General features: G+C 40.0%; 1 protein-coding gene across 2 annotated transcripts; it reads right to left on the bottom strand.

Annotated features, from left to right (window-relative positions):
- Positions 1-47,044: 47,044 nt before the first annotated feature.
- On the bottom strand, positions 47,045-199,525 carry SCAF8 (SR-related CTD associated factor 8). 2 transcript variants are annotated; one of them, XM_063151335.1, is made up of 21 exons: positions 199,185-199,525; positions 179,052-179,135; positions 177,529-177,573; positions 173,892-174,053; positions 171,022-171,178; positions 169,708-169,838; positions 166,693-166,869; positions 163,067-163,146; positions 162,544-162,661; positions 159,640-159,771; positions 159,402-159,514; positions 158,722-158,915; positions 156,446-156,546; positions 154,715-154,828; positions 153,922-154,078; positions 152,647-152,777; positions 151,525-151,669; positions 150,929-151,009; positions 150,133-150,354; positions 147,789-149,505; positions 47,045-47,170 (listed from the first exon to the last, which is right to left on the bottom strand). In XM_063151335.1, exons 1-20 carry the CDS (start codon positions 199,212-199,214, stop codon positions 147,803-147,805), a joined length of 4,077 nt encoding a protein of 1,358 aa, XP_063007405.1. In that variant the 5' UTR covers positions 199,215-199,525; the 3' UTR covers positions 47,045-47,170; positions 147,789-147,802. The 2 variants fall into 2 exon arrangements, with proteins under 2 accessions (XP_063007405.1, XP_063007404.1); XM_063151334.1 differs by lacking the exon at positions 47,045-47,170 and adding an exon at positions 111,179-112,215.
- Between the last annotated feature and the right edge of the window lie 63,209 nt (positions 199,526-262,734).

Raw genomic sequence — 262,734 nt, 5'->3', positions numbered from 1 at the left:
CCAGAACCAGAAACAGTCTTAACAGCAAGCCTAGAAAAATTTTAGCAAATAAATCACTTGGAAGAGACAGATCATGATAGAGAGGCTCCAGACCTATAAACATGAATTAATGTCTGTTATCACAAAGATATCTGATAAAACAGATAAGTCACAGAAATTTCATCTTACACTCAAAAAAGAAAAAACATATGTAATTTTCTTACTCCCTCTAACAATTTGGAAGTCTGCTATTTATGATACCCTTGCCTGTGCAGGTTTGACTTGCCTGTGCTGCTAGGTGTACTCCTCTATGCGTCATATACGACTTGCATTGGACAAAAAGACCATTGATTCAGGGTTAGCAGAACACAACACACAAACTTCCTAAGCTCCAAGCTCCTGAACAAATTGCCAACATCCAGCAGTATTGTCTTCCTATATCCAAGAGGCACAGACCATAAACATGCAATGAGTTTACATTCAGAATTCCTCATCTGGGAGCAGAAAGTACATTCAACAAGAGACCTTTGAGGGGCTTATATCTATTCATAAGGAAACACTGAACTCAATTTGTCTAAAGAAACAGGCAAAAAGACCATCTAGTCTCCATAGTGATTGTGCAATGGTTAGGTAATCCTTTTAACAGAGTAGGTAGTGAGCAAGCTGCTGTCATGAACTTCAAAAGACAGACCTTCAATTTGTCAAGGCTCGAGCCGTGCCTACCAGGGTCCATTGTACATGTCTCCAACACACAGGCCACACAATGGGTGAGAGAATAAATTTATCTCAGGGTACAATGTCTGCAAAGCAGTGTCTCAGTCTGTGTAGGAACCAGTCTGCACTGCAGCAGAACAGTCAAAAAATTCCATAGAAATAGCCCCAAAAGATTTTCCTCAGCATCCCAGGCATTCAGAAAGCTATGGTGGGCTCAACATCCACACACATTGTGATAATCCATCAGGGCATCTCTGGGGCTGCACAAAGACCATCATCACCCTGGAAATCAGCTGTCATGCCTTTCTCTTGCCTCTCACTTGTGTGAAGCAATTTTATTTCTGTTATTTACAGTTAGTGGAGGAAGAGCAGAGCAAGTCAGCTTATACCCAAAGACTGCACGACACAGGGGCAAGGTGGTGGTCATGGACAAACTCTGGCTGTGCTCACTCCAAATACTCAAGTGTTTTACACTATTTGATCTGGGGAAGCCCTGGAGATTACAGTGCAGGGGACAGAGCTCAGCTTCAGCTGTATTTCTCACAGCTATCCACTGCTGTGGAAGACGTGCTTTTCTCGCTTCCTATGCAGAGGGAAGAATACTTCTTGTGAGCAAAACCAGTTTCTATGAATATTTTCAGCAATTATAATCAGCATAATTAGAAAGCAGCTCACCATGCCTGAAGATGACTATTAAGAGTTTATTTGCTTTCAATTATAACCACATTCCCTAAAAAAGTTGTTTTCAATCTTCATCCTGGTTCCCCTTGACACATTCAAAAAAAGCCAGCTATGCAAACATCCTAATCTGGGAACCCCACCATCCCCACCACACCCAAACATTAACACCAGTGATAACCCTAGAGCTAAAAATGGATTTCCCCACCTTGGGGCTTCTCCACATAAAGTTCTCCTAGATTTTTTTCACTTCACAAGACAAACACACAAGTTCAGGAGTTGTTTTGGAGGAGTGCCTGCCACCTCTATTCCCTCATTATTACCACCACAGCTGGACTGCTTTACAAATGCTAGAGGAGAAAATTACTTTCTTTAAGTAATGCTCAGCACTACTAACACAAGTAGTGCTCAGCAATTTCAGGGTGCTTTCCTCTCTAGTCTTAATCTCTCAAAGATTTCCAGACTTTACTCACTAACCATATTTCAAGCAAAACTGAATCATAATAATAATATTCCAGTACTAGGTTTGCTTATGAGATATAACAAGGAATTATTGTGTTATGAATTGGTGGGAGATCTGAGTCAAGGGAGACAGGCTCCCGCACTGCTCTCATCTGCTACAGCAGGAACACATACCAAACATGGTTTTGCTACTGTCAGCCATCTGCTTCCCATACAGTCACACTAACTGGGCTGAGACTCTCTAAAACTACAGGTCAGAAAATGGCAAGCTTCCAGATGGGAAGCTGTCAGTAGGCTGAATGCTCCACCACCCCAGTCAGCATTGGACAGTGGCCATAAAAAGGCAAGAGGTTGTGGTAGCACCTTCCGAGGGAGGCTCAGCAGATTCGCTTTACTGGGACTGTCTCAGTCCCACCACCTTGGATGTTGAAAGAACTTAACTAAAGTCAACCTTAGCAATGTTAAACTTTAGTCTGGATCACAAAGTTAAACCTCGTGAGACAAATACATGTACCAAAGCTAACTCTCTGATGTATTTTGATGCCTTTATTCCTCTGGGTGGCTGGTGACAATAAATCTTCACTGGCAGATAAAAAATAAGTGGTCGACAAACCACTTACCCCTGCTGATGCTTCTCCAAAAAACCTACTGAAGAGTTATGGGGAAGTTGAGTCTCTCTTCACTAAACATATAATCTGTGCCAGAGTGGCAAAACCAGTAAAAAATAAAATACAACAAAATACAAAAAAACCCCCAAAAAACAAACAACCCCCCCCCCCAAAAAAAAACCAAAATAAAATAAAATGGAATAAAATAAAATAAAATAAAATATAAAATCAGTATGGATGAATTCAGATGAGGCTAACATCATGCCATCAAATTGGCATCACTGAATGAGGGTTCATTTAAAAACGCAGGAACTCGAGAGAGTCTCCAGCGTTACCAAGAACAAAACTCTTCAGGCACAGCAGAAGAGATTAAATTTAAAACATCCTATCATTAAGAAGTAAAAAGCACTTGAAAGGAGAGCTAGATTAAGAGCTAAGAAATAGGTAAGACCTAGAGCTAGCTGTCTCATCCCTATAAAATAAGATCCTACACAGAATCCTTAAGTTTGGAAAGGGTCTCTAAGATCATAACCCAGCACTGCCAAGTTCACCACTTATCCACAGTGTCACATCCACATGCCTTTTGAACCCTTCCAGGGATGGTGATTTCACCACTCCCTGGGCAGCCTATTCCTATGCCTGACTCACCCTTTCATCATGCGAAGATTTATTATCTTTTTTAATGTCTAATACAAAGCTGCACCTGGCACAACTTGAGGCCATTTCCTTTGGTCCTGTCACCTGTTACCTGGGAGATGAGAGCAACCTCCATCTTCTCAGTTCTTCACAATGACACAGCAGAATACAGTTTTAACTTTTTAAGAAAATCTTTCCTTGAGGAAATAGATAGATAGATAGATAGATAGATAGATAGATAGATAGATAGATAGATAGATAGATAGATAGATAGATAAACTAACCTACTACCTTATTTTTACTTACAGCTTAAGCAGCAAACACATATCATGAACTCCTCAGACTTTCTTCACTAACAGGAGAATTATTGCCTGCACCACTCCAGTTCCTTTCAAGACAGGATAGGACCAATCCTGGAATACCTACCACTGGGCAGTCCCTCACAGCCACCTACACAAGTATAAGCATCTGCCAAAGAAAGGCAGAGCTTCAACTCACTCTGCAATAATAAAAACACTTATACAAAGGGCCTTTGAGGGCAGAGAACATCCCACCAACCACTCTCTAGTGATGAAGCAAGCGGAGTCACTTGCTTTCTGCTGTGTCTAAAGCCCTCGTTTCTACAAGGGCAGGTAAGGGCTCCCAGCCACGGAGTGGGGCCAGCATGGTCATCTCTGGACTGTGCACATGGAGTGGGGAGGCACAGAGAGGAGAAAAGGCAGCACCAGGGTCCTTACACAGGCAGCTGCCCTCAGTGCACCCCAGGAAACTGTCATCAGAACTAGAGCAGCTGGGATAATGGAGAACGTGAAACTTCTTCAGAACAATAAAAACTAAACAGAAAATCCCCTGATTTATAAGAAATTACCAATTTGTTTTCTTTTAACAGAGGACCAAGTTAGAAATTTTGCAGGGTTTGATGTACAGCAGTTACACTGGTGGTATTTTACATCAGGAAAAGCCTTTTGTGTAATTTTTTGTTTAAATTGCCTGAGCAAATCCTGTAATTTTTTTCAAACGACTTTTACATCCTCTTTCACCTAACAGTTACAACACTGTCCATTTCAAATGGCTTACAAAGTCTTTGAGATTGTATGTAACTAACTTAACGTGTCCATAAGTTTTCCAAGGAATCACCGGGCTTTGTGAATTCTTACAGGGATACAGAATTGCAGGTTTGAAGCTTTAATTAACTTTTAATCTACTTTGGTTTTTAATATGAAAGTAATACAAAATGCTAGAATGTGAACCTGCCCTCCCCTTCCTGCATGGCTGTATATGGACAGATATGTGAAATTAATGAGCGGGGCAGGTTAGCACAACACTCTAGATGGATTAAATGTGGAGTTTCTTACTGGAAACAATTTACTGTATTTTTTCAAACTACGCACTCTGGTCACATGCTTCCACAAATCAGAAGCAGATTTCTTATTCCTGCTATCTCAATCACATTCCCATTATAAAAATATACCATAATAATTATGCCACAGTATTCTTGGCAGGATACTTTGCATTATATACCACTGTATTCAAAGAATGAATAACTAAAACACCACAAGCATGCCTGTATTAAAAAAAAAGAAGTAGGACTATTTTGCCTTAAAAATTCAACTTGAAGCCAGAATTCCTCACTCACTCATTTGTTTCTATAGAGTTCTAGTTTCCTGTATTAGGGACTGTTTGGTGACTTCCACATCAAATTAAAGTAATTTGTTTTTCTCATTAAACCTAAGTAGCCTTTATGATACTAGACACTTCGTTTCATGCTGTGAATCATACCTACATTGCAGATGGACTTCTAATTTCACAGTTTAAACAAGAAAGGGATACTCTCCTTTTCTGGTTTCTTCTCTTAAAATAGCATTAATTCTAATAGATCTACAGTGCTTCACATCTATATCACATGAGAATTAAACATCCCGTACCTGGGACATGATCCCTTCTTTTGCTCAACCCATCACTCTAGGTCCAAGACTCTGGCAGCTTTATTGAATTAGGCTTTATAGCTTTCAAGTTAGTGCAATATGGAAGGCTGAATCGAGCCTGAAGATTCTTATCATATTACACCAGTGCTGATACAATCTAAATCTCAAGGGACTTATTTTTCTTTGGCAGGAAAAACAAATTTCACCATTTGTAAATGTTATTGAATTTATACACAATGGATAAAGTGCACATCCATTTAAATAAAAGCCATTAAGCTTGTTTAAAAAAAAAAAGAAAGAGCCCACCAGGAACACCAGCTAACATCTTGGCTTAATGCAGTAGCTGCAGTAGTTAAAGAGTTGATATGTCTAAGGGTCTATTCCCTGCCCTCGGAGGGGAAATTAACTCAGTGATCTGAAAGACTTCTCCACCTACTTGTGTTGTAAGGACACTGTCAGGTCCTGGTGCAGAACTACACGGTGCTTTCAGGGCATTCCACAGCCTGAGGCCTCAGGTGGGGAGGATGGTGGGCCTGAAAGGAGCCAAGAGACTCCAAGCAGGGGAGCCTGGGCTCCAGCATCGCTGCCCAGCACTTTGGAGACCAAGCACAAGTCTGCAGGCTTTGCTAAGACAAACTCCTGAAGAGATCTGTACCTCAGCCCTCTTTACCTACAGCAATACCAGGAGGGGAGACTTGGGCTTTCTGGTAAAACTGGGATTCCCAATTCTCCACCAGGAAAGTTCGTCCTTCTCCTTTCTTGTCTGTTTCAGTAGCAACCAGCTCATGCTATCAAACACAACCACGGTCAGCAGGAAGCTGCAGGGATATTCCCTCACACACCCCCCAAAACTGCAGGTGCCAAAACAGAAGCTTTGGAGAAGAGAGGATAAAGGTTATTTTTGGACTAGGGCACAGTTCACAACAGCATGAGCAACCACACAGACCCTACCAAGGAAGAGAAACTAATGGCAGAAAGGAAGAACAATCCAAGACAGGAACATTAACACATTCTGCCCACAAAGACTCCTTCTGGCATAGCACATTCCAAGTCTATTGGAACAACTCTTCACCCACGGCGTCAGAGAAAAGTCTCCTTTAGGAACTGGCAGAACAGTGTGTTTCAGGCTGGGGGACAGAGGCTAGAGTGGCTGCAAAACTCCCAGCTTGTCACCTATTACACTGCCTGCTCCGCGAGCAGGAGGGAGAAAACAGGCCACAATTGGCACAGTCTTTTCTACTTCTCTGTTTACACATTCATAAATACCTGAGGGTGTTGATTCCAAAGCAAATGCTTCCCTACCTTCAGCCCTGGAACTTCCTGAAGAGGACAGAGGATCTGGAAGTTAGACACCAAAAGTAAACTTGAGACACAGTCCCTTGGAAAATTGAAATCAGACCTTGACTTTTGCATGCCAAGAGCTCTACAGCAGTAACACAGATGAAGGCTCCCTCTCCTGTACCCCTTAGTACCAGCATGTTACTCACACATTAAAAGAACAAAAAGAGTAAATTGAGGATTAGGCTTCCTCACTAAAAAATTTCTTTGTAGCTTCACAGCTACAGACTGCCCTAGTCAGAGTCCATCCACCTATGGTACATGGCTACCCTTTTCCCACTGAAGGTGATCAGATTTAAAAAAATCCAGCTCTTGCCTCTAAATTGTAGCTTACTATACATTGTATAACAAATCATACACCCTAAAGAGAAAGAAATGCGTGATTTCCAGAATGAAGTCACCAGTGTACAAAATTAACTCAGTGACCACATCAGCAACAAGCACAAACAAAGTTGCAAACTCTGATTGCATTGCAAAAGCAATTAATCACCACTCTGAAAAAAAAAAAAAAAGTGGAAACCAAGGGAGCAAAGGCACTTCCTCATTTTTAGGGGTGTTTTCCTAATTTTTATTTTGTCTGCCACAGAACATAGCATTTTCACTATTTGTGTACAATTATGTACTAAAAATTTACATAGAAAGACCAAAACCTGGTGCTGATCCTACCTCTGGCAAATGCAGGAGCTTTGGTTTTCCATACCATCCCAGTTCAACAGTGGTAGTATTGCTGACTGAATTTTTTTCCTCTAACACTACGCAAACATTACACCCTTGCTTGGGTACACTATTTATTGTAAGTCACTCTAAGTATTACTGAGAATAGACAGAACAATTAAAAAAAAAAAAAAAAAGATTCAGAGGGATTATCCAATTCAGTGTATTGGAAGAGTCACTTCAACATAACAGAAACCATCTACTATTAAACACACTTTCTCGTACTTTGCCTTAAAAAAAAAAAAAAAATCCAGCCCCATCATAGCAGAGAGATGTAAAATGATCCCAGCAGTGGTTTATTTAGCAATTCAGGCAGTAGAGTTTGACAGATGACCACCAAGAACTGTTTTCTGGAGGAAAACCATCCGCCTCGGGCGCAGCCACCCATGGCAGAGGCGGCAGAGGGGCTGCAAGCGCTGGCTGCAGCCCGCTCCGTTCTCAGGGGCTTCCCAAGTCCTTCCCCACTTTTCTTTCAGCGCTCCAAGCCTGTCCGGAGGGCAGGGAATGGACTGCTGTCCCCCAGCATCTCCCTCCCGGTGCCCCGTCCCGCTTACCTTGCCCGGGGCGCTGCCGCAGCCTGCCGGCTGTGCCGGGCTGCCACGGGAGCAGGGACACGCAGACACGGCCTCTCCCCGCCCGGGGCACGCCAGGAAACTGTGCCTAACACACACACAGAGCGCGGCACGGCCGCCGGGAACTAAAAACAGATCGAGGCTGGATGTATTTTAGTCGGCAGGCTACACACCCTCCTCCTCCTCCTCCTGCTGCCGCTCATTTTTTTCCATTGGTGGAACAGCAGGATGCAGCCCAAGCACAGGGTGGTTTTCCACGGGCCGGCCCGCCGCGATGCCGGGCAGCCGCCGGGGAATACACCGTGACTGAGCTCTTGTCTGACCCCACATTCCTGAGCCTCCCGGCCGCTTCCACAGGAAAGCTGCTTGGAAATCTGCTGAATTGCAAGGCGCTTGCCTGCCTGAAGGTAGCTCCAGGGTCTCCTCCTCTTTTCTTTGCTTTTTTTTTTTTTTTTTTCATCTCTTTTTGTCTTTTGTGGGGTTTTTATCCTGGCTTTTTTTCTTTTATTCCCTAAGCTTGCTAGGAGAGTGTAGGTAACCCTAACATCCTTGAGTGAGACACCCTGGCAAAAACGTAATTCCTCAAACCACAGCAGGAATGCTGCAGTCAAGAAAACACGCTCTTAGGAGCAGCTCTCAGTTGTATTTAACTACTCTGCACAACAGCATCACGGATACAACCACAAACTCTGGCGCTCTCTTCCTTGCCACTTTCTTTTGTCAGACATTTACACTTCTCCCATGGAAAGAATTACCTTTCCCAGTATGTTTTTAATAACTGGTTTTTAATAACTGACCTTCGATAAAATGCGTCTCTTCGCATGCAAATGGCATCACTGAAATTTCAACATACAGAGCTAGGCTATTAATCTGCAGTTAGGTGCATGAACAATTGCTCTATTACCAGAAAAGCCCAAAACTTCATTGATTGCAGCAGCAATTGGTGAACAAACTCGGCCAACAACAATGCATTTATTCAAATATTCTAATAAAATTGCAGAGTTACATTCAAGTGCCAAGTGTGAAAATACAGCCAAGTTACACTGCAGATGACGTGTTCATTTGAAAATAAATACATGAACACTATAATAAAAAGCTTTAGCAACCCACAAAAGCCCCAAATCAATATGTAGGTCCACAAAAATTAAATAATGATTTGCACAGTAACAGAGGAATTGCCACCTGAAAGTGGACCCATTATTCAGACTCATTAGAGAGGAAACTCCAGAATCCAGCAGCTTTGAAGTAATTTGGAACAAAATTTTATTTAATCTCCAAAGCCCAGCTATAACTAACTCATCCACTGGAAAACTATGACTTGGATCTCTTCTCAAACTTCACAGGCTAACAGTATCATCACTGAATACACTCTTCTCATCATGGCAAACATCAAATCCTTCAATTCCACTGACCTCTATCAAGTTTTCCATGTGCGAGTTCCAGAGGCCAGTTTTTGTAAAATCTAACTGAGCAGTCCATGACTTATGCCCATACTCCTAAATTCTACAGTGGAAAATAGGTCTGTGGGCTCCACATCTTGTTCTGGTAAAAACTTTTCCCTCTGGGCAAAGCAGACTATTTTCTTCTTCATACTCCTGGTATAGTTACATTCTTTTCATTTAGCATTGCTGTGGTCCAATTATTTCACTAACAGGCCAGATCCAAGTCCCAGGACCAACATGGAGGTTACTTACTACATTATTTCTAATCTACCTGTGTATTCACTATGCCTTCCACTTTTTATCAGCCTGTTCTATCAATGCATTCCCTCTCTTTGTGACAAGGCAACCAACATTCATTAAAATTGGTCTTAAGACTCCAGCTGATACCCCCAAGTTCATTTTCAAATAAGTTTTGTTTTCAAAAGTTCATCTCTAATATACCTGTCTGATTACTTTTAGCACACAGACATTGCATGTTAAAGGCATACTTTTCTGACCTCTACTTGACTTATGTGGCACAGTCTAGCTTGTGGGTTTCAACATGAGAGTCCTTATTTATAACACTCCCAAAACTGACTTTCCACATCCACCTTGGCCCTCTTTTCTCACCCACTGCCTTGCCATTATCAACTTGGGACAACCCGATAATGAAATATTCTCTGGAGATCAACAAGGATGATGCAAGCTCCATGGAGAAAACAATAGATTAGTCTCTTACTACTATGAGAAGTATTTATGCACCTCACAATCTTCCACAAATGTATTATCATCACAACATTGCTGGGAAAGGAAAGGGTGTCATTATCCTTATTTTCTAAAGAGCTGCTAGGTCACACAGGAAATTAAGGGGTATTTCAGTAAAGCAAGAGGAACCTCCCTTAGCTTGTGTTAATGTATGTCTCTGGTAGTTTAATGGCTCTTAATGTCTCTGGTTTGCAATAAGAATAGTTTGTGCAGAGAAGTCCATAAGGGAACTAAAAATAAAGTTCTGTGTATTAATTTTGAGAATTCATTTCTCTCCATCTATAAAGATATTTGAATGCCACTTAATTTTATAGATGAAGAGAAAAGAATCTTCAAAATTAAAGACAGGTATTTTAATCTATCTTCTATATCACTTTTACCCTAAAAAACCTTAGACTTTACTTCAAAAGTGCTAAGAAATCCCACTGTCACCACAGTTCTGTTTCCTAAGCAATGGAAATCCATGAAGAAAAAGATAGAAAAGGCACCTATCCCCAGCATTCATGCTGAGACAATGACACGCCTCCTTCCCTAAAGTCAGCCCACTGTCACACCCACGGCCATGCCTATAAAATATCTTTTCCTAGACACAGTCCAGTCTGTTTCTGAAATGCCGCTTCTCCATTTTGCCTCTTGACCCCTCCCACCTGGCTCACCTGACATTGATACAGCAGAGCCGTGTGAAAATCCCTGATCCATAAGGTCCCCCAACTAATACTCAACAGATGGGTGTGGATGGGCACATGTGGAAAGATATCAGAGTCTTGCCAAACATGGCTTAACCACAGACTGTTACACAGATGCGTACAGAGCCTTCCCATGAAATCCAAAACAGGTTCCCATGCTCTCTGAAACAGAATCTATGTAGGAATTAAAGAATTTTGAAGTAGGAAATTTGGGTTCTCAAATCAGAAACCTCTAGTGGAGCTCTCAAGAAAGCTGGGACACTATGCTGTACTAAGTGTAACTAATGCCAAAAAATAATTGCATGTTCTTGTCAACAGGATAATAACCAGAAATGAGTTTCAAAGCCTTGCTGATCTCATGACTGAAACATCTGAATCATGCAACATCTGCTAAAGAAATATTCTCATTAAATCTTACTTCAGATCCATTCTTGGTATCTTTGGCCTTGAAGTGGAATGGCACAAGAAACACAGTGGTCTCCCATTCAACCAGGAGTGAAGGCAAACCTTACACCCCATGAAATTCTTCCATAAAGACATCACTTCAATTTCTGAGAACTCAACCTTCTGCAAGCCAGTGCACACACACTTAGCTTTCTGTTCTCTTCTCAAAATGTTTATCAGATGCAAAGTGACAGAAAATTATTGTAGTCATTCATTATTTAATTCTGATTCAGAGGAGTTTAGGAAAAGACTAGACAGGAGGCTGTGTGTTAGCCCATTCCTGCTCACCAGAAAGCAGGCCATTTCACCTACTGAGCGAGATCATCAACACAAGTCTAACAGCTCTGGCTGTAGGTCAGAATAGATGTTAAGCAATGAAAACATGATGTACATGAGCACAGTTTTATACCTTTAGTTATCACAGAGACTTACAATGCCCTAAGTGCCTACCACTTTTCCACCAGTCTCCTGTTCTCTCTATGAAATGCTGTAATGAAAGAGATCAAAGGGATTCTCTCCATCCCCACCTCCCTGTAGAGTCAGTGTGCCCTTGTCCAGCTCAGCAGAGAAGAGGGGCTTGCTGTTCAGACACTCTCCACACAGACCTTGGGTCCAAAACAGGGAGAATCCACTGCCATTTAAGGCATGCCATAAAACACATTTGATCTCTAAAACAAGATGGAACTTTTCCTTTCTTTTTATGTTGCGTGGTTCTTTAGCACCGTTGTAGACAAGGGCTTACTATTTGAGGTTATCGTCTATTTTCAAGTCTTACAGAGGATAGTTGGGGAATTGAAGTGCCTCTACTTACTGCCTTATTCCTTTCAGTATAAAGAAATTAAGAAAGATAAAGCATGGTCACACAATGGCAAGGCACATGGCATGAGCGTTACTGAAAAATGCCAAGATAGGAGAGAAAAAATAAGATGAACTGTGCAGCCTCAATTTCAACAACTAAGCATGCTGCATTCCAGAAGCCTGGCATGCAATGATCCACCAGTAATCCTGCACTTGGGACCAGCTGGGATAGAGCTAATTTTCTTCATAGTAGCCCCTATGGTGCTCTGGTTTGGATTTGTGACATAACAGTGGTGATGGCACATGACTGTTCACACTGCTGCTGAACAGAGTATGCCTGCACAGCATCAAGGATTTCTCCATTTCCCACTCCATCTTGCCAGGGAGCAGGTTGGGGTGGGCATGAGGACACAGCTAGGATAGCTGATCCCAACAGAGCACATCATCCCACACCATATAATGGCATGTTCAGTAATAAAAATGATGGGTTGTTTTGACAGGGTTCTCATTGGAACATCTGAGACCAACAAGGCCCTCACAAGGGTTAACCCCTAAGACAAAGGTTTCCCTCAAAAGCAGTGGTACCGACATCGACAGAGAGGCTTGCCCTGCACAACCTCAAAGGCTCACACTTTTTAGTAGTCTTTTTTTTCTTTAGAACTAACAGTAAAAGCTGCATTAAAAAAAAAAAAAAAAAAAAAAAAAAAAGTGAAAAATGCTGATGCACAAGAGCAAGGTGGGAACCTGTCCTAAACAGTACTTGCTACATCCAGTATCACTGGAGCAGAACTGATGCATCTTTTTCTGACAAGCACTCTACTTTAACAATATACTTTTTCAATATCCAATGAACAGCAACAAATTTGAGTTAGCCAAATAATTTTAATTAAATAGGTATTTGTATATTTCAAGCTATAATTAAAAGCTCTTTAACTGCAATAGATACATGTAAAAAGATTCTCAGTATAGGACAGTTAATTTGCAGGAACAAAAATCTAAAGCTTGGACAAATCTCATAAAAATATGAGTGCAAAGGTTTTTGGAATACATTATGTTACAAAATGAGAATTGAAGCCTTCACACACTCCTATTAAAAAAAAAAAAAACTTGTCCCTTAAACATGTAAAAATATTTGAAGGTGGAGTCATTTGTCACAAGAATATACTAGGAGATCTAACAACATAAATATTTACAAAGCACACATGTTATTTCACATTGCATTACTACCGTTGCTTGTTCCATTAACCGATCCAACAGACCAGCTAATTGCTTGTGCAAAATTGACTATTTGCTGTCATGCATTCAAGACAGAAGCACAAACAGTTGTCAGGGGGTAGGAAGCTTTAAGGGGTTGTTTTCTAACCAAACCTATCAAATAATTATTATACAACTTTTCTTTAGAATACTGATTATACATCAATTGAGACAGAGAAATGTGGAGGAATAAATAAATGTTACAGAAGCATAAGTATGGCAAAGTTTCTAAGAAAATTGTGTCAAAACACTGTTTACTTCAATAGCATAAACCAAAAGGCATATAAAAAAGATTTTTGCATAATAAATTTCAGCTAAAGTAGTCCTGAATATGCATATGATTTTATAGGATATTTCAAGACATTAATGTTTCTCCAGAAGTTTGAGATCCTAGGATTACATGAGTATACAGCAAATTCTTTTTAAAAATACCCCTATCATTCTGTTTGTAGAGAAGCACTTCAAAATGCAAAATAAGAAATTAACACAACAGAAGTAATATTAATGAAGTCAAATTTGGAGAGGGGACGGTGTTTACCTTCTTTTCTTTTTTTTTTGAGTCTTGATTGTGGTTTCTCATTACAGCTAGCTGGCAAACCTACTAAAACTGGTAAATAGCAGTATTAGCGGCTTATTAAGAAATCATTAAATTAACTAAAAGAAATACTTGGGTATAAAAGCTAGATGGAGTCTGGCTAACATGTGTTGCTTACACCCACACGCACTGCCTCAACAGGGCCACGCACAAATCCTGCAAAGCTATTTGCCTGAAGCAGAGTGAACAATGAGAACAAGTTCAACATCTGCCAGGGTGTCCAACTGCTCACAACCATTTTTCTGGTCAGAGGGGGCATTGTTTAAGTTGACAGGTTCCTAATGGCCTGAATTATTTAGCAATTCTCAAAAGACTCTTTCTACTCATTAGAGAGGAAAATTGGAACCACCCCAGCCAGCGTTCCCTTGCTCCCCGGGAGCCGATCATGCTAATTGAGGAGAACATCGCAATGTGTCCCATTTCCATCACAGGAGTTAAGCAGGCAAGAGGCTTCCATTGCCCCCACCCTACAACGAAAGACGGAGGGCGCCAGCTCCCACAATAATATGCACCTCAGTCTATCATCATCTCGATGCTGCTCAAAGCCTTCTGCCTGAACAAAGAGGGTGTGTGTTGCTGCTAAGCACTACACCCACCGAACTAAAAGAGAAGTAAAATACATTAAAGAGAAAAATTGAAACACACGGTTTGAAGCGTGAATGCTAAGTGAGCAACAGTAAGCATCTCAACAGATGGGAAGTTAGGGGGAGGCAAAATAGCTGTTTATTGATTTTTTTTCTTCTCATCTACCATATGATAGATGACAGGTATAAACAAAATAGAGTAGCAGCACAGAGGTTACAGACAAGTGACACTCATAGCTAAAAAAGCTGGATCTTTCAAACATATTCCCACCTCTAATATACATAGAAATGAAGGGGAATGCTACTAGTAACAGCAGCTTTACCTATGATGGATTATTTCTCAGTCACTTAGAAGCAATCAAACATGCTCTGCAACACTAATTATCTCACCTAATCCTACCCTTTCTCAACATGGGAAAAAATGCAAGTCTTACAATCAACAGGACTGTCTTCTTTTCTTCACAGCCTCCAAAATTTGGAATCTCTTCAAAACCTAAGTCTGAACAGTGTTCCTCACGGAAACTTCATAAGGAACATTAGTGCAGTAATTAGGAATGTCTGCATTAGACCTCTTTTACCAAAACACAGACCATGTGTGAGAAGAAAGAGATTTACAAATGCATTCAAAAGCTATAAGGGAAGACATGTAAATATTTGATAGACTACCATTCAGGACACAACAGCTATAGAGAATTGCCAATTTGATGGAAGGACAAATGGAAAGAGAACATTTTCAAATTAATATTATTACTACTGTTCTTAAGCAACCACAATATGAATAAGAAACAGCAAAAATCAATTACCTTAATTCATGTAATAGGAGTTCAGGAAACTCCTTTCTTATTCTTTAAAGAGATGTTACAAAGATAAGCCTTTCAATTAACGTGATCAAAAAGTAAGCCACCAGTTTACTTACAAAATCTTTATTTTGTCATCTGCATATAAACATTTCCAGAAGCAGAAGATTAAGTCAGTGAGCTAAATGGAAAAACATAAAATCTTCTGCCGGCATGACATTGTGATTAAATAACTAAAAGCCCAAAAAGGCAGAGAGACAACATGATGCTGGCCTATTCAGCCGTAAAATTCATTTCCAATAACCACATTTCAGCATGTAGCTTAGATCATACATAGCATTTTCCTATTTGAGAGCGTGCAAGATTGATTGTTACAGGCTCAATTGTCCCATACACAGGAAAACAACATGTAAGGAATGATTAAATCAGCAAGATTCCCCCACTGTGCCTCCTACACAAGCTTACACTCAGGCAAAGGAGAGGTGGGGTCTCTCCCAAGAAACAAAAGCAGAGGATTATGTGAGAAGCCCAAGACCATCTGCACAAAGTCATGTGGCTAGGGATTTCCTCTTCCCCTTGCGGTGTGCTGGGCATCCCTTCCCGCTTCCAGTCTGAGCTGCATGGTGGGCAGCAGAGCTGGACTTAATTCCCAGCTCAGGGACAAAAGAGAATCAGAGACCAGGGGTTTCTGAGGCCCTCGTTGCCCATACTTACTGCCTTCCAAGCTAAGCCACTTAGGGATGTAATCCTTAATACCCCAATGTGCAGAAGTTCATAATGTCTGGGTCATTGTAAAATTCTGCATACCCTCATCCCAGCCCGGCCCCTCCTGCATTCCTGAGAGTGGAGGCAGCCAGGCACAGCCACCCCACTCCCACTCCTCTCCAGGCACAGAGAGGGGGCTTTTCCATGCAACCATGCTCGGAAAGACACAAGCGTTTCCCCCATGTGTATCCCAGTTCCACGTGAATTAACAAGCAGAGCATCAGCATTTTGTGCTTTCTATTTCCTTTAACTAATTTAAGTTCCTTTCTCCTTGCCTGAGGTAGAAAGATCAGGGAAGGAAAAAAAGTGTTCTTGACCTCAACAGGATACCTTGTTAGGTTATGGCAGCCTCAAGGAGTCTTTCCTGGGATCTGAGAAGGGGGTTACAACTAACACTCCTGCTGTTTCACTTTTTCCATGAGGCCCAGAAGGTAATTCTATATCATTTTTCCAAATATAATGAAACATTAACTCTATTTGCAGTAAAGGCAACTCACAAAGCAATGTTTGGATGCTCTTTGACTTCAGTATCCCTAAGCAATGTGCTGCAGCAGATCTGTTTTTCCAAAGTGCTCATCACTTTCTAAACAACACTCGTGCTGTGTGAACAGTCTGCTGTGTGGCAGCAGCTTCTGTGTCCTGGCTGCTCCTCTCTCCTTATCAAGCTGCCCTTTCAGCTTCCTGAAATATTATTGTTGACATAATGGCATTGCTAAGATAGAGCCCAATCCAAGCCAACCACATAAAACAGAAAGACTTCTCTGGGCTTTGGATCAGGGCAAAAGCAGTGAAAGCACCCAGAGGAAGAAGTCCCTGCTTTTCATTTCAGAATAGTCCTTAAAATATTATTTACTCCAAGTATTTTATTCTTGGCCCAATGGCAGGCTCCTAAGGTACACTGAGGCAACATATTGAAACATATCCCCCATTTTATATTCAGATTGTTGCATCTTTACAATCTCAAATTTGCAGAAAAATAAAGTAAATTTAAAAAAATCAAGAAAATATGACATTAAGCAAACTGTCACCTTGTTTAACTGTGTTAAATACAGAAAAAACCAAACACCAAACACTCTCACTGCATACTGAGTTTATCAATGCTAGCATTAGTTTTGCAATACACATGGGACAGTCTGCAACCTCTTCTTGCAGGATGTATTTGTGAAATGAAAGATGACCTCAGGACCATCCCCAGGAAATCCTTAACTCCTTTCTATTCACCAAAAATATTAAACATTCATTACCTTCCAAGTCCAATCAAATCTTGTTAAACACCCCCCAAAGATATATATAAACTGGTCAACCTTCCAATGCAAGATTAATGTCTGGACCTAGATTTTGAACAGTGTTCAAAAACAAGGAATGTCTGGATCTCAAGGTTTTACTTAATTGTGTCTGGAATAAATCAAATCCACAGTCTAGCTTACACTTCAGCTCTGCATTTCCAAAGTGCTTCCAGTGTAATATTTTAATCTGGTCAAATCAGTATTTTTATTAAATGGAGATAGTAAAAAGTCTTTAAAATGCATGTGTTTGATAAAATAATTTTCATGAAATGTGAAATTGATGGGGAGGGGGAGGTCCATATAAAATTCTGCAACATGTTTTGGTAACTTACTATTTTCCATTTTTCCACAACAAACTTCTACATTTGACAACTCTGAATTTGACAAATGAGCACATACATATTGGAAAAAAGTGGCTACACAGAGAAAAAAATGAAGAACACCTCATTTTCCATGTGGTGATCTGTATTTGCAAGGTTAAGATGAACTGTCATAGCTCAATATCCCTGACAGACAGCAAGCCCTTTCTAGTGGGGACACTTGTTTGGCCCACCAGCATCTGAAGGACTGAACAAAACTATAATAGTGTGACAACAGTACAGGGCTTTTAATATGCCTAGTCCCAGTTATAAAGTTACAGCAAGCTAACATCTCAACATGAAAAAAAGTGAAAACACAGCAGTGAACCTTGCAGAGACCGCAAATATTTTTGAGTTTGTTCCTTGTTACTTTGTCAAGGTACACACAAATAAACAATTTTAACTATGAGCAATTCCATTACTAGGAAATGAGAATGGCCAATTAACCAATGGTCATGCATCACTGCAAAAAGCGTTTCCTAATCTTCAGAGAGAACCTCCTGTGGCTTCAGGTTTTGCCTGTTGCCTCTGGCCCTGATGCCAGGCGTGAATGAAAATGCCTGACAGCATCTTCTTTGTACCCTCCCCTCAGGTACTTCTACACCCCCTGAGCTTTTCTTCTCCAGACTGAACAATGCCACTTCTCAGCCTCTCCTCATCCAAGAGGTATTTCAGTCCATCATCCTTATGGCCCTTCATCAGACTCTTCCCAGTACCTTTATTTCTCTTTTGTACTGGAGAGCCCAAATGTGAACACAGTATCTCAGATGGGGCCTCAATAGAGTTTAGAGGCAGAAAAGCAGGAGAACTGCTGATCTAGAGTTTTGGAGGGTTTTTTGTTGGGGTTTTCTTGGGGTTTTCTTGTGGTTTTTCTTTTGCTACCACTGCTAAAGAAAACTATTACTGCAGAAGAGGCGAGGTTCAGAACTACTTACACAAACATGCGAGAGAAGGAGGGAAACCAGAAATTCCTCTTCACACTTTCTGGTAGTAGATGCTGAGAAGCCCTTAAGCCAAATGCCTACCATCATTTGCTAGCCACAGGCTGATGGGGAAATGGAGATGCTGGCCAGTGCCACAGCAGGAGCCTGACTAGAACTTTCTGGCCAAGAGCTGAGCTGACGAGCTCCCCATAAGGCCAGAGCCCCTCTGCCTTGGCATGGAGAGAAGCCCAGCATCACTAAAAACCAAAGCTAGTAAATGTAGCTCATTGGCTCACCCTTTGGTGCCCTTTATCATGCCTGCTTCCTACAGGTTTCTGTGATGGCCATTACAGAGGGTGAAAGAAAGCAGCTGCTTTATTTACATCCTTTGGCAGGAACAGGCAAAATGTACTTCTCTCCTTGGCTCTGAAATACAAGGAATTGCAAACAAACACAAATGGGTGCATGTGCATTTCCTAAAGATAGAATTACAAATCATACTTTGTTCCTGTGAAGGAAATACATCTCCCTTTCAAGCAGTCTCTACAGAAAACTCTCTTATTCTGCAAGTACAGGCTGAGTATCAAATTTGACCTATTACAGCATGTAGTGCTGTTCCCCTGCTTTGTACCAACATAAATGCACAAGACAGAAGGATCTTGAAAGATGTTCCCTGCTTCTATCACGTTCTGTTCAAGAATGGAGTGTAAACAGCAGATCTGGTCATGCCACTGTCATTCAGTCCTATTGGTAGAGGAAATAAGAAACAGTTATAACAAAGATTGTCTCAAGTACAATCAGCAGGGAGAGCAGTCTTTCCAAAATACTGGAAGTTGTTTTAATTAAACACCTGAGTTCAGAGCACTGACTCAGAGGATGGCATTTCTGGCAAGTGTACAACATAGGCTAAGAAACAGGGATCGTGTTGTTACTCTGGAAAACAGAATTTCTTATGACTTCACAAGTAACATTTACTACCCAGGAAATGCAATTTCCATGGAGAAAAGGACTGTGTGGCTCTTTGGCTATGCACAGATTTATATTTAGAACTATTAATTTTCCCTTTCTTTCTGTATTATTGCATGTCTCATACTAGACCAAGCTTAATGTAGGTACTCTAAGGAAGTCCATAAACAGCAATTTTCTTCCTGTACTTGGCTTGTACTGCTCAGCCATTGTACTGCTTTTTCCTCTCCCCTCCCCAGGGACCAGAATCACCAGGTTCTTTCACTTTCTCTTATAATACAGGTCTCGCTCAATATTGTTTTTTTCTGGTTTATATTGCTATTTTGTACTCTATGAAGTGATGCAGCCACTCAGGATCCAAATGAGGTGGCAGATGAAACAGTAACTTTATCCTGCAAGCTCCAAGTCCACAGCAGAACTGGGGGCGGCTAAGACAGTGAAAGGATGAACTCCTCCTCAGAAAAACCTAAGTGCAAAACCTTATGAATTCATATTTGGCTGACTCTAAACCATAAGGTCATACGTAAGATTTTCCTTTTAGATTAATATTCAGTTATTCTTTAAAAGGAAAAAAAAATAAAACAAACCCAAAACTCTCAAAAAACCAACAAACCAACAACTAACTTTTGTACTATTTTAAAACAAATTGACTGGTAGCACCTACAAGCCCAGCTGCAGGACAAACAAAGAAAACCACAACAATGCCAGACTGTCATCTCCACATCAGGAGTAACTTCAAGGAAATCAATGCAATTATTCTGAAGAAAAGAAGGAAATGTTGGGAAAAAAGGAAAACCAAGCTGTTTTGCTGAGTTTAATTCACCTACTTCACACAGTTTCATCTGTTTCTCTGCTTTCTCTTTTTGATGACAACTGAACCTGTGACCACTCTGGAACACAGAGAAACTGAGAAACCTGCATTTCAAGAACACACTGAAGATGTTCATGACTTAGTTACATTATTCACTATTGCCACTGTTCCCTATTTACTTGCAAAAAATGGTCACACCAGATTTTTCTGAAGACAATGAAAGCTATGTGAAGTGATGGACTATAAGGTGTCTTTTTTCCTTTGCTAGAGCATTCAATTTTCAAGCTGTCTCTGTCCCTTTAGAAAACACAGTGCAGGCTGACAAGTGGGAAAACAAAAACAAAACATTTCACTTAAAGAGGATTAATCCAGCAGGAACTTCATGAACTGAACAAATTGAAACTGTGGCAAACCCCCACTCATCCCAAAAAAACCCCAACAACAAATGACAAAAGTATTGAAATTGTCTCATTTTCTCACTAAGATTGCCTGAGACCAGATGGGGTTTCCCAAAGACATATGGTCCTACTTAAATTAAAGCAAAATTCAGATCTGATCATTTTAATTCCCCATAGCTAATCCCATTTGCCTAACCAAGAGTTAAAATAGCTAGTACAGCGCTCCTTCCTCTGCTGGTTCACTGGGAGGCATCTACTCTGCTCTTCCTTGCTTTAAGCACTCAAGATAAGCAGCTCTTAAGGACCACAGGTCATTACCCTACAGATCATATAACTTCAATAGTCTTCCTCCTCCAGCTTTTGGGAGAAAACTTTTCCATTTTTCTTTATCTTCTGAAGTAGTCCCCTAAGAGAATGCATCCCTGGGTTTTGGGGTTTGTCTTTCGGTCTTTTGTGGTTTGCTTGTTGGGTTTTTGGTTTGGTTTTGTATTTGCAAAAGCTCTATCTGTTTTACTTAGAACACCAACGGACAGAAGAGGAAACCTGCAACTACAGTAATACAGGACATTAATCACTTCATAAAATTGTTGTCAAGACCTGGACAAAATTCACAGACTGTTCTGTGTTCACAAAGTTTTCCCCAAACATCTGTAACAGTGTGAGGCAGGGGGAGTCTAGAGCATGTAAGACAATTCATTTTGCCAAGATTATGTTATTAAAACCCAAAAAAGCTAAGATAATGTGTATCTTAGTGTGCCTCCTTTTTATTTACTTATAAACATTTTCCACCTGGCAAATTTTAACTTTTTTTTATTCAGCTCTGTCCCCAAATACTCATCACTGTCCTACTTGCTCCTTCTCTCCCAAAATAAATTCCTTTTTTGATCAACATCACACAGCTCCCAGGTATCATTAGCTGTCTCCACACTTATCACTTAGACTTTTCATAAGGGGCTGGAGGCCAGGACACCTCCAGTGTCTATGGATAGTGGTCCTGGAGCACTAGGGCTCTGCTGATTTCCAGCTTCTCGCCCCACTGGCAGCAGCCTGACTGGGTGGCATGGAAGGGGCTGGGGAGGAGGGCAGCCGAGTCACACTTCCATGAGGCTTTTGAATTAATTTATGTTAGTTCCATTAAATAACTACGTATTTTGATAAACTTTCTCCATTCTTTGTTGTAGCCACCACATTTAAGATATTCTGGACACCAACATAGAGTAAATACATTGTTTATCCATTTTATACATAACTCGAATTTCAAAAAAAATAAAACTTGACACTTAAATTAGGGATCCATGAAAATGCCACGTGTAAACATGCACAAGAAAGTGCCAAATTAATAATTTGCTAAAATTAAGCACAATCATACAAATGTTTAAATAGGAATGATTCCTTGTAACGTGACTTACTGATGTGCGAAAAAGATAACTATGACAGCTTCTCAGTTGCAAAACAAAATTTAGCACGGTGAGTAACCCTGGAGAACCAGCCCAGCGCTAGGAAGAGAACTTGCACCAGTACAAAATGAGTTTAACACACTCACTACCACCATACATAGGTGACTCTTAGGATGGCAGCCCAACTCAGTCTAAACCTCCTCCCACGTTGATGAAGCCCAGTTTCCACAAACATACAGGATTTGAGAACGGCAAAAGCCTGCAGTCAGACACACCAGATGCTGGTCTGTTTTTCTCCTACACCAAATCAGTTCACATTTAAAACTCTGGTTTACCACCAGGGAGGGAAGTGGGCTGGTTTGTTCTGCCCTCCCTTCCCACTTCCCTCCCAGGCCACACATGAAGGTAATGAGAATGCATAATAAGAATCAGACGAAATGCCATTTGCTGCTTCATGTTTGTACAATAGCTGCACTCAGACAAGGGCCTCCTTGCACAGGCATGGCATGAGGAGGAAACCCCAAACCCATCATTTTCCACGGCTGTTCCTCTCACAGGGGCAGTTATATGCAACGCCACTTAACTCTGAGGTATCTTGTATCCATCTGAAAAGTAGACTAATTTTTATTGTCGTCATTTTTCCAGAACAGAATAAACACAATTTTGAAAAGAGAAGGGAAGATTGCGCACAACCCCCAAGGGCAGGGTACAGTCTCTTTAGGTCCATTCATACAGCAAGGGAAGTGATGAATTCATGGCACTACTACTAGCAAATTAACTTTCTAGTTGAAAACAAACATCTTCAAATGCAGCTGAGATACCACAGTAGCAGAGAAAAGAACATTCAAGGGCTCCATCTTGATACCCTAGGAACCAATTTGACTTTCAGTGAAGCACGTACATGAGCTTTCACATGACAACAAAACTGCCAAAACTAAGGAAATAAAAATATTGTTGGAAATTGCTGAACATAATTGTCCTCCATCCATGTACAGCTCTTGGAGCAAAGCATTTGAGCTGCCAAGACTGCAAACAGAGACTATTCAGGGAAGGCAGTCAGTGGCTGGGCTCTGCTTTTGCTGGGAAGACAAGCACATCAAGCCTGAAACAGCAGATGGAAGAGTCTGAAGAAATTCAAGGTCGTTGAGGGAAATGCTTTTATCTTGGCCCTGAGATAAATCAAGACAGTGATGTCTCAGTAAAGTCATAGTTGAAAAGTGGACTGAGATGTTAAGGAAAAGTAGAAGATCAATCCTACTGCCTCCTGCTGCTGGATTCCAGCTGCTTGCTGAAGAGAGGACTTTATATATTCACCATAAAGGAACAATTCTTCTTAAAAGAAATACTTAATTCTAAATGTTGCTCTACTTCCTAATGTAAATAATCCAAATAGCAAACCAGCACCAAAAGCATGCCAGTATTTAACACAGGAAACGTTACCGAGATCAAGTGCTGACTTTCATTTAAAAAACCCAGATATCAGCTTAAGGACTGATATCTATTTGTTGGTCTGACCTCTTGGGACCTTGAATCCACTCGATTATGTCCAAAGAAAAGTCTTTTAAGGACACTCGAAAATACAGTGGCACATACTTCATGATGGAAAGTTATTCTTTTGCTCCTCGTTCCTCTGACAGACAATCCCAGGAAGCTGCAACTCCTGAGATCTCTTGATCAGCTTCCCCTGTAAGCACAGCCAGGCAGCAAGGTCAAAAATTAAACTACCTATAAAACAATTCTTAACACTACTTTTATCTTTTTCTTATTTTTCGGTTTTAAGAGTTACATTATACAGAAGATGAAAGAAAACATGCACAGTTTCTTGCAAAAGGGAAGCATTTATCCACTTCTAGTTTCTTACTTTTTTGCTTTAATGCTTTCTAACTTCCAGTGAGCAAGGAGAAAAGGTAGAAAAAGTAAACAGAAATAAGTGATGTATTGTTATCCCAGGCAGCTTCCTGTCCTGGTTTGCATCAACAGTGTCATGAAATGAAGAACAACTCAATATCTAATAGTCCTCCCAGCTCTGAGAAACATATTAGGGTGGTGCATACGCTGCAAAATACTGCAGCCAGAGTACACAACTGGAGCACTTGGGTTTCTACATGCAAAAAATACTAAAAAAGCATTTTAAGCTCAAGCTTAACTTTTAACACATCTTTATCTCACTGAGGTCCTGTACCTTGAAGTGCTGCTAAAGGCTTACCTGATGTTTACTCCCTTTAAAAAGCACTTTTTTTTTTTTTTTAATTTTCTTTCACATTCCTGAAAGTGAAATCCCAACTAGACGAAAGTTGGCATGAGATCATTTCCTGCAGAGCCAGGATTTCACTTCCAGCCATGAATTTTCTTCAGATTAGCCTGGGACAAGCTGTGTTCCTACCCTTGTGAAATTATCAGGTAGCGAGTACAAAACCTGTGCCCTCTCTGTGTACCTCTGCCTGCAGTCCCTGTGGAAGGACTGGACTATTCAGGGAGGGCAAAATCATGAAAAAGTCCAGAGAATGGTAGCTAAAGCACGTCAGTTGCACAAATGAATGACACATGGGTTTTTGTCATCTTTGTTTGTAAGGTTCTGGCCCCCCTGCCATTTTTTCCCCAATAACAGAGATCATGTGGGAAGTTATTCAAGAGAAGAGTGAAGAGACTTTTAGGATGAACTGGTCTCTCTTCCTGGTCCTCTCCAGGCAATGTCCCAAGAACTGCGGACCCAAACATGGCAAAAATCAGTATAAATAAAAAAATTAAAGTTTTGAAAACTTTTCATTTTTTAAAATTAATTTTAAGTATTCCAACTAACTGGTGCTGCAGCTTCTCCTTTTCATCAGTAGCAGTCTTGATGTATTTTTCCTTACTGATGTCTGAGGAAGACTAGGAGACGGCAAACGTAGTCAGATTATCACTTAACTACCCTAACCTGCAGAATCCCTTATTTTGATATGGATAGATTTATCTTGCATATTATTTCCATTTTGGAAAGGATGCATTGGATGCATCCATTGGATGCATTTTGCATCCATTAACTTAGAGGAGCTGCAAATGGGGAAGGAAGCAGGGAGCATGGAGGTAAGAGTGCTCCAGATGATGATTTTTGCAAGGTTGCAAAAGTGTCATGAAACTCAGTGCACGTGCACTGTGTGGGGAGGGGCTGACAGAGTGGAGGTGATAGCTTTAAGTCCCTTCCATCCTGCTCAATAAATCTGTGTCTGACAGATCCCCACAGGCCTATATATCTTTTTCTCTTTCTTTAATTAGGAGACCAGCTGCAACTCCTTGGCCAGAGTCCAGCCAAGCTTCACGTGCTCCTTCTATAAGTTTCTCCAACAAATAGTGCTAAGAAGCAAAGAAACTGAATACAAAATTTAGCATGTGACAAACTCTTCCATGTGTGACCTCTGTATACCAGGCAACCTGAAATCTACATTAGACTGACTTGATGCATAAGGCCATGACAAGGCAAAAGAATGGATTTGGACAGTCTGTGAACTTTATTTCCCACCCAGTATTTCTCTCCTTTTACTCCACACATTATCTACCACTTCTGCACAATCTGAATGAACAAGAAGCACAGATTCCACATTAAGCATATGCAATCTACAGAAGGGTACTTCCTTGTTTAATTCTGTTGAAGATGCAGCTAGTTAAATATTTACTGGAAGGAAGCATACTGCCCCAGAGAATATTTTTGAGAACTTAATCCCAGAAGCAGGCAGAGGCCAGTGTCACAATTTACTTCTGTTCAATATATCCAAGATAATGAAATACAGCTTCCCACAATCCTTTCCCTTCCTCTGTCCTCCCAGAGAAAAGTAACCCTTTCAGCTATCTTTGCTGGCTATCTTGGGACTTGCCACTGGAAGCAGAATTGCCTTCAAGAGGTTGAAAATCCAGACCAAATCCAAATGGTACACGCCAGTCTGCTACCAGTGAGCTGAGGAACAGAGAAGCTTTAACTGTTGTGTCTTGTGTATCGCCCATCCACTGCTGCTCCTCTTTCTCCCAGAAACAAAATTTTGATAAGTAAATAGTCAGGAAACAAAATCATTCCACAGCAGGCACTGCATTTCTGTGGTATACAGGCACCTGAGGTGCATTTCTGATTAATGTTTGTGAGCTCAGGCTACCCTTGAAGCTTGGAACCCTTTGAATTTTCTTATTTCAGAGAAAGATAAGAAACAGGCTGCTGCCACTGCCTGGAAACATCCCTGGCTGCTGCCACTTCCAGTGCTGCTCTGCTCTAGTGGCACAGAAAGCAACATGTACCCATCCAAGTCTATGCTCCTTGGAAAGCAACAGTGGGGATGCTCCTAAATCCATTTCGAAGCTTATTTCACAGTAAGTCTGTGGAGCTTCCTGGAGAGGCCAGAGCTTTACTATATTTTATAATCAGCTTAACTCTGAAAATACAAGCCAGTTCTGGAGTAGCTTTTTTACAGGACAGTGAGCTGGCAGTGCAAACAGAACAGCTGAAATCATCACTCTCTCTTGCTCTCATCCTGAGTTCCAGATCCCATGTCCTCATTCTATCTTCAATCATGTCCCCAATGTGTTCATCAGGGAAAAGCACTCAATATTAAATGCAGAACCTCTTCAAATGTAATCAGATGGATAATAATGGGTGGCATTATAAATGAATCTAGAGAAAGCCATTCAGAAGGACAGTGGGAGAAAAAAATGTGTGCAGTAAACAATCTCTGATTCACCTCAGCCTTTCAGATAGTGCTCAGACAGGATGCTAGTTTTTACAGGACACAGTGGGGGGGGAGATCATGCTCTCCACTCCTACAGACTGGTTTGATGTTCTGCTGTTACAGTGACTGCCTCAGTAGCTAGAATGAGTTAAAGAAAAAATAAAAGAAAGGACTGCTGGGAATGACAAGTCTCTCAAGATGGTAGGGAGCACATTAGGCTGTTACCAAGTAAAGTGCACTTCCAACCTGTCCATGCTGTGATGCTTTGTTCTCTCCTGTAATAAGATATGGCAGGTCACAGGTTTGCTGTAGACAGAAAATACTGGGAAAGGCTCTTTTTAGTTTTTTTTGACAGAGCAGCACAGCAGGAAGGGGAAGCAGTGTTGCTGCTCCCCTGGCAGGTGCATGCTCTGCACTGGGGCACAGGAGCAGCTGCAGGCACGGGCAGGCTGGACCCCCCAGGCACCTGGATAGGGAATGGCTGGGTGGCAAAGCCCTGGCACTGTCACCTCCAAGCATCAGCAGGAGCGGCTGCCTGGCAGGAGCACACTCATTGGGGGGGTGAAGAGGCAGCCAGAGGGTGACAAAGGGCTGGGTGTGCCACAGCAATGTCCTGTCACCACCACCCCATGTGCACCGGGGGTCCATGGGCAAAGAGGCCAGCTCCTGGTCTCTCCTGTAAACCCTTAATTCATGACAAAGCTCTGGCCCTCCCCAGCTGCACACAGGCAGGGCAGATAACAGGGCAGCACACAGCAACAACAGCAGGTCCCTGGGGTGAGATTAGGCTCCACCTAAGCCTCAGGGAATATCAGTCCCATCCAAAATTGCCCTGAGGTAGTTAGCTGAGGACTTAGATAATCAATTTGGTTTGCTGCTCAGACTGTCCTTTGCTCCCAGTTATTCATCACTGCTCTGCTTAATTCACCATAAAGGAATTCCTGAGGAACTGCCCTGCCGTCAGGAAGGCTCTGTTTATTCAAAGGAAAGACCAAAAGTGCCAATAATTGAATGATTTCACTTGGCACCCACTGCTTAATTTAAGCAGATTTCTTTACCACAGAAACAGCTTTTGGGGTGGAGGAAGAAAAATAAGAAAAAAAAGAAGGAGAAAAATTAAAATCAAGAATAATTGTGGTTTTGGTTTTTTTTGGTTTTTTTTGTTTTTTTTTTTTAAATTAGCCACCAAAAAACAGGCTCCAAAGCTACAAGAGACCATGTGCAGTAAGTACAATGCTTTGCTGTGGATGGACCCATTGGTGTTCCTGCAGAAAATACACTCTGCAGCAAGAGGAACCTCCACTAGATCAATCCTGCTGTTCTGTTCCCCTTTGGCTTTACAGTTTATACCATTTTCCTAGAGCTGGAGACGACCATTGGAGAAACTGGTTCCTGACCATATCTTTTGATTAAACTTCTGCTATTCTCCCTTATTTTCAAATTTTAACCTGGGGTCCTTCCTGTCACAAAATTTCTGAAATATGGCTGACACTGGCAGAGTACAAATTATTACAAAAAACCCACATGCATTGACAATTATATTGTCTTTTTAATGTATTCTAACAGCATAGTGATATTTCCTTTCCCAGCATTTTCTATCCCATTGTAAGCAACACTCTATACTTCAAAAATATTGGCTCCTGTAAGACAAATAAACTGTTGATGCTTGCAAATGGTATTAGAAATCAATATTTGCAGAAATGAGGTATAACATGTCAAGAAGAGTTTTCATCACTCTGCTTGGGTGATGTCTGTTTAAACTTTGTATTCTCTCCTCAGAGATACAGAGAAGGAGAGTGATGGACCAAACTTGTAGCAGAGCTGCAGAAAGGTGAACATTTAAGTATTTCAACTTTAAACCAGTGATTACAGTACAAACCTAGCATTTTATTTCTCAAAACATAACACAGGAGAATATGAAACTGAAACTAAGAGGACATTTGATACAACTGGAAGCATAGCTCACAAGGTTTGCAGCATAATGATCTCTCTGATATCTTTGTTTTTCTCACAAAGTCACATTAAAACATAGATTGCATAGACACAAATAGATACTCCTCTACCACAGACACTTGGCTTTTTCATATCGCTGACTTTAGCATCTGTCACTAGTCACATCTCTAAAAAACCATCACTGGAAGAATCTTTTTCAAGAGATCCTTCTACAACATGTTGTTCCTGGCCTGTGTCATGTACTTAATGTCAGAGATACAAAATAATCTTTTCCAAATTATTTTCATGAAAGCTTCACACTCTATCAATTAAAGCAGGAAATGAAATGCTTAAAAAAAAAGCCCACATTCTGATTTTCCATAAAACCTCTGCTATTAATACACCCAGATTCACTCCATGCTGTGTTTATGATTAGAATCCCTTGCGGAAACATTGACTGGTTAATAATCATCTACATCTGCCACAATATCCCATTTATGCTTCAGCCTACATCCTTCCATTGTTTTATTAGCTACCTTTGACAAAGGATTGTCAGAATTATTTCCTCTTTGTTTGCAGGAATAATCTGAGGATGAAAGAGAAGAAAATAAAAACAGAAAGGTGACACTGACTTGTAGCACAACTGGGATGGCAAATAAAGATTTTTAAAGGTCTTGTGCATTGTTCAACCACTAAAGCAGAGTGTTTATTAACCAGAATTTACAGCCTAGACCACCCCCTGAGTTTTTAAGGGTCTGACCTGACCAACCCCAGGTGGTTTGCCCTTTCTCAGGGTTCATCCCAGGAGTGAAGCCCTGAGACGCTGGTGGCAGAGGGCACAGCTGTGTCACCCCAGGACCAAGCAGAAGTGCTGGCTGCATCCCCAGTGGCTAGCAGGGACTCGAGGCAGCAAATCCTACCCAAACCTACTTCTACATAATCCATGTCTACACAGCTACTGAGCCTGCAATAGGCACAGGACCAGAAACCTCTGCAGATGTTTGCAGGTAAATGCTCAGCTTGGTTCATGAAAACAAGCTGAACATTTACCTGCAAACAAAAACAAAAACACTGTTCCGCTGAATTCTTAAGTGAAAAAGAAAAAAAAAGCTAGAGATCACTGTTTTTCCAAAGATTTAAATATATTGGTGGAATAAAAATGCAGTCTGTTACTTTCACATGAAAAAGAGGCGAGAAATGGACACGGTACATCTCACAGGCAACACAGACCTAGGATCACATTTATAGCCAGCACAGTTTCCAAACAGATTTGTCCCACTGCAATTCTACCAGAGGTAACATGTCCTCCCTGCTCACCCTGGGCTTGGGGCTGCCCTGGCGGGCTGAGGAAAGCCCAGAAAGAATGAAGGGGAGCATGTAGGCACAGACCTGCCACAACATTTTCAGGGAGAAAATCCCCTCAAGCCGACCTTGCAGGGACCCCTGCTCCCCACCTTGGGGAGGGGCTGGTTCTTGTCTTGCTTATGTCCAGGGGAGGGAAGAAGCTGGGGTGCTCTAGTTCAAGGCAGACTGAACAGGTAACATTGACAGACAAATTACCCACCACAAAAAACTAGAAGAGAAAAATTAGTGCTATTGAGAGTTAATGAGTAGCAATGATAACAGAGGTAATGTTGCCAGTTAGATGCCCTCCTTTATGCAACCAGATTGCAGAATTAACCAGAGGCAAAAAATACATTCCCAGCTGCCAGGTGAAAAGCAGAGGAAAAATGTATGTTGAATACGTACAACAGGCATCTAAAGGTGATCCCCAGTCTTCTGGAAACTTGTTGCTGAAATCACTCAACAGATCTGGGTAGCTTTTGATGGTGCCTGCTGTATATTAAGGCATTTGATGCATCCAAAACGACTAAGAAAAGTAAACCATAACAATGTGCCAAGTATTAATCTGACCCTTCACTTGTGAGCAAGATAAATACTGGATCTATTCAAACTGCCTCGTGATTTGTTTTGCCATTGGAAAAGGCAAGCTCTACTTCAGTTAATTTTGCCTGAGTGCTTTAACTAATCAAGTCTTACACATAAACATTTGACTAAGTCAGAAAAAGCATGACAACAAAACAGCATGGTGCAGAACAGGAGAAAGATCTGTGAAGTACAAATAATATATGAAAGAAAACAGCATATTCTGTGCTGGGGTAGAATTGCCATTTTCCCCAACTGGTGTAGAGATGCTGCCCACCGTCAAGCCTTGTGCTGATCAGTGAAAGTGGTGGCATTGCCTAATCAAAAGGTACTAAGATTGAAGTTTTTCCCCCCCTAAGCAAGGCTAGAAGAACACACTGCCTAACCTGACTTTTGAGTCAGTTCACAAAAAGGGCAACAGCACCTTGCCCATTATCTGCAAAAAAAAAAGACCAGTCACTAAAACAAACACATGTGCACACACTCTTGATAAATAGAGGAAGAACCAATGAGGAGAGGAAATTAAGAAAGAGAAAATAGACTGTGGGTGACCTGGGAGCCAGCTGAGACACACAGTCAGCTGAACCTCAGGCCCTTGGTGGCACCAAGCCCTGCGACTGGCACAGCACTCACCTGCTGCTCCTGTGGGACCACACAGCTGTGCTCCTGCTATGTGTTCACTTTGGCAACAGGAGCCCATGTCCAGCTCTGGCAGCATCACAAGCTACACTACTAAGAATAAAACTGTACTTTTTGTTCAGCCCTTAATTATGCATGCAACGATGTTCAATTTCCATTGAAACTTAGACGTCTCTAAACAAAGATGCTTCATGCTCTTCCCTGCCTCTCCTCCTCTCTGTTCCTCTGCAGTCTGATTGAGTAGCCCCAAAGCAGGAGGACCACAGTTCCCAGTGGCCAGGAGCCAGGCCAATTCAAGGAACCTCCAAGCCAAGGTCACCAGCTGAACATTGGGTACAGCCACAAGTGCACAAATACCTGAACCGAAGAGCTTTTGGAAAGGAAAGCAGAAGCTGCTGGCACAGTGCAGGCTTCCCCAGGCTGGGCCTAGAAGCAACATGGCCACAGTAGCAGATGTCCAACTCCTGACTGCAGCAAAATGCAAGGGAGAAGCCCGTCAGACCACTCTGAGGCCAGGATTGCTCCTCCATACCTCCATACCCCTCCAGCACTTCTTGCACCATGGGGGTGGCCCAGCAGCCCACCCAGGCTTCTATCCAAGCTACACAAAACCATCCTGGGAACTCACTATAAACCAGACAGTCTGTGAAAAACAAGAGCTGAAGACTCAATACCCCACCCACCAATACTGTGCCTCTGAGCATCATAATACATCATTTAATCCTGATCTAGGATCTCGGGAGGTAGGGAGAAAGAGGCACATCCTGCAACAGTTAAAGCTATCACTTCGATCAGTATTTCACAGCAGTAAATTAAAAAGCCATGTCATCTGTTCAGACCCATGATGTCCTTGTCAGTTTCCAAACAATCCAGAAGAAACATCCAGTTCCTGCATGCCTGCTCAAATATGCAGCTGCAGCAGGCAGCAGAGGCAGCCTTGCACACAGCCACTTCTGGGCTGCAAATGAGAAAACATCACTGTCCTACAACAACCACCTACATTCCGGGTCTAGATTCATTTCACTTTAACAGACTTAGATTTGAGAAACCATAGTTACAAAAGTGGTAAACACAAATGAAATAATAATGACTTGCTAAAAATCCAGCCTATGAAGGAAGAAGCTTCTGCCTTCAAATATCAGATTCAACACCACTGTTTTGCCTCTTTGATTACATTAACCTTCCCCAACATCAAATGAAAAGAATATTACTTAATCTGCCTGGAAGGGGTTGTTAAAACAGTTCAATTAACAAGCAGGTGTGGCAAGTCCAGCCAGATAACTGGACAAGACCATCTCTTGTAAATACAACTGGGAAGCCCTTCTCTGAGACAGCATTAGTTCACTAGACATAACATATTCTGCAAATCAAATATAACTCATCATTTACACTGTGTTCACATTCATACTATAATTCATCTTAAATATCTCTAACTACAATAGTTCATGCAGTCTATCAAGAGGCATCTCAGCAGAAGTGAGATTCACAACTTCACAGGAATGCTGGGGGAAGGTTTTTGCTATCACTTTGAACGTTGATAATTGTATTGCTACTGAGAATAACTTGCAGGAAGGCAGTGCATAGTAATACTAGATGAGTTTTTTGCAATTAAAAAAGGGAGAGTTTTCATCTTCTGAGACACCACAAATGTATGAACTTTCTGGATCTGTTCTAATCTTCAGGTTCTTGACACTATGTGCAGATTTATGCTTGCTGCTAACACATCAACAAGCTGCTGCGGTCTATAAAAACGACCCATTGGAAGATGACATCTTGACAATTTTCAAACTTCTTAAAGAAAAAAAAAAAACTCTGTTAACCAAAAGCTTTGATTAAACTTTACTGGTTAAGCTCTGTAACAAGTACAAAGTGATAGATCACAAAGCAAAATCATTACAAGAAACTGAAGCTTAATAAAAACCCCAAAACCTCCACTACATCTTAGCACATTTCTGTGCTGTCCCTGCATCAGACAAATGCTTTGCAGCCCTTCACACACCAGAACAATGGCTCCTGAAGTGACGGAAACAGCATTATCCAAGAATTTCAGCAACATTAGTAGTGCAGAGTTTCCTGAAACCACTACAAGCCATAAACAACCATGGAGAAGTCAGCCCGAGATGCCATTTTGACTCCATCTGTGCAGCAACTGAATAGTGCTCAAGAGCCAGAATTCCCTCCTACTTAAGAGACAGCAGCTCTGCCACACAATCCAAACCTTGCAGAAGCACTGCCTGGACACCCACCAGATGGCTCTTGTGTGCTGGGCGCCTACAGACAGGCAAGAGGAGGGTGGGATTCACATTCTCTGATCAGAGCTAAGTTAGTAAATTAACCAGTACTCCAAGGTCCTGCTGCAGTGAGGGGAATGACCCAGGCATTTCGGAGACCAACTCACCCCCTTTTTCAGTAAGTGTCAGAGGTAGCAGGGTGCTCAATATTAACTGTTCTCCTCTTGCACTTGAACATATGCATGCCTCCTCTCTTGCCGTGAAAATATGAGATACAATCTATTCCACATGGTTGTTTCAGGTTTGTTGTTTTTTAATTCAAATAACTCATTGACATTTTCAACTGCTACTTTTTTTCTGAAAATAAACCTTTCCTCTTCAGTGACAAGCTGCACATCTTGCAGTAATTGAAAAAAGGACAGCCCCAGATAAGTGCATTCTGTCTGACTTGAAATAAGTTTGCTGCTTCCTTTTCCAAGAAGATAAGAAACATCTGCATACAGGCATTACTACACAAAAGCTACCTTTCTGTAAGGAAAAGCCTAATTGAAAATTCAAATAGTTTCTATACCTCATAGACATAACCTGGTGTAGCAATTCAGGTAGGTATGTTACAACCTGAGCAATGAGGGGTTGCCATCAAGGTGTCCAAATTACATACAAGAGCTGTCTCTCATTCAGAGACAAATCTCAGTTACCTTTTCCTCACCAAATAATTATAAAACATGAACTACACCATATATTTATTTTCTTTCCTGTGCTTCCTGTATTCTTTTTCTAGCTATTTTTTCCCATTACTTCTCCTCTTCCTATCTTCCATTATTCTCACACCAACATCACAAATTTTATATACTACACAACTACTGCAATACACCCCACTCCCCAGCCACCTGATCCTGCTCTGACTGCAGCCCAATAATGAGTCCCCAAGACCCATCCAGTTATCCATGTCAGGTCACGCTCCACTTGCTTCACCTGGGGTGGATTTCTACTGCAGGGACTGTTTTGAGGCTGGATGCTCAGGAACATGAGCTGCAGGTGGGGGCAGATTCTGTCAAAGGGGAGCTGCTCTGTCACACATGCCCGGCCATCACACCTGCCTGGCTCCCCCACTCCCTCACCTCACTGCATCACTCTCACAGTTTGTGTGACCTGGCCCATAGGAGATGGACAACGTTGCCTGCTACAGCTGTGCCCTGGGTTGACCATATGATGCTTTTATCCCCAATCGTCTCATTCTGTTTATGTTGAATAACAAGTTTTGCACCTTTAAGAGTGTTCCAGAGAGTGAAGACGGGTAGAGAAGAAGCAGCAGTTTGTTTTCAGACACTGCACTCACTCCTCCACACTCCTGCTCCTGGACTGTGTTGTCTGCGGACAGACAGCAGGACAGAGTTCTTCTGCTTTTTAGTTAGCGTTAGCTAGTTGAGGCAGAGAAGTTCCCTGGACTGTGGTTTTTTTCCCTTTTCTTTCGACTTCTTGAAACTGCTCTGGACTGAACACCCACGGGAGCAGCAGAGCTCACATCTCTGGCCCACCGGGCCTGGCCTGGCCTGCGACAATTCCAGCACTGGAGGGATTGATCAGAGACTGAGTGAGCTGCAACCCAAGGACGGCGTTTTCTCAGTTTGTCATCTCTTTTAGAGTGGCAAGGGGTCTCATTGTCTGATATTGTTTTGGTTTTATTGTTTAATAAACTTTTTTTTTCCACCTTTTTCCAAGGAGGTATTTTTTCCTCCCGGACCAGTTGGGGGGAGGGGCCAATTGGATCTGCTTTTCCCACCGGAGCTCCTTTGGGGGATTCTTCCCCAAATTTGCTCTAAACCTGGACAAGCTGCCTGCTACCAGTCTCCCGGACAAGGAGAGCTGAGGATGTTCTGGGTCCACGCCTGTGAGACAGACAGATGGCCATGCTGCCATCCTGCAGATTTATCCTGCTTTCTCCCACTCACATCCTTGGCTTCCAAGTTCCTCTGCCCACCCCAGCTAGTGGAAGTTTGGCTTCTGTTCTGTTTCTTTATTCCACCAGTACTGTGGCACCAAAACTAGCTTGGAGCAGTCTTTGCACAGCTAGGTTTTCTTTCACTGTAACAGTTTATTAAAGAAAACAAAATGCAGCAAGAATATAAACTGGTTATTATGGAGGTAGCACTGATGCTCTGAAATTAGACAATAAGTCAGTATCAGTTTTCCTCTACAACAAAGTCATTTGTAGCTAGCTGCCTCCCCACTTCAGAAAGTCTCCTAGGCTAAATGCACTCATGATACCCAAGTTGATGGGTGTCTGTCACCCTGAAAATAGAGAGGACAAGTACAAACATGTCCTAACCATCAGCTGAGAGGAGCAGAGGAACTCTGGAGGTGATGCAAAACATCATGCAAGTGTGTCATACAGAAGAACAGAGCAAGGTGCTGCCTGCCTGCATCCCTTGCACAAGACCCTTCTGCAACCATTTCAAAGATGTGAACTTGGGAGAAGGCCACAGCCTTTTCTAAGGACATTAAGAGTAGCTCACTCAAAAGACAACTCTATGTATTTGGGCACTCCCCTTTCCAAAGAGAGTTATCTTTCCCCCAGCCCAGCCCCTCCAACAGGCACTCAGCAGATGCCAGCACCAGAGGGGCAAGGCTGGGAGGGAGCCCTTTCCTGCAGATGTTCCAATGGCTCCTGGCTGCTATCTGGTGAGCCAGGCAGGCCCTGGCAGGGGCTGCAGCTCCAAGAGGAACCCCACCCAGGACCAGGGCTGCTCCCTGACACAGCCAATACTGCACGGCCTGTCTCCAAACACTCTTATTTATTGTCTTAACCAAAAAGGTCTGAATGCATTTTCCTGTGCAAACTCTACAGCAGCACAACATCCAAGAGCCACACTCTCCTCCTAAAAAGTGCAAGGCGGGAGATTTGATTTGTAGAAGTCTGGTACAGAAATGTAGGCCCCATCATCCAATAATAATGTGTTACAACTTCTTGTAACTTCATTCATTTACCATCTGCCTTTCTTTAGCCAACAATATCCCCACTGTACATTTACACATTAAGTTGCTGATTTTAGGTGATAAGGTCCTCTGAACATGTGGCACATTCTTGATCTTTACCAGAAAAACAACAGCTCCATCCTGTATTTTTCACATTGGTGCAACCATGAAGCAAAACAAAGTCCACATTTTTCTATTTGGCTGAAAAGCATGCCTTACAAATAAGTCACAGAATAAAACATAATGATGACAGCAGATATGGAAAAAAATTATGAGCTTTGAGAGTGGATCAAACAGTTTCCTTAAATAAACAGCAATTAATTTACATTTCTTCTCCTCGTGCAAATCATAACTTTTGGGTGTTTGTTTTTTTCATTTTAGTATTTTTTTTCAGGTACGCATAAGGAAAGTAGGAATGACAATACAACTAAAGAGATACAGACACTGAACAGCATGAGTCAGCAATTTTTAAACAAAAACAAAATATTCTTTAATTTGTTAGAATGTTCAAATACAATAATTCTTTCGTCAATATTGTTAGAACTTTTACAGAATTACTTTGTCCAGTTAGTTAAAAAGAAGACATAAGACACTTTGAAGAAATAAAAAAGGAAGGACAAACTCTTTGGAAAAAGAGAACAAAACTGAAATGCAGAATATTCTTCCAGTATATAAAAGGCTTGTATTAAGATTTTGGATCAGCTGTTGGGCAGCCTCATCAAGAATACATGAGAAATAAATCAGCTTGATTTTCACTGAGGAAACTTTTGTATAGATGTCATGGAAAGCTTTCTAAGCATAAGGACAGCTAAGGCCAAGCTACTTTAGGGAGGTTACACATACAGACAAATTAGCAAAAAATAGCAATGTGGGAGGAAAATGACCTCATTATCCCTTACAATGGTGCTAAAAGCCTCCAATAACTCTCTGTGCCAAACTGAAACAAAAAAATGATTGTTGCAAGTGTCAGCAGGTTGGATTAATTTTTACATGAAATAGGCAAAAGCAATATTTTCCATATAAATAATGCACAGTTTGAAACTAATGGCTTTGAAACTTTTTTAATATTGTATTTGCTTTAAAATAGCCTTCTCAGGTTTAGACTACATTTTGGGAAAATCCACAGTATAAATTTTCCATACACTCCTGGTAGAAGTGTTTGGAATGAACATCCGCTAGCTGACAGTACAGTTGTGCATTTATATATGAACTGATCTTCATGACAAAGACAGTTTTCTTAGGACATTTTGTTACTTCTTGCCAAAAACTAAGCTACCACTTCACAGTGTAACACTCACTCTTTTCTTTCCACAGTCTAGACAGAAGCAGTGACTCTATAACTAAGGTTTCCAAATCCTTTCAGTTATAAAATCTCAGTATTAAAATCTCACAACATTTTAACCAATTACATGGTTCTGACCAGGACTGTTAATAACCCCAACCAATTGTTTCAGGGGCCAACACTCAGCAGTACCATCAGATTGGCATCTCTGTCCCAGGAGGGCAAATCTTCTTCAAAGTTGCCAAGGTCAGAGGGAGAAAGAAATAAAAAAAAGAAGCAGCAGTGGATGAGTGCTGACCCAGATCGCTTTGGTCATGGTAAAATCCCCACTCACAGTGTTCAGCAATGCCAAGGCTTTGTCTAGGGAAATTATTATGGTTTTCTGCTATGGTAACTAGTTAAAAAATCAGGCTATTTGCTGCAGAATGCCACCTGCTACTGCCTGGCAAAGTACATCCAAACAATCACACAGGGCATATTATCATAACAAATGGGAGTTTTCATTTACAAACCCAGAAGTGCTGTGCTGGTATCATTATCCCCAGCCAAAGGCAGGGGGAAGGACAAGGAGAAGAGAGATGGGTGCATGGAAAAGAGAGTTTCTCCAGGAAGAATGATGGCCAAGGTGGGAACTGGGCTCAGCTCCCCTAAGCACTATGCATCTTCTCTTATAAGCTGCATAATTATTTCAGCAGGAAAGGATTTCATGGGGTGCATTGTCTGTCAAAACACATGCAGAAAAGCAGAAGCTGTAAAGTACTATACATTGCTTACTTCATCACATTCTGCTTGGGAATCTGGAAGGGGACACAGTGGGCCAGGCTCACTGGTCCAGGTAGGAGAGCCAGCCTCCAGCACTGACCAACAGTAGCAGAACCAAGTTTTGGGGGAAATTGCAGAAATACACCAGTCATGAAACAGTCTATCAAGGACTCAAGTCTTTTTTTTTTAACAAAAATACAGGAACTAACATTTCTTTAGAAAGAAAAACAATTGGTCACACAATCTGTGTTATCCAGGAAATCAAGCTAGATTATCACAGTGATGACTTCTGGCCTCACAATATATTAATTTTTAAAATATTGTCCTTCTCTCTGTTTTTCCCCAGGAAGTCCAAGGAACTTAGGAAACCTACCCTTCATCTCCTGGATTTTACTATACATCTTTCTTTACTGATTCTACAGAAGTCTTGGAAATCAAATACCTTTCTATTTCCAACTTCTGGGAATAATCAAAACTTTGTTCAACACTATGGCTTTTATTCCAACACACATAAATAGCTTCTTGACTTGCACAAAACCTGAAACCACTTTAATCAATCAGCTATATATAGTCTGGATAAATACTGAGTCTGAGATACTGGGTATACAGCCAATCCTGTGCTATTTGCTAATACTTTGATCTAATTTCACATTATATTAAGAAGAAATGAAAAATATTCTGGTGAGGACAAAGGCAACAGTAAAGAAATGACAGTGTGTAAAAGCTAGAGAATACGTACATTAGCTAAAAATCCAACTTATTCCAAAAGCATTTCAAAACACAGAAATACATATAGAGTTATCACAAAATAAGACACAAATGTCCATAAATTTGTTATTTCGTTACTCCCACAGGAACTCACTCTTGATTTTCCAGAAATCTACCACTATATAAAGTATATTTAATAGCATTAGTAGACAGCGCTGCAGCCTCACTGCGTGGGTAACACACTGCTCCATTTTCTATGGAATCATTATGGCACAGGTGATTTATGTCTGTGCAACAGAAAGGGCTATTCTGTAGAAATATCACAGGAAATGACACACAGGAAATAAACCAACACAGACATCTTACAATCATTTCCTAAGCTCTAACACAGCAATCTGCCCAGCTCCTGAAACAACCCAGATGCTGCTGACGCAAGGAATGAACATGCACCAAAAAGGCTTCCCTCTTCCCAGGCTTCTGGGTCCCAAGAGGAGAAAAGGATGAAGGAGGCAACAAGGTATGGAATAGTTGGTTATTTGTGACCTGGAAATATGCTTTATTGGGTACTAGCTGCTCAGTCCTGCCATGGTTCATCTATGGTGGGTATGGACAGATGGGGGAGGCCTGCAAGAGCAGTGAAAACAAGAAAACTGAAGATTAATATGTGGGGAAGGCTCGTGTAATGGCTGGGGAAAAGAAGGTCATATGGAGGCAAAGTTGCAGTGAGCCTCATGCCAAAGTTTTCTCTTCTTCCTCCCCATTATAGAAAGCTTATAAGAAAAATGAAACCAGATTTTAGCAGGTCCTGCACTGATAGGACAAGGGCTATTAGTTCTGGCCTAAAGGACAGATTCAGGCTAGATATAAGGAAGAAATTTCCCATGATGAGGGTGGTGAAACACTGGATTGCTCAGAGTGGTGGTAGATGCTTCATCCCCGGCAACATTCAAGGCCAAGCTTGGACAGAGCTCTGAGCAACTTGATCTGTTGAGGATGTCCCTGCTCATTGCAGAGGGGTAGAGTTTTAGATCTCTAAAGGTCTCTTTCAACCAAAACATTTCCATCATTCTATGAACTAACCCTAGCACAATTCACATAACATCCTGTTAGCATGTGTTATTCTGCTAAGGCTCAAAAGCATCTGTTCCCTTCCCACGAGCTCCAACTGTGTCAGGTAATGGATAGAGTAAAAATTCAGTTCCTGTCCTCAACAGCACTTCTTAATTCAGGTTACAGAAAGATATCAACAGATGCAAAGAAATAATTGTGTTTCAGTCAGGTTTGCCAATGTGCAACAGAAGACCACATCCTGGAAACCAGATGAACTCAATAACGTTTTAACATGAATTTTATTAAGGGAATGCTAAGGCATACCTCATGAGGGTTTAACTGAATGCACAGTACAGAAAACTGCTTTCCATCCAAGCAAATTTTACCAGTTAAAAATAGCAAGAAAATGAAGAAATATATCAGCATACTATTTCATTATTATTCAATATTCTACTATTCCCACCCATCCTTAATGATACAGACTTTCAATGGAAAATTATATATATGAAAGTCACATATGCAGATCTCTTTACAGTATATTAAAAAATATCTGACATTGGTGTCATAGGCTAAGAATCTATGAGGAATCCACAGAACATTATTTTATATGAAAAACAGAGCAGAACTATTCTACACTAATTTAAATACACAGGGGTCTACACAAGCAGATTACATTGACTTTAAATGTAATTATTTCTTGTAATTCTTTTTTCTTATCCACTAAAGGAATTAGCAGAGCTGTTTCAAGACTGCAATCAGGAGAACATCCATGCCATTCCATAACACTTTTTTTTACACAGACAGATGTTTTCCTCCAGAGTATTCATTATTCATAAATACCTGTTTTATGACTGTATAACTTAAGTCAAGATACTGTTAATTTTTCTCTTAAGTTAGTTAGTCTGCCAGTAAAAACGCCCTTTCCTGTACACCACTAAAACAAAAAAAAAGGAAGTTAGGAAGTTTTGAGAAAAATCAGTACAAAATTTGCTGTAATTACATGAAACTGCAAAAATAAACACGATTTTCTTAAGGTAACTGAAGAAAGATACATAATACTTATGCTATTGCCTACAAATCAAGGAATTCTAAAATACACAAATGCTGCATTAACGCTCAAACTATCTTAAAACACTGTGGGTGAAATCTTGGTCCCGTTAAAGCTGATGCTGAACTTCCCACTAACACCAACAGAATTTCACCCACTGTGCCAACTCAGAAAACAGAAAAGGCTTGGAGATAGAAAACTAAAATAATAAATAAGATTGCTTTAACCACTACTTCTGATGTCTTCGACCATGCAATTTCTGCCGCTCCCCCTGCTATGCCAACAAGCTGAAGGTTCAGTGCCTGGGTAGTTGATTTATCATTCTCTGTGACAAAGCTTTGGACATTGCCCTTCCCACTGATCATGCCCAGCAAAACACAACACAGGAGCTCTTGCACCAGTTGCATTTTAACAGTGCAGGAAAAGATCCACGGCATTAAAACTCAGTTTTGCAGTGACTCAGTCAAGAGCACTGCACTTGCTAAAACTGGGGTGGCCTTGACGGTTTTTTGTTCGGTCGGTTGGGTTTTTTTTAAGGTTTGAGGTAAGTTCCTCAGTGATCAGTGTGCAAGGGATCTTGCAGGAGAGTGGGTGGCACCATTTGGCTCTGGTCCCAAGTCAAAGGGTGTTTTGCAACTATATTGTCACCTCTTCAGATATGCTGCGGAGGCTTCAAAGGAACAGCACTCTGGAAATCAAATGGCTCGGTAAGTCCAACGTGAGAAACATACCTAAAGGCCAAATATCTTTTATGAGATACTGGACTCCAGTGACATCTGTTATTTATAGACAAACCACCCGCTATGGGCAACCTAAACAGCAGTTGTATCTGTGTATGAAGTGCAGAGCTTTCACCTAAGACCTCAATGCATAAGTTGAGGTGACATTTACTGGCCCAGCCCACCTGAAAACCAACTTCTGTAACACTGTAGGAATATCTACCAGAGTAGTATCGCTACAGGGAATTGCAGTGAACTCCGGTACTAGTGAATTATTATGCATTACATTTTTCTTTCTGAAAAATAAAAAGTATTTAAAACTGGGTTTATAAAAACTTCAAATTTGGTGCACCTGCTCTATTCAATTCAGTCAATAATTATTTTTCCATGCCAACAACAGGCAGGCAGAACAGTAATTAAAATTTCAGTTCACATAAATGCATGTAACATTTACACTGGATTAAGCACCAAGCTTGCTTGCAACGGCAAATACAAAGAGGCAATGTTTTCTTAAATGTTATCCTTTAGAGCAATGAAATCACCTGTAAATTTCTTTTTAATACTGTCCACAATAAGATTTGCAAGGCACAAACATGCTAAGAAGAAATACTGACTCAGTTTTGAAGTGAAGATTCTCAATATCCACTACCCATTTTTTTTCTGGATCTCCAGCTTCCAAGATCATTTTGCTACCCTATTTAATATTACCCTGTATTACACAGTCAATGATTTTAAAATGTCATTCTCCAATATGAAAGTATAACATGGTTTTCAATAGACTACTCTATATGCAAATTCAGCTGGTGATTGCAGGGAATATTTGATGTTCATCATTTTAAGAAAAAAAAAGAGACCTCTCTGATATATCAGGGTAGAAGACAATACACCAGTAGATCACACTGTAAGATCTCCCAGGACACAGGAATGGTGGAGCACAAATGAGAATCCATCCTCAATCAGGGATGCACATCTCTGAGCAGACAAAGAGCAGCAGCCATGAGAACACAGAGCAAGGATGCCCACAGACTGCTGATGACAGAGCTAAGGCTCAGGTGGGTCAACAAGCACCTATCCACACTAACAGTGACCTCAGTAAAACACCTCTCAGAGAAATATAAACACAAATACTCCTTCTGTTCCTGTGCCCACACACAAGGCATCACTGTTTCTACCGAAGGCCTGGCCATTCAGGCCAGGAAAACCCAGGGGTAACTCTCTCTGTATATCAGCTGCACTACCAACACACACCTTGCCCCTGTCACCTCGTGTTAGAGGGGAGGATGAGCTCTCCAGAATGGTGGATGAGCTACATCTCACTGCTGCAGAGTGAGAGCAGACACACTGCTAACTGTGCCAGCGGGGTCACAGGTCAGCACCCTGTGTAAGGTTCCCCCCTCCCATGGTACCATGGTCCATGGACCACAGTCCCAACAGCTCCACAGGGAAAAGGTGACACTTTGATCCTTTCATCCCAGCACTCTCTCAGCAGTGCCAGCTCACAGAGGTGTCAAACTGAACACATGTAACAGGGAGAGCTGCCCTGTGGATGGAGGCTAGCATCCTTAAACTTTGTCAGGTGTGCCTAACTTCTTAGTGTCATCTTTAGTAAGGCTTAGTATCATCTTTAGGAAGTCCTTGCTGATGGTGTAGACCAGTTGTGGATGTGCATGTGTAGGCCATGGTTGTGACAGAGAACAGCAGGGTAAGCAACGTATAACTAGCAAATAAGGGTAGGCAGTAACTACAGAGACTTAGCTTTGGAGACAGTAATATTATTGTACCTTGAAGACTTTAGGGCCTTATATATTTCTTATGAGATAATGCAAAAAATGCATACACCAGAATGATTTTCTTAGGAAATCAGTTTCTTAGTCATTATTTATGTCTGTCAATGCGAAATTGTTTCCTGGATACAGAACTTAACAGCAAGCCACAAGACTTCTATTAGCACACAAAAGCTGTCTTCTGCTTCCTCAGATGGTTTTGAAACACTTCCTCTTGTATATTACACACACAGGGGTTTGCCCAAATAGCCACCAAGTTTCTTTTTGCAATGTCCCTATTTCACTTTTGTATGAAGGCTGAATGCACACTGCTGGTACCAACATTACATATCACTGAAAGAGTTTTTAAGATTACTCCATTCCATAGTTTTCATCAAAACACTGATGGGTCTTCTTTTCACATTTGATTTGCTTCCTGATTAATCTACCAAACTTGGTGGAGTTTTTTTCCCTCCTCACTCCAGAAACTTGTTTGGCATTTTCTCCTTCAACCAATGAGTAACACTTTCACTTGCAGAGGAGGTAAATAACCAGGCCTTGTTTTAATTACATTAACCTGGGAATTTTGTTGCAAAATCTACAGATGGGTGCTGCCCCTTTCCAGACATTCTCCAGGCTAGTAAATCAGTGCAAGGCCTTTGCAGGGTATCAATGCCTTCCTCATGAGATTAAGCTTTAATCCAGCACTATTGCCCAAACATACTTTGCTGGAATATTTCAAGAGGTCCAAGCAGTTACTGAGACTAACAGAGCTTGCACAACTCTGCCTGTATGGGTGGCTGCTGTAACAAAATTCAGCTACAAAAATGCAGGAAAAATCAAACTTGTTACTGCAATTCATAGAGTAATTTCAGGTTGAAAAGCTGAACAGATGGCATTTGTGAGCTTTATTCAATATCTCTGACTTTTTAATTAGATTCCTGTTCGTGTCAGTCTGCTGGTTTACAGCAGGAGACCCCAGATTTCAAAGTAACCTTAGGAATCCCATTGCTCTGTCTGATAGAAACCACTATGCCAGGAAACTGCTGCAGGCACAGCTCCTGCTGCTTCCACCACAGGAACTCATCAGCAGGTAATTAAAAGAACCAAATTAAAGGGATAGTCCAAAAATGCAGCTACGCCTTAGCCAAAATGCAAATTAGAGCTTTAATGCACCACACTGCTTTATAATTTTAGGATGCTTTCGGTGTGTTTATCATTAGGAATCTGTATGCCGTAATTTTCTCCTTCGTGCCTTCACGTGGTTCGCAAATTCACCTTCTGCCCCTGACAAGCTCACGCTGGGTTGTCACTGCTTTTTGGAGAGCTGCATGTGGGCGAAATGAAACAAAACATACTGACTGCTAGAAAGGTTAAGAACTTGCAAGGGAATAAACAGTGCATCCCTCCCAAAGAAATGAAACGTGGCAAAAAGCACCAATGGTGTGAGAACAGACATCCCAACAGACAATAGTGTCATTAAATTTTAGAATAAGGTTCAATACTTCCTTTTATCAACACAGGTCGAAGAAAACCAATCAAACAAACAAAAAACACCCCAAAAAACCCCCACAAGCCCCCAACTGATTGACTAATACAGCAAATTAGGACTTTTATGAGCGCTGCAGTGTATAAAATCTCAGTGATGCTTTTAACCTATGGCAATAAAGAGTGGCACAACTGGAATAGTAAGTTGAATTGTATCAATCAATGGCACGGTTTCACAACTGTCCTTTTATCAAAATCAATTAGAAGTTGACTATTTTTGAGTTGTTTCTTTGCATTATTTACCTTTTTGAGGAGGGAAACTCCAGAATTCAGAAGACCTTCTAGACCTGTAGCAATCATGCTCAGCAGAACACTGACCACACCTCCAAACCCATTTTAATTTTATAATACATCCTGAATGTATATGCTAGTATTAAAAATAGCCTGTTTTAGAGAAGGATGGGCCAAATACTCCATTAGCCAAACAACAGCATATGCAGAGTTTGTGCATATTTACTTCTGTGGCAGCAATGCCCTAAATCCTTTGCTTATGACAAAACTCTAAGTGGTTACAAAATTTAGCAATGCTCCATTATGTACTGATTTTAAAAGAGATGAATGGGTTACAAAGTAAACTGACCGCACAGGTATTAATTTTTAAGTGTTTGAATAATATATAACAATCAGGTCTAATCATCACCTGCCTGGTATGTGTCCATCAAGGAGGGGAAAACCCTGTAACTCTGCAACAAATTCCCCTTGTTTATTCAGCACAATTTTGCCCCAAAAGATTTTGTCAGGAAAGAAAAACAATTCTGTCCTAGCATGGAATGAGAACGCATCCCTCTGGAACTGCGTCCCTTGCCAGTGGATGTGATTGCATAGGACAAACTCCTGGGGAATGAGAATGAACACGATGTGTTGAGGTCTAATCATTTTCCTACCCTGTGATGTCCAAACTGCCCATAGGCCTAAACTTGCTAAAAGGCAGCTTTGTCAGGGTTGTGCAGTGGATTCCTGCTACAAAGTCCAAACAAAGTCTGGATTTTGTGATAACTAGCAGCATGCATGGTGTAGTAGATATCATGGTATTGACAACAATGTCAAGTTTCTTCTGTTAGTAGTAGCAAACAAAGCTGAAGCAATTAAAAATAATGAAAAGTTGAATAAACAGTCTCATCACCTGTTTACAAAGCATCATGATTAAGCCTTTTAAAATCTCTAAAACAACTCTAAACAATTATCTCAGATGACAAAACTAAAAAGGATGGAGGAAACTTGCCCTATCATAAGCTCAGTTGCACCAGGTCTTTCAAACCCTCAACCAAAGCACCTCTCTGTCTCTCTTGTGCCATTTGCAGCATTTCTAACTACAGCAGAAAGACATCTGAGGGTCTCTGGAATTAAACTGCAATGCCACTCTTTCCTTTAGGTGAGACATCAGGAGTAGGGCTCTCTTTGCTGATAATTTTCTGTCTAATTCTGGAACAATGCACTCTACACCTGCTCATCCATTCCCTCTCCTTTGATAAATTTACCACATCATAATACTCTTGTGAGCTAAGCAGAAAAAAGCCTAAACCCCTCCCTTTCCCTGCTAAATATAGAAAACTTGATCTCTGCTGTTTACAGATTTGGAGGCTTGTCTGGACTGAAGTTTTGTAAATACAATCTATTTTGAAGTCACAAGCACTAATATTTAGATTAATGCCTTGAAAGAAACAGTTGACATAGCCTACATTTCTCCCTGTGCTGATGTTCTCTACTGGTTGATTCTAAAGCCTCAAAAATACCCAACCAACGCGAAACATTAAGACCCATGGACTAAAGCAAATTTTAACCTGGTTCTATCTGGCTCTTGGCCTATAATGTTTCATAATGCAATTTATGAAATACACAGATAGAAATACAAAAATCAACAAAAAAACCCAAACAAACCTTGCATAACTTATTTGCTCTCTAAATGTCTCGTTTCCTCTGCATCATGAGTCAAAGCACAGAGAGGGGCTGAGGTGTCCTTGTGGCTTCACAAGCTGAAGAACTTCTTGCTGGAAGTCCCTATGTTCGTAGCACTGGCAATCTGAAAAACAAAAATTATTTTGTTAACACTTGTATCCCTAGATACAGAAAATAGAAATGAGGTTTGTTCTGAACCACTGCCAACTACATCATTAACCTCTACTATGAACAAGCCAACAGCTCTCATGCAAAAAAAAAGAAACATCACTCAATTCATACCTCACTTATGCATTCTGCACTACTGCTCACAGCTAAAAACTTCTTTCTGTGTACAAAGGGAAAATAGAAACCAGTAAAACAACACATTGCAACCACCTGCTTCAAGAAGAGCAAGTGTTAAGCTGTCCAAGTTTCCGTCTAGAAAACACTCAACCAGGAAAGGTGACTTGAAACAGGTCAGCACTATCACAGTCCCTTCTCTTCACTGGTGGCCCTAACCACTAACTATGCCTGTACCACAACAGGATTGCCTGTTTCCATGTGTTCATATTTAAAGCTCCTATGAAATCCCAACCAGGACCTCTACAAAATATCTGCATGTCAGGTACAAAAATCTCCCATGGAAGCTCTCTTGCACTAGCCAAGCCAGGCTTTGAAAAGCCAGCCACTGCTTTTGAGGAGAGTGATGTGGAGAAATCAGCTGCTCCTTTGCCCATGTCACCTGAAAATGTTAAAACAGACACCAGCCATCCTCAATGTATGTGCATTGAACAAGCAGAGTGACTAACTGAGCTCCCAAAAGCTGGCAAGGAGAACTTCATGCTCTACAAAGCCTGTCATTTTCATTCTGCAAAGTGTCAGACTGTATTATAATGTTTTCTCTGATGTTCAAATTGGCACAGCTGATCTTAAACAGCTTCTTCACAGCACAAAGCACCTTGTCATAAAAATATCCTGATATCTACAATGGTTAAGCTGACATAAAACGTAATTAAAACTAACACAAGAATTTTATCATACTCCTGCTTCCAAAGACAGTGGAATTAGAGCAAAGTCCTGAACTGACTTCACTGAAAATAAAGGCTGTTCCATTAAAATAAAATGCAAACAAAATAGCAAATAATACAAGCTGCAAAACCACCACACAAAATGGATGCATTAACAGTGGGCCAGCTAAGTAAAAACCAGCATCAGGCTGCAAGTTGCACCCGAGAGGAAATGCGCATATATAAAAAGTAACTAATAAAATGCAACTAAATTCTTGGTTGTTACACAAAAAAACCAGCTTGTTAAGCTCCAAATACACAGACCTGCTTTGCTGGTGGGGAAAGGTGTAACTATCTACACAGAACATTTAGAGCTCAGACCACCAAAGCCCTCCTAACCACGTCTGTAAGAGACACAGAGCCAAGAGCTGCAGGACAAGGCGGCAAGTGCCATGATTATGGCATTCACATAACACTGCCATGAGCCATGTGTCACAGATATTGTCTTTCCCAAAGTTCACCGCACTGCTACTGTGCCCAACCTTTATTTTTTGTCACACTTCCTTTTGCTACACAATGGCACAGCATGGCTCCACTCCTCAAAGCCACACAGGGCTTCCTTCGCCATGGGGTTCAGTTCCTGAGCACCAGCAGCTAAGACTCAAAACCTGGGGCAATTGCTCTCATCTGCAAAACCCCTGAACTGAAAAGTGCCCTTTTTCTTCCCATGTTCCAGCTCACTGAAGAGTGCTGCTCAAGCATTTTCCTTTCCAGCTGGAACCACATTTCCAGCTCTTCACAGACATGGCTTCCTTACTGATAGTTTGACAGGCACGGAGTGACACCCAGTACAGAGCTAAATGTAAGATCTGTGTCAGGAGTTGTGTGTAATTTCAACAATGCAGAGTTATACTCTGCCCTCATGGGCAAACCTGACGCTCCTGGATTTTTGCTGGCCCATTCCTATAGGGGAATGCAGCTAGCTGTTAGCTAATGCAGCCAGGGTCATCTCACAGTACTCAACCATCACAGATTTGTAAATGCCCACCTAAAACATTTCTACCTGCATTGGAACAAGAACACAACATTTATGGCAGGCAGATAGTATATGCTACTTTTGATACAAAATAACTGATTTACGGCAAAGTATCACAGGAGTCCCTCCCTACCTGTCAGGTCTTACTTGAACACTTACTGAGGATGATGCCCTGCTCTGTTTGAAGAAAACTTCCTGGCCAGGGTAAAGGGCCAAGTTTTTTGAAGTGCTTCCAGCCCTCCCAGTAAGCGACCTCTCAGGGAGGTCACAGTGCTCCCCCGCAAGCAGTGCAGCAAATATTGAAGGAAGTTTGCCGTGGTGAATACAAACTTCCCAGCAATGCTCTGCCAGATCTGCAATACCCATCTCTCTGGATCTGCACAATCTTGAATAATAAGGCTTAACATAATAAAAACTTATAGGGTAGAATATTGCACGATACATACAGTCCTTTATACATTCAGGTATCTTTTTCTAGCAGGCTAGGAGGAAATGGGCATCTCATACCAGCTTACAACACTCCTCTCTTTTTCCTTTCCCCAAAATGTCTTTAATACCAACCATTCCCATTAAACTTTTACCAAGGGCAAAGCACTTCTGAAGGAATTAATCTAAAAAAAAAAAACTTCCATGTGTCAAAAAAAAAGATAAAGTAGTAGTCAAAAAAGAAAGAACTGCTGTACTAAAGTAATAGTCACATAAACCTCACACATCCTAGACTGAGATTTTTGCCTCCTGCCAACAAACAAGGACAAAAATCCCATACACTAAGCATGGCATATACAACACCCTAGGCTCTGTCATTTAGTTAAGGACAGACAGGTAGGCATAGCTGTGAAAGTCTTAACAGCATAGATTAGGCAGTATGTGCTATGGTAACAACCTTGGTTTGTCATTCATCTACTGCTCACATTTTCATTTTCCTGCTGAACAGGAGGGCACACAAAAATAAACACCAGCAAATGGCTAGCAGGCATGGCACTGAAGCAAAGTCCTTAGTACAAAGCTACCACGGGCCCTTCCCGCTCTACTGTAAACAAAGAGTGAATTACTTTATACACACAATAGCAACACTTAAAGTCGCAGATGTAGTTCCTCAACTGTGACCTGGGAAGGGCTGTACAAACTCAGGGCAGGTGCTGTCTGCGCAAGCAGGGAGCAAACACCGACTGATTGGTTTTTTGGATTTTTTTGCTGGGTTGCCAGGCATAGTCATTAAAAACTATAGCCCCTGGTTAAAGCCAGTGTACAATGACGAGGTGCTGAGCAATTCAGGAAGACAAACTCTACAGACACCTCCATCCCCCTGAGCTGCAGTGCACGTGTGTCAAAAGGGAGGGATGAGCTGCTACTGAACCTCAACAGGTCTGGCAAGAAGGGAGCAGAGAAGTGACGCTTATTATTCTTGTGGTTGCCCCCAGGGTTAGCCACCAGTAGATAAACCAAGCACAGCACAGCACCCTCCTATAAAATGCACTGCAAACAACTCTACAAGATACACAGCCAGACTTTGCCCTGTCAACCATCAGAGAGAGAGATTTTAACTTCATCTGTGACATCTATATTCAACCAAACATCGGTGAATAGCTTGTGGCAGCTGTTGCAGCTTTCTGCAGGAGTCCATCAGCTTGCTTCACATGGTTTTCTTGGGTAGCCATCCCTCCCCTTTCCCCTAGAGAAATTTGGGGATAGCCTGCTGGAAAGCTGCTCCTGCTTACAGAACACAAACAAAAATCCCACAACTTTTCCAGCCCCACTGAACAACTCCAAATGCACCACGTGCCATACTGGACACGACAGAGGACATTCACACATTCAGCACAGAATCAGCTCCTGGGAGCCCAGGCTGCCCAGTGACACACTGAGCTTCAGCTCTGCTCAGGGGCAGCAAATCCCCCAGTCCTTGGGAAGGGACCATTCCAAGGCTGAGCACATCCATTCAGCCTGCCCACAAAGGCAGGGCAGTGCCACAGCACGCTGCTCTGCCCAGAAGGCAGAAGCTGTCTGCACCAGGAAAGCTGGACTTCACTTCCCGGTGCCTGGGTGTCTGTTTCAGGAAATCTCCCCTTCCCAAGCCAAGTTTCAGGATCTACCCTAACTGCTTTGTCAGATGCAGAGCTGTGCCAAGCGGATATGTATGTCTGGGATGATCCAAAGCATTTATTTCCCCACCTTTCTTGCTAATTTCAAAATGTATTCCTGAAAGCACTCAAATTTTTTTTTCTGATTTTTGTTGATGATTTGCACTTCAGAGGCAACATACAAACAAAAGTTCTGATCTTTTTCCTAACCTTTGACTGATCATATGGGAAAAAGGAACATCTTGTTAACACTACTTTCCCTTAATATACTGATTCTACACAAAACTAATGATGATCCTATAAATCTTCTCTCTACTCAGCAGTTTAATTAGAAAGACGATCATTGATTAATACACTTGAGTTACCTGAAGAAGGTGCGACTGAACACAGATCTCTCAACCCGAGAGAACTGTAGAATAATTAGTTCTGCATTAAATTGCTTTCCTCTTTATTCAACTTTAAAAGGAGGAGCAAAACCCCACAACACAACAAGCTTTCAGTCTTAAACTTCTGAGATAATTTTTATTTTACTTTATTCTTTAGGAAGTCTCACATTTTCATGCCTTGAATTTCATAGCCATCTACTTTCACTTTTTTTTTTTTTTAATTATTTTAATTTTACAAAATAAGCACAACAAGCCTTGAGGTTCAATATGCATTTGCAAAGCTCTGCCCAAAACCTGCAGTCTTGAATTAGTTAGCTCAGGCAAGGAAGCAGGAATGACACTGATACTAGACAGGAATGTGCACAGCATTAAGTGCATACCACAACTGAAACCAGGTATACTTCCAGCCAGCCAGTGGTTTCAGTGTCCCCACCTAGGAAGACAGTCAAAGAGAAAAACTTATTTGAAGGTTTCCTCACTCTTTTTTAAGATCTTACTAAAATTCCTCCAGCACAAGCTGGTCTACAGCCTGATTATGAGACTTTTAGCCCTGAAAAGCAGGTAAGCCTTCCTTGACCGTAGCTCTGCACCATAACCCGTGCTGCCCTTGACCTGGGAAAGCTCATGCTTCATCTGCCCTTGGAGCCACAATTCTGTCTGCAGGTGCTCTGAGCAGCCTCAAGGACTGGCTAATTTTTCTCTTTCTGTGAAATTCCTCTCCTGGTCTCTACACATGAACAGAAATCATTCCCACATCATGACCTTCTCACAGCCCACTGCCCTGTGACCAAGGTAGACACCATTTCCTTACCACAGGCTGAGTGACAAAAGCCCCAGGTGATTTCAAGCAAATAATCCTCCTGCTGCTCTCCCTTTGTTCAGGAAGGTCTCCCGAAAAGTGGCAGGTAGAGCTGGTGACGGCTTTAGGAGCAGCCTAATCCTTCTCCTGGTCACCAGAAAGTGACACTGGGAAGGCAGACATGGGGCAGACCAGAAAACCAGCTAGGCAGAAAGGGAAGAACAGAGCTTTCCCTTCCGTGTCCTAAATTACATGTTTCATATCATCTCTTCGTCTATGCATGCTTCTTCTCATACTTGGCATTATTTATCCACTTTCAAAGCACAAGTTACCACACAGGATACAACACAACCCCACAGACTCCTGGAACAGGGATAGAAAGGATTTTTCAATTGGCCTCTGTGGACTTAATACATAATCAATACATGGCTCCAAGCAGGATAGCTGATACTGCATTTTAAGATTTGCATTTAAAGTTTACATTTTTAAGAAAGCTGATGCATGCCATTTTAAAAGCATCCAGAAGCAATCCACTGTGATTCCCTCTTCTACTGCCATTATCCCTGGTGGTGGAAAAGTTTTTTCTCAAATTGTTTATTTCAAAGTTATTTCACCATCAGCTGTGGAGAAAAGAAAATAAGCTTGTGTTATTGCAAAGGACTAGGAGCAGTAACTAAATCTTACTGAGGCTTCTGATGGCTTTGCCAACACCCATAGATCACTTCAATTATACAGTTTTGAAAACAGGATGGCCAATAGGGAAAGGACAGAGAAATTGAGAATTGAGCCTGATCTATGTGAGATCCATCACAAACCACATCTTTCTAGTGGTAAAGGGATTAGAGCTGCATAGAGCACAAGCCATCACCAGCTTGGGACTCTCAATCTCAAAACATTTTTGCAGAGAGGCAACTTAAGAAAAATAAACATTCCTAGCCAGGCAGAGATCAGTCATAAACCTTTTCTGAAAGGGAGATGAACTCTCTTATTGTTATTTAAAGCAACACTATAAATCAGGCCAGATCTATATAAAGCAGCACTATGAGCTTAAAGCAACAGTGGCATTATTCTGTCAGAGCTCAGGCTGAACACCCCAGGAAAGACACACAATATGTGGTAATGTTCAGGGCCAAAAAAGAAAAAAAGCCAAAAAAAGCCCTACTAACCCAAAGCAAAAAACAACAAAACCTACAAACAAACAAAACCCCATCCCTCTCACCAGCCTGCCCCCCTCCCAAAAGAAACCCTTCAAAAGAACTGAAAACTGAAAAAAGCTGAGAATTTCTGTGAAATTCTCCATGAGGCTAACAAAAACCAGCAAAAAGTTGCATACAGAGAAAGGCAAGTCTCATATTTTCTGTAAAGCTACCAACATTATCAACAGCTCATTAGTCACATTTGGTGATAGATACCATATTTAAAAATTAGAATACCTACATTTTACAGATCACATGCAGGAAGATATGCTTCAGAAAATACTCTCTTAGATTTTCCCAAGTATTTTATTTTCCCTCTTCCAGAACAGTCATCTGGTATAAATTTTTGGACCTTACGTCATGCACAAGAAAATAGCCTACTATTTTAATTCTGCATTTACATCAGAACATTCATAATTGATTAAAAGCAACAGAAATGGTGGGGGAAAACAGCTTCAAAGTATTAACCTGAAATAGAGACCCAAATTCAGTCTCTTTTGTTTAAATGTTTTGAAAAAATTCGGCACATCAAGACAAACATAAAGCAAAACAGTGGAGCTCTTCCTTCTCACCTCAGCACCCAAACTCCCTGGGTCACCCACCATTAATGCCATCTGACAGGCAGACAAACCTATAATTTGTCACATTGATTAACTCTTATCTAAGATTTTATAACATAGGGTCTTGAACTGCTTAACTGTTTTAGTTCACAAAGAGGTTCTAACAATCCTTACATTTTTCTTCAAAACAGAGACTGAAGTTGACACAGATGCCAACGTTTCCACTTGCACAAGTTTTAATTAGTGGCATTTTTGTTGGGAGCGTGCTTTGAGATGGGCAGTCACTGTCTTAAGGGACAATCTTTACACACCATCCCAATAATCTCAAGAGGCTGAAAATGCTGAATAGCGTCTCACAAATACTGCAAGGACATCCATGGCAACATGCACCTTTGGGTGTGAAATGTGAATGCATGTTTGAAGGGTGGTAAAATATGGTTCTTTATCAGGGTTAGCACAACAGATTAGCAGAAAAATCGTAAGAACAACCTAGTCATTTATACTCTGCAAACAATTATCTATTTGCTGCAATCCTGATCTTCTTGGCCTGCTAACTTGGCCAACACTAGAGGCTGGCAAGAGCTTCCCTCTTCCTTTCCACCTTACTTGAGCAAATATAAATGTTCCCTTTCAGAAAAGCTCCTAGTGCCTCGTGGGGATCATGACTGAAACGGCAAAGATCTAAAGCACTTCTCACTAGGAGAAGTATTTTGTGTTTTCTGAGCAAGATGAATATTTTAAAAGGGCCTGAGATATGGAGAAGCAAGAGTTCTCAATGTCCTTATAAATGTGAAAGAACTAGAAAATGGGAGGAGGTAACCCAAACTCCATGAAGCCTTTAGACTCTGGCTGGAGCAATGCTGATATATCAGCAGCAACTTCATTCCCACCCTGCAGAATAACTAAAATATGACCTTGGTCTTGCCATCACCCTCAAGTCATCAACCTGTGTTATCCTGATTTCTTAAACAGCTTGAAGATGTCACGCATTAGATTCTTGTTTTCGTTGGTTTATTGCAACCTTCATAAAATTTCCCAGTAGTATTTTTATGTTTAGCTGTTTTTAAACAAAGCAGAGCGATCCATTCCCTCTATGGAAGTCATGATTCCAACACTTGCTCCTTTAGACTAACAAAGAATTATCAATTCAATCCTATAGAGTCTCCTGCAATCTGGGAGAAAAAAAATGTAGAAGACAAAAGTTCTTCTTTGAACCTTGTTCCCAAACTTTGGGCATCATACCTCTCAACCCCAACACTCCTAAGAGTAGCATAAGGACTAAAGTATAAATTCCACTCTCAGCTTTACTGGAATTAACTGCATGAGTGATGACTAGCAAAAAAAAAATAGTATTTTTTCAATTATTGCCTCAAGTATGCCTTGGCATAAAGCTTTAATCAATTTGGAAGACTATTAAACACCCAGATACCACTTCCTCCAACAAAGCAGAGGCAGCAGGAATCATGGACCTACCCAGCTGGGTGTTCAGTACTACCCATCATCATCATCATCACAGACAGAGGCTGGTGAGGCAGAAGCCCATTTTCCATTTTATAAAGTGGAAGTGTTCAGTGATTGTATCAGCAAAGCTCTAAGCTCTTGTGAGCACGTGCAGATAATTTTCACCAACTCTAGCAGGCTGGTAGATCTGTATTAATTTCCATCAGGCTGCAAAAAGCACCCTGACTCCCCCCTCTACTCCCTGAAGGTATAACAATGCTTTGAAGGAATGACTGGCTAAATAAAGTTGACAAATATCTCTAAATTTCTGTAATGCATTCTTTTAAAAACAGTTGGAGTTCTTCTGGTGAAAATCTTTCCAAGAGGTTTCTGCCTGAAGCAGAAAAAACACTCTGGAAATTTTTTGTCTGAATGACTGAAGGCTGGCCAGAAGTAAACACAGGTGAAAATATGATGTTAGAATATGGGAGGTGTGCTTAAGGGTGCTCCTGCTACCTCTGTCTACCATCTTTTATACCTAATACTGTGTAATACAGTTGGAAGTGAAAAGACATTTAAACAGCTTTAAAACCTCAGTGGCCTGCCCTTTCTGTTGTTGTCCCTTCACTATTTTAAACAGGGGAAGGTTGGATTACTGTAGTTTTAAGTTTTAGCTGTACAAAGTATGAAACCTCCAGATTCTGTGCTGAAAATCCCTCTCTTGGGATCTGAGGCCAGGAAGGGACCACCTGGTTCAGCCAGTCCTGCTACAAGCAGCCAGGCACTGTAGACATCTGGTCACATAATCCATCAGTCCACATCATGACTCACAAAACACTTCATGAGATCTGGATGAAACCTGCAGCCTTCAGAAGGGAACCAAGGCCAGAGAGACAAAGCACACGAGAGAGTGAGACTGAAGACCTCAAAAAGATCCCATCCCAATGTGAGATTTTCTGTACTAAAGGACACAGCTCTATTGCCAATCCCCATCATCCATGGAGCAAAGGCAGACAAAAAAATTAACCTGCTAACTCCTAAAAAAGAATTTTGAACCAAATTATATGCAACTCACATCATAAATCATACAGGTCCTTTGCCAACCCACCACATCCCTCTGGGTTCCTAAAGCAGTGCACCCTACACCACCCCTGGGCATAACAGAGTCACATCCAAAAGATGGCATTGAGCAAAATCCCCTCTGGATACAACCCTCTCCACCATGCACATGGAGAGCTGGCAGATTAAGCTCCTAATTTAGGCACCTCAGTAGACTGCTTGCCTGAGGTAAAATATTTCTGAACCCCTTGTACTTCTTTCTGAGCAACAAAAAAAGAGAAAAAAAACAAAGAGGAAGAAACTGGTTTTAGTAATGAAAATGTAATTTAAGAGCCTGATACCCTGTTAAAAACTCAGAGTTATAATGAATTCCAGGATTCATTCAAGTACTCCATTCTTAAAAAACACTATAATGAAAGGCTTACATATGAAATTTAGTAGTAATAACTTTGGGGTCAAATCCATAATGATTTGTTTGGCAAGGCTTTCACTGACGACACGTAAATGTGATTTCAATGGGTGTTCTGCCCGAGAAAGGGCTTTGAGCTTGGCCCACACTGTATATTTAAGTCACCTCAGCCCCAGCATTATACAGCGCCAAGCAGACACAAACCCCAGCATTATTTAAATCATTTGCACGCCAGAGTCTCCAATTGCAGGGTGCAAAAGCCAGCAGGAAGCATTGGTCATTCCTTTAGCAGCAAACAAAAATGCAATCTTTTTTACTTGGCTTTCTTATGATATCATTTTGCTTCTATAATAGCAGTTGCTTTTTTTTAAAATGTGGATTTGCACAGTATTCAATTTGCCAGTTTCCACATATAGATGTAAATTTACTGAAATAGCTGTTCACAAAATCCAAAGCCCGAGGGTGGAGTCCTAAAAATAAATATATGTAGTTTAAATTCTTTTCTATCCATACATGATAAGAAATCTGGTACTATTCTGGTGAGCCATAAAAGGGGAAGAATGGTAAAACCACAAACAGGAAAACAGAAAATAAAACTCCATATCTTTTGCTCTACCCTTTCAAAATTGCATGGATACTTCAATGCAAACATTTGGCTTAATGCTTCAAATGTTGGTTTTTCAAAGTATTTAGCCATATAAACTACCCTTTTGTTTCTGTTGGCTTCAAATGTTACTAGGCTCATGAATTCTTCCTTACATCTTATTACTCAAAAAAATACAGCCAACACTGCCTTTATGGAGAAAGAAAAACCTGAGTATCATTTTCCAGTTAACTCTTCTGGATCTGCATGAAAGTGAAATCAGCAACAGCAATTTTAAGCCAGGTTTTCTAACCACTGCACCTAATCACTACCTTTTGAAGTATTTTATTTTCCAAGCTGTACCATAGAAAAATCTCTGCAATCACAACACAAACTCAAGTCACAAGAGTGGCAGAGCACATACTAAAAAACTTATAATACTCTAGGTACCTAAAAAAACCAAGAAGTAGCAGCAGGTGAGACTTACTGCCCTACTGAATGCCATAACCCCAAAAATATTTCACATAGAAAGCAGTCCTTTAATTTGAAGAATTTACACTAAGCCAGACTTGATCTCCCACTTTTCAAAAGCAAATATTTCAGTGAAGGCAACCATCAATGGCACATTATCACAGAAGGAAATTTGATAATTGTCACCTTCTTAACCTTTCAAGTATTCAGTCTTTTGTCAGGCTTCTGTGGTTCAGGATTATCAATGACTAAACAAGCAATTCGTCTCCACTTCCATATTTCCACTAATTCCGTCTCACCCTCAAATCACCAGCAGATCAATGACTTCACAGCCAACAGCCGTCAGTCACAATCCTTTCAACAAGTCCATGCTTCAAACACCAGCCACTTAAACAGGGATAAAGAAAAGACAAAACCGAAGTCTACCCCCTTAAATACCACGCGTACACGATTTGCAGGTCTTTCCCTTCATTTCCCGGGACCTTCCCTCCTGCCCTCCTGTTGTGTTCTTCAGGACCAGCGAAGCCAGCCAGGAGGAGCTCCAGATGACTCCAAACAGAAACATATTTTCCCTTGCAAGCATCTCAGTTTCTCCACCCGAGCTGAGGGATGAACTCCCCAACACAGCAGCGAAAATGTGCACGCTGCTATTTTTCTCAAGGAGCACTGCCCATCCCAACAATTCCTGGATGAAAAAACAGTATTCAAACAACAAAATCATAAGCTTATGAGTTGCATCTTTAGTCAGAGAAACAAGATTTCTTCCAGCTTTAAGGAATGTGACAATAACAGCACATCTAACCCCGCTTGGTAAGTGGCAGGCAATTCTCCATATAAGGTGAAAAATGTGCTAGCGTGGCTCATGCAACACTGCTAATTCCCTCCCCGTTCTCAATATTCAAGAACATAAATGAACATATAAATCAATTTTGTAAGTAAACCTTTTGCTTACTTGCAGCTATAAACCATCTAGACACTGCTAGGCACATAATGGACTTTGAACTTAACTATTTAATTCCTTCTAAACACTTGGTATTCATATCACAGAAGTGCATAAATTAATGTAAATGTGAGGAGGTCCCACCCCTATCTGATTCCTAAATTCCCTTTATACTCCACCATTCCCCAGTGAACCTGTGCCTTCCAGCCCCTGACTGAGCATGTCACTGATGGCATGAGCAGCCAGAGAAGGGGTTGAGGGCTGGGCGAAGCCCTGCAGGCTCACACAACCACCCCTCACACTCCTTCCCCCAGTGCCTGGGCTGATGTGTGGTGGAAGCACCAGGAATTCGGCACAGGAATGCTGCTACTACTGCTGAAAATTTTTATCTCAGCTCTGATTGTCTCTTAACCTCTACCTAACAGCAGCAGAAACATAAGCAGCGTGTTCCCAGTTGTGCCTACAAGAAGATTGCAGGCACTACTCATTAGGAGACTGTTCCATTGATTTTTATGAGCTCTGCACCAGAATGCAAGCCCAGAGGAAGACTACTTCCCCTGAAAGCAAGTTAGAGTATTTGCAAAAGATGTATCAGTCCTGGCAGTAAAACTCACTTTGTTTCGTACTTAGTCCCACATCCCAGTCCCTCCCACACCCCCCTTCACCGTTTTTTTACACGTTATTAGTTATTACAATGGTCTGATAAACTGCACAATGAACCCTCTGGATGTTTTTGTTTTTTGTTTTTTGTTTTTTTTTTTTCCCTAAGGAATGATGGATCAATGGCCAACAGGCATAAAAGACAGGAGATTCAGAACAAGTCCTCAGAGGTCTTTTCAAAACCTCTCAAAACTGACGAGATTACCACGGAGAGGAAACATCCTAAAATCTTGTTGGCAACGGTGAAAGGGGAAAAAATAATATAATTAAGTTATTTAAAAAAAAAAAAACTAAAACCTCCAAAGTTCATTAACTACTCTGGAGAAGTACTCTACTGTGGAAGTCAGTGCCTAGTAGGAGAGGCACAGAGCGGAAGTTTCCACACACACTGCACATATAAATATCAAATGTGGGTAAGAACAGTGGGAAAACAGTTTACTATTTTCTTGATCTTTAACAAGAAGACATTGGAAAGTTTCATTTGATTTGATTATTTTAGCCACAGAAATTTCAGAAAAATCAATGATAGCTTCAGCTTTCCAGTCTTCCTAGTTTATCCATATTCAGCCATCTTGTGATATCCCCGAGGCAGGAAAACGTAGCATGATGTGCTAAGAAGGCACCGTGGATCAATTAATTGCTATCAAAAAGGCAGGCTTCTATTAGTCACAGATTCTTGATTTGCTGACTTTTTTTGCACATCACCATCCATTGCACTACCTTGTAAAGTAGCATAGCCCATGAAATACTATGAGTCAGCAAATTATCATAATGATATGCATCCGAATTTAGAACTTGAATTAGACTCTTTGCTGTGTTCTGTAACAAGAAGAAAAATCAGGAGAATTAACTCTAAACGTTATTTAATCCTTACAGTATAACCCTTTAAAGTATGTTTACAGTCATTCACATCTAAGACTCTTGTTTCCTGGAACCTTATCTAATCTAAATTCCATATGGAAGATTTTAGTGGTAAATAAAGTTGCATACAAATTAACCACACTCCAATTCATTCAGATAAAATAAAACTGTAAATTTAATAGTGATAAAACTGGAGCTGTCAAATTATATCTGGACGAACAACAGAAAGTTCAGACCTTTTTGTACAAATTTAGCTTTAAAGGACCTATTATATAGCCTTAATTCAGAGGAAAATTCTGATGTGGCTTAGTACAAACACGCTTCTAGTTGATTCACTTTTCATTCAGGGAATGCAAAAGGGAATGTCTATTATCCATGTGATAGCAAAGACCTCACATGGCTGAACCACGAACTTGGAGCTTTTCAGGGTTTAGTGCTTAAAGCTTCAGAGATTATGGCTCCTGATCCAAAACTAGTTCAGAAAGCACTGCAGGAACCAGGATAAGATACAGCAGAGAGAATTTTAGTGTATCTTTACAGACATGGCATGGCTTCTCCATAAACTTCCTATGAACTTTTGAAGACACCATTTAATAATTTCTTTCTTTTTTTCTGCAAAACTATGTATATGTATATGTATATATTTTAAAGTGTATATATCAGTAATACATACAAGAATAAATAAAATTGTACACACACTTATTATAAAATGCCAATAACAAATCCTATGAATAATGAATAATTATGAATAATCTCTGTACCACAATTCCAAGTGAAATATGGCAAACAATTTATTATAGATTCGTTTTCTACAAACAACCTCAACTACAACAATTCCACGAATAAATTCATAAGGATGAAAGCAAAAGCCAACAGCAATAAAAGTTCTCCACAAAAAGGTCTTTGTCTGAGGAAGATAACTGAACAATAAGAACTTCCTATCTCAAGAGGATATAGAGAATACAAGTGAATAAAAAGTTAAGCTCTCATCCTGAGATCCAAAACCAGTTAACTCCACATAGCTGCTTGAAGTATTTACCAAACAAGTTTTATTTGGGAGAGTGTCCTCCCAATAACACACAAGTGCCACTGAAATGCAAAATACTGCACAAAATAAATAAAAAAAAAATAAATTTAAAAAAAAAAACATGTCAGCATGTGTACCAGAGAAAACAAAGCACTGTTTCAAACTGAAGTAAATTTTTATAAAAGAAACAAAACATTTAAATGGGCTTATTGGTCAAGCTCAGCTCAGACACTGGAAAAATCTAGTATTAGGATTTTGTGGTGGGGAAAAAGTAGTGGTAAATGTAAGTATTTTAAATAATCTGGACACTTTTTTTTAATGATTTAGCCCTATTTGTTACTCCTCATACCTGGCAAGCTAGAAATCTTAATTCCTACACCAATTTTATACAAGTAAGAAGTAGCCACTGATTAAGAATCAGTCTGAATTCAGTGAATGGAATATATCCCCTCCTTTATGTCTGGGACCTTACGTTCATGAAGTGCAAGAGAACAAATGTAACTGACTAAAGTCAAACTTGACAGCAGCAATAAAACTCCACCTTTTTCACACGTTCTTAGCTCTAAATACACAAGTCATTTACAATACAGCGTTTAGTGAACGATCCATCAGTATCGCCTTGGGTGCCACCCTCTCCTACAGAGATAGTTGTGCACGGGGACATCTCGCAGGACACGGTCTCTAATAAAAATGTTGGCTCACAGATTTGACAGCGATAATTCATCACAGATATTTTCGCTCTTAGAAATATATCAACAAAAACTAAACTGTTTCATGATACCAACCCCCCATGTATTATTCCAGGAAACATTTCACAATAATAACATTGCTGATGGCCAAATACTGAAGCCAATCCTGTTCCTGCCAGCGAAGAGTTGCCTCCCAGCAATGCATATTCCGATCTCCTGTCTAGCCTAAATTTAAACTCGAGAGACAGGGCACTCATCCCTTCCCCAAAGAAATGTTCTATTTATGAGGTCTCACTGTAGAGATGATCTTTTTATTCAGATTACACTTCCTACTTTAGCTTACTCTTTTCCATTTTTCCCATTCATAATTCCTCAGAGTGTTTTAAGGAACAGCCCCCTACAGACAAAAGTTACAGCTTTCAGGGATGATGATTAGCACGTTAGCTCTCCCTCCCCACACCCACTAAGCTAAACTAAGCTAACCCGCATTCGCATCTTACTTTACACCACTTGTACCGGCCTCCAGTATGCAACCACTTGTTACTCTCATTACAAATGCTGCCCAAAATAAACACGATGTCCTAAACACCACAAATTTTTAGACTGCTATGAAGTGCCTGATAGTTTATACACACTATATTCCTTCCTACTGCTGCAATGCCCAGACCTGAGGGCAAAAATCTTCATGGAGCTCTACAACCAACTGCAGTACTGATTTCTGTGATTCAGTTTCTGGTGGTCAGTCTACGTTTCCATAAAACACTAGTTTGCTGTGCAAGAATATTCCATGTCTCTGCAACCACTCTCATCAGGCCTCTGCCTGGTCCCAAGAATCTTCTCCTTGCTCCAGTTATTCCCCACTTCAGCAGCATGCCTCAAATCCAGCTCCATCTCTTTGACACTTAGATCATCCTGAAGGATTTGCAGAGCATCTTGAACCGTTTACAAGTGTCAATCGTTTTCCTCATACCTCTCCAGAGCAATCTTGTGCTACTTTTAAAGAACACACTGGAGACCAGCAGGCACGTCCCTCCTCTGCCAACGGGGAGGGAAACCAGCACCGGGCGCTGGGGTCAGGCACAGAGACTCTGCTGAAGCCTCATCTGACGCCACAAAATTAATAAAATCTTTTCCATTCCCAGTGGCAACAGGAAAAGTACAAGGCAGCAAAAAGGATCTGTGGCTTTATAATATGCTACTCAAAATATCTGCTGATGGTCATAAGACAGAAAGAATATGCCAAAAAAACTGTATGATGTAGTCAGTTGGCGAATGGGGAAAATCACACACAAAATGAAATGTATTCAGCGCTGTAAAAGCAGGGCTGTGGGAAATTGCTGGTTCTCCATATAAGGATCCAATATTTTTTCAATTTGCCAACATAGCATAAAGCACATTAAAAAAATCTTAAAATTCTAAATGTTAACCATGAAGAGCACTTTTTACAGTATTTCTCAAGAATGTTTGTTTTGTACACCCATGAGTCCTGATTTTATAATTTGCAGCCAGTCTAAATGAAAAAAAGAGTTTTTAAACTTCTCCATATAAAATGTCAACCACCTTTTTAATTGAGAGCTAGAAAAGCATAATTGAAAATTACTAACCTCAAGCGCTCATTAGTGACAAATCCAAACCCCAGCTGAACACAGCCCTAATAGGATTAAAGAGACATTCAGGATGATGTATGTAGACCTGGTATGCAAGAAAAGCTGAAGAAAAATCTGTGTCCATCCACAGAGCAAGGATGGGACACAGCTCTGGGAGGAGCGGTGCTTGGGTACCAGACGTGCACACACGCTTCTCCTGCTGCCTGCCTGCCTCCCTCTGCTGCTGGAGCTACAGATGCTGCCCACAGGCACCCTCAGGACTGCAGGCTGGATGCGTCACTGCTGGGCTCAGAAACTGCAACATCACCCAAGCTCCCACATGAAGAAAGCAGGGAACGGCTGGCCATGCGCCTCATGACAAGGCATTTCCAAGAGCACAGCCATCCTCTGCCTATTTGTAATGGCTCTTTGTCACTTCCCCCACCACACAAAGCTCTTCAACAAGTGAGCTGTTCAGTCCACCACCTCTACAAAAATCACACATACAGGTAAGCAGTCCTCAGGCTGAATTTCACGGTCTCAAGGTCCTTCTGTGAGCATCAGAATCATTGAGCATGAGATTTCCTATTGATCACATGCCACTGGCTGCACATCTAAGGAGGCTCAGGAGGGTAAATGATTTTTTTCCCAAGTCAATTTTAAATTGGCTTCCTAAATTGTCTCCAGATCCTTTCCAGACAGCAGAATGGAAATAATTAGATGTGGTTGGAAAATGGAATTTTTTGTCCTGTGGGGAAAGTCTGATAGTCCTGTACTTATTTTTACGCTAACACAGGCCAAAGTATAAAAACCTTAAAATATTAAGTAGAGCAAAATACTGTAACATATTCTGAAACAGCATCCTCCATGCACTTTGACTTGTTTTGTTGCAAGAGAACAGCCCATTGCTCACATGGGCACACCAGCAGCCCACATATATGCTTAGTTTTCAGCCCAAGATTCTTTCTACTCCCCAAGACCACAGGGCAGTGACTAGCACTGTTGACACAAGCTCTCCACACATCTCATCCTACTTCTCTTGCTGTATGAGCTAGACAGGAAGACAGCAGGAGCTGCAGTTAATCACTGCTCCCTTGTTCATCTTCTGAAAACAAATTTAAATGACGTTTTGGAGGTTTGGGTGAGAAGGTTGTCGTCATCCTTCCCCATTTTAAAACAATCTTTGTCAGTCTGAAGTGATTTATTCTAACTTTTTCTGATGCATATTGTGGAGCCAACAGTTTCCCACTAAGCAGATGCAAACTGAGAGCAGTCACAGAGCTGGGGGCTGAAATACCATGGGGAAATTCACAAAGCAACGATCTCTAAAAGTTGTACACAAACTGTGAACAACAGTAGAAGGGAGATTCGCTCTCAACACCTCTTACAGACAGGAACACAACTTCCCTCCTATTCTCCATGTACAGCACTACTGCCTAGCCAGAGATACACTTGTCACACCAAGGCCTAGGCAGCTATGTCAAGCAAAACTCTTCCTTCCTGACACCATGAAGATGGCTGTTTTAAGCAAGTCATGCAAGTCATCCAAGTAGAATGCCTCATGGGAAAACCTTCAGTGCCATCACTCTGTTAGGGATCTTCTCTGCAGCTGTTAAATTGACAGAGCCATGGAGATCCTGAGTGAATTCTGCATCATTTCATTCTTGGCTTCAGGTGCCTTTGACTAGTACTCCTGATGAGAATGACACCTCTGTCTGTAACTTGCTCTAAGTTAGCGCTCCCTCAATGCAACTTTCCACCACTGTACAGAGAAGGAGATCTTGGCGCCTCTTCCTCTCCAGATCATCTGGCAACTGTTCTGACAGGAACCTGCAGCATGCTGTACAAGCACAGCTGAAGCACAAAATAGCTAGACATGAACACCAGAAAAATTGCTTACTCCTTTGTATCTGTCTTTCTCTAAATGCTCTTTCTAAGCCAGCCCAAGGTAGCAGGGGGAATAATGGAGCCCTTCATTCCCCATCATACAAGGGGAAAGGAGCAATTGCATCATTTCAAAATTTTCACCTCTGGAAACCTTCCTACATGGAAACATGCTTCCAATAAGCTTTATACTGAAGACTGCAGAACCTACAAGGACAGGGCTCAAAAAAGAAGGTTTGATAAAGAAGATGAAACTGTGCAGAAAAGTTTTTTTGGTACTTTTGACTTAGCAGGCCACCATCTTGGGAACTGGCTGGAAAGTGGCTCAGCAGAAAAGAATCAGACCATGAGCCAGTGTGTGCCCAGGTGGCCAAGAAGGCCAATGGCATCCCAGCCTGGATCAGCAATGGTGTGGCCAGCAGGAGCAGGGCAGGGATTGTCCCCCTGTACTCAGCACTGGCGAGGTCACACCTCGAGGGCTGTGATCAATTTTCCCAATTCAATAAGAACACTGAGTTGCAGAATTGTGCCCAGAGAAGGGCAATGGATGTGGTGAAGGATCTGGAGCACAAGTCCTACAAGGAGCACATGAGGGAGCTGGGGGTGCTTAGCCTGGAGAAAAGGAGGCCTCAGGGAGACTTTTTAACTGCCTGAAATAAGGTTGTAGCCAGGTGACATTTGGCCTCTTCTCCCAGGGAAACAGCAACAGGACAAGAGGACATAACATAAGCTACACAAGAAGAGATTTAGGTTGGACATAAGGCATAATTTTTTCACTGAGAGGGAGGTTGAGCATTGGAATGAGCTGTTTTGGGAGGCAGGGGAGTCACCATCTCCAGAGGTGCTCAAGAAATGACTGGACAAGGCACTTAGTGCAATGGTCTTGACAAGGTGATGTTCAGTCAGAGGTTGGATTCAGTCTTGAAGGTCTTCTCCAACCTTAATGATTCTGTAATTGCTTCCTCCTCTTTTAATTTTGCCATACAGTGAGGCAAGTTTTGCAAAGTTAAAAAAAAAAATCATTAGCAAACTCAAAGGCAGTCAAAGAGAGTCAAGATACTAAACCACGCCAGTTTCCTTTCATCAAAGACACAGATCCACGGGATTTATCTATAGGTTATAACGCCAGCAGGTTCAAACTTGTTCTGAACAGAAACAAGAAATCCCTGCCCACACTTGGAGATAACCAAAAGTCCTTTGAACATTTAGCATGGCTCTGGGCCAAGCTAATAAACTCTGCTGAGCCGCGGGGACATCTCTGTGCCAGCACCTCGGGCTCGGCACAGCTGGCAGTGCTCACTCACAGTGCTTCGTGCTGGCACAAACCACAGGCAGAGCTCATTCCTGGCTGCCTTCACCACAGCATGGACAGGGAAATGCCACCACAGCTTTGTCTTCAAGCCTTGACTTCAATCTTGGGGACATTCATACCCATTTTTCTGCATTATCCCCCCAACAAAAAACATTTTAGGCCAGTTTTTAACCCAAATGTCAATATTTTGACATGGATATAATGTTTTTCACCTGAAAGTGATGAAAAGTGTTGCCATGAGAGTCTAACTAAACCAACACACTTGGCTTTTGCTTTGAATTGCGCTATTTTACAACAGCTTTTTCTGTTGAAAATTAGGAATTTGCGCATTTGCACGAGGCTTCTTAAACAAAGCAGCATTTTTATTCAAGTGCTTCTTTGGAACGCTTCCTCAACCCTCTGAAGAGCAACATCTTACTGGGTTGGGTGGGGGAGCAGAGAAGGGAATGATGAGACTCACACGTTGTTTACAGTGGGTAGAGCTGCCAGGCTTCTATCCAGTTTTAAGATGTACAGCCTTTGAAAGCCCTTATGTCTGGTCTTTGACTCAAAAATGACATCTCTGCAGACAGAGGGGTATGGGGTTGTAAAACCAAAGCATATTTTCTTAACACTGCTCCAGAAATATCCTCTGCTAAACGTGTAACAGATGCATGTTCCTCATTAAAAAAGTGTTGCTATACATTATGTCTTGGCTGTAGACAGATTCTGGCAGAGATTGATACACTGTGGACGTATAATTCATGTGTCTAGTATGTGAACTCTGGACCCTGCTTAACCTGCTGAGGTCCTGCTGTGGATCTCAGGCCATGGAAATGGGAGCAAAGGGGGAGAGCAGACAGACATGGAGGACCAATGTGTAGCTGGGAAAACAACAAAGCTATTGGACTTCTCTCAGCACCATCCCCAGGCACCCAGTTTTTATTCCCATTTGTTTAATGAACTGGAAAAGCAGCACCAATTCCAGCTACCTTTCTTTGAGAGGAAAAAGAAATCATCACTTCATAGTGACCATTTTCTTCCTTGAGTAATCTCTAGCCTTTTGCTGAAATTTAGCTTTTAGGTTTTGGAAAGGTAAGTCCTAATGATGAATTACAATATATTTTTTTGGCTGATTGGTGCTTAAAACCTGCCTATGCTAATCATAACTTCACAGTCCACAGGGAGACCCTTAGTTTTATTCCTTGCCTGGCATTCAGACTTCCATTTAATTACTGGTTACTTAGATTTATAGGCAGATTTGCTAAAAACAGTGACTCTGTGTGCAGACAATAACCTTTTGATGGGTATGGTAGTAAAACTGTAATTCCTATGTAAACAGGACCAAATTTTAAAAGTAGCTGGTGTAGCTCTCTAATGAAATTGGCAGCACTGTGTGGGTACTTTGTCTTGGAGAATGCTAAATGGTGCATAGCCAGCATTTGCTCCATAAACTGTCAAACAGGAGAACTGCAACTGTTCGGTGATTTGTTTTTCTAATGTAGTTCTCTACTATGGGAAATGTCTTTTCCATGACCAAACGTGGAAGCTGTCAGGATCCAAAAGAAACAGAGGGCAGAAAGATGATGTCTAGAAGGTATCTCCCAGCAGAGAAAAAAGGAGTAAGAAAACATTTCTCAAAGACCCAGTTTTGGGAGCACCATGAAAAAGCAAAACACTTCAGAAAAAATTACATTAAGGATGCTATAATTAATTGTTGGGCATCAATTACAGTACTATAACACTCAAATTTTTCTCTCCCTTCACTGGGTAGCACTGATGATAATATTGTTGCATATCCCCATAGGAAGAATAAACAACAATATATACATCTGGTATCTCTCTTCTCAGGGCCTTCTACTACTTTGCAAAATGAAACAGACTTCATCATCTTAGGAAGGCAGAAAGCTCCTCTTCCATTACTAAAGAAACACACACTGCAAATAAGTGATACCTGAGCTCTATGCCTCAGCAAATGAAGCTGTCTATGAGCACTGATTCCAAGTTTCCTATTTTGTTCTACATTCCTGTCAGCACTTCAGTGCCATTCTAGGCTCGTATCAGGCAACAAAAGCAACATGATTTTGTTCATAATAATAAAGGGTAATTAAACAGGTAAATGTCTTCACCACTGATGAAAGGATGTCCCCAAATCAGAATTTTTAAGGTAGAATTTAAAAGAATTTTAAAATATGGACCAACTATTTCAGACAGGTCTCCGCTGAAGTCTCTCTCTCAATAATGGAAAAAGGAGCACAGCTCTCCTTTTCCTACTTCTGTTTGGAATAGAGGGGAAAAAAAGAAAAAAAAAAGACACAGATTTCATCATCTGAATTCAAACCTCATCTGATCTGATCCTCAGGAAGACACACGGCATTTAAATATATGCAACAGCTATTAAGAGATTGATTCTGGAGAAATAATCAGATGGACGATATTTTTACCAGGGTTCAAGTGTCCACAATACCCAGTAAAATAATCAAGGCTACTCTGAGCAGACTGCAAGACTCCTCTGTGCATGCAGACACTTCCCAGTGGTGCAGTTGTAGCTGCTAGTCAGGCCTTGCTGATATCTGCTGCACATTGCATGTGGCTGATTTAACAATTGCCTTCCCACTACCCCACAATTTCCCTCCCTGCTGCCAGCCCAGGAACCGGTTGTTCATAACAAGAGCAATGGGAGGACAGGACCACTGCAAGGAATTTGAGAACGATCAGCAATAATATGCCAACTGCAACAAATCTGCTCTACAAGAAGGGCGTGTCAAGACACATCAGCAGCCTACATAGCGACTGTCAAGAATCAAAGCTCACATCATTTTATGTCCCTGAAATGTCAACTCAATTGCAAATTTAAAAACAATATTTTTATCACTTTGCCAGTCATAGGACAAATCCCAATAATCTTAGTTGTGCTGACCTTGACCAGGCTGGAGACAAGTAAGTCACGAACACAGAGAAAACCAGAAGCCCACAGAGTAATTACAAAAAATAAAAATCACAGCCATGGTATGACACAGTAAAGCCCTGTTCAATCCTTACTACCCATTGCAATCTGTACTAATATCCCTTAGGGAATATTTCTAGGTTAAGCTGCCTACTAGCAGCATCTCCTTTTGTCCAAAGTCTAATGCATTACTGGCATTTTATAAACAGAAAAACCTTATGGGTGGGAGAGTATTGTGAGTGTTGCACAGATATTTCCCTTTATTGTTGTTCACTATTAGATTGTGGTACAACTTAAAAAAATTCCACTGATTTGCCACTACATTAGTCCAATCCACTTAGTTAAGGCAAAGCTTTTTTACTTTCAGTAACCAAATCAATGCTATCACTAAATAAAAAACACAAAGGGAAGGGACAAAGACTCATAACAAGACCATGATCATGAGGTAACAAAAACATCAGCATGAGTAATTACTATTATTGTCAAAAAACCTTTACAATTATTTATGATGACTTAGCTTTTCAGGTGCTATTTGTGCTTTGTGATAATGAAAGAGCACAACCTAGCACCATCTAACTTTTTTTCCATACAGGAAGCATTTTATAGGTACAGCACCCCAAATGGGGACCACAGTTACACAGGTGAATAGCTACACCATAATCACTATTTGTCAGTGAAAATTAATCTCAAAAAAAGCAGCCCCATAACTCTTCTACCATCAGTTTCTGGCTTTAGTCAGTTACCCATCTGAAAACTCAAACATCTTTAAGCAAATATTTTCCCCTGGAGATCTGATAAAGCGATATATATACAAACTATTTTAGTTCACATAAAATACTCCTGTTGGTTTAAAACCACAGGAAAAAAAAGTAAATTATTTTAACAGTTTAATTTTTCAAACAAGATGCCTTGCAGTCAGTTGGTAAAGCCTGAAAGCTGATCATTGCTTAACAAGCTTTGTATTCCAAACAAAAGTATCTTAATGGTTCAAGTTTCTCTTCTTTCCACTGTCATATATACAATGATCATACAAGTTAATTATAGAGAGTTAACTCTGCCAAGTAACTCACACTAAAATGGTGATATAATTATATTAGAAATCATAAAAAACCTACTCATTACTGGTACTCCTACCATTTTTAAGTGTGATCTCTCTGTATCTATGGGCAGATCACACCTATGGACAGTTAAAATCAAATTTACACCGTCTGACCTAAAGGAACACTCTTCAGTGGGAGCATGGCTACACCATGGCTACATCAGTTCCAGATTCTGGACTCAGTCTTTCCACAGTAGTCTCGTTTCTTGAACTAGAGAGAGAGGTGAATGGTCTATTTTTATAGGCCTGCATTAAATGTTTCCTTCTAAAAGCTATTTTAATGACATTGTGGTGCTTCACAAAGGAAACAAATTCAGTATATGGTTAACAGACATAAACATGCCTCCTACCTCTGAAGAGATGTAGGTTTTTTAAGAGCACTTTCAAGTGACTAATATCAAAATAAATCAGCAATTTAAACTTTACAGCATCAATTGAAGATGACATTTTGGCATGTAAGTACACAAATTGTTCACAGTGTCCCTGCAGAAGCCATCTATAACTCAGAAGATGCACAGAGCCTTTCAAATGACGGCAATGGAATTTAAATGATTTAATTAGAATAATATGCTCTAGTTCTTGGCCACTCTCTCACTATAAAGTAGGAATTTCCTCTGGGCAAGCACAGCACACAAACCAAGCTGCAACTGCTCGTCCCAGCTTCAAAAAAAGTAGTCTAACTTCCCAGTCCTGTGAGAGACCAGAATGGTGTGCTAACTTCTTTTGTCAAGTTCCCCTTCTTCACTCAGTCTAAATCCATCCTAACAGTACAAGGAAAACAGAAGCAGTTGTTACCATGACACAAAGTTTAAATACTAATAAGAGCTACTGGAAAGCATGCACATTTGTACTATCTTCTGATTTCCTTTTTGAATCAAAACCAGAAGTTCATTTCTTCTGCCAAGGCAGTTTTTCTTTTTAATTAAGAGACTTTAAAATCTGAATCATTCTTTTTCTGGGGAAGGCATGCAAGAAAAAGACAAGGCAGACTACCACCAACCCAAATTTATCTCAAACCTTATACTTTGTAATTATTAGGTTCTCTAAAATTGGATATCAATTTTAAAAAATATTTTTGTAATTACAGTAGAAAACTGCTTTTACAACCTTTCCTCTTGAGTGCTTAAATATTGAGAGTACCAAAGTTGCATTTAACTTACTAGATTTCCAAAAAGCAGTAAGGAACTAAAAGCAGGCAGGAAGACCAGATTTCCTGCTTAGGATTTTTATTAATGATTCAGAGAAATTCTTTTTTTACCTATATGAGAAAGTTGCTGACTTCAGTGAGCAATAAACTTCCACAACTGACTGCAGTGGAACCCCAATTAATATCCTCAAAGAGAGCATTTGTCTGCTCTTTCCTTACTGGAGATAAGAGGTTCCTTCTAAATTGCATCCTAGAGACATTTGACTAAAACTTTTTTCCTCCAGGCAAAAAGTAAACATCTATAAATATTTTATACCAACACTGCAAAGCAAAAAAAAAGAAACAGACTAAGCACTATTAACGTGCACTTTTTTTTTTCATCACATTTATAAGAAACAGGCAGTGATGCACGCCACAAGGCTGGGATCTAATCAGACACAGTAAGGCCCTGTCTAGACAGGCAAAAGTTATTACAATCGGTTAGCGTGGTTGAAGAACTCCATTAAGACGCAGGCCAGCAAGAAAGAAACCACATTAGCAAATGACACAGCACAACCAGGCACCAAGGCAGCCAAGGGGCCTCCTGGCACGCTCCAAATCCAGCCTCTCTTGGAGTCATTGGCAAGCTGGCACAGCACAGCACAGCGCTGGCTCCACTGCCAGCATCGAGTCGGACAGACTACGGACACACGAGCGGTGGGAGAAGGAGCTCAAGGGGGAGCCATGACCAGCCCGAGTGCTTCTCCAGGGCGCTGTGCCCAGGCACCGTCTGACTCCGTCCCTGCAGCAAGGCACCGGGGGCCCTCGACAGAAAAGACAATTTACTCACAAGGTGGTCACGCGCTGCAGGTGTTTTTGTCACCCTTCATTCCTTGGAATGATGTCGCTGCTGCTTGTGGAGAAACACACTTCTGTGACTTATGGGATATAAGCACACAGATGCTAGGAATAAGAAACACTATACTGAAGAACTAAGAAAAACCAAACTAAACAAACCAAGAAAGACACAAAAAGTTAAAAACTAAATTATGAAGATTACATATAAAGCAAAGCAGACTTGCTTCCTTTGCTGTCTTGATCTTCCCCCTTGATCAAAACTTTTAAGACTTCTCAATAACACCTTATTTGCTTTGCAAATGGGGTATCACAGCATGCTTGATACAATGCCAAATGTGATAAAAAAAAACAACACACAACCTATTTACTACTCTTACTTGATAACTCTTTTTCAAATAATTTGGTTTAAAATAAAGAAAAAAATACACAATTGTAAAGAGAAAGAATGCAGTGAGATCACCTAGGAAATTGTCGTCTCAACATCTATAGACATTAGAAACACTTCTAAATTTAGACACCCCAGCATTTAACATGGCCAAGAAAAAAGAGAAACAAAGCCAGAAAAGTGCTCATATTTTAATTATTATCAGCAATAAACCCTATTTTCAGCTATGCTATCCCAAGCAATGAACTACAAGCTTTGAAACTGCTATTAAAGTCCTCACAAACTATTTACTGAAGAGAAGCAAGTATATATTTCTCTGGTTGCACAATATGACACATACACTTTTGGGATGGGAGAGAAAGTTATAAACTATCCACAATCCACCAGGGAAAATCTTTCTTCTTTGAATCAATAATAGGCTTCATAATAAATTCCTTCACTATTGTATTATATAATCTCATTGGTAGCATTTGTCCAAACTTTTCCAGTGCATTACTTTGTGTCACTGCAATTTACTTTGCAGAAAGGGAAAAAAATCCCACAGAGAGTTTAAGAGTACATACAGAAACTATTGAAACTTTTCCCAGCCACTATCATTATGCCATTACTATCCTTGAATTTTCAGAAGCAATGACTTCACTTTGGCACCATCAGAATCTCACCTTTGGCTCTAAGTGGCAAGCCAACCCTATTAATCCATGAGGGTGTTCCACAGCAGCATGAAGGATCCTTATCAATGTGCCCAGGCACTATCAAAGGCAAGGTCAGAGTAGAGTTGCTAACTGCAAATGTGAGCAGACAGCACGTGGAGCTCTCCAGTGCAGTCAGTGGGCAGGGCACCCACATGACCTCTGCAGACATCCTACTGAGGGCAATTCAGTGAGGCCTTCAGCAGTGCTTGATGGTAGCAACATTAGCTGAGCATGGAAGAGACCAGATCTGGTCAACAAATGCAGGTTTTGGAAGCACATCTGCTATTAAAAACAAACAAAAACCTGTTTTTCAACCAAGTCTCGGTCAGCTCCTTGATGAGTTGTACTGTGACCCAAGAGGAAGAGTATTCAAATCTCACAAATCAATACCATCAAGACTGAGGACAAATATATCATAGAATCATAAAATGGTTTGGGTTGGAAAAGGCCTTAAAGATCATCTACTTCAATCCCATGGCCATGGGCAAAGTGGGCTGCCTCTCTTCTATGGGTAAAAACCGACAACTAATTAACACTCACACTTGCAGCAATTCCTTACTTCCAGACACTCAGAATACCTTCAGCAGGGATCTAAGGTGAGCCAGTGAAGGATGCCCAGCTCCTGAGCACCACATGAATGCCTTCTGCCCACTCTTCAAGGGACTGCAACAACGGGAATGAAAGAAGCAACTGCACCATCAACTCAACGTCAGCTAAAATTACACGGCTACTCAAAGGGGAAGTCTCACAGCATCCTCCAAATCTGGCCACCAATTGCCACCTCCAGCCTTCAGATGACGCTATTGCAAGTGTTGAAACAGGACAGCAGTCAGCATGCTGAGGGTTTTTTCCCAACTGTGAGCACTAATTTTCAGCCTGATCACTGATCTGATCCAACTCATAGCCAGCAGAGCCGACATGAGTAGCGTGTGGGGATGGTGTAACCACGAACAGAAAGAACAGATTCCTCACCTTCTGCTGCTGTACACTGGGATTCAGTTCCTACTTTTCCATCAGCCCCAGAACTGAGAAACACACTCATCTTATTTTATCTGGCTGATTAGCACCCATTCCTGCCACAAGCCCATGTGATAATCACTTACTAATACAAGTGTCATGACTGACTGTAAAACATCTGGCTCGCCCTGTGCATTAAATGCTAGACAGACACTGCAGAGAGCAGCAAAAGCCAGTAAGCTGTGCTTACAAACCAACACATTTTTATAAAACCCTGCCTGTTGTGCCGTTCTACCTACAGTGCTCATTGTTGTCCAAAGCAACAATTATGCAAACACTTGGGCACTTGCTTAATTCTTCTGTTACAAACTACTCTATTACATTTAATGGATTAATTAGCAAAGGCTCATTTTTACGCAGAGAGTGGAGGCTCCCAAGACTACATGCAGAGTCACGGGACAGGCTCCGGGGGGAGGCAGGGAGGGTGAAAGGCACCTGGGAGTATCTACAGTCACACTGCAGCTCCACAAGCAGTTTTGGCAGCAGTATCCAGTTTTGCCAGCTAAAAAAAAGCTAAAAGCTACCTTCCCCACTCCCTCTTTCCTCCTCTCTTACCCCCTAATGAACCAAATCATGGAATTGATCCAGATTAAAATTACCTCTGTTTTTTGCTCAGTGCCTAGATCCAGATCACCACGGGAAGGCATAAGTGTTCGCGCCGCTATGAAAAGAGTCAGAGCTAGGCAGGGGCTGCCAGGGCAACCCCATGTCGCAGCAGTTTAAACCACCCAAAGCACAATCACAGCCCAGCTCTGTATTTCAGCCCTGCTACAGTTACCTGACACTGGAACTAGAGCAATAAGGGGGTCCTCCTTCCTCCCTCCATCTCCCTTCCCTCTCCCCACAGCACTGGGGCTCAGCATCTCCCCCACACACTCCTCTGGGAAGGCAGAAATCTCCCCCCAGAAAAACTCCGGGGCTGGATTAAGTTTCTGCTACATTGGCTCCTGGAACTGGCTTTCCACAGGGTTGGATGAACTGGCATAAAGGAGAGGGTGCACTGGGTCCACAGCAGAACACCCAGAGCAAGTTGTCTATATTTTTCCCAACTACAAAGAGCAAGCCTGGCCAGGACCAACCGCTGCCTCCCACAGGGAACAGCCACAGAAGTAAACCCATTTGCCGGACTGTAAGTCTCACTCATGCCAAAAACATAGAAGCACATTATTGTAAGTTTAGTTAGATAAAAAAAGGTCACACAAAGTACTGGTTTCCTTTCTCATTCTTTGCATATACAAAGATCCCAACGGTTCCAGGAGGATTTTCCTGTATAGCCTTACTGAAAGCTGATTAAAAAAAATGAGCATTAATCCCACTAGTAACTTAAAACAAAACGTTAAATTAATTTCAGTGGGAGTTCTGGCCGTGTACAAAAAAAAAAAAAACCCAGCATGATACTCTCAGATTCAAACACATTGCTCGCTTGGGAAATGACAAGAACTCTACAAACATATGAAAAGCTGAAATTTACTCCACGTTATAGAACTCGGTACGAAAATCGCCAAACGATCGGCACCAGGCTTAAAACTATTTCCACAAACCCCGAGCTTTTGAAATTGGCGTTGTTCAAGCCGCTGTTTCCCTTTTCACCTCTTACTTTGAAAGCTCAGCCCCCGCGATCATCTTTTAAACCAAGATCCGCGCCAGCAAACCTTTCCATTTTGCTACAACCCAGACGGGCGTTTTCCGAAGCTGCGGAGCGCAGCGGGTCGCTGCGGGAGCGGGGTTCCCCTGCGCCCCCCGAAGTGCGGGCACAGCACAGGCGTGCGGCAGCAGCGGGCTGCCCGCGGGGCTCCATGCAGCCCGGCTATCCCGCCGGCAGCGGCCGGCGCGGGTGTCCCGCCCGGGGCCGGGGAGCCCCGCGGCCGCAGCCCCGCTCCCCCGGGCTCCGAGCGCTGCGCGGGGCGCGGAGCCGAGCGCGGCCGCAGCTCTTTGTTCGGCGGCGCCCGAGGCCGGAGCGGCGGCGCCCCGCGGAGCCGGGCGGGACGAGCTCGGCCGGGGCCGGGGCCGGGGCGGGCGGCGGGAGCCCGCGGAGCCCAGAGCCGGAGCTGTCCCGCAGCCGCCCGCTCCCGGCCGCAGGAACGCGCAGCGGAGCACAAGGTCTCACCGCAGACACACACCTGGGAGCGCCCGCCGGGGCTGCCAGCCCTCCGCCCGACACCCCCTTACCTGCCCGCGGGTGCGGAGCAGCCCCGAGGACTTTGTCTCCGCGGCGCGCCCGGCTGCCGGCGGACAAGTTTGTGCCCCTACTTGGCTCCTCGCAGCCACAGCGACGCTCTCCCCTCCCGCTCCCTCCGTCCGCCCGTCCATACGCCCGCCCTCTCTCCCTCCCTCCCTCCCTCCCACCGGCAGGGGCGGCGGTCCGGAGCGCCCGACCCCGCCCCCGGTTCCCCAGGCGGTGCCGGTACCGGGGGTGCCTCGCTCGTGTCCGAGCGGCGGAGCTGTCGGGCTGGGGGACGTGCCCGCCCCGGGGGTGCCCGGGCCGGGCTGGGCGAGCTCACCTGGACCCGCCGGCCCCTGCAAGGGCAAGCGGAGGGTGCGGGATCCAGGTGTTGCCACCCCATCCTCCTCTGTCTGCCCGAGCAAGCCCTCCTGTCCTTTAGTCTTCGTTTATTTACAAACTTACTGCGAGTTACCTAGCCGGTTAATGCAACGGCAGGAGAAATTAAACCCAGGAGCAACATCACACCTCTTGGGTTTTTCCACACACAAGTATTTAATGGAAGAGAAACCACCTGGGAGAGGCCTTCTTAAAGGGGGAGCCCTTCTGGAGTAAAACAAACTCCAAAGGGAACTGCTCCAGCGGCACAGTCGCCATTCTTGAAGATATTTAGGAAGGCTGGGACAGGTCCCTCTCTCTGTGCAGCAAAGGTGTGAGAGCAGAGAGGGGCCGGCACACTGCCTGCAATTGTCTGCTGCCTTCAATTCTCCTGGTGTGTTTATTACCATTATTGCATCGTGCAAGCACAGCTCTGATGCATGTTACATAATTAACCTTTGTTATGCTGGCAACCCTGTCATTCTCTCCGCGGGGCAGTTGTGAGTGTGAGGAGGAGGGCTTGATGATGGGATAGTCAGTTTGTTCCCCTGACAGTTTTTATTTTGGTTTCTCTCCAGGAAAACTAGATCAAAAAAGTTGTTTGCCATTGACAGCATCGTGGAGGACGTTGTGGTAGTCCTTTGTTCCTCAGCTAGTCTGTGCCACAGCCAGCCCTTAAAGCTTTGTCTCCTCCCCAGCAGCCTACACCCTGTCTTCAGAGAGGCCCAGTGCATCAGAATAGCAAAACTGGGTGGAAGGGAATCTCTACAGGAGGCTGAACTGAGAAGCAGAGGATGTGTGTTCACGGTATACTCAGCTGTTTAGACAATACACTATGTTGGAGTTTTCTGCTGGCTTCCTGCCTGCAACATCTCTCCAGCAATGTAGTGAGAGATGGAGTCATCAGGATCACAGTCTGTCAGGAAAGAAGAGACTCTTCTGGCCAACAAGTGAGAGCGCACTACCTGTCCATCACAGCACAGCTATGTGAGCTGTCAGGGAGGGATACTGACAGCACTCCTGCCCCACGGCCTGGCTTAGCCAACTGTGATTGTGACATTTCAATGAAGAAATCCATCTTGTGACTATGAACTCTTTAAATATGAAACACTAGATACTTATAAGACTAAAATGAGTGGCAACTCCCACAAGTATGGTTTTTCCTACTGATCTTGCAGAGAGCACTTAAGCTAGATGTAGAGTCTAGAGAACTAGGAATATACCTGCTTGTCATTACTGAGAGAAGGAAGCAGAGTAACATTGCAAAACTGTTACACTATAAGCATTTTTTTATCATGTTAGGGAAAAAAGAGAGGTATCAGGTCAAAAATCAGTCAAAAATCAGGTTTCTTCATTGTGTTTGATGTAATCACTCAGAAATTAGTAGACTTTCCTCACAGGGTGGAAAAAGTCTGCTGATGTTTATGTAGGAAGCCATCTGTACTATGTTCCATTTCAACCAGTCTCCATGGATAAGGGCCTCTGTTGCATATTAGTACATTTGCTTTGGGGTTGGGGTGTTTATCCTGTTCCAGATCACCTTCTCCCCCTCTGTTGACTGCTTTTCTCCTTTGCACAACTGCAATTAGAATATTACTTTGCCTTCATGCAACACCCCTCAATAAAGTCTCTAGAGAGACTTTATCAGCTGGTGACTGTCGTGCTGGCTCTATGCACCAAGCAGGAGATGGAGCAGAACAAATCCATGGAGAGCTGTTGGAAATAATCAGTGGCAGTACTGCTAACATGGCACATGAAAAAGTCATAGAGAAAGTCATATGGAAGCTCTTAAAAAGTATTTGTTCTTCAACAGCTAGCTCTCAAACTTTCAGGATTGTGCCAGGATTCTGTTCCCAATTTATTTTTCACAGGCCTGAGAGCTAAATACTTACTTTTAAAAAGGAATAGAGCTTGAATTATCTCATATTCAAATAACTTCTGGAACCAGGAGTTTAAAAACAAGCTGAATATAATTAAAAATGCTCATATCTGTAGCACTGGTAGCACAGCAGAAGTGGTGAGGGAGGCCTCCTTGCCCCTCTCAGCCATACACCTTTGTTTTGCTGTAATGGATTATGTTTATAGTAAATTTATATTAGTGGTAAATCCAGTTCGCAGTGTACTGCAGAGATTAAAATCTTTACATTTGCAAAGTGCTGAATGAGTTGCCTATCAAAAAAGACACAAGAAAATGTCATACCAGAAACTATCATCTGCTGTCATGAATATTTAAAGCCAGTGTCATTGTCACATGCTACACACTGTAAATTTACTCTTAAGGCCACCATTAAAATTCCTAAAAACATCACAAAATAATACGTCCCTTGCAGACTTGCCTATTACAATGTATTGCGGTCTCAGGTCCAGCCCTTACCTCATGACTCACTCAAGCAAAACATCTATTGAAGTAAATGGGAATTTGGCAGGAAAAAAAGATGGAGATGGGCCAAAATCAAAAGAGGGGTGGAAACACTCTGGTCTTTTAAGGCAGTTGGATTCCTTATGTAGACCCAAAGTTCGCTGTTCATGGTTTAGTTCTCTTGTGAGATTACCGCAGGACTTCCGATGGGCCTTCAGCCGGGGAGTCTACCTCACTAAGCAGGCTTTAGTGAGCACCATCTGTGGCTGTTCCTCATGCACAGCATGTTCTCAAGGCACACAATAAAGTGTTATTTGTGTAAGAATATGAAGTTCTCCCTTTTGCCCCTGTATTCCTTGGCTTTCCCTCTCAAGGAAGTGTTACATTAGAAGCTTCTTCGATCCTAACCACTTTCATCCTCCTGCCTTTGGTTTGCTGTGGAGCAGGGTGTCTGACTGACTCGGTGCTTGCATGGATTTCCTCTCTGTGGTTGGTGTTCCTGTTTGTCCTCCAAGTGTCTCTCTCTCTCCCTTTTAAGTAGTGAAATCCTTTATCTGTCCCTTCCTGACCTCCCTGTGTGTATGGCTTCTGGGCATCTGCTTTACTTTTGTTCTCTGCTCTCCAGCAGCCGTCCGTGTTCCATTGGGCTGCAGCAGCCGGGCATCGCTGGCTCTGCCTCTGCCTGTCACCCCGACTGCTGCTGCCACCCCACACCTCCAGCACAAGCGGTGCAGACTATGGAGATGCTTGTTCCCTAAATTTCAACTCATAAAAACATGGTGTCCTGCCAGTCAGGAGCCTGGGACCCCCAAATATTTAGAGTCCTGCTGTCCCTCCTGCTTATCTCGTCAGAAGGCACACGCAGGAAATTTCTGTCTCTGTTATTGAAAAGTTATATACGTGATGCAAAGCATCAGATGGCACATGCTCTACATCCTCTGCAAATGCACTTTCTTTCAACATATTTAATGAAACACAGTCTCTAGGATTGTTTGTAATTAGGACAGAACACATTTTCACTGAGGCCAAATTAGTAAAGGTAAATTAAGGAATATGAAAAGGTTTCTCTTCTGTTCTCTGCAGGCGCACACACGCACAACGCTCACAAACACACCTAGGGGAAAATGCCCATCTCCGATACATCACCAAAACAGCGTTTTGGCTTCTGTGCCCCCTCTACTGGCTGGCCCCCTTATGTATCTGTATTAACAAACATACTTCAAAACATTATATTGAAATTATTGTTGACGCTGGAGCATTAAAAAAATTGGCCACACTAGAATAAGAATAACTTCTCTTACCAATTCTGTGGAATGGTAATTCATAATAATTTGTTCCAAATAAATATTCACACTCAATTTCAAAATGTTGAGATAAGAGATGTTGAAAGCTGACAGAGCCATGCAAAAACTCCTAAAGATAAGACCATCTTCAAAGCACAGATGTGTGTGGATGGGAGGCTGGATTAATTTTCTTTGTCATTTCCAACTTTTTGATGTAAAAACTTCCTCCTTTTGTATTTTTCCCCGTCAAAACCAAATTATGTAAACTTATTCATAACTCTGTATGCTATATACATCCAAACATACACATGTGTATATTCAAAGAAAAATGATAAAAAATTACAGAGAGATAAAATTAAATATTTGATACAGGCAAAAGCATATACAGAGGGAAAGAGATGGCATAATAAAACTTAGATAATAGTTCCGCTAGAGCCATGCCCAGCATTTTAAAGACCTGTACTGAAACCAGCACAGATTTTACTGACATCAGTGACACTAGGCTTTTCCAGGCAGAAGATTTGAACAGGAAGGCCAAGCCACTCAAAGCATGTCCAAAGCCCTGCTGACCCACTGGTCCCAGGTTTCCAAGTATGGAACAGGACCAGAGATGACCTGCAGGGCCAAGAGGACTGGAGAGTAACATCTGTAGATCTAAAAGCTTGAGCTGGGACATTTGAGAGAAAAAATAGATTGTCCCACTCACCAAGTAGTCTTTTTGACTACTGAAAGAGAAGGTGAGTATTGTTCAAATAGATGAAGTACAGTTTAATTCAAGATGTTGCATGTCAAGAACAAAAGGTATGTTTCTTGAAAAATGTACATAATTGGAGGTAGCTGTTCTGCAGCTTTATAATTTTAAAAACAGCAGAAAAGCTAGAAGGAAAATAGAAAGCTGATGGCCTTGAAGGGAAAATGAGCTATCGCCAGCTGGGAAGTACATGTACAAATCACTAATGGGACGGACTGCTGAGGAACGTGCCTTGAGCTGTTTTATTTTCCAGCATCAGTCTCATCACATGGTTATGACAATGGGAAGATGCCATCAGCTCACATCCCAGGCAGCAGACCAAGGACTTAATGTTACAACTTACTTTAAAAGCTATTTGACCAATCACACAAAGCAAAAGCATACTGACAGTAGTTCTATCCAAGCACTAGAAGCACATGTACCTTCGGTTAAAACAATGCTTGCTTATTTCGAATACAGTATCTCCTTGTAAGCCTTAAAACACAATGCACAGAGCTCCATTATTAAGCTTAAAACTTCCTAAAATCTCACTAGATATACTTTTCTGCAGCTTAGGGAGTTATGCTAGGCAAGCATTAATACACATTGTTCTATTTGTCCTTACTTTTCTACTTTTTAAATAATTTTTCTGCTGACCTATCTCATGGCTGCTGCTTAGCTCTAATCACAGTTCTGCTGTCTCTGAGGCCTGCCTTTTGCAGCTTTCCCAAAACCCTCTGATTTGATGGATTCCCACATGAGCAACGTCCCTGAACTGCTCTTGTTCATGTCCCTATGTTATACTTACTGCAGACAAGGCCCATGGCCATGGCATTATTCTCAGGGAATATTTTCCACATGACTAGGTACCTGGGACTATATCTCTGGAAGATAAAGATACTTCTTTGCATTGATAATGCAAATTAAAGCAATGATGCTGTGATCTCTAAAATAAGCAATACACAGGCTAATTCTCCTGAACTTGACTTAAAGTCTCTTGTGGCTCCTGCAAGCACAACCCCTCCTCCCCTGCACTCACCCTGCAGCATACATGGCTCAGCTCATCACCAGTCTGGTATTATTTCAGAGCCTCTTGTTGTTAATTCATGTAAACAATACTAAAATAATAAAAATGGGATTTTTTCTGTCCTCTGGCCACTGCAGCAGCCAGGGCAGCCAGGGAGCAGTGCACTGTGTGGAGTGCATGTGTGGAGACTCTCAGAGACCCCCCCTGCACGACACCTCCAAGTCCATGTGTCCTGCCCCGGGCAGGAGAGGCTTGCCAAGCCTGTCAGGTCCTTCTCTCCTCAAAAGCCCATCACCCACACAGAAAATGCCCTGGCCAAAGCGTTCAACAAACCAGTGCTCCGAGGCCAATCTGGGATTTTTCTGGCATAACAAATCCCCCTCAGAAGCCCTTTTCTGAAGCCTGTAAAGCCAATACAGTTTTATGCTGAATTGTCATGTTCATCTCAAGCCCAAAAAAGAACATAATTTCAAAAATGACTGTTATGTGACTGCATCCTCTGGTGAAGACTGCTAGCCCTGTTTGGAAATGGCAGCCTCTGGAAAACACAAAGTCATGCCTAATGTCCCAGCTTCCAAAGGCTCTGCTTAAAAGTTCGCAGTGTGCGATGCAAAGCTGGGCCCCTCAGCTCATTCAAAATACTAATTTCACTTCAAGATACCGATTTCACTTTAGGATACCAAAACTTTGAGAGTTAAAGCACATTCTCAAAGCATTGGAGTGATGACTGGTGAGAGTCTGTATCAAAGTCTTTCTCAAGCTTTTATCATGTTTTGACACTATCATTTTTCAAGTCAGAAGTGGCAGAACCACCAGGATGGCTGACCCAGCCCCCTCTCTCCTAACCAGCTGGTGCTGATACCATCACTGGTACAAAAGATACCACAGTCACATCATATCTTATCTTCCAGGGCAGGGTGTTTACAGCCTCTTCACTTGCCTTACTGTATTAGCACATGCCAAGCTGCAAGACAGCTCCTGAAAGTGACTATGCTTTCCATCACTTCATTTAGGTGTCAGCATTTAGTTTCTGTGCTCTTTCTGGCCTTTTCTTTTTCTCCTTCCGTTGACTCTTGTTGTTACATTGCCAGTGTATAAATCCAGTTTCCCTGGAAATTATTAGCCCCTTATTGCTAGGAAAAAGGAGAGTAGTCTCTGCTCTCTCTCTTGCTACCAGCACACATGACTGCAAATAGAATGAAGGGGCATATTTATTACAAAGAAATATAATATTTTTTACACGTTAACTTAATAAGACAAAAATGTGCTTAAAGGAAATTTGTAAAGGTGCTTTCTTCCTTTCAATTTCACATATGTATTTTTCTGTAAAGAAAGCATATAAGCAATGTTATATGAGTAATGTTCTAGATAATTTTCCTATGACTCCTCAATATTGCCAAAGCAGGTTTAAAATATTATTTTAAAATGGATAATCAGTGCCTGCTTGAACATACCCTTCTTCATATAGGCATAGCTTTGTAAACTGACTAGAACAAGGTCTCATTCTTCATACAATCAACACTATCTGGCCAAGATTTTTGGCATGAACTTTGAGGCACAGCATTGTAACATTATCACTCATTCCCATGGTTTTCATTCCTTGTTCCCGTCTGTCCCAGCATTCACAGTCAGGCAGCTGTGACTTGGTTTTTACATCAATTCATTGCTGGCTCAAACAGAAAAAGGGTGTGTTCTAATTATGTTACAGATTTTAATAAACCGCAACATGTGCCTTCGTGTTGTCCTGAACCAAGATGTCATCTGCAGTCCAGCCCTAAACTTCCAACACACAGAGACTTTCTTTGAAGGTCTCTTAATCTAACTGTCTCTGAACCTTATTAGCATGTGAAATGCAAAAAGTAGGAAAAATGTTGAATGAACTCTGACCGCTTGTATATGCAAAGTAGAAGGCTGTGTGTATCGCAAAGGCTGATTGTTGCTTGAAAAAGTTTAAAAAAACCCAACAAGCCAAAACACCCTGGCCAGATACAGACCAGGCTGAGAGATGAAAGATTGCACATATTAGAGGAGTTCTAGGTAGGCCATGTGTCTTAGTCCAACCTACTGTACACGACTGAACTTCCTGGAACAGGAAAATTATGCTATTGCTCTTTCCTATGTAGTGTAGCATTTGGACTCATAGAGCTGCCCAGGGGTGACTTATTTCTCCTGTTTGCCAGCAGTTGCTCCCAAGGGTGCTTGAGCAGAGAAAAGGGTCCAGCATTATGTGCCTGTGAACAGGCTGGTAGCCTTTTATATAGTAAGCCTGTGCCATTGAATCCCAGACCAAAGTCTCTGAAGAGGGCAGATTTTTCACAATTAAATCCTGATGTGGAACAGAGCCTCTAAAAAGGTTGTGCTAGTCTGTGCAGTTGCTTTGCAGACAATCATGGAGCACAAAAATAAAGGCCTAGTTGTTTGTGGCTGATGACTCTGGTGAGCCATCAGTCAGAATCAGGTGATCCAGAATTAAGGCAGACAGCTAATTTTCATGGCCTTCCATTTTGGATTCACACTATAGTTGTCATTCTAATCCTTTTGAAGGGTGGCAAAAAGAGGACTGGAGGGTTTGTTTCTTTCCCTTCCTTCTTAGAGATTTTTAGGGGTTTTCATCACCATGAAATCTGAGTACCTATTTTCTTTTTGCTTTTCAGAGGAAGAGAAGGACATAAGTACAATTCTGGTAGGAAGTTAGATGGAGTCAGTGCAAGGAGCTCCTAGAGGAAGAGCTGATGGGAGACAAGGACTGAGAGTGGGTTCAGAGAAGAGCATTTGGTAGGAAGCTAGGGGGCTAGCTGGAAGCCACAGGCAATGCTGTAATTAAAGCACATCCTGAGCAGCAGCGGTGGATCGTGCTTATGGCCACAAAGGAAGGTCCTGTCATGGAAGAGATGGCACCAACCACTTGTGTTAGGTGACCTGTGAGCCTTTTTACTCACTAGTCTCTGCATGAAGGGGGTAGTTTTTCTTGGAATGACTCACAACCCACAATTGCCAGCTAATTGTGCCTTCAGTTCTGGGCCAGGAGGAGGAGTTGGGGGAGCAGTCCCCAGGAGTGTGGGAGGGAAGGTGCTGCTAGGTCATCAGACACAGGCCTTTGGTAGGCAACTGCCTTTTATCTTCCCTTTATGTTCACTGAGCTTAATTTACCAGGTTTTTGTCTCCTCTGCTGTTCTAATCATTCATTTCTTCATGCTTCTGTCAATTGGAAACCTTAAATAGCAAGGGTACAGGCATTCATTATCAGTTAGTATTTATCTCTTCTTGACTGTGATGCATTTTAGATTAAATTTCCTTTCTGGTCTTTTCCTTCTCACACGTTCACAGATAACAAACATATCACTCCTCAGAGAGAAGGAGTTTAAAGAGTTTTCTTTAAAAATAAGAGGAGAGGTGAATTTTTCTCTCCTTTCTGGAAAGATCAGCATTGCCAGGAAGATGCGGTTTGCTTGTCCTCCTGGTGTGGTAGGGATGAGCATCGCCACTGTGCCTGCAACATTCCAGCAGAAGTACCCCAAGGCTGAGAGCTTCCCAGGCTCCTTTCAGGGTAACCAGCAGGTCACTGCTGCTCTGCTCTACCCAGGGCCCAGTGAGCCCCAGCACGCCCAGAGGGACACTAGACAAGCGCAGTGGCTGGCCAGAGAGAGGAGTCTGGACAGCGTGAATGAGAGGACGACTTGACCTCCTTTTTGCTCCTTCTTGGGAGCAGAGAAGAAGAATGGGCTGTGGTTAAGATGAAGATGAGTAAAAACATTTCTGGGTTTAGCAGGACTGTATTGTGCTGGTGTTTCTCATGGGCCAGGGCTGATCAGAACACATGGCTTGTCTTTCTCTTAAGCACAAGTCAGTTGAGCATGTTAATTTGAGATTGAGGCATTTGGAGTCAGCATTAATTAGAGCACAGCATCATATCCCCTGGACTGCATGGAAGCTGATGTGACAACAGACCTAGGTCTTATCTCTTGGCACTAACCCTCTTTGGTGCTATTATATTATGGTACACAACAGCAATGTACCCATAGCAACAACAGCATAAACCCCAGATCTGTTAACCACAAAGCACAACCAAGAATCATTTTTTAAACATTTCTAACTTGCTTTCAGTCTGGTTCCTAAGGAAACAAGGCTTATGTGAACTGATACCTATCTACTCATCCATCAGTTTTCCTCATCATCCCTGCTGCTACTTGCAACACCTTTTTACCTTTTTAACCAATTTCAAACAAATGTAGTGAGAGATATTTAAAAACTGCCCACATTTAGTGTAAAACTCTTAAGGAGATGGAGAAGTGGACTCATTAATGCTTCTAGTAATGGAAAGACAATCATCACCTCCTTCTTTTGTTTGCTCTGCAGGGATTTAGGAGAAGCAGTTGGCCAATTTGAGTAATGTAGGTAGCTGCCTACACAGCAATTTCTGCATGGCTTCTGAAAAAGCCACAAAACACTGGTTTTTGCTCAGTTGCTGGGATAAATAAAGGTAGAAGACCTGCAAAGGGGCTGGAGTTAGCGGAGAATTGGCCCGTGAAAGCTGTTAATGATAGAAGGACATGAACATGAAGGGGAGGCAAAATGACCTGGTCGTGCTGTTTTTGGAGGTGGAGTTGAATATAGGAAAATATGGTGCAAGTTCATAGGGAAGATGAAGCAGAGACACAGAAAATAGCCCCCTAGAACAGATCATCCATCTCCTCCACCTGCCTCAGATTCATTCCCTTGCAGAATTCCACAAAAATCCTCCTATCTCTGTAAATGGCATCATCACAACAACTAGTAGGAACTACAGTTGTTGCAAAACAGGATTTGTTGTCAGGATTTGGTTGCATATTTAATTTTCCATCTTGTATGTGCTTTGAAAGCTCTTGAAAAGCATCATCCCTAAATATTATAAGTTGGCTGGAGTTCAAAACCCAGGAGCAGTTTAGGCCCTTTGGTTTTTATACCTTTTCTTCCCCCACTCTCTCAGATTCATGTAGTGAAAATAAATTACCTGTCAAATGAGTATATGCTACTTACTTTGCTAGGAAAGTTCTGTGGAGTTCTTAAGATGATTGTTAATAATTACATGAACATATAAATATATAAATATATGTATATAAATATTAGAGATAGGTAGGGTATTGGTTGAGGTTTTTTTCAACAGCACTTCTCCACGTGGCTCTGAATGGTTTCAGGAGGAGAGAACTGGTTTGCACACATTTTCCATCCATGAGTGAGGTTTGGTTTGACAGGAGACAACTTGAAGCAAAGACCGAAACACCAAGTGTGTCAGCACTGGCCTCCTCAAGGGTACAGTCTCTGCATCAAGAACAGCAAAGGCTGATGAGTTTTGTCTTCAGAAAACCCCAGACACAATCTCTGAGTATTTATGGAGATAAAACATGAATGGTAACAGAAGTAGGAAACAAGCACATAGCACCCCTACCTATTTCTGGGGGCCTTTGCTTCTTGTCACTGGAGGAGGGGACTTTGGGCTATTCCAGGGGGTTTCAAAAACAATGGAGTGTAATTGTGCCTCCTGTGCTTTCATTTTATAGGTGTACATATATCTAGGGGGAACAGTCCCTGGAGATAGGCAGCCTTTTAATGTTGCATTAAGAAAATCTAATGCTTTATGCACAGGACACATGCAGCCCGAAGGGTATTTTGTTATCAGATCCCTTTGCAAACATTGAATAACCAGCTGTCACAATGAGCTACAGGGGAATACAATCAACCTATGTGATTGGGATTTTTCCAAACCTCAAGTAGATGGTGCTGCAAAGGTCCAGACTACCTACAAATAAAGTCCTCCAAGATTTGTGTGCAATTTGTGATCAGACAGTGGATTTCTGAGAAGGGATTTTGCCATGTTTGGGAAGGAAAGGTCCTTCCCAAGTGTATATTTTACCCTCATAACTGACATAAAAAAATCAAGCCAATATATGATTGGACAGAGATGGATTCAACTCAGAAATGGTGTGAGGAGAAACTGATATTTAGCATCGTTTACCTTGTAGGATTGGGAACGGATCCTTGCTTTGTCCAAGCAATATGCTGTAAAGCCCACAAGATGGATAAAAAACCCCTCTTGATTTTAATGAAAAACAAATCAAAACATTTCTTTGCTTAGCTTGGAATTTTTTTTCTGTTGTTCTGGTATGCACATGTTGGTTCACTAGCATCATTATTTTTGGTCACTTATTATTATTCCTAAACCCCATGAAGGTAGAACAATTAAAAAATAATAATCTGTGGATTCCCAGTGGATTTCTTCAAGGTGACAGAAAAATGTGTAGGTCTGTTTTTGTGTTTACCAGGCGCGTTACTAATTCTCTCACCCTGTAAAATTGCATAAAGTGTCCAAAGCCATTTTACTTCTCATAATTCTTGAAACAGCTTGAAAGGAAGGTCTAAGTCTCCCTTGCCTACTGAAGTTCCCCTGACTTCATTATTGCTGCCCTTAGTGCTGACTTGCATTATTGCTGCCCTTCCTTTGGCTTGATAATGCACACTCTGTCTTCAGCACAAGGAAATGCACAAATACCTTCAATGCAAAAGGGCAGAGTGTAAGTGTATGAAATATGTCCATGTGAGCATGCAACTCTGCCTACCTTTGCTGAAGGTACTGATTTAATGCACTCTTTATGGTTATTCTGCAATAGCTGAATGGGCCATAAAACCAGTCCCACCCGCCAGGAAGCCTTCACAATTGTCTTGCTGTCCAATACCCACTATCTAAAATTAACCAGAAAATAAACAGCATCATGCACAGATAGAGACTCCTTGACTAGCCAACTTCCTCTGCAATCAAAATATTTCCCTAGTTTTGTTCCTTTACACTCTGTTCCTTCTTCCTCTTCTGCGTTTTGTTGTCTCTTCTGAAATGTCACGACAGCAGACAGCCCACAAAAAATCAGTGCGTTCTCTTCAAGCACTCAGAAAACTTCTCTTGCCACAATAATTAGTTTGAATTAGATGACTAATCATAGGGAGCTCTGCCTAGAGCAGGAACACTGTGAAAGGGCTGTATAGAAATGCAAGTGTAAGTGAAATGTGACTCACAGTCACACTTGGACTTTTTCTGCAAATATGTCAACTCAATGCCTTTTTTATACATTAGTGATGGTGAACTTAGCTGCTCAAGTACAAGAATAATCTAGCCTAAAGCCACATACATGTGCTTTGTAAGGTTATTCAGCACCATGATTTGGTTTATTTACCTAATGTCTGCTTCCTCTGCTCTGAATAGACACCAGGGTTTGGAGAGTACAGCAATGATATCTTAAAACTTACAGTGGACCATGGTCTTGGGCCATGGAAAGAAGAGCTGGGATTCAGGAGCTGTGCTCTGTTGTGGCACAAGCTCACTCTGGTTGTACCTACATGGCTAAGTTAAACAGCAACAGGAAACTCTCCACTGCAGTTGGTTGGTGGGGCTTGAGCTTGACTTTACTAGGTCACTTGAGTCATGACCAGCACAGTTTTGCCTTCCAGATTATTTCTGGGCACATGTAGGATAGGCCAAGTACCACTCGCCATAGGCAGTTTTCTTCCAGCATCCTGTTTTTGGGAGCAGGAGAATTTAAGACCAGGGACACGGCTGGCTTCAGTCCAGACAGTGGTCCTGGGAATTATATTACTAACATAGCTGTAGCCCCTGCCCCCTGAATCAGTGAGTATAAAGAGTAAAAATGTGATTGGGCACTGGAACAGGATCCTCACAGCACCAGCCTGACAGAGTTCAAGGAGCATTTGGACAATGCTCTCAGATGGGCCTCTTGGGGATGGTTCTGTGCAGGGCCAGGAGTTGGGCTCAATGATCCTTGTGGGTCCCTTCCAATGCAGCTGATTATGTGATTCTCTGGTGAGATTTATATTGCTTACCTAGCTTACAGTGAATTCAGGATTTAATCCATTCAAGTGTTCTGAAATTTTCTATTGGGAATTAAATAGCAAAAATGTGTCCTCAAATATATTTTATACACATATTTATAGAATATAGTACCTGTTCCTAAGTGAAAGCCTTAAAGGGAATGACACATGATGCTGTTTAAGTAAGGTTTCTGTGAATGCTTATTTCCTGATAAAAATCCAGCCATTTCCAAGCAGGCATGCTCAGTTACTTGCTTATCTTACATATGAGCGAGTTCTTATTTTTTTTCTGTTTTTCTACCATGCAAGAACTGTGTGTAACAAAGCCTGCAGGTGATTTATAAACTCAAAGGGAAACATACTAAGTTACACATATCAGCAGTTTCCAGCTCTCAGCAAAGCAAAAAGTAGAGTTTTGGAAGCAGTGAATAGTAACTGAATTCTGCGGAGTGCTGTTATCTACAGAGATGGGAAGTGGAGAGGAAGGATGTTCTTGGATCACATGTTATGCTGCACCCAGGAAATTGCAGATAATAGTAGTGCTCTTGATACTTGTAAGAGCTCTGCAGCCCTAAGATAGGGCTAGGACAAAGCAGAGGGAACATGGGGAAAACCATTGAATAGAGCAACCAGATATTACAGGGGTGGGTACTAAAGAAATTCCCAGTTAAAATTATGCCAAAAAGCTTCCTAGTCTCCTGTCAGCATATTTTTTATACAGCTGAGATCACTGTAGTAATTTATATTTTGTCTTTGTTTATCACAGCATCTGTCATTCCCCCTTTCTGCATGTGTTATGCAGTTACTCTTGTCAAACTATCAGGGAAGACTATGGGTGAGATGGAGCTCATTGCAGGTGTTGAAAGGCTTAGTGCTCACATACCTTTGTACTTCAAAATAATTCAGTTAAAAGCTAGAGTATGGACACAGACTTCATTCTTGGAGAGAGACAAAGGGAACATACATAATTTGTCTGATGTATTCAGATTAATGTTAGGCTTCACTCTTTTCCCTCCTTCCTTCAGTTTGGTTTTACATGCAAACCAGCCTGGATAGGAAGGTAGAACACTGAAAGATGAGGAAAGAAACTACAAAGGCCAGGTGGGTGGGAAATTATCTGACCCTTTCCTCCTCCTTCCTCTAGCTCACTGGCTTCAGGAGACAGCCTGGAGAAACTTAAGAAATCAGGACAAATTCTGGACAAGACATTCTTCATCCTCAGGTGCTTTGGGGGACCCTTGTGTAAAAACAACTGGGAGTAGTCTACAAGAGTCTTTGCTCTCACAAATTGCCACATAGCATCTGTTTTGCATCCTCTCTCCACCTCACTCTGAGCAGCTGTTTCTTTACAGGGAAACCACAGAACGGATACTGCAGAAGCACCTTTTTTTCAATGCTTTGTGAAATGCTTTTTTGCAAGGCTGAAAGATAAATGGACACAGAGCTGAGGGGAGACATTGCTCTAAATTGCCACCAGCCGTTGGGAACATGCCAGCGGTTCCTCTTGTAACCTCTGTCTCCCACAGAAAATTGAGAGCCAAACCAGGACCTGCCATAACACAACTACTGCACAGTACCTTGACATCTCTCTCTTCCTTGCCCTGGAAATAACCATGTTTCAAAGTGCAGTGTCTGGTTCTGCTTTTCATTGAGGCTGTACTTGGGAGCACTGCTATTAATGCAGCAAGGCCTTGGAGCTCTATCTTCCATCCTCTGGAAGATGAAGAACCTGCATCTTCATGCTGTCATGCTGGTTTTAGTCTGGTGGAGCTCATCAGTGCTTAGTGAAATTGCACCAGGGTAAAACTGGCATAATGGTGCAGAGAATCAGGCCTGCAGGCTGCAATTTGTTCTGACATAATAGGATAAAACTATTTGTCTTCTATGTACTCTCAAGGGATAGAGCTGATGAAATGTGTCAGAATAAAGCCCTGGAAAGTGAAGTCCTTTTTCTGTCCATTAATCAGGCACAGAATGGATGGAAAAGCAAAAGGTTCACCAGCCAGGCTACGTGCTGTTCTCCCAATATGCCTGCATTGAGACCTGGGTGTGCCCTCTCCCATGTGACAGGGTAGATTTTGTTTCCTTGTCCATTTATTTCCTGGCATCTCCGTGGATATCCCCAGGGGGGGACACCAATCAATGTCAATGTCAGTTGTGATGCTGCCTTATTGTGTTCTGGAAATGCACCCTAGAAGTGGATGGGCAGCCCTCAGCCCTCACAACAATTGGATAACCTACTTCCACTCCTTACTGACCTACTTATTGGCTCACTGGTGACCTAGATATGGTCCCGCTGAGGCTCCGGGTCCTTCCACCATGAATGAGCTGGGATGTTACGTGTGTGCACATGTCACCAGCATGAATTTGGTGCCACAGAACACCCACTCAGAGAGAAAAATCACATGAACAAGAAGTAATCAAATGAAGGAAAATACTATCTTTGCCTCTTCTGATGTTTTTAGACAGGGATCGTTTGCAGCAAGAGAAAGGAGGAGGATGTAAAGAGTAGTGATGGATTAGCAAATGGTAGAGAGAAGTCAACAGAATGTGAGAAAGAGAAATTGTTATGATTCTGCAGTTTGGTAATCTTTCACTGATACAGAGTCTACACAGTATTATCACGTTAAGTCTGAAGACCATTTGTTGTTCACAACTCCAGTTCTCAACACCAGTAAATTATGAGGAAAAGTCTATACAGTGCAGTTTCACACCAGGTGTACTGCTATTATAGCCCAGTTATCCATTATCTGAAGCAATTATCTTCCTCTGCTATATATTGAATTGATAAAAATTCTGCAGTTACTGGCATTTCTATTTCTGGGTGGCATGCATCCTCAGGAAGTGGAAATTAATGCCCATCCATCAGTCTGGATTACTGGGACAGTCTTGTTGTTGCCACAGGATATGCAAGAAATCAGACCCATTCCCAAACAATGACCTTGCAGTATTTGATGTGAGATTAATGATCCATACTATACTCATTGTATCTATATCAGGATCAGATTTACATCAGGGTTCACAGTGTCAGAACTGCACATGCAAACTGGGGTCTCCAAACCTCCTGAAGTCTCATGGCAGGAATAAAAATCGAGTTTCTAAGCTTTATGCTTACTCATTTTTGTACACTAAGAGAAACAGATGTCTACCCTCACCTTTCTACTTTCCAGGTCGTTGTTGTAAAGGAGCAGTTTTGTAGCTCATGGTATGCAAGGAACTGGTACTGCTAAAGCATTGTATCTGGTGACCCTTGGTGGCCCAGATACCTGTATCAGTGCTCCCTGGAGAAACCTTTCACACTCAGCTTGCAAGGGGCTAGCTTTGGGTTTGTGGTGAGACAACTTCACTACTCAGCCAGCAGACTTCTCGCTTTGCATTTGCTACATGCAGTCTTTTTACTGCTCATCTCTCTTGAATTTGGAACACATTTTAAATCCATGTTCTCAGTAACATAATTTAAAACAGAAGCTGGAAGCCAGAAAACATCAAGCTGGCCAGAATGACCTCAGGTCTTTCTGGCTATGTCTGTTCTCATACATGTCACTGGTGTGATGTTCATACATTGTCCCCTGCCTTGACAGTTTATATCTGCCGAACAAGAGTTTAGGAGAACCCCTTGAGCTGGCTGCCCTGCGATGCACACAGTTATCTATGGTTCTCACCATCCTTTTGGGGTGAATGTGGCAGAATGCAAAAGTGAACACTGCCTTTTGCGTCCTCATAAGGCCCTAGAGCCAAATCCGAATCCAAATCCAATCTCTTTTCCCAAACAGTAACATTTGCTTTTGGCAAAATTCTCCTTAACTGACTTTTCTTGACAAGTACAGCTGTATTATTTTGAAGAAATTTGAGAAATGACCAGGTTGTTACAGCTTCTTAGCATTGCAGCACTGTAATAGTGAATGGAAGAGCAAGAGATTGCAGAGGGATGTTTGTTTACCTGCTTCACTATAAACCATCACCCTGAACACACTTTGAAGCATTTTTTCCAATTTTACGCTACTCCACTCTATTTTCTTTATGTATTTTCTATCTACAGTGATTCATTCACAGAATTTGAATGTGTAGTCAGGGAGAAATGAGTTTTGCAAAAGCCATTTTTCCAAAGGCACTGGCTTGTGCCTGTAATTTGATGTATGACTTTGTGAAAGCTGTCACAGAGGTATCCCACATGCTCCAGCACTGATGGATCGGCATACTGGCATGATGACACAAATACAGTCTTTCACCACTGGCAGTGCCTTTTGACTCTGCATTTTAAACCTGGACAACTGCAAGCTCTGATTTTACATTAGTCTTTCACATAGCTTCTGTCTGTGGTAGAACAGAGTTAGTGGTATGAGTCATACACCAAAAGTCCAAAGTTTTGCAAAGCTCACAAAATGAATAATGGGGAGACACTGTATCACAAAGTGTCACACTTTATGATTACATGCAAGGGGAGGACTCCTGCTTCTATATCACTCCACAGTAAGGACGTCAAATTTTCTTTAATACTTTTGTCCTAGAAAGAGAAAGCTGTTGTGACAAGCGGTCAGCCTATGGTGAAAGGGAAGATCAGCGAGGTTTAGTCTGCAAGATGGAAAGATCACCAATATGATCTGGACTTTAACTCTGGTCACCACATGCTATGGTTACTCAGACACCTGGTGTGAGCTGCAGTTGTATCCTTTGGCAGAAAGCTGGCCTTCTTTTTAACCAAGGTGAAGCACAGCCTGGAGAAATCCCTCCTGAAATTGCACTATTGCGGTGACACTCCTTGTGAGCTGGCAGGCTGGGGCACTTGCAAAGAAATTAACGTTCATGGAGACAGCAGTCTCCTCTGAGCACTGGGGATGACTGTCCAATCCAACAGCAGCACGGGCTGCGGGCAGGACAGAGTACTGTCACAGCATCTGGTTGCAGATGTCAGACACCAGACTGCTCTCAGAAAAAAAAAGGAAACCCCTGTTGCCAGTGAGTCTGTAGGCTGCCAGTGAGTCCAAGTTGCACACAAGGCTTCTCAATATCAAATGCCATTGCGAGTTTCCAGTAGCACTGGCACAATAGTAAGAGATTCCCTTAGTCTCAGACAGGGAATCACCTCATCAAACCAGACACAGTTTCTCTGCTCTTTTCCCAACACACACATCTCCCTTTTCTTTGTCTATTTAATTCAAACAGTGCAGCAGGTGGGGGCAGCTTAAGCAAAATGAAAAACGACGCTCAAGTTGCTAAATAAAGCCACAGAATGGACACATAAATAAATTTGCTTTCCCAAAATACATTTGCAACAAAATAAAAAGGAAATAAAAATCTGCTGGAACTTTTTACCAGGGGTAAACAGATATAAGTATAGAGTAAACCTATCCCTATTCAATGTCTGTTGTGTGCCAGGGCCTACATCCAGACCACAGCTGGCTCCCAAAGGAGTGTGCGCTTGGCAGGTCTTGCAACACTGCCTGCTCTGTTTCTATATCAGCACCTCTTCCCCTTCACTTAGGTTCAGCAGCTGGACATCACTGACCCCTGAAAAGTCTGTGGGATTGGCAATCCTCCTGAAAAGTAAAGCCTGACCCCTGAAAAGTCTGTGGGATTGGCAATCCTCCTGAAAAGTAGAGCCTGACCCCTGAAAAGTCTGTGGGATTGGCAATCCTCCCATGCCTGCTGCAAGAATTGGTGGCATTGCAAGGGATGGCACGAGGCAGCTGCTGGCAAAACCCAAGGTAATGTCACAACTCTACAAGCCACATAAATGTCACCTATTATGGGGAAAAAGAGTAATCCCAAAACAGTGTTTGATAAATGCACTGCCTTGAAAGTGAAAAATACTGCAATACACCTGGCATTTGTAACACTGCTGAGCAGCCAGCTTATGAGTGGCACAGTTGCAACATGAGTGTACAGATCTGTACAGCTTCTGGGAAAGGAAGGGCAGTGCTGTTCTATGGAGTAATGATTATAATAGCATGACAAATAAAATAAGAAAGGAAAAGGTGTTTTGTAATGTTACCAAGGACAGTGTAGTGCAAAGACAGTGCTGTGTGCTGACACAGAGGTCATTGTTCATAGTATGTGCATTTCAGAAGAGGATGAGCTCTGTGTTTCCTTTGCTACATGCATTTGGCCTTTGCTCTTGTTCAAAAGCAAACAGATCACAGAATCACAGTAGGAAGGAACCTTCCATTTAGTTCCATTCCCCCAGCCATGGGCAGGAACAATTTTCACTAGACCTGATTGCTCAAAGCCTCACCGAAACTGGCCTGAAACACATGCAGGGAGGGAAGCAATAGTTTTCAACTGCCTCAGGTGATAGTGGCTATCAAATCCTCCTGCTAATGGGTTAACACTGAACACCTAAAGGAGTTGTCACTGGTTGAGAACACTTGGACGTAGTACTGGAAATTTGACAGAGAGGCCTCATTCCATTCTTTTGTATCTGAAGCCAGTGGTGGGATCATTGAAAATGCTTTCTGGTCCTACTGTCCTGGAGCAGACAGGTTCAAAGTTTTTTATTTTCTTCTTGTGTTATGTCATTTTTCTTTTAGGTGCAGAATTAGGTACTGGAGTCACTGTCTGGCACCACTACTGGAACTGCTTTAAATTCAGCACAGGACTGGGGTTACAATGTATTCGACCTGAGAGAGACTCAGAAGGTATTTTTGATTGTCCTGTCTCCTTCATGCTGTGACAATTCTGCTCAGTACTAACAGCAAAAGGATGACACAGAGATAATGTTACCTGTTTCAACTGAGATGGGCTTACATCCTAAGCTTAAAATTAATTTTTGGTCCATTCTGCCTACATACCTCATTACAGTGTGATGCCAGAGCAATGTGATGGGTGTTCAAATACCATGGTAGTGCCTGTGCAAAACACAGCTAAAAGCAGGAAAGGAAAGGAGATGGGTCAACAGGATACTCATGAGAGCTGAAAAATATATGTGTGTAAAGTAAATCTTAACTGGCCATGGAGAAGAGAAGGCTTTGGAGTTACCTAATTGTGACATTCCAGTACCTGAAAGGAGTCTATAAGAAAGGTGGAGAGAGACTTTTTACAAAGGCATGCAGTGATAGGACAAGGGGGAATGGCTTCAAACTGGAAAAGAATAACTTTAGATCAGATTTTAGAAAGAAATTCTTCTCTGTGAGAATGGTGAGGCACTGGAACAGGTTGCCCAGAGAAGCTGTGGATGTCCCATCCCTGGAAGTGCTTCAGACCAGATGGGATGGGGCTCTGAGCAACCTAGTCTAATGAAAGCTGTCCCTGCTCATGGCAGAGGGTTTGGAAGTAAATGATCTTTAAGGTACTCCTAACCCAGATCATTCTATGATTCCATTATAAATACTGATTCAAAGAATGTGAAGATCCAATGGCAATTTGTTTCAGAGTGCTGCAAGTTATAAATGAAACTATTCACAAAGTTTCACTAAGTTCAACTTGAGTCCTTAGAATGAATCCTCACCACATAAATCCACAACTAGGGTGAATAGAAATTATTTAATATTCATTTTCATGGTTGTATTAATTAAAAATGTAACTAATTATTTTGTTTGAATTATTATGTGTAAATTGTTGGTGAAAGGGAATGACAAATATCAGGACTTTTCTCCACATTCTTTTCTTGCTATTTCAGGCTCAATTTGTCATGAGAAAATTCCTGATAATTAAGAAGTTTCAAGAAGTTTGGTTCATTAACGTCATTCCCAAATGGAGGGTAGAGCCAATACCAGAGGGTTCGCACCATCAGTCCCTCAACACCAACCCAGAATCGCCAGGGAGCACAACTCTTAATAAGAGATGGCACGCCTGCAGCATTCCTACAGGTTACTTAGTAACTACCTGTGAATAATGAGAGAATAAAGGTCACTTTGCAAATGCAATTAACAAAGGCTGAAATCTCTCATGAACATATTTGGGAGTGACAGCTTGGAGAAGGGAAGCTTGCAGCAAGCAACAAAATTTGTGTTAATTAGATAGTGCACAGGCTTTGCAAATGAACTGAAATGAAACACAATGAGATGGTTAATGGTAGATGAGTGGGATGTTTAAACAAAGACTTGATGTAGGGGACTTTTGAAGTGCAGTCCTAAAACACACAAAACACTGAGGAATTTTTTTAGATCTATAAAACAGCAGCTGATTATGTATAGATGAAAAGTAATGAACCAATATGCTCTGAAGTGTCTTCTTTTCTAGATATGCCTCTGTAACTTCCATTAGCACCCACAGACTCTTAAATACACAAACACATTAGTCATGCATCAGATCACACTGTACATTTTGTTAAGCATCCAAAGGCTGAAATGACTCATACAATCAAAATTTCTTTTCCCATGTGAATCAGATGCCAGGCTTGACATATCCCCACTGAAAAAGAAGGATGTTGTCTTTTGAGGAGTATTTTTACAGCACCTCGCTTCTTTAGGACCCTGCCTGCAGAGCAGGGACACCACTTACAAAACTGCATTAAAGAACACGTCAGAACGTTAGACAACATTGTCAGTGAAAGAAGTGAAGTCTTGCTCAGCATTGTCCGTCCCACATATAGCCCATTTGCTCCACTAAAGATGAGTGCCTGATGTTACCAAACGGGGATGGCCTTGCTTTGCAATCAGATCACGAAGCATTAAAGAAATTATATCAAAGGCTGGAATTCAAACTGCCCTCATTCTTTTGTTCTTTTGCAAAGAGTCTGTTTTATTCAGTATTTTTCCTTTAAAACCTTCCTTTGGTCTTCAGGTTGGGAATGAGTCGTGTCATGACTCCCGAGGAATTAAGCAAATCGACACATTCTATGGTGATTCACTGACAGTGGTTTTGCCATCCTCTGCATGTGTTGTAACTCCAAGCAGCGACAATTGTCAGAGGATTTGTGTTTGGCTTTTGTAATTCCTAATTCTTGTTTCTTTTTTCTTTTTCCCCCAAGTTTCTCAATCTGTTGAAAAGCTTCACCATCTGCACACCATGAAAGAGCTGCAGAATCTGGCAGCCTTCAAGTGTGTCACTGTGTTTTCAAAAAAGGCAGCTGGCCTCCCTGTGTGCATACGTCACATTCTGTGAGGGGTTTTGGCTTTCCTGGGTAAACATGGCCTGCTAATGACGCATGGAACCCCTTCCTTCTGCTGGAAAGGTGGCTGCAGGCACCTTCTGGCAACACTTAGAGAAGGTTCATGTGGGGCATGGTAAAGCACAGCTGTGCTGGGGCCGCTGGAGGCAGAGCAGCAGTGGGACTGCAAAAATAGTTATGAGCTGGGTAAAGGAGATCCCTGCAGTGCTCTGCATTGGAAAACTGAGCTCTGGGGAACTCTGGGGGTTTTACCTACACGAAGAGAACTTGCTCTGTGGCTGCACTCAGTCTTTCTGTGTCTGGGGGAGACAGCAGATGTATTTTCACAGCTGAAAACCCATTGAACCTGCCTTCATGCCTATGTGCTCACAGCCATCCCTCTCCTATGACATGCAATAAAAGCTACAGAGCCAGCCTGTCAGGCACAGGGGCTGTGTTTTCACTGATGAAAGAGATGGTTCTCTGCACTAAGCACAACACAAACCGTGTTCCTGAAACCTATCTGCTTGTACAAGAGCCACACGAAGCAACCAAAGGGCTCATACTCGTGAGCTCTCCTTGGAGCTGACCCACAGACCCACAAATGAAGGCACAGAGAAAAGTTGTTTCTGAAGAGAGAGGAAAGCCAACTAAAATTCCAAATGCTTTAAATGTGGCGATTTGGTAAAAAGGTGGAGGAACAGGAGCACATCAGAAGATGGTACAAAAGGCTGGAAAGAGAAGGAGAAGTGTGTTGAAGAAGACAGAGAGGAAGAAACACAAGAAGGGGAAAGGTCTTGGTTTTGCTAAGGCATGAAGGAGACTACTGCCTTTCTCACTACTGGGCCTGTCCCTGGCTTCCCAGGTGGAAAGTGAGAGATATAGCAGCTGAGGAACATACAAGGAAGCAGACAGGAGCACTGATTAAATGGAAGAAAATACAAATTTTTCCAAGAAAATGAGTATTACTACCCAGGCTGCCACCTCTGCTCCAGCTAGGCATTTCTAATAGCTGTTTAACCTAGGCTTAGTTGCTTTGGCTTCAGCAGCTAAATGTTTCTGTGCTTCAATTTTAATGCCAAAGGTAGAGGTTTTCTATCTGAAACATCCCACCTGACAGAGGTCTCAGTATCTCCTTCTGTTCTGGCTGAATTATAATAGATCTCATCTGCTCTTCTGAGTCCTGCTACAGTCAAATTGGATGGTCTGCTATTTCGATCCATTTTTGGATTGAACCTTGCCTGAAAGCAGTTTCTAACCAGTGTGCCAGGGACCTACATTCCTCAGTCTCTGCCTGACTGCAGCACTTTCTTTCACTGCTCACATTACAGCTTGTCCAGTTTGAATATTCACACTGACTTCTACTTCCCCAAGTGTGAAGGTCTCCAGGCTGTGTGAAGATAAAAGGAATTTTCTCTTTGTGTTTGAGAAAAGATACAAGAAACTTGTATCTTTTCCATTGAGAACAGCCAAGGTGTTCTCAATGGAAAAGAGTTTCTTGTATCTTTTCCATTGGGAACAGCTGAGTTACTCCCCTCTCAGTTCTTCACCTCCCACTTTTCACACGGACAGCAAGGGGACAATAAAAGTTCTCTATACAGATCCATAGCCTCTGCTTCATGAAACATCTTTGCTCATTCTCAAATGCCCCATAATTGTTTGTGTGCTCTGCAACTGTTTAATATTGTGACACCTCAGAGAGCTGATGATGGGTAAAAGATTCAGCTTCACATTCCCTCTCAGTCTTCCTTTACCAGATGCTTCAAAGGTAACCTCAACTCTTTATTGCGGTTACACATTTCAGTTTCTTGATGTATGAAGAACTGGTCAAAATAGGCTCTTCTGTCAAATTACATGCACACAGCATGGGGCTAAGTCAGTTCTGACCACGCAGCTCAAAGAGAGCAGGAACAGCAGCAGGGAGTTCAATGCACAGCCCGGCTTGGGCTCAGCCATCCTGCAGGAAGGCCCTTTGGCACTCTGCTCACGCGGCAAGCTCCGTGTGGGGTTTGTGTGATCAGGCAGAGACAGAGCCTGAAGCCAGCCTGGTCAGGGCTCCCAGGTATTTCTGGGCAGAGCCGGGGGCTCCTTTACCTGCTTTTTGTCTTGGCCTCGGCATTAAGCCACCCCTCCAAGGCCAGCCACACGGGCTGGCTCCAGCAGCCAGGGCTCCGAAGGCCCCGGTGCCCAGGTCTACAAGCCGATCTCTCGGCTGGCTGCTAATCCCCGGCCCAGCTGCGGAGCAGGGACACGGGCGGGTGCTCGCCCTCCGCTGGGCGGCCTGGATGGGCTCGGCTGCAGAGGAATCCTGAGGAATGGAGAACATTTCTGCAATAAAACTGCTAATGGCAATTGCAGGAAAATATGTCACTTCCCATGGAAGTAAAGACAGAATGGGCTGTAAAACACAGATTTAAAATGGCGTTTTTCTGTTTATTTCTTCAATTTTTCCCCCTCCATGTGGCTGTGTGACTGGCTTCCTCAAGTAGCAGGGGGAAGGTATGATGTGACTAGACCATGAAAGCCTTCAGACCGCCTCAGAAGCACAAAACCTGTTCAAAACCCCTCTGTTCTCCCTCAGCCCTTGCCTCCCCAGATTGCATTTTTCCCTTTTCTTTGAATTATTTGGCATAGTTCGGAGTGGGACAGCGCCGGTCCGTGAGGGCGGACGGGAACCAGCGCCCGCGGCTGGCCAGGGGCGCCCTCCCGTGGCGGCCGCGGGGAACAACAGGCGCCGCCGCCGCCGGGAGCGCTCCCGCAGGAGCCGGGACACCCCGGCACGGCCGGGACAGCGACCCGCGGCAGCAGCGGACACCCTGACAAAAAACCCCACCAACAACAACAACAAAAACAAACAAACAAAAAACCAAACAAAAACCCACAAAAGAAACAAACAAAAAACCCAAAACAAAACAAACCCCTCACAACAAAACAACAACAAAAAAACCCCAACAAAAAAAAAAAACCCAAAAAACCTGAACAAACCAGACCCCAAAAAAGTGATCCAGGAAAAATAAAAAGTAAAGGGAAAGCAAAGAAATCTAAAGTCACTTTGATTCCCAAAGCATGAAAAGATTTAACAGTGCCAGTTGACTGGAAAAAAAAATAAAATTAATAAAAAGGGAAAAAAAGGAGGGAAAAAAGTGGTAGATTTACATCAGCTAGAAGGAAAATATACTTGGGCAAACAGCCCTTGCTTTGGAGCAAGCGCTCTTTGGAGGGGTGTTTTTATTCAACTCTCCCAATGAATGTAATCAGTTACTTTTTCTTGTCTAAACTTTGACTGAATACATAATTTCATTTAGCTACTAATTGGCTCCCTTTACTTCTATTCAGAGACCCAGGGAATGCTGCCAAAGATCCCTCCCATCTGGAGTCCACAGTGGCAACAAGCCAGCTCCCAGGCTCTGCTTCAGCCGCTTAACTTTTGGCAAATCCATCGGGACACACCGTCTGCTCCCGGCCCCACAGGGTGCCTGCCACCACAGCCCATGGGTCTCAGCAGGAAATATAGCAAGAGCTATCCTTCTAGATACACACATATTCCTGCTGGAGGTCAGAAAGGAAGGGAAGCTCCACCATCCTGCCCCTGACTGGGGTGGGCATGAAGTGCCCTAGAAAGACCTCGTAGGTGCAAAGTGCCAAACGTGGCAGAGAACTGCTTTTAAACTCACCTAAGCGCCAGCCTTCATCCATAAGAACATAGAGTTGCCATTGAAAAGCACACTCTAAAAGCATGTGCAGAACTTACAAAGATGTTCTGAAATAAATATGAAATTATTCCTAAGAACCTGGACATTTCAAGAACAAGAATGAAGAGTTAAGCTCAATGGAATATGTGGAAGTAAAGGGAACAGCAAAGAATTGGTATTTTTTATATGGCACAATAATATGAATAGCCTAAGACAAAAGTTAAACTTTATTACAAGACCCTTCTCATTTGCATTTGGAAGTTATATAACACACACTTCCCCACTGCAGCAGGTCAGCAGCTGTCTACATCAGAATGCTTTTCTGTGCTGCTGGAGCTCTGACCTCAGAGGTTGCTCTTTGATTTACCGTGGAACATGGCAGCTGCTTTGCTGGAGCGGGTGTCAAAAGACCAGAGATGGCCACGTACTCTCACTGGCCCTGCTGTGGCCAATTGCCCCAAAAGAACCTACACAGCTTTTCCACAAAGCACTGACCAACACTTCCAGGGCCAGCACCACTCATTACAGTTCTAATGAAGCAGAACTGGTCAATGACTTCAACTTCATAGCATTGCCGTGACTCAGAGCATGGTTTTACCTTTCCTGTGCACAGAAACACAGCAGGGATGGGAGGAAAGACCTACAGGGCACCAAGCCAGGTAAACATGTCGCTGACTTTGAAGTTGCCTTTCCAAACTGGAATGGCAGCATTCATCATCTGAAGTGCTACCGCTGCTGAAGAGGCTTCATCTTTCAAACAGCCTCCATGTGTTTCTATTTTTCATTGTTCTTGAGTAAAGACCAGGAATCTTAGGGGCAGGAGAGCTTTTGTTTGGTCTCTAAACCTGATATGTCCCAGGAGCTGCTGGAAACTTATTTAAGGTAACAACTAAATTTTCCTTTTGGGAAAGATTAGGAATACAATTATTGCAGAAAAAATGAATAGTGACATTCTGTATCTCTATGTTTGCTTCTCGTGTCTTTTGGGTTCAGTTGTTGATAGCCTTGCATATTTAGGACTAATTGATTCCCATTGACGTAACTAGGGAAAGAACCTGCTATGTAACTGTACACACTCACAGGAGGTGGATATCTTCACCACCCAGGACACTATTTTGTCCCTTGAATTTCCATGTTTACACTGGCTCCCAGCAAGTTCAGTTACATAAGGATGCCATCGCAATGAGATGAGAGTTTCCTTGTGTAGCAAATATCCATGATTTTCTGGATAGCAGTTTGTGTCTCTGCTGGGCACTGAGAGATATTTATCATCCTGAATCATTGTCCCACTGCAGTTTGTGCAAGCTTTGTCATGAACTTCAAGAGGAAATTCAACTACAGGAATTCAGTGTGTAATTCTTAGCACAAGTGTATCCCACAAATCAGTGCAGGCACATACTCTGTGCTATTACAGGAAGAGATAATGCAGTGATTGCACACAAGAAGGGCCCAGGGCCTGGAATGTAATTCATTACAGAACTAATTTGCTATGTACAGATTCTCCTATTGATTGTCTCTGCCACGGCACACAATGCTTTCCAAGACTGCTTTGATTTATCACCTAATATATTAGTTTAGTGCTTCTGGAGCTCCTGAATTTATGCCAATGGATAAAGAGAAAAAAATAATCACCATCTCGGGGTTGGAAATCCTTAAAAACAAACACAGAACACTGACAGCACAGCAAATGGAGACTCATCACTGACAGTATTTTATAAACTGTGACATTTGGGAAATCCAGTGTTCTGGCCTGGAGATGGGATGGACTGTCCTTAGTGATGAATCACTGCTCTGGTATTCCCCGCAGAAGTTGACTGTAAAACTGCCTGAGAAGTGGAGCTGGAATAGGAATGCATACCCTTCTCTTTGGACCTTACATTAACAGCTAAGTAAATGTCATGCTTTTCTTACTGTAACAGCACTTGAAATCAGCTATGTGAAGTTAAGTTGCATTAGTGAGTGAAGAGATGACAATTTCAAAGCTATGCTAACAAGCCTTTCTTTTACTGCGTCACTGTGAGAAGGCCCATGGAAAAAGAATTGGCTGATGTACACAATATGCACTCCAGAAAAGAGTAACCCCCCCCTAAAAACAACAAAAAAGATTCCTTTGAGTGTCTTCCAGATAGAGATGACAATTATTGTTCAAACTCTGCAGGGGTGGTTTTACTTGTACTAGAGGCCATTCCTGCTTCCCCTGCTGTGGAAAGAAGTGATTTCAGGAAACAAACATGATTGGTTCCATCTCTGCCAACTTGTGGCTTGACTTCTTCACAAAGCCTATTCTCCAGGTCTGCTAGTGCTTCAGTTCTTACCCAAGCTACAGAAAGCCAAGCTATTTGCCCCTCACCTCAGCCATTGGACAGCCAAGCACAATTTTGAGTAGGGCTTTTGACAGACAAACTTCAGAACAGCACTTATGATTGCTTAATATACACAATATGTGCTGGGGAGTTGGAGGGGCTGTGTGACATCAGACAGTGTCTCCCAGCTGGAAAGCATGCAGCTCTCTGCCTTAGCTGCCTAACCTGGACTCACTTTTACATTCTGATGTTTATTTTGCAGCTCTTTGGTTGACAAGCAATGAAAGCAAAACCAAAATAAACCAAGCAGCAGAACCTGGGTCTCGTGAAGGCTTTTGATAAGAAATTCAGCTGACAAAATCTGCTATACATAACGCTCTGGGGAAAGAATTCCTGAACCTGTCCATGTCCAAATCTGTATTGTACATGACACTCCAGTGTTGCAGCAAAAGCAAGATTTCTGGGGTAAGAATCTGATCTGGATATCACATGTAATTTGGGCCATTTTTCAAAACAGAACTTCTTGTGAATAAACAAGCAAACACTCCCCTGGTTTTGGCTAGTTTCCAAAATTTTACTGAGGGCAGTAAGTTTCAGCAATTTTGAATATATAGTTACTAATTTTCAAAAAAATGGATTTAATAGGAAGCTTTGTGCCTAAGAAAGAGTAGTTGTTGTTCAGTCTGAATTTACACAGTTGAGATTTTAAAGAAAACGTCATTATTTGGCTGACTTTTACAAGATACAACTGAAATCGCTATTTTTCTGACACCCACTGATGGTTAGAGACCTGCACTGCCAGATCCCCATGGAGACAGAGCACAAAGTCTCTTGCTTGAAGGCAAAGTGAATATTGGTGTCAAAAAAAGAGTGGTGGCTATGAAAGGAGTCTGGGATTAGGTAACAGAGAGCTCCAGGTCAAGTGCTCCACATCAAGCACCTCCCTGCTGCCTGCACCAGGACATCACCACCCTTTGAATGGTCAAGAGGTTTGACTTAAGTATTCCCACAGACAGTGAACTCACCACACGCCTTGGGAACTCAGTGCAATAATTAACTACTGCTTTGAAAATGCAGCATATCGCCAATGCAGACAGCTTCAGCCCAGCTCCCATTCAGTGCCTGCTATCCCTGTGATGGCTCTGCTGTCCCCAGCAGTAACAATGAGCTGGGAAAACTTCCCCTCTCCTGCCGAAGTTCATCTGCCATGAAATGCACCTCGTGGGGCCACGAGAGGACAGTGCCTTCTCCTCACAGCAACCCTGGCAGCAGGGCACACATCCCACAGCCCTCTGCAACCACTGTCTCCTGCTTCTACATTCGGGAACATTTCACTGAACAGTTTGACCTGTTTCCCTCTGAGTTGGAAGGTGGCAGCTTTTTTCAGACTGGTTTTTCTTTTGAAGTTGATCAAACACTTTTCTGTTTATTTCTGGTGGTAGTAACACAAAGGTAGAAAATATTTTAAAGTTCTGTGCTGGCAACAGGGAGCCTTGGTGAAAAGTGGAACTTCAGCTCTGTCATAAAGAAAACAGTGATAAGATCTGGCCCTTCACAGCGTTTCCTGGAGGGCAGTTCAGGTTACCATACAGAGTAAAGCAACCTAATTGTTTCTTGCAAGATGTAGAGGGCATGGGTGCAGAACTCTCAGAGCAGTTGAGGTAAGTGAAGCTGCTGACAGAGGAGCTTTCTTCACATAGAAGGCAAACACAGCAGGGAGTGACAAAAATTATGTGATAACTTCTTAAGTAAGATTCCTTACATGATCATTAATTTTTTTATTGTTGATTGCAGTGAAGCAACTCCTTGTGAAATATCCATGAAGTTACTTAGCTCTCTGGTGACTTGGTTTATCTACTTACAAGTTAAAATAAATGATACTCTGCCTGCAAACTTCTTTGAGACTCCCTTAGCTAGTATTTGACAAGATTTCACAGCATCATAGAACAGCCTGGGTTGGAAGGAATCTTAAAAATCATCTAGTTCCAACCCTCTGTAATGGGCAAGGATAATTGTCACTGGACCACGTTGCTCAGACCTCCATCCAACCTGGCCTTGAACACTTCCAGGAATGGGACATCACCAACCTCACTGGGCAACCTGTTCCTCTACCTCACCTCCCTCACAGTAAAGAACTCTTTCCTAATATCAAAGCTAAACCTTGATTACTAGATGAAGGTTACAACAGAGAAGTTAAAAATTAAGGTACATAATTTCTTACAAAATATGATCATTGTTTCTAAGAAACTTGGGCTTTTTTAGAGTAACAGCTAACAAATATAACCATTTGATGACTACTGGTGTGTTGTTATCTTACTGCAAAAGTTCCTTACCTTCTCAGTGATTTCTCACAGCCAGCTCCTCACAGCACTAACTCCTTCTTCACAACACAAACAACAAACTCCAATTCTCTTCACCATCAGCTAACCCACTCTTTTGTAGCACTCTTCTTCTTATTGGACACAGCTGTGGCCTATTAAGGACAGGCCTGTTCCTAATCTTTGGTGATTAGTACAGCTGCAGCTCTGCAGGTGTGAGACTACCTATGCACTATTTTTATTTTCTTACATTCTATCCCTCCACACTGGTGGGATTTTCTGTGTATGTACAGGCTGAATCAACAGTAGCATACACACACACACATAGTTCAAACCCAAGGGAATGTAACTGTAAGCAATCTAAAGCAAGCTGATGTTTGTAAAAGCCTGTGCTATCACAGCAGTGCAGACCGGCAGCAGGAACAGAACTGCAGCCACAGGTAAGATTTGGTGTGCTCAGCTGTAGCAGACATGTCATTGAAACCTCAGCTGTGACCTGGAGAGTCAACTGTTTCTTACATGTCTAGTGCCCAAACAATGCTGGACAAAAGACCTGTCTCTAAACCTACAATTTATCTCAGGTCAGCTCTGAACAGATGTTCTTATTCTTTGAATGGACTATTTTCTGCTGAGGAAATTACTTAAGATCATCTCATTTGAATGTGAAGTCCATATTCACACATTTCATTCAGTCAGCAGAACCAACACTCTTGTCTGCTAAGCTACACAGTCCACATTTAGTATCTGTTCTAATTGAGCAAATACTGAATTGCTCCAAGTCATCACAATCAGCTAATACTGTTTGTAAAGCCAGCACTGCTTTATACAGCACAGCCCCATTCAGATGTTTAAAGTTGCCAGAAAATAATGACTTTTGAAACTTTCCTTTGAAGCAGACTGAAGAGAGGGTGCACTGCAGGCCTCTGCATATTCATGTCCCTTCACAAAGAAGGGCTTGTCCAGATGCCAAGGAAAAGCATGGAGAGGCATCTCAAAGGGGAATTCATCCAAAGAACAAAAAGCTTCAACCTTTGCCCTTACTGGAGTGCCAAAAGGTTTCCCTGTTTTGTTGTGTTTTGTTTTTCAATCACTCCTTCAACAGATGGGCAACAGTCACCCATCTCGTCAGAAAAAGTCAGAAAAGTTCACTCAACGGGACGGTCAGACTTCAGCAGCCTCTGATACAGACAAAAAGCCATTTCTCCAAAATAAGGCCCTGCTCTTGGGGCAATTCATTCTTGTAATTCATATTCAAATGGTGCCATGGTCAAGCTCAAGCATGTACAGTTTTGGTGGCTCCAGCTGTCCACATACTGAGCATAAACCTCATTAATAGCTCAGGGTCTACTAGCAGAGTGGGCTTGTGCTGCCCTCTTACTGTTATGGCCCACAGCTTTCACTTCTGTTTTTCTGAAAACATTTTGATATTCAGAGTAATTTGAATGGCAAGAATGTATTCCTCTTATGGCATTGTATTTTTCTGGTACTACAAATACTGCCACTGCACAAATAGTTTTAAAGACACCATTAATATTATTTTCTAAGGATTTTCCAGTGCTTTATTTTCCTTGTGGTGTTACTGAATCAAGGAACATTGCTTTTAGCCACAGGCAAGCAATGTCCTGAAACAGAAAGTTAAGGTAATAACTTAATTAACTTACTACCTTAATAACTTAAGGTAATAAGTTAATTCACAGAGGCACCTGAGGATGTGGGTGCTCTATCAGCAGAAGCCAACCTACAACTAAACTGCTGATTAAAAGGTGTTCCTTCCCACCCTCTCCCTGCTGTCAGAGCTGGCACATGAGCTAAACTCTTACACAAGGATGTTTTCAGTCACACCAGGAAGCCTCTCAGGTGTGCAGCTCTTTGAGGGGGTTCGTGGGAAGGTGTGAGCAGGGCAGAAGGTGAGCAGGAGCTCAGCTTTAGATTAGCTGAAATTGATCAGCAGCTCTGAGACGCTGCTGTCTGCCCCTATTTTTTTTTATTTTTTTATTTTAAAGACATAAAACCAGTGTTTAAACACACTGGTATGGATGCCACTGCAGTAAGCACTCCAACATCCATATGCAGCTACACACAGGATAATAGTGATGACCAACTAAAAGATTTTGAAAGTCAGAGGTGTTCTGTTGATAGGAATCCAGATATTTGCTATGAGCTAACCATAGTGGGACAAACACTTGTTTGTTGACAAACCAAATGCAGCATGGCTAAGATAGCCTTGTCAGGACCACATTTATTTTTGAAATGCCATGAGCAGTTTTTGCTCACACAAACTTCATTGCTACATGAAGAACATTTTTATAATTTAAAATTTTGTCTTTGGAGAAGAAAATAAGAAGGAGGGAGTAGAAAGTATCTGATTGGCTTTTGAATTGTGCTGTACAGCACAGCTGTGTGTTCAGCACAATATATCACACACAGCAAATCAAAGCCAGCTTAAAATCAACTTTTCTGCAGCTTTTTCCTCCAATACCTTTGTAGGGTTACCAATTAATAGAGACCAGATGCCAAATACTTGAGCATGGCCTTAAATCAAGAATGCAAAGAGCCTGATCTCCTTATTGTCCCGGGGGATCATGTGCAAATTGAATTTAAGCGTCTCTTTTGATTTGTTAACTTTTTGTATCTGCCCTCTAATCTGTTGTAAATAATAATACAAAGGAGAAGGAGGTTCAACCACACAAATACATTTCTTCCTAAAAATATTGCCAAATCTTCCAGGCACAGCAATGAGCAGGACTCCAATTAAGGACTTGCAGATACAACATAAAAATAGAGAAAATGCTGAGAAAAAAAATTTTCAATTTAGATCTTTATTATACAGGCCCAAAGCTGTGGTCACCATGCAGTTACACTGTAATGGGAATGATTTTGCTGAAAGGCTCTCACTAAACAAATGTAAAGAGACCACAGACTACAGCATTCCAAATAACTGACACTTTAATTTTTGAAAGAGCAAAAATAAATAAAGGAATGGCAAGTATGTCCTTTTCACATATGTTGGGGCATATACATATTCCTTCTTTTCTATAGCTATTCAAGAGACAAAATTAGCAAATACTGTCCAAAACCACAGACCTTTTGTGTGATGGCTCAGCTAACTTTTAGCTGTTTCCCTCTCCTTGGATATTAGATCAAACACACATTTAGATAGGTGCATATGCCAAAAGAAGAAATGCAATGTGGGGGGTTTTGTATTTCATTTCTACTTCCTGCCTTTTCCTTCTCCTTTTAGGAGAAGTAATGGGATGTAATTGGAGACATCCAGTCAAAGAAAAGCCCTAGAAGTTTTTCTTTCTAGTTTTCCATTATAATCTCATAATTTAAGGATTAATCACAAATTTTAAAAAGTTGAGGTGTCTCACAAGGCATTCATCATCTCTGGAATACAGATAGCCACAGTGAAGAGCTGCACATAGACTGCACACATAGTGTTATCTAAAAGTGGTTATCTTTAAAAAAAACAAAACTTTTTATAAAATCTGTAGATCAAAACAGAGCACGTCTTATTCCCCACAGGATTTTCTTGCCACCTGTTCTTCAATTATTTGCACTAGGAGATGCTACAAATGATATTAGTTACAATATACAGTCCACTGTCATCTTCTGGTCCAGCAGAAGAACCTGTCTCTTTGATGGATGCAAAACTGTTCATCTGAGCAGATCATCCTCAACAGCACAAATATGGTCTAGAAACTCATAGAGTTTATTGTTTTAATTTATAAAATTAAACCTGCCCCAGACAGGTACTACTGGTGTGTAATATTGCCATCCCTGGGTTCTGTCAAGAAGGGGGTACTGAGGTGCTCAGAGCCGTCTCCGAGCGCAGCGCTGGGATCCTTCTGGCACTCCAGACCCAAGGTCGATGGGATGTGATGCGTGCTAGAACTGGGAGCACTTCTCACTTAGCTCTGCAGAGCCCGGGACATGGTAAGCTGCCAGAACTTCCTTCATCTTGCCTGTTGACAAAAGGAACAATAACTAGTCATCACTGGTTGCTGGAGTTTAATTCCAATTTTTAAAAAGTCCTATAAATGAGATTTTTTGTTTTTTCAGCCATGCAATAGTAAATGCTTCACTAAGAAAATATTTGGGATAAAGTTTACAGTCTCTCTGTTAGCCACACAATGCTTATGAGGGAGAAAGGCCTTATTCTGTATGGTTCCTAAAACATTATCCAGGATCAACCATACCATTATCTAAAAAATAAATGTCCAGTAGCTTAGTACTTTAAAAATGTCAGTATAATACTATCCTTGTAAAAATTATTTTTGTATAGCAGATTTTCTAGATTAAAGTCCTATATTACACACTGTAATGTGTCTCTCTCACACACTGTACACAAGATACAGAGTAAAGGATTAACAAACAATGAGCAAGAATCCAACAGGTTAATAAGTGGCTTATAAGAGTTTGTTGTAGAACTATCTCTAACACATATTGGTCATGTCCATTACGTATTAGTAACACATGTAAAAGCTTCACAAATGACTCACTGAATTGGCTTCACAGAACCAAGGGTCAAAACAGCCCTCTACATTATATATTCTGATTTTCTGACAATTAGAATTTTTTCAGATAGTCCTCAGTGAAGTCCACGAAAATCAAACTTTTAGTATCACAGACTGAGATAGGAAAAACTAAGAATACACCTCCAATATAGATTTGTTGCAGAAAATGTAAGAGAGGCAGAGGTACCTCTGGAAGGTGATTATCCCACTCCCTTGGTAACCTCAAGAAGGTGTCCATTTTTTCCATGGACTGTGAGTAGGCCGAAGGCCAAAATTTCTTATGAATATGAATGCATTACATCCTACCACAGACATTTGGTATTTATTTCACAAAGACCATTCACATCACGTATTTATTTCACAAAGACCATTCACAAAGCCATCAGACCCTAGAAATTTTCAATCAGTACTGACATGGGCAGAAGTATAATTGCTTCAATCTAAGGTAAGTACAAAAGCCATGTAATGAATTCTAGAACCAGTGCTAAGTTTTTAGTCATATACCCTGCAATTTTCTGGAGCTACAGAAAATACTTATTTTATGTATAATTAATCTTATAATTATCACATAAATAGAAATCACTAAAGGAATTGAGGTAGCAGGTGATATGAGAGATCTCTTTGTTCACCCCTGACCAATGTAATGCCTGCTGATGTTTGTCTAACCAATTTTAACCATCAGCATACTTTATCTTTACTTTGTCATTTTCCACAGCCTTGCTTCCAAAATGCTTGTTCTGCTCTATGAATTAAGTGTACATTGTAACCTTTCATCCAAATCATCAGTGAGAATACTGAATATTACTGGAACAAGGAAAAAACACTTGAAAAATTCTACTAAATGGAGTATCATTGAGAACTATTCCTTGTATATGGTTTCCAAATAATTTATGCACTCACATAATGATAATTTATTCTAGCCCAGTTTCCCTAGCACACAAGAACAGTAACAACTGAAATATTTTACCATACAGTCTTGTTTAAATAAAGCTGCTAATACAAGCAAGCATATTTCAAGAAGAATTATATAGACTTTGAAAATGGAAAAATAGAACAATTACAGAAAGAAAATTTCAAGTGATAACAGAGTCTTCCTAGCAATTGATTTCACATCTATATGGCTACTTTTATGAAGTATGTGCTTTATTGAAATATTGTTCAATTTAGACTTATGGAATTGTTTCACAGCCTTTTAAAATTGAATTTTGTTCAATGAAACATTCCACTGAGAAAATAACAAACACATACCACTACAGTTTAGAAACAAATCAGTTGCACAACTTCACAAAACTCTAGACCACAAAATTACTGTTTATCCTGCAAAATATATCTTGATCAGAAATATACTGAAAAAGACTGCTGAGACCAACAGGACCAGTCATACTGAGCTTTGCAAAGAATAGGTTACCATTTATATTAATCTTTATGAAGATACAAGACAATTCCACAAATATAGGAGGCACAGATCACTCTTAACCTAATTTGGATTATTAGCAGACCTCTTCTACTTTTCACTCTATGATATATTCTGTTTGTGCCATCTGTGCTACTCAGAAATGTGAAATAACTTGCTCTCCAAGGTGGAAACAGAGTCCTCAGCTCCTTCTCGACTGGAGGAACTGGAGGCCAGCAGAAGCTGAAATACAACACAAAGCCCACTTTCAATTAACACAAAATTTGATTTGATGTTTAGGGATATATCCCACTGGATTTCCAGTGAAAGAAAAGTAAGACTGACTTCCTCTGAAAAATACATGGTGACAGAGAGACAGCAGCATAAAGAGTACACACAAATACTTCCAGTTTTCTCCAACGGAAAATAAAGAAAGAGGATAAAGGACAGGTGAGCCAACCTGACTGCTCATGATGTACAGCCTGCTGTCTGACTGCCAAGACAGAGAGGAAATCCCACAAAAAACACCTGCTTTTTACAGGAAGTCAGATGTCCTGAGACATGAGACAAAGCAGATGTCTGCTCCTTACTGAGAACAGCTCTAGGGGTTATAAATTACAGAGATTTAGGGGATTTTTATCAAGAATTTTAGACGTACAGATACCAGAATTACTTTTGTCTTTTTGTCAAAACTGCTAGGATCTCTGAGAGTCAAGACTTTGCTAACAATGACAGGGAAAGAGAGACAAACTATTCAGTCAGAAGCATTACTGAAAGTCCAGGCAGCAGCTTGCTCAGGGCCAGAAGAGCTAATAGCTTGTTTACATGGAGAGATGTGTCATGGTGACTCCTGTCTTAAAAGATCATCATTGTTCTCTTTGCAATCCATGGCAAGCCTAAGTATCCAACCAGAGCTATCTGGAGCCAGTTAGTGATGGCAGGAGAATTTGTGCCACGCTTGCCTAAGTGCCTAACACAGGTGGCAGGAGCAGCCATGAGAGGTGTGTGGGTGTGTGACTCGCACTGCAGAGCGCTCACTCTGTGCTGCAGAGACAGAGCAGTCAGCTCTGCAGTGTAGATGTATGGCAAGAGTAAAGTGAGATGAGTCCCACGCCTTCTTTTCAAAAGGAGAAACAGGAGTCTGTTTTTAAACAGTGCAACGTTCCTGTGCTGGCTGACAGGGGGAAAAGTAGTAACACTCAGGGTAATTAAGACTGCAGTTATCAAATAGAGATTAATAGAAAGTGCAAAATTTCCTCATTTTAGCAAGCAGCATAGAACTTACATAATTTAACTGACTTTAAATTCCAGTGAAAGTTTCTGGTTAAAGACTAGATTACTGATAATGACAAACCTCAATCTGTTTGTTCCTTGAGGTCAGATGTCTTAAGCTTTACACTATGCGAATGCTGATCATTACAATACCTGAATTAAATTATGAAGCCCTTGTCCCTGATGTTAGAGAAGCCTCTATCAAGATAATAATAACATTTGGAACGTCATATGATGTTTTGTATATATTGTGCTGTCATTTATGAAGAGGCAGGAGGAAACTTGAAAATTATCAGAGTGTTTTCTATGACTCGGCCTAAGGAGTATTAGGGGAAGAAATTGCAGTAATGTCCAATATTTGAATTGCTATGTTATTTCTGTATCTGTATACAAAAATATTCCTATAAATAATTTTTAAAACAAATTAAAGGGTAAATATTAAGTGTTAGAATACACCTTTGAGTCTTGATATCATCAAGTCATTGGGGATATAAAGTGAAGTTACAATGTGCTAAATTTAAACTATACTTAATTACAATGATTAACAAAGTCTCTAAAACTCTAGAGAATTTATTTAGAAGTGTATTTTTAAATTAACAAGAATTAGCTAGTTTAATAACCACATCAATCTGCTTTAAAAAGTAGTGTATACTTTAAACACAAGCAGTGTGTAATTTAAAGCAATGTAAAACCATTGGAAAAAAATCCTACCTAACATGATTCAAAAATCTGAAGGACTTTCAAAGCTTTTCTGCACTGTATATGGTGGTGTAAGTGATATCAGTTAGAAATGAACAGTCTAGTGGCACATTGCATTCTGTAGGTAAGACCTGATTAGGGTACCAAGTGACAATCCAGTTGCCAGTCCTCCAAAATCCAGGCTGGCATCAAGTATTCTTTTTTGGGAGTGGGTGAGTTCTGGGCTGAAGGAAGAATTTCACAGCCTTGAAGCAGTTTCCCTGGTGTGTGACTGAAGATGCTTGTACTGCACTGCACAAGACAACTGTCGCTCCCTCTGGCCTTTTTACTTTCCTCCCTTCCTTTCAGGCAATCTATACCTGGTGTTTTTCACTCCATATGTATCTTCTGTCAGCAAGAATTCTGTAATCTGAACTATATCATTCTTACAGCTGAGCAAACTTTGGCAATTCAGTCCCTGGCTTTGTCAAATCCAGTGTTATCAGCTCCAGAGAGTGAGCTCCACAATGTTTTTTCTGTAAAGCTTCTCCTTCTGAAGAGAGTTATTCCTGCATGAATAGTTTTCATTTTTTAGTTCATTTTTCTATGCTCACAGATGAAAATGTGAAAAAATGTGATTTTTAGGTGCTGATAGGCTCAAAAGAATCTGAGAAAAGCAGATGAAAGGGATTACTAGAGACTTTATTTTAAGATTACACTGTTTTAAAGCCAGTCTGATAACCTTGGAAGGCACAATTTTTGAATATTTGGCATTTGCATGACAAGAAACATCCAAATGTACTGTCCTCCAGCTTTGCTGGCTGACGCAGTTATCCTTCTCTCCCTTGCCATGATGGAGAGAAAGATTTAAGTTTGTTTGGGGGTATGCCTACACACTTACATGACTGAAACTTGATCATGAGCCAACTCTTGACATACTTGCTAGAGCACTTCATCTACATTCAAGCCAAACAGTGTTCACTGGTGTGGCTATGGAATGGCAGATGGTGCGAGCTGGAAACTGCAAACAACACTTCAAGGTGTTAATGAAGAACAGCCTTAATCTGTCCGCAGCTGAGCTTGACTGCAGGAATGCCTCTGGTTTGCTTCAAGGCAAAGGCACATCCATAAACACAGCAGGGGCACTTCAAGCAAACCCTCTTGGTATGCACTGAAGCTGTGAAGCTGTGAGGACAAGCTCGGGGTGGGTTGGTGCCTGAGCTGGCAGCAAGAGCATCCCCACAACAGCCACAGGCACCGTGGGAGAGCTGGGAGCCGACAGTGTGGCTGCAGCCACGCTGCATCAGTCCTGCAGGAGAAGCCTTAAAACAACCTGGACCTCTGCAGCTTGCAGGAGCTGGGTCAGCCTCAGGTGCCTGTGACTGATTGAGGGAGCTGTTTGCTGTCCGTGTCCCAGAGAACAGAAGTTGTCCCAAAGTGCTGCTTTGCCCTGGTGTGAGCCCCTGGGAGGGGAGCGCTCGGCACCAGCGCCTCTCTCACCCAAGATGTCGCTGGATGGGCTGGACGTCGCTGCCTCCCGGCTGTGGGGCTGGTGCGCGCCTCTAAATGGGCACACTGGGACAAAGCAAATAAAAAGCCATTGCACAATCACTGAGTATCAGCTGGAATTGGCTAATAAATTGTATGCCAGCAGGACATAGCAGCTCCCTGTACTCTTCTCAAAGCAGGAACTCCTGGCTGGGCTTCCAGCAGCACGGAGGAAGCAAGCTGAAGCCCCAATCAGTAACCCTACCCTGAAATGGAATGGAAGCTCTTACACCTCTCTAGTGTTTGTCAGGGCTGTAACACACTGATGGCTTGTGGCAATTCTGAGACAAATCAAACCACCAGGATTTTTCTTCTCTCTCACAACTGAAGTCTCTTAATTTTTTAACTTTAATTTTAACTGAATACCTATGAGCTTCTGGTTCCTGACAGCAAACTCTGGAGCATGCAAAAATAGTCCATAGCCCTTTACTATGTGGAATAGGAGGGGTACAAAGTAGGGGTATTTGAAAGGTCTCAGCATGCAGGCCTCTCCCATTCCATTCCATTAACTGCATTAACTGGCCAAGATGTTTCCTAATTTTTTTTTAACATCTTTTTACTTACTGTTCCTGAAGTTCATTGCTCTTTGTATAATAGGAAACAATTATTTCCTAATTTGAAGCCTGCATTTTTATGATCAATTTATAATTGTGAGGCTTGTTTTCACAATAAAGATATTTTCTCTTTTTTGGGTGTGCTCTTCTTGGAGGTGGTTAGAGAGACTCTATTCAATCTCCTTCCCAAATTTCCTTTTATAGGGTTAAGTCAACATTTGTTAGCATCCTCTTGCTAACATCCTCTTGCTTTCCCGTTCTTTCCCTATCTTGCTTCTCAGTGTCTTCCACTTTTTGATTTAATCTTGCTGGAACATGAATGATGAAACTTTATCCTACAAAGTTCTGTTTAGGAGACTGGTTGACAGAGTCCCTTGGAAGGCAGCTGTGAAGGGCAAAGGAATCCAGAAAGGCTGGACATTCTTAAAAAAAACCCAAAGCATCTTAAAGGCCCAGGAGCAGGCCATCCCCACATCTCAAAAGATAAGCTGTCAGGAAACAAGATGGGCTTGGCTGAACAGAGAGCTTCAGCTGGCATTCAGGAGAAAATGAAAAGTCTATAATCCTTAGAAGGGGCAGAGAAGTCCAGATCACTACAAGGATCTTGTGAGGTTATGCAGACAGAAAATTAGAAGGGCCCAAACCCAACCAGAACTTAATCTGGCTACAGCTACAAAACACAGCAAAAATGCTTCTTAAGGAGAAATTCCATCTTTTACTGGATGTGGGGTGAAATATAGCCACAAAGTATGAGGAAAAGGCTGAGGTACTTAATGTCTTTACCTCAGTCTTTAATAGAAAGACCAGTGGTTCTCAGGGTACCCAGACTCCTGAGCTGCAAGACAGGGACAGAGAGTAGAATGAAGCATCTTAATCCAAGGGAAAATTGTTACACCCCTTAGACAGACACAAGTCTATGGGCTGAATGGGATCCATTCAAGGATACTGAAAGTGCTGGCAGAAGTGCTCAGCAAGCCACTTCCCATCATTTATCACTAGTTCTGGTTTACCAGTGAGCTTCCAGATGGCTGGAAGTTGGCAAATGTGATGCCCAACCATGAGAAGGATTGAAAGGAGAATCCGGGGACCTAGAGGTTTCTCAGCCAGACCTTGGTCCTGGGGCAGGTCATGGACCAGGTCATCTTGAGTGCCTGTACATGCCATATGGCATGTACAGGACAACCAGGGGATTAGACTCAGACACTGTGGCTTTGTGAAAGGCAGGTCTTGCTTGACCAATTTTGTCCATGGCAAGATGGTCTGCTTAGTGTACGAGGAAAGGTCTGTCCTCGTTGTCTACCTAGACTTTGACATCATTTCCCATAACACTCTCCTGGAGAAACTGGCTGCTCCTGGCTCAGACAGGAGTTCCTGCACTGTTCACTGGGTCAAAAACTGGCAGGATGGCTGGGCCCAGAGTGGTGGTGAATGGAGTTCATCCAGCTCGTGGCCAGTCACAAGTGGGATTCCCCAGGACTAAGTGCTGGAGCCAGTTCTGTTAAATATCCTTATTGATGTTCCGGAGGAGGGCATCAAGCACATCCTTAGTTTGTACATGACACCAGGCTTGGTGGGAATGTTGATCTGCTGGAAGTCAGGAAGGCTCTACAGAGGGAGGGATGCTCCCATAGGCTGGACCAGTGGGTTGAGCCAGTGGCACAAGCCAAGTGCCAGGTCTTCCACTTGTGTCACGAAAACCCCAGGCAGTGCTACAGGCTGAGGAAGAGTGGCTGGGAAGTGCCCTGGCAGAAAAGGACCTGGGGGTGCTGGTTGACAGCAGCTGAGCATGAGCCAGCTGTGCCCAGGTGGCCAAGAAGGCCGATGGCATCCTGGCCTGGATCAGCAATGGTGTGGCCAGCAGGAGCAGGGCAGGGATTGTCCCCCTGTACTCAGCACCGGTGAGGCTGCGCCTCAAATCCTGTGTCCAGTTTTGGGTCCCTCAATATAAGAAATACACTGAGGTGCTGGAGCATGTCCAGAGAAGGGCAGCAGAGCTGGTGAAGGGTCTGGAGCACAAGTCCTGTGAGGAGTGGCTAAGGGAGCTGGGAGTGTTTAGCCTGGAGAAAAGGAGGCCCAGAGGGGACCTCATCACTCTTTTCAACTCCTTGGAAGGAGATTGCAGCCAGGTCAGATGAGTCTCTGCTCCCATATAACAAGCGGCAGGACAAAAGGAAATGGCCTCAAGTTGTACCAGGGAAGGTTTAGATTAGATCTTAGGAAAATTTTCTTTATGAAAAGGATTGTCAAGCACTGGAACAAGCTTCCCAGTGAAGTGGTTGAGTCGTCATCCCTGGAGGTATTTAAAAGACGTGTAGAACTGATCCTTAGGGACGTCGTTTAGTTGAGGACTTGGCAGAACTGGGTTAATGGCTGGACTTGATAAACTTAAAGGTCTTTTTCCAACCTGAGTGATTTTATGATTAAGACACTGATAACTTCACTTCCTCTGCTGCAGTTACCTTGCTTGATATGTCCTAAGATAGCATTTCCTTTTTTTTTTTTTACGCAATGCACCAATGGCTCAGAAATATCTCATAACTAATAAACATACTTTTTCATTCTCACTTGTTTTGATGTCTCCAAAAACTAATTATAGAAACTTTACTTCATTGAACACCCAACTTCATATTTGTACTACTAAATTTTATCCCAATCTTGCAGCATGCCCTTTGGACGAAAAGTACCCACCATCTGTTTTTTCAATCTGCAGAATGAATGCATTTCCTCTGTGCCCTCTGCTGTCTAACAATTCTATCTTCTGCCTGGTCTTAGCCATGTACTGGTGACCATTAGCCTCCTCCCCACATGCCCTTCACAGTTGTCACTTTGCAGTGGAAGTACTGTTTCCAGTTGCTGCAGTACAGGAATTATGTCCCTGGTGAATTAGAAATGCATGAATAGCCAGTAAATGTGAACCTTACAGCATGGAGCTTCTCTTAAAGATCCTAAAAATTGCTTGAAAATATCAGTCTACATTTAAACGCAATTATTAATACTTAGCTTTAATTAATTACTTAAATAATCTTATTTTAGGTCCAAGTAATGATTTGCCATTACTTGTGGTTTCTCTGCGACCTCAGCTGCCATTGATCACAAAGTCAGTAATTCTAGTCGGGTTCTGCCTTGTTGGGCCTGGAACTAAAAATATTTTGGCAACTTAATTAAAATTTATAGATTATGTAAACAAAATGCCTCTTATTTCCATACTCTTGTTATTCTATAAATGTCTCTGTGCTGATGGTAGATCAGTCCAGCATTAAATAAGCAGAAGATAATCTTCCTGTAGGTCATTTTGTTTCAGATCATTAACTCCATTTTCTAGCCAGCTGCCTCTCCACAAATTCTAAAAACATTGGCTCAACCTACATTGGTGTTACTGCTCATTCATTTCAGTTATTGCAATCAAATGCCACAACATATAAAAATACCTCAGATAATCATTATGGGACAGAGCTCCAGAGCATGGACAAGGCTCTACACCTGTTGAAGATTACAGACTGCTGTGATGCCAGCAATGGTCTCCTAGTAACTTACTACTATTAAGTCCATGCTGGCAGGTTAACTGGATGAATTGTTTGTTTTGTTTTTTTTTTTTTAACTTTCTCTCATATTACATTTTAGACTTTTTGGTGTGCTTAAATCTGTCTCTTAAAAAAATTGCAACATGCCTCTTAGCAAAAACCAATGGGAACAGCTCTGTATAAACAATTACCACAATCAGCAAGAACTTATTATTTTATCTGATCCCATCTTTTGTTTCCGAACTCTCCATATCAAGAAACATCTCCATCACCATTATTCTCCATTAGCTCTGACAAAGACTGATCTGTTTTTAAAGACTTGTAGTTGCATTCTCTTGATACCTTTGCTTTTAAAATTATCTCTTTTGCAAATGTCTACTTCTAAAATCTTGTGAAGTTCAGTATTAGGCTCTTCAAAATGTTTAGCTTGTTCAAGTGTACAATTGTCAAAAGACACAATTTTTTCCAAGAAATGGAAAAAAATAATCAGCTTCAGTTGTGAAGAGACAGTATTTTTTTCTAAAAAAAGACAATCACTATTGCTAGAGTCTGCCCCTCAGCTCCACCACAGACCACCCAATCCACACAAAGTTATCCATCAGAATCAGTCAGCTGGGGAATGCAGCCTGTTCTGGATGCCAAGGATTTCCAGAGAGCAATACAGCCAAATTCATATAATTCTTGTTCACCAAAGGACTTAAACCAGAAATATTATTCAAATTACTAAAATATCTTCTTACTGTAACTATCAACAGCATTTCTGAAGAGATCTGACATTATAGAAATCATAAAATACATTTAAAAGTTGTTTGAGACAGAGAAGATAGAGAAACTTCAGAGGATCTTTAGTTTCTGATCAGATTCAACTGCCAAGAATATTAAATTTAATATTAAAGATCCTTAATAATACCTTGAAGAAACAGTCTGGTTCTTGTTTTGAACAAAAATTCATCACAAAGGAAAACTCTCTTACTGTAAGCAAAGCTTTCAGTAGCCATTGCAATAGAAGGTTTTTAAGATACACAAAAAAGAACAATCTATTTCAATATCAAGACAGCATTAAAAAAAACCAAATAAAATACTCTAAATAACTTCATATCTGTTAGGCTGGGCTCTTTGGCTCATATCACTAACAGAAAAATCTTGCTATCCTTATTTCATTAGTAATACTGCTAAAATGAAGAGGTATGTATTTTTTTCTCTAATTGCAGAACATATTTCCTCAGTGATCCAAACGTGAAAAGGCATGTACTGCAGAGAACAAATGCATCTGACCAGAAGTAAATGTGTACAATAAAATGGAGATAATGGAGTGAGAAGGCTTAATCAATTCATAGAAAACTTCATGCCCACAGCTACTTTGATTATTGAATTCTTACATATGTTGGTATAAGATTGTTAAAATGTAATATTCGCCTAAATTATGTACTTAGTATACTTCTTTTACAGTTACAGCCTAGGAAAATTGAGTCTGGTGCCTTTAAATACCATTTCTTTGGAGATTCCTAGGAATGTAGAGAACTTTCCAAATGTAAAGTTTTCGGGTTTTTTTTTTGCAAGTGCAGTGCTGCCAAATATTTTTTACCACTAAATAAATGCTATTTCAGCTGCATTTGAGCTGTAATAGTGGTAGCTAATGGCCTATTCACTTAATCATAGTTATTCACTCCCTGGAAATGTCTCCGAATATAATAAATGTTTTGTTTTCATTGTGGACTCTTAAATTACAGGCATTATATAACACCCATGATATATAGCCTATCTGTATGAATACAAACTGAACCAAAATCACTCCCCTAAAGTATTTCTAGTATTTGGAACTTCCAAAGAAAGAAATATGCTGTTGTTACCCACAGAGCTACTAAAATAGCACTGAAAGCAGGGTAAGAAATGGTTTTAAAGAACATTCTGGTTTAACTAAAATGTGGCTATTTGTCATCCATTTGCAGAGGTCTGAAATAACTATTACAGAATATTTTTTAAACAAAGAAAATAAGATACTCAAATAGCTGAACCACAGAGATCCTTCCCTAAAGGAAAAAAGGGCTGCAGATGCAGGATTTCAATCTGCCCTGTAAGAGACAGAATAACCATAAAGTCTTCACGCTGAGACAAATCCCCTCACTGTGTGATGTACCAATATAAGATGGATCTTGTTCACCTCTTTTTAAAAATATTTATATAGGTTGTAGAAGATCCTGCCAGTCTTACTTAGCTCTGCTTTGTTCACTGCTCAGGAGAGATTATATGTATTATACTGCATGTTGACAGCCTGTCCCAAGGGTAGTGTGATATATATATATATATATATATATATATATATATATACACACGACATAACAGCTGGTTCTATCTCATCACTTTGTAGTTGCCATTATATTGATGAGGCACAGAATCCTCCTCTGTAGTTTCTTCAGGAAGTTATGTTCCAGACTTTAAAACAATATTCGGCTTCTGAGGTCAGGCTGTGTTTTTCAGCTACAACTGGTTTGTAGAAAGGATTAGATTGTAGGTCATAAAAGTGTGCCCCTGGTTACTTCAAGAAGTGAAGACAATCTTTGAAACAGTCTTCCGTTGGCTTCTCAGATGAAAGCCCTTCTCCATGGAAGCATACAAAAACTCAGAAGACTTTCAAAATTAGAATCTGGAGAAAGTTTGGTATTTAACACCTCTTTTATTTCTCCTGAAGGAAAACACACTCAAGTATTTGCTGAAGAAGTAATTTGGCAGGGCATAAAAGACATGAGAGGGTGTTCTAGTTTTAACTCTAGTTTCGTAGAACATTTTTAGAACTTAGTAATGGAAAGGAAATCAAACCAAAGTGATTATAAAATGAGATTTCATCATTCCTAGGAAAGAAAGTGCAGACCAGTATTGAGAAGCACAGGGAATGCAGCCACAGCCAGCTTCAGAGACTAATCAAGGACACCCCTAGGCAAAGGCAATCCAGAGGGGGAAAGAGTTCAAAAGAGAGGACTAGTTTACAGAAGGGCAGCACTAAAGCACAGCAGCAAATTAACCCAGTGCACAGTAAATGAGCAGTGCGCTATACCAGGAGATAATTAATTACTTAGAGCCCCAAAGGAGTAATTTAAGAGGTATCAGTAAGTACACATGCTGGGAGAACTGCAAAGAATTCACCATGCAAACATGCAGGGAAAAGAAAGATAGAAAAATGTAAGAAAAATTCTGCAATAGTGTTAGAAAAGGAAATGCAGCTTTTGTTTTTGAACAACCTTGCTAGTTCAAAATAAACTTTGCCAGTGAGAATACTGCTGCCATCCCCTGTAGCTCAGCAAAGATCAATTTAGCACCTGAACATTGCCTTTGGTGGCTGAAATGCCAGTGACCACAGGTCATCATATGCTGTGACAGTAACAGGCAGACAAAAGTCTGACTCCATCCTATTACATAACTTCTGCTTGTTATCAATCATTAAAAAAAGGTCTTTCATGAGGTTTCTCAAAACAAGCTCGTTGTAAATCTGATGTCTTTTATATTTGACAATCTCACACTTTGGTGGTAAAGTAGATTTGTAGCATCTGATACAATATATTAAACTGCGTGAGGTTGCAAGCAGTTTATAAGATTGGACTAGAACTCACCATAACTGCAGTAAATTGGATAAATGTTCTGAAATTAATGCATTAGATCCACAATGAGAAGGACAAATTAACACAGAAAGAGCTGAAGGGAGTTACAGTGATCTATAAGCAAACCCAAAGTCAGCATGCTGATGCTATCCACTTGCAGAAAAAGGGAGCCTGATATACAGGCAGAGTAATACTGTAAGCAAATCAAATAATTATTTTTCCCGTATTACCAGAGGCAAGGCCTTGACTGCATTACTATATCCAGCTCTGCCTACTGGGCTGTTGAAGCAAAGAGACAGCTGGAGGGAATCCAGGTAAAAGCCACAAAAAAATTGATAACAGATGAAAAAGAATGAAGGTTGAAATAAATAGATTGTTTAGTCTAGAAAGAAGACATGATAACATATTTAAAATATGTAAAGGTTTGTTATGAGAAGAGGGTAATAACTAGTTGTTCTCCATGTTCATCATGCAGAAGACAAGACTTAGTATGCAGTTGTGGAGAAAAGCTTTCTAACATGAGGCCAGTGAGCCAGGCAGCAGGTTATCTACAGGCATTGCATGTACTGGCGTCACAAGAAGCACTGGCAGTGGTGAGACAAACCCATGTGGAGATGAGACGTGTGCTTGGTTCTCCCTGAAAGCAGGTGGACAGTCCAGGTGATCCCGTGTGAGAACCTGTCCTGAGCCTCATGCTCAGCCACAGAAACCAGGCACAGATCAGAGCTTTCCATCACAGAGATTGAATACTATGATGCAAATGACTGCCATTTGTCTCAAGATGCTTGCCAGGAAGGATGGAGCCTGCAGGACAAGGGATAAATCTCTCAAATCCATTTAGCTGGTTAATTCAATTGGCTGGAAGTAGCAGAGAGCACCCACTCAGTCACTGCTGGATGCTCTTCTACTTGTTTAATGTGCTCATGCTCAGTCATACCTTTACCCCATCTTTGCTTTCCATAGCCCTTTCCAGGGGTTTACAGGAGTATTATCACAGGAGTGGTTTACCCAGACTATTCAGGTGTACACTGCTGTGAGGCCACTGGTGGAATGAGTTAATGAATGTGTTAGAATGAGCTGAACAAGCTCTAAAAGCAGTAGGCAGGGTTGGTCACCAAGGCTGTACCTAGACAAGGTAGATGGCGTGCACAGGAAAAGGGGTGACACACCAAGAGCTTGCACCATTGAGATTCCCACCATGGGGACAGCTGGCAGCCACCCATGCCAAATCTCTGCCAGGGAGGACAAGGCTACTGCATTGCAGGGCCAACCATCCCAGCCACCAACAGGACTGCTGTTCCCAGCTGGTTGAGAAAATAGGATCAGAAACCTCAGTATGACAGTGAGAGGGAAAGACAGATGGGAATATCTGGAGTGAGGCCCACCAGTTTTGCTGCTTTTAGAAGAGTTGAGGAGTAGAGATTAGGGAGAAAGATTGTGAAAGGTCCTATCCCTCACAGAATGGCAAGCCTGAGTGTGCAGACCCTTAAGTGACTTCACTTGTACACTACTGGATTCACAACAGGTCTCTTAGGTCTCTTACTTTTTTGGTTTTTTGTTTGTTTGTTTTGTTAAGAAGCATTGAATTTAATAACTACTCTCCATTACAATAATAAAATGGAGAGCAAGGAAAACAGAGGCAAAGGTCTGTTCTTATGCTCAATCACCATGTAAAGACTGGATAGTGTACTGTGTATGTTGGAAATTCCTTCTTACGTGACAATACTGACCGTAACTATTGTCCTGGCAAAATCAAAATCATTGACAAATGGAATTAAACAGCTCCTGTCAATGACTCAGTTGTTCTTTCTACTTTCCTGCTAAGCCTTATGGCTTTCTGAAAAACTTCCTCAGGTAAAGGTCATGCTTCAACCATTTTTAATGATGATTCCCATGATTTTCCTGCTACGATGTCAAAATTGCTGGATATTACAATAGCTTTTAATTACAAATTTAGACAGCTAATGAGACTGTGCAATTCATAGACATCCAGATTTGAATTATTTATTGGTCTCTGTAAGGAAAAAAAAAAAGTAAAACAGATGGTACAATACTGACACAGAAATGTTTGCAATGCAACATCCTGATTACTCCCTTTTTATTTTCCAAATGTACTGAGGGAGCATTTCTATTTCATTGCCCAATGCCCTTTGAAATTAATTTAAATTTAATAGATATTTGCAGCTCTAACTGCTTCAGGAGGAGGGGAGGGGGTGGGAAGGAGCATTTTCGTCCTTTGATTCCACAGTCACTCCAGAGTCTCTGCAGACCATATTTGCACGGGTAAGGATGACTTATAGAGTAAAGTAAATCTGAAGGTGACTTCTCTGTCAGATGGTGTAACTAAGTGGGATATAATCAATTATCAGAAAATACTTGCTTTCCTTCATTTTATAAGATTGGCCTATTGGGCATCTGCTTTGGTCTCACTGTGGGATGGCAGCACCAACTGAGTGCTATGCATGAATGTAGTAGATATTCCTTTTCTGCTATGCATCATGCCATAAGTTCCTGCGTGCTCAACAATTATTACAGACATTTATGGCAGCATAGACTGAAGAAACTATGCCAAGTAGGGACTGAGGATACAGAAAATCCTCCTAACAGTGAGCCTCCATGGAGAGAAGAGTTGTCTGTAACTTCCCAATTACATGAAAGCATCCTTGTCTTTGTTAAAGAGTTCAGTTAAAATCTCCCTGAAAGCATACAGGTTGTTAAAGGAAAAGGCATCACAAAACTTCCCATTACCAGCAGTAGCAGCAGGGCCCAAATCTGTTCCAAATCTGTTCTGTTATGAAACCTAACACACACAGGCAAGAATGTTCCTCGGCTAATAGGTACTCAAAACAAGTAAACCAAAGAATTGAAAAAAAAAAAAAAAAGGCAAGCACATTCTGTCATCATCTCTTTATCAAAAAAACCTAAACTCTTTATCAAACTATCTAAAAAAACTAAACTATCAAAACTAAATGCTAAGACATAGAGCAATTTGTCCACTATCACATAAAGCCTACAGTAAGTCACATGAGATCTTTACTTTAGAGCAGTCAATCCAACTTTCATTAAACTATAATTAACATAATGGACCATATTCCTACAAATTAGTCATTTATATAACATAGGATTTTAACAGAGATAAAAATTCCTGATTCCTCTGACTTTTCTGAAATTTTACCATTGATGTGTTTGTATGAGAGCTCTAGATCCTCTCCAACAAGTAATAAAGCAAGGACACTTCTCATCTGGAACAAGAAATGCATAGCATGGAAATGAGAGCATGCTAGTCAAAATGCTCAGGTAATTAGATATGATAAGAAGGAGAAAAGGCTGCAATGAGAGATCAAGGTTTATGGAAGTTAATATGATCCCTTCCTCTGATCTCCACAAAACAAGCAGAAGAAAGAAGGAATTTACAGACAATCTGCAGGCATAATAGTTGTCACCATAAAATTCCATATTTTTTGACTTGGTTTATTTTACAAGCATCCTAGCATGAGAGCTTGAAGGATAAAGCAGCACATTTTTACAACTGATCACGATTCCAGAAGAATACAGCCTTTTTCAGTACTGTACTTAACTGTGCCAAGTCAAAATCTTTGGACACAAAGTTAAGTCCTGGCTTAAGAACCTTGAGAAATAAGGTGATGGTGTGGGAAAGAGCTGGGCAGTTCTAGAAAGAAGGGAAGCTTGAACATAAGAGATATTACACTGAGTGGAAAGAAACAGGATAATCCAACATGAAAGACTATGGAAGTGCATATTTATAAACACCCACAGAATGCTTATTCTGTGTTAATCTAATCCTAGGTAGGTTGATTTCAGCACAATTACCAAGAACCAACAAACATTTTGATCCAAAATGTACTTTACTTTCCGGGTGCAATTCCATCAGGATTTACACCCACCTGCCTGGGAACAATATTTGTGTCTATGAGAACTTTTGCTTTTATGCAGTGCACTGTATCACACTCAGAATGAACAGATGCCTTAAAAGAAGGGAATGATGGACTTGGGTAACCTCTGAGACTAAAATTGTTATTTTACTTTCAGTACAGAAAGCCAGATTGCTGTGCCTTGTAATTGATTACTTTCCATAGTTATGCAATTATATAACTAGAGAGACCAAATACAGTTAGAAGCATTTGTTTCCTGTGATGAAAAAAAAAAAGATTTTTCACAAACAACCTGTCACTCTCACTTCTTGCAAAACAAAAAATAATCTATTATGGGAGAGAAGACCTCTTTAATGTGATGACACATCAATTTTTGAATACAGCTACAAGACAGCTTTATTTTGTATGGCAATTTCCATACAAAATGTATTTTTGTTTGAGCCTTATCTTTAAACAGTGCAAGTAATTTAATAATACAGCTTCAATGTTCATATGAAATAAAAGCAGATAAGGAGCCAAATAAAGGATGCAAAGCTATTTACGTGTATATCCTGACTGTGCAACAGGGACTTAATAGTGCTGTAAATTTTAGTCGATTTAAAAGAGTCAAGCTAAATATCATACTGGACTAAAAAGCAGTCCGATATCTGGAAAAATGTAACTGAAACTTCAAGGATCTTGGTGACTAGATATTTATTTATATCTGGGTTTATGGACACTCATTTGTAGTTATTAAAATATGGTTTAATAATCAGTAAAACTTCACTGAAGTGTATCTCAGTTAAAATCTTGGCCCTGACAAATACACTTGCTTCTTGAAAACCTAATTAAAAGCCAAAGAAGGTATCATATCTCACAGTGCTAATGAAAAATCTCGAATGCTTCTATCAAGTGAAGTGCCACTGAAAGCAGATGGGAAGAAGGAGAATCTCAAATTATTTGTGAAAGATATCACACAGAATATTTCAGAGAATTAAACTCCTTTACGTGAATTTATTTTGAAATTCATGAAAGGTAATTAACACCATCAAGTGAGAGCTTGCTGGTGGAAGGACAGTTTCTGAGTAATATTTCTCTAACTTCTAATATAAAACTTTGGGAAATCAGCCAAGTTTCAAGAAATGTCAGGTTTTTAAAAAATATTTGAATAACATTTCACATTCCAGGATTAAAAAAAATGGTCTCATTAGAAAGAACAGAATAATCTCACAAGCCCATCTACCTTGAACCACAATGTCATAACATTAAAAAACTAGGAAACAGAAATAGAAACTGAACAAAAGGACAAACTAAAGGTGTGTTTTAACATATTAGAGTTTAAAACTTGTCACTGCTTTATCAATTGTGCTTACAATCAAGTAAGCAAATGGTCAGCTTTACATAAGTGTTATATTATTTTCTGTTTCTCCATTTTTGCCTTATTTGTTCCTTTTCCTTTAGGCACTAAAGCAATGATGCTCCCACATGTGCTTTAAATGTAAGCATGTCTGGTTATTCTAAACAGACTAATCATATTTTGAGTGTTTTGATGGATTAGTATCTAGATTTTTTAATTTCATAATAATAATAAAAAAGAAAGGTAAATCAATGAGGGAAGCAATTCAATGAACTTTTCAAAGTGTTGATGAGAAATCAAAAGCACTTATAACAGTTAAAGCACTGCTGGGTGTGTAAATGAGTTCTCTCACAGTTTCACAGAGATTGTCACAGAGCTGTGAAGGGACCCACAAGGATCAGTGAGTCCAACTGTTACGTGAACAGCCCGTACAAGGACCAAACCCATTGGATCATGATGTTGGTGTAATTAGCATCATACTCTGACCCACTATGCTCATCCCAGGAGCTGATCATGGTTCCAACAGACATATTCCAGTGGATTATTTTTATGCTTTCTCTTTTTGGCACTGCTGCCCTTCAACCTCTTCAAATGTGTTTTGATCCTGAAGGCTATTAAGGATGAAATAAAAGGTAGAAAAGAAGGCAGGAGAGCTTTAAATTACATACCACATACATACCACATTCAAGTATGTTTAATTATTGCTTTCAGATGTTCACTATTGAGACCTTAGATGCACAAAGCAAATATGCAATCAACAGCTACTAAAGTGGAATCCATCTCATCCACTTACACAGGAGACAAAAGGAAAAAACATGTTATCTGCTCTGTAATAGTAGCATAATATGAACTGTCAGGAACTGGTCATAAGCATTCTTAAATTGACCTGCCCACTGACAAGGAATAATATAATACTTTTGAATTTATCTGTACTAGAGGAGAATCTAATCTAACTGTAAATACTTAATTTTTACTAAATTCTACCACAAGGTTATTTTCCTATCTACCTCTATATAAGCTTGGGCAGCACATTTTTTTTTTTTTTTAATTACTAAAACTAACTTTATATTCTCTTGAAATGAGTATGGATGGGTACTGATTGTGAGTCAGAGGTGACCACTTGGACTTGGCTCTCTGGTCAGTTTGAAGGGTGCCTACCTCACCCTCTCAGGCAGCTGCTGAGCAGGATGAGCATCTGCTCCTGACACCACAGTTGATGGTCCCATTGCCACAGGAAATCACCAACTGCTTCATTTGACATCCAGCAGGAATTTCAAAAAAAGGTGAGGTAGACATTTTGCCAGTCTAGGGACAGGTTCTCTCATAACTCCACAGTGGTCTCTGAGTTAATGTAAGCTACTGTCACTGGCTGTGTCAGCATTGAATATTTAAGATAAGTATTAGAATAACAAAATTTAAGGATATAGAGCATGTCTGGAGCAACAGTGAGGAACAGAGCAAAGCCCTGATAACCATAAAAACCTGAGTAATGCAGACCCTTTTCTGTGTCAATTCCTTTCATATTTGCACATGAAAGCACAAATATCCAGAATAAATTAGTTAAAATCAGTGAAATTAGAATAAATCAATGAAAATAAATAAAATTTCAGAATAAATTAGTGAAAATTAGGAACATTTGATAGAATACATACAAAGTTCTGCTCTCAAAATCTCATCCCACTTCTAAGCAGTGAAAGGTTTGCCATGTTGGAGGTTGAGAATTGGACAAAACAAGTAATTTTGTTGACTACTTCCAAATGATTTCTCCCGGGTGTCTCAGACTTTTATGAGTGTCTTAAAAGAAAGCTCATAAAGCTATAAAATAAAATGAGAAGCAGCAGCTTTTTCAAGGTTTGCTAAGTTGTCCAAGGAACTGTTTCTCAGCAGAATGACTCTGAGGTTTTGTTTCAAGCAATTCCTTTGGGAGACATCACCTTACCTCACTACAGGCATGCCCAGCTGGGGATGAGCAACAGTAGGGTGGGTGGCCCAAACCTAATGACACAAGCAGGTGAAAAAAATCTATTTCCTTGATACCTGAAGTATCTTTAACAAAGCTGACCTTTGGAAACAGGTACTGTACAGCATATCCTCCCCTAGAAGATCCCAAGGAAAGCCTGTACTTTGCTCAGACAGGACCGAGAGCTTTTTGTGCCTGCATTTACTTGGCCAGCAAAGAGGTGGACAGAAGACTTCCTCATTCTTTCCCACCTCATTCCTACAGCAACTTTCGCACAGATTCACAGAATATTTAGAGTTGGAAAGGACCCACAAGGATCACTGAGTCCAACTCTAAATTAAATGGCCAATAGAGGGACTGAATCCCCAACCTTGGTGTTACCAGCACCATGATCCACCCTTGCCTTCTCCCAGGACAGCACATGTGCCAAGCAAGGGTGGCAGCTGCTGAGCAGCTACAGCCACAGCACAGGCACATGGAGCACAGGTGCTCCTCCTGCTGCTGTGGCTGACACAGGGGCCTGGAAACATGGCAGGGAACCTGTCAGCATTTACAGTGGCAGCATAAAACAGGAAAACTTAAAATTACCTTTAGGTGTTTAAGTGGAAATTATTTTTATTTTCAAGTTGTTCAAATCAGAAAAAAAAGGAGAGTAATATGATTTATTTTATCTAGTTTTCCATTTGCAATTTTTGTTGGGTTTTTTTCTCCTTGTAGCTAGGCTTACTCTTACTAAAATGATCACCTAAATATTCTGATCTAGAATTAAATAGAACCATTCTATTTTTTATTAGAGAATATAGTATATCAACATAAATTTGTTTAGCAACGATATAGTTTTATATATATTCAGCTCTTGATTTCTTATAAACAGAATTATAGATGTTATGTATCTTATTTTGAAAATGACAATTGTTAGTTATCTTCAATTCTCACCCTTTTGAGTCTATAGGCAGTCATAACTTGCAAACAATATTTGAAGACCTAATCATATTTCCTTTTGTTTTGCAGTCACTTACACAATGATGGTTGTCTTTTGCTTTATATGTGCAACATGGTTTTCTTTGCTACACTCACAAGTATTCCTTCATCTGCCATGTGAACAGTGTGACTCTACAGAAGCCCATCCATCTCCTTACTGCCCTGGCTCTGCCGTGGGGAGCAGCCTTTATGCTCCTGTTACAAATGTGCCTGTGTGTTTCTCCACCCAAGCCATCTCTCTTGCCACCTCTCCAGTTACTATCCACTGAATATTCAAATGAAGCTACTCTTTCATCTCACCAGGAGCTGGATAGCCTGAGCTAGAAATCTGGAAGCTGGGAGACTTTTCCTTCTCCCTGCTGTGAGAAGAATGCACAAGTGGAGCTCTTGACAGATGAAGGGACCACAGGAGATTTACTGACATGCCTTCTGTAAGATGGTGGCCAGTTGATAAAGGAGTGACAGAATCCAAGACAGACAAGTGACAACATAAGGTTATGAATGACAAATACTGCCCTTGGCTCCACACACAGGGAAACCTGTCCAGAGTTTTGTGCTACCCCAATAAAAGTCATTCAAGCAGCAATCAAAAAGTTTAACTTCTATAGATCAAACCTGGGCATTGCTATGTGAAAACCACTCTTTGATCCTTCTTACACAACAGATTCTAACACGAGAAAAAGGACTTACAGATGTTTCTTTCTTTGCTGATATAAATAAAACTCAAAAAAAGCATCATTCCTACTGTTTGGGACAAATTAGGATTTCTGTTATGAGATGCAAAGAAAAAAATCTATTAGTTTGTTTTCTTTTTAAGCAGTGGTTTTTAAAAAGAGCTTATTGCATCTGTTTGAAAAACCTCATGTCCATGTAAAAACTGAAAGGGTATTTATACTGTGAAAGCCCCAAAATAAAACCAGATTCGCCTTTACTTCCTTCCTGTAATTCAGTAAAGAATACAATTTAATCCATACTCTGTACCTGCAGAGAATACTACAATCACATTGTTCTTGAACAGAGGGAAAAGATACTAACTGTAGTATGGGGAGGAAAGAAAAAGAAATGAAAACTTCAGAGAAAACCCATGAAAGATCTTAATAAAGAGAGGAATAAGAAATTAGTCTCTCACTAAGGTTATCACATGAAAATCTCTAGCTTTCTGGGATTTCCTTTCACATTTCAACACTGTAAGACTGAACCTCTGGCTTCCTGTTAATGCACTGAGTACAAATCAACATGAAAAAACTGAAATACAAAATCCAACTAGTGTACAACAGAGGGTACACCTGTACACACAGCAATTGTAGAGAAAGCAGTGCACTGAGGCACAAGACTGAATGACTCTGAGAACTGCACTGAACATATACAGCACCTCGCCCCTACAGGGCTTAAGGCAGCAGCTCTCTGGTTTCCACAGAGCCGCACCACAGTGGGCTGGCAAGAAACAGCAATGACTCTGCATGAGCTGGGCACCCTCTGCTGGCTTCACAGCAGCAAGTCACCAGCCTTGGGAAATAAATATAACGAAGTGCGAGCAAAATCCAGGGAAGAAAAAACATTTTAACTACAAGCATGAGTAAAAAAGGAGGGATCAGAATGTCCTTAAAAAATTTAAAGAAATAAATACCTCCAGAACTTTTTCGATTTTAACTCAGCTATCTTAGCTGTTTCTACTTATAGTTTCTATTAAACTAAAAAAGACACCCTACTCTCATAAACAAAGCATTCAGCATTTCTTGCATTGAAAAATCACTTTTTTCCCCTTTAACATAACTTTTATCAACATCATGGCTAGCAATAATTTCTCCTAGTTTACAAGACTCCTCCTGAGTGTTGACAGGTTACATGCGACCCTTCATGGTCTGCAAAGCTGACATAAACAAAACTCTTGCACATTTGAAATTACCAAAAGCAGAACAAAATACAAGTATAACAGTGTTAACTCTCAGCAGCAGCCAGCTAGTTAGGCACCAATTCTACATTATAAGGAAGCGAAAACACATGTAAATCCTAATAAATTCACTTAACATTCCTCACAAATCCTTCAGTTTCACAGTTCTTCAAAACCACAGAAATCTCCCTTTGGTCACTACTGACACTTCTAAAAACATTCTTAATCAGTACCTAAGCATTAAAGGCAGGAATATAAAATCTCAGTTTTTTTGTATCAGTAACAAAATCAGCAAGTGCTTAGAAAATTTTTCAAATGCAACACCTGCACCCTTTGGAGAGGGGTTGCCATACAGTTCAATTTTCACAAAAAAGAGGTTCTCTCAGAAGAAAAATCCTACGATACTCTGACACTTGATAACCTGCTATGTCCTATGGATTTGGTTACAAAAGTGTTCAGCATTTTAGAATGCAGAATAAAATATCAATAACCACAAGTAAGATGACTGAGCTTCAAAGATCTCTCCTTTTCTTGCCCACAATCCATTCCTCAGTCCCACTGGAAGAGATTTCCCAGTTTCTGGGCTGTTTGGCTGCTCATTTTTGCATCCTCCTCTAAGTCCATTAGGTTGGGATACATTCAGATGGAAAAAACATAATTTTTGAGAGAAGAAAGTGTAGGGGGATAGAATATAAGTAAATAAAGGTAGTATAGAAAGTAATCTTACCCCCTAAAGAGTTGCAGCTGGGTTAATTACTAAAGATTAGGAGCAGGCCTGATGTTAACAGCCACACCTGTAGCCAATCAGAAGAGTGTTATAAAAGAGTGGATTGGGTGGTTGGAGGGAACTGGAGTCAATTGGCTGCTGTGAGAAGAAGGAAGAGTCAGTGCCTAGAGGAGCTGTCTATGAGAAACATCAAGGAGGTATGAAACTCTAGCAACATGGAACCTTTGCAATATAATGACAACAAGAAAGTTAATAAAGTACTAATGCATTTTGCCAAGGAGCACACTGTACACAGAATCAAGGTACAGGTACACAGGATACAAAGTATAAAGATAAAAGGTAAAAGAATAAAATGAAACTAGGTCAAATTTCTTATTCTGCAGTCTCTACAGCCAGAGAATATGTGTTGTTTTATTGAAATAGCATGATCCAAGAAATATTCGTTAAATTTTTCACCACTAGAAAACAACAAATTTAATGGCGCTCTGATCCAGAATATAGGATCCTCAACATATCCATGAGCAGGGGTATGAACTCCTCTCACTACTTTCATATTCATCAAGCTCTGTTTTACACAGGAGAAAATTAAACAGTGGAGAAGCAATAGTGTTGTTCTCAAAGAAGCAACAGAAAAATGTGCACGTGAAAGGCAGCATTTGCCACATCACAGACAAGACCTGGCAACTCCTGTACTGCACAGGTGCCAGCAGAGTTCAGGGCTCTGCTTGGTATTTCAGGTGCTCAGAACAAACACAGCAGAAGTGGCCACCCTTCACAAAAGGCACAACCAGCTGCTGACCCTGCAATTCATGTAACACCCCTGAGCACCAGTACAGATGATGAATAACCAGGGGAGCAACTCATCCAGCTGCTATTCTTGTCTTCCTAAATCCAGAGGCTTGTTGCAAAGAAGGGTTCAAAAACTGGTTAAGGTGTCCTGGAAAGGCAGGCTTATTCTTTTTGCATGCTCCTCTTGCTGCACACAGCTTGAGAAAATGCCCTTTGCAGAAAGTGTCAGCATGTTTTTGGGACACATTGGACTTCCTCTCTTAGGAAGGTGAGGAAATAGGCTGCAGTGGTTGGCTAGACACCACTGCTCCATGTAGGCAGGAAAAATATAGAGGAATAGTAAGAGTACATAGAACATGTTCCTTCAAAATGCATCAGAACTTCACTTTCAGACTGAAGACACCGGAAACCATAATATAATAAGCAGCTTTGAAATGCTCACTGTGAAGTGCTTTTGCCAAAGAAATCAGGGTGAAAATAAAAATTGGGGCAAGTATTGCATGACTCCACTAGAGGTTTTGTTCCTAAAGAAAAACACTAAATTTCCTATTTCAATGTCTTTAGAAATGGCTAACAATGGCATCTGAAGGATTCAAAAGAGTATAGAAAGAGACCCAAGAACATCCTTGTTAGGAGCAGTGATGATCATGAGATGTAGTACGTTTGTGCTGGCTGCTACTTAGCGTGGTCAAGATTACATGAGGAATGGGAAAACACACGCAGATGTACTTGAGGTGTACTTGAGGTATCAGCCTACTGAGAGTATTTTGGAAAGTCAGAACCACAAAAAGTTTCAGAATTAACTTTTGGCTTTTTCCCAGAAAATGAGACCTTGAAGTAGGAACCACCTGCCTTTAGAATCTTCAGATACAATTCTGCTCCAGAACAATCCAAACAAGCACCCACAGTGATTTTATCATCTCTCTTGCTCGTAACTGTGTTCCCTTAAGTAGAGCCCCTGGTTCACAAACCTGATTTGGCAGTAATTATTATCTTGAAAAGCATACTAACTTTAAATACTTCTCCTATTTGTAAATATTAAACATGTGACAAAGTTCAGTATAAAAAGACTGTTGTAATACCACTGTTGTGGCTCAGGTAGAAAAGACAATCCCAGGATGAGCAGGAGCCTTGTGTCTCTATGGCTCAATAATATTCCACTCTCAAGCCTGTGCACCTGGCAAAACATAGCAGTTTGCCTGGACATATTTGCACTCTCTGTGCTATTTCACAGCCTGAGATAAAAGGTTGTGGTTGGTATTTTTCCAGCCAAGTGTCAGGATACTTCAGGTTTTGCCTTTCACAGTTCACCAGCACATCATTTTCTATAGTATAACACTGGGGACCTAGTATTCTCTCATAGCAAAATCAACCACCACCAAGACTGAACCTTTCTTATATATGCAACAACACTATGTTTCGCTTTACTTTAAATAAATAAGACACCAAATAGTGTAAAAAATCTGGTGTAACCAACCAAATGTTTCATAGAAAGCTAGATGTAGAATACCAACTAAATATTTAATTTTTAAATATTCAACTGATTTTCAGAGATGATGTGCGGTTAAATCTGTATGTGAACACTCCCATGTCTAACTCTGACGTTTTTGACACGACAAAGATGGAAGTCCAAACAAATCTGTGTCAGCTGTAGGAAGAATTTAAGTGTAGCATGCATGGCAAAAGGAAGAGTGAATACTGAAGTCTGTGTTTCCTTCCACAGCGTAGACTGTAAATTCTCCAGCTAAGGTTTCCATAAGCTTCTGTAAGATGGATTTATAAATGTACACTGATAGTTCCACAATAATAAATTAAATGTGTTGTGTGTTTTGGGGTATATAGCTCAAGTCAATGTTAGAGTGTTACTGTAAGACAAGATGTGTAATTTCAAAGCTGCATTCTAGGATGCTTAATAGGACCCAGTTTTGGAAAAAAAAAAAGTGAGACAAAAGAATAATGAAATTTCTTGAGAAGGGCCACAAAGAAAATGTAATTTTTAAGTAAAACAGCCCATTAATTACAATCTTTCCAGTTCTTTAACAGGCTTTTTAACCCTAAAAATGCTAGAAATATGTGCAGAATTGCTTTCACAATTTATTCCTTTTGGACTTATGTTTGTCTACTTTAATGTATCAAGATGAGAGACATTTAGAACAAATTAATTCTCCAAGCTGGAAAAGTGAAAATCTTCTTAGCTTTCGTAGCTAATCTGTTGGTTGCCTAAATTTCTTCACTTTGAGTAAGAATAATTAGAATATCTAGGGAGAAGGAGAGGAATGGAAAAGGAAAAAACAGGACTTTGGTATTCACGACTATGTACAAGTTGCATGGGATAGCTCCTGAGGCTGCTCTAGCTTGTGCACAATTTTTCAAGTTGCATATTAGAGATGGGATAATCTGCTAGAATGGGTGAAAAATGCCATTTCAGTTAAATTCTTGAACATGCTAGAACCAGACTATCATGACAAATATATGTAATTTTGAATAAAATTTTTATTTCTCTCTTTTTTTTTTTACATGTCATTCATTACTTCTATTCTGATTAATACAGAAATATAAGAACTTTTCATGGAGAAGGAAATTTATTGCGGAGAGTTAAGCAACACATTCTAAAATGAAATAAGAAAACTTTATTAACCTAGTGCATTCATTTTTAAAAATCCTTTGAGGAAAAAAATGCTATTTAAATAAAACATAAGCTTTCAAAAAAAGCAGTATGCAGATGAAGAAAAGAAAGCTGGAGGACATAACGGATTTTGAACAAAGAACAGTGACCATGTATTAAAGGGATGCTCTACGTGCTACAGTGAAAAGATCTACTTAGAAAGTAAAATTGTTTTGGGAGAGCCAGAAGATAAGACCAATGCATTTAAGAAGCTTTAATTTGCTTGCTTTCTTTCTCTATGAACTCTATGAATTTCCTAGCACAGCACTAAACAAGTATAGTGCTTGCAATTTTTTCAAATGTTTTATACATTCTATTTCATCATACTCTTAGAATCCAAATAAAATCTTTACTAGGGTTGCCTGCTCATAAATACTTGCACAGGAAAGAGAATCTGAAAGGGAAAAAAAGTTATCCCTTAGAAGCCTCTGTGTTAAAAGCAGTAGAAAAATCAAGGAAATTAGAACCATATAATCTTCTATCACCTGCTCTTCTAAAGGCCCCTGAAAAAGAAACTGAAACCCAAGAGAGTTTGAAATCCTGGACCTAATTAAACAGTCATGTCCCACTGGTAAACAAGTGAGGCTGTATAACACATAGTGGTTTAGACTAAAGCAGCATTATTTTAAATTCTCTACCAATAACATGAAAGAATGTAACAACTTTAATCAAGAAAATGTCTTCTGCAGGTAGCAGAATGCAAGAAATGCTGCAGCCAGCACTTGTCAAACTGAGATACTATTGTGAAATGCACCCTTATAGCTACTGAGGTAATTACAAGTAATCAGTAATTATCTCTACTAAGCAGACATTCCTCAATAGTGATGTTTGAGATTGGTGATTCACACAATTTGATAATCTTCTCCTTTTTTTTCTGTGATAGCTTTGCCTGAAACAGCATCACTCCCAGCTTCTCACTAGTGTCTGTATCAAAGTGATGCAACACCTAGAATGTATTACTTATTGAACAGGTTACATAGGCATTAATCAGAACATCCTCTAATCAGCATTCAGAGTGGAACCCTGAACAAGAGCAGTTCTTGGACTAGGATAACACAAACAAGGAATAAAATAATCTTGGATTTTACACCAAAACTTCAGTTTAGCACATGCCCTACAAGTCATATAGTTCTTCATCATGCTTTTGGCTGGGTTCTAAAGTATTTACTATTTAAAGATACCCAAACAGGTATATTAACATCTGTGTCAAGTTGTACCTCCAAGAACCTTGTAAGCTTACAAATATTTACACCTACCTGAGTTTTGGGGGGGGCTTTTGTGGTTTGGACAGAGTGAGGAGGTGTTCATTTTTAATTGAGGTATGAGCAATACTAAGAAAAATTCTCAGGAGTACCTAAAATCTTTGGATGTTTGCTTGCTTGTTAATTAGTAAATATTTAATCAGAATGCACACATTAATTTCTGTCTGCTGAATCTAAAAAAAATAAAAAGTTTCATTCATGCTTTCTAACTGTATTTTTTCTCATTTCAAAATGGGCTAACAAGCTATTGCTGCTGAAAAACCATTATCTGTCCAGTGGTTTACATATAGATCCACTCTGTACAGTATTTTCAGTGACTGCTAGAATATGATACTTCATTCCACTTTCCTGTTTTCCACAGTGCTCCTGATCATGAAATAAGCATTACAGGAACAAAGCACATGTGAAGTGTACCGACAGAAACTACAAGCAGTATGCACACAAAACTTAAAAATTACACTTCAATATTTTGTAACAATAACATTTTATCCTAATCACTTCAAAGTTTTACATTCTAACAAAAATAATGGATGCCTCACTCATTTTATCAATTCATAGAACTTCAGCCCTCCAAGTTCATAGTTTTAATACAGTGTTTTCTAATCAACATGGAATTTGAGAGATGCCATTATTTTGCTTTTAATAAATAGCAAAAATCCCAAAACAATCAGCAAGCATTTTAATTTGCTGTCTGTATTTTACTTTTAAACACAGATAGCTTTACCACTAGGGTCCTCAACAGTGAATTACCTGCACTGGTAGTCATACTGCACAAAAGATCCATGACATTCAAGATAAAGACGTATGGTTGTCCTAGATTTTAACATCTCAGTTGTGCAACTGAATGACATAATTCAAAGGTATTTCTAACCTACTGTAAGAGGAATTCTGTGATAGAACCACTTGACAAAATAATGTAATGCAAGCATGTGGAAAAAAAAGAAAATTAACTGGACAAACTAGCACAACTTTCAGTAAACATTTTTGAAGTTGAGTGTACACTTACTATTTATGTATTTGCAGAAATGAAATGACAAAGATTTTCTGGAAGAAAACCACTGAACCCAAAATTACATTTCAAATTCTACAGAAAAAAAAATTTCTTGGTTTTCTCTACATTTTTGTCTGAAGTTTGAAATAGGTGTCCTTTTCAAAAGGACAAACTTAAGGCACACTTAAAACTGCATTTCACTGCATTGCTGAATGAGATGTGATTACCTCAGAAACAGCATAAATCCAAAATATTTTTTCCTTTGATCAACTGAGGTGACAGAGCTCTCATTGGCTAGATGAAGGTGAATGCATTTTTAGAAAGAACTTTATACACTGAATACACTTTATTTTTACTTAATTCCTGCTGTTGTCAAGAAAAAGCTACTTTGCTTACAATATGATCTCTACTTAGTGTGGAAGTGACATTCAGATCCAAAGTCCCTGCAACTATGGCTTAGATGAATGCTACTGACCTACATCTGAGTTAACAATTCTAGATCCATTTAACACTCTTCACCTATTCATCTGGTAAGGGTTTCTTGCACTGGCTTGCACACATTTGTAATGTTCTGGTATGCAAATCGATATGGCTGTGAAGTTACCTGTGAAGTATCTGAGAAACATATCAAGTCATCTGCTCTAAAGAATTTGTTCTTCTGCATTTCAACAGAAACTTTAACACACAATAATGTGAACACATATCCATTATGAGACAGATATGCATGAATAAAATCATTCAAGAGGAATTTTGTAGCATTAAAACATAAAACATTAAAAATATTTCAACTAGCCTATTTACAAGTTACAGTGCTCTCTGACCATACTGTTTTTTGCAAAGCACAAAATAGTCCTTTGTCTGAGGGCTTTAGTATGATTTCATTAGATAAGAAAATTTAAAATTAGCACTAGTGACTTCGCTTTAAAAGAAAAATGACAGAGTACAGAATAAGATTAGTAAACTAGTGATACAACTAATATCACTGTTAGTATGCAAGTGCTGAATTGTGCACTTTAAACTCTTGGTGAGAGTTCATCTGTAACTGTATAATATATCTTAAGATCCTCTTCATTTGTAAGAGTACTTAGACTGCTAGAATTGCCTCCTCTAATCTTTGGTAGCAGACCATCTAAAAGATATTAAGAGTAGGATATTCAATGAGACAACCCTTTTTCATCAAGTTCTTGCAAGATAGGAATAAAAGAATAACGGCAAATATTATTTTACAGCTTACCAATTTCAAGAAAAACCCTATTAAGAAACTCTCATCACTGACAAGAATGACTTTTCAGATCCTATATGCGAGTTATTACTCAAAGAGATGTAATGAATTTTCTTTTTAGTAGTTCTACTTGGCTTTTCTTGACTATGAAATATCAAGTACATACACTAACTGAATTATGTTTATTGTGCACCCAAAGAATTTGTACCAAATAAGTTAACGTTACTGTGACAGCCCTTCAAGGAAAAATGTAAGACTAGTTACAATTAAGGAAAGATACTTTTGCCATTCTTATTCAAATAAACAGCTTCAAATTAAAAAAAATAACATCCCGCCTTTATGCCTTTTAAAACAATCTCTCATCTACACCAGTAAATGGCATCACAGTGAATGCCTACTTGTGGAAAGGAAGTTGAAAGAAAAATCTGACTACTGCAAAATTCAAAAGAATCAGCAGTAGATGTCACAATAGGGAAAGGAAGATCCTTTAATTACCTGAATCAACAACAACAAAAAAGGGAAAGGTTCTTTAATAACATGCATTAATAACAAAAATTTTTTCCAGTTACTCTTGATGACTCCTGATATTCTGAATAGGTTTTAAAATTATAAAGTTGGAGTATGACTTTTTACAAGAGCAAAGAACAAGGGGCAATGGCTTTAAACGGATGTACAGCAGACTTATATTAGATATAAACTCTTCACTGTGAGAGTGATGAGGCATTAGAACAGGTTGCCCAGAGAAGTTATGGATGCCCCATCCCTGGAAATGGTCAAGGACAAGTTGGATGCAGTCTCTAACAGCCTGGTCTAGTGTCCCTGCCCACGGCATGGGAGTTGGAACTAGATGATCTTTAAGGTCCCTTTCAACCCAAACCATTCGATGATTCTGACTGTTCAGATCTCCTATTATCAAGCAACAAAAGGTCACCATTACTGAAAAGACAGAGAATGAAATTTAGGATCCATTTTTATCAGTTTCAAATCAAATTACCCAAAGATGTTAGTTAGGGAAAAAAGTCAGGAGTACTTTCAGTTTGACCAGCAGAAAATATCTTTGCACATGGTCAAAACTGCTCAAATTGTATATTCAGAGACTTCTGTAATAAATTGGCTTATCTTATAAACACCTTCTATATGTAAGTTTATTTTATAATTTTCCAACTGTACTTAACGAATGCCTGACTGCCTCACTACAGGTTTGATTACAGTATTCCCATCTTGACTTACTCAGGCTAAAAGTTCCTTAACTTCATAAAGTCACTTAAATCACTTAAGCGGCTCTAGGTATGTTATAGAGTTCTCCTGAGTGAATATATTCTCCTGAGTCTCTAATGAAAGGAAGTACCACACATACAAAGAAAGCATACCAGTACTTCGGAGGAAAAGGTTTCAGGAAAGAAATCATGTCCTTATAGCAAACGAAGGCTACATTTCACCTTTATGGACATACTGCTCTACTCAAATGCTCTACAGTGAAAGAACCACAGCCTGTTTAAAAAGGCAAACACATCAAACATCTTATGGATGCATATGGTTTTCAAGTAAATGTGAATGCCTAAATACAATGTGTTGCCTGCAAAGCTAACTGAAATATTTTTCAATGTAGCTGTTACTTATGTGAATCATACATCAGCTTCTTCAGTTGCTGGAACCCACAACCTTTCATCACTACAGCAAGCTTTAAACCGGCGTAAGCCAGAACTGCTACCCCAATGCCTGGGCCCCATCTGCTTTCTGCCCCAATCTCTCTCACTCCTTTGCAAAAGCAGAAATTAAAAGTCACTCCCATGAATCACATCAAAGATTTGCTCTGGGTGTCAGGACAGTTCCTTTCAGTGCACACATTGGCTTATGATGGCTTAATCTACAATAAAAAAGGGAAGTCTTCACTCCAGCTCTGAAACATTTAAAACTTCCTACTGGCAAGATAAAGAAACCAGAGTGTTTCATTTATATAAAGTCCCTTCAAGTTTCTAAATATGGCTATATTTTGGTAATACATATCTGCATGCTACATTATTTAAATAAGAAATAGAGCAGTTCTAGCTGTAAACATAATGCAACTGAAGACTGTACAACAAACTTTTATTCTACAAAAAGACAGGGTTTAGAAACTGATAGTGTAACACATATGTACAGTAGCCAATTTATTAATGTTTCAAAGATATTAACAAAGATAATAGATTCATTAAATGCATTGTTCTACACCACTACCAACCAAATTGTTTAACAACTGTCACCTGGCAATTTACCTAAATCTTCATACTATGAACAACTTGGCACACTGCCAGTCCCAGTTTAGAAGAACAACAGATGAACCTCAAGTTTTCAGGAGGTTTTTAACAAAATATTTAAAAAGTAAAGCTACTGCCAATATGTGTTTGATTTTGAGTATTCATTTCTGTGGCCTATGACTGAAGCCTTTTCAAACCTAACATATTAAAATGAAATAAAACCCCTTAAATTCATAAAATATCCTTAGAGCTATTTTGTGCTTTTGGGCTTTCACACAATCAAATCTGCCTGACCAGAACCCCACGAGTAGCTGGTGCAGCAGCATCAGTTGAGCTCTTTGAGCCAGAGACTGCCCGTGACAATACATTTACCTCCAGCACTCATCTCAACTCCCAAGACACGTTCTGGTAATAACACATCAGCAAGGTCCATTACAAAGCAGTGGTTATTTAATGCAGACCTAATGACTACTACTTGCACAATAGATAATAATTCATTCAAGTCCACTCTTTCCAAGGGCTACCTTCATTAAGCTGTCTGTTTACTATCCAGAACAGAAGTCCCTGGAACTGAAAAGTTGAACCATGACACAGCATGAAAAATACCTCACCATCCAGAGGAAGAGGACTACACACGCAAGTAACTTGCTTCTAGGTTCAAAGGCTTGCTAATGCTTTACACTCATGTGATGTTTTCATACTTTCACCCCTTTTTGAGGGAAGCAGAAGGGGAAATAAAGCTTGCATGCTAATGCTTTAATGTTAAAGATCAAAAGTCTAATTTGAGCTAAAAACGTTTCTTTTACCAAAGGGGCATTCATGTAAGAGAACCTACCCTTATTATCTTATTATGCAAGAGGAAAACAACTTTCTTAAAACTGAGTGAAAGGGTGCTTTCAGACACAGAATTTTAACAAAACTTATTTTGAAAGAAGTTGGTGAAATGCACTTGAATGGAACAAACTAAAAATCTGACATCATCCTACAGCTTAACCTTCCCAATTAAAAGGATACACAAGTAGCAAAGCAGGTGAAAGAGGAGAGAATAGCACTACTAATTTACCTAAGCAGCCAATTCATCTCAACAGTTTAAAAAGAGGTTCAACTTCAATGTTATTCCATCAAAACACAACCCCCCAACTCTTATTTCTGTAAAACATGTAGGGTTTTTAGACCAACATCAGCTTACTTTTAATGCAACATTTCTGAGCTTTGAGTCATTAAAATCAATTAACCATGGAGTACTCAAACACTAACACTATCTATCCAGAACACCAAATATATTACAAAATAAAAAAATGCAAATACTCATTTAAGTTTTGGCTTCATGCATATCTGCATTTTAAAAAGTAAGCTGGAATACTACTGCATATTCTTACAGTATATATATTCCACCTTCTAGAAGCAGTAAGAACACTGTAACAATGAGCATGAGCAGATAAATAGAAGCTTGACAGCACTGCAGTGAAATAAGTTTTATCTTACTACCTAAAGAAGGTGAAAAGCAAATTTTCACAACCTAGTTTCATTTCAATTTTATTGAAGTGCCTACAGTATTCTGTGAGTGCTTGCACATACACAGGCACACACAGAAAAAATGGTATCTACAAACAGTTTACACAGATATTTACATACATGTTATTTACATAAACTAATATGACTGCATGATCTTTGATGTAAAAACCATATGCTTCTTGCACATGTAACTGTTGCATTGGTTTTACAAAAGTAATATAAACCTTTTGCAACAACTGGCTAAGCATATATCAGAGCTGATTCCAAGTTTTTAGAGCTTGCAGGTTTTTTAAAAAAATACAATACCTAAAACACTGTTATCAAACAAATATGCTTTATTGGCATCTAAAAACAAAATGCACCCAACATTAAAATGTACTTTTTCATTTTTTAAACCCACTGCAGTACGAGGAACAAATCACAAACACTTACTTTAGAGAAAACAGAGACTATAGTGTAGATTTTACAAAATCACTTTTAATCTCTGTGTTATGCTCCTTAAGTAACATGGGCCATTTTTTTTTCTGCCGAATTGTAGGAACATAAAATATCACAGCTTTATCTATACTTTAAAATTCTGCAGCAGCCTAAAAACACGGACAAGATACACCAGCACCTGTTTTCAAGTATAACAATTTTGATAGCCAAACTAAGGGTAGTATCTAAAAATTCCATTTTCTTCCATAGGAAGTCTTTGTTTGACAAGCTGTTAATTTATCATTGTGAAATTAAAAGCAATTGGGGGCAAGTTTATGCTTTACCAAAGAAATAAAATAAAATTAAAAAAAAAAACCCAAAAGCAAAAAATGTTTACCTACCATGTTCAAATTAAGAACAGTGTTCTATACAAGTCAGTTGTACAGTTATTTAAGTGAAAGATGAACATGAACATCAGATTAACTTAATTCTGGCAGACAAAAGTGAACTGCTACGGTCCAGTCAGCCATTTATCTATTACAGAGAGATGACAACTTTACAAAAGGTATCTTTTACCTACTGAGTGATGATTATGTCCCCTCAGTTTCTGTGCTTTCTACCACTGGTTCACTCTCTATATCAGCTTCTGTGTCACTCTTCTCTTTGTTTATCTCGACAGAAGATGTCAGTTTTTCATAAAGTTCTGGATCATCCTGCACCTGTGCAGTTGGTGGCTGACTTTCTGTCTCTGTATTTTCACCATTTACCTGGGGCATATTATCAGCTTTGCGTTGAGAAGTGGCCCCATCAAAATATTCAAAAACCCTTGGATGTGGAGGTGGGATCCAGTTGTTTGACATTCTGTCTCTTCCAAACCTGTTTCCATTAATTTCTCTGCAGAAATTAAAATCTCTGTCATCCCTATCCCTCTGTCTTTCCCAGGGTCTTCTGCGGTCATCAAAATCTCTGTGAGCATCTTGTTCAAATCCTCTATTCCAGCTGGGACCACTTCTGCTATCAAACCTATAGTTTACATGCCGAAACCTCTCTCTGTCTTCATGGAAGCCTTTAGGGCCACCATAAATAGGGAAGGCATGGTGCTCTCTTTCATCATAATCTCCTCTCTGTCCCCAGTGCTTGTCTGAATTGAAACCAAAATGCTCTCTTCGGCCAAGGTTATCTATACCTGGTCTTCCAAAATTTTCTCTCATGTCTATATGTGGTCTAGCAAAGTGTTCTCTTCCATCTACTGGAGGCCTTCCTATACCTTCTCTTGGATCAACTGGTGGTCGTCCAACAGAATCTCTGACATCCACTGGAGATGGTCTGTTAAGATTATCTCGGTTTTCCACCGGAGGAAAGCGATAATCTCTGTCCCCCTCCTGTTGAATGTTATCACCTCCAAGAGGTAGCCTTTTCTCTGGATTAGAAATGTTATCGATATTTTGTCTTCCTGGTGTTCCAAAAGGTCTTTCTGTTTGATTAAAAATATCTGCTGGAGGAAAAGGACCTCGAGGTGGTGGTGGGTGAAGAGATGGATCGAGGATTGCGGGAGGAGGAATAGCACGCTGTGGTGGCATTCCTGGCTGCATTAGAGGAAACCTTGGTCCAGGCGAATGGGGCATTAGGCCTGGACGGATATCTATGAGAGGCATTCCTGGCATTCTTTGATTACTGATATTTAAATGAGGCATGTTTGGAACTGCAGCTGGATGTTGCATTGCCAGAAGTCCAGAATTACTTGGAATATTTGGTGGTGGCACTCCCATAAGTCCAGAACTAGTTGAAACATTGGGTGGTGGCATTATGAGAAGCCCAGAGTTGCTTGAAACACTCGGTGGCTGTACTCCTGCCAGAACTCCTGAGCTGCTGGACACACTGGGTGGCTGCATTCCTGTCAGAAGGCCAGGGCTGCTTGAGACACCAGGTGGATGAACTCCAGCTAGAAGCCCTGAGCTACTTGAGACATTTGGTGGTGGCACTCCAGCCATAAGTCCAGAGCTACTTGAGGCGTTAGTTGGCTGAATCCCGGCAGCAAGAGAAGAGCTACTGGAGACAGCAGGTAGCTGCATTCCTCCGGCAAGACCAGAATTGCTGGAAACAGTCGGTGGTTGCACTACTCCTACAAGTCCAGAACTGCTTGAAACACTGGGTGGCTGTACTCCCCCTGCAAGCCCAGAGCTACTTGAGACAGTGGATGGGGGCCCTTCTCCACTAAGCCCAGAATTGCTTGAGACACTGGGTGGCTGCACTCCTCCAACAAGTCCAGAGGTACTCGAGACATCACTTTGCACTGAAATGCAGTGACAAGAAAAACAATTAACAAAAAATATCAGTGTTAACACAAAATGCGATTTAATCCATGTTCAGGTAATGCATGCAGTGATGATACTGCTGACAACTGTGTCCTAGTTTCTATAGGTAATATATAATATTTCAAACACATTGGTGATACATAGACATTATGCCACAGAAATTAATGTCTCTGCATAGTAAAGACTGTATAGTAGCTAAAATTAACAAATCCCAAAGCCATCACCCAATTTATGCAATAAACAATTAAAATCTTTGATGAAGTTCTATAGATATTATACTATCCAACACTCTCCTGCTCCTTTCCATTGCTACTTGTGTAATCAAACTGCATTTCTAAGAAGTTCTCTGATGAGTTCCCAGATTCAGCTTTACTTCTTGAGACTATGAGAAAAACATACTTAAGCATAAGCTGCTAGAAGTCACTGATCAGGTGATGACAAAGACGGTTCTCACCACTTCCCCAAATTAAATTCAGAATGACACCCTACCCAGCACAAAACTTCCTATTCTGTAGTTACTAGCTCAATGGACTATAATTTGCAAAAATCTCTGACTATGATGCTTCCTGTACAGGATCATATCATATAATGAAAACATTTCTTACCAGATCTATTGTTTTCACTGGAAGAAATCTGAAGGTCTGTAAGATGTGGTCCTTTGTCATCTGATTCTGGTTTGTTGATTGGCAGGGGATTAAAAACACTTCCAGCAGATAATGTTGGAGTAGCTAGATTGCTAGTAACTGTACCAACTGGTAGAACAAGGCCAGTAAAAGGAACATCCTTCATCGTCTCTTGTGCAATTGGTAATGGAGGCTGTACTAAAGCTGTAGAGATATAACAGAAATGTATCACAGTAATCATTTAGTGAAACCTTCAAATTTAGTTTGGTAGAAGTCAGGCTGATAAATCAGAAGAAGTGAAATTAATTACCCTCACTGGTACATTTTTTGATAATAAATTTCTTATCCTCAATCAGCAATGTAATATTTAGGGATTTTTCCTAGAGATCATGAGCTCCAGGCAAACCTAAGCAATCAGTACTCTGATATATCTTTAAATGTTAAATGAATACAGTTAGAATGCTAAACTAAAATAAATTATTATATATTTTTCACTGACTAAGACCAAATAATTCCAGTAATAGCTACATGTGTTAGAAAGGTCCAAATACTGAACTATGCAAACAAATAATTAACAATTTGCAACTTAACTCCATGTTAGGTATAATTTTTCAGTCTACATTATAAGCTCTGTAAGTCTTTATTCAATGCCTGCTTAAACCAGCTAAACAATTTCTGCGTTGCCATTTCCCATTACACAGAATTAACTTGCTTTTGATTAAATAACAAAGTAAACTTTAGATCACACACAAACAATTGTTACAGCAATCAAACTTACGTGTTGGAACAACTGGTGGGACAACAGGTGGGGGGACCACAGGTGGTGGGACAACAGGTGGAACTGGAGGAGGCATATAACCTATATGGAAAAAAATGACAAATGATTACATGAAAAGCAAATAAACTTTTGCAGTAAAAGACTGCCTACATTATTTATCCCAAAAAGTTGTGCCACTGTACACTGGCAAACAACATATTAATAGGAAGAGGCAACATGGTTATTGTTTTCAAAAACAACCCCATCTTCACTACAGATGATCTGCAGGTGCATCTTTAAGTGATATCTACCAATAGTATCCAAAGAAGAAAATCAAGAGTTTCAAACCTTTCAAAAGAAAGGAGATTGATTTTAAGTACTTTTAAATTTTAATTTTTCACAAAGGTAGAAATCTGTGATTCTTATTCTCAACAGAAGACATTGGTAAAAATAATACCAAGTAAGATAAAAGTAATTTTAATCTAGTATATAATTTAGGAGTCAAAGGCCAACTCACTGAGACAGTGACCAGTAGCTGACAGAAAACTTTGATGTACACAGAGGCACACTAACTGCCTATGCTCATTACACACTGCATTTCATTTTTACTGACTTACCTGGAGGTGGCTGTGAAGGGTTGAAACTTGCTCTCAAGAAGGGTGGAGGAGGAATTGGGCTATAACCAGGAGGAGGGACAGACATTGTGACAGGAAACGCAGGTGGAACCAAGCTAACAGCAGGCACAGCTGGAGCTACTGGAATCTTTTTTCATGGAAAGAAAAACAAGCAGCTTCAATATTTAACAGTATTCAGGGACATTAAAAGGGATAAACTGATCTAACTGCGACTGACATCAAGCACTAAATGTTCCAAAGGCTTTGTATATATTTCAAACACTGAAGAATTAGATTGCATTCTGAAATGGTACACTATGAACAAACAAGGACACTGGAAGAATCCTATTTTATCTTTACTTCATTCTCACACAGACAAAAATACAGTCTAACATTATGTCTATTCAAGAATAAAAATGTATTGCAGAGGGGTGAATGCAGCAATGCAGAGAGAGAAAAGGAAGAAAAATATAAATAGTGTAGCAATTTGGGGGCACTTTGAAAACAGTGATTCTAGTGACTAGAAAAACTTAGGTATTTTAGAACAGTACTGGAAAAATTAAGTTTAGTGTGTGTAATTATAAAGCTAATAATCCTGATGAAATCCTGAAAATTATTTATTATTTCCTGAATTTCTGTTTGAGCTATGCATTGTGTTACAGTGCATCATAATTACAAAGATGTAATTAGAAGCAGTATAAATGTAATATATATATATGTATATTTAAACATATACTGATCACAGTGTACATTAGGAGATGGCTGAGACAGGAGGACTGAAGACAGTTTTTGCAAAAAGGAAAAAGCCCAAAATTCAATTCAAGTAAATGCAAATATATTAACATTCATATGATTTCATGTCTGTTCTACAACTAGAAATGTCTATATACATTTAGAAAAATAAAACACTAATAACATAAGTACAAAACTTATTAAGCAACTGCATGAAACTAAACATTATGGATGGAAACAATTCTAAAATATTTCAGAACTGAACACTAATGGATGCAGGACTAAAATCAAAAATATTTTATCACTTAACCTCAGCGTTAAAGTTTACCTGTATTGAATAAGAAGTCTGCCCACCAGTTCTGTGGGGCTTTTGCAAACTCAGACAATACCAACCTGCAGCATAGTGACTGGTTGTGTGTAAGCTTCTGTCTGTGTTGTAATCACGGTACTCTTATCCACTGTAGCACTCTGCGTCGTTTGAGTATTTTCTTTAGCAGCTTCTGAGCTTCTGGCTGTTTCCCACTCTTTAAAAATGATGTATTTTATTATAAAAAAATAATTAATGTGTTATTTTTGTTTAGATGTCTTCCTTCTTAAACAATAAATTTGAATCTAGTATCTACACAGATTCATTACAAATAGCCCTCAAACTTATTTTTGAAAAGAACGAGTGCAATTATTTATGACTGTGTATTTTAAAGAACAAAACATCTTTATCTACCTGCAATGCTGTTTAATTTTGCCTGTATACAAACTGATTTTTCAAAACTTGCCAACTTTTTTTTACCAATCATTCTGTTAACAATTTGCAGTATAGAGTATGCTCCTGTTTTCTAAAAACTCCTGTAGCCAATATATGTATATTACCACTTGGCAACTGTACAATGAGAAAGAATCCTGATGTTAAACAAACTTCACCACAACCTCCATTTCTTCCATCTGTCATTTCTCCAAGAATTTTGTACTTTAAGTGTAACAGAGTGAATGTATTTCAGTAATGTTACATATTTTAATTTTTGTCATTTATACTCAATTTTTACTCAAAGCAAGATTGTATTTTGACCTGAAGAATCACTGTCACTATTGTGAAAGTCTTAATCTATTGTTTATTTCAGTATAATCTGTTTCAAGAAATCACAATACAAGTAAATCTTTCATAAACCTGACAAACTATTCAATTGGGTTTCAGATTAAGGGCTAACACAACTTATTTTCCTGTCTCTCTGACTTTATGAAAAAAATACCATAAGGTTCTGCTAAGCTGTGCCTATCAGGACAAGTTCTAATTTCAACTTAATTCTTTTACCAGAATACAAGACTTTCCTAATCACAAGCAGATAACAATTTCTACACAAACTGATATTTCACATACCAGTGCACAAGAAGTTCAAACCTCTTAAAATATGCTAACCTTTATTAACTGGCCTAAACTAATTATCTTCTGTCACCAGTTCTTCATTGTCATGATAATCAACTAAATCCAAAATTATTTGATTAATCTAAAACTAAAATCTAGATTTCATTATTACAGTGCCATTTATATTGTAAATAAAGAGCTAGAAAAATCTAACCAAATGAAAAAAGACTATTTCCTAAAAAATAATGTTTCTGAGAATTTGCAATTACCAAAATAAACACACTGTCTATCAGAATTATTAATGTTTGTACCTGTATTTACTGTTTCCTGATCAATCATGCCACCTTCAGCAAAGCCCTCCAAATCATCCAATTTCACTTTCTCCCATGGAATATAGGAAACTCCCAGATCCACATCCCAGAATTGCTTGTATTCTGTTTTCACACCTTTATTCAAAGCCCAAGCAATCTGAAAATAAAACCCAATCAGACAGTCTGGTAAATCATATAACCTGGGAACAGAATATTTCAGATTATTTCCTTCAAGTTTCTGTCACTGCACATCAATCCTCAGCGTCTATTAATTAAAAATTTTAACAATGCTTGGATTTTAAATGAACCTGCAAGAAGTTTACTTGGCCTCTACAACAGGTACATGTATGATTAATTACATCAGAAAGCTTAAATTTGTTCTACATTAATCCTAACATATATATGGGGAAATTAAAAATACAGCATTTCAAGGACCTACCCTAAAGTATCAAGCAGGTAGAAGAAATCCCTATAGCATTTAACAAAATACTTATCTCTAAGACTACTATAAAATTTAATATTAAGTGACCCAAACTGTTAGGTAGAGGACTTATTCTGTATGTACATAAACTGTGGTCCAGGTGTTTCCTAAAGATCAAGTCATTTTTCTACCTTTCATATTGCCTGTTAAAAGCTGCATTTTACACAGCGAAAAAGCAGTTTACACCTCATTGCTTCATTCTTCTTCTCCACATTGTACATTTGAGTGAACAGCTGCTAAAAGACAAACCATCATGGTAGAATTGTACTGTGTTTGAAATGGACAGCATCCTTAAGATTGAAATCACCTTACCTTAATAATTTTAGATCCAATTTTATATGACCCAGAGCTAAGTTTCTGAAGAGCACGATATGCATCTTGTCTGTGTACCATACAGACATAAGCACATCCTCTTGGGGGAATCATCTATGGAAAAACAGCAGTGGTTTTAAAAAGCAGGAAAATCAGTACTTCAGATTATGTATATAGCATTTCTATAGTATTGTATATAATACTATAGAAAGAAAGGTGTACACTCTAAGCAACTGTTACCTTAATTGGCCATATTAACAAGTTTGGGCCTGGAGAAAACTTAGTAGTGATACTGGCAGGCTACTTCAGTTACAACATTTCAAGAAGCAGCAGCAAGCTGAAGACTGAGTGTCATAAATGACATGAAAAATTTGAACAGGGAGCAGACTGGGAGCTACATTATGACATCAGAAAAGCAAAGTTTGCTACCTCTTCTTAAGCTCCAGATTCTCTGTCAGCTGAGCAATAACCTCTCACAGAGGAGTAAAATAGTGATTAAAAGTATATTGCATTTTTAAAGGTCAGACTCCTCATTCCTGAATGTTATTTTTTTTAACGTTTTACTGTATTTATGTAAGTATAGCATGTTTTATTGATTCTATGTCATAGCACATAACCCTTGCAAGCTTATGCTAGCTGAATTGTCATGTATGACAATCGCTTACATCTGTTTTAGTCAAAATCTTGGTGTGCTTTTACACTGTTTAAATGCACTAGTAACATAACAAACATGTAAGATGACAGACTGTAAACATATTTTCTAAGAACTGCATTAAGATATACATTGTTATTCTAGGTACTTAAGCTTTGTGGAATGCGTAGGATAAACTATCTGCAATATGGTTTGCCTTTGAAATATAACAGGCACTGGGACATATGTATAGCTGTTACATCTTTTTCCTTGATAGCCCCTGCAAATCAAAATGAGGTTTAAATGTCTGGCTATGGGGCTAGTTTTTTCACTTGTGAAACTTTTTAGAAGATTCTGTAAAGTCACAAAAAAGTATTCCTTATTAATTACATATTTGACTATACTAACATGATAGAAAAACAGTAAAAGTTTCATCTGAAATGAATGAAATTGCACAAGAAGCATTTTAAACTGCTGAAGCAAGAGGAAAACCCAGATTTCTCTCATGCAGATGTGCTGCTTTAGGAGAAAAATACTTCCTTTTGAAGCTGAATTATAGGCAACTGAGGTACTACTCTAAACACCTGACTCTAAATTACTCTAAGTAATGAGAATTGTATGTCCAAATTATAAGCATCTTTTTAATTGTCACATTTTAGAATAAACATTTGTTTACAGTACAATTTCTTTTCTTCTAAATGTTTTATCGAGAAGGATTCAACTTAGGGAATCCTCTGTTAGGAAAGTAACCAAGAACAATGAGGATACACATCCGTAGGTGTTCTTAGGCCAAGGAAAAATGATACCTGCTCCATGACACATCACTAAACCAGAACAACCATAACTTTTTGGTTAAACTCTAGTTTAAAAACTGCATAAAGTGCTAGAGCTTAGGAAGAGCCTTTTTACCTTGAAGTGTAGTCTTTAGTGCTTCAAAACAGAGTAGATCAAAACCAGGTGGCAAATATCATGGCCACAATTTTTAACTGTGATAGAAAAGTCTCCTAAATACAAGTTTAAGCAGCTGTAAAGAATTCAGAGACATAAGCATGCTTAAGTTTCTAGTCTAACATTTCTGAAATACCAACATGCTTACTTACATTAATTGACTCTATTTGTCCAAATTCTTCAAACAAGTTTGTTAAATCTTGCTGTGTAGCCTTCTTGTCTACTTGACCTACCCAAAGAGTAGTACTGCAAACTGTCAAGAGACACATTCACATCAATCAAAATATTGAATGTTAGCTTCTGAAATATTCTATAGCATCAATGTAAAAGGTTTTGAAACTACCCAGGAATCACTGCTAAAAACCCAAGAATGGTAAATCTATTACTTACTATATAGAAAGTACATTAAGAAAAATGATAAAGGATTAAACAACATCAAACATATTCACCACAAGCATTTCTTCTTCTTGTTTCATATTCTTTCAAACAAAATAGTTGTTTTCATAGAAATAAAACTGTAAAATTCTGTAGATTAGCACTTAGGGCAAACTGAATTATAAATTACTTCTGGAAAAAAACCAAAACATTTCTCTTTTAATTTCCATTAAAAACCCCATGCCTTTAGGATTCATGTCAATTTTAACAAAGTAAGACTAAGTTCTAACTGGCTAAAAGTGTCTTACAGATGGAACTTAATACAGCAGTATTATGCACTGCATTTTCATCTGAAAACAGCAACAGTACTATTAATTTACTATGGGCAAAAACCTGAAAAGAAGTTTATCTGAGGCAAATCAGGCTGAAGACATGCATGATACTTCTGATTCTTGTCAATTCCACCACAAGCCCAGATCCCTGCCTTCCAAATGTCCACCCATCATCCTCACCAAACACAAACACTCACTGACATGAGCCAAGACTTCCTTCTGCCATATGTACCTGGTTCCAATTCCTCTGTCTTCCAAATACTGCCCAATCTATATGTGCAGCTTGGATTTCTGGGTTTGCCCTATCCTTTATGAAAGAAACATTCTTTCTTCATCATTACCTTGATACATCACATCTCCTTTCTGTACTAATCCTGGTGCACCAAAATGGAAACCAGAGCTGTGCATTCTGTCAACTGACATTTTCAACTGACTCTACTCTACGGTGGTGAAAATGACCAGCTGTATGATTTCTCTTGGACAAAACTTGTCCCTCACATGCTTGTAGATATCCCTTTTATATCTCATGGTGTTAAGCTCTAGGAAACAATTCTTTAAATCTCAACAAGTAATAGCGGCTGTCACTGAACAAATTTCATGAAGTAGAACACTTGTCAGGTGAATTACTTGTTTATTTAATCGCTTACCTCCCCCCAAAGTTTCCACACTTCACTTGGCCTACTTAATGTCTCCTTTAAATTTCACAGGACCTCAAATGCTGCTGCTGTTTGTTAGGTTACTTAACATCTCTGTTTCTCAGCTCCAACCATTTTGATTATAGCTCCCTGCCTTGTAGACTTCTGGGAGAAATCTATACCATAAAACCAATTTGTCTCTTTTCATGTGAAAAACCAGAGAAGAAGAGGGAAAAAAAGTGCATCGGAACTGTTTAAAGTCACCTGGGAATGCTATAAAATATTAATGTGAAGAGAACAGAACATTCTTTCCTTTACAAAAATGAGTTGTGAGCTGCTTTCTTGTCAGATAAACCCTATAGCTCTAATACACAGGATAAATGCAAAACTATATCAGAAACAGTTTATAACCTATCTGAACAAAACTAAATTCTCAAAATACATTTCCTTTGATTTAAGCAACCGGGTGGAGGAAGTTATTTTTTTCCTTACTACCTTCTTTTTTATCAGTATGTAAATTCTCAGTGTAAATGAATGCAATACACAGCAGCACTCTGCAGAGGCTGAAATCCACTTGATTTTTGAATACTTCCTTAAGATACTACCATTATGGTCCATCTTACACTAGCAAATTCCACCTGTTTTGGTGCTACATTCCTCTGAAAATCTATTTAAAAAACAATGTTAACGTCTTAAAACCCGGGCCTCTAAGATTTCCATCAAAGTGTCTGAAGTGTGCACCACACACTTTAACATTTTAACAATTTTCAGACCAACTGCTGGACATGTTCAAATGTCAAGTTAAAGACAGCATTAAAGAGAAAAGATTGTAACTTAAGAGACAGCCCTTGCTGCTCTCTGTTTTGAAGCATAATCAGTGGTGCAAGTGTGACTAAAAACATCAGTAGAAGAGTATGACACTTGCTCTTGTCTAAGATGACATGATGTACCTAAGCTGCAAGAAACATCAGAAATTAAACTTATAAATATATAAATAGCCAAGATAAATCTTGTTCTGTCAATGAAAACAAAGCCTTTTTTCCACTTAATCCCACATTATTAAAGCACTACACAGGTACTACATACCACTGAGTGTTTTTGACCGTATAGGAGGCAATCCCTTTTTCTGACGTTCCTTTTCCCTTTCCCGAGCCCTTCTTTCACTGGAGTATGACCGAGATGACTTTCTCTTCCTTTCTCTGGATCTCGAGCGCGAACGTTTTCTGTGTTTCCGCTTACGAGAACCAGACCGTGATCTAGACCTTCGTTTTCTTGGTGACCTACAAAATACTTAATTTTAGTATGCTGAGTTAAAAAAAAATACTCTGATTTAGTCATCTTTTAACTGTAAACTTTAGGCACTACACAGACATTTCCATTATATTTACTAAAACTACTTCAGGAAATAAATTTAATGCCATTTGGGTGAGGAACAGAATATACACGTTAAAACAAAACACATTCAAAATGTTCTGTAACTACAGTACCTAATTCTCTGGCACAGAACGCCTGTCCAGCTGACTAATGTCAGCTATTTCTGTAACCTGAACAGGTCTTAAAAAATTTCAGTTAAATCACACACGTAGCAAATGAACTGTCATACCAAAAGTTTGCATCTAATACACAAACATTTAACAAACATATCTTTTTTTTGCCAAAAACTGCTTATGATAATTTTGGAAAATACAGAATTAAGACTGACAATCTCAAATTGCAACTTTTTTTCAGAAAAACTTCCTTTACTTAATGCAAGGTAATTACAAAACCTTGAACGAGATCTTGAACGAGTTCTTGATCTTGAACGAACAGCTGATTTCTTTTCTTCTTGTTCAAAAATCTCTTCTTCAGCAATATCTTGACCTTCATCTATATCCATGTCCTGAGATCAGACATAAAAATTGTTCAGTAATACTTAACAAATTTACTCACAATACATATGACTTGGAATCATATCAGTTTATGTTTTCTTTTCAATTTCTGTAATAGAATTTTAAATAATTTTACCTGTTGTTGAATATCCATGGAATCATCTACATTTGCTTCCACTTCTAAAAACTGCTGTTGACTACTCCCTTGTGATGGTGACGCAGAGTGCTCTGAACCAAAATTTCCTTCTTGATTTTCCTCAGGACTTGCCTAAATAACAGTTAATAATATACCATAAAGCCCCTTGCAATTACAAATGTAATACTATATGAAAATAATATTACAATTTCTCATTAATATGAAAGCTGAACTAGATATCAATCCATTCTATTCCTTTTTTATGCTATCACCCTTAAACACAAAACTTTGAAATAATTAATATTTCTGATTACAAAAGATTTGTATCTATTTGCTAAATAACAAAACTACAGTACACACAGAGTACACAATTTACTGCTTCAAAACAGAAATTCACAGGACAAACACAGCCATGTGTACAGTGACCCTGAAAGACACCCACTTGTCCCCCATGCATATGCATTAATAAATGTCAATACTAACATAATAAAAATATTTGCAATACTAATTCAACTAGTTAAAAAATTTACACTAGCCTGAACTTTTTTACAGTGAATGATTTCGGACAAGCAATTACTGAAAAATAAGAGAGGAAGCTGTGCCATTTGTGTCAACATGGCAATTTCAAGAGATCTAACAAAATAAGCAGTTTTGAAACAACCACCAAAATTAATGAATGTGGAATACTCAAGGTGTTGATGATTTGCTAGAGAAAAAGCTGTAACAGCCTGTGCATTGCCTGAAAGTACAGATTTGGAAAAAATATCTCTAAGGTACAAATAATTCAACAGCTAGAAAAAATGAAATGAAAATATTCAGAAATCATATGAGAACAATTTTGAAAAGCAATTTAAAATCTATAATACATTACTGCAGATAAATATTTCAGTGATCCTCACTATATTTTAACTTTTAATTAAACAAATCCTTCATGTTCTATCTGCCCAGAGAATGACAGGAAGTTAGCAGAATGATTAGTAGTAACAATTTTATGTTTATATTTTTTAAACATCTTATAACAAGTTTGTAAAAAATATTTTACTATAATTCGGTTAATTTATTTGCCTTCTGACAGAATGTTTTGTCTCATTTTCCTTATATTTAATTATTCTTCAACCATCTGTTTCTTGGTATCAATGCCTACAATTTTTGTTGCTCCTTCTGTTTTTATCTTCTGTCCTCTCCTCCCTTTCCCTCTGCTCCTCATGAGATGCCTAATAATTTTGTTTTGTGCTTTATCTTTCCTTCTCTTTCCCTTTCATCTTTCTCAATGAAACTTACACAAGGAAATCAAGAAAATATTACCCATAACATACTGCAGTCACTACAAAGTAGTTTCAGCAGCAGTTTGTATCTTTTAGCTGTTATCAAAGTGAAAAAAAATCCTTTCTCTCCATACTGACTAGACAAGAAGACTGGATCTGAAGGGAAAATTCATCAGGTCTTGTAATAGAAAATTAAATAGTAAGGGGAAAGTCAAGTAAAGGTTCTACCCATAAATATATTGTAAACTTTGATTTTGCTGATTTTACAACAAGGTAGGCATTCAGTGTTTTTATTTTCAAAATAGACAGATACTTTTTGATATGACATATCAAAAGCTCCTCAAACAGATCATACCTCTCTTTATTCCTTTACAGCGTTTTAGTGTTTAGAAACAGAAATAGCCAGATATCCACCAAGACCCAAAACTATTTAGTCTGTAGCTATACTGTATATTCTTTTCCATTTACTACACTTAAATGAGAAATGAAAACAAATCAGTAAAATAAAGCAGTAAAGAAACAGTATTTAGTAAAAATTAAATTAATAAAGTCAGAAATTCAAAGCTTAAATGGCATTCTTGATTGAAAGCTGAGCCCCTTGGCTCAGGCAGTGGAATAGATTGTTCAGGGAGGTGGTGGGGTCACCATCCCTGGTGGAGTTTAAGAGGTATCTTGATCTGGGCTGGGTGATGTGGTTTAGTGGTTCAGGGATTACAGTGGCAGTCATAGTTGACAGCTGGACTGGATGATCTTAAGATCCCTTCCCACCCTGACTACTCAATGGTTCTATGACTTGGCCTTTGCACAGCTTGAACTAAAGTCTCCAACAGATGTTTGCTAAGTTTGTGATCCCTTGTCTTTTCTTTCAATCTGAGATTTCTATTTTCCTGTCAAAATATATCCAAATACTCCACAGGAAGTCCACTTCATACCTGGCCAGGATCAAGACAAAATACTTTTGTCTGCTTTGGTTTGCTCCTTTTTTTTTTTTTTTAATAGGATCAGGAGGGGAAAAAGAACATTTAAGTACAGAGGACTAATCTCAGCAGAAATAAGTCAAGTTATGTCAGCGTAGAGAGGACACAATTCATGCAGTTAAGAGGAACCTTGAGTTATCTCAAGCACCAGTTCTTAATGAATAATTTCTCAGGAAATACATGACTATACTTTAGTTCAGATTCTTCAACAGAATTATTTCATCAATTATTAGTCAAGACTTAAAACTCGGGGAAATTAAAGCTACCCACAGTCTCTATTCTGTCCTCCCCTCAGAGACAGGAGCATAATCACTTTATTGCTCACCTTATTCCTTCTGCAAGCACGGGAAAGCATTTTTTCCCCATGTAAAGAGCTGAACAGCCAAAGCACAGTCATGTCTAACTCACCTAATGAGTACTCTTTCCTAAAAGAAGCAAATTGTACTCCCCACACATTTGGTTGAGGGTTTTTTCTGCTTTAAGCACTTTTTTCCACTTACCCCACTTACTCAGCAAGTTTCTGTTACATGGTTAGCTAGCAATAAAGACTTTAATTATATGAAAACTGTCAGTAACAACACAATTTTTTTGTCCTGGAATATGCTTTTTTTAATCAGAGGAGAACATAAATTACAACAATAGCCACAAGGTGGAGTCCTTACCTTTTGAGGCTGCTGCTGCTCCAAAAGCTGCTGTCTGAGATGCTCTAAATTTTGCTGCTGTAGCTGTTCAGCTAGTTGGTGAAAAAGTGAGTTGTTCACAGATTCTGGTACTAATGGCCTAAAATGAAATAACTTAAATTTAAAAAAAAAAGCCTATAGTTTTTCTGTTTGTTTAAACAGTTAGTAAATAGATTTTCACAACTGGGTTTCAAGTTTAACTAAAATGTAAATAATGAGGACAATGGAGTTAGTTCCACCTTCTAATATCATCACTATTCCACCAACTGTATAAATATAACTATAAAAAACAAAGAACATGCTAACTTTATCCTAAAGTAAAAAAATATTCTGGAACACAGACTTAGAGTAAATGTGTATGTTAATTCAGAAAACTGTCTTTTCTCTTCCTAGCGTTTTAGTGTACCTATGCTCTGAAATAAGTATTTTCCTTACTTAATCCTAATTTTCAACTAGCATCAGGCAAAATTTAGCATTTTCCATAAGAAACATAGCTTGGTCTTACAACTGGGAAGAGGGAGTTTCCTTTTTAGGCTCTTCATTTTGTTCAGATTCTTCCCCAAAGTCAAACCTGTCCATCAGCTTCTAGGAGAAAACAAAATAAGCATTACTAAACACTCCTTATATGTCCCTTTATGCGTATTTCCTTTTCATTACGAAGATGCTGTCATTTCTCAACTTAAAAAAAAAAAAGTTTGGCAAATATCCTGAACAGAAAATTAGGTGGCATACTGTTACTGTTATCAAACTCTTGACTGCATCAGATTTTGGCCCAGTTTTCCTGAGCTCTGCTGCAACAAGTACAACCACATGTTCTTTTCCACAGTAACTAAGAACTATTTTGGAGTAAAGCTTAAATAAAGATTAATTTTTTGTAATGGTACCTTTAATTAGAAGAAATTACTACGAAGAGGCCAACTATTCAATCCTTTGGTAATCATCAAACTGCTCTGCTCATATCAAGAGAAGACCTACAGCTTGATTACTTCACAAAGAATTACTGTATTTTCACAGACATGTGTCATTTAGACAACCTGAATTCCTTCAAATATACTGCTCCTTGAAAAGAACTTCTCAATACTCTGCAAAAAAAAAAAATCAAAGCAAGCAGTTATCATGTAAGAGGAATAATCCTTCTAATGGATAAAATGAAAGGTATCTGAAAAGGAGAAAAACTTGGATAAACTTCCTGTGTTATCTGTGAAGATGTCTACACTGGAGTTCTGCTTAAGTAAAAAAGTAAAGTTTTTAAAAACTTTTTAATAAGTTTGGAAGTATTTTAACAGCACCCTCCTTTCTTGAAGAGAAAAACTAAGGAACAAGCATAAAGAAATACAACAGATGTTATTTATCAGTGAGATTGCATTTTTTCACTGTTTAATGAAAGAACCATGCTATTAAAACCATGTCCATGCATCTTCACCCACCTTGGAAGTTTTCTGAAAAGCAGAGCTAATGCTATACTACCAAGCACCATAACTTCCTCTCAAATCTTAATCTCAGAAAAAAACCCAGAGGATGAGAATGTATGGCAGCAATTTTGAAATACTAAGGTAAAAACATCTTCAGCAAAAAGCCACGATTATCCAGTACCCCATATTCTTTCTCAGGATGCTCTATTTATTCTCAGTTACTGGAGTCCAGCAAGAAGAACAAAGCATAAGCTAACTAGAAGATGGATCAATCACTGATCAATCAAGAATTTTTAGAACCACTTTACCCAATATAATATTTATGAGAAAGCAGGACTGAGTATGTCTCTGAGAAAACACAGTAGAAACACAGACCATTCAGCTTATGTGAGATGGGATGTTAAAACCCAGAACAACTTTCACCTTATATATCTAATCCATTTACAGCAAGGTGATCACCTTTTTTGTTTGTTTTGTTAGAATATTTCCAGTGAGGCACTTATAAAATGTTGCTGCTCTGAAAAAAGTTGTGCATTTCAGAAAAACAACCTCAAACTTAAAATACTATTAATCATCATGTATCTTCCATCATGACAAAGTAGGAGGCAAAATAACAGAATATGTACTGTTTACACGGCTGAGAAAATAAATAAATAAAAACTAGTCACCAGTTCACAACAAACAAAGAAAACATTCAGATTAACCAAGGCCAGAGAAAAGGAGAGAACTTCCAGCCAAGACAGGTAAATGTGCAGCATGATTTTTGCTTATATTTGGTTTAAGTAATATTGTACATACTGAAGCAAAAAATCTGAACTGAAATATCTTGATTTTACATAGTTTGTAGAATAATACTCTCTATAGTGAAGTAACAGAAATTAAACTAAATGAAATACTAGGATACCAAGTTCAATGTTACACACACATGCACATAAAAGATGCAGAACCTTCCCTTATGCTACATATGTTATTTTAATTATGTAAGAAGAAAACATGTTCAGAAAAAGCAACAGAAAGGAATAAAGACATGAAAAAAGGTTTTTATTAGAAATGAAACTATTTTTTTCATAAGAATCAGGATATGCTCTTTGGAAATTAAAAGAAAAGGAGTAGGGCAAATCCACATGTAATGTTCATCAATTTTTTTTTTTAACTGTAATACAGTATTTGGTTCTATAGCAAGATCAGAAAACGTGCACCTTCGATGTTGCCAAAAGAATTTTTCACATAATGCAGATTAATTTGCACGATTAAGTAACACAAGATACTACAGATTGAAGAGATTGAAAACAAAGGATTGGAAGAACTGCTAAATAGGTTCTTTTTTAAAAAGATGGATACTTATGCATTCATCAAAATTATTTTCTTGCACTATTTATTATTTGTTATCCAATTCACAAACATGATGTCATGGAATGAAAACTATGCTTCACAGTTTCCTTTGGATCACAATACTAATAAATATTTGGGTTTTTCATAAAAGCTGCCCTTTCTTTTATGTCTGTATACAAACATCTCATCAGGATATGAATTCCTTCCATTTGCTTCAATTTAAGATGTCCAAAATTCAAGACATCCACACCTACAAATAAACCAATCCATGGAAATGCTGGAATTCAAGTCTGCAGAACAATGCTACACTATAAAATACTTTCTGTATGTAAATAATACAGCAGTCCCTATTAACTGATGCCTTCATTCCCTGGGATTATGCCCTTCTCAAACTGATGGTTACAGCTGTGGTACAGCAGAGTACAGGCCATTCTTTTCCTGACTTATTTTTACAGCTGCATTACTGTCAATAAAAAGAGATTATCTGAGTGAAGAATAAAAAAGGGTTTTTTGCTTCTTCAACTTCCTTATGCTTACTATTTATTCACTCCAGGACAATCCTACAGAGATTATGTACACACTAACTATTTCTTCCAAAGACAATAGAACAATGCTTATTTATTTCTTTCTTTAGCTAGTTAGTTATAATTCTTTGAGCAGAAGTTCTTCCTTTTTTATTACAGGTATTATACTACTATGACCGCAATTGCCTGCATGGTTGTTGCTACCTGGCATGCAATAATATTAGTATTCTTAAATTCCTGCGTTCTGATTTTGTTTGTAATTTGGTTTGGGGGTTTTTGCTCTTTTTTTGGGGAGGAGGTGGGTTGTTGGTGTTTGGTTTTTTGGTTGGTTGGTTTTGGGTTATTTGCAATGAAAGTTTCTTTACCTACAGGCCTATTTATTCACTTACATCACTTTGTGGCTAAAATTAAAGTTTTCTTGGCACATACTTTATAATGCAAGAAAATTACAAATACAACTTTTTTACTCTTCTGAGAAAACAGTGTATATTAATTCCTGCATATTTTCCATTTATTACCTTGTAAGAAACAATTCTCATTGCTATGTTACAAAGAGTGCAGAAATACATGGCTTAACTTTGCTAAATCATAAATCAAATCCATTACCATATTCAATAACCTTTGTGGGTCTTTTCCAATACTAGATATTATACAATGGGCTATTTAGCCCTAAACTCATAAAACTAATATTTTCATTTACACTACTGTCTAGACATTGTTTTTTATTTTCAAGCTGTATCACTTTATGGTATATTAATGTATTTTTAAAATGTCCAAAGTCAAACAATAAAATCTAAAAGAATTTCGCACGTATTTAAAAAAAAAAACAAAACTTCTTCAAAGTTCTATTATTTTACTTCTACCTTATTAAAAGAGACACTCTGTTCCAGTGGATTAAGTGTGTTAGCAGCAGCAGCTGCAGCTGTGAGTTGTGCTGTGAGGGCCTGTAACTGGACGACGAGACCGGCATCCAGAGCTTGAAGTAGTGAAGGCTGAGGTTTCTGCTGCTGTATCTGCAGTGTCTGTATCAACTGCTGAAGCTAAAAGAGAAAAGATAACAAATACATTGAACAAGATTTTTTAAAGCAAAAAAGCCAAGTACAAAATAGACTTTTCCCCTTCCACTTAGTAAAAAAACTCCCAGGAATGAAGGATCATCTAACCTATGGCTATTGTTTTGTCTTTAATTTATTTACAGCAAATTTTGTTCCCACTTACTGGCTAATTTGTTTTCTGGGGCTGATAAGATAGGCAGATGCTTCTTCTTCCTAACTTGCTCTGACAGGTTTCATGATGATGCCAGTCACCACTCAGGATTTCCTGCTTTCTAGTGTTCCCCCTCTTCTGCTTCTCCAGTTTGATTCCTTTTGACCTGAAAAAAATCTGTTAGCCTATTCCAGCTTCCTAAGGGCCCACCTAAATTAGGATAATCTGTGTCCTGTAACAGCATTTGTACAGAGAAAAGAACTGCACTATGGCAAGCTCCACAGGTTGCCAATGCAACCTGTTCATAGGGAGAGCTTGCACCTATGTCTCTGCACAAGTCACAAGTGAAATCTCATGGTGAAACTCAGGTGTGGGCTGACAGAATGCAATTCTCCTACCATGTTAACAAAACATCAAAAGCAAATGTACAAACCAATCACTTGGTCTATCTTGATGTCCTTACTTCAAATTCATATCTGTATATAATCTTTTAGAGAAGCTGTCCTAATAAGGAAATAAAAGGTTTTCTCATAGGGAGATCAATTTATCTGTAGGACAGGAATGCTTCCAGAAAACCGCAATTTGCCTTAAGAAAAAATATTAGTCCTATTGAAAGAAGCTCTCCTAAACCACTGTGGAATTAGAGGAAGCAGTTCTTTGACATTCCTCAAGATAAATCTCTAGTCTTATCTTTAGATATTTGTGGGGAAAGGGTTGAGCAAATTCAGGCAGTTCAAACTTGCTGACATAAGTCCCTGATTACCCTTACCTTCAATACTCCAACCCATTATAAGTTTCCCCACTAAACTCTTCAAGGGTTCAATGCCTCCCTTCTTACTAAGCCTCATTAGAAACTTCATAAAGTGAATTTCTTTTCTGCAATGCATCAAAAGCGTGTGACCCTTTTTCAAGGTAGTTTTAGAGTAACTTTCTGATAATGTGAAACCATTTTCCCTATTCTTTTAAAAAGTTATACAGATTTCTTATACAGCAGGGCCTCTGAAAAGGCTTCAATTGTTCTACCTCAGCAGGAGCTTTCCCTGATTACTGCAATAGGCAAAGCTGAAGAGTTCTCTCCTCAACCCTTTTTGTCTGGTACTGCTGGTCCAGCCTGCGCATTGCTCTCAGTAGGAAGGAATCAAACTGAAGAGGCAGAGATGGAGGCCCTAGAGTGGAAAAATCCTGGGTGGGCACCATTCTTGCTGTTTTCACATTCTTGCTGGTCACATCTTTCTTAGTCAGCCCCTTCTTATGTCTAGACTCTCAATTTACCTACACACATTCTCACCAATAAAACACAACTGTAGGATTAAATCAAGGTCTTTGGAGCTGGGAAGAGGACTGGTTTGAAGAACAAGAAGAAAAGAGACGGACAGGATATAAGCAAATATCATAGTTCCTCTACCAATCCTAGACATCTGCATGTACATATTTATTATGTACCCAGTCTGTCTCTTCCCTTCTGCTTAAGACTATTTTGAGCTAAATATCCAAATGGTATTTCTTTGTGATCTGCTGTCTTTAAAATTTTAATTCCCTTCTCATCTTCATTTTTTCCTCTTGCTTTTCTGTTTTTATATTCTCTAAGCAAAAATCTTTAAAATTACCTCACTGACTTTCCACGTATTTACCATTCTCATTTCATATCCTTTCCTCTTTAAGAGCTAGTCCACTATTTTTCCTTCATATTTCTCAAAGTATCTCAGAAACTCATTTTGCTTTACTTTTCAGTGACTTCATTTCTTCCAGTGTAAACCTCCACTTGACTTCTGAACAATTACAGACAACTCTAGCTAGCTAAATACTGTAAAACATTCTCACTAAGTAAAGTTGTTATTGCCAGCACCAGAGCTTTCATTGGCCACTGCTTCTTATTCATATGCGTGAGATTCTGTTTTGAATGCCAGCAGGTAAAACAATCTCAACCCAAATAAAAATCACAATGCCAAAGTTATGCAGGTGCCATAGCTCTAGCACAGCCTGAAAAAATTATCTACATTTTTACAGAAAGCCAATAGTGTGTGCTTAACTTATGTAACCACAGGTTACGAGGGCACGAAGTTCTTGTGATGCTGGAAATTAAGACATTTTTGAAGTTGAGCATTTAAAAGATTGAAGAACACAGTAACTTCCAAAATCTTATTTTGAATGCTGCAAAATAAAATCTATGTTTAGCTGATGGAAAGATAAAAAAAGGAATTAATGTACAGTACACTTCTTGAAGAAGTTTGCTCCCATTCTGTAAAGCTGTACAATGTTTAGCTCTTCCCCAGGCATCCAACAGAGACATATGCTTTAACTGGCATTCTATTTCATACCTTTATCCATGAAATCTTATTGTTGCTCTTGATTTAGTCATCTGCAATAGATCTGTACTTGTCATCTATATAGACAAGCATGTATTACAGATCATCTTATCTGAAATCACCTTCTGAGACTCTTTAAGTCTTTAAAAGTGCTGGCTTTAAACGGGGCTGGCGACAAAAGGGAACACGGAGTTTTAACTGACCTGGAACTTACTTGTGATGAACAACCTCATGGCAAAGTTAACATGGACATCGGATATAAAGACAAATAAGAGATACACGTGAAAGTATTCCTTACCTGTACCCCAAAGTCACAAAGTATCAGACAGTCTACAGTGTCTACAGTGTAACTGTCCACAAAATTACCTGTTGGCCTTGAGGACTCTGTAAAATCTGTGCAACAGCGGCAAGGGTGTCTGTGTTAGCAATCTGAGATACCCAAGGATCAGGCAAACTCTGTGCCACATTGGCTGGGGTAACTGGAGTCACAGGTGTACCTAAAAACCAGAAAAATCAGTATGCTAAAATATTTCACACAGAAAATAAAAATAGTATTAGAGGAGACAAAAGCCTGCTGTAATTAAACACTGAGAAAGCACATCAATTGAAACTACTTTTCTGACATAAACGAGAGCACACAGAAATAATACAGACTCACATCAACATTCCTCAAGTAGCAGAATTACTTAGTGTTAGTTGGGACTAGTGGGACTACTAACAAAAACACTGATGAAGACAAAATAAATAAGTTTCACACAGTATTCCAAAATATTCAGTGGAAACTACATATACCAAAAGATAACTGTTAGCAATTTACTTGTCAGCTTGTCCAAATCTCACTGGACTTGCACTTTATCCCCAGGAAGACTCTTAAAGATTCTACTAAAAATTTCAACCTGTATCAGCTGGATTCATGAGGATTGCTTGTTTTATTGTTTTTTCTCAAGAGAAACACTGAGACTAAATCAGCACTCTGATAATTAGTTTCATGCCATAATCCAGAAGAATCCTCCATACCCGCAAATACTTTTTTATTTATAGCTCAGAAGTAGAGGTATACCAATGAATGCTAAATATGACTAGATTACTGCTTTGAAAGTCAATTTGCATCAAAATTTAAAAATTATGATTCCAACAACTTAATGTAGTCATACTATATAAAAATAAAATTTAAAAATTATGATTCCAACAATTTAATGTAGTCATACTATATAAAAATAAAAAATACTGAGCTGGAAGATGCAGAAAAGGCACTCCAAGATCTGAAAATCTCACATATTTACTTTGTCAATGAAAGCTAAGGTGAATTTCCATCTCATTCCTTTTCAGCATGGGATCAGCAAAAGGTGAGTTACAAAAGCAGGTGCCAAAAGCCATTCCTATTTGGCCAACGTACCATATATTCCAACTTCAAATGTATAAATTTTGATGAAGTGAAAAGTTAAAAATCCATTTTCCTGCTATCTACCTACATAAGCAAGGCAGATGCTCAGAGCACAAAATGATTAAGCCCACTTTTATAAATAATATTTTCCTGTTTCCCTGATCTTGATGGTGTTGGTAATACACTTCTTTCTAGCATTCATCTGAGTGAGATATTTCAGCATGTTAACAGGCAACATACCAAAGCTGACAGAAGTGTTTAGGTTCAAAGTATGACTTCCATCTGGCTTTGTTTACCTGGCGTATTGTTGCTCATAGCAGCTGTAGTGCTGGGCAAGACAGGGGTCACAACGGGAGGAGGAATTCCTGCTGCCATATCCAAGAGAGGCTGAATAATTTCACTCTTGAACACATTATTCTTCTGCCATAAATTTAGCACTCTAACAATTTTACTCTAAAATGAAGAAAAGACAGCAAAAGATCTGAGTCATGCTTATTTTTCTTGTTACTGATCATGGAATTCTTAGCTAGAAACTTTATAATCTGTCTAGACTAAAGAACCTTTAGGTTTGCAAACAGTAAGGACAGCTATACTGAGTCACACCAAAGATGTCTTAACTACAAACCTGAGACTGATCCTAGGTAACAGCAAAGAGCTACTACACACTGGTGACAATGTTCTCTCAACCAAAAATGTGCCTTTAGTTTTGGACATGAAAGGAAAATTATTTTAAGGAAGCATCTTAAAGCATTACTAATAATTAAAATAATGAATTATTAGTCTGCTAATTTTTTATAGTTAACATTTATAAATGCAATTCTGTTCTGCCTGTGAACCAAAATCATTTAAGTGCACTGAAAAATGCACATATACTATTAAGACTGCTAAATATTTTCATTAAAAAAGCAGCTTCATATTTTGCAAGCTCTCTTGACTAAGTGCGGAATTTAAAGTTTAAACTGGAATACAATTACCTGCCTGTTGAAAATACATAGCAATATTAAAAAAGGTGGATCATGGGGAAGGAAAAAAAAAACCCAATTAAGACCTCATACAATTCCATTAGTTGTAACTCATTGTTCAGCTTACATTTCTATTGTATTTTTTCTATTACAAAAGAGGCATTCTATTACATCACAAACAGATCATCATTTTTATCTGCTTATAATCTTTTTTCAATGAGCTTAACTTCCACCAAAAGGAAAGATTTTCCTCTGTTTTGGGAAAAAAAAATATCAGTTGCATTACAAAGAGCAGGAAATTCTTCATAGGATCTGGTGTTTGCTGTCACAAAGGTGGTTTAATTACTTGAGTTCTATTAAACAAGAACATAGAGCACTTAGCCACAGTGTTCAAAAACAACAAAAAGAAGTCTGTTTGTCCAGAATTACAAGAGGATCCTTAACAGTAATACAGAAGTGTTGAATTTTCACTGCATGGAAGATGCAATTTAGAGTTCCCTTAAAGAAATCTCCGATGGCTTCAACTCGGCATTTCACTATCTGAGCCCTTCTTCTTTAGAGTCTGTGTTATGAGCAGTCCTTGTCAAGTCCATCAGCAGCTCTAACTGCCCTCATCTCTCCAGAACAGGAATACAAAACTGTTTCTGGGGCTCCCTATCTACCCACACCTTGCACTTTCTCTGGGCCAGACAAAGGAATCTGTGGGGTTTTTGTTGTTACTTTAAATGAAATGTTACTCCATTTCTGTTTGATTTAAAAACAAATTCTACATTTGCTTGTATAAAGACAACTGCTGTGTTTCTCCATCATGCCTTTCAATCAGATTAAACATCAAAATGCTACAAACCAGGTACATATCTTGGTCTCTGACAGCTCAGTTTTTTGCTAGGCAATGTACAGGATAACTACTTTCACAGTACAAAGACCCTCCTATAATATTGAATCCATATGCAGCACAGCAGCAGCACTTAGGACTGAAAAGTACAGTTTTATGCTGAGGTGAAAAATATCCTAGAAATGAACCTGACAGGACTTTTGTGGACCCTAAATAGCCTAGGTTTTACCCTCTTTCTTCACATCAAACACCTCTAATGCAATATATTAATTGCCATGCATTGAAATATCACAGGCAAATAGTGCAATTTCTTACCCAATGAATTTATTATGTATTTTTTAAACTAGACACAAAATAAATACTTGCATCCATCCTTGTTCTAACCTATCTTCTTCAATACATCAGGGTCTTTCTGTATATTTCCCAAAGTAGCAAGCTAAATGAGTTTAGAAAACACACTAAAAAAGATAAATTCAAAAATGGTGCCTATTTATAAAAAAAAAACCACAGTAAAACACTGTGGAATTGAAGCAACACAAGTTAATCACACATATAACCTAAAACCAGATTGGAAACATGTCATTTAACCTAAATAACCTGTTCAGCAACACCTCAGAACTCAGTTGCAGAAGAGAAGACAGATATCCTTAGCCACATTTATCCAACCAAGCAAAATTTCCAGGTCCTGACACATTTTTCTGCAGTAGTCTTAACTACTCTAAAAAGGCAGGATTCCTAAGATAACACAATGGCTGAATGTGCCTTAATAACCTTCCATGGATGCCTTGGGTTTTCATATCTCTGATTGAAAAATACAGCTCTAGGAATGCAAGTAACTATTTTAAATACAACTCTTCCTGTAGCATCCAGCCTCACTTACTACTTTACCTAATGACTCTATTACACAAATTTTTGTCAAGACAAAACCCTTAGAATCCTCCACCTTTCTGCAGTTATTCAATAAGAAGAAACACTACCTATTTTACAACTAAGAGACAAACATGAAGGAAGTTGAACTGCCTGCACTCTGCTATTTCCAGCCAATCTCTTAGAAACAGAATTTGGTGGCTATCTCAGCTATTGTGATCCAAGGGAACAGCTGAACTAGTGAGTCAAACTATACAAGTTAAACCTTATTTAGCTGCTGGATAATCATAGAGTCAAGGGAAAGACAACCTTTTCAAAACTCTAATTAATCTCATTGGATACATCTTTCCAATCCCTACACTAAGAGAAGCATCATTAAGACATACATATACAGGGCAAGTTTATAAGTAGATCCCCTCCAGCAAGTAGAAAGTGAGATGAAAATCTTTATAGATGGTATGTTCAATACTGTTTTAACTAGAAAGATCTGAAAGTGGTTTACCTTGTCATCACCAGGGCAACGGTACAAGTTCTGGAAAGTGCTGATGATGTTATTGCTGAATCTTGGTGCAAATACATCCTTTTCTTGTCCAAATTGATGCCGGGACTGTCTCACAATGGAGTCAATGACATACAGACCAGGCACCTTGTACTCTGGTTTGCACTATAAAGAACAGTCATTTAAAAAGAGCATATGTGAAAAATAATCAAACCATTAACGGCAGAGTAAATACAAACAATCCTCTCTAATTTTTAAGTGGATCCAAGTATACTGAAATGTTCTTTATTTTATAAATTGTCCTGGAAAATGAAGCTTTCTCAAGTACCATCCAACCTCTAATGTTTCAATTATCACATCTATATGCATTCTGAAGATATGTAAATGGTATGAAATCAATTTCTTACTGCTAAAGAGTTAACTTTCAAAAATCTATCTATTTAAAAAATTAGCACACAAACCACATATCCTTTTAAAATGTGCACTCTATTTTAAAAGTACTGCATAAAGCATGACCAAATTATGATCTTTATGATCAAAGTAAACATTAAAGTGAAAATTTGTTTACTTCGTTTTACACTGTTGTAATTAGGGTGTGGTATATCCTCCCCTGCAGCAGAAAAACATATTTATGGGGACATCTGTTTGGTTGAGAATACAACAATATTTATTTTACAACTCCGGAAAACTTGCATAATTTACAAACAGCATGATATATTCATAAGGCATGTCTGCTAATTAAAATACTAATTAATTATGTACTTTTACTTTCTTAACAACTAATGGTAAAATTTTTGTCTTTTAACTGCAAAGTAATTGCATCACATTACTGCAACCAGTTTTAAGACAGAACAAAACATGGTCCAAACGTATAATGAAGTCATCATCAGAATATATTATGTTATGGATTCATTTAATAAATATTGGGTGTATATCACACAAGGTATTATGGAAAACATTGGAAAGGACACCCTTTTCCTCTCTGGTCCTGTAGACATATTATGCCAAACAAACACTTCAGAATATTAATTTTACTATGCCCTAGATACAAATGTTCTGTTTTGAAAAGTGTTGATTTGCTAACACTTGCAACCTTTAGAAAGTCACCTTTCCTTAGCTTCTAAACATGGTTCAATGTATTTAAGTACGGCACTCTGTATTTTTACAATGTGTGAGACACCCTTTTAGGAATATATGTGCATCATTAAGCTTAAATTGGATATAATACACTGTCTTCAGAAAATCACTTCAATATATTGCAGCCTCTGAAATTTTATTTAAATTATTGAACAAGAGTATTCTGCACACAGAGCAGACAGGTAAATAACTTTTCACAATATTCAAATTAATAAAGCTCACAGAAATTCAAAAAGAAAAATCAGGACATGTATTAGCTGAAGTATTTCAAAACATGGCACATGAAGAAAGCAAAGTATGACAATAATGTAATAATATAGATTATATGGAAAAGGCAATAAAATACAAGTAAAAAATTAAATAAAAATTAAAACTGGGGCAGTGAACCTGCATATCCCTAATCTCAGATGGAACAGCCTTTACACACTAATATTTACTTATTTTCTGGGTGAGTAATCAATAATGTAATTTGATTACTCACAGAAATTAAATCTGGCTCTCCAATGGAATAACCTCACATATACGAAATGTGATCATTTGACACCCGAAGTGATCTTTTGCCAAAGAATAAAGCAGTTGACCAAAATAACAATAGACCGGTGTGTTAAGTGGCACAAAATTAAGAAAGTCACGAGCAACTATTTTATCTGAAGTTTCAGTAACGTCATGAAATTACAAAATAAAATACTGGAGCTGTGAAGGATGAAGAGCAAACTATCTGAGATGGCATTGACATCATTCTGGTCAAGTCTACAGCAGACTTTAATGGAAGATTTAGTCATCTTGAGCTTTAACTTGAAGTAACTGCTCGCAGAAAACATCCAATTAGTCTCCAAATATACAATTTAAGCCCTTTAATATCAAATACTTAGCTTTCATCTGCTTATCTCTCATTCTAGTAAAGCAAAAACTTCTTATTTAAAGTTATTAATAAGTTGCACATTTCACTAAATTGTTCATGAAATAATTAAAAACCCCTCAGCAAGACCACCAAGGGGAATCATCTAATCCAGGGAGATCATTAACAAGGTTATCAATAAAAATGTACATCTGCCTTCTCTAATCAGCAATGAACAGTGCAGAGCTTCCTCATTGAGCAGTACTGGACACTGAAGGCATGCAAAGATAACTCAAAGTAGCTTGTGGAAGGGTCATGAACAACCAGTCCCAATCCTGACAAACTGCCATTCATTCATGCAGAGTGTAAAACTCCTCTTGTGCCTATGAATACTGAACTGCCAATCACATCCACTGGAACTAAAAAGCACTGTTGGAACTCAGACAATTCTGAGCTAATTTCAGGACATGGAACTGCAAAGTTTTACTGGTCAGAGATGAATAATACGTATTCCTGCTCTTCTCCTCCTGTGTTTACCTGCAGCATTGAACAGGGATCAAAGGATAGTGATCCCTGTCTCAGAGATGGAAGAAGTCAGAGTCAAGGACCCAAAAGACAAATACTTGACAAAAAAACTAGCAATGTTGATAAAGTATACTACCTGTCTTTACTACTGCTTTGAAACACCTATATGACACTTTGTTCACATAGGACTGATGTACCAGTACCTAAATATTTAATTGATAAATAGTTCTGAGACAGATAAAAACACCAGGCTGAAGCTGAAACCTGTTTACACTGCCCAGTCACTGTAAAAAGGCAACACAGAGCAACAAGGAATAAAAGTTAATGAGGAAGACGGGTTACTAATACAGAACAATTCAGACTGCTTTGTAAAAACAGTAACAGAAGGAAAATTGCATCCAAAATTGCAACATTAACAGCCTAACTTCTCTAGCTTGTCAAAACTAAATTTCAATTTGGTAATAATTTACTGCTATTTACAAAGAGTGAAGAAATTCAGTACCAAAATGACCAACTGAACAATCAGGTACAGCACAGATAAGCAAAGAAGACTCACAAATTTGAATCCATGCATTTCCAACTGGAAGTAAAATGCAGTTTTACCCAAAAATAATTAACTGGTGCAAGAAAAGAAAGTGCTATAAATTTCTTTGCTGGAAAGAATCATTAAATTGATACTACCATCTTCCCAAAAAGTAATTCTAATCTAGCCATATAAATTTTTTTGTTTTAATTTACTAGCAAGAACCACCAATTGAAATGCTACATCTCCTGCTACAAAAAAGATGAGGCTGAAGGTCATCTTCCCTTCAGCTTTAAAATCAATGGGAAAACCTGGCAGAAAAGCAAAAGCAACTGTCACCAGCCAAACATCTGTCAATTGTTTTGCTCTTAGCTGTTCACTGACAGTCTCTTTTAACATTAAATAAATACACACAGAAGCCGTCCTAAAACAGTACTCACAGTGATTCAGATCAAAGGACAAAATGAGAACAAAGTATTTGTCATTCTGTATCATGAGTTATGATCTGCTGCCAATTATTAGCAGAAACTGAATGACACTAAAAATGGAGATGAACTAGTAAGTGCTAACTAATATTATTCTATATGTGAACCTAAACCCCCACTTGACTGACTTACCTTTTGAATGAACTTCTCAACACTCTGTACAACATGCTTGTAGAACTGAAAAATACAATAGTATTTCAATAGAGAAAATATGAAGACACATATACCTGTTCAAGTATGTTGCTACATTGATAGCAAAACCAGAAGCAGAAACTTTGGATTATTAGATAGCAATCCAATATCTACAGCTGAACATGCAAACTTCCTTAAAATACTTAATAGCCTATAAAAGAGTGTTTCTTCTTTTTCTCGAAGGTTTTTTACACTGGATTTCTTAAATAGCATGCGTATTTATTGACACCAAGGAGAATAATCTAATTGTTCCACCAAAACACATGGTTATTTTACTGTACATGACTGAAGATGTTCACCTAATGTTACTAAAAATACAACTTCTCTGCATTTCATTAATTTATAGCATCGACTGCTACTTTTTCTTTAACATTTGCCTGTCTTTAATGGAGTTGTTTTTTTAATCTCACATATAATCACAATGGCTCTAAATCGTGTCAATAATTGTAATAACCACTTGCACAATTAAATGCTATCATTGAAATGGTAAGAGAGGAAGTAGGATTTCCAAGTTGAGTACATAATAAAACATTTGGGCATAATTTAATTGTTTAATTAATAGAACCATCTGTTATGATTTACTGCTTAAGTTCAATACAAGTTTTCAGCATTTCCATTCTATAGCAACACACAGGCTTTAACTTACAGACATACTTAAGAAAACCACTGAATTTCACTCTTCAGCCATCAAATTACCCTTTCCCAATTACACAAAACACCAATATGGATTTCATTATCTGAAAACATATCTGCATTGTCAGCAAAGGAATGCAGATAGGAAAAGCATAAGTTTGGTCTATCCTCTTTTCTACCTCTCCAGCCCTCACTGAGTTTCTATTTGTTTTAATGCTTAACACTAGTGGCATACTTCCTTCACCATTTTTCAGTGACTTTTTCTGCTGTGCTGTTGTTTAGCAATTAGTTTTACTTTGTGGCAGGAATAATCTTTAATGAGTGTACTAAAACTTGAACTTAAAGAAAATTTGTATCCGAGCAACAAGAAAACTGAAATCTATGAATAATATCCATGAAAAGGCATGCTAGGAATTCAGAAAAATGAACAGTTGTATTGATCCAAAGGCATGCATAAATTTTGGGGAGGGAGGGAGAGAGAGGAGAAGGAAGGGTGAATTGTAATTTTCTATTTATTCATCTGTTAACAGGCATGTCAGTGTTTCCTTTGTAAACTAAGGAAAAAGCCCTGTCTTTCAGATCTGATGGAATTCAGATGGAGATAAATTGGTATAATTCTTTCTCACATATGACAACCAGCAAATGAAAGTCACACACCACTTTCAGCCTTCTGCTGTATTCCTGGATATCGCATATGAACGTAACTTGGAAATTGTAAGCACAAGGGAGGTGGAAAGTTCTGAAGCAAATTCTTTAGACTATTTCACAAAATTATTTTGACACACATGAGAAATGTAAAAGAGGACAAAAGAAGATAACTGGTTTCATACCTTTATAGCCTTGATTGCTGCCTTGGTGATCTGTGTCATTTTAGCTTTAGAAATGGGTGGCTTATAATCATTTAGCGAGTACAACTGCAAGAAAAAAAAACACTATTAGAAATACAATCTGCAGAATTGTAAGCAGAATACATTATTTTTCCACAAGAAAATATAATTTCTAATTTTCAGTGGATGTTATGTATTAAGCAAGAAAAGACATTCCAATTTAAGAAAAAAAAAAAGGTCAATAACATATAATGTAAGATTCAAAATGCTTAAAGGAGAGCAGGTTCTTCTTTGCAATGATCCCTATATATACACCTAGCTTCACCAGCACTAAATACTGGAGGCATTTCAGGTGAAGTTACAAAATAAATACTTCAAACATGCAAATACAGTAGCTCTTACTAAGTTTTCCAGGGCAAAGACACTGATATACTTGACTACCTTTATGGAAGCACAACAAAACCTTAACTTAGTATATTCATCACCATATGCCTGCCGAATCTGGTCTTTTCATTTTCCATTAAACAAACGAACAACAACAATATCAAGCCCAGAGAGCATGAGCATGTAGCAATTTGACACTTTAAACAGACTGTAAAAAGAATAGACTTCATTCATTCACTGCATTAACCCAGGAAAGTAACATATAGAAAGTATTACAAATGTTTAAGCAAAAATCCAGCTGTGTTCTCAATTTCAAGCAGAGCATCTTAACTCCACTAATATCTAACAGCAAAAAAAACAGAGCACACAGGCAGTGTAGTTTTGCAACAATGCTCTCCCTGGATGCAGTATTAACTCTGCTCATTTGACTGGTACATACATCTCCCAGCAGAAACAATCCAGCATGACAGGTATTCATCACAAATTGCTGCACAGTGAAACTTTAACTAAACTCACAGCTATGACTGATGGGTTGTAATTAGAAGTAACTCCTCCCCAAAGCTATTTACTTGTTGTGAAAATCTCTGATTATCTACAATATATGATTTTGAACAAAATGCTGTTATTTTCTCCCTCAGGTCTAAGTGTTATAAGAGAAGGGACTGGCTGATGTTTGCTACTTTCAGGCATAAAAACACCAGAGACAAAGTGCCAAACCTGATTTAAGGACATCCTTAACTTATATTTTATTTTTGTTTACAACACATGTTTAGAAGCATTTCAGTTCAAAAATGTAGTTCTGATAAGAGGAATGATCATCCATAACCAAATTTTTATTTCCTTTCTAAAAAACAGGAAAAATTGCAGTTTTTCCATAAAACAGTAATTGAAACAGAAATAAAGCCAAAACCCTTTCTCCTCTCCTATAGAGCTTGAGAAATGCAATATAATGAACCAGATTAATATCCATACAGATATTTACAATATCTTTAACTTCCTAATATTTTCTCAATTTGTGGCAAACTGCTAGCTCAGAAAACATAGTTCAGAATTTTTTATATTTAATAAAGCAAACTGTAAGACTGAACAGGATCACACAGTGGAAAGGATTAGACAATCTTAAATTTAGGTCATGCTCCCCAAGTTGCTTATAATAATTTATTGCTGAAGGTAATAAGTAGATATTCTTTCATCATATTGAGTTTCCAAGAGACAAGGATTTGTTCTCCTTGTAAACATGAGATACTTTTTTTCTATCCTTTCCTGTCAAAACCAGTTTTAACCAAAACCTCCTGTAGCTGTCAAAACACAAAGTGAAACAAAAAAGGTTTGTCCAAGCATAAGTGTCTGTCTTCTCAGCTTGAAAGGATCTCCATTAAAACTGTGAAATTATAACCACTTCACAGCTAGACATCCACTTTTAAAATAACTGTTACTACTTCTCACTAATGCTAATGCTAATTGCTGTTGCAAAATATTCTGAATTATTTACATGCTGCTCACATGACAAAAATCAATACATTTTTAAAATGTAGGTATATGAATGCTCTTCACCACCACAGGGAAAAGAGAGAAGAGAGACACAAACCCAAGCCACTAATCAGTTTCTTCTGTTTTCACAGAATCACAAGGTTGGAAAAGACCCTCAAGATCATCGAGTCCAACCCATGCCCTAACACAACTAAACCATGGCACCAAGTACCACATCCAGCCTTTTTTCAAACACATCCAGTGATGGTGATGCCACCACCTCCCTGGGCAGACAACTCCAGTGCTTTATCACTCTTTCGATAAAAAAATTTTTCCTAATATCCAACCCTTGGTGCAGCTTAAGACTGTGTCCTCTGATTCTGTCAGTTGCTGCCTGGTGAAAGAGACCAACCCCCAGCTGACTACAGCCACCTTTCAGGGAGTTGTAGAGAGAGATAAGGCCACCCCAAGTCTCCTTTTCTCCAAGCTAAACATCCCCAGCTCCCTCAGCTGTTCCTCATAGGGCTCGTGTTCCAAGTCCCTCACCAGCCTCGCTGCCCTCCTCTGGAAATGTTCAAGAAGTGTCTCAATGCCCTCCCTAAACAGAGGGGCCCAGAACAGAACACAGCACTCACAGTGCGGCCTCACCAGCGCCAAGAACAGGGATGACCACCCTGGTCCTGCTGGCCACACTATTCCTGTCACAGGCCAGGATGCCAGTGGCCTTCTTGGTCCCCTGGGCACACTGCTGGCTCATGTCCAGCCAGCTGTGGACCAGCATCCCCATGTCCTTTTCCGCCTGGGCACTGTCCAGCCACACCATCCCCAGCCTATAATACTGCAGGGGGTTATTGTGGCCAAAATGCAGGACTCGGCGCTTGGACTTAAACTTCATCCTCTTAAACTCTGCCCATCCATCCAACCATTCCAAGTCTCTCTGCAGAGCCCTCCCACCTTCCAACAGATCAACCCACGCTCCCAGCTTAGTGCCATCTGCAAATTTACTGATGACTCAATCCCCTCATCCATGCCATCAATAAAAATACTGAACAGAACTGGCCCCAGCACCGACCCCTGAGGGACACCACTGGTGACAGGCTACCAGCTGGAGGCAGCACCGTTCACCATTACTCTTGGGCTCAGCCATCCAGCCATTTGCTAATCCAGCAAAGAGTGCTCCTGTCCAAGCTGTGGGCTGCCCACTTTTCCAGGAGTGTGCTGTGGGAGACAGTGAGTTTTGCAGCTCACTGTTCAGCTTCCAGTTGCTCACAGGTAATTACCAAAATGTAATCACTCATCCTGGCTACTGTTTGGCTGGATGTTGTGCAACTACAACTAAACTACTTCTGGGAACACCATAGTACCAGAAACTTTTTGTTTGTATGGTGTTTCTTAGTAGAGTCATTTTGGGTATTCCTGGTCAGCATTCTCAAGCCCAAAATACTCATCAGTAAAAGCAATTTACAAGTACATGAGCAAATGTGAAATCAGCCTAGATTCAAGAAGCCAAGCTTGTCAATCTAAAAACAGTCCCAGATGGGATTGACACAGGAGCTCCTTTACCTACAAAACACACAACTAACTGTAAGGAGGGAGAACCACTGACTCACACAGATACTCACAGGGACCAGGCCTGACCAGGCCATCAGCTCTGAAATAATCTGGGCCCTAATGAGGCAGTTCAAAGTATCAAGGAAGCCACCACACATGGCTGGGAAACAAGCAAGAGTTGCACACAACTGACTCTGAGACATCGGCTGCGTGCAGTCAGATATCCTAGCACCGCTTATCAGGAATATGCCAAAAGCCAACAGGTCAACGTGGGTTGTTGCCAGCATCCTGATACTTTATTCCAGGTAGCAAACAGGCAAATTTAGCATTAAGGACTGATAATTCAAGGGGGAAAGGTGGTGGTGGAAAGGTATCAATAAAAAGAGTAAAACAGTACTTCTGCAGAGAGAGACTTTTTGGACAATGGTTACATCTGTTACAGATTTTAACAGCCATTTTAAAAACACACAGATCCCAAATTTAGTACCCGCAAAAAAACCAAGAAAAGAAATAAAATTTCTTCAAAAACTATTTTTCCTTAATTGTCTTCAAGAAGCTTTAAATTTACTATAAAACACTGCATTCTGAAAAGTGCATCAATTGCACCTCACTGCTGAGGCTGCATTCAATCCCATTGTCTAAGTAATCAAAAAAGATATTAAATAATATCAATCCCAGTGCGGACACCTGCAGGACACCACTTCATACTGGTCTCCTTAATTCTAGGCTGACCAGAGAAGCAAGACTTGGTTGTTGCCTCTCTCATAATGAAAACTTCAGTTTTTCATCCAGAATAGATGATTATTTAAAACATTTGGAATTTGAAGAATAAGGAATTAAAGACACATGCATTATTTTTAAAATCTGTGCTTATATCCTAGTTTAATTTTTCCTGTGCCATCTCCTAGAGATGTTTAGCTAAACCAGTTTGCTCTCTAAGACCAGAGTTTTAGTTTTCTAAGACACTCATGCTCATTTGCAGAAGCTTGCCCTCACATAAAAGAAGTCTTTAAATAAACCAGGAAAAAAAAGGCAATGTGGTTAAATAGTAAAGTCAAGGAAACTCTCTGAAATAAAATGATACACTTGAGAAAATCAGTAGTAATATTCAAAGGCATGGGGAGGAGTGGGAGTGACCATAAACTCTGGCTGGCAATGTATGTGCAAAAGATAGTGCAATCAAGTTTGAGAAACAAACAGGAGAAAGCATGAAAATCAGTGCTTTTCAGAAGAGGGAAGGAATTGCAAATCTACTGAAGTCCTTGTCCTGGACAACCAGCACTTACAGGAGATAAAGCACTCATAGGAGATAAAGCCCTACAGAAAAAGACACATACATACACCCTCTTTTTTTTTTTAATCTATACACTAAGGAAAAACTGATCCCACACCAGAATCATCCTGAAGTGTGTTTACAATACGGTAACTAACAAGCTCACAATGTGAAAAATAACAAAGTATTAGAACAGAACTCCAGAATGCAAGACTTGGTAGCTATGATTCATGAATTCTCATTTAAAGCAGTCTCAAACTTATAGCTCTGAAAGACAGGAAAAGCAACATGAATTTCTGACAAGAGTTCAAGGGGAGAATTAGGAAACAATGGATCAGTTAGGTTAAATGTTAAAAAATAGCATAAATTACTTCAAAGAAATGTATTAGTGGGCACACAGATAATTCTGTGCAGCTGTTGTAAGGAAAGGCAACATCTCAGTATATTGTTCTTCTCAGAAAGACTCCAGAAGCACAGTGAGAAATCACTGATATAAAATCAACTGGACTACCAAAACACATTTACCAAAGATCTCTCACGAAGGGCTCCCAAGAAACTAAGCTATTCTAAACAGGCCCTTGCATGACAAATGACCCAAACAATTACTCCTTAAATACAGCCAGCAAACAATCTGAACAAACAGTCACTTGGTGCAGGGTAAAGGGAAGTCCCAACAGAACGCGGGTGGGTTCTATATTCTGGCTAGGACAAAGTCAGACTCTCAAAAGTTGGAGAGGCACATTGGTGACACTACCAAGTAGTAAATGCACAGGAAGTAGTGGACACTGGCTTTGAAGCTTGAAGCTATCACCATTCAGCAAAGAGATCTGCTGATCCATGAGAGATGGCACTGAAGATATCAAGAGCAAACCAGAAAAATCTCAGTAGTAAATGCAGTAAATGGACATTTGGATCTACATTATTTAGGCAACAGTGATAACCTACAGGGCACTCTCAACTGTACAATCTCCAAAGCTGGCATGAAATCATCAGGGATAACTAAAATTGTGGAGAAGCTTTCAAGTGAAGAACAAAGGTTCCTCAGCTGGTGAACAGGATTACTAAGGAGAGGCATATGCCAATACAACCTCAGCACTGAAGATCAATTGGGAAGGATATTCCTCACCCAAGGAGCACACCACATGAGATGAGCAAGGAATATGCAAGAGTCCAGTTGGTGCATTAGGTTCCAAACTGCCCAGTGTGGTTTTCCTTAGCCTGTAAGGGCAGCTCTGGCATGCCTCAGAGGGAATTTACTCAGAACCTAAACTGTCACCATGAGCTTGCTAAGTCTGTGCCCTGATACCATAATGAAAGCAACCCACTCTTTTAAATAACTGTATAAATTACAGTCAGCTATCTCTATGATAGTATAAAATGTAGCTCTCTATTTAAAAGGTCTTATGCAAATGAAGTTCGAGCCTTATCACATCAAGCAGCAGCTGCATTTTTTTCACAGTAGAAATACAATTCATTTCAGAGGGTCGAGAGTGAAACACTGTAATCTTCAAGTGCCAGGTAAAGCCATAAGTTTCAGACATTTTGAAACAGACTAGTTCACATTTACAAGCTGGAAGAACAAAGAAAGGGAACAGACAGAAACCCATATGTAAACTTAAAAAATAACACTTTAAAGCTGAACTACCATATGATTATGAAAAAAAATCTTCCATTTACTAGCCACTTACTGCTTTTCTGGATATACATCAACCCATATGAAACATTTGCTCAAAGGCAAAAACTGATCAGTATCTTTAAATGTCTGATTACTACTAAAAGATATTTGAATACCAACTAAAACAGTTTTTTCTAGTTATCTTCCTAAGTTTCATGTTATAGATTTGCAGAGTGAAAGTATCTGCACCATTTCGTATATGAAAACCCAGTAAGTACAAACATTTACTGTTGAAATCTGAGGCATTGTTGTGGAAAGCACCACATTGTGTGGAGTCTCTTTTTAAAATATACATTGAGAATTTCTCTCCAAACACGAACATTTATCACCTGTTGATGATGTACATGCATAATAAAACCTAATTTAAAAACCACCCTACAAGTTGATGGATCAATTTGTTTTTCTTATTCATTTAGTAACTGATTTTACAGCAGAAAAGAGAATAGGCTGATTTCAATCAACCCAAAATTTATCTCCCATCTATCCTACCATCTAGAGAGAAGAAACAGTCTCCTGATATTTGCCCAGAAAAGAGCACTGCTCCAGTGACCTATGTATTGACCCAAGAGTCACTCTGACACAAAGACTCTCCTAAGCAGTCACCACAACACAAACACAACATCTGGGAGAAGCTGCTTCAGTCAAGGTAGAGTGACTTAAAATAAACTGAAAGGTTAAACCCTGATTAAAAAGAAAAACAACAACAAAACTGCAAATATACATTAAAATTTATACAAAGCTTTGTTTTGTACTGTCCGTTCTTGAACTATGGCACATGACTCAGAAAATTAAAGCTGAAACATTTCCTGTATAAATGTAGATGGCAAATGGCATTATCACACAAGGACAAGGAAGGAACAAAGACTAAAATTCTACAGAATGGGGAGGGGGGGAACAAGAGAGGATGAGGCAAGAGTTACACAATCAGTGCCAAGTCACAAGGAGTCTGACTGGTAAGGTAAACCATTCTCAAACTGTTAGCCCAGGTTTTGAAAAAACAAGTGTTAAATAATTAAGTCAGAAAGAGCATTAATGCATGATTCCTGTATGACCTTTTGGGAATAATTTTATTTTCCTCTAGGAGAAAAAGCATAGCCAAAGTTAAGAGAATACTTTCAAGTTGCTATAAAAAATACCAGTGTTTTTTTCAAGACAGCACACTTAACAGCAGCATACATTTGATTTCAATGTCAATGAACGTTTAATGATCACTTTATACTAGGAACCTGTGGACAAGACTATTCTGCCTGCCTCAAGCATTCTAGATGACTGAACACGCTCAGCTCGAAATACACTGCCAACAATACAGGAAACTACAAAATAAAAATTAACATTAATCCTCTCGACCCATTTAAGCTAAAGAAAACACCAGATAAAATTTACAGTGTATTTGTGGGGGGAAGTTGTTTCACTGGTTTCCTGTATGATGATTCCATCCAACCATGTCCTACACACGGTGGCATTTTCATAATTAGGTGGGGGACAATCAATAAATCTTTGATAGAAATATGCATGTTTAATTAAATGCTTAATATAAATCACAGGAAAACCTTACAGGGAAGACCTCAATCTGGAACGGCACCTCAGGGACAAAGTGAGTAGACAAAGATATACATGCTACAAATCCTAATCTTGTCTCAATGAAAGCAATTCCTAGGGTCATGTTCTTGCAAAGTAAGAATCAGATGACAGCCAAATGTCCATGTAAAGCACATAACAGCTTATTACACAGACAGCATTAGAATTCTTAATATGATCAAAGTAATAGTGCTAGAAGTGGTTTCTAAGACTATCTCTTTCCTACAGAAATGCACATCTGTGTATCAGGACCAGGCCAGCAATTAAAGCCAGTTAATTATATTCACAATTCTGTATTTTCCTCTATCTGATAAAACAGTACAATTATTTGTACAGCAAAAAGTAATGATGGGAGAGCTAAGGCACTCCATACAAGGCAATATTCCAGTGTACATAAAGGTCAACAGCATTGTTAATACTCATTTTCCCCAATATAATTTTAAATAAACCAAATCTTCTTTCCAAATTTTGGGGGAAAAAATACAGACTTGCTCGAAGATCTAATGAGCTATAAAAAGTACATGTTGGGTTTGGAGGGAAATGCAAAAGATCAGGTTGATGCTATAAATAAAGCAGTGAATTTCTGCTCTATATTTTTCTCTTTAATTCTGTTAAGAAAAGTAGTCTTCAGGAGTAGCCCTACTGAAAGTCAGGGAATTTATCAGCACATTTCAAATTTTCATCACTCACTATCACAAACAATATTTTTATCATTACAATCGTAACGAAAGAAGTACTTAAAAGTGAAATCTACTGTAAATACCCATAAAAAGCAAACTCTACTGCACACAGCTGTAGTTTACAAGGCAGTACTACAGGCTGCTAAGCTACAGCCTAAAGCTTCTCAAGTGAAGACCAGACATCATGCACGTGAGCTTTCATCCCCCGAGGATGGGCAGTCGCTTACACAGCAAGTTACTACACACATCCGTGGAAGCAATGGCACACTGCACTTCTACAAAGCCCAGCACTTAATTCCAACATCTTTCAGTGCTCTTATTCAATAGGCAAAAGAGCCAGACAGCTGTTCCTGTACCAAAATTTTGATTAAAAAAGAGAAAGCAGTACTAATTTTATTAAAATTTTAAAAGCTTCATAAATAATATATCCCTTTTTTTATACCTCTGCCACATCCTATAAAGACAAGAAGAGCAGCTAGGAAATAATTTTTCATATAATTTTGCCATATAATTTTAAAAGGCTTGAAAGATGTGAACAACTCTAGTCTCATGAGATACAAAGGAACAGATATTCACAGAGACAAATCTCTGCAACACTGATACAGCAGCTAAGGGAATAAACATTTTGATGCTGATACACCAGGACTCAGCCCATCTCTTAAGCATGAGATAACGACCAGTGTGAGGGATATCAGTTACAAATCCCTCTACAGAAATATTTTTGAACTTTTCTCTGCCTGCTACCAGGATACAACATTAAAAAGACATCAAGTAATGACATGACACTAACCAGACATGATACATACTAACAAGTATCTGCAATTTCAATGCAGAAAACCCAAAATAAATACTTAGAAGTCAAGCCAAATACATACTATCTTAATAAATCAGTTTAATTTATTTCATATTTCAATAGCATTAAAATAAATAAAATCCAATTGGAAATACAGAAATAGTCACTGAATTGCTTACTAAATATTAATATCAACACACAGTAGAGAACAAGAAAAGAGTATTGTTATTTATTGCTAAAAAAAAAAGACACTTATCAACAAATTTCTATTAGGTTACATTTTATACACTTTCCTGAAATTAAATTTCTTGGCAAAGTTACTCAAAGTGCATGCCCTGATCTCTCAGTGAGTAGGATTTTAACTTGATGCTGAGTAGGACCTACCTGTGAGAACTGTTATTCAAAACCTGTCAGCACTTTGTTACCCTCAGTGCTGAATGTAAATGTTAAAATATATACCGTACATGTGCATGCAGGATGACCAGAATGGCAGATATTCCTTTCAGCATACGGTATTTAAGTTTGTAAAAAAAGCAAAAAATTCTATTCTTTCAGTTACCAACCACGATGAACTGCCAAAATTCAACATTAAAAAAGTACAGAACAAGTGGGTTCCAGGACAACAGCAACTCCCTTAATACAACTGTTTTCATAAACAAAGTGCATGACACATGGTTTTAATTAGGAAACATTAAAAAATAGTGCATTTTCTTGATATCTAAGTGCATGTTCTTAAAAAAATTTTTAAAGCAACCAACAACACTCATGGCAAAAACTCAGCCTCTCCCTACACATCAGCTGCATTATACACTATTTATGTTTAAAGAGGGCATTTAAATATTCATGCCAGGTACTACACAGGCAACTAAGTGAAGTAGGATGCAAAGGTAACACAGCAGTCCCTCAGCCCATCAGACACCAGCACATGAAGTCAGGTGTTACCACTGCTGCACTTGTCTAGTGCTTCTCCTACTTCTTTTGTCTTAAGAAAACACAATTATGACTTTCAAGTTTACTGAATCTAAACAATTTGAGATGGAATGACAAAATTCCATTTTAGTTTTTACATTTCTGACCTACCAGCCCATTTACAATTTTCTTTAAACCCTCACCATTACTCCTTTCAAAGAAAGCTTCAAAGTACTCTTAGTACAGTCTGCTTTGTACAAATATGAACATAAAACCGGAATGTAAAGAAACTACTTGGATTTGGCTCCACTTTCCTGAACTCCACACAACTGCAAAACAGATGCTTACTTCATATAGTCTCTAGAACATGCTCCACTTGCTCTTAGCCATTTTTAAGTCATCAAACACAATTCCCCTTTTTATCTTCAGAGTAACTTGGGGTGTTTGCTGCATGGGAACAAAAAGCTTAGAAAGACCAAAATGGACCAAATGAAATAGGTAGGTGAGAGTGAGCACTTCACCAATGCCTGAACTCCCAATCACAGAAAGGAAGGATTGACAAAAAATCCAGGTAAGAGTATCACACAAGGAAACAAGGAAAATAACAGAAGCATTTCACTTCAAGCAATTTTCTCATCTTTCCTGCCATATGGCTAATTTCCATCACTAACATTTTATCATTATTATATAGCTAATTCTAGATCAAGAGGAAAATGGATCAGCTTCTGCCACAATGTCAGTCTTCACAGATATCCAGATGTGAGCCTGGGGGCTGCTCACACTGGAGAAGTACCCTCTGTCCTTGTTGTAATGCACTAGTTTGGTAAAGTATGGCACAATGCAGTTAAAAGCCTCAGAGAAATCTAACTACAATCATACCTCTACAATTCTGAGATATGAAATATAGGAACAGATCTTAAACATTTTGAAAATCAGACTCACACATTTTCTCTGCCAACTGTTTTTAGAACTCATGACAAAATCTGTCTTGTTGTGTTGATTTCAAAATATCTCCTTGGATATAGTTTGAAACCCCTGCATTCACAATGAAAGATAATGATTCAAATTTTTTTTAAATGTAATCCAGTTTGTAGTGGATTGAATTTCTCCAACCAATACACTTGTCATATAAATGGTCTTCATTTCCTGTTAAGTGCTTAAGTGCTCCACTTCACTCTTGTGAAAATTAAGCAGCAAGTGGTTACTACTACACATCTAGTAACAAGTTCTGAAGATCAACATGTTATCTGAAGCTATTAATTTTCATATGAACCAGCTGTGGTTTTTAATACATATGGGAGATTTGGTATTCTGAAAGAGTCTGATTTGATTTGATTTGATTTGGTCAGGTCTTTCCACAGGTTTCCAACAATCTGCTTAATATATTCTAAGCTCTTACCCTACGAAAAAGCCAAAAACATTTATAAGTATGAATATTTCTCTTTTTAAAACTGCAATCACATCACTAGCAAAATATTAGAATCATATTTTTATCTATCATACTGATTTCTAAATTATGCACTGAGAGCTCCTTAAAGTCCTGCTACAAGGCCAACACTTTTAAACCAAGAGTTTTATAGTGAGAGCAATTTACAGTATTTTGCACTTTGCGGAAAAAACAAACGATAGAATAATAGGGGTGGAAAGCAAAGAATGCACATAATTAATTCTACTTAGGATTTTGAAAGTAACTAATAAATACTGAAGATGGAGAACAAAAAAAAAAAAGTATGGAAACCTTCAGCACTCAACTCTAAACTAATTATTTGGAAACACTGAGCTCTAGACTGAACCACTCAAGATGATGGATCTTCTAAATTACCTTTCCCAAAAATGCATGCTATTTCAATAATAAATTTCAATTCAAATACATAAGACAGCTATTCACCTCCTTGCATAAAGGCAGTGCACCTTGTTCAGCTGTTATAATTTTTTATAAAGCACTATTTACTTCAATCTTTCAAAACTAATGTTATAAACAGTATCTTATAATAAAGAAGCTCAAGGCTACAAAATAGGTGGCTTCAACCTCTCAGGTGTTGCTACCCTCCACTTTTTACTGCTCAGCCATCATCCACCCAAACCACCATTCCTTGCTCCTGGATCTTAGCTCTACCACCCTTCTTTGGGGCACATCTTCTTTTGTGCCTTCATTTTAAATGGGAACCAGAACACTCTCTGCCAACCCTCAAAACTATCAACAGCAGACACATTAACAAAGGTGCCAAGCCTCATTTTCCACACGTGTAGTTTAGTAAACTAAACACATGCATTATATTTCTGAATGTCAAAGCATCAGCCACCCACTCATATAACCAGGGACAGGAGAAAAGAAAAACCTCATACAATCAAAGACTGTACCCAGTAAAACCAGCTAAGTTATGTAGGCAAACTCTGGCAAAAAGACGTGGAAGCAAAATAAGTTGTTGTATATCCATAGTAATCACCTTTGTACAAATGCCAGCTCACTTCCCAAAAGCCTAACAGCAGAAACAGCAGGTTATTACAAGAAATATGCACTTCTAGTAGGGGTAAATCTGATAGAGAGAGGGTCACGGTGACAATGCACTAATTTCTTCTTATTTCCTCCAAATGTTAACATTTTAAATTCTACTTATAAAAATGTCTCCTTTTGATCAGTACATATGGCAAGAACAGGTAAAATAAGTACTAGTACAGCAGTAACTGGACATTGTGTTTTTGCCTCAAAGAACATGTACTCTAAAGTGAAGAAGCAACTCCTGAATAAGGTTAATAAAATTACCTACCCAACCACTGCTGTGTCAGTGCTCCTGAGAAATACTGCAGAAGGTAGCTCCAAAGAACTGAAAAAATTGAAGAACAGAAATACACATACAACTTACAAAAAGTTCCAAACAGGAACAAGGACTAATATTGTTTGGAACTTTTTTCAGAAGTTGTTTTTTGAACTTTCAAAGCCAAGGTCACTGAACTCTGACTACACATATGAACAGCCAATTATGCACCTCTGTCCTGGGCCTCACAATGGAATTACACCAGTGAGCCATGAATGTGGGCTGTAACCAAGGCTGAAGGAGCCACCCGGGATGAATTTCTTTGGTGGCTGTCCAGAGGTAAAATGATGAATTCATTTCACAGACAAGAAAATAGAAGACCTCCTCCTAAGTGAAAAAACATGGGAGTAACTTAAGTACCTTAAAGTATTTTTTAACCTGCCTTACCAAAAAGTTCTGTTCTGAATGGCTTTTTTCCCATAAGAAAGCCATCTGGATTACCAGACTCCACTTCTACAACTGCCATAGGAAAACACACTGTTGGTCACAGAATGGTTTGGGTTGGAAGAGAATTTAAAGGTCATCCAGTTCCAACCTCCCTGCTATGGGCAGGGACACTTTCCACTAGCCCAAGTTGATTTAAGTCCCATCCAACTTAGCCTGTAACACTTCCAAGGATGGGGCACAGCTCGAATAGTGGCATATTCAAACAAGACTTGTTAAGATAATTTTAAGTACTCCGTCAAAGACTGTAGCCCCAGGTATAGTCTTGGTAAGCAGATGACAATCAAAGGATCTGAAGCTGTAAGAGTTCAGAAGGGCATTTGTTTTAAACTGCAAAATGGCTTGCTGCTCTCTAAATGAGTAGCAAGTAGGATCAGTACTTGTAACTATCCAGTTACAACTCCAGAGAATTTGCAGCATCTGGAGATCTACTCAACCGCTCCAGGCTCACAAGGATCTGATCTAGATCACGGTTTAAGAACAAATTTAAAGTCTATGTATCTAAGACTGAAAACCTATCAATGTCTGTCCTATACTGTTTCACTAAAGAAATTAGGTTCTAGAGCAAGACATGCACCAAAATAAAACCAAACCCTAACATTTCGGGCCTTTAACACACACTTGCATGAGCATGTCCTTTACAAGACCAGAAGTCAAGTTTCTGTGGCTAATGAAAATCAAAGGTCGGATCAGTCTTTGAAAGTGTGATATTAAAACTGTAAATATTTATTCAGCACCATGGAGACATTTAACCAGGTGAACATCAATTTAATATTTACTGTATCTTGAAGAGAAAAGAACTTTCCCTACACTCTTAAAAAAATCATTGAGAGCCAGCAAAGTTCAATTCTTGCTGGGAAACAACAGAGTAAAATACTTACATTTCACTGACGCTGCTCCTAATGCTCCTGACAGTAAACAGGAAACTAACAAATTCTTGTTAGTTTGCAACATATTTTGTTGCATCAGAAGGGAATTCGTGTAAATATCCATGCTTTTTTTTTTTTTTTTTTTTTTTTGAGAAACACTACAGGATTATACAGCCAACTAAAATGGAAGACATTTTTCACATCCACCCCAGAGGTTAATAATGAAACACAGAAACAACTTTTCGTCTGCAGATGCACTATCACTTTTTCTTCTGACAAGAGACAAAAGTAAACCACAAGTTCGTATCCCAATTTGTTACAATAGAATTTACAAGTATCTGACTATAAATGAGGCAGCAGATAAACAAAAAAGAAGGAAGTTTTAAACTTATCACAGCTGCAGAGTCCTTTGAACAGCAGAGGATATGAAAGAAGGCAGTACTCTAAAATATAGTGACAGACAAAACAGATAGAGGTTGTGCCATTGTCACAGCAGCTAGGAAAAAACCCTGCAGATGTTTCAGGTGCTTCAGCCAACATGAAACATGCAGCAGAATCCAAGAAAAATATCTTGACAGGTAGTAGCTTATGTGTCTTCTCACTGTTTCTCAATATAACTGTTAGTATCTACTTTTACTAATCAAAGCCCTGGCTGCTCATTTTATAGAGAATCCCTTTTTTCCCCACTTCCCCCAGCTATTCAGCATCAATCTCTATTTAGCATCTCCATGAGGCATACCATTTAGCATTTTTTAGCATCAACTGGCATTCTTTCATGAAAAACCCACCTCATTGACTTAGAATACGCCATTTAAATAAGGTAGTCTGAAATAGAATATTTAGTTTAGCCTTCTGTATTTTTATGCACCCATACTCCAATGTTCAGTATTTAAAATGTGGGTCATTTCCAAGGGTCACATTTCTGAAATTGTAGGCCACTGAACTGTTCCTCACTGACTCTCAAAATACACCCTCCAAAGAATTGTCAGGATAAAGGTGGACAACATAAAATGAAGCACAAATGAAGTATAGAGACAACAGCATTACCAGTAAATGATCAGTGTCTGCCACATCTCTAGCTCTGATCAATTTCAGAATGACAAGTGAACCCAAAAGCAACAACAGCCACTTTATGCATCATCTTACTTGACGCTCAAAAGCATAATGCACACCAGAAGCTCAGTGTATTTTATGATGAACTATGCAAAGAGAACCATTTTAATTGTCAATAACGGCTCAACACCAACCTAGCAATGCTGCAGAAGTTTTAATTATGACTCTCACACCCTAGAAAAGACACAGCAACTCACACCACTCTTTAAACAAATCGTAATCACTACCTTAACCTTACAGCACTTTATGTGCATCCCACTTTAAGATGGCAGATATTCCAGGTCTCCATGATGACACTTCAGTTTTCTATTCAATTCCCTTGTATGAAAGTATCAGCACCCAACTGCACAGACAAGAGAATCTGAGCTTTTCATACAAGCACACAAGGCGTTTGTGAAAGGAATCAGAAGACACGACTTTCTTGTTCCTGAGTTTCAAGGGACCAACTCTGCCTTATTCTGTGTTACTCTTTTAAAAAATATATAATTGTCCTTTTCTCAATTGCCTCTCCAATGCCATAATATACTGCATTGCCTGACAAATACAAATACAGCTGAAATTTGTGGCACTGGACGATAACAACTATTGTGCACTGGATTCAACAATGTAAATTCCAAATCTAGATATGCTATCTAACTCTCCTGAGTAGGTTTTACCACTACTGACCTTCTAAATGGCTGTAAATCAAGGATACAAGTACCAGTCTCAGCTACTCAAAATGAAAACAATATTCAATTATTTGACCAAAGCATGCACAGCTTATGCAAGAGCTATTTTTGAGTTTTTTTTAAAGAGAATGCAAAACCAAAAACATCAGTAAACATCGTGAACAGCAAGACTTGATGAAGCTCATATATGATGAGATATGTGCCTGTATGTGAGTAAAGATATTGACAAACTTTAAATTATTAGAAATGCTATGTTTAATTGAACCAGATCATTGAACTACTACTTTTTAAAAGAAATAAATATCTAAGTTGAGTTTGCTCTGTCTTTTCAAGATTCCTATTATTTAATTCTTACAGATGCAGTTAGTGTGGCTAAACAAAGCACAACTTCAAATATTCAGTTTGTATTGCACTTAAAAATGAATTTGTGATCTCCATTCCCCCTAAAATAAATTACAATCCTGTGACTATTTGACTTCAAAACTATTTATATTTATTCTACATGTTCACACAGAAATAAATTTTAAAATAATTAAATGTGTTTTAGAATTAAAACATCCATTGCTCTTCTTTTTCCACACAGTCTTGATATTACAAAGTGAAAAATAATTTGGCTTGCCACTGCAAAAAGGTCAAGTATAGCAAGAAAACTCTGTGGAGTATAGCTCCACTCAAAATTAACTTCAAGACAAGTACCTGAAAGCAACATGACAATGGCCAGCTAGAGTTGATGATGACAACAGGACTTTAACACTGAACAAATGTAACAAATACTGAATTTTAATTATATACTTCTGCAATTAAATCACTGTCATCTAAGCACTTTAACTGTGACGATACACATGCTTGCCTCCAGTCCATTTCAAGTCCTCTTTAACAAAATACGCGTTATAGAACATATAGAGAATTTTAAATACTTGACTCATTTTCTTCTGTCAGGACCTGTTCTTGAATATGATTTTGTGCTTTTCTGAAAAATCTCAGGGCCTAAACTGAGGCCTGGAGGAAAGTGGCTCTGCAGTGGTAAGCCTTGGTGGTGCCAACTGTAGCAAATGATAAACTCTGTGGTACAAAACATTGCCAATTACCTCAACTCTACACTAAGTCAGTCATATATTATTCCAATTTCCAGTTGCCAAGCAGTTTTAATCAAATAGTAAAATGTCAACCATTACATGAAAACAATCCTGAGCATGTTTTATTTAGGAGCTTGACTATTTCTCAGCTTTAAATTTACCTTTCCCAAGACTTAAAATGTTAGGGCTAATTTTATATGTACACGGTACAGCACAGACAGTACTACCAGACATTGAACAGCTTTCCACAATAGCATCCATTATTACTGTTCAAATAAACTTTGGAATTCTTCTTTCTAATCAAATTAATGACAAGCCCATTCTAAGCACTTCAATCCTGACTGCCATGTAGGATAGTCACAATACAAGATATTGCTCAGCTCACGTACAATTCTGGAGTTAGCTGTACTCCCTAGATGGATAGCTGCCTTTATTTTAGCTTCACTGCAGAATCCAAACACAACTCTTTCCTTTAAAAAAACCAAACAAAAAAATCAACCTGCAAACTTGAGTGTTTACATGTATTGAAATTCTCCTTCTAAGGCATCATCTGGTCTTCACCAGTAAGTTACATAAACTGTTGTAAAATCATTAACTGAATGCAAACTGCATAAGAAAAAGTATGGTAAAAGTTTTTATACAATTTACTCTGTCCCATCTGCTGCTAAATTTAATTTACATCTATTTTAAGCCAAAAAACCCTAAAACAGGACTCAGACGTCAGTTCTGGAGTTTAACATGACCTTAAAACATAATATAAACAAAGAACAGGACTTTACAAGTAATATTTACAACCAATATTTTGTAAATTAATCAAAACTATTTAAGAACAGCAATAAATAGACTCATACACTTTAGCTAATTCACATATTTAGTGATCATTTCACAGTTCTAAATTGCAAAGTGTGTATAGGCAAATTCAACCAGAGAAAATGACAGAAAGTTAAATTTAAGTTCAGTTCTGCACTGGGTACAGAGGTGTTAAGAGTGGCTAGCAATGACACATGGGATTCTTTAACTGTAGCAAGTCTGGTACCATTTACTTCCAGGATCAGGGTTTGTTTAGTCATGGCATCTTTAAAACCTTCCCATCATTGTAGCCCAGCATTCAAATACAGAGGTCAAATCAGACATACTGTCTATTTATACCATAGCAGATAAGTTGGTTAAAATGACACTGTCAGATCTGCATTTCCTTTTCCAAGAACCTACTGTCTACCATTTTTAAGCATTTAGAAAACTTAAGGCATAATCTAAAGCTCTCCTCTTCAGCACAGCTGCCACCTTAAGTCTCAGACTTATTTTTACAGTACTTATACCCAAGTGCTCAGCAGGTCACTCAGAAGCTGTTTTTCAACATGAAGAGGAAGACTTCTGCTCCTACTGATAGGTATATAGCAGGAAAATGTTCTGAACAACTTATGGTCTTCTGGTTTTGTGACCAGATTCTTCCTTTTCTCTGCATAACAATACAGCAAATGTGCCAATCAAGTAATAACATTGGAATAAAATTTTATAGTGTTTATTTTCTTCTAGTGGCCACAATGTGCTTATTATTCTACTTAAGAATTCAAATTGCATAAAGTGCAACATCTAGAACTGCACTCTAAGTTAGAGCTGTACAAGTGTTACTGGAGAGTACCTGCTCATTTTATAAATCTATCTTACTGTGTTCGTAGAAACAACTACATGGTCGCCACACTGTTCCACCACAGGTCAAATGAAACAGCATTACTTAAAACTATTCAAACTGTACTACATCCCTGCTGGGACTAGCGAGAGAGCAACTGGGAGCTTCAGCATGAGAGCAGTCTCTAGAAGTATACATTGTAACGAATGACGATACTATCTAAGGTCAACATAAGTTAAAAACTACTTTGTAAAATGTATGACTTGGTAAGAAAAATATGTATTTGTTTTTCTTGCTCGTACATTAACTTCAAAATACAAATGATACTTTCATAATGACAGAAACAAAGAGTTGCCACAAGAACCATCTTGCAATAAAATAAACATTGGCTCTCAGCACAAAAGAGAAGCCAGGTGCAATATGAACACCTCAGCCTATATGTATGTATGTATGTGTTCTTGGGTTCCATAGCCTGCTCTCTGCACAGTGCTTCAGTGCAGGATCTGAGCTCTGTGCAGCATGTAGGGAATGTCTGACTCCATCCCGACCACTGCGAATATACGACTCAAACACGGAGACGAACCTCCAATGCCTTTGTATTCCTTTACCCAGATTTAAAGCTTAGCAGCAAGAGGTGTTAAAAGTGCGCGCTGGCGAGGTTCGGACACACGCGAGGAGGAAGAGGGCGGCAGGAGCGACGAGTGAAGGCGTGGAAGGGCACAGTCCCCGTGCCCGGCCAGCCTGGACCCCCCCCGCCGCCCAGCGCAGCCTCCTCGGCCGCTGGCTGAAGTTGGCCGGGCATCACCCGCCCCAGCGCAGGCCAGGCGCAGGGAAGAGACCTCCTTCTCCTCCTCTTCCTCGGTCTCCTCACGCATCCTCCTCTTCCTCCAGCCCGCCGCCAGATCTATTCTTCCCCTTCAGCCGCCCCCAGCTTCACGGCGGAAGAAGCTGGGGGGGAGGGGGATGTCTCCATTACCCTCCCCACCCTCCCGCTTCCCAGGGACGGCGACAACGGCCCTTTCCCGCCCGACGGGGGGGAGCCCCGGGCCGGCCTGCGGGAGCGCTCCCGCACCCCTGGGCCTCCCGGAGCTGCCCCACATCCCGCAGCTTCCCCACTGCGAGGAGGGGGCAGGGAATGCGCCAGGCCCGGAGCCCCGCCCGCTCCCCGGCCCCGAGGAGGGGAGGCCGCCGGCAGGGGGTTACACACCTCGCTGTTAAAGGCTTTCACAGCCTCCATGTCGCGGCGGAGGCGGGAGCCGGGCGGCTTCTCTCCGCTGATGGCGGCCGCGCCGGGCCGGGCCGGGCGGGGGCAAGTCTCGGTCCGTGCGTGCGTGCGCTCCTCGCTCAGGGGCCGCCCGGCCTCCTCTCCATGGCGGGTGGCGCAGGGGGCGGGCGCGGGGGGACGCGGGCCCCGGTCGTTTCCGTCTCCTCCTCGCCCCGCTTCCCGCCCGGCGGCGCCGGCGTTCCCTTCCCTCTCTCCTTCCCTCCCTCCCGCGCTCGGCTCCGGGCGGCCGCGCCGGCAGGAGATGGAGGAACAACGCGCGGCGGCTGCGGCGCGGGCGCCAATATGGCGGACACGCGGGGGCTCCTCGCAGTGCAGCGCCGGAGCGGCGCAGGCGGCTACAGCGCCCCCTGCCGGGCAGCGCCCGCAGCGCCGCGCCGCACGGGCGCTGCTGGGATGGCGCCGCGTCCGCCCCGCCCGCTCTCCTCGCTCTGCTCCGCCTCCCGGAGCGGGCGGCGAGGAAAGGGTTACGGGAACGAGGTGTTAAATGCCGCTCGTTTCGTCACCGGAGGGCAAATCGAGGAGTTCCTGAGGCGCCCTTTTCGCCGTTTCCAGATCCCCGAGCCGTTCGCCTCCTCACGCCCGGGCCGCTGAGCCTCCCTCTCTCCGCAGCAAGGCCCGCCGGCGAAACTGGAAACGGCATGCAGGCTTGAAAAAAGGCAGCGGGAAAAAGAATCAGCGAGGCGTAGGAGGGCAAAACAATTCTTAATTCGATAAGCCCACTGGTAATCAGTACTATTTTTCAAGAGGAAAGGCGAAAACCCAGGCAATCGTAATGCAAATCAGTCCCAAGCCTCAGTGCACTTACTGCATGAATATTACAACTCAACAATTCCACACCAAAAAGTCTCCAAACCCACCAACAGACGTTAAGGCATTTCTGTTTGACTACCCAGGGCATCTTGTCAGGTTAAGTTTCGGATAGACCTCACTTCCCCATGCCCCCAACACCATGCCAGACCGGCCGAGCACCTGCCTCTCCCTGAAGCACAAACACTTTCCTTAGCTGAGAAATCCCAGCAGGAGCAGCTCTGTCAAACAGGAGGACTTTCTTCCAGGGCACAGATTTTTGTTCCCTCAAACACAAAACCACCGCATGACTCACCTTTGCTAGGAAGAGCCTCCAGGGTCTCAGAAGCACTGAAGATGAAAACTTAGGTTTGTCTTCTGTTGCTGCTTTTCCCTGCTTGGTTATGTCCTTTCAACTCTACTGACGCAGTAGAGATATGACAGTTCCCATCTGAATTGCATTCCATTATTTCCAGCCACAGCTCTAGGTAAGGCTCTGCATGTGCCTTGATGGTCTCCAAAGTGCCCCTCAGGCTGGAGCCACAAAGACTCTTCATGGACAGTGAAAATCCCTCTTCAGGCCTGAGTCAGGGACTTCAAACTCAAGTGGGCTTGATTCAACAAACAAGGTAACATAAATTAAGATAAACCCAACACTGGAGGGAGACCTGGAATCCTACAGCTCCATTCTTACAGGAACAAGAGAAATTACTAAGTCTTTTTTATAAAAGGAATTGGAAGTTCCTCCCATCTTACCCCCAACAGTCTTACTCAAGAAAAAAAGCCCATCTCTAGCAACCAGCCTTGCTGCAGCATCAGGCCACCATGAGGGTCAGGAAACAAGAGCAAATACCTTGCTAGGATGAGAGGACTCTGTCTGTTCAGACTGAAAAAAAACCCAGATGGCCATGGAGTAGGAAGGACACCCAACGCCTGCAAAGTAAAATGTCTGACTAAGGCTCAATAGCGTTTGATTGTTTTTAAACAACTGAATAAAATTCTTTGCAGACCTCCTACACAGCAGGAGGTCAAGAGGTAGTAGTCGTCATTTAAAGCAGGGGAGTTTCTGACACAACCCAAGAAAAATGTTTTGGTTGTGAAGATGGCCAAGCAGTGGGGTAGGTGTTCCAGACAGGCTGTGCAGTCTCTAGCCCTTTATGAAGTTCCTTGGGATAAGGACCTTAGTAGGCTACTCAGAGATCACAGCCTGACCCTGCTTTGAGCCAGAGCCTGGACTAGCCAGGCTCCCCAGGTCCCTTCTAATCTGAGTGGCACTGATACTCTACCAACTACAGCGTTCCACGCTGCCTTCTGGCAGCCCCTCTTCACAGGTGATTCAGGAGAAGTACAGTAGGTTTACCAGGAGGGACAAGGCCTCTGTTTCTCTTTCAGGTTTTGTTTTATTTAGGGCTTTTTAAATTTGTTTGGGGGTTTGGTTGCTTTTCTGTTTTTGTTGGGGTTTTTTTTTATTTTTATTTTTATTTTTTTCTGTGGGAGTTAAGAGTAAATAAAATATGAAGAGACAACTCAAATCAAATCATTGTGAAGGCTTTACAGGGTACTCATTGTACTACAAGAGGAACTGCTGTAACTATTTATCTTGTACTCCTCTGGAAAGCTTACTGAAGTACTGCAGTTACAAACAGTCCTCCAGGATCTGCTTATTTCCCTTTTAGGTGAAATTGAAGCAAGCCTAGTTTTCCCTAGCAAAATGGATGGAATTCCACACTGCAGAAACTTTTTAAACAAGGTTCTGAAATTGACTTCAAAGTGATCACAAACTCCCACTCAGTTGCTTTTCAGGAATATTTTTTCCAGAAGCATAGAAGTTATTCCAATAAAGGAAAAGCCAAAGAAGGAGGTTAGAGATACATGCACAAAGCCTTGACCTCAAAAGCAGAGCCTGAATTTGAAACGACGTGGCTCCCCCCCACACACATTTTAAGCTTGCTTTCTGTAGGTCTGTAATAAACATTTAAACAACTATTTTTACCATTTAAAATATTGAGGTAGCAAAAGCTTTTAACAGCCCTTTTTAATTCCAGCAGTAGAAAGGAGAAGAGCAGCACAATACATCCCAGATCTCAAAAGGAGCCAGCTGTCACCCAAGAATGAGAAATAGGCTACAGAATGAATACTGTAAAAAACATCTCCGATTATATTTACATGGTCTAATTAAGAAAACATACAAATCATGTAACATTGAAACAGTGTTAGTGCAGAAACACTCATTTATTTTGGGGCAAGGTGGCCTTGCCCTGCAAGGCTCTCTAGTTCAGTGACTCGGTATCACTCCTGATATACCAAAGCCAGCAGAGTTCTCATTGTGCTGCACAGCAGAGTAAGCACCAGCTTCCTGCACAGCACAAGCTTTCTGCAGTTCCAGTGCTCTGCACAACTGATCAAACTCATACCAGAAACATTAGTTCTGCAGGTGAAATCCCACTTGCTTCCCAACATCTCAATGAATTATAAGTGGGATTTGCAATGATGGGGCACACTTCCTGTGTGGGTACAAACACCTAGGTTTGCAATTCTGATGGAAAAGCAGGACTGAATACATCTTTAGTCTCCTGTTATTCCCCCCCTCCCCCCATAAGAGAAGATAAAATAGGTATGCTTGCTTTTTTTCATATTTCAGACAAGTCCAAATAGAGACTCAATAGGTCAAACAAGTGTCATGCTGGCAAATGCCCTTAAAAAAGCTGTCATCCAAGTAAGCAGTTCCCTGTTTCCTCTCAGCAGAGGAAACCACATGGAAGTGTCTGGAGGGAGAACTGGTGTTCCAGTTGACAGAGAACAGAGAAAAATAGATCTGTTATTAGTAACTTAGCTTCAGGTGAGAGAATATCACTCAGTTTTCCTCGTATTTTTGAATGCACAGCTACAAGTCATCCTCCATGCACCATTTCACCATTTCTACTTATTTTTCCTCTGCCTGTTTCTACTTAAATTTTCAGTGCATTTTCAAAAATTATCTTACATTTTTTACTGAAATTGAATTCATTTCTCCCCTCTGTCCTTCTTCACTAACTCTATCTCATCTTTCTCTTTCCTTTGCATTTTCAGTCCTCTTAACCTCTATAACCATTTTAAAAGTTTAAACTGTAAGAAAAAAAGTATGGAAATAAATCTTATGTTGAACTTTTCCTAAGTTTGTTACAGACATATGTTCACATAAGGAGCTCCTTTTCAAATTTTAAAAATTTTAGAGGTTGAAAGAGAACTTTTGAATAATTTGTAACCACATGTTAGTCATGATAGCCTGACAGTTTGGAGCTCCAGTTAGTTTACCATGCAGTTCCTTCTTGTCAAGCTTGACTGACTCTTGTACTTATGCAAGCATGATGGTGTCAGACTCTCTCTCCACAACAGCACAGAAACAACCTCAAAACAACTTTATTGAAAAAAGCATTTGGAGCTTTAATTTACAGGCCAGCTACTTCTCCTGGAGGCACACTCTATAAATCTCTGTTGATGTCAAAGCAAACTGCTTTAATCAGGAAAGGAGAACAAAGTCTTGGAAATTACCTTCAAGTAACATTTCTCAGACTTGCCCATAGGAGGTTTGGATAACCTGATGCTAAAGCGTGCTGGCAGTACAAGTCACACCAACCGTGGCATTTCTAATAAGCTTCGCCAGAAAGCATTTACTAATGTTTTCTTATTCTGTGTGGGCTTCTAATCCTGAAGCTTGAGCTCTGGCATCCTGTTTATTGATTGTAGTGTACAATTACAAGGTAGAACAACCATTGTTTCCTACAGCTGCATAGTTACATTTCGTTCTGCTCCGAACAAGGCAATTCTTTTAAAATAAAGGCCAGACAATGATTTTACAGAAGCAATGCTTGCATAATTTTAATGTAACAGCAGAAGTACAAGGATAGAAAACCCACTAGATTTTAGCTTGCAAATATCGCAGAAGACATAAGAAATGTTTTACAGTAAATTCCAACTACAAACATATCCATTTATTGTTTAAGGGAAGCTGAAATTAGGAAAAAAAATTTCAGTAGATATGTTTATAAAAACATATGTTTTTATACTCAAATTGCCTTGAAGAATTCAATCTAAAGAATTCTTGATGAATTTGGTAAAACTAAAACTTTCTAAAATATACTTAGCTAATTCAAGGACAACTCAAGGATGATTCATTAATAAATTTCAGACGTAATAAACAGCAGAAGACTCCTTATTTGGAGTACTGCTTGTAGAGAATCAAGCAAATATAGGGTCAAAAACCTGAAGTAAGAACATTAGAGATGATCAACAGAGAACAATTATACTTACAGAAAGTGTTTACCAGCTGGCTTTTTACATACAGGCTACAATGAGGGCAGTCCATAACCAGCAATTTGGGCCATTCCTTTGCATACTGCTACTTTTTCTCTCCTCCCATACAGCTTAAATTTCCAACTTGCAATGATAAGGCTGCAAAAGCAGAATTATTTCTCCCTTTCTGCTAAACCAGCATAACAAAACTGAGCACAATACACTAAGAGTGATTTCCATAATGTCTCTTTTCTGTCTCTAGCAAATTACATAGGAAAGTGAGCAATTTTGGATCAATCTTTTTTACTTTGCTTTGACCTCAACATTTTAGATTTAGAACATCACACTCATTATATTAGAAATCTACAAAGACTTGAAATCAAAATTTTAGCCAATGATTAAGATCACTTTTTTAATAAAAAAATACCACGCCAAAGACAATAAAATCAGTAGGCAGATCTGCTAGGCACAGGTCTTTGCCCCAGGTATTTATGGAACTGGACACATTTTTCTGCAGTGGTTGGTCCAGACTCACCTCATGCACCTGTACTGTGATAGCTACCTAAGCCTCAGTCTGCAGAAGGCCAGAAATGAAGGAGTAGCCAAGGTTTATTTAATACTGATTAAACCTAAACATCTTCAATGTCTAACTGACTATGAATAAAAAAGGCTTTCAAGGAAGATATTCCACAGAGAAGAAATATGCCTCCCTATCACTCTGACAGTTCTTTCATCATATTCAGCTGCTAAGCCTGACTTCCCCAGTTTCAGATCTTCTTTTCTGTCAAGTTATGACCTCATTGCAGTCATATCATTGACACTTTTTTTTGGTCTAAAGAAATGGAGTTATTGTGTCATCCTTTGCATTTCAATAAAGAGTAACTCCAGTTAGAAAAGTAAATCATTTCCTTACACTTTCCTCTGGTAGATCTTGGACAGTGAGACTCAGCTCATTAACAATTTACACTGCAACAGGAGACACCGGAAGTCCATGCTGGCACAAACCATACAGAAAGTCTGTTTTCTTTCTAAAAGCATGCTCATCACTTAGAAAAGCACAGCTCAGTCAATGAAAGCTTTGCACTGGAAACGTTAAATGGGAACAAGCAGAACAGAGATAATTGCATACACACACATAAGGTGTGGGCCAGCACAAAAGTCCAAGGAATTTTAAACAGCCACCACCCTACCCCAGGATGAGAAGGAAAACCCTGGCAGGAAAAAAAAACAAAAACCATTAGCTACTTACAACTGTTGCAGAAGAAACTTACATAACTATGCTTTCTGCATACTTGTGTGTTCCCATTTCAATGTGTTTACTGAAAATAGATACTGTAATGACAATATTTGCTATTTACACTATTAACTCTATTTTGTAATAGTATATGTTCCTGACCTGGCAGTTAGCTTTTTCTATGAATCATTAGATTTCTCTCCAGATGCCCTAGAAAAAAATTACTCTATTCAGTTATAGGTTAGGATAGGTTAGGATGGGTATGGTTAGGATAAAACAAGTTTTAAAAAGTGATATCTTGAGTGTAATGCTCAAATTCTACCAGAGGAAACATTGTCCTTCTTGAATGTTATTAGGCAACACTATCTACATTTTTCAAGCTCGGCATGAGCACATGTTCACTAGTTTAGGTAAGCCATTAGTTAGACCATCTGCAAGAATTATTAATCAGAACAGACCAAAGGAATGATGGTGAATCCATTTCTACCTCCTCCAAGAATGAGACTTATCTGTGTAGGCTCACAAAGGAAACATATACATGTAATAAATAAAATTGCACAGAAGATATTAAAAAAACAATAAAATCACAGGGTGTGAAGGTCAACCATGTTGAAAGCATAGGCAGGAGAGAGTAAGCTAAATCTGCAGTGTAGCAGATGACAGCATGGCACACATGGAGCTTGGCAGGAAGAAAAACACCCCCTGTGTGGGCAGAATCCTTTGTCCCCTAAAGCCTAGTGGTTAATAATGCCTCTTAATCCTTCACCTATCCAAAAGATGCAGGAGTCCACAGACCTGCACTCTGTTATTTCTTGGCCCATAACTAGCACAAGACAGTAACTAATATAAAATTATTTGTAAACTCCATCCAGGAAGGGAAATGCTCAGCACCTGAGTATACTTAACACTTCTGAAGCTGCAGTTTCCTAAAGAGTGTGCTTGCCAGACCAGAAACCGTACAGAAATCACCCACCTGGTTAACCCTGACAACCACCTGCTTGTGAGCATTAAAGCCAAGAATGCATAAGATAATATTTGGAACAGCACACTGTCACAGTGGTTGCTGGTGCCTGAACTAATGGAATTGCTGGGGATAGAGAGCAAAATGTTCATTATTGCCTCTGTAGGAACACTGGTATGGACTTCTCAGTACACTCCAAATGCCTCTGTTTGCTTTAGCTTTGCTACAGGACAACCTGTAATCCACCTAGCCTTTTTAAGTAAATACCTTTACAAACAATGTATTGCATTGCCATGCTTGATATCCCTATGTACCTAGGATACCCCACCTTCAACTTTCAGGCTTCTAATTTAGACTTCCTAAGGGCATTTATAGCCAAAATGTAAGATAATGAAAGGTATGTGGCCTATATAGCCTTTAAATTCCATATAGAACTATGATATACAGGCAAAAAATTAATGCTACAAGGATGGAAACACTAAGAAACTTTATATGCACTTATTATAAGACTCTCAGTGTAAAAAAATATTTTTTTTTTTATTTACCAAGCAATAACAGGTAGTAGATCTTACATTGGTCAGAAGTTACGAGATGAGGCATTCAAAAGCCCTTTACTGGCTTTCTTAAGACTTTGGGGCTGTAAGAGCTGAATTGTTGATTCTTAGAGGAAATCATGTTGTCTGGCAGAAATCATCCTGTCAAGTCTGATGTGTTTTACAGTGGCCACTGCCTTTAAGGGCAAGCCTTAAGAAACTAACACTGCTATACTGTGTCTCAATTGAAAGACTGTTTTGCCACTACAAGAACATGAACATCCAAGAACATTTGGTTATCATCAGATCTGCTCTTGATGTGAATGCATTAATCAAAAAATTGCTCCCATTAATTCCAAATAACTCAAAAGGTGCTAAATAAGGCATTCAGGAGCACAGTAGGGCACAGCAGAGAGACAAGCTTCGGATGTGTTTGTGGAGCTTTCCAGTTCGACAGCAAAGTGATGTTACTAACAGTGCTTTAAAAACACACCTCCCCAAAATCCTCCAGACCAAAATGCAAATAGTGTAGCTTATCTCTCCAGACTAGAGCTCAGCTACTGTTATAAGCCAGGTGAGACTTCTCAGTCTTACGCTTACCTTGTAAAATTCACAGAACAAGATTATATAATTCAAAACTTCTTATGCAACCCAAAACATGTGCTGGCCAGAAAACCTTGACCAAACTGAGTATTGAGCTTCATATGTATCTATTCCGGTATAATTAAATTGAGAATAAACTAACCTGCAATCTGCAAAAATATCAGTCTCTTGAATGACCAGTATAGAATCACTGTAAGGATGGTACAGAGAGAAATCAAATGCATGTAGTAGACAAACAGCATAAAAAACTAAAAACTATTAACGTATTAACTTTTTCCCAAGTTTAAAATAGTTTTCAAATGCAACCTTGTCTTGGTTTAACTGTGTTAAAATCCATGTAACAAGATGTACTAAGATTTATTCTTGTGTCCTTCAAATAGAAGATACTGAGAAAGTGGCTTCTGATGAAAGCTTTCCCTGAGCTACAGTTTTCCTGGCATGCTGGTGGTGTTCACCAAAAGCTTTACAGCTGCATTCCCCAAAGGGAAATTTGCACCAGCAGTCACACTCCGCAGGTTAAATGTCTGAAAATGCCCTAGCTCCTGGCCCCTGACTTTTTGGGGACACAGCCTGTAGTCTCTTTGCAGCTTTGGTTGGGAAAGAAGTATGACACAAACTTTTGTTCAAAAACCACATGGAGGACAAACAACTCTCTGGAGCATGATCACAGCGTCATGAGCCATCAGGACCAGACACCTCAACTCGAGCCCTGGCCTCGCTCATCCAGCCGCAGACCGGCAGCTGAGTAACGCTGAGGGCAGCGCTAAAAGATGGTGGCGAAAGATGTTTTTGTGTTTTCGCTCTGCAGTTACAGTCCTGAAGGTTTTTTCCTCCCCTTGCTGCCCCAAAAGCCTACAAGGCAGTCCCGGCTCCCCGTGGAGGCAGACCTGCAGGCCCCGAAAGCGAGCTCAGCCCTTTGCGCCCCGAACAGCGGCACGCGTCGGGCGGTACCATTACTTATGATTCAGGCCGGTGCTCCCAGCTGGCTGCCGGAGCCCCGGCATTTCCCGTGCCTCTCCTGGCAGGGGAGCGCCCCGGCATTGCCCGTGCTTTCCCCGGCAGGGGAGCGCCCCGGCATTGCCCGTGCCTTCCCCGGCAGGGGAGCGCCCCGGCATTGCCCGTGCTTTCCCCGGCAGGGGAGCGCCCCGGCATTGCCCGTGCCTTCCCCGGCAGGGGAGCGCCCCGGCATTGCCCGTGCCTTCCCCGGCAGGGGAGCGCCCCGGCCCCGGCCCCGCCGCCCCTCAGGGCCCGGCCGGCCCCGCCGCTCCCGCGCCGCAATGGCGCCACCTGGTGGGACGGGAAAGGAAAGCGCCTTCCCTCGGGCAGCCTGGGCCGTCCTCACAGGTCTCTTTTCTTATTTTTAATTTTTTAAAAGTTTTATTATTTTTTCCTTTCCCTGCGGTCGGCATTCCTTGTTGCCCTGCTCACATAACCCCTGAGGGCTTCACGCGTACTCCCCGCGACGCTTGCTCCAAGCGCTTTGCAACACAAATCTGGAAGCGGGATTTGCGCTCCCGGCTCTCCTAAAAATCCGTGCATCTCCCCCCAACAGCACGGCCTTAACAACCCACCTGAAAAGAGGTGGCTGGTTCATTAGCCAATCTTTTTTATCTCCCTCTACCCTTTCCCACTGGTGGAAGTGATTTTAAAAAACAAACAAAAAAATCCCCACTATTCTGCTAGCAATCTGTATTAATAAAAGATTCCCTTTACTTGCATGCTGCTATGCTATGCTGATTATATATGCCACATCAAAACCAAAGCCAGATTATTAGCATATGATTTGCACTTCAGCTATAGTTTTTGCTGATTTTTATTCAATTTATGTACTTGCCCCCAGTGTGCTTTGCATACTGAGGACCATAACTTGTGAACTCAGCTTTTGCCCATCAATCACCACATTCATACAGAGCTCTGCTCAAATAAATGCAAGTGGTGAATCACCTATCTCCTCCTAGTAATTTATGGAGAAATGACACAAAGTGTAAATACATATGAAATGGGAACCTAGCAGTTTATTAGTGCCATTATAAACTCAGTATTTTTCTCAATTTAATGACTCAGTTTTGTCTTTTTAAATTTTTGTTGCATTCTGAGTAAATATGGTTCAGTCACAAGCTACCTAAAGCCTAGGAAAATGACTGCCTCTTACAAAACACACAGAGGTGGGACTCCAGTCTTAATTTTGGCCTCTCAAAGCTCCTAGTTTTAAGCACTGGTGAATTTTCAGACTTCTTTATACAATTCTGTACGCCCTGATTTAGCATCAGGTAGGGCGTATTGGTCATACAATGTATTGGTCATACAATGTAACTAGGCTGAGGTATACATGAATAAAGTGTATTATAACCATAGGCATAAAGTCTGTCAGCTATAGCACCTATATTTGCTTAATAGGTCTGACAATCCTGTAATTAAAACACTAATTCTAATAAAGGGAACCCTGGCACTAGTCATTTCTGCCTGGTAGTTCTCTTCAAAGGATGGCAAATGATGATCTAAGTACAAAAATAAAAGAGCAGAACTCCACTTCTCTCTATGTTCAATACCCAACAAGTTGTTTATCCACCAAGTTGATGCTAGAAAACTGACAACAATAATCAAAATATAAGAAGACTCTTTAGTAACAAATGTGACAGCAGGCAACAATAAAAAGGAAACAAGCCTATGCTCCTATCCAAATATACTCCCAAAATAATTAAGTTAACAGTTACATGTTCATGAACTTAGTAAAAAGGTAATATATGGCATTTGGATCTTCTAAGCATGCTGAGTAACTGTAGGTGATAATTTCTACAAGCCTAAATCCTACATTCATAGTGGAATCAACTTTTGAAAGAGAAAAAGAAGTACAATACATCCCTAACTCAACATGCTATTCTTATATTAGAATTCTCTCTGAAAAAAAAAACTCCCAGAACATAACAAATAAAAAAAGCATTTATTGCAAAAATTTGGTCCTAATAAGTCACTACAATAATTATTCTCAAATCTAACATCAAATTGTCTGCCTGAGTTGGTGGATCTGAGCAATCCCCTGAAGTTTTACAGAAAGGAACCAAGTGGCACCCAATTATAGGATCAGACTGCAAGACTGTAACTCATGTTGACAATTCCCTGGGATTTCTCTTCAAATCTATTTGAAGAAAGATTGGCTAGACTTGGAACACAAGGATTCAGTCATGGGCAAAGCTAGATTTCATGCTTCTGTTGCTAGTGAGAATAAAACAAGCAACAACTGTTCCTCTAATAAGGAAGGTACAATAAATGCTATTGTGCACAGTTTCTTTATCACAAGTTAGATTTAGTCCTTAAAATTTTGGTAAGTTTCCAGTGCCATCCTTCACACAGAGTTACCAACCAAGAAATTAGTATTCAGTTTTCATCTGCTGTGACTTATTACATATTGTTCTAATACCTACACAACATATGAACTTTGAGATTTGAGGAAGACCCGGAGAAAAGTAGAAAGAAGAAGATGCTACAGAAGAAAAGCAACTTCAGAAAGCAGGTTAACACTAATTAGATTGTAGTTAAATACAAACAAATCAAACCTGTTAAAAAAATCATGATATTTAGATTACTAATTCTGCATCATTTCTGTCCAGAGACCACTTCTGGTAAGCTTTACTCCACCAAGTAAAGGAAAAAAACATCTTGCATGCATTTTGCATTTATTATTAACATGGCTAAATTCTATTATCTCGAAAGAGTGATGCATAGTTTTTTAGGCATCATTACTAGTAATATACTTCCTCTCCAAAAACATGACTCTCAAAACCATAAAGTAACACCTTACATTTCCAGGTTAAAAGTCCTTACTTCACTCTAAACTATACTGTTAATACTGGGTTTTGTGGAAAAGAGAAATACTGTATCAGTTTTTCTAAGGAGGCATATAAGATGATGACATGGGGGAAAAGAAGAGATAGATTTAATCTGTCCATATCTCTGGAACACAAAATTAAGGTATGGAGCAAATACTGCTTTAGGAATAAAAGCATTGTTGTTTTAACAAAACATCTTACACCTAAGATGTAAAGAACACACACTACAGGATGATCACTCTGTTTCTGTTGAGTGTCTATCCTTTTTCCTATTCTCTTATCGGGCAGTTCCCTAAAAATACTTACCTGCAAAGCCTGAGCACTTACCTGAAAAGCCTCTCCTAGAATAGGTAAGAAAATTAATGCCCAATACTAGCAAATTTAGACTACTGTACAAGGAGTGGGATTTAGCCTGAAAACAGCAATTTTTATGATGAAGTATGGGAAATGGAGATGGTGCTCTTGTTGACTCAGAGGAGCTGTAGTACCCTGGCTCTAGAGGGATAGACACCAGAAAAATTGCAACACAGCCACATAGTCATAAATAAAGTTTACACAAAAAAGAAGAAAAAAAAACAAGCAGAAAGGCTTTTCCAGAACTGCTCTTGTATTTGAAAGCTTTAATGCCTGTATTTGAAAGATTTAATAAGGCAGCCTTTTTTCTCTGTCTTTTTGAGTGCATCCTCAGCTACATCTTTCTTCATCCAGTCTATCACAATAGTACAAAGGCTTCCTCAGTAAAAGGTAGAATAAGTGAAAAGTGAGTCAGAGCTTCCTTAGGCACAAGAAACAAGAGAGGAGCTCACACTCTGCCTAAGTGCCCATGAGAAAAAAAATCCCTTTTTTTTTCATTCTACATAATTAATGTGCACAGCAGTGTCTATAGAAGACAAATGCTTGCTGCTACTTCTAAGAAGAGAACCAGGAAAAAGAACCCACTTAGCTCTGACTTAAGACTGCCTTGACACCCAGAGCAGATGCAGCACTTTTCTTGCCTCAGACATGAGTTGCTAACAACAACTGGTGCTCTGAAAACACCTGAGGAACTGGAATTACTTCAGTGATGTCAGCCAGACACCTCCTTGACTGATAAGCATGGGCAGACTTAAATCAGGAAAAAATAATTCCATCCTGATTATTTATCCCAGCCGTGGAAAGTGCTACCAAGCCTAAGTAAGCATCTTTTGATGTACTAGTTTATTACTCTGCACATTTAAATGCTTCTTGACCTTAGTGTGGCAGACCCAAAGCCACAACTCTTGGACTCTGGCTTGACACAAGGTTCAGCTTTTTCCTGCCAAGGAGTTGCAACCACTGGAAGAGAGAAAAGAGAGAAAATTAAATTACTTTTCCATTTTAGATCCCCTTATTTTCTTGAGTTTATGCATTTATATTGGATGGTAAACTAGTTAAGCCAATTCCAAATTGTGTAACAGCAAAAAGAGCTCATAATTGAGGTACCAATGCTTTAAAAGTTCTGAAAAATTAAAACACTTTAAATTATTAGCATATTTTGATTACAATGTTACAATAATTAAAAATAGCTGCTCTTTTTCCATTGTAATGAATATATATACTGAACATTTTATATCTTAGTTCCATTTATTATAGAGGGAAAAAAACCAGTAGATTAAATACATAAACCACCTCATTTTTCAGCTTGACTTGTCTTTGAGGTGGTAGTGTGAATAAACCCACCTTAAATAGGTAACTTCATCTTCTTGATGAGAATAAGATACAGGTGACAGAAACCTACTTAAGGTAGTTTATTGAGATGGGGTGGTATACTTATTTGAAAGGCTAAGTGCCATCTCTCTATTAAAAAAGGTTTATATTACCATATGTAAGGTAGTTCAAGAGATTTGTGTGTTGTAGTGTGGGAGTGGGCAGACTTGTTTGTTTGTATCTTTTCTGTTTCCCTAAAAATTAAAATCTTCATTCTGGTGTTTTGCAGCTAAGAGTTTTTGATGTGCGTGCTCCTGTTAGTAAAAGATACAGCTTGTCTACTTCTCCTTGAAAGGCATAATTAGTTCAGGGACAGGGGAAAGCATGCTGTGGCTGTATTGAAAAATATGTTAGTCTGTAAGTCTTTCACAGAAAGAAAAGACATTAACGCTTACAGCTACTGTATTATTGGTAGTCTTCCATGCTGTGCTGCTGTGTGGGCTTCTTGCTCATCACTGATCAAGGTGGATGCTTTCTCTCAGAGCCTCACACAAATGGATGAAGTAGCTTACAAAAAATGAGTGTGTTAGAAAAATGAACAAGGAAAGGGAAGAGCTAAGATTGTCTAGGGAAAGAATTTATATTCAAGATAGAAAAACAAAAAAATCCTTGTGCTGTTTAGTGAGCTATCTCTTGTGTAGTTTAATCAGTATGTGGCTTGTGTGACAAGTAAAAAAAATTCTGATTTGTATTTTTAATTTAGATTCCTATAGGGGCTTGATATAGTAGAGTAGGCTTTTATTGTAGGGTTCAGGGTTTTTTGGTAGCTTGAATTCTTAAGCTATCTATGTGCTTTGTGTACTTGTCTTGTTCTGTCAGCTCTAAAAGCTGAGATGGGACTGTCTGGAGTTGAACATAATGAAACTTTAAGCCCTGATGTTTATAGTAACCTATAAGTTAAGAGGAGTAAAAATTACCTGAGAAAAACTATTTCTCCCTGATGTAAAATATAGTAGCTGACATGAAATTATTGACCTATTTTCAAAGGTGGCATTGTTTTTAACCTAATTGAATATTATTGAATTCTAGTACCTGTGAGATAGTGCTGCCTCAAGTCTTGAGTTGTTTTGTCCTTTTGATTTGAAATCTCCGTGAAAATAGTGAAAGTGTGATGTAGAAAGTTATTAAAATTTCTATAGAGGTATCTAGTTCATTACAGCATAGGAGAAGTTTAGGGAAACTAGCTTAATTCAAGTAAGACTTGAGATCTTTTAAAATACAGTTTTAGTTCAGTTATCAAATACAATCTTAATACTAAAAAAAGAAGCTATACAGTCCTTGTTTCCATTACCTCCTTTTGGAACAGAGCTGCAGCTATATGATGAATTACATGGTCACACTCCTTGTAGAGTTTGAGCTTTGTATATAGAAATTTGCAAAGCCAGCGTTACTCCCTTTTCACTGCAGATTTTTTATAGACAGGTTTGTCCTCGTGAGAGCTGGTTTCTTTTTCTCATGGAGACTAAGCTGTCACCAAAGGTCATTCTAAGAGTAGTAGGAGTTGAGCACTTAGTTACAAATATGTACTTTTTCTTTGGTCTCTTATGGGGATCAGGCTGTTCCCTGGACAGTGCTGGGTGCAGACCTCTGGGGCCATCAGCTTCAGGCTGCCCTGGGGCAGGGACCAGTGCTCAGGTAAGGAGCAGAGGTGGCTGCTTGGGTTAGGTTAGCCCTCAATACTTGAGGGTTTCTTGCCAAAGTCCAGCTGCCAGTGAAAACTCAGTGTAATGCCTGCCTAATTTTTTCTGTAGCCCTTAAGGCAGAGCACCTCCCCATCTCTTTTTCTGCCTGTGCTACTGAGGGTCAGTTAAGGCAGTTTACACAGAATAGGTTTTCAGTCTTGGTTATATGGAGATCTTCATCCAATGACCCCAAAGAGAGGGTGGCTGTTACACTTGTAAATTCAGTCCCTCTGAGTCTCAGTAAAACTTGCGTATTTATTCTCTGAAAGGGCTTGCATGTAACTTGTGCTCTGTTCCTTTAAAATTAAACCAAGAAAATCCTGCTGAATAATGCTTATCTGATTGAGAAAAATGAGAGAACAGAACAAATCTTGACATGCACACTGTAAAAATCTGTTTTAGGCCCCAATAGCAGTGCATGGGTGTGTTCCAGTTTGCTTTCCCTCCTCCAGCTTTGGAAGTAGATAACCATTATTTTGATACAATGTTACTGTGTTAGATGCAAAAAGGTCCCTTGACATCACATGGCTAATTGGGGCTCCTCAGTGAATAGGATCTGGCCTTTTAGCTGCATTCTGAATGCACTATTGACTTGCTGACAGGAAGCCCTGTAGCGATAACAAAGGAAGAAATGATTCAGCAAACACCGGAAAGCCTCCCTTGATTTCACATCTGCTGGCCCATCTATTTCCATGCTGGTGGAGCTGCCTTCACATGAGTGCAAAGTCTCTCATTGTTCAGCACTTGTTTCCTCTCTTTTTTCTTCTTCCTTTCTTCTTACTTTAAGATGTCGAATTTTCTACAGGCAGTATCAAAACCAAAATAAAACAGCTGCTAGACTGATGGAGTGTCAAAAAGTAGTAAATACTGCTGGCTGTAGCAGAAAATGGATACGTGAAGACAAAGTGCTGCATTATGAATGGCAGAGTGATTTCCAAAATTGACTGAAGAAAGTCCAAGGGATAAGGGTATTGTCTTACTCAACTGTGGCAGGCCATTATGTTTCTAGTGTGACCAGACTCCAGCCCTTTAATAGCACAATCCCAAATCCTGTTTTAGATAAGTTGGTTTTGGTTTGTTGCTGTAACAGAGGCAGCATTCAAAGTTTAAAATGCTTTTGCTTTGTATTACAGAACCCAATGTGCCTAAACAGCTAAGAAACTACTAGGAGATTATTTTCCTTAATTAATAAAGCAATAAAAAAAGCAATAAAGCTAGTTTTACTGTTGACTCATGTTCCTTGTGAGGGTACAGTGTATACCAGCATATTTAGCTTGACTTGGAAAATTCTTTCACTGTGTTTGGGCAATACATAGACCAGGACATTTTTTTTTTTACTTATTTGGATAAACTTAAAACATCAGATGTTCTGGTCCAGATACTGGAATACAGTCAAAAGTAATAAGTGCATTAGGAAGTGCATACATAGTAACAGTGGTCTAATCCCAATATGTTTATTTCAAAATGTGTCACACACTGTGTTACATGTCCTTGTTTTAATGCAATTTGTGACTTAGGAACCTCCAAATTACTATAGGATGTCAAAGCAGTTGTCCATATACTTTGTCATTTAATCTCCTAATTAAAGAAACAAGTCTGAGGAATCCCTGAAGTTGTTCTTTGCCTTAATTAAATCAGAAGGAAATACAATTTGCTCTGCCTGCTCATGGAGAACACTGTCTTCTTCCTGAAGCAGCTTATCTTTTCCACACTGTGACTTGGCTAACTCCTTGCACTGCTCCTTCTCTTCCAGCTCTTCCATTTTTTCCAAGTGTCTGGGTTTTCCATGATGCTGCATGACTGCATGGTTTTTGAGGTTTTTTTTTCTTTGTGATTTAGGCCTCTGGATTAGTTTCCCTTCTGTGAGGGGATGTAGGAGAGGTAAGGATTATTTGCTTAAGGTCATGCTTAAGGTCTGGTGTGAGATCTTTCTGAAAGCTTAGGGAAAATCCTGGCAGACTATGTCCTTTTGCAGAGCTGGTAGGGATGCAGTTTTGTGTCAGAGGCACTGGAGCCCAGCCAACACATGGCAAATTTCTGGTTGATCCTGTCTGGGGAGAACATAAAATGATTATATTCAAAACAATGAAAGTGAGTCCTAACTTTGGGTCGTATCATTGGAAAATGGTTGTAGTTACCACTGTAAGATTCTGCACAGTAGGATGGAGGTGACCTGGGGAAGGGCAGAAGGCAGAACACTTTCCTCCATGGCCTGAGCAGGATGGCAATCTCTGTAAATGTTTTCAGGGTCAATATGAAATACAGTATTAAGCTGGTGTTAATCTACCAGTGACACCAGTGCCCATATACTCACTCCAAGGCAGAAGTGTCACATCCAGTTATGATCCTTAATGGGATTTTTCTGGAGGGTGCCTATGGACCCTAAAGGCAGGAGGCATTTCCAGTGTGCTTTTGCTGTTCCCAGGGAACTCTTACAATTGTTTTTGGGAAGTGTTTTAGGAGGACTTTAAAATTCTCACAAGAGTTTTACAGAGGAAAATATGAGTCAGGAGCACAAACCCCTTGGTAAAGGGAGTGTCAAGCTTTAATTATGACTTTCTTGCTATGTATAAAAGGCCAATCTTATGGAAAGCTGGGAATAATAATAATCACAAAATCTTAGGAGAAGGAAGGGAAGAGGGAGAGAGCATGTATTTACAGAGCAAGATGTTCCTTGTTGATAGAGAATTCAGCTGTGAAAATGAAATGAGGATGTAAAGCACCATCTTTATCACATAAGAACCTTAATTTGTTATAGATATGAGAATTCTTTCACTTATCAGTGTTTCTTCATCACACCTAGCGCTACCCTCACGCATTAATTACTGTACTGTTTGTCCCATGTGCTGATATCTACAACCAAAAAACAAAAGTACAAATGCATTGTCTGTGTAAAGGTGCTTTTGTGTGGAACAAGTAAATATTTACTTGTAAAGGGGAGTGTATATGTAATAAAAAAGGGGTGTGTGTATGTAATAAAAATATATCTTGTGGTAGATATATTCATAGAATGCTTATAGTTCTGTGACATGGACATAGCTCTATAGATATATGAATAGAATATGTATAGATCTGTGAGCATGAAGCTCTCCACATGTCCTTGCTGCAGTTCTGCTCCCAGGAGGGCCGTGCGCGGTCCGCAGCCGGTCCTGGCCGGGGCTGAGCGCATCTGTGATATGGACATAGCTCTATAGATATATGAATAGAATGTATATAGATCTGTGAGCATGAAGCTCTCCACATGTCCTTGCTGCAGTTCTGCTCCCAGGAGGGCCGTGCGAGGTCCGCAGCCGGTCCTGCCCGGGGCTGAGCGCAGGCGGCTCCCGGCGCTGGGGGGCAGCGCTGCCCCGCTGGGACCGCCCGCGCTGGAAAACCCCTGGATTTGGGATGCGAGCAGCGCGCCGAGGGCTCCCTGAGTCTGCAGGGCAGCCCTGGACACATGCCCTGCACGCTTCACTCTCTTTTTTTGTTTCAAATCCCTGATCCTGTTCGCCGTGCGCGTCCCTCATGCGCTGTAACCTGTCAGCAGGGCGCGGGGAGCTCGTAAGCTCTGGCCCGGGCTGTGAGCAGCTCTGAGCCAAGCCGTCCCCACAGCCCATTTTTGCAGATCTGTCTCTGCCCGTGGAGTCACAGCAGTCCAGTCCCTAGAAGGCCTGGAGTGAGCGGATTGCACACACAGAAAAGGAAAAGTCAGGGGGATAAGTCTGGCTGTCCCAGGCAGTAAAAGCATCGTCTATGTCCAGTTGTTTATTGAAAATATGTCATTCCTGTATGTCTGTAGGAACACAGTGATTAGTTTTGTGTGTCTGCATGCTTCATCTTTACATGTCTAGCAGCCCAGTGAATGCTGAAGAGATGCACTACCTTCTGCTGGATTTGAAAGAGCAGTCTATTACAGGAAGCTGCACATTATGCTCTCATGGAAACATTTTTTCCCCTCATACTGCTATTTTTCCATTAATTCTAAGTGACACTTACAGCTCTTCTCTGGCTATGTGAAGTATTAGCCAAAGTGACAGAAGATGTATCCCATATAAAGGAAATTCTTGATCACCAGTGAAATGAAAGTCCATTCTAAAAAAAGCTAAATATTTAGTGAATGCTATTGCTAACATGAATTTTTTAGCTGTCCTGGGACAAGAGGGCAGCAAGCAGTAGTATATGTGTTCTATAAAACTGTATATGGCGTCCAGCTTTTTTTCTGTCACTGAGGAGGCTCCAATTCTTCAGGAAACATCAGATATATTTTTAATTGTCCCTATCAATGATTGTCTTCATTGATGACTTTGGTTTGTGTCACTGGGGAATTATAATTTTTTTCTTATCTGCTGTCTTGATGCTTTCTTTCTCTAGAATGCCCTATGGAATCAGATTCCCTGAGCCTCTATTCCCTATCAAAGCATGATGATTGCTTATGGACTTATTTGTCTGTCTAAAGATTGCTCACAGTGCTAAGAATGCTGTGATCAAGCTATTTCTGTGTGGGTTTCTTACATTGTATGTAGGAAATCTTACATGATAAATAAAGTCTCTCACTCCTCTGAGTTTTTAAATGTAGTTCTTATACCCAAGTGGGAAAATGATGCTGTGAATGAAGGGCATTTACTTGTTTTGTTTCCTGATGGAAGAGGTATCTAGTCCTTGTTTATTTTCAGAGCATTAAAACCACAAAACCAAGTGGTGAGTGTTTCCTTTGGTTTAGCAATAATGATAATATCTGGTTCTGATATCATGCTGTTGGATAATATTATTTCCATTTCATATGTGCGGACCTGAGCACAGCAAAGTAAAATGAATTCCTGGAAAACACCCAAGAAGCACATGGCAGAAGCTGGAAAACAATCAAGTATTCTCAGTACTAGTCATCTGCTTTGTGCACAATGGCCCTCCTTCACTAAAACTGGAAGGATTTTCTTGGGAATGAGGAGGTCAAGCACTGTGTGAGAGGCATTTAGAATCTAATGTAGCTTCAACTAGCTGAAAAAAGAATACAACAATCTGCACTTTTTGAAAAGTAATTAACTTAAACATTTTACCAAAGATAATTTTATGTAATAGGGAAGAGAAGGACTTGGAGATGAGATTTCAAAGCAAAGGAAGAAAGAAATATAAGTAAAAAAATGAAATTGCTGCTACTATATTACTATAACTAACCTGTTCTAAGGGTTTGCAGGCTTAATTGAACTAACCTGTCAAGGCCTATTTAAAGAACACAAAGGTCAGGCTAAAATACATTTTATAGGTACCTCAGTTCCAAATTTTCATTGTTCTTCTCTTCCATAGCAAACAGGAAGATGGCCTGTCCCATGTCTCCCTGCTGCAGGTGGTCCCACAGCCCCAGTGTGCCCTGGAAGGTGACAGACCCTGTTTTCAGGACAGGTGCCATGAGGCACATGCTTATCAGCCATGGCTGAGCTACGCTTTTGATCCTGGCCAGTCACATTTTCCCTTTGAACCTACAAGCGCAGAAAAGTGCCTTGTGATGCTGAAACTGCTTCTTACAAAACATCAAACCTCCCACTTTGGACATCAGGAAACAGACTTGCTCTGTCAGACTGGAAATAAAAATCTCTCTTCCTCCATCATCATCCTCTGATCTCGTGCCAGTAGGTCACAACAAGGGTGATTGTCATTGCGGTGCTGATGCATCCCACTTTTCTTGTCCTCCTCCCCTTGTGACTCAGCATAATATTCTCCAGTATTCTAGCTACCCTTTATTGTACCTCTATCCTAATCCTAATCTATCTCTATTCTACCCTTTTTTGTAGCTCTGAAATAGATTTTCAGGGGTGACAGTATGCCCTATGACACTTCATGTTCATGTTATCTTAGGCCAGGCTAATCTGCCTTTTTGTCCATCATGAGGTGCTTGCTCTGAGCATCCTGTAATCCCCACACTGTTGCAGGAGTAGACAGCAAGCTTTCCTCAGATGGAATTTCTGCCTGTCCATGGGTTGATATTTTTGGTATGGGCACTCTGACAAAAATAATAAGAGTCTGCAAAGAGATTCATGTTATGGTTTGACATTAATTCTTTTGAGAAAACAATTGTATCTCCAAAGAAATACTTGCTTGAAGGCAACAAAACTTCAAGATTACTCTGGGACTACTAAAAAATATTAGTACTTCCATCTCATGATCCTTCAGAAAGTGAAAAAAATATGCCAGTCCTGGTGGGATTTAACAAGTCAACTGGTTAAGAATTAAAACCTTGAATAACACACAATGCCTATTCGCTGAGAGAGTATGTAAAAGAGAAACTGAAATTTTACTTTCTTTTCATTTCTGTGACTGAAACTGGGTGGTATCATTTGTTATATCAGAGGACTTAATTCCTTTCCTGTAATGAGTCATGTCATAAAGAAGACTTTGGTAAGTGGAAACTCTCCAGTATTCCAGGACGATACAAGATGATGCCCAAAGATGTGCATGAGACACTGAAGGCAAGAAGAAGCCATTTCCAAAACTATTTCATTTTGCAACAGGTCTTTATGCTGTTAACCATGTGCAACACTGTGCAAGACAAAAGACAAATATTTTTCAAATGGGCTCAGGTTGGGACACAGCTGACTTGCTGTGCTCAGGCAACCAGGAAGTCTACTGGTTAATACTGGTGTGCCTTAAGTGACAGGGAATGGAAGAGAAGAGTTGCCCTGTGGTCTTACATGCTGGAAATACATGGCAATGTTTGTGAGTTTCTAATTGGAAAGGTATGTGCTGCTTTTCCAGAAAAAATGAGCTAGAGATCTATCGTAGTTATTTCTGGTGATCACATGAGTTTGCTGGTTTCTTTGCAATACATTATTATTTAAGAATGTAAAAAGATGGCTGTTCTGGTCATTTTAGGAATAATTTGTTCATTACAATTTCAGTGTTATGTTTCACATAGGCCTTTATTTTGACTGTAAGAATGTAGTTGGAAAATAATGTTAGTCCCTTCGGTTTTTCAATGTTTCAAGCATTATTCAGTTCTAGTAAAATCCTATAATTTATAAATATTTTGAACTGCTGCATAGGAAAAAATTTCAAGTTCTTAAAGACACAGTTAAGGGAGGTGTATGAAGGTTTGACAGATGACTTGTCTGATAGCAGCTTGAATATGAATTTTTGAAGGTATAAGCCAGTGCAAATGCAAAGTAAGCATTCTTGGTTTTAGTTAGTCAGTGTACATACAAAATGCTTAAAACCTTAGTCTTAACTATTTACATCAAAACATTACAAACAGACTTTTTAACTTTCGAAGGAAGATTTTAAATCAGATTTGATGAAGGAAGAGAAACTGAGGGCTAGAGGTGAGAGAACACTGCAAAGAGAGAGATGGGAGCAGGGAGGTGAGGAGAGGGAAGTGTGCCTGGCAGAAGACAGTCAGGAAGACTTTGACATTGCCACTCAGAGGGGCAGGGTGCTTAGAGGCTTATTTTGTGTAAGTGGCACTAACACACTGAGCCTGGGTGGCACAGGAATGCTGGAGGTCCCAATGCAGTCAGGGGGATGTGTATGAACAGATGGTGCAGTGTCATAAGGGTGCTCTCATGCCTCTTTCAAACCAGATTTTTGAGCTGGTTAAGCATGTGCAGGGCCTATGGCTGTGTTGGATTTGTCTGCAGATGGACAGGATGCAAGCATTGCTTAAAGCCTTTTCTCCCTGCCTCAACTTCTAGTACAGCGCTGATTCAGGCCAAAGAATCTACTGGATTTCATCCAGATTTCCCTTGTTCTTAGGGCTGTATTTACTAGAATTCAAACAATGATGAAATGTGAACTGATTTTGCCAATCTGGCTTCTCTTTAGGTCTCAGACCTCTTTGTCTGCTTCTACTACTTTATTATATATATATATATGTAATAAAGGACCTTTTCCAAAAGTGATGCAACCACAGGTCTGGCAAGCCAGGATGTTGCTAAAATCAGTGCATGTAGGAAAAAAATCAGGGCAATGTAGGAATTAGATCTCAGAATGCCAAAACTGCTGGCTCCTGGTCTGTGCTCAAGATCCAGCAGTGGGGAGTTCTGGTATCCTTGCATTGATATCAGTCACTCTGGTTGATGCTTTACGTGCTCAGACCTTTGCATCCAGAATCTTCCCCAGAGCAGCTGCTGCCTTTGGTGAGCCAGAAGCACAGCCTAAATATGTTCTGGGCCCCTGCTCTGGGCTAGCTTGGCCAGAGAGCAGCCAGAGTAATAATTCCAGTCCCAGCTCAAGGAAGGCTCCTTATAAACAGCACCAAGAGGCACAGCTTGTTTGGAGGAGAGAAAAAATAACTTTCTTGTTACTCAAGTACCAGCTCTGGTCAACCAGTTAAGGAATATTTGGTGGTGCTTCAACTTCTCCTGCCTACTAATGGTCAGCTCTATGGCAACTCCAGAGAACTGTTCCAGGTCTCAGTCTCCCCATGTAGCTGCTGAGACACGTGGGATGTGTACATGTGATGGTGTGTGAAGGCAGTGACCAATTGCCTGGAAGAAGAGGTGGAGAAAGCTCATGATATGAACGCTGTGAGCTGGGGGGACAGCTCCTTTCCGAGCCCTCTGTGAATGTCCTGTGAGAGTGTCTGAGCATTTGTAGGGTGTTCACATCCTCTTTCCTTTTCAACCAGCTTGCTAACTTGCAGCTTGTTCAGAGCACTGAGATCACATAACAAAACTGACTCTTGGAAGCATTCAAGTTTGTGGAAATATCTTTAAATTCTCCTTCCCGACCAGAATTTTCCAAACCTAATATCTGTTCTTTCCCTTCCCAGTGTGTTTAGGGATTTTTGGAAAGTTGGTTTTTGGTTTTGTTTTCCTGGTACTCATATGATCTGAATCAATGCAAAGAGAAGTTGCTTATTTGAATGCCAAAATTTTCAGAGTGGTCTGATATTCACAGAATTAATTATGGCCTTATTGATGTGAGGCTTGTTTGTTTTTTTTTTTAGAACATGTGAAACAGTGCCTTGGTAGAGGAACCAAAGGCTGTAACAATTTCTTTGATGAAGTACAAACATGCTTATCTATTGAGCAGAACATAAACTTCTAAAGGGTATATAATTTGTATAGAACTGGGGAGGCATTTGGAGAGGAACTAGGGATAGAAGAGGGTTTGTCTTGGAAGGATTTTCAGGAAAGCTGGGGTGTTCAAGGCTTTTAGTAAGCTGAGAGTGCCAGAGGAAAGGTGATGCAAAGCAGCCTCTCGTGGTTCTGTGTGGGGCTGGACACACTGGCTGAGTCATGGGCAGTCCCACAGGGATCTGTGTCCAGCACCTCCTGCCCCAGAGGCTGTGGGTGCACAGTGCCAGCAGGCAGTGTCTGTTCTAAACCCGGGGGGAACATCTGTCTGGCCAGTGATGTTTTCTTGCAAGATAAGTCAGCATGGGATTTGACTCTTGTCCTTTTCCTCTTGAAGTTTTGATTGCTCTACTCATTAATACAACAAAAGTTGATATGTTGCTCTATTCTATTAGTTTATTTCTAGCTTTAAGAAGCCGGTGTCATCTGCTTGCTGTACAAAAGGTGAAAAGGCAGGAAATGGAAAATGGGTTTGAGTTGATGGTCAGGAGGTTTTCTGGGTTCTAAAAATGTTTTGTTTCATGGTTTTGACTAGAGTACTGCAGCATGGGGGAAAAAAAGGGATTTTTTTTTGCATAGCAGCAATAGTGATAATATAGTGTTGCTGTCTGGAAGTATCATGTTTAGTGGGAGTCCAGGTGGGAAATCTGCTGTGCAAACATCCTGCCAGAAAATCCTCAAGCCCCTGAGAACGCCTTCCCTGCTTTCAGAAGTTTCCAGTTCAAATAACTAAGACAGAAAGGAAGGCAGACATTGAAGTGCCTTGGAATTGCTGTAGGTAGAAGTTTGCTTTAGCTATAGACCAATCTATCTCTTAAATGGCTAGAAAAATATAGAACCTATAAACATGTATAAATCTATCCTTTCCATGTTTATGGGGCCTTTCTATGACCTGAAAATACTTTTCCATCCAAACAACTGCACTAGGGTGAGCACCTGTGTTCAATTACAGCACCTGTGTCCAAAGAGCTTGTAAAAGCAACATTCCCTCATTCAGTTAGCATTGGATATGGCTAATGAAGGTGATAAGGAACATCTATGGCCAAGGAATAGGAATGGCTCTTCTATAGGAACTTTTACTGTATGAGGAAGAAAGAAAAACTATAAAACTGAGCTGCTGCAGCACAAGCACTATTATTTCTGTTGTCTTATGTTGTATTTACCAGGAGTTGTCCAGAATATGGGAAGATAGAATTGTGTGGTTGTGTGGGCTCTAAAATGATGGTCAAAATTCAAGTAGAAGACTAAGAATTATTTTGTTGACAATTTTTTTGTCGCCCCCCCCCCCTTTTTTTCTTTTTTTTTTTTTTTTTTTGGTAAATATAATGTTGCTTCCCCATTCATCGTCACATGTTCGTGTATATTTAACAATTCTTGTCTGCTCCTAAGTTGGTTTGGGGGTAAGCAATACAACTTTGTGGAGATGCTAGCTCTGGTATTCATGCACAAACAGAGAACTGTTCATAATCCTCTTCTCTCGCTCCGTTCTCCTCAGCATGGAGAGAAAGTATTCCAGACAATAGCTTCTGTATTCTGTAAACACACCAAAGGTCATAAAAATATACAGTGCTAACATTAGCTCTGGCTTTTCAGCCTTTGCTACCCTCATTTGACTCCACATGATTGCACAAAAAGGTGAATGAATAGCTGTCTTCAGCCTTAGCAGTGAGGAAAAAGTGAGTTTGAGCACTTCTGTGGTAGAAAAAACATTTTCTGTGTTGGTGTTACTGGCTTTTGAGAGTTCTGTTTGCTTTTTTGGTTTTCCTGTCCTGCCTGCACTGAGGACAACCATAATAGACTTTTGCCTAGAGTTTTACTTGAGTGGTCAGAAAAAAGTCTTCTTTTACCTGTGGTTACAGTTGCTTTACTCCTTGGTTAAAGTTTGCTTACTCTGCTGTCTGGGGTCATTCATTTGACTGCACAAGTGGCAAACAGTAAGAATGAAGCATTTAACAGAGTCTAAACTTTTAATGGCACAGGCTTGCCCTTTCCCACTCTGATAGGTTTTTATTCTGTGGGTTTTATTCTGTAAAAGTAATGAAAGAAATCTGTGCTCTCTTTGAAATACTTGATGAGCTCTTTCAAGAGAGGCATTAAGTTACATGTCAACAAACTGAAGTCAGGCCTATAAAACTGAGCTTAGTTTTCTCGTAACATTTACTGATTTCCAGGCTCTGTGTATCTCTGTCAAGCCTGGCAAGGCAGTGAGGACATCTGTTTCTACAAATGAGCAGAAGGTGTGTTTCATACTATGGTATCAGATTTTTGCTGAAAGAACTTTCAGGCCATAGCTTCTGTGTGTTTAAGGTTGGTGGCAAACAGTGTGAAAAATATGGAAAGCTACTCCTGCTGTTAAGTTACACCCCTTCCTCTCCTCTCTTCTTAAAAGTATCTTACCTACCCTCTTAAAGAACAGGTAATGTCAAGGTCCTAACTTTCCCCAGCCTATGTAAAAGGATTTGGAGTTCCATAACCTCACTGTAAGTTGACGTGTCCAAGTGGGCGGCTGGAAAGAGCTGCATTCAAAATTGCCAACTAGCTCTTTAAACTCTTGTTTTCAGTAACTTTTGTTTGGAAATGTATGATCTGAAATCTGCTGTTTTACTTAGATTTGAAAAGTTTGCCTTTTTAATCTTGTTTGCTCTGCATGGCTCTGAGGATGCCATCCTGGCCCCATTGCAGCCAACAGTAAAATTCTTATTTGACATTAGCAAGAGCAGGATTGGACTCCCAGTGCTCTGCATCTTGCTTGCAGTGCACAGTCAGCTTCTCAGCTTTTCAAAAGGTTGATCTTACTGGAATAAATCTGAAAAGCCAGCAGGTTTGGGGACCTCTTGTCTCAGCCAGGTACATGGAATCCCAGAGCCACAATTTAGGCAGTGGCTTCATCCTAGAGATGCAGTCCAGGGCAATGGCCACAAAACTGCATTCCCTTCTGGGGCAGCAGCACTTCCAGACCATTTCTTCCTTGCATGGAGCTGGGGAGCCTTGGGAGGGTGAAAGTTGTCACCAAACCTACAGGAGGGTGCAGGTTGCCACCATTCAGGGTGCTGCATTGCTGGAGGTGATGGACACAATGGGCAGTAGTGTCGTATTGTTTGAGCACTTTTGCTAGCAAGCAGTGCCATTCTGCTCCATCTTGTGTATTCCTTGCTCCTCTAGAGTCATGGAGAAAGAATGTCTTTGCTTAGGCTGTGTTAAGCATTGCAGGATGCCATCCCTGTATTTGGCCAGATACTTCTTTCACATGAGCCTTGCAGTCTTTTTAGTCCAGCTCTGTGCCTCCAGCTTCCTTCTTAATTCTGCCTTTGCTTTTGGACTGACTTGAAATCCAAGGCCATCCCACACTGCTGTTGTTATTTAAATATGTGACTCCCCATGCCCTTAAAATTCTTTTAATTCTTCAGTTTTGCACTAAAAGCAATGATAGCTTAGAAAGAAAAACAAAAAGAGAGCACTTCATGTAACCCAAACTTCAGCTCCCCTGATCATTGGCTCCACTTTCACAGCTTGTGATGTCAACACAAGTCTTGAAGATTAAGAACTCATATCAAGTTTCACTGGCTAGCTTAAAGTTACCCTACTGGGAAATGTTGCTTTTCCCTCTGCCAAGTCCCTTTTTCTCTCTGCCAAGTCAAATTTTAGGAAGTTTAATAAATAAATAAATAAATAAGGTCTGAGGAAAAGGCTTCTACTGAAATGAAATGGATGTGGGCCTCCCGAGCAGGCTGTACACTCTTCTGGCCAGGATTTGTCAGCACACCACCTGCCCACATCAGGAGTTCTGCTGCATCCCTTGGTACCTCCACAGCTGTCACTCCTGCTCCCTAATCTACACCTGGGCTTCAGGTGCTCGTGGTTCTTGCCCAGCTGCTCTAGGTCTGCCCTTCCTCCAGTGCTGGGATGCTCTCAGGAGTTTGTCTTTTCTGTCTTCTCTCCACACCACGAAATAAGAAAATCCCAGCTGCTACACTGTGTTTCCTTTCTCTAAATAAATCTGAATTTTTTAAGATCTAAAAATGAGGTTGTGATGAAGTTTAATACAGAATAGAAGCAGTGGTATGTTTTTACTTAATAATGTGTTTGCGCACATCTAACACAAGATCTTCAGTTTTTCCAAGGGAATTGCATTGTCAAAATACAAACTTTTCTTGAAAGTGCAATTGCATTGTCAAAATACAAACTTTTCTTGGAAGTCCTTCTAATGTGGTGAAAAATAGACCCAGCCCTTGCTCCCATCTGTGCTCAGCCACGCTGTGGTCAGCAAGTGGGGCGGCTCAGTGTGGATGTGTTATGGCAGTGGCACCAAATCTTACACCTTTGCTATGCACTCACTGCTAATCCCACACATTGCTCGTTATCTGCTTGTTCTTCTGGACACAAACTGTGCCTTTTGGGGATTCAAACAACACGTAAGGGGAAGGACTAATTTAAAGAGTGATTGGGAGTAAAGGGTCCGTCCAGCTTCTGGGATGGGTTCCTGCTTTCCTTCTCTGATCAGGCACTGCGTGACGCTCATGGAGGGAGCAGAGCCTTCATTCCCTCTTGTATTTGCATCAGATAAGGCAGTAATCTCTGACTTAGGTTTTCCATGGGAGCAAACTTTCTCTTCATTAGCACTGGCGTCATTAGTGTGCTGGGGTAATTCCCCGTGCGATCCAGCCCCGGCTGTGGCTGCATGGAGCCATCCAGCGGCAGTGCTAATTAGCGCCTCAGTGCCGCTCGAACCCTTCCCCGCCGCCCCTCGGCTGAGGTCACGACTAATTCCGCATGAATCACTAAGCAGCCATTGCCTGGTAACTAATTTTGACCTCTAACTGCTTCGGCAAGACCTCCAACCCCGCTGCTGAGGATAAATGACATCCTGTTGTTGTTATCTGGTGTCTGGGCAGCTGCTGGATTCCCACAGCAGCCTTGGATCGCCCTCCCTGGGGGAGGACAGCGCTGCCGGCATTGCAGCTTGTCCCCGAAATGAACGTGAAGAACGACTGTGACCAGGGCTGGCTGCACACACACCCGTCAGACCTCGGTGGCACAAGCTGAAGTTGGAGCCTGGAAATATTTCTTCCTTTTCGGTCTAGTTTTTGGATGAAGGGGGAGAAGAGCTAGGAGCAGAAGTGCTGAGGCAGGGCTAAGAGCTTTCTCCTGTTCCCAGGATACACAGCCAACACTTCTATGCATCCACTCCTGCCCCTGATCATTTGGTGTGGCTGTGCAGCTTACAGCGAAGTGCACAGCACTGTGAGAAGCTGCAGGGGAAATACCTATGGTGAGGGATTGTTTGGAAATGCAGGGGAGGAGAGAAGTGTGTTTTGGCAGGGGTGCAGGCAGAGTTTACCCAGGAGATGTAGGAAAGCATTCAAACTCTGATTACCTGTGTTTTGGAGCTGTCAAAGCCTTGGAGTTAGTGGTGCTAAGCGAGCTGGTACCTACAATGAGAAAGTATCTTCTTGCCAGCAGTCCAGAATGTTCTCTAGTCTTGTTAAACTGTAGTTTGGTGTTTATCCTCAAGGGTTTTCTAGCTGTTTTCCTAGTGTTTATTGTATTAGACAATTGAAGCCGCCCCTGTTGCCTCAAGAACAGGCCCTGTGTGATCAGAGTGAGCTTCAGTGTGTGCAAGCATGTCCCGAGAGTGTGTTCTGACTGTGGCGCTTCACTGAAACCTGCCAATGGAGTTATCTTCATCTGACCTGTTGACAATAGCTAAGCTAAATGCTGTCTTCATTAAAACCTTGGGAAATACATCAGGAAGAATAATGGAAAACCTTTTATTTGAAAAAAATCAATCAAACAAAACTCTCAAACCACCCCAACTTCAAAAAACACCCCCCAAACCCAGTGTTAGTACAGAAATAAAAATTGCTCCTCTGGCACTGTTCTTAAATGTAATTGCTGTTACAAGTGGTCTCAATTGGGCAATATTCTGGTAACTAATTTTGAATATCTACTTTTGAAATTTTCCCTGAGGAGACAGTCTCCATGCTGGTGGAGTTTTGTTGGTGGGGTATTTTTTTTCCTCAGGTGTTTAGCTTGCCTTTCCCCATGAGTAATCAACCCTTTTCCACAGAAAAGTTTCCGAATTGCAGTAGGCACTTCAGTAGTAAGTCAAGGGAAGAAAATTAGGCAACTGGAAATTCATAGTATCTTTTACAGATGGATTGTCATGTAAAGATATCCACACAGTTCAGTAAGTCTGGATATCTAGCATTCAGGGTGTCAGGTTTCAGCTATGGGACCGTGCTTTACCCCAGATAGATATTTATCTACTGATAAAATGAGATGTGTGGGTTTGAACCTTTGCAGTGAAGCAGAAAATCAAAGCCATTGACCATTTGCAGTCAGTAAAACTTACACTGCCCTGTTTATAAGGGTCTTATTCTGTGACTCAGGATATATTTCAGTTTGTGCTGATGCCTGACCTGTTTTCCCCCTGTTTTCTGTATTTCACTAAAGTTGTACTCTTTCCTTTGCTCTACAAACCATCGCTGTATACCATTCAAAAATTCCAAATTGATTAAGTCTAGTGAAGGATGAAGTGATCCCCATTTGTGTGTGTTTTTCTGAAGCGCTGCTGACAAAAGCTATGTAAATGTAACACATGACTGCTGTTTATGGTAGATTAAGCTTGTTCAGCTTTTGTAATGTACCCAGTTTGCAAGTAAAAGAAAAGGATTTGTGATGGGGTTGTTTTTGTGATTTGTGTTAATAATTAACCTAATCTGACAAAACTGTCTGGCAAAAATTGTTAGACTGGACAGAAATGTGGCAGAAGGCTCCACAGCAGGAAGAGATGACCTTTGGAAGTGAACAGCAAAGCGAATCTGTTAACTAACAGGCAGCCTATCTAGATTTTTTGTTTTTCAACAGTGAAATATAGTTTAAACTGTCCCTTTGCAGATCCCTCCAAGAACAGAGCTCTGTGTGATAGCACACAAACTATGCTATGCAAGCATATACTTGTTATTACAATTATTTATTATTAGAGAATTTGTGGACTCTGGGAATAAAGCTCTATAACAGCTTTGACCCATGGAATCACACTAAATTTTCTGTGTTTCTGGGCTAATTTCACTTCTGTTTTACCTGTGTAGTTTCTTTAAGAGAGGTAAGCTTCATGTGAGAAAGGAAAAGCTACAGTGGTCATTGTCTAGCAGGTTTGTGAGAGTAAAACTGGTCAGAAACCAGTTTGGACCTTGAAGCTACAATGAGAATGGAAAAGGAACTGGTGCTGTGCCTGATGGCACACAAATTCAGAGGAAAGCCAACATGTGTGGAGGGATGTCTTGGACTTTTTGGCATTTAACAAATTCTCCTTGACCTGCCCTTGCATTTTGCCCTTTTTATATAAAAACTAATAAAGAAAAGAAAAAGCTTATGTTTTTCATTATCAAGGGCAGTGGAAAATCTGAAAAAATTCAGGACTACAAAAACAAGGCAGATGAAGTTAGTGGGTGGTCTGTGTTCACTGCAACATCTTCTCAAGTGTCTGGACATTGAAATTGCTGTAATCACTCTCTTTATAAGCATATAACTGGGTGGGAAGGGAGTGGGGGAAAGAGAAAAGTAGCAAATGTTATTTACTGGACTATATGTTCCTACCAGTACTGATTTTAAAAAATAAAGTTTTTTTCTTTTCCAGAAAGGAAACATGAATCAGTGTCCTGTTAAGAATCACATTGTTTATATTTTTGTACTGCAGTAGAGCCTTTTGTGTCACTGAATTTCATTTCGGTTTAAATCTTTCTTTTGTTTCTTATTCAAATGAAGCTCATGTTAAAAGCTTCTGGTTCCTTTTAAAAATGCTGATCAGCCCACGGATGCTTCATCTCCTTGTTGGCTAGAAGAGGCAGACTTTGCTTGCCTTTGAGTTTCGGGGAAATGCCTCCATATGTGGAGGCATACTATGCACTTGCCAGTAGTGAAGGAGGCTTTTCAGATGCAGAGTGATGGACACCAGCAGGCAAAGCTTTTTAAGCTTTTCTCTCTCTCTCTTTATAGAAGAACAATGAAACTTTTTTTAAAAAGGAATGGTTGAGAAAGCCATTTTGTATTTAGTGTGTCTGTCCAGGGCTGCCTTCCCTTTCCCTGTATAACAACTATAGTATGGAGATCCCTTTCCTGTGCCAGGGATGGCTGTCCTCCCCGTGGGGTCACTGAGGAGCTCCCTCCCTGCTGCCCATGGGTGCCAGGCTCTGTGCAAGGTTATCTGGAGAGGCCTTTAGCAAACAGGTTTTATTTAGTCTGGTTCTCAGCCTGTGAGCCCCGTGCCTGCTCCTGAGCTTGAGTCTGGGCGCATGTGCTGGACACCCCTCCCTGCAGTCATGGGACAAGACCCAGTGAATGTGTCCCTTCTCCTCCTCCTGCCTGGGGAGGCAGCATGGTATTCTCTGCCATGGTATTCTCTGCCATGGTATCTTCTGTCACACATGCAGTCTAATGAGAGAAGGAGATAAGGTCCTGAAGTGCACAGGTTCTACACACCCAAGCATATCGGGGCAACCTCTACTGCAGGAAATCTTCAGTAGATAGTACCATGCTTGTAAATAAAATGCCACGTTTCCAAACACCTGCTGTATTACATCACTCTCTAAATTATTGTTATGACCTTTTTTGGCACTTTCTCAAGGAGTTATTCCTTATTTTTCACTTTTTATCACGGCAAGCTGAACTGTGATGGTGAAATTGCACAGGGAGTATTTTTGTTCTAAGGTAATCGGGTAGTGCTCTGTATTGCTGATAGCTGAATCTGACTGCCTTACAAAATTGTGCTGTAGGAAGTTCCTCAGACAATGTAATTTTGCCAGAATTTTTCATGTCTACATCCTCTGTACTCCTCTTTCCCTTGGCTTACTGGATAAAGCTGAACTCAAGCAGAAAATCTGACTGCTTCACAGATGGGTGAGGTTTATAGCAACTCTGACCTAATGCAGAAGCCAATTACATTATTAAGTTGCCTCCTATGATTGTTTTGTTCCTAACTACTGCTACTGTGTGCCACCTTAGAGCTGATATAATTCAATTCTCAGACACTTTCACACACTTTCCTGGTTGTGTTGTTTTTGGCTTTTGGTTTTAGTTTCTTTTAATAAAAACTCTTTGGTACTCACCGTAGTGCAAAGCAACTTGCAGGAATATGCAGTATGCTGTCCCTGGAGCTGAGTAACCCTCCCCATCACTACCAAGGCCATGTCCCACTTTTGAGACCATTTTCTCTTGGGGGGTGCCAAAGATGCAGAAGCAGCTTCCAAGTGCTTTGAACTACCTCGTGTTATGTGCAGGGATGTGTCTGCAGCCCATGTCCTTGCTTGTGTGCATGGTCCTGCTGCCTCTGAGTGAGCTGTTTGCAAGCACAAGAGGAGATATTTTCGGCTGGGACAGTTCTCCTTGGGAAAAAACATAGTGGGTGAAGGAGGAACAATCCATATTCTGGATTAGTTTTAGATTGTTCATCTAAAATTAAATTTATTTTTATTCAGTTGCAATAACAGAGGTTATTGCATCTGAATAAAAATAATTTAATTTTAGATGAACACTTCATTATTTGTAAAGATTGAATGCCTCTTATGTTATTGGTATCACAGAGGATTTCAAAATTCAAATGATTTTAAAGTGTATGAGTGAATTATGTGCTGAGTTTTATGCCATGCATTATATAGCAGCTAATTCAAGGTATCCCACAATTTCTCAGGAAAAAACAAATGGATATGAGGCCTTGTATATCAATGTCCCTTTACCATGTGCAGAGTATTGTAGAGTTGTTTGGATTTTTGAGTTTTTTGTTCATCTTTGTCTTGTTCATTTTTTTAAACTAATGGTGGTATGCCCTTTTTACATTATACAGTTGCATGCAGTTTAAGTGTACCTTCTTCAGCTTCATGAAGGTGACCTTTCTTGCATGACCTGCATCAGTACTCAGCCCTCTATATTACCAAAATGGTGCAAAAGATGAATGAAGACCAAAGAAAAACTAATTTTGCTGGACTCTACAGATCTTCCTTCTCTGCATGTTACTGACTAAAGAAAAAAATAGGATTTATTTATAAAAAAATTTGGTGGATTCAAATTCAAACTAGTCTAAGTGCCAAAGCTGTGGATTTAATTGTACAGTATATCCCTACAATTTATAGTAGAAGTTTAGTTAGCTGTAGAATTAAATGACTTTGTTTTCCACTGCTGTGGGTCTCTATTGAATTTGGCACAAGCTCAAACGGCCTTGTAGCATCCAGCATTTGCAGGATCATAAAGCAAAGACCCTCCCTAGGAACACAAATGGAATTTCTTTCCACCACTGCAGTGAGATTAATGACAGTTTAGCAGGGTTTGTTCTCCCCCTTTGTCCTGTAAATCTGAGCTCTATTCGACTGAACTGCTTTTTAAAAAAAACAAACTAAGACTCAGGCTGCCCAAGTTCTCCTGAGGCACCATGCAAGGGGCAGTGTTTTGCTCTCCCCACAACCCTTTCAAGGCACGGAATTTCGGGCAGGAGGTGTATACAGGATCAGGCATGCTGGCAGAGACTACGGGGTTGTAGGCAAAAGGGCTGCACATCAGCTGATGCTGCTGATGTGGTGATGGATTAGTGAACAGAGAAAGGCTTGCATTGTGCTAAAAATGGAGGGATTAGCAGCTGCCCTTGTTGAGTCAGGCTAGAGGGAGGAGAATGAGGAGGACAGCAACATACTGTGACACTGGTCTGTATTAAATTGCTATCAGCAGTCTTCCCTACCACTAATCTCCCTCCCCTTTCTTCAGCGAGAAAAATAAATTGTATTTATTCTTTCCTCTTTCTTATGCTTTTAAAAAAATTTCTCTGCTTATTACATTTTAAGTTTTCAAATATTTTTAATATGAAGTAATTTCCAGAGAGAAAAGAGTTAGTAGTACTATCTTAACTGCAAAGGCAAACATCCTGAACAGCCAAACATCCAGCCCTAACACCCAGAGAGGGTTGTGCATATGAGTTTATTAAATGCAATAATATGTAGCAAGACACCATATTCTCATTGAGATCTGCTCCTTCAACATGAGGTTTGAATTTAGATCCATCTCTAAAATTCATAACCCACAATATTTTCTGTTAATCTCCTAAAAATATATAAAGTAATTGGTTGCTTATGTTGATTTTTATCACTTAGTTCTTTATTTGAACTAAGGAACCCTGTTTTGATGCAGATCAGCAGTTAAGAGCCTTATGTTTGGCACAAGACCTGTTTCAGTAGTGTCACCAATAATGCCATTGCTGATGGACTCTGGTAAGAGGAGCTTTCTCAGACACCTGCTGCCTCCTCCTCTGTGCTCTCCCCTTTGCTGAGGGCTGCCTGCCACTGCGGTTCACCAAGAAGGTCACCTGTGCTGGAAGAGGCTGGAGCTGAACAACCTTAAATCATCTCCGAGTAAGGCTCTGAGCTCAGTTCTTGGGGTGAGAATGGGAGCAGCTGTGTGACTGTGTGACTGTCCCCTGCCTGCTCTGCCCCCAGCCCGCAGACCCTGGCCAGGCGATGGGGTGTGCACTGTGGCTTGGATTCCCCACACCTACTGCAGCTTGCAGGGCTGTGCTTCGGTGTTTCACTGAACTAGGCCACTGCCCCTTCAAGTACTTCTAACACTTTTGAGTGCTATTTGGCCAAAATGAATTGTACTCCTCAAGGAAACAGCTTTTCATCAACCAGACACTTTTGATCTTAGCAGAGAGCCCAGTCTAATTGTTGGAAGTGAGTGAAATTCCCCTTTTCTTTTCATTGTAGCCAGTGAAGCTTCTCTCCCACAGATGAATCTAAAGTTTGGGTTCCTGTGTAAAAATGAGGGCTAAACCAGGGGGTTTAAGTTACCTGACTGTTGAGTGGAGAGACAATGCAGTGGCCAGAGCACTCACAGGGCTCACTGCTCCCAGCCACTGCAGCTCCCCACCAGGTCAGCAGAACACAGAGCGTTCATGGGGACAGCAGCTTTGTTCAGAACCCAGAACTTCTACTAGGGGCAGCAAAATTTGGCTGGTCCTAACACAGGATGATGATTTGTGGTATTTTTTTAAAGCAAAGAGCTTTGTGGATTAATATTGGTATTTTAGATCTAACTACAGCTTTTAACAAAGGGAAGCCACGAGATTGCTAAAATGTGTTGTATTTTGGTACAGCAGGACAAATTGATCTGGACAGCTTTGTGTTAGCATCTCTTCACACTTCAAATTTCTTTTAATTTAAGGAAAAATACAAGCCTAAATTTAAGTCCTCAGATTCTCAAACTGAAGCACTTAAATAAAAATTTCTAGTTCATTAATTTATTTTATCCTGTATGGGTCAAGTTCTTGAGAGTTCTTCAGAAAACAAAGCCATTTTATCCAATGTCTCACTGTGAATGAAATGCTTCATTTGGGTTAATGCAGTTGAAAAACGTTGTCTTTACAAGACAGCTTGCTCATGTGAAGAATTTCACTGACAGATAAAGAAAGTAAAAGAAGTTTTTTTGAAAGGAGCTTGATTTAAAAAAAAATATACTGCTGGGGAGAATAAAAACTATAAGTGCTGTTCAAAACAGATGATTCCTCTTCTTTGAAAGCAGAGTCTCCTTGCAGTGCTTGGGGGTATTTGCTGTGTGGGGTCTGCTCAGCTACCTCTCTTCTGAGGAAGGAGAGAGAAACATTTGAAGATGAGTACACTCCTGGCCTTTTTTTAGAATCATGATTTGCTGCCTTAGTTTGTGTCACACAATAATGTAGAATATTTGAGATCTGCAGCTGAAAGGAAAAAGAGGCACTGTGGGTACATGTACTGTTTAGAGAAAATGATAAGAAGTTGCCAAGTGAGAAAGCATTTCACCATTTTTCTTCTCAGAAAGTTACTTAGGGAGTTAGGGGAGAAGGAGGCTAGGAAGAATTTGGCCATATCTCACTTCCAGATTTTTCTTCTCCTTTGGGGACACAAACCCATTTTAAAAGCAGAAGTTAGAAAGAAGAGAAGAGTTTACTTAACATCTTACCTTTCTGTCTTTAGGCTGCAAGAATGAGTTTTTCCCCATCTCTAAACATTGCTGCATGAGGCTGTCATTGTGATGGGCACTGGCCAGAGCTATAAAGGACATGCCTGGGAGAAAGCTGAAATTAACTCTGCAAAACCAGCAAATCTTAAAGAGTCTGAAAGGGTCTCTGACATTCTGTAGTTTGAACTCTCATACAGAGAGTAGGCCATGCCTTTACCCATCAGCCAAGAGTATTTCTGGACAAGATTTTGGCACCTTCTGTGTGGACATTGCTCAGGTGCCCTGGGTACTTTTGCCAGGCCTCCAACACTTTCCTTGAGAGGAAAGTAAGGAATTTCTACAACACGTAGAGCAAACATGCTCTCATTACAAGTATGTACCAGTCACCTTTATCTGCAGAGAGGAAGATGATGGAGAAGATGACCTTTCTGTTTCTTTTTAACCCCTGAAACACAAGAAGCTTTTGTAGCCTCAAAAAAAGGGGTGAGCTCATTTGGGAAACTTATTAGCTTGTTCTCATGGAATATTTATAACATGTACTTGAAAATGTAACTTATGTACATGGTAATATCACTGTGTTGGTTAAATGTGTCAAGGCAAAGAGCATGACAAGAGTGTGAGGTTTTCCACACACTGCTAAGACAAGGAATAAAACTCACTCTCATCCATATTAAACAAATACACCACTTAACCCAAAATCCACAGAACTTGCTGAGGTACTCGAGTGGATATAATGGTAGGGCTACAAGACTCTTTGTTCAATCATTCATTTAAATTAATCCACTTAGAAACCAAAAGCAAAATCAGATATTGTAATTTCCTCAGAAAGAGAGGGCAATAATTAAATATACAGAGTTCTTATTGCATGCTGATATATGTAATTTTCAGGAAGGTTACTGCAAGAATAAATTTGACAGAAGAAGAAGAAGAACAAAAATGTCTTCCAGCTCTCATGGTCAGTACTCTGAGTTGTTTGGAAAATGGATGTGAGAAATCTTTACGGGAGTTACTCATGGGATCTCAAATTCATTCCTTTCTCTGTTACAGATCAAACTGTTTTGTAAAGTACTCCTGGGGTTTTTTCGTTTGAGTTTGTTTTTCTTTTAACATCTCATAGCGGCTTAACACACCTCCTTCCCTTCCAAAGTACAATAAATTTCCTTCTCCCCATGGAGAAACAGCAGGGGAAAGGAGCCCTTGAGCATTCACCACTCCCGATGTGCCCAGGCTCCTCCCTGTGCTCGGCCGGCTCCTCGGCCAGGCTGTGGGAGCAGCTGTTGCCAGCCTCCATGCAGATGGCTGCATCCAGCTGGTGCCTGCGCACGTCAGCAGCTTACGCTAAGATTAATCACTTTCGAGCATTAATCACTTTCTACCCCTTTAAAAGTCTGTGGTGAATTGGGCTGAATCCTGCTTCCACAGCAAGAGATGGAAGCTGTTTAATGCACGGGCCCAGCATGGCCTTCGGCTGGGCTGGCAGAGCAGTGGCATGGTTTCTCCAGGGCAGGAGGGGTCCCTGAACACCTGAGTCACAGGTGCCTTTCAAACAGCTCAAGTGCTTGTGCTGTACTGCTGAAAATGCTCATGATATCTTGCATTTCTGCTGACTTCAATGCAAAACCGGCCTTTTAAGCAGGTAAAAGGCTATGTCAACATCTGCATTTTATTTGAATTATATTCCTCTGTTATTTCAAGAAGAGTTTGAATTGTTTTGACATAGCCCAAGATCTACCTGCAGCAAAAAGTGCTGAAGATTCCATGGTGTCATTTTTTAAGTTCTCGAGGTCATCTAAGAAAATATTATATATTTTCTGTGTTCTAGAAAGTTTAGATATGACCTTTTTGAAAAATTGTACTTATGCACAGCCCAAGCACCAAAGCTGTTAGGATTTTATGAAATTTTCTTTCACTTTCATAACTATAATTTTTAACAACCTTCCTCAATAAACTGATAGCGACAAACTACATTTTTGGCAGTGGATCTCAATTTCTTTTTCTGCATACAGGTGCTACCTGTTAGGATTGCTAGGACATTGTGAACACAAAAGGCCAATTTCTTTGTCAGGAAATAACTTTTCCTGAATAATTTATAGCTAAACTCATAACTGAACAAAGTATGAATCTTCCATTTAGTTTCAGTGATAGTGAGTCACTTCCCTTCCTTTTGTCAGCCATTCAACAGCAAAAGATAAGAAGATATCTTGAACTCTGTGAAGTTTCCATTTTTTTATTAAATGGGCTTGTGCTTGCCAGTGATCTTTCAGCATTGACACTGGACGTGACTCCTGTCTCATGCCACTCTCCAGTTTTTAAATTTGAACTAAATTATCCCAAATACATAATAAAAACATCATTTGAGAATAAATACATTTTTAAAAAACCCAACAATGTAAATCTCATGCCATCCAAAATACTTGCTTTCGCTTTAGCTCCACAAAATGATAAAGCTACAGCAGTGATGTATGTGCATAAATATTCCATATGAGATAGATAAGCATGCCTAAGTCCAGTTTGTAGGGTGGATCACACCCCTACCATTCAAAGCCTCACTTTCCTTCTTCAGATAAATGTATTCTGCAGTTACTAATAATCAAGTACTTTACTCCCAGGCAAAGGGAAGTGGGGAAAAAGAATCACTGAGAATTTCTGACAACCCTCACAATCTATGTGCCCTTGAAGAAACACAAATGCCATTCAGTCAAGGGCCACAGTACAGTGCCACGAAGGTGATGAATTTTTAAAGTGAGGTTATGGTCTTTTGACTTTAGGATGCCTAGGAAAAAAGTCAAGATGAAAGGCAAGCTGGCTTCATGAGCAAATCACCTTTTAATGGAAACTTTTGGCAAATGACTGAAGATATAAAGAACAATATGGTAGATGAGCTGTCAGCTTTCTGAAGAGAGAGGGGTCCACAAAGGTCTAGGCAGTGTAAAACCAAAAACAGCAGAAGATACTACACCTCTGATGATAACACCAAGTCTTCATTTTACTGACTTTTGACAACCAGCTCTGGTGGCATTTGAATCTCCCAGCTCTGAACAGCCTCCTTTGAAACACACAAAAAAAAGGAATAGTGTTTGCACAGCATACTTGGCCTTGCCTTGCATTGCCTTTCACCTGTCTTTCAGAAACCCAGCTCTGACAGAGCTGCCACTTCCACCCCTCTTTATTTTCCACACACATAAAATCATAGAATCATTAAAGCTGGGTGAGACCTTTAAGACCATTGAGGCCAGCCATTAACCTAGCACCACCTTGTTCACCATTTCCCCAAGTGTCACATCCACATGCCTATTGAGCACTTCCCTGGGCAACCTCTTCCAATGCCTGATCACCCTTTCAGTCAGAAATTTTTCCAAATATCCAATCTAAACCTTCCCTGGCACAACTTGAGGCCATTTCCTCTGGTCTGGTCACTTGTTACTTGGGAGAAGCAATCAGCTCCAACCTGGCTACAGCTTTCTTTCAGGTATTGCAGGGAGTGATAAGGTCTCTCCTGAGCCTCCTTTTCTCCAGGCTGAACAACTCCAGCTCCCTCAGCTGCTCCTCAAAGGACTTGTGCTCCAGACCCTTCACCAACTTCCTTTCTCTTCTCTGGACATGCTCCAGTGCCTCAATGTCTTTTTTTGGGGCCAAAACTGAACACAGGTTTTGAGATGTGGCTTCACCATTGCCAAGTATAAGGGAATGAAAGACTTCATGGTTTCCTTGTGTGGTGCTCATGCAAAAATGATCACATCAAGCACAGTGGATTCTCTGCTTTGCAAGACAGTTTCCTCTAGAAATCGTGTCCTACTCATGCCTATGGGATAGGCACATGTTGAAAAATTCTTTTCTAGCTTGGGACCATAGAAGGAGTGCAAACAGATTTTGCCTTGTCTAGCTGAGATGTGCAATAAGTACTTTAGATAAAGATTTGAGAAGAAAGGTGAAAAAACAGTGGAGAAAGAAAATGCAATAAATATTCTAGGGACCTGATAGAGCTTGTGATCGCCTCCAAGTGTAACAAAAGAAATCATCCTCTTTATTTCTCTGCATCTGTGGTTAGAATTAAAGGAGTCTTTGATAGGAGTCAGGCTAAACTGAAGCTAGAGCTGCTCCATCAAAAGACAGCACATTAATGCTTTTAATTTATGAAAATATGTGCCATTGATACATGAAGTAGACAAATGTTAAACAAAAAGTCTGTACTATAAATACAGAAAAGAACTGTGCAGGCTTATTTGTTACCAAAGACTCAAAGCTGGAGATTGTTTTCCATGTACTAATGATATATCTCAACACTGACATCCTTTCAGGAGAGCTTAGCTCAAATGCTGTTTGGGATCTGGAGATGGTAGCTAGCTCTAGTGAGCAATGCTACTGCTGGAATCTGGCTCAGATTCAGGTATGCAGGAACTTAAGACTGTTTATCCAAAAGCTCGAATCACCCTCACTTGCATCTGAGCAGTCTTGGCTGACAATCAATCAGGAAAGAAGAATTCTTCATCAGCACAATGCTAGAGGCAGGGTTCTGTTTTATGGATAGGGAGGATGCAAGATGTCATTGCTGAACTGGGAGGAAAGGAAGCTGTTGCTATGATGAAGGAATAGAAACAATCAAGTGACTCTGTCTTTGAAGATAACAGCATGACTGTGAACCTAGACATGTCTCCAACCTTGGAAATGCTGCAGTTGCCCTTCTGGCAGCTTTATTGGTTTATTACTGCTTACTTGTGTTCTTGGGAGCCTGTTCTCCCTGAGGTTGCTTGTCTCTCTGCAAGTCACCAAACAAAATTGTTGCTAAGGGGAAAGAATTTGTGTGAATCCAGATGCCATTCAGATATGGAAAAAGAAGTTAATATCTGATGTCTGCTGAGGTTAAAGTTACTTTGAACTACAGAGACTACAAAACTGTAAGGCACAGAGTTCTGCAAAGCTCCTTGGCAGCCCAAGGACTGGATTTGCTGGGCACAAGGGTCAGAAGGCTTCAGTAATCTTTCTTTCTATATTTTTTTGAAAAGAAGCAATTTAAGTAGTGGTCAGAGTGTAGAAATAGAAGAGAAGAGATAGATTTGGGTTTCAAAACTAGAATTCAGGCATCAGAAGGCAGTTTTGGCTCAGCTCTTGACTTGTTGTGTGGCCTTGGACAGCCTGGTTTATAAAGAGGGGAGGGGAAACTGGCACAGGAACATCTGAGGATTAAAAGATGTTTACAGAGTGCTTTGTACTTGCATAATTTTATCCTTTCTAAGTGTTTATTATTTTGGACTAGTCTCTTATGCCACTGTAATAGTACTGAACTTCCCTCAGCTGGATCTGTTTCTTCACAAAAAACCCTCACATGGACATGAATAAGACAGAGCACTCTGCACAAGTTCTAACCAGTTAAAAGCCTTAATATCATCTTGTAGGTATTCACTGTGGAAAAAGATTGGAATCCCAAAAGGGAGAAAAAGACTTTGTGGGATAGCTGTCTCATGAAGGCTTTCTTATGTCTGCATTTCTTAACTGCTCAGTTAAGAAAATATTAATTTCACTGATAAATATACCTTATTCTTTTTTAAAATTCTCGGCAAATTTTATTTTATATTAATTAAGTGACATATTCTGTGGCACAAAGTCCACCCACAAGTGGATGTTTCTGAGCATCCAAGCCTTACTTTTCTGTATCAGAATAAAGGAAAAGCAAGTGCTAGCAGATTATCCTGCCCACAGGCATTGCTGTGCTTGTTTGGAGAAACAAGAAGCCACATATTAATCATCATTTCAGTATGAAAATTCTGAAATGGAGTCAATTTCAGGATTTGTGCATAATGATTCCCCTAAACCCATTTGGCTGCATGGCCTGGCTGTGTTCTCTGGGAGACATTGGTCTGTTGAGCCACTGAGGGAAGTTAGCTTGTGAAGAGCAAATGAAGGGGAAGAGGAAACCTGAATTCTGAGGTAATGCTGATAATTGGTATTATCATGAACAAAATGTGATGAGTCAAAGGTCTGAAAAAATGCAGAGACAGATGTCATAAATTTAAGCAGTGAATACTCAAGACTAATGGGATTCAGTCATAAAGGAAAATATGAAAAATATGAAGAGAATGAAGATTGTGAGCAGTTGCACAAACACATTCTATGCAGATGTAGGAGATCACATTTTTTGCATGCATACATTGAAAGTATCGAGTTCTATGTACAGGAGCTGTAAAGGAAACATTTCTGTGCTTGTTTAAATGGCTGATGGAGTTCAGGAGCTCAGGAGATACAAATATCTGAAAGCGTAGCTAATATCTGCCGCTGCTAAACATTGTACATAATACATTGTAGTACTGTTTGCTTTAGCAAAGCAGCTCTGAGCATACAAGCAGTCATGTGGCATATGTTTTGGATGGCTGGAGCCCTCGGTAGGTTTGTGGTTCCTACTTGCAGTTCACTAATTGCTGAACTGCAGGTACATTTTCAATAAGTTTGAGAAGCAAACTAGCAAGGTCAGGGAATGAACAGGTACACCTGGTTCCCACCCTTGAATTTTTCAGGTGTGGAGTCATGAGAGAAACCCCTTCAGACTCAAGTACCTTGGTCCAGAGAAACACATTCAATGTTGATGTATAGAGATAACCAGTCTGGTTTCCAGGAATGGCAAGAGGCACACAAACTACAGACACAGAGAGATTTATGTAACAACCAACAGCTCTGAAAACCAGGCCCTGATATTAGGTGCTTACCACCAGGCACCTAATCTTGAAAATGTTGGCCAAAAGTTACAAAACTGTGCTCCTTTATGGAAACAGAATCTGGGGATTGTTTTTTAATCAAACTCTGCAGTACTGGATCCTTGTAAACAATCTCAGATATTTCCGCTATAACATTAATGAGTAAGTCATTTACCAAAGGAGAAATAGATTGGCTAGTTTTCTCTCATTGCCCTTTCTTCTGAGGTCAAGGTTGAAACACTAGAGCTAAAATGATTACTAAATGAAGAATGCTCTCTACTTCTGCCTTTCCAGCTAAAAAACTTGTAAGAGAAAGAGTTTCTCACTCTTGGTGGTCATTCCTGGGGATTAGGCAGCTGTCTCCCCAAAATGTTGTTCAGTTTGCTTGAAGTGCTTCCCCTGTGCATTTTTATTTAGTGTCTGTGTACAATTGGAATGAAATACTCTCATAGGTGTTAATTCAGGTTGCAGGGTATGAAATCTTCGTGGTGTGATGCATTCAAACACAGACTGAGTGAGACTATTATGAAGGAAGCATGGCACTTGTGCTGAAAAGTGCTGCTCAGTCGCAGTGTCTGTTACCTTGTGGTATCTCAAACCACCCCTAAACTCCTAAAGCCTTTTTCCCACTTTCAAAAAATTTCTTCAGGAGTAAAATGAAGTGAGAGTGGGCTGGAGCATAGCATTCACAGTGGGTATATCTGTTGGGTTTCTCTAATGTGCTTTGTCTTTTGACTGTTTCTTCCTGTCCAACAGGCTTCAGTAAAGTTTAAAATTTGCTTCAAAACTTTCTGCCAGTTCCAGGTGCCTTGGTATTTTTCAGTAGTACAATCACCTCATTATTCACTGAAATGATTACAGAAGATTAACAGATTAATTAAATAAAGATTGACAGGAATGTTAATGGATGTGTGAGAGAGCTATGGAGTTCAAATGGCAGAATTTAGACATGGAAACTGAGAATGAACACTCATTCACTTTCTTGATGCATCCCCTGGAGAACTGAACCTTGATCTTGCTGAAAACTGTTCGCCTACTGCTTGATGGGCCTGATCAGCATTCACATTGCCACAGAGGAAGAGATCCAGAGATGTCTTTGCAGGAGAAATATATTCTGATATATAGCATTAGGTGGTCCAGTAGCTGGGCTTAATGATCCAATAAGACCTTAAACCTAACAGGTGTGCAATTTTTTGTTTTAACATGTGGCACTAAGCCACTCTGCAAAGCTAATTGCCTCTCTTTCTTTGTGGCTTTGACTGCAGAAGCTCTAACTTGACAAGGGATTTGAGATATGCATGCATGGTGCTTGCCACCAGCTCAGTAATGTCAGCAACATCTTTGTCTTAGCAAAGCTCTGTGAAGACATTCTAGGCATGCTGTTGTCAGGGTCCTCAACTTTCACTGCCAGCCACAAATGTCCAGCACTTGGCAGGGCAGAGCAGTGAGTGAAGAAAAAGGAGTGAGGGAAGCTATTCTAGCCAAGAAAAGAGGGAAACCTGCAAATGGAAGCCTCAAGATCAGCCACCAAAAGGGTAATTTGAGCATTAATTCTTTGGAATCTCCTGTGAATGTAAAAGGGCTCAAGGAAAGGACAGATTTATGACTTCAAAGGCAGGAGGAGTAAAGTCCCCAGAGCCTTTCCTTTTCTTGCCTTGCATCTATTTTGTGCTGACCACCACAGGGGAAGGCTTTCATGGGCAAGGATGTTTTAGTATAACAAGAAAAGAAATGCAGAAGCAAACCCTTGTCTGCATACTTCTCCTTTTAGAGCTTTCCAAAGAAATTTATTTCCAAAGAAATCAGAGTGTAATTTCTGACTTGCCAGCACACTAGAAACAGGTACACATTGCTATATAACCAGGAGCTTTTTTCCTCTGTTGTTTCCTTTCTCTGAAGCATCTACCTCAGGGGCCCTACTTTGCTTCAGATAGACTTTGTGGTGAAATGAGCCACTCTCCATACACTCTACTACGCTAACACGTAGTAATTTTTTTCTCAGACAAATAATTCTTTTCTATCCCTTATGTCCCATTGGGGTTAGCAATTAATATTTTAGTCCCTGCCTGCTATTTATGTATTATTTATTGACAGTCTTACCCAGACAAAGCAAGTTTGGGAATACCAGGCTGCTCTCAGATAGACAGGAGGTAGAAGGAAGTGCCAATGGCTAGGGGTAATATAACAAGTTGAAGATGAGCATCTCACACACATACCTCAAGTGCAGAACTCCAAGTGGGAGCCTCCCAACAGGACAGAAGGACCTGGGAACTGAGGGAAATAGGAACACCCAAAGCTGTGAGGAGAAAAAGGGATTGGAGGTATTTTGAGGCAGAACTGAGGACAGCAGGTCAGAGGAAAAACAGAAATGAAGTAGGGGTTGGGAAGCTGAAAAGTGGGAGTGCATTAGGCCAGCAAGGAGAATGAAACAGGATATACGGGGTGGGTGAGCTTAGGCCTGGATGGGTTGGAGAAGGAAGAGTTTTGGAGATGGTGAGGTTGTATATGGGAGGAACATTGAGAAAAAAGAAGCACAAGGCTGGATATTTAGCTTGGGACTTACTGGGAGATTCTGAAGAAAGAGCAATGGTGATGTTTGATCTCTTGGGCACTCTGGAGTATGAGAAGCTGGAGAGAGAATCTGTGAGACAGGAGCATTGCAGCTGGCCTCTCTGGAATGTTAGGGACTTACAGTTCAGAGAGCATCAAGGATACTCTGCCAAATTTCCATTCCACTCTGCTGTGATGGGAGGGACATCACTGAGGTGCTCTTCATGTGTCCTCTCAGTTACTCTACTGCCTTCCACCGTCCCCTTGAATATTTCCTACTTCCATTGGGATGGTCCAATTAATTTTCAGTCATGTAACATCCTATGATGGCTAGAAGAATGCTGGCTTTCCCATAAAGAGTTAGAGGTACATTTTAGCTGCTAATTATGAATATAATGCAAGGTAGTATGTACTATGTTCCAAATGCAGTTTGACTGTACCATTTAGCAATGGGAAACAAAAAGACTCAGCAAAATATCCCTCATGTAGTGCAACAGAAATCCTTCTTCTCCTTCCCAAGACTGTCAACAAGCTGTGGGGAAGGGTCCATAGTGATGCAAAGTCCCCAGCACATGTGCAAAGAGAGCCGCTTTATTACAAGAAACCTTTTTAAGGAGTTAGCCCATTTTCAGTTACATAGTTTTAAAACATAACAGGCATAAGTCAACCAATCACCATACACCATGATGTGAGCACACAATGGTTACATAACTTGTTTTTCTATCCCTAATTCAGCTCAGTCTCTTTCCTTTTCTACAGAGCCAAAGTAACAGGCCTGAGCCATGATTTTACAGGGCCCTCCTTTTGCACCTTTATGCATCAATAAGCAATCTAAGAAAACTGTAAAAGTTAATCTTTGTTTCACTGGAAATAAAACTGCAGGCAAATGCCCTACATTCAGAGAGATTCCTACAGATAAAACTGAGCCCATGGAAGCAGAAATTCCATTTTATAGGCATATGTGAAGCTGTGTTGGGGTCACCTCCTACTCTGTGGAGAGATCACTGTGGTTAGTTTTCAGCAAATTTTACCAGTTTTGCTGAAGCCAGTATAATCACTCGGAGAAGAAAGTTTTGTAGCCCTATCAACTGCCATTTTTTAAAAGAAAATTCCCCTTCCCAAAGACTGGGAGCCCATCTCCTTGCAGGAGTGGAAATGCTGTCTCTCTGCTCTGGAGGAATGAAGCTCACCCTGAAGGAGCAGTTTGGAAGCCAGCTTCTGAACTCTGCCCGTGGTAGCTGGAATGCTGCTGAGGCAAATGCTCTGGCGAGTGTGTGGGCGAGCACATCATCTTCCTGCTGCCACCCCGCCTGTAACCCGTGTGTGTTCCTCTCTTTTGTCTAATTTGTAGTGTCTTCACCTCAGGTCTGTTTATACTGAACAAGTAGATTTATTACTTGTTCTTTGCTTACAGTTTGCTTGCATCCAGGTTACACTAGGCTCGCTGGCAAATCATACTGAATTTGTGATCTTCATATAATTAACTGATTTCTTAGTATGTAGCTTGCTATCAGTTTACAAAATTTGACAGCGTAATTTTTTTATATTATCCAGGTCCCAATGAGGTGTTTTTAATGAGGTTCAAAATGTGCATGAACTGGGCCTTATTTGGCTAAGCTCTTGAACAGACTGTCATGTTAGTGGAATAAAAAAATGGGCTATATATTTTAAGTGGGGAGAAAATGAATAATTCAACAGTAAGGGTCAACTCATCCTGCCAAGAAAAATCTACTGAAAAGGAAGTACATGGAGTTATAGTTATTTGCATTGTAGATAATAATATCAATTATAGCTCCCAGCTGGAATCAAGCCTCCATATTTTGGCTTCTGTACAGCCCCGGAATAACTGTTGCAGTCACAACAAGTTTCAGCCAAATAAAGACAAAGCTCAATTAGCAAAACAACACAAATTTGCAGAAGCATACGCTTGAACAATATGAGACTGATGTTTGGACACAGTTACATATGGCAGTTCAGTGACAATTAGCAGCTCTAATCATTTATAGTTAATGTCATTTTGCAAACACAAAATTTTAACCCTTACCAAAAGCTGTAGCAAAGAAAATCACTTGTTGGGCCCACTAGAAACCATGTGCAAAGGTTTGAGTCTATGGGCTATGTGAAATTGCCAGCCCTCTAGGCTTTGTTGTAAATGTTGTACTATCAGCTTGTTGTAAAAGCCCCAGCTTTTGAAATCCAGTTATTAAGGAAAAAAAAAAAAAAAAGAAAAGTCATTAGCAAGGAGCACATGCTGGCAGGTGCTGAGGTGAAAGGGGATCAGACTGGCTTGAGACAAAGGCAAATCAGGCTGCTGCCATGGCAGACTGATGGGGTGGCAGAGAGCTCTGAAGGCCAGACTAACGCTGCTGTTGTCCCAGCAAAATATAGGGGGATCTAGGGCAGGAGCGATGTCAAAAGGGTTAACCCCCCTTCCACACCTTCTGTGACAACAGGAGCAACAATCTTCACTCTCTGAGCTTCTGTTCTACTTGCCTTTTCCTAATTTCCCTCTAGTTTCTGCATGTTTTCTGTGTCTTTCACCACACCTCTTCTCCTCCATAGAAGTAGCTTTGGTCCCTCCCAATTAGGGTTGCAAAATTCATGTTTGCCTACAGAACAGAAAAGCTTCATGTAGTTTGCTGTCCCAGGTGGGGGGGGACTAACTTTTCTATGGGATTGAGTAGAGAGGCCCTTACAGAATTTAGAAGGCACAGAGCTGGCTGAAAACCAGCACCCCCCTTTCTGTAAATGAAAACATCGAGGGAGGACATCAACCTCCCTAGTGAGACATAAAGCATTCTTACATGTCCCTGATCTCCATGGAGATGGTAAAGGTCTTGGCACTTCTTGTACCATTGCTTGGTAGAAATAATCTTCATATACTTCTAATGGCTCTGATGGTTCAACCATCCCACACTGAGTCCTCAGATCCTGGGAAAATCCAAGTATGTGTCACTAATGGGACAGAGGAACGTACCAGGAAAAGGCAAAGAGAGAAATAACTTTACTTGTTCCTGTGGAAGTACATAGAACTATAGTCAGTTCTCTGAAGTTGTTAGTCTTGACTTCATTTTTGCAAAACTTTTTTTTTTTTTTTAATTAAATCAAATTAAATTTAATTTAATTTCAAGGCAAGACCAGCAAATTCTAAAAGGTGTCATCAGTGTAGACAAAGGCTTTCTGTCTTCTTGTGTCACCTGTCCCTGCCCATTGCATAGTGTGCTGGCTTGCCCCATGCTGATTCTTTTTCACACGCCCTGTGTTGCTGACACATGCAGAAGCTACTTTTCTAGGACAATAATCCATGGTGTAATCACAATGGATTGTCATTTTAATAACCAATTGACAGATGAATAGAGGCACTTCTTCATTCTTCATGCCTTCCTTTCTAGCTCACGGAAGAAGACAGTCTTCTCTTCAACTTCCCATCTTTTAAGAAGAGGAAACTTTTTTTCTTCTCTTGCTTAAAAAGAGGGCTCTTCTCCTTTCCTGACAGCAGTTGTGGTCATCCAGAAAGGTGACCTATTTTTGTCTTCCATTAAGGCAACCTTTGGGAGACAGATGATCCTGGCTATCTTGTCCCTCTTGGGGGAATCACACATGCTCCCAATTTCAGATTATATCTCAAGGCCCCAACTTTCCTGCTTAGCAGCAGGGTTAACTCAACAGGCCCAACTGGATTTGGCACATACACACCCTTTATCTCTGTTGTGACAGCAGTTAATTAAAGTGACTCAGAAAACAGCTTCTCCAAAACAAAGTAGTGTTTATTTGCCAAAGATGTACCCAAAGAAATGGCCTAACAGCGAAGAGCCATAGCCCAGCTTGACCTGCTTGTAGGTCTGGCTCTGCCCCAGACTGGTAGGGAAGCCTGCTACAGCTGCACCACCTGGCTGCCCAGAGCTCCTCTCTGCTCACCAAGAGTGGCAGCTCATCCCTCCTCCTTGCCTAGTCAGCACCTTCAAGCTGTGAAGTCCACTGGGATGTCAGCTCTTGGCCTGAAGAAACCAGCTGAGAGAAGCACGCCTGAAGCATTCCTCTTTTCTTCAGAGGCACTGTCCTTCCTTCCTTCCTTCCTTCCTTCCTTCCTTCCTTCCTTCCTTCCTTCCTTCCTTCCTTCCTTCCTTCCTTCCTTCCTTCCTTCCTTCCTTCCTTCCTTCCTTCCTTCCTTCCTTCCTTCCTTCCTTCCTTCCTTCCTTTCCATTGCAAGTTAAATTGATTTTATTTTGGTTAGTTTGTATCTCAGCAAGACTAAGATATTAGTGACGGGCAAAGCCCTAAATCTGGGTAATTGTCTACCACAAATTTGGTCATTGTTAATAAGCATAGAAACTGAAACCTAACATCCCATCTTTGATTGGGAAGATGGAGTGCCATTCCTAATCACTGCACAAATAAAACTAATCATAGCACAAAAAATGCAGTTGCCTAAAGAAAACATACCATTTCCTCCACATGAAGAAATCGTGTCTGGAAACTCCTGAAGGTATTGCTGAAACTGCTGTGATGATTGTAACCTCCGCATGTTGCAAAGCAAGCAGGTCAGAGGCTGTGGCTTAAAATAAAGAGGCCTGAGCTGAAAATAAACCCCTCAAAACTTCATTAAGTTCCTCTTGTAATGCCTTCCTAATCTTGTAAAGATTTGGGACAGAAACCTGTAAGACCAACCCTTAGAAACGTTTCTGAATTTAGAAAAGAAAACAGAAAGTCTTGTGTTTTCTGCTCTGTTTATTCAGTATGATAACCAAATAAGATTTATGAAGAAAGAAATAGAGACAAAAAATAAAGCAAGATCTTTCAGGTCACTGGGAAAGAAACGCTATAAGCATACAGCAACTTACTGGTGATACCACATTTGAGGTCCCAATAAAATTTTTATATTTTAGAAATGATTGATGAGTGTTAATGAAATAATAAGTCATTAAGGAACTGTTTTCTTCATTAAGGAACTGTTTGCTTTTTCCTTCTCTCACAAGGTTTCCTTGGATATTTGGCTCATAATTTTGTGGAGGGAATGCTTCACCCATATTAAAAACCCTACTTCATTTATTAAAAGGCAAAACAGGGTTCATTTTTTTTCAGCATTTGCCTTTTCATTTTTTTATTGTTCTTGGCACATTTTCATTGCTTACACTCAAAGTTTTCAAGTATTAATGTCAGACTATGAAAGCAAATATTCTTTTTATATTCCGGGAGTTTAAAAATGCAGTTTATTTATTTCCTTTTAATATTTTTTTTCAGTATTCAGTTTTGGTGCTGAGTGTATGAATGCCTTTATTTGAGTGTCTCAGGCATTTTGGTGTTCCTGAAATAACTATATAGTGAGAGCATAATTCTGTATGCTCACTATTAAAATAAAGGTTGGTATTTGTGACATTCACAGCACTACTTTCCACAAGTTGTGACGCTGGGAATGCTTGAATCATAATTTTATTTTTGGTTATACTTTCACCCTTGGTCCTTTAAAAGTCTGAAAACCCATACTTTATTGGGGCATCAAGGGATGCTCAGAAACTCCTAGAGCCCCTATGGCAATTAAAACCCACTGGGGACATGGTAACACTGCAAGAACAGGTAAGTTTAAGAAGAAAAAAACCATTATGGAATAATAATTTTTTGTCTGTGACAGAGATTGGATACATTGACTTGTAGACAGCAATTACTCTATACCAGGTTACTGTGCCTGGTTTGAACCTCAGAGCAGTGTTTGGTCCTGGGGTAATGAAGCATGTCGCAGGACCGTGGGCTAATTTCAGCTTTAGTTTCTGAAACAAGGCTTTAAGTAATTAGCTTCCTGGAACTGAAGTTTGTAGGTTTTGGAAAGCAATGTTTTAATCTATTTTTTACAGCTTGTTCTCCTACTAAAATGTAACTAAGGTTTGTACCCTAAGGGAACACTGTTGAATATTAGCTCCTGATTGCCCTCTAGTTCTAAAGAAATTCCCTTCTAATAATACTGCTTTTGCTGTTGTTCAGGAATCTGCTGGCCTTTATGAAGTGATGTAATTTGTCTGAGAAGAAAATAATTCTTACCTGAACTGTGACATGGAAAGTGCTTGGCTTGGAGCACTATGATTTTCATGTGTGGATTTTATTTTCATGTTGACTTTTTTAAAAAGAACAAAATAATGACAGGAATAACAAATAAAACTTTTATTTATGCTATAGTTTATAAGAAACATCTTTTCTAGGAATTAAACACAGAATTGAAAGTTACCTTATATGGTGATCAGCAAAGATTGATTCTTCTAAGACCCTACCCTCAAAAAGAAAAAAAAGAAGCAAAATGTAATAAGGGTGTTTTTAATTCCTTAACTAACATTTTATGTTCAAATTATCAAAATTTAGTTTATCTCTTTGACAGAGAAAGAAGACACCCTTCCTTGGTATCTTGTGATGCACAATGTTTCATGTCAGGACAGCTCCCCTCTGCAGGTCAGCAAACAGCACAAATTGTTCTCAGCATGTAGATCAGATTTAGGTAAGTTACTAGACTTGCTATATTTCAAAAACACCTAAAAGTGAAATAAGGAATACATTTCTGCATTTTCTGCTTCCCTATTTCTGAATCATTTAGTCTTCCTGATTGTTCAAATATGATCTCCAAACCTGTTGCAAAGCTGTTGGGGTTTAAGCACTTTGGATATCTATACAGATGTTTAGGCTTCTGTACAATTCCTCTCTAACATGGGAGTCATGGGGAACAAGATGGGAGACATACAGAAGTGAATCAAGCTCTTCTCAAATATTCTTCATAGTTTTTAGTGATGAATGTTGCTCAGTTTGTGTCCATGCTTGTATGTTCATATGTCTGTATATATGTATACACTAGATATTATTTCTATATTAAATATTTTTCACTTTGCTGTGATGTGCAGTACCAAACCAGCACAGTATAGAATTTTTCTTTCATAATTTATTGATGGTATAAAACCATTATTGATAATTGGAGGATGATGCCATTCTCCTGATCCTTACAAATGTCCTTTGCAGTCTGCAGTGCATTAAATTTCTTATGGTTGTGGCTGATAGCTAAATGCTATACTTAATCACTTAATATTAATTTACATGGAAGACAGTGACAGCTTTAAAAAGGTTTCCTTCCCTTCTTGTGGCAGGAAACTTCTCTGCTAATTGCTTTAAATAATAAGTAAAAGTAAAACATCATCTTTGCAATAGTGGACCACTCAGTTAAACTTAGAAGATGTTTCTTATGAGATTTTTCTGTTTGCCCACTTCAAACTTTCTTTCTATCAGATACCATTGGAACAACATCTCAATGACATTTCAGGTTTTTATTTGTTTGTTTGCTTATTTATTTACTTCCTTTCTCTTTACTGAAAAAATACAGTGAAATCTGTTTTGCAGGAATATAATTTAAAGGAAATATTTTTTTTCCTTATCACTTCAGAGGTAAACCAATTTTAATTTTTTATTATTAATTTAATAATGATAATAATTTTTTCTCTAATCAGAAAATTTAGTTTTAGAAATTATTTATTTTATGTGAGACAGCTGCATAAAACTGGTCAGTTTTAGCTTTCGGTAAAGGTACGTCAGAACTGGCATATAAGAGCTGCTCTTCATTGTCTCAAAAGGGTTATGAGAAATATTTTTCTAGCACATTGTATTCAATGCTAGTGTAAGGATTATGCCAGCAATAGCTTCCCCCTCTGCCCCCTCTGCCCCCAAAGAAAATTCCTCCACCATACCAGTACTGCTAGCACTGGAAGGAGTAACATAGACCAAGTTCAGATGGTTTCTAGTGCTTGACTCAAAACATTGCCAATATGTTGTGTAGACGTTTGCTCACTACTGGCAAACAATTCTTCTTTTATGCCTGTTAAGTAACAGAATTGTATGTTGGAAGTATATCCATGTTGTAATGGTCTAAGTCTGGTTATGCTTCACTACAACAATTTTCAGTGACAGAATTTAGAGCATTTTAGCTAATGATCCAACTTGGTTAGAAAAGAGTGAGATTTGGCATCTTCACTGAGTGCCTGGCCTATGCATCTGTAATCTCCAAAGCATGCTTATGTCATTCACTTTTGTGAGGATCCCGACTAGTAAGGGAAGAATTTGAGACATATTACAAACTTTGCAATATATGAAACTTATTGCTGATCCTGTAATGTTCTTAAATTTACATTAATCAGATAAGACTGTATATTAACTGCAGAAATCCCTTACCATAAGATCAGGTAACTAACCAAATGTAGGGAAGCATTTGCAGGGGAGTCTCTGGGAGGCTCTGAAGAAGTCGCCTTCCTACAACTCCAGCTCTAAGGCACATGGGTTTCCCCTAGTCCTCAGGCATTCCTCACAACACAGAGGAAATGTTTCCATTTCCAGGGAACTGATATGCTCCATTATTTCTGTTAACAGATGTGACATTTGTGGGACTTAGCCATGTGCTACAGTACTGTTTGTTCTATAAACGTTTTGTTTCTAGGGTTCAACATTATTGACAAAGCATATTTATGCTTTGCTGTCTTTATGGAAGCTTGAAAATATATTGCAAAAGGCATGTCACAACCTTTATGAAATACTTAAATGTATTATTATTATTGCACTAGCACTGTCCCTGTCCCTGCCTGTACTTGAACTATGTCAAGGGATGGTGACAAGTGCCAGAGGCCTGAGAGGACTCAGAGTGCTCCCAGCTGGTGAGTGGCTCCAAGCTGTCCCCAAAAAGGAAGGAGCCTGGCTTTGTGCTGATGGTAGGACTGTGCTCTCAGGAGAAACTTGATTGCTGGAAGCCTTTTTTTAAAATAAAATCTGCTGTAATCTGTGATTCCTTGGTTTACCATGGAGAAAAGTGTCAACTGAGGGATGTTGGAATGGAGCACCAGCCCCACTCCACAATTTGTCCTATACCTTCATTTGCAAAGAAGTGTCGAGGAGCACATATGGACACCTGTAAATCCTAGAGGGACAATGAAAAATGCAGTGAGTCAGACTTTCTTGTGCTACAGTGAAATGTGGGGACTCCAGGCATTGGGTATTGCCAGTTTTATGATACTCACTCCTGTTGTCAGTGCGCCGGTGCACAAGGAGGTGTTTCCCATGGTTGAGTGAGGCACTGAGTTCTGCAAGGAAGAGCAGGACATTGTGGGAAAATATGTGCCATGTCACATACCTGACACTTGGCAAGTCTGAGGTAATAGTTATGCCTAAGATAACAGCAGCAAACATAGTGGAAGTAGGTAGAGCATGCAGAATATTCACTATGCCCTGAGGTCACTGAACACTCCTGGGACTAGATATACCCACCCTCAGATCAAGTAAGGATTACAGGGAAGGTGTAGCTGGCACATGCATCAAAAATGATAAAAACCCCAAGCAAAACACAAAAAAATCCCAACCCTTAACCTACTGAGTTCAGAAGCATAGGAAAATAAAAATATTAAACTGAAACTCTTCCAAAAAGGACAGGTGTGTGAGTAGTTCCTGCTGAAGGGAGGTATAATGTTGTTTACATTGCTGCTCTTAAGCAAGACTTCACTTCGGCACCTCCCAGAGCATATTGAGATTTTTAATGAAAGCAGCTGCAGGACATTTAATAATAAGGATGGTATCTTTGGATCAGAATATATTGACACAGGCTACATTAACCCTGTTAATGAAGTAATGTTCTTTTTCTGTTCCTGCATTCAACAGCGGGGTTTATTAAGGCAGAAATATTTTAGGCTTTTTTCCTATGTGTGACTCCCTCTACATTCTGATCCCTTACAATATATGCAAATAAGTAGTTGCTACTGTGGGTCAAAATGTCCAGCTGAATAATCTGGACAGCTTGTTTCTAATTCAGCCCCTAATTTCACCAAAATGAGTAAATATGGATGAATCTTCTCCAGAGAACAATAGCAACAAACTGGGTACTGTGATTTCAGTAAGGGGTCCAGCTAATCAAACATAAGGAACTTCTTGAGGGGAAACCTCTTAGGTTAAGTGTTGAGAAGCTGGAGTTTTATGCAGTGAATGCTACAGGAGATTGCATTTGTAAATGGACAAATATGGTGAACTTGTAAAAAGAGAGAAATTAATTTCTACATCCTCATCCACTATTTGCAAGGTGTAATATCCAGAATAATAATATGGAAAAGAGTTCATACATGAAGCTATTTGGGACAGTTACTCATATTGCAGTTGAATTCTACCAAGTGGCTTCCAGAACCTGCTGTCCCAACCAGTCTCAGCCCATCCTTGTCCCCAGTGAGGGGTCCAGTGCCTGGGGCTGTGGCTGGAGCTGCTCTGGTGCCCCTGGATGCTTGCTCCTGGCTGGGCCAATGGGATGGATCCTGGCTGGGTCAATGGGATGGGTGCTGGCTGCTGGGTCCTGCCTGGCTGCCCCCATGGGGAGCTGCCATTGTCCTGGACACCCCTCTTGTGAAACACACTGGTGTCAGACTAGTGTCACATTCATTAAGCAGCAAAAGAGCAAACAAGGCAACCCAGCACAAGCTATGAGAAATGTCCAAGAGAGATGAAAACTGGGTGCACGTGCAGCCTCATGCACCTAGGCAGCCATCTCCATTATTTGTAGCCCAAGAGCCATTCCCTACTCAGTGGCAATAGTGATACTCCCAATCATCCTCTAGTCCTAAGTGGGGAAATATTTTAAATAGAGTGCTTGAGAAAGAGTGCTTATGAAACTGGAATTTTATTCAGTTACTTGCATCAATTATTGAGGTAATGAAATGCTTGTGCTGACCCTTCTGCATCCCAAATCAGTTGTCAGTGATGAACAGGGAATGAGTACTCCCTTGCTTACACACAGCACTACACAGCTGGCATTGGCAGGGCACAAGAGGGCTTGACTTCATCTCAAACAGATCACACAGATCCGACTAGAGATTGACAAGTGTAAATATTGGGCAAGAAGGACCAGTGCCTGCACCCACTACAGCAGGGCCAAATTTTTTCATCTAATATGCATACCTACATCATGGGGAAAGAACAGACTATATCAGCTAAACCAACACTGAAATCAAACAGCAGCTCTTGCTCAGTTATGTGTCCTGAGGCATGGCATAGGCAGTGCTTAATGGTAGCTCCCTGGGAAACCTGATAAGCATGAACTATACCTCAGTAAAAAAAAGTGATGTAACAGAATTTTGTTTTTCTTAAAAAATAGATGTTAATATCATTTTTAAGCCAAAGGCATTAACTGGGTGGAACATTTAAACTGAAGCCTTCCAAATTCAATACAACTATTACCTTTTTTTTTTTTTTTTTTTTCCTGTATTCCTCAGTGGCTGCCTAAAACTTTCAAACCATTTCAGCCACTTTGAAAAATGCGTAAAGACCTTAGAGACATGAAACTTCCACACACTTGGAGAGTGGAATAAGCCTGAGAGGGGTTTCCCTGTTGAGGAAAAGCCTGCACTATAAGGGTGTCCATTGGCCAGTGGTGATGGGGACAGCAGCTGGCTGGCCAGCACAGAGACAGTGCACAGCCAGACATGGTACCTCCTGCCCCTCCACAGTTACTAGTGACAAAACACAGTGTGGAAGCTGAGGGCTTTCTGAGGTGTGGGGGAGTTAAATTTTAATGGAAAGGGTGAGCCTTAAAAAGTTGTCCTGGAAAAATGACAATTTAAAAGGAAAAAAATGATTCGGCAATTTTCTCTCCATGGAATCATTACTTGATGGTATTTAAAATTAACACAATACAGGATTAATAAAAAGTTCCCTATGTGTTAGTGTAGCACATTATCGTGCTAAGTTACCATGATGTCTTAGTGAGTAAAAAAAGTGTTTTTCAAATGACTGGAGGATTCAGAGGACCATAATTCACATGGCCTGAAATACAGCTCAATTTCTGTCTGAAAGGAGCCTTTCTCACAAGATTCCTGGCACCTCTTGGGTACAGCTGGATCAGAAATAAAATACAAACAGCCTCTATTTGAATTCAGTGTTCCTTCTCTGGCCACAATGTCAATTAAGAAGCCAGCAAGGGTGTGTACGTGTGTGGGTAGGTAAATGAATAAGTAACTTGGGTTATTCCCATAGATTTAACTGCTACCTTTGTGATGATGACTCTAAAAATCTATTTCCAACCTCTCCCACTTTCTTATATAATACCAGACGTGTCATTGGTGACTTCCTCAATCAAATCTTCTTTATCTTATTCTTCCCTGGGCTCCTGCCAGGTCACATAGCTTCATAAAAGTCCCGAAATTCATTCCCACAGCCACTGATCTGATTCATCCTGTGACTCGTTTTTATCTCAGCTGTTGCAGGTTCTTTGTTTCTATTTGCAGTTTCTAAAGCCTGCACTTGCACAACTAGTCATGTTGGTTATAGGCACCAGTAAAACCCCATCCTTTCACTGACAGATGAGAAAGAAACTGTGTGCAATGAAATAGCCAGTTTATTGTTTTTTCACCTTTGAGAATCTAGTCAATTTTATTCATTGTGATTTTCTTAATTAATGCAGCTTAGAGGGTCAGAACATGAATGAGCTTATTTGGCCTCTTCATATTTTTATAAAAGGTGATCAGATGTGGGAAACTCAAATTTACTTCCCATCTGATGGCAGTGCCCTGTGGGGCTCTAGATACAGCTTTGAGTGGCAGAGGATGGAAGACAGGATTCAGAGGTGCTATGCTTGATGGGATATATCAAGGAACAAATAGATTTTAATTTATTCTCAAACTCCAGCCATCTAATAATTCTCTTTTTTTTTTCCCCTGCTGGACATCCACAAATGGAAAGCATATTCACTCAGATCATCCTAACTGAAGTGACACATCTTCATGTCCAATAGAGAGTTCTCTGTCTGTTTCTTTAGGTGGTATTTCAGAATGACTGTCAAAAGAGTTACTATTCACAATACAGTATTTGCTGAAGATGCTGATGAAGACCCTATTGTGTTCAACAGTGTTAATATTTCCAATATCTCTAACAACCATGCCAAATCAGACAGAAACTCAAGGAGCTGAAGGGCACTGCTGAGTCATGTACATCCCACAGTTGGCAGTCCTGATGAGGGAAACCGTGATCATCCAAATCTCAGCTCCTGGCTTTTTCACTGGCTCAATATCATTGACAGACACCATGGTTTACAAATCCCCTTTAAAAATAGAGAGAGAGAGAGAAAGAAAATGCGTTTCAAACTGAGCCCATAGTAGCATTTTCCAGGCTTGTCCTTCTAATTGTCCTCTTACACTTGTAGGGTTAAAAGACAAGAAAAAAAAAAATTACTGCATAAACAGACACATCATAGTATTTGCATTCAGATGATGATTTTGGGTAGGGCTCAGGAAATAGACCTCAACTACCAGGCTGTGAATCCATCTTTGTTTTCTTGCCTGTTTCCTGCAGGAGAGCACAGGGAGCGGGATAGCAAACTGCAGATGTGCAGACCTTGGACTCGAGCATGGCACTCCCAAGTTACGCTGCCTGCTGCTTTTATCTGGACTTGTCTCGTTGCCCTGAAAGGGTTATAGTCCCCTGCAGTCACTGAACCCAGAGACTTGGCTTGGCTGCAGATCAAGCGCGTGAAGAACGTGTGACCTTCTCAACACAGAAAACCTTTGTTGTGAAAAGAACTCAAGTAGCAACACAGAAATTTGTACTGGGAATAACCAGTGCCTCTCTCATTCTTCTGCGAAGGAATATATAGTTCAGCCAGTGCTTCTCACGGTCAGTTGTTACTTTGTAAGCCCAAATTTTCCAGGGCTCTTCCTGAGTCCGTGGGTTAAGCAGTTATCGCCACATAAAGAAAGGACACTCAACTCTTCCCCACACATAGAACCAAGGGAGGAATTAATTGCCTCTTCTTATCTGCTTCTAAAGGCAGGCTCTCCCCTCAGTGAATGAGGGTAAGGGCATAAACCTTACTGCTTGGATCATCCTCTCTTACCTCTCCAATGTGACTGCAAACATCTGAGTGCCATTTTCTTCCTCTCTAATGATGCAGGTTCTGCAAAGGAGAAGAACTTTGGTGCTATAAAATATTGACCTGGAAAAGGCCTGTCTGAAAATCTTCGGTATGAAATTCTAAAACCTGGTTGCAAACAATAATGAAAAGTGTTTTGCAACTTTCTTGTCAGACAGGTAATGGTTATTATCACCATTTGATGTCTTGCATGAACTGGGACAAAGACTATGTGAGTTGCTCAAAGTGACAGAGATAAGAACAGCATCCAGCTCCCAGTGCCACAAATACATAAAACATGGCAGATGCCCAATACAACTAATTTCATGAACAAAGCATATTAATGTAAAGATGAGGAGTATAAAAATCAGTTTTAATCTGTGTGGTGACATTATTTTTGGCAGGAATTTTATGAAAGATGCTTCAGAGAAGGCACAGCTGATACAATGGGTGATGTGTCTTGTGCGGTGCCCTTGTGTGAGAGGGGACACTGAGACACTGGGCTTCTATTTCTGTGTGCTGTGTTGATCTGGTGAAAGCCAGTGCTTAGCTGTGCAAGGGTAGACTAGCCTAGCTATTGCTTGAAATTGTTGGAAGTATTAAAAACAAACCTGTTTCCAGGCTACTGACAAACTTGTTTGGGCTGGCACTGTCCTTTTTCCTGCATATAGGAAACGATAGCAAGACATGGTTGGTTCATCCACACTTGAATTTTCTTGCAGGAGAAGTGAGCAGTTTCACTATGTAACAGTCTTCATGTTTTGCTTTGCCTAAAAGGAAATGGGTGAAGCTTCTTCAGATACTAGGCAAGTTGCATTAAGATGGATTAAAATGACAGCTTGTTCTACAAATCCTTAAAGATTAGGAACATTTATTTCTAAACACTAAATCCCAACAAAAGGACAGGAGGAGTTTGTTTTTGGCTTGGATTAATATCACAGCTGATAGTAGAGACATCAAGTAAGATTATAGTGAACAAGGCTAGGAAAATCATAAGAGCATAATTCAATTTATTTCTTATTTAATTTATTTTTACTTTCTTTTGTTCAACAGGTTATTGCATTGCTATATATTTACAGTAAAGAGTAATAGCTAAGTTATACTTTTATTTTTATTTCAAAAACACTTTATATTTTGTTTTGAGTTTATTAAGAAGTATATTATAGGTGGAACTTTCTAAATATTGCAGCTATTTGATATATATTTTATTGTTATCAAGTATTTATACTTGATTTATTGTTATCAAGTTCAAGAAATCTGGTATATTAAGAAATTACTCAACAGGCAGAAGAGAAAGGGCAATGAAACCTAATTGTGGACACTTCTGGCCATGCATAGAGAGTGTGCCTGTAACAGAACTCCTATTCAGTGGCAATGTTGTAAGGCTTAGAAATCGTAATGTTCTAGATACACAACACTTACCCACAGTGTCTCATTTGTCTGCAAGCACTCTGATGTGATAGTGAAAGAATTCCAGTATCTCCAGCTGATGAGATTTCAGGTATGTTGCTGCACCAGCTTATTCAATTTCATGTAACTCTACAGCTTCTGTGTGCCCCTGCCTGGTGTGATGTGGCAGCATCCTCAAAGCACAGAAATAGATATTCAGTATTCAGCAGCTACTGGAAGTATCACCTGTTGGCAGGGAGGATATTACATTTGCAAACCATACATATCTCACAGCCTGCCCTGTCACCTTCCTGGGGCTCTTGCAGTTGTCCTGCTATGATTTACTTGGGAAAGAGGTGGCAGAAGGTAAATAACTTGGCAATGATTGATTTGCCAGAGGGGTTGTTCCAGCTGTTGAGGAATTGTTGCTCACACCCTTTGAGTATCAACACTGATGTGCTTTAACAAGGTTCTTGCACTTTGACAGTTTGCTTCTGAGATTAAGAGCTTTTCCAGATGATCAAGATTATGCTTAGACTGTGAGAGAGATGCTTTCATGGCACCTTAATGTCTTGGGTCTTTTGACTGTCCCAATTGTCCATCACTGTTTTGCCACTCATACTATGGTATTACCACAGACACAGTTGAGTTGTAAGTACTCTGAAATAGGCCATGGCAGGAAATTTTACATTCTCACTCTACACAGTCAGACATTCCTCTATCAGATGGCTCCAGAGGCACACAGTCCTTCCTCCACCTGTGTTTGTGCCTGTCCTCTGCAGTTGCTCTTATGCCGCTCTATCGCTCCTACTGTACACAGATCAACCAGTCTTCTTTGCAGAAATAATCCTGCATCATCTAACTATCTAATTTATAATTACTTCATCATCAAATTTGCTAAATTATCTATGCTTTTATATTTCTTATGGAGACTGAAATCACTGAAAATCCCTAAGACTTATAAAGGCAAAATAGGGATGGTGCAACTTAGTCTTGTTCTGTGAATCACTACAGATATTTCTTCCAAATATGGATGGAACCTCTCTGCTGCACAGAATTACCTTTCTGGCCTTCAAACACAAAGCAGTTATGGGGCTGGATGTTCTTCCCTGTCTTCCTGTGCATCAGCATGTTGACATTTCATCAGTGACATGAATTTTCCGTGTGACTTCTGTTTAGTCACTAAAACCTGCCTGCATATAACTGTGTCAATGTTATCTACTCTCAGAATCATTATTATGCTTTAAAATGCTTGCAACTGTGAAAACCCATAGACAGATGTTTCCTAGTGAACAGTGTGTGCCACGGCTACTT

This window comes from Melospiza melodia, chromosome 3, assembly GCF_035770615.1.
Source record: "Melospiza melodia melodia isolate bMelMel2 chromosome 3, bMelMel2.pri, whole genome shotgun sequence".
Taxonomy (NCBI): Eukaryota; Metazoa; Chordata; class Aves; order Passeriformes; family Passerellidae; genus Melospiza; species Melospiza melodia.
The sequence above is the reverse complement of the archived record's forward strand: the minus strand, read 5'-3'. Positions and strand labels throughout refer to the sequence as shown.

Excerpts from the sequence above, each read along its gene's own strand:
- SCAF8 (XM_063151335.1), bottom strand. The coding sequence starts at position 199,214 with ATGGAGGCTGTGAAAGCCTTTAACAGCGAG. Across the intron at positions 159,515-159,639 it reads CCATGGATATTCAACAACAG|GACATGGATATAGATGAAGG; the intron begins GTAAAATTATTT and ends GTCTGATCTCAG. Across the intron at positions 151,670-152,646 it reads AACCAGTCACTATGCTGCAG|ATTCCAGTAGCTCCAGCTGT; the intron begins GTTGGTATTGTC and ends CCATGAAAAAAG.